General features: G+C 39.4%; 1 protein-coding gene and 1 long non-coding RNA gene across 3 annotated transcripts; one reads left to right on the plus strand and one right to left on the minus strand.

The window, feature by feature from the left end:
* The first annotated feature begins 92,168 nt into the window (after window positions 1–92,168).
* On the plus strand, window positions 92,169–209,052 carry Ppargc1a (PPARG coactivator 1 alpha). Of its 2 annotated transcripts, none has more exons than XM_048364211.1 (13): window positions 92,169–92,255; window positions 111,267–111,446; window positions 166,423–166,617; window positions 168,884–169,006; window positions 169,860–170,064; window positions 173,964–174,009; window positions 174,119–174,192; window positions 188,002–188,917; window positions 189,450–189,554; window positions 189,710–189,830; window positions 196,974–197,095; window positions 197,447–197,598; window positions 205,066–209,052. In XM_048364211.1, exons 1-13 carry the CDS (start codon window positions 92,211–92,213, stop codon window positions 205,167–205,169), a joined length of 2,388 nt encoding a protein of 795 aa, XP_048220168.1. In that variant the 5' UTR covers window positions 92,169–92,210; the 3' UTR covers window positions 205,170–209,052. The 2 variants fall into 2 exon arrangements, with proteins under 2 accessions (XP_048220168.1, XP_048220167.1); XM_048364210.1 differs by lacking the exon at window positions 92,169–92,255 and adding an exon at window positions 105,301–105,525.
* Window positions 179,443–201,790, minus strand: LOC125364611. Its single transcript, XR_007213542.1, has 3 exons — window positions 201,780–201,790; window positions 194,831–194,834; window positions 179,443–179,869 (listed from the first exon to the last, which is right to left on the minus strand). It is a non-coding gene; the product is annotated as an uncharacterized LOC125364611 (long non-coding RNA).
* Window positions 209,053–288,358: the final 79,306 nt, after the last annotated feature.

Here is a 288,358-nt window from a genome sequence, read left to right on the forward strand (position 1 = left end):
CCAATCTGTCACTTAATATAGACTCTGCTCCTCTGAATAATCATCCTGTTCCTGGGGCAGCTGAGGGCCACAGGTTGGAATCCTCAGCCAACTGTCACCATTCCAGAGGAGCAGCTACATCTGCCTGTCCCTGCTGCTCTTTCTGCCATCAGTCCCTCCCCACTGCAGCGTGCCTTTTGCTTCCCCCTGTGGGAGGTCCGGATAGGAGGGGTTGTCCACTGGCCAAACTGCTCAACAAGCCCAGGAGATCTGCAATTCCCATCTGACACAATGTGGGATATTCTGGCCTGATGTCAGCTGCCAAAGACCAAAGATAAACTGATTTCTAGGAAGTTTCCCAAGTCCCTCTCTCACCTCCTGGTCATTTTATTCCACACCTGCTTCCTGTCGGGCTTGCCTTAAGAATTGAAAACTCAGCCCTGACCTTTCACACCTTTAAAAAAAATTTTTTTTGCATCCAGGAATGCACAGAGGTTAGGACAGATTCAAATGCTGAGCCTCCCAGATTTGTATGTTAGTGAGATCACTGCAAGAAAGCTAATAGACAGGAAAGGAGACCAAGTTAATGACAATTCTCTAAACAGCTGTTGTATGATTCAGCTTCACTACTTCAGTTAATTAATCAGCACCTTGCTGGCAACTCTGGGGGAGAGACTCTTTAGATACTGGTAGCAAACAGACAATGCTTTCATATCAAATATGTTCAACAACATCTAATACAGAGATAAGTTCCACAGCCGAGGGTAGGGAATAATGTAGTTTAGAAAGACACTCAGGAAGCTGCCCTGGGTGGTCTTATAGATATGAACATCCTAGAATTACTACATATGCTGCTTTCATTGTTGTCTGTAACCAAATAAAGCATGGACAATCTCTAGGGTGCCCTGTTATCAGAAATGCCTCTTTTCATTGTAGTAAATAAATATGTATTTGTAGGTTGGTCGCAATGTATTTGATACATAATAAATCAAGCGTCGTCATTTCTGATTTTAGTCTCTGTCTCCCATTTGGAATTTTAATCATTGAGATAGTCCTCGGTTCTGACAACAACAAAGGGAGATCAAAACATTCCAATATAGGCCACTCATCAAGCTACCACAGCATTTAGCGTGAGTGTTATTGACTCTTCCCCCTTTTCCCTGACTTTTTCTGTTCTGAAGGGAAGCAACCTCTTGTTCTCAATAGTCAATAAAGCCATACATATTTTATGAATGATAATGCACAGAAATCTTAAACAGACAGGATTATATCTATATCTATATCTGGCCCATGGATTCTGTGTTTTCGTGCTTGTCCAAAGTTGTCGGAAAAATCGGTACCGAACTTAGTGTAAAAGTTGTGTTATTTTAAGTTTACTGCGGTCACATGACCTTCCATTGGTTAAGAAGATTCCATTTGGTATGGTTGTTACTTTATTCTCTTCATTTCTCTGCATCCTTACCCTTCCATTATGCAGAAAAGAGATTTTAGAAATCTGACCAGTTTAAAAAATTGTCTTATATTTGCTCTTAAATGATACATACTTACCCAGTAAAATTACAATTTCCTGTTGTGGACATAATGAGAAAGAGAATATTTCTCACCATAAATGATATGCATAAATAATATGCAATTCGTGCATTGTCTTAACATGTAATTAATTACATAAGTCTTAAGAATATACATGCATGTGTTTTCTGCTCTTATGATTTGTCATAAGCAGCAATTGCCTTGTGTGTTTCAAAATTATCATGCTTGGGAAATTCCCTTTGAATCCCTTCCTTTGCTATTTTCATGATGAAAATTCAGCATGTGGTTTCTTCTCCACCTGCCAGGGGTCAGAAGGAAAGCTTCATATCAAGAACTTGAAGTGGTATTAACCAATTCATTTGGACGATTTATCTAGTCATTCCATATGTACTGATGTAGACAATTATGCCTTCAGTTCTTTAATGAATCCTACATTATGGCAGAAGAATATCAGAGAGTCTGTAATACTCCAGGGAACTATAAAGAGAAATGTCCCTTTTAAATTAGCTTTATGGCACTGAGGCTTTATGTATTTACTTGCAAGTTCAATATTAACTCAAAGCAGATGACTTGAACCTTCTCTATTGTCAACTACCATATTGCTTGTAGGAAGGGCTTTCTTGGCAATTATTAATGGTGAATCTGTTTCAAAAAGAAATAAGAAAGAATAATGCTTACCTACTATAGTTTGCTTTTACTATAGAGAGAACAGGATATTTTCTTAATCCTAGGTAATCTAACATACAAACCATAGATAAGGAAAGGTCCCAACTAACTCAAAGCATGGATTTACTTTGAAATTTCATCTATCAGTAGAAGTTTAGACTTTCTCCCCCTGCCCCTGAAATCATGGGTTTCTGATTTGTGGCCCATTTAAGAAGAGGAGATAAGAAATTTCATAGGGAAAGAGGCAATGAAAGAGTCACTGTTCAGTTTTTGTGGATCTCAGGCTCATTAAAACTTAGTTGTTTTCTAATTTCTTTCTTTAGAAACTCTTGTACACACTCAAAGCTTAACCAAAGATGGCACGTATGGCACATGTGCCAGACACACACAGCAGACATCACTAGTAGATCAGACCATCTTTATCCTTTGTGTCTATAGATGACATCTTCAGAACACAAAACTCCAAGTAGCCAACCACCCACTAATCAAAGCTGGCATGTACAATGAAACTTATCCTTGGCCTACACCAGGAGCTGATAAACTATAACTCCTTGGCCAAAACTCTAGGCTTACCAGTTTTTGAAAATAAACTTTTATTGGAATATAGCAGTTCTCATTCATGTACAAATTGCCCAAGGCAATTTGTTTCATTAGCAGAGTTGAGCCATCATGTCTGCTCCAAAATATTCTTTATCCCTTGAAAGAACCATTTTGTGGACCCCTGGCTTAGATCTTTGTAGGTTTCATCTCTAGGCCTACCTTAATTTTTACTCCAGCAATGGGCAGGATAGGAAGCATTCTCAGTGTCCAGTAGCTCCTGCTCAACCTGGCCCTATGGCCAGTCTCTGGGTTAGCTCAGCCTGTCACTAGGACAGAGCAGCCATGTTCTTCTCTCATGGGAAATCCTATTCGGCAGCTCAACCTGTGGAATCCTTTTGGACTGAGTGTGGTGGAGGGACTTGCCTCATCTGTCCAAGCTGTTGTAGAGTAGATAGAACTTAGGTTTTGCCATCACCACATCTGAATTTGGGAGACATGGCTACCACTCTCTTCCTGTGTGACTTCATACTTCGCGTTTTAAATGAGAATGATACTCATCCCTCATGAAAAATGTCATTGCAAGTGTGAAAGCGTTTGCAAACTACAATGTTCAGGCACTAAGCAATCCTCTTCCCTCTTTTATCCTCTGAAGATGGCGACCCTGTGTTTTCCCTGTAGCATCCTTAAGAATTGTGGGCCTTGGTCTTTCTTGCTTTCAGGCATTCTTTGCTTTCGTGCTTTTCAGCCCTTGTTGCTTTTCTGAGTTTGGCTCAATGTCAGGTATCTTTAGGGAGGCTGACTAGAATTTACCTCCTGTCCTAAAGCAGTCTGTGTCTAAAAGGAATTCTTCATCGTTAGCTGAATGAAGAATGAGCATGTAGACGATAATTAGAAGGAGTAGGTCTCTGGTTAGGCCAGCTTCCTTCATCGGTGTTCAGATTAGTGAACACTTCTGCTCAGAAGAGGACTCTTGCAGAATACTGAGGATGTGAAGAATTTTGCACAATGACATAGGAGTGAATGGTTCTGGGCCTGTGAACAATGAGGAGGTAAATAGAGCAAGCCAAGAGACACAAGAAGGAGACATAGGGTGTGTACTAACGGAAAGTGGTAGGCATGAACATGATGGGAATCATGAGGGCACTTCTATGTAAAGCAAAGGGAATTTGAAGTTGAGTTACAGTTCTCCTGTAGGATGGTAAGCAGAACAGTGACACAAACCAATGGGGAAGGAGTCTAGATGAGGTTGGAGGTCAGAGAAGAAGGGTAAACTGAAATAAGATACTTGAATGGGAAATAAAGTCATGGAGAAATGAAACATTTGAACAAAGGAATATATGTTTGTGAGTGTGTGTGTGGATAGAGAGAGAGAGAGAGAGAGAGAGAGAGAGAGAGAGAGAGAGAGAGAGAGAGAGAGAGAGAGAGAGAGAGAGTCTGGGGCTCAAATTCAGCCTGGCCACTCAAGGCTGGTGCTCTGCTACTTGTGCTACAGATTCAGGTCCAGCTTTGTGGACTTTGGTTGGTAATTGGACTCTCATAGGCTTGTCTACTCCAGCTAGGATTACAGGAATGTGCTGCTGGCACCCAGCTCCCAGTTTTATTTGCTACTGTGTAGCTAGACTGGGTCATTGCTAAGACCCTCAAAAACCACAAGTCCTTATTTGGATGTCCCACCAGGCTGTATGTTTTCCTAGAGCTGTGTTATGAGGAAATCAATAGCTTTAACTGGAATTTACCATGAAAGATTGATTATATCAGAATGATTTTGACTCACACTAAATTATCTTAAATTGCTAACTAAAGTAAGAGTGATAATCAATTGCAAGTTCACTCTCATACCTGTTTGTTCGTGGTTGCAATCCTTGCTGAATGGAGTTGGTAAGCATTATAAGTCTACAGCGATCTCCTGTGGACTCCGCTGATGTCTGTTTTCTACCTTTGCCTTTGTTGTCATCTGTGATGCTTCAAGGACCAAATCTTCTCCCTGGGTGATTTCTGGTCATTGTCATTTTCTGATAGGATTCTGGGACAATTCTGGCAAAGCTTAACAAACTTCCTCTCTAGCCCTGTTGACTTCTTTTCTCTTCCGATATTTTATGCCCTGTTTCTCCTGTGTGCTCCTGCTTCTGCAAACTGCCTTTGGGATTGCTAAACATCTTAGGTCTGTGAGACAATGAGTCATATGGGAAGGAATGTGGGCTTCAAAATCTGCATGGGGTGAGGTGGAAGGCGGAAGTACCACTTCTTATATTTGTGATCACTGTGTGTGGGGAGTGGGAGAAGGGGTTACTTCTCTTTTTTTTCTCCCTTTCTCTATTTTTCGTTTCCTTGCCTGAAAAAATTAAATGACTGACATTTACTCTGCCAGACATTGCTTTACGTTACACATGCCTAATGTACCTAATGTTGTGTCCTTTGCAATATACATGCCTGGACAATAATGGCTGTTCACTGTGCATCCATTAGCAAGGATGTTTTCCTTCTTCTCCTTCTTTGTCCAGTATTGGTGGATGTTTCTTTGCATCAGGAAAGCCTATTTTATTAGTCAGAAGACCAACTTCCCCATAGACCACTTCTTACCTCAACCACCCTAGAAGACTTTCACTCTGGGGAACAAAGCAACCCCTCTCTCTAGTTCTGTCTCACGGGTATACTTGAAAGTCTCTCTGCTGAGTCTTCCAGGCAGGATCAAAAGAACTCTGGGCTCCTGGAGCTTCCGAACATTTTAAATCTGCTCAGGAGCCTTTAAATGGTTACTGCCTTCAACATGGGGATTACAGAGACAGGAACACGATTGACTTGTTAAGCCAAGACAGAGGGAAAATGGCCAAAATGTGAGTACAGAGAGTGTTTGCCTAGAAATGAGGGATGTGGGATTCTAATCCTCAGCTTAATTCTAACTCATGGCCCAAGCATCCCCCAAGCTGGGACATTTTACCTTCAATTCACATTTTCTGGCAACATCTACACTTTTTTTTTTTTTAAATACTCAGGAGAGATTGTCAAGCACAAATGACAAGCCTTTTTATAGTGGAGTCACTTTAGGAAAGAAAAGGGGTCTAGAGGATCATTTTAAGCCATTTCAGGATACCACTGAGAAATTGCTTTTAAGGGTTCCAAAGGGTTATTTTAGTCAATCCACACATATTTACTTTTTCTGTACTGTTTAGGGGAAAAACATGTGTTTTATTTCTTCTGTCCTTTAAATTCTTGCTGACTTTCCAGGAGTCATGTCTACATATGAAAGTAGTGAGCATTCTTGAGTACATTTAAAATAAGCCACGATTTGGGCTTGGTTCAAATGCTGTCTTCTAGCCCTGAGGAGGTGTCTACCTTTGTGTTAGTTACCTCCTTTTGCCTAGCTTTACTTCTTAGCACTTCATCAAGTTTAGCTGAAATAGCCCTCACTGTGATTAAACTCGCTGTGATTAAACTATGGGCAGAAAATATTGAGGAGCTAAAACAAAGAGAACATGTGTGCTTTGGTAAATGTGAGCTTCTTTTTGCCTGGGAATCAGGGAAATCCTGTTTTATGTATGGACTTGGCAAATACATTCTGTCAGAGGAACATTGTGATATGTTCCTACTGTGTCTATCCAGTATTCCTTCTTTAGCTTCTGTCCCCATTTGTCATTTTCTCTATATCTTGCAAGGGTTAAATTCCCTCTACCTTTAGTGAGTCAATATCTAATGTTATTACTCAATGTTGAGGGAAGAAATAATCTGTGTGATGACACCTGATGTGTCTTACTCACAATTAGTATATGCTCAACAATTGTTAAACACTATCATTATTCTTATTAGCTTCTATACTGCAACACATAATACATTACATTGCCTACATTTAAATTTTTGTTAATGTACACCTAGTTTGCCCTTTTGTTTTATTTTGCTTTGTTGGTTTCAGTGGCCTTTGGTTTTTAAGGGAAGACAAATTAGGACCATTTTTCTTCAGACTCTAGGATTAGCAGAGTGAAATTAATTTGTCATCTAAAGAATAAACCTCAGCAATAATTTAGTTGCAAAGAAGATCTGATTAGAGGTACCTTAGGTTCTGAGTTTTTCAGAAGGGAAATACTGTGTAAATTAAGGATTGCTCATCAGTGCCGGGGTTGAAGGATTTGTCTAGAAGGAGCCTGTAGACGTCATTTCCATGCGTGCACAAAGAGGGCCAGAGCTGTGGTGGGAAGACGAGTTGAGAATGAAAGCAGCAAAGCTGCAAAGGGAATTGAGGAGATTTTGATACAAGTGGGTATAAAATTAATGGGCTATATCGAGCCTTTCAATCACTCTTTTAAAATGGAACATGCAGCTTGTCAAGGGGTACGATTAACACTCACAAAGCCAGGCATTTCTCCATTTAGCGGTGGCTAAAAAATGGGCCTTGATGTCAAGTCCACTTGAATTCACATCCCTGAGGTTCCAGATGCAAACTTGGCAAGGGAGTTATGTAATCCCGCAGGCTCTCAGTGTCCTTTTCTTACAAGGAGAAATGTAATACCCATTTTACAGGTTCTGCTAGGGAGATAATATATGCAATACTTAGAAGAATGCTTGACACAAAATAAGATCAGAATATAAGCGTGATAATGATATTGCAAGTAATAGTGATAAGTAAAAGCAATGATGCAATCAGATATTGCTGTTTCCTTCTTTCCTCGAGCTAAAAAAGAAGGCAAGGACAGTGCTCAGGCCCTGAGTTCAAGCCCCAGGACTGGCAAAAAATATATAATATTATTATGATGATGATTACAGTCATAATTTACATATAAAACATGTTAGTGTATATTTTGTAATATATAACATAAAGGTATATAGTATATTACAATTATGTAAAAGCAGTGTCATGAAACTCACACAAACACTGTTAGAAAAAGGGGACAGAAGGGAGAGTGACATGGGAATAAAATAAAGGGAATCAACTTTCTCAAAGTATACTTTTACAACAAAAGAATTTTCATGCTGAAACTTCCATTGTACCATTAGTGTAAGTTAATTAGAACACAAAGTATTTTATTTTATTTTGTTGTGAGACTGGCTCTCAAACTCAGGACCTGGTACATTTGCTCACTGGTGAGTACACTTATCAATTGAGCCAAGCTTCCAACTGTAAGAAAATACAATAAATTTTAAACAAAACAAACAAACAAAAAACGCTGCTACAGGCTGTTGGCCCATAAGCCAAAGGAGAAGGCCTTAAGTGTGGAGCTGACATTGACTCTTCAATGGTTCTGCCTTGACCACTCCATTCTCCCTGTGGTCTTCAATGCTCTTTCATAGAGGCAAGTCCCATTTCTTACATAGGATCAGAATGGAGTAGTCTCCAGTTTGGGAAAGCATCAGAGAATGCATTTGCTAGTGTATTTTGGAATAATGTATGTAATATTTGTGAAGTCTTGTTGACTTTTAAGTGTATGTGTATTTGTGTATGTGTATGTGACTTTTAAGTATATGTGTATGCATTCATACATAAACACAAAAACTTGTGGGGCTAATTGTTTTTTTTAATCTCTATTTTTTATTTTTTATTTATTGTCAAGGTGATGTACGGAGGAGTTACAGTTACATGTGTAGCAGCGATACTTATAAGACAATATGTTGTGAACCAACTGTACAACTGTGGGGGGGGTGGTTTGGGAGGAAGGTAGGAGAAAAATGAGGGAGGAGGTTAACAAGTTTGACAAGAAATGTACTCCTCACTACCTTACGTGTGTTACTGCTATCTTATCTCGGGTCTGGGGCTAAGTGTTTTATAGTTAAAGCTCTCTTTTATAAGATGTGACGCATTAATATCTATGGACTATAGGAACATATTAACATTTATTTACATATACTCTATAGGATTTCATTTATAAAAAGCATTAAATCTATATATGTATTCTTTGGATGATTTAGACCAACACAAAGCATGAATATAGTGTAAGTACTTAAGAGTGAAAGGAAAGTTATCAATCTTCATTACACTGAATTCCTAACCAATTTTTCTTTCCAAGATTTCTCTGTCCGACTCTAGCTTTGGTGCCTGAATATTTGCAACAGTATAGAGCACCAGCCCTCTCCATTGCCATTCATTTAACAAGTGTTTCCAGATATCCTCACCATGCCTCCAGTGAGCAAGAAACAGACTGGAGCTCAGAGGCAAAGGAAGCACTAGCCTTAGACTGGGATGCTCATAGGAGGGTACCTTGTTGAGTGAGTGCTAAGAAGCAGGCAAAGGTTGTAGTTTGTAGCGGAAGGAATTCCTCTCTGGTGGGATCTCTCTCTGAAACACAGATTTGGAGGGCATCCTTGTGCTATCTGTGACTGAAATACAGACCAGACTGAAAGAGAGAGATGTGGACACACTCAAGTAATTTCAGCTTTGTTTTCACACAGTGATTTTTGTGGTTTTCTGCTTTTGGTTTAGTATTTCTTCCACACCAACTATTATAAGGAAGCCTCTATTTTGTATCCATCAAGTATTCATAACATACTCTAAGAAGTGTTCTGGGACTTTGTAGCTGAAAGTAAGCCTGATACCTTGGGGTTCTCTTGTAACAAGTTCTGTGTTCATTGTCTTGGCAGGAAGATGAATAATGAAATACCACCAGGCAACCTGTTATTTCTGTTATACTTGAAGATAGGAAAGACAGAGAAATAACGTTCTTGATGGTATTTAATATGTACTTTATGAGTCTTTTGTGATTGTCTTCTTGAGTATATTATTTTTTAACATGGGGGTGAAATAATAGCTTCATGTCGAAAGACATAATGGTATAATGAACCCAAGTGGTTTAGTTTCATTTTTGCTTAATTGTTGGATCCTGGGCTCTATGACCCATGGCAAATTTTAAGGACTTTTTTTTTTCAGCCTAAATTTCATCATGTGTAAATTACAGATGATACTGCCAACTGTGATTGTGAGATAGAAACAATGAGAGGAGATCCTGTTTATGCAATGCCAAATGCAGTCAGAGTCCCTGGGAGCTCTTCACTAAGGTGGATGGCTACCTCCTGCAAAGGGAAGGCTATTGTTCTGAGCTTTGGGAAAATCTCACAGAGCTGACTCCATTCATTGGGTAAGCTCCGTGTTGTATTTTTCCAAGTAGGGCCTTAGTAACTGTTCGTTCTCACTAAGTGCTACCTGAGTCATACCCAAGTCATTTTAATTTGAGAACCTTAGTCAACGTGTCATTACATTTGAGTTTAATTGATGAAGAATGCCATGATCCCAAGTAGCTGAAATCTTCTTTTCTCTGTAGCTAATCTCTATTAAGTGAATAGAACTATTTTGGACTTTTTAATGCAGCCTTAAGGCATTTCAGTTAGTAGTGAGTAGGCAGCATCCCTGGACACTTCACTTCCCCAATGTTCACTAGAAACTCTTTGGTTTTCATAAACACTAAGAAGGTCTTCAATACTGAGATGGAGTAAGTCCTCCATCTCAGGTCTTCCTAACCGCAACTGGTATTCAGCCCTGGCTGTTCTTCCCACTTCACTCCAGCGCCATGTTTTACCCCAAGCCTTCTGACTATAAATTTGACCCTGGACAAAAGACATGTGCTATTTCTCCCTCTCCTGTGGGAAAGGTGGCCTTGTCAACCTCAGCTGGCAATAGACTGCTTTTCTTGTACATAACTGTGTCTGCATGGTCTTCTGGGATGAGTGCTTTCAAATATGACAAAAATACCTTGGGTAATCAACTTATAAGGAAAAGATGGTTGGCTCCGCTGCCTTGGGAGTGGCAGTACATATGGCAGAGTCTGCTCTCTTCAGGGTGCTGGGGAAATGAAGAGATAGTAGTAGGGCAAGAGAACCAGTATCTCCTACAAGAGCACCCCCCACCAATGACCTAACTTCCTCCCACTACTCCCCAACTCTTAAAGATTCCCTCACTTTCTATTAATGCCACAGGCTGCCAATGAAGCCATTCGCACATGCATTTTTCAGAGACATTCCAAATTTAAACTATATCATAATATTGTATGTGTGAGGTTGTCTAATTATTTTACTGAGTTGAAGATAACAGAAACAATTTGATTTTCTCTATTATCTCCATGTTCAGTTAAAAATTAGAATTGGTGCTTGACATGATAAGTATTCCCCTATCCAACCTCACATTTGAAAATATTTTTCCCATTGCGATAAGTTATTGACCAAAATCACCTTGTTCACTAGATGTACATTTATCTCTGTTTTCCCAAACTATTTCTTTCTAAAAATTAGAACCAATGCTTGTACTTTAGGTGTGTTTAGCAGGAAGTAAGTTGCAAGGAGCAACTGGCCTGGCCTGGCCTGTCTTGTATGTAACAGCCACTTCTGAACATTGGATAGAATCCAGCCAATCTGGCCCTCCCACGACCTGCCATTAGGACCCATACCCTGGTGGTGAGCCTCCCTTCCTCCTCAGCATCAGAGAACAGGATTCTGAACGTGAACTCTCTTGTCCAACAAACTTTCTGCTTAACCCAACCTCAGTGTTGTGAATGGAGTGTGTCCTTGTATAATTTAAAACCATTTCCCATTTGTTTCGAAGTCTTCAGAGGTGAAGAACAGCTGGCTCCCCACCCGCCATGTAATAAACACGGGTCCACTTGAAGACTGTTAGTAACTCATCTCTCAGCGTCTGTCCTCCAAACTTCCCCCACAGCCCTGTAATCTTTCCCAGCTCTAATTCCCAGGGCTTTAATTATTTCCATTTCTGTCTTCTGGCCACTTTGAAATATTTGTCAGTGCTACATGGCATTGCATCTAGAAGGTTCTTCTGACAGCTCTAATTCATGTCTTCCTGAAGGTATCAGGATTTTCTCAGTTTCTGAGCTGGATCCTTACATCCAGATCCTGCCTGATTTGCTTCTGTGCATTGGGATTTGGGAGACATGGATTTTAGTTCTTGCTCTGTTGCCAGCTAGTTGGTTGGCATTAGGAAAATGATTCTAACTCAATGAGTTTCAATTTACCTGTAAAATGGGGATAGAAAAAAATATCCCTAACCTCATCTACTTGAAGAGTTCTTGGGAGAATCTTAGAGGTGACAGATAGGAAAGGATTTTTTGAGAAATGAAAATGTCTGAAGAAAGTGATATGTGATTTTTCATCTAGCTTTATCTTATCAGCTACCTCCTTGATAAGAAATTTCTTATTTTTATATTAATCCTCTGAGGCTTTTTAAAAAACTCTTCATTCTTAATAGACTAGTCTATCTCTCCATGTAATTAATCAAAATTTAGTATGATCTACAATGTGCCAAAGGACAAAAGATGGGATACCCTGGTAAGGAAAACATTCCTGATATTGACTCTCACTAGAGGTTGAGTAGACATTTGATGGATGTGAGAATTGGTGATGGCCTGGGAGAAGTATAGAGAGAAGGAGAGATGTTGATTGAAAAAATAAACATATATTTCCAATTATGGTATTATGGGAGAGAAATGAAAGTAGCTAGTAAAACGTAGAAGGGCAGATGTAGCAAAGATTCCCTGAAGGAAATGACCTTACAGAAGAAACTTGCAGTAAAATGAAGGCGCGTGGAGTATAGAGAAAAAATTTCAGGTATGCATGACCAGTGTCTAGAGGTACAAAAATATTTTAAATTGCTCTTTATGGTAATTTTTATCTAGCTTCTAAATTTCTATCGTAGCATTTTTAAAGAGAAGAACATAGATATATAAATTTGTCAATGATCAAATATTTATGAACTCCAAATGGGTGCTAAAATATTTTTAAACTAAATGTACAATAAAAAAAAGGTCAGAGAATATTTTAGCTGGGTGCAGAAATGGTTCTAAATGGTTCCCAAAGTGGGAAGTCTCATGAAGCTTCAAGATCAGCAATGGAGTTGAGGAGGTGAAAAGGAGAGGGTTGCTTGTTCATGAATGGGCTTTTGAGAGAAGGATAGGCAGCACTGAAGAGTCCCTTTCTTGCCTCCCTAACAAATATTTCAATTATTTCATCACCCCATTGTTTCTATATATTGCACTTATCAAAATTCTTTGCTTAGAATGTTGCATCTTTTCATCTGAAACCATATTTATTTGGGTACATAGATCTCCCTTATATGTAGGTCAACCCTAAGTTTCCTACTTGCACTTCAGATTATCATCAAGGGGGTACACAGAACTCCTTGGTATGATAAACATAACATATTTCTTCCTGGTGATTTTGCCAATGAATTAAAGGCCTTGCATCTGAATTTGACATGCGCATACAGAAAGATGAGACTTTTTCACCTCACGATGACCGGTGTGAACCCAGAAGTGTGCTGGTAAGAGCAACGATGACCATCTATCAAGGAAAGGCACAACTGTAGAGAATTTACTGTGCATTTGATACGATGCTAGATGTTGTACATGATTTCTTCCTTCCTTGCTTGCTTCCTTCCTCCCTTCTTTTCTTCCTTCCTTCCTTCTCTTTCTTTCCTTCTTTCTCTGTCTCTCTCAGTAATTCTATGAGATGGATATAGTGAATCTATATTTCAAACAAAAAAAAGTAATATCTGAAATTATTTAGGCTGTACATAAATGATGACGTTAACCTCTAAATTAATGAACTTAGCATTTCAGTCAACAAAATTTTCTTATTCCAGCCACTGTTATTTTGAGTACCTTTGTTATAGTTATAGTATCTGAACCTGTCTATTGACCAATATAAACAGTACATTTCCAGGATAGAAAGAGAATATTGTGGGGAGGGTGTCTGAAATCCCTTTTTGTTAATGTGCAGGAGGGTATGTAACTGGAGTATTTGGGGAGGTATAAGAAGAAAAGGTGCCATTTTTGTTTTGTATCCGAGTCAAAAACGTCTTCTGTTTTCCTCTTTAATTTATTCTTGTCCAACCCCTGAGCTTTCTTCTTCTACTAAGCCCAACATTTTCTTAGTTTCTCTATTCCTCATGGCCTCAAAGAGAAGTGCCAAACATTCTACTGCTGGTCTGTGGTGTTAGCAAATCCAAAGAAGGTAAAGAAAATTTGAAAATAAATGGGAGATGATAATATTCACTTAACAATAACCCATACGGAGAAATTAGATTTCACAACAACGTATCTGCATGAGGGAATCCTAGTCCTTGGTTCTTGGTTCTCTTTGGGCTGTTTGGACCCATGTCTTCCTATCTCTGTGTTGTAAAACTTTGTTCTTTCTTCTGACCTCTGTCTGTGAGAGTTGATGACCATCTTACTTTCCAGGACTATTCCTCTTTACCCCATACCTACAATCTCTCGAGAGCCTGGTTGGCTACAGAGGTGTTAAGAAGAGACCTACAGGGGTGTTTTTACAGCATTGCTTTCCTGGAACTTTTACTTTGTCCTCTTCTTGCACAGTTGGTGTTTAACTTTATGTAAGTTGTAAGGGGAGAATCCACCTGCCGAGTTGTTTATGTTTAGGTGGTATGAATGGGTGAATGAGGAGATGGCACTCATCCTCAGCAGAGGCCCTGAGAAGGTTATAAGACATGAAACAGTGATACATAGGTCCAAGTGCACAGGTGGAGAGCCTCTGAATAGAGGTGAAACCAAAACCATCTGAGTAGTTCCTTTTCCTCCCTGTATAGCTAGCAAAGGACCCAGGCAACATCCCTCAGTAGGTTTACAGAAGCTTCTTGTCCCCCCTGCAGGGTTGTGAATTGGGATCATTAAGTTTTAAGTTGCTCTGCCTTCTCTGGGTAAGTGATCGTGTAAATATCAGATGCTAGAAGAGAGAAGCAAGTGCCTGCTCTCAAGATCTGGATTATTGCCTATTAGGTGACATCCAGAAGAAGCTCAACACTACCACCCCCATCCCCCCAAATCATAAGCCAAGCCTACATTAGGAGCGCTGCCTTAGAAAGGCAAAGCTAATCATTGTAACCATGTAGATCCAGAGACCATTAATGTTTCTCATGCCCTGTGGTAGGAGGAAATATATTAAAAATTGATTTTTGGTTTCTGCCTTTGTCTGTGTAACATTTATAATAAAGTATACAGGAGAAAGTATCCTTTAAAATTGATATTTCAAAGCATTTTGAGCTTGTTGGTGTTAAAATAAATTTTTATTAATGGTTCTGTATTGTATAGGGAAAGGTCAGTTTTTGAGCATGACAATTTTATCTTCTTAAAAAGAGAGATGTTGCTAGTGTTCTTTAATAATTATGTACAAGCCCAAATTTTTGCTACATTACTGGGGAAAACCAGTTTTAGATGTAAAATTATCCTTTGGATGTAATATGAACTAAATGTAATATAATGGATAGCTTGTCTCTTCTTCTCTGTCTTTTATTTCTCTCTTCCTCTATTTCAGTATACAGTAGGGGGTCACTTGTTTTGCTCTGTGTGTTTGGTAAGCGGTAAGCCATGTCTTCCCCATTACATCTTTGTCTCTGGGATTCTATCATCAGTTTAGTCTTTTTATAATTGAAGAAGCTTTTGTTCATCTGTGAAGAACACAGTTCATTTTATTCTTCCCCTGCCTCAGCTTCCTGAACATGATGTGAAAATACAACCCTGCCTATGGGTGTTCTTTTTTTTTTTTTGTCTTAATTTTTGTTTTCTTAGTCACTTTAAATAAAATATACTTCAAAAAAGCTTGCTCCATTTGTTCTGAATGCTTTAGAATGGCTCTTAGCTGTAATTCCCCAGAAATGAAATGACATGGTACATTTTCTGATGACTTTCATTAATCTGGTATCGTTTTACTACTGATTTGAGTTTATTACATAGGGTTATAACCTGATAGAAATAACACTGTCAAATGCCTGGATTTGTCATGTGTTTTGTAATTCCCTAGATGACGAGTGCATATCAGCAAACCGTTTTTTATTCAGAGGAGCAGCAGAGGTTGGGCACACTAATTGCCCAACCACCGAAAGTGTATAAAGAATGACATTTTATGCTACCGAATTCATCATATTTTTAGAAAGATGATGTGATAGATTAATAAAACATAGCAACTCTTCTATGCAAACCAAATGTTTATAATAAATGGAGCATAATCTATCTGTTCTGCTGTAAAGTGAATTAAAGTAGTCTCCAGCCAGTAAACTCAAACAGAATAGAGAAGATGGTTAGGTGACCTCAACAGGCAAAAATCTTACCATTGAATACATTATTTTCTTTCAAATGGTCTTCCCTTGTCACATTGGAGTGAGTTCAATGTAATGCTGGAGTCTTTTCTTTAGCTGGATGCAAATTGGGTACTTAGAGGCTGGGGGCAGGGTGCTAACTCACATCTGAATGGAGTCCTCTAAATGCCAACTGAAACTGTTGTCATTTGGATGTGATTGTCCTGTTGCAAGAGGAGCTATCAGGTTTTAAATATTAGTGTGGCACCCACAGTATGTGACAGCCCAGGGCAAATTCATATACATTGTGATGCAAATGTATCAGGTAGCCATTAGAACCCAGGTTGCTCAAAGTCCATTTACATTTTACCTTTATGTTATCAACAAGCAGGAGCCATGCTTGTCTTCCATGGAAATTGAAGGAGAGTGAAAAAATAAAAGCTCTACCTTTTTATATTTGTATGAATTGTGTCAATGCCATCCATTTCTTAGACCTTTCATTTTCCCACTGTGGTCATACATCAGATGGGCAGCATCTTTATTTCATTCAGTGTTATGTTTTTGTTTTTTTTCCTCTTACTTTGGGAAGTTTTACAGAGCTTGGCTAAACTGCCATTGTATCCTTCAGCATAGGGGCTTATATTTAATGTAGTGGAAAGAGGGAGAAAATGAGGGAGAGGGAGAAACAATTCGACAAGAAATGTACTCATTACCTTACTTAGGTAACTGTGAAGCCTCTGTACACCACCTTCACAATAAAATAAAATAAGTAATAGTTGGCATTGTGCTCCATTTTAATAAATACAAGGGCAAGGAGAGCAACTGTATAGGGTGAAATCCTAATGGTTTCAGTATAGGTGCAGAAGAAGCAGCATCAATATGGACATTAATCCTTGGTCTGACAAACACTATGAACAGGCAAACTCCATTATCAGGGAAGGGCATGGAAAGATGCTTCCACTAAGATAATTATTGACAGTATTGTGGTCCAGGGTAGAGAATGAGAATCATTATCTTTTTCCTTCTCTGCATCTGCTCCTTCCTTTGTTTTCTTTTTCTCTGTTCCCTTTCCCCACCCCAGACAACTCCCCTCTCTCTTTTGTCCTTTCTCAACAGTTAGTCAGTGAAATCTTGCAAGTTATTATAATCACTGTATTAGCCTGTTAGGGCTGCCATAGACTTGGTGGTCTAAACACCAGAAATCAGGTCTGGAGAAAGTTCTGGAAGTCCAAGTTCAAGGTGCTCAGCAGATTCGGCCTCTCGCTTTCCTTACAGGCTGCCACCTTCTCTTGGTGTCCCCAGATGGCCTTTTCTTTCTGTGTGTACACATTGTTGATATCTCTTCCTATTCTTACAGAGGCATCATGACTCTTGGATAAATTACCCACCCTTATTACATTGCTTGATTTCTTACAGGATCTGTCTCTAAATGCAGTCACCTTGTATTAGGTTAGGGTTTGAACACCTAAGGGTGGTAACAGGGGACTTAATTCAGTCTAAAGCAGATACTTTGAAGACAGTGGTGAGGAATAGTCCATTCATACATCTTAGGACATTGGAGAGACTGAATGTTCCATATTCCATCTAGGAGAGATGTCTTTGTGAAGACACAAGCCTCTCCCCACATTGCTCACCTGCCAGTTCATATCCCACTTATCTTTTCCAGAACATCTCTTTCCAAAGATTAACTCTCTTCCTCTTAAGACTCCAAAGCCTGAATACCTGTTGGGAGGTTGTGACAGAACATTAGATAGTAAGACCTTTCTTAATTGAATGACTAAGTAAAAGTTTCTTGGTTTTTCTTTCCTGCCCTACATCACAGAAAGTTCCCTTCCTACTCTTAAGCTCATTTGCCACATATTCTGCCTTTCATCCTTTTGATGCTCCTCTTTGCTAACCCAGACATGACTTATTTGTGCTGTAAGAATTTTAGTAACTCCATTAGTTAGCAAATAAAGGCCCATTGTCATTCCTGTCATCATTACCTTCATCAACATTGCTAAGCTTTACTGTTGATCCTCCCAGCTATATCTAGCAGTTACTACTGTGAGATGGGAAACCAGACCTTTGGCTTATTTGCATATGAGAAATTAGAATTAAAGTTCCTTTAGAATGTAAGTCATTGCTCAAGATTGTAGAATTTATCCATAGCTGGGCATAAATGCAACTCAAGAAATCTATTTCTAGCAATTGCACTGTTAATAGCTACACTCTTAGAAGTATACAGCGTAACTTGGATCTTGAAACTTCCGTGGTTCAATTCAGTATTTACCAGGGATGGGGGAACATCTGGCCTGTGGAGCTTCTAAGGCCCACAAACTCCTCTGATTCTGGCCCAGCAGAAGTCATCAAATATAGAACTCAAAATTTAATAAATCTGAGAGCTTATGTTTTGACATCAATACCAGCCAAGGATAGTCTCACTAAATGGACCATGGCAGTAACATATTTCCCACCCTTGATTTAACCTATTGAAAAAATCATGGTTCTAAGTATATTTTACCCACTGTAAACAGTCAATGAAATGCCATCCAAAACATGCTAGGCAACTGGGATTATTATTATTATTTCAGTTAACAAAGAGTCAAATAGATGTCAGTGTATCCATTAGATGGATAAAGAAACTGAGGTCAAAAAAGGGTTTACATGGTTTATAATTGACCCAGCCTCTCTGCATTATATACTGGCTCGTCCCTCTCTTTCGGCCTTGCCTGCACCCACAGCCATGTCTCTGCACCCCAATCCTAAGACTTACTGCTCTTACTTGAACAAGTGTTACCTACGTAAAACGTAGACACAGGCTAGGGTGCTGTCTAGCCTGTGAGACTGCTGTTCGACACCTTCTGAAATATATTTATATTCCATATAAAAGAGATGAATAATGGAATTGATATCAGTACAGGGTTTCCTTAGTTCAATAAGTATTTTCCACTTTTATATGACCATGAACAAGAAAAACAGACCTTGGGCCTCATAGGTCATTGTGAGGTTTTAATTAAATAATAGGTGCAAAAGGGTTCCATGGTTTCCTTGTATAATGCAGATAGCCACGGCGATGGGAGACATTGTTCCCATCGCTGATGGTTCTATCAGTCTGGACTCTGTGACAATGTCTTTTCTGTTCACATATAGCATTGACACACATGCACTATGGAAATGCACACTCATATGTACACACACGTATGCATGGACACACATGCGCATTCTTACCCATCACTTGGGTCTGCTGTCTATGGCTTTATGTTTATTTTCTCTTTTTACCTTCCTATGATGTTAGAAGTCCCTCTTTCTGACCTCCAGTGGCTTACAAAACAACAAAAATGCCTCTTTTACTTCAGGAGCTATTCTTTCACCTCCACGTCCTCCTATATGCTGATCTTTTGTTTGGCTTGGTGAGCTAGCCCTTCGAAGGTTACCAGCCCATCCTGACAGCCAAGGAATTTGTTTTGTTTTGTCAGTGTTAGTGTCCTTTACCAATGATGTTCCATGTTTTCCCCTGAGCTTTTGATTTCATTTCAGAAGTACATCCCATATATTCAATTAGGGACACTTAAAAAAAAGAACTTTTTTCTACTGGTTTATAGTCCCATCTGGAGGAAGGGAGTTACTCTGCAGAATAAATTGAGTGTGAAATTTGGCTATGCAATAAGAATCCACTTCCGTTAAGGCAAAGAGAAGAGATGCATAAAATTCAAATCATGCGTAGAATAAATGCTTTATCTTTAAGAAACATATAAATAGACATCAAACACCATAGAAACATAGAGGGTTTCCTCTCTTTTTTTTAAAGAACCAAATTTGTGTGCAATTTCAGAGCAAAAACTTTGCAAGGAAAGATTATGCATGTCCAATGCTGATAAGACTGCCCAAATATAAATTTTATGATGCATTTCCTTTAGAATTCCATCTTTCTACTAGCACAATCAAAGAAAGGAAAATAAAGTTTGAAAGCCCTTGGAGAGCCAAGGGCAGGCACCTGAGGAAATCAGGAAAGAATGAGAAGCTGATATTGTTGCTAATTTGTGACAGTTTTGCTAAGGCTGCGCTCCTTAAAAGAAGGCACTTGCTCTAAATTTTCTTTCCTTCTTCACCCTAAGTATTGCTTTCCTGCAAACACTTGCCAGCAATAAAAATACAAGGTAGGAAGTGAGGGAGGGAGCAATAGGGAAGTTTGCAAGGCCCATCCTGAGCCAGAAAAAAATCACCATGGAAGAATTTACTTCTTCTGAACTGGATAGCAATACAAGTCATCTTTGCTTTACTAGCCACTAGAGCTGACGTTCTTGGCACAAATAGAAAGTCCCAGGCAAAGTCTGAGGAGGTCCCTTTGAAAACCCTCAGAACAGGACAGCTGAAAATAGACTCCGAAAAATTGTCTTTCAAAAATCTTCCAAGGAACTCAACATGCTGCACATTTTTTTTTTCCTAAAGTAGCATTTACCAAAGCATGGCATATTAAAATGCTATCTGTATTCAGATAAATTGGAGTACTCTTGATTAAAGACAAAAGAAGTCATCTTATTTTAGGACGTTTCAGAGCCATTCATAGATTCATGAGTGTTCTGAATACCTAAAAGTGAATCAGCATGAAATAGCAGTTTGGTGTAACAATAAATATCTCAGAGGTCCTTGAGGGTTTTGTTTTGTTTGTTGAACATGCTTGCAGATAAACTAGTATAGTGTTTCCCAAAGTACTTTCGCACAGAGTACGTTTGTAAAGTTAGCAGATGTATATTTTGGCAAGGATGTATTAAATTATGGTCAATGTTGGTTAATAAAATATGACCTACCTGAGGGTTGGTTGTGGTAGCTTGTCTGAAATTGCAGCAAGTAACAAAAAGTCCAACTTTGGCCCTGACAACCCATGATCCTCCGAAACTTTCTGCCTTGCACATCTGTGCCTTCTATTTTTAGGTACTGCTGTTTATTTGCAGGAAATAGTGAATTCATCTTCCCAGCCGAGGTTTATTCTACCGGCGAGAGATTTCCGATTTTCATTTTTATCATTATCTCTTTAAACCTGATTGTGTTTAACTTCTCACAGTTTCATTATTCCTGAGCATCACCTCTGAGGTTTTTTACATTTCCAATGTTACTCAGTTTCTTTAAATGTCTGTGTCTCTATCCCCTTGTCACTCAAGGAGGAAGAATTTCTCCTTTCCTGGCCCCATGAACGGAAGTGACTGGAGCAAGGGGGGGCTGCAGCTATTTCCAGCTGTTTGGAGTGCAGGTGCCGGTCCAGATGACAGTTTCTGTTTGTGTTTGGCTAAAAAGTGCTGCTATCTGGTAAACCTATGGATAAGAGAAGCTCAACAATTAAAATCAGAAAGTGCAGAAGTAGAATCATGGCCACCCCTGCATTTGGAGAGAGGGCTTTGCTGTGGGCATGTTCTTACAGGCAGGATGGGCCTTTACTGGGTACCATATTAGAGGATTCTAAATGCCCTCTGCTCCAACTGCCAACTGCACAGACTACAAGAGTATACAATGCCTTAAACATATATGGGGCATCACTTCTTTTTGTTAGAATTATTCTATTTGATTCTTTCTTTCTTTGCTGCATTGTACAAAAGGGTAACACTTTCACTATGATATTTCTGTCTGTACATATGAAGTATCTTGATCAAGTTCACTTCCTCTATTATACTTTCTTATTCCCTTCTCTCCCTTTTTTTTTATAATTTTAATGCTTTTCATTATTCAATTTGCATCTGTGTGCATAGCTTCACTTCTAAGAATTTGTCAACATTTTTACATTTAATATCGTACATATGTAGGGACAGCACTCAGATACACGTACACATATATGTACATGTATGTATTTATGTGCATATTTATGTTTTATACAATATAGATACACATACATGCACAGTTGTACATAGTTATGTGTATATATCTACCTATACGTATATAACTAGAGATGTATAGATATCTCTCTATGTATATGACAGGTATAGTCCCTCAGGCAAGGTAGTCAGAATGGACCTCAGTCCAGCTTGGGCGCTGTGGCCTAGAGTGTCTCTAGTTCTGGGATACGTGTTCCTCTTTCCACCGATGGCTTCCGGGAAGGTCTGACAGATGGTGGCTGGACACTGGAAGATTCAAGAGTCAGTTTGGATGTGTTTTGATATTTTAACAACAGTTCCACCATTATGACTTTCAGGCCAGGAGGATACTAAGAAGTAGAAAAAGCTCCTTTTTTTTTTTTTGTCTCATTTACGAAAAATCATCCAGTGACATAAAAATCTAGGGCATACTTTTTGACCTTCACTCAAAATCACTGTCATTGACACCTTGCAGACTAGATAGTATCTTGGTGTTTGATATTCCCATGGAGGTAGGAAGAAATGTCATGTGGTCGTGGCCTGGTGTCACTTGGTTGCAGGTAACTCATTTTGTAGGGTTTGACACTCACAAAATAGGTCAATCAAGGCCAAAAACCTAGCACAGGACTCCATGAATTGAATCTGCCTTGTTTTGAGGGTCAAATTCTAGCTTTATCACCCTAAGCCTCCCTATAGATACCTACCCTCTCCATAACGACATGACACAGTGCTTCTACCCGACATAAACAGCCAAGCGTATAAATTATGATTTGGGAAATTGGAGGGACTAGACTAGGACATGTGGCTAACAGCTTGTTTTTTGCTACGTTGCAAAATAGCAGGGCTGTGCTCAGAGTTGCAAGGTTCATCTGATTTTAGAGCCTACCATTAACTCCTTCAGTTTTGGTTCCAGTGGCAAAGCCTCAGTAGGTCACAGAAGCATGTAGCCCTTTGCATCAGCAGGAAAAGAGTTGTTGGTATCACTGAGTTTCCAGTCTTATCCAATGGTTGCTGTAATGGTGAATGGCAATTTGATATGCTGAAATGTTTGTACTCTACAGATGGATGCACCCATGGTTAGACCCAGATGTAAAGGGGAGTTATTGAAAAAAAAAACAGCCTGCCTAAATGTGAGTGAGTTTAGATTGCTTTTAGTAAGTGAAGCATGGGGTAAGTGATACTCTATACCATCCCCTGGACACGAGGGCCGCTAACATTTCTGTATCTATGCCACTGTCTTGCTGTGTCATGTTTGCTTTTGGAAGGTTGAGGAGAATTGTTTCCTCATCTCTGTGGGGGACGAAACAAAGAGTACAGTAAAAAGGCCTCCCTCAGCCTAGGGGAAGGGATTAAGAAGGGACATAATGGGACATTTAGAGCTGGTAGTATTGAAGTTGTCTCCCGCTGAGAGGATGTATCTGTAAGTGATGCTCAGCTGCTGCTTTGAGGCAGGCATATGTCTGGGTATCTCATTGTAGGGGGGAATCCAATGGGCAACTTAGTGGCAGAAAGAAGTCAACTATAAAACTGTCCAGAGGCCTAGGGCTCTGATTCATGGGCAGATGAGATTATCATGGCAAGTTTGGGCAAGTTGGGGGGGAAAAAAAATCACTAATCAAAGCCTTTGAACTTTCTAAAGCATCTAGTACTTCTTGGGACAGAGTAAACTGTTATACATATTAATAAGCAAATATTCATTGAGTACCTCTGTGTTTATCATGTACTTCCTGGTCCTAAGAAAAAGTCCCAAGAGAAGCCATACGTATGCATAATGGCCGTGAATATATCCTGCGAAGTTGCTTATGTGTGGCTCCCAGCTGCATCATTTGCTATTCTAGTGACGCTGGGAAACCACTTGACTCAGCTCTGTGACTCAGTTTCTCTACCTATCATGAAGCACATGGTGGTAGACCGTGCCGCATGGGGTTCCTGCATGGTTACTGTCTCTCTGGTACACACACACTCTCATATGCATACATTGTTACAAAGGCATATATGAGCAAGATGCTGATGGGTCACACTTGGAATCTAAATACTCAGAAGGGTGATTTATGAAGATTATGGTTTGAAAGCAGCTTAGGCAGAAGCTTGCATGAATCTCTTATCTCTAATTAACCAACAAAAAGCCAGAAGTGGGGTGCGGCTCAGTGGTAGAGCTCTAACCTTGAATGAAAAAGCCAAGTGAGTCTGAGGCCTTGAGTTCAAGTCTCAGTACTGGTGCGCTGTGCTCTCTCTCTCTCTCTCTCTCTCTCTCTCTCTCACACACACACACACACACACACACACACACACACACACCATAAGGGCATACACAATAAGTACTCAATATATGTTAGCCATTTTGTCAAGACTCTAACAATATGTTGAACAAAACCCTGACTTTGGTAGTGTGGCTCAAAGGCTTGGGCCCCAGCCTCACTTGTCTCCACCAACAACCAGCCATTTATCTTTAGACAAGTTCCTTCGCTTCAGTGTTTCTCCAAAACACAGTTCTTCCTCATGGAAAATGAGAATCTTCAGTTGTTGAATGCAGCAAGTGGGGAGCTCTGCTGATCTGCAATGGTGGAAGCACTTTGAAGGCTATACAGTTCCACACAGGGGCCAATGCTCAGCATGTCTTATCTTGCAGTATTTGTTAGTAAGGATGAGCATCCAGTTGTAGAAATAAGGGATTTAGGAGGGCTAGGAATATGGCTTAGTGGTAGAGTGCTCCTTCTGTGTACATGAAGCCCTCGGTTCAATTCCCCAGTACCACGTAAACAGAAAAAGCCAGAAGCGGCGCTGTGGCTCAAGTGGCAGAGTGCTAGCCTTGAGCAAAAAGAAGCCAGGGACAGTGCTCAGGCCCTGAGTCCAAGCCCCAGGACTGGGCAAATAAATAAATAAATAAATAAATAAATAAATAAAAAAGGTATTTAGGAGAAAAAGGATTACTGCTTTCCTAAGATACTAGGAGCAGAGAATGAAGGGAAAGGAAAAAGCATGTTAGAGATGGGCTAGTGGAGGAGGGGTCCAGCATAACCTGAGTGGACACACTGGTGACCTACATCTCCAACGGCATAAAAGACCAGGACTGAAGTTTGTGAGAGCAGAAGCAATTATACTTTAACAACAAGTCTTGATCTCTTTGTATTTATGAAGCCGTTAAAAATACTGTACTATTTGCACTACTCAACATGCCCTTGAATTCTAAAAAAAAAAAATTAAAAAATATATCTATGCTATCAGGATTCTAATTTTATGGAGTTGGAAGCTGAAGCTTAGCAAAGAAAGGTTAGGGCACTTCCCCAAGTCCCCTGGCCAGTGGTGCTGATGAGATTTGATTGTGATTATCCTGAGTCAGGGTCTGGAATTACGCTACCTCCCTGGGTGAACACCGAGTAGGGGCAGAGAACTGCCTGAAACATTCATTCCCTTTACCCATGTGACTCTTTCCATGCTCCTCACTCCATTTGCATTATATTGGGAGGCTTGCTTGATCTTCTCCCCTGTCTCTGGGCTGTGGGGCCCTGTGTACTTTTCTTCAACATGGTCCTTGCAACATCTGGACTCTTAGCTCCTCAGCGAGAGCAGATATGGGGGGGATCTACCACATTCACGAGGATATTTATGGAAAAAGGGATGACAGATGAAAAGGAAGAAAGAAAGGAAGAAAGAAAGAAAGAAAGAAGTGGGAGGAGGTACAATCAAAGATCAACCTGCTAATGAGGTTCAGAGTATAAGAATACATTTGGGGGATCCATTTTGGATCCCCAATTCTTGTATCCCCTCTCTTCCCCCTATACACATATGTGAAAAAACATTCTTTTTTGGTCAGTCCTGGGGCTTGAACTCAGGACCTGGGCTCTGTCCCTGAGCCCCTCTGTGTTCACGGCAAAAGCTTTACCCCTTGGGGTAGAGCTTCCGGCTTCTGCTTCCGGCCTTTTCAGGTTATGTGGTACTGAGGAATTGAACCCAGGGCTTCATGCATGCTAAGGCAGTCACTCTACCACTAAGCCACATTCTCAGCCTGTGAAAAATATTTTATGCTTTTTCTTTTTGGATGGATGCTTTACTATTCCTGAATAGACTGGGCAGTCTCATCAGAACATGGAGGCTGTTGTTTGCATCCTCTGCCTCACCTATTTGGCTGACACGTGGGCCCCATTGCTTAGAGCCATTGCAGCCAATTTGGTCGATAATCTGCAAATTAAAAATTCAATAAGTAGTTCCCAGAATCATTTTCAAAAGTCAGGACACAGAAATTAACATGTTAATAATCGGTGCACGGTGGGGTGAGTTTTCTGCTGTGGATTGTCATCGCTTTAATTTGGTATTATAAAAAGAGACCGCAGGATGCATTCTTTTAATTTTGCTGCACAGAGTGTAAGCTTTTAGGGGTGTAAGTATCGATGTGGGGAATGATTTTGCACATGGATTTTGTGGCAACTTAGGCAGGAAATAAATAGGGTGCTGTAGGATAGGATCCATTGGAATTGGCTTTAATAATAAAGCCTTACCATCTACACAGCGCTTCTGATGATCCTCTGCTCATCTCAAATGACTCTCACATTTGCTGTCAACAAGCCTTCGAGGTAGGCGAGAGCAGACACTTCTTCATGTACACACACGTGAAATGTTGGGAAACGTCTGGCCTCACACCTATCGTCCCAAAGCAGTATGGCATGTTAGGAAGGTGGCGCTCTCCATTCCTAGATGGGTGTGCTTTCCTCTGCGTGGGGAATCCATCAACATTTGAACAAACTCATACACAGATTGTTCCAGTGATCCAGGGGTGAGAAACTCAAGCCAAAATGCCTAGGCTAAAAAGGATTCCAGGAGCAACAACACCTTGGCAGACAGACCTGGGTTCGAATTTCTGTTCCACCACAGCTTAGATTAGGGGCCTGTTACTTAAGCCATCTAAATTTCAAAGGCCTCACTTGAGTGCGTGATGAAAATAATAATCCTCCCAGTAGGGTCTCTGTTAGGATGAATGAAGAGGGATGGGTGGGGGCAGGTACCGTAAGGGATATGTAATACGATTCCTGGTATTTGGCACTGAAGATCTGTAGCTGAGGTACTGGAAATAGAAGGTATATTAAACAATCATCAGTGTACTCTCCATTTGGTAGACACTGGCTCCATGTGGCTATTTACATATAAATGTAGTAAACTTAAATTAAAAATCTAACTCCTCTGTCTAGCCACCCACATGCCAAATGCCCAGTAGCTACATGGGACGCATGACTGATTAGCACAACTAGGGAGCATCCTCTTCACTGTGACGTCACAGTAGCTTTCACACACATTACAAGAGCACACAGACAAAAAAATGGCCCACAGCCTCCACTCCGTGTCACCACAAGAGGAGGCCACTGGGGAGGCTACACCAGTGCCCACCCACTTTCCTTTGTTCTGATATTTTGTTTACATTGGGGCTATGCAAATGACATGTGAGGAAATTCAGTGTGGTACATTTAACTGGCCCACTCCAGAACATCCTGCTGATAATTGCGTAGAGCTCTGTGAATGGGGGGTAATTTCCTCCCAGGTGCCTGTTCGACACGCTTGTTTGGCATGCTTTATTGTTGGGTTGGATTTACACTCTGCATTTGCCCATAAAAACTGTTTCCAAAAGAAACAAGAAGCGTGGCAAGATAAAAAAGCGATATAAAAAGGGTATTTTGTGATTTATTTATGTCAAATTTATGGAAGATGACAGGAGGCATTACAGTTTCAAAATTAGTTGTCACAGTCAGGCTGTAAATCCCCATGGGACAGGAGTTATGGGGATGTATTGGGGACTAGGACCCCTAGGTCTGTGTGGGACCCCCAAAGAAGGCCAGAGAAGGCCCAGGACTGTAGCACCCTCCATTATTCTCACATTGATGAACTGACCGACAACAACTAGCAAGTCCTAGTGCTTGCTATGCATTAAACACTATGTATAATTTCATTCATTTCCCACTGGCTTCAGTTATCTTGATCATTTTATAGTTGTGGAAACCTCTGTAAGAGAAGAGGCATAAGGACTAAGGGGCAAAGGCAGAGGAAAGATGGTGGATGACATGAATACATTGGGCTGGCACTGGGAAGTTAGATTCACGCCTGGCCTGTGGCAGTCATTCAGTGCCTACTATGTCCACGTGTGGCACCAGGCACTGGTGACCCAGCAATGAGAGGATAGGGAAGCTTTGATCTTACGAGGGATGGAGCTGATCTACGAACAACAGAGATGCAGACTGAAAGGAAGCGATGTGTGGAGTTTTCTGGGACCATGGGGAGACTCCCTTTAAGTCCCAAGTGGGGAACGTGGAAGAGACAGTTTTTGAGACACCTGCGTCGGTGCTTAGTGATCAGGGATGGGGGCGTAGATGGCGTCATGATTTCCCTGGGCTCCTAATATGAGCACATTTACCTCCCCAGGAACTGAGCTTGAATGGCACTTATCCACCTACACTATTATTAAAGTTCCTTGTGAGCTGGGTACCAGTGGCTCACACCTATAGTCCTAGCTACTCAGGTGGCTGAGATCTGAGAACTGTGGTTCAAAGCCAGCTTGGGCAGGAATGTCTGTGAGGTTCTTACCTCCAGAAAACCGGAATTGACCCTGTGGCTCAAAGTGGTAGATCACTAGCCTTGAGCGAAAGCACTTAGGGACAATGCCCAGGCTCTGAGTTTGAGTCCCATGAAAACAAAATAAATTCCTTCTATTCAGTTGGCAGGTAATATCCCAAGGAGATAAGGAGAAGAATGTGAAGTGTGTCCTTCAGTAAAATAATCTACTTTTATTTTTGCATTTCAGTTTTGACTGACATATAGTAATTGTACATATTTATATGAGTTACAGTGTGACAGACTGATATATGTATATCATGTGTGAAGAGCAAGTCAGGGTAATCAGCATACCTATCACCTCAAACATTTATCATTTCCTCTATCTACAGTCAGATAGATAATGAATATTGAAACAAAAAGTGAATTTTTTATGTTCATTATATACTGAAATGTATAATGAATGATTTGTTAAGTAGAGTCATTCACCCTACTGAACTTACTCTTCCTATTGGGAATTCTCTACTCCTTAAGCAATCTCTTCCTACCCTCTAGCAACCACTCTTTTACTTCCTACTTCTATGAGTTCAACGTTAAACTTAGCTTCTAATAAGCACTCTTGATTTACCAGTTCTTCCTTTTGTTTTCCTTTAAGAGTTCTTTATTTCATCCTTAGCGATTATTGATGGTTTCAGCCAAACATGGCGGCGTGTGCCTGTAATCCTAGCACTAGAGAGGATCAAGAGACTTTCAAGTCAACTTAAACTACCTCATTAGACTGTCCTACCATGCTCTTCCTCCAAAAAGATTCTCTTCAGCCTTTTACCTGTCTCCCTCTACCTACTTCCCTGTGTGGTATCCTCCAGGAATTTTGGATAGATTTTTCTAATGACCCCCTTACCTGAAACACCAGAGCCAGCTTCCCTTTTGAGATTCGGCTCACTGAGTAACCCTTGTGTGTGCACACACACGAGCACATATTTGTGTGTGTGCATGTGTGCTAGTTCTGGGGCTTGAACTCAGGACCTGAGCTCTGTTCGCGAGTCCCATTGTGCTCAAGGCTAGCACTACAGCACTGCTTTGGGCTTTTTCTGAGTCGTTTAGTTGAGGTTAGAGCCTCATGGACTTTCTTGCCTGGGATTTTATTATTTTTAATTGAAAAGGTGATGAACAGGGGTTTACAGTTACATAAGTAAGGGAATGAGTACATTTGTTTTTAATCATTGTTACCTTACCCCTCACTATTTCCCACTTACCCCTCCCTAAGTTGTAAGGTTCTTATCCCACATAGTGTCAAGTGAGTATCAGTGCTGCATTGGTTCATCCTTGGTCCTGCTGTTTCTGATTCCCTTTCCCTTCCATGTATATACAATTAACATAATTGTATATAATATATTGTATATAATTGTATTGTATATAGTATAATATTAATATATTAATATTAATATATTATATATAATATAATTGCATATAATGTAATATAATTGTATATACAAGACACAGAACACTGAGAGAAATGAAAACAAAAGAGAGAAGAAAAACGTGCATATAGAACATAATAGTAACCTATTATTTCTATATATTGGCGTTCAGGTTTTGAACCATGATCCTCAGATCTCAGCTTCCTGAGTAGCTAGGATTACAGGTGTGAGCCACCAGCTCCTGGTTCACAAACCATATTTAACAGACTTGCTCCACAGGCCCCAAGCTTGTCTGTTTTTACCTTTGTGTTCCCCACCACAGTAAGAGACACCATAGGCCATCATACAAGGAAAACCCCAGCAGCCATTTTTATGTCACACATGTCATCCAATGCTTAGCATGTCTGAGTGTGATCCCCATTTCTAATCTGTGGCCTTTGTAATAAATTCTAGTGGCGATTATTGGAAGAATAGTAAAGAGCAGAATCTGGAGACAAAGTGGCTTTCTAGCCCAGTCACTAATCCTCCTTGAGCACTGGTTTCCTCATCTGCAAAACAAAGGCATCACGTAATACATTGGAGATGATTCCTGGCAGAGGGGAGCACCATTTAAATGTTCGCAACGACTACCACATATTTACAGCACAGGATGCCAGGCTGAACACTTCCTTTTTATCTTACAGTCTCTGCCACACTATGAGGATTTCTACAGGCCTATTTTACAGGTGAGAAATCTGATTCTCCAAGAAGAGAAATGAAATACACACACCTCTAGAGATAAACAACACCGGTGTTGCAGTACACAGTGGATTGAGGCTCAGACCCCTAGGCCCTTCCCACTGTGCCTCTTGGATTTATCTTGGAAGGATCTGGGGACTGCCCTGGACTTTCTCTCCCATCTGCTCCATACGAGGGTCTGACCCATCTTATCAAGAGAACTATCCTAAAAAGATTAAGACCTCAGAAAAGTTAGTATCTCTTCCCTGGTCTACCACTCTTTTCTCAACCTTCACTCTTCTCTTGTCCACCCAGTTCCACCACCTAGGCCAACTTTCCAAGAAGACCAAAAGCAAGTGTAGGATTTCCAGGAAAGGAGTTCATAAAAGCAATCATGCAGTTAGCAGGGACTCTGTATTATAACCACACACGTATGGACAATTAAGCTTACCACACATACTGGAAATGGCACTGACTCCCATCTAGGGCTCGAGACTCAGATTTCACCTGCAATATTTCCAGAGTTTCTCCACCTTTCCAAAGGATGACACCTTCTCCCTTTGTTTCAAATGGGCTGCAAGTCCTAACTGATGATTAAGAAGGATTTCCAGGTGTTGGCAGACAAAGGCATGGCTTCAGTACCCATGCCATAGAAGTCATATGTGGATGAAAAGAGACAAGTAAATTAGATCAATCAGAGGCCACTCATTTACTCAGCTGGGCACACTAAAAGTTCTCCTAGCTTTGTTTCTTGCCAGAAGTGAATGGCTTTGAAAGTAAAGATTTTCAGTGGTATTTTCCTCACAAAGGTTTCCTGCCGTGGTAAAGAATGATCACACCCATGGTAATAGCAAGAAGAGAAACTAGGGAGGGAGAATAATTTGAAGCATGCATATCCATTATGATTTTCTTTGTCAAAAGAAGTCATAAGGGATCAACTAGGTTTAACCCGAGGCCTTCGTTTATTGAGCCTTTGTTTCCACAAGCGATTCATGGTGGTTTTCCACAGGGTCCCTCTCTGTCATGTCAGGATCACAAGATGTCATTTTACAGTGAAATGGCCCCCATCTGAAAGGCCTCGAAAGATGCCAATTGCAATTCAAGAATCTCAATTTTCAAATATAGCTCACAGCTTACTCCTGGTGAGAATCACTTTCTGAGAGTCATGGGCATGCAAAGTGTTGTGCCAAGGAAAAATGGTGGTGATTTGTTTTTCCTTTTCAATGAAAGGAAATTTCCAGTTAGGAGCTCAAGTCCTGAGAGATTAAGAGGTGTCCCCTCTTTTAGGGCTGCTTGCTGGGGAGCCCTACTGTGGATCCAAGTAAGAGCCAGAAACAATTGACATGGACCAAGCAAAAAAGTATAGACTAATAGCAGTTGTGTTTAGCACCTACTTTGCTTAGGCCTCAGTCAAATGCCTATTCAGACTTTTCTATCTCATTACATTTTATCTAGAAGAAAAAGGTCTCCCTGCTCTGTCTACCTTCTTTTCAAAAGATTGTATTAGCATAAATTAATTGCACAAAGGACTTTCGTTGTGATATTTACAACTTGCACATAATGGACTTTGATCAAATGTACCCCATCTGTATTATTCTTTTTAACCCCTCTCTCTCCTCCTGCCTCTTATTTAGTAATTTGGGGTGGGTTTTATTATGCTATTTTCCTATACACAAAACACACACACATACACACACATGCATACATGCACATGCATGTAATATATATGGTGTTCTTTGCCCTGAATGCCTTTCTTTTTGAGTTCTTAAAAATGTGAGAGGAGTAGTTGTGGAAGATGAGCCCATTTGGCCTTCTCAGCAGATTTGCCATTTGATTTCCCCCCCCAGCCCTTTTCTTACTGGCTGTAGAGTTTGACTTAGTTGAAAATGGCACCTAACAGCACAAATGCTCATTATCTTTATTGGTCATGATCCACGAACCCATTTCTTTGTCCAAAGCCTTCAAAACAGCTTATTAGTTAAAGTATGCACTTCGACACTTTTAGGACTGGTGTCACCATTCACGTTACTGTCACCCCATGGGGAAAGGATGCTTTCAGAAGCATTGTCTCTGACGAACATCTCATCACTGCCTAGTGAGCAGAGGAGGCCGTGATGGGTAGAGAATATGGTCATTTCATACCTGTCCTAATTGCCACACCGCAGTCACAGGTGACATGGGAGGGTTGGGGAAGATGTTGTCATTCAGCCTGATTGCCATAAATTGTGCTGGAATTGGATTCATACTGAAGTTATCCATGTGTGCCCCAACCAGTTATATGATGGTAAGGTGTGGGTCAGTGGTGGAGGTGGGCACTGTCCCAAGTAGGTTCTAACGACACAGGAGCCTGCTCAGAGGCTCCCAGAAGCCTGTGGCTTCTATGGAAGTCTAAGGCTAAATCACATTACAGAAGTTAGCGGAATCCCTGGGCACCTTCCACAAGTAGATCTGACATATCCTAGTGCACAAGGTACTGACCACTTCTCTCTGCGGGAATGCTCATCAGAGAGAACTTAAATCTAAAGTGCTACTGTCATCAGGACTCTGGCTACAATGGCAAAACATTGTACAGAAAGATACTGTTGTGATGAGACAAAAATTCTTAGGTGAGGATCACAAAGGCTCAATAGCTATGTGCATGTGATCATATAAATAATATTTATTGAAATACTCTCCAAGAGATGAAAACCAAAGTTTTTTTTCTTTGCTCCTGTTTTTGTTTTCTTTACCCTTTGTCTTGTTTGTAAGTTTATTATTATTTTGTAGAACGCAAGGGGGTGGGGAACCATGGAAATAGTGGGACAAAGGATGAACAAATGTAGCAGTGATACTTACTAGGCACTATGTTGAAAATTAACTATACAACTTGTGAAAGAGGGAAAAGTGGGACAAAGCAAGGATAGAGGTGACTATGTACTCTTTATCTGATTTATGTAACATATCACCTTTACAGGAACACATATATATGTTATATATATACCTATATATATACATATATACATATATGTATACATATATACACATACATATACATACATATATAGGTATATATGTATGTATATATACCTATATATGTATGTATACATATGCTATATATACATACATATGTTTTATATATACATACATACATGTGCTATATATGCATATATATGTTTTTTATATATACATATACATACATATTCTGTATATATACATATATAGTATATCCATGTAAGCTTTGGATCGGTAAGCTCTGGCATTATTATTAACTACAGTGATGTGTGATTTTTTTTAAGCACACAGTAAAAATCACGTGTACATTTGCATGTGTTTGCATGCACACATGTACTCACATCCTTTTAGTCATCTTTTCTTAAACCAATACTTAGATTCAGCTACGTTAAGAAAAGAAACAAAATTAATGCAACTCCTCATATATTATTTCCTTGGTAACTTGGGAGGGACTTAAGTAACATCATAGCTTTTGCCATATGCTTACCAGCCCAACGAGTCTATCAGGTTTGCAGGGAAATTGGAATGACTTACTTTAGTGATGCCTAATTTTGTTATGAATTTGGGCAGATTAAGGAGAGTCTGAGGCCTCAGGCAATGTAGCAATATGATGGCTTTAACCCTGGTTAGGTAGAGTTAATAGAGCTAAATTGAGCATGCTCAGTCAATCCGATCCTGTCTGCAAGACACATCACACAATTCAAGATGATGGGGATCTGCTGGAAATAGGGATAATTTTACATCTTTTTCCTCTTCCTTATTTTCTCGGGGTAAACGGGCTGTTCCCAAGAGAATGGAACGGAGAATTTACTCGGCCCAAGTGTGCCAAGTGGAACTTGTAGACATGTGGCTTTCGTCCATTCTTTCCTCTCCAATTAGGAAGACAGATTGCTGGATCATTGTTATTGTTCAAGTTAGACATCAGCTAGCTACTTCTATTTGTGCTTTACTGCAGGACTATGAACATGCTAGGCTAGAAATTTCCTGATGACTAGTTTCCCATTTATTATGGGATATTGCAGAGAGTCTCTGGTCTCCATGCTACTAGATCCTTGTAATATAGGCCCCTCCCCTCTCTGCCTTTCCAGTTGTTACAGCTAATACGACCAAGTATCCTGAAGGGGCAGGCATCACAGAACTGCTACTGCTCTAGACATATAGATGATGCAAAAGATGAGAATTGGGGCTTTTATATCTCAGATGGAAGCTGAGTCTTTCAGACCCCTTATTGGGAGATTTCAAATCAGTTTTTAAAGGTTAGCCTGGATTATTACCTGATTCAACTCAGCAGGAAAAATCATACCATTTGTGTGTGAAGTGACTATAATTTATTAGCTCATTAGTTTGGCCTTGAAATTGCCATGTTGAGCATTTGCCCAGGCTGACTAAGTTTATAGGCAGAGACGCTTTTTTATTTTATTTTATTTTAAGACTCAAGGTTTCTTCTCTGCCCTTAAACACTCATTGTGAGAGCTTCCTGATCTAGACATGGCCTGGTGCACTTACTGATAAGCAGACTCCACTCGTCCATTCAGTAATTCGAAATCTCTGGCTGCCATCACCTTCCCAGCCAATATGGAAGGTTTTCCTGTCCTTCCTTCCTCCCTTCCTCCCTTCCTTCCTTGTCTCCCTCCCTCCCTCCATCCCTCTCTCTCTTCCTTCCTTTTTTCCTTCCCTCTCTCCCCCCACCCCACTTGGTCTCCATATCTCTCTCTTTCTGTGTATCAGTACTAGAATTGAACTCAGGGCCTCATGTTCCTCTCTTGGCTTTTGTACTCAAGGCTGGCACTCTGTAACTTCTTTTTTGTTTTGTTTTCTCATTCATTGAAGATAAGAGTGTTATGGATTTTCCCACCTGGACTGGTTTCCTTATGTGATCCTCAGATCCTCCTGAGCATCTAGGATTATACGGATGAGCCACTGGTACCCGACACCTAACACAGCTTCTTAAAGGATTAAAAGGCTAGCATGAATCACTGTGCTTTCCAAATGGCCAAGATGGATGTCGTAGGGAGCACTCTTCCTCCGGCCATGGCTGGTATGCCCCATGGAAGAAGCTGTAGAGAGTCTCAACGTCTACTCTCGCTTACTCTCATCTTGTATTTCTTATTACCATCCTCTGTGGAGTTAAAAACAAATCACAGCAGCCAATTGAGGAGGTTTTCCCATTTAGGAGTATGTCATACACATCCTAACGCTATCATAATTACTGAAATATTCAAGAGGGGCACATTTCATTTTGGATTTGATGCCTGCAAATAATTTGGAGACTGGGCAACCAATTCATTTGTCCTGATGGATTTTTATCTGACCAGGTGTTCATTTTGTTCCCTGCTTAGCTCTCTGTCAGCAAAGAGCTCCTTCTCGTGTGGACTGCGCAGAGGAGGGCCATATGGTGGGCAATGGCCCTTCTTTAATCTTCACAGTCACATTTGCATCAGCCTCTGAGGAGGCCAGATACAGGAGACTCTTCTCCGGCACAGGAACCTGTCAGTACTGAGAGTAGAAGGCTCTGTAGAACTCATTCTTCCCATGTGATGGAGAATTCCTAGTTGCGTTTTAGTTATGTTTTTATACTTAAGAGAAGTCTTGTGGGCGACTTCTTTGCATCCTGAAGTTATAGAGTATGTTCCAAATCCCACTTCTGTGAATAGCTTTTGGGGGACAGGACAAATGAAACTTACAAATACTCTCCTTTAAGGAATTATGATGTCCATTATTTGTTTGCGTGTATCACTAAATAATATTTTCTAGCCTCTGTAAATAGAAAGGGCATATCAATCTATTTTTTTCCTGCTATGTCTGAGTCTGGATTAAAGAAAATTCCATAAATAAGTTTAAGCACTTTCTACAAGTAATTTTACTACAAACATTATAAGCACTCATACTTTATTTTGTATTTGCTGTTTTTTTAACCCAATGGCTTATGTTTACAAATACAGATTTACAATGATATCCACATAAGACTATTTATTTCAAAACTGCCTTACATGGAGAAAAATTCACCATTAGAATTAAATGCATTTTAGGGAAGATTAAAGCTAATACAGACAGATTGGCTAAAAGTAAAGCAGTTTTGAATAATAAAAAGACAATTCTGAGTTACAAATTACAAATTTGGAAACTGTTTAGGCCTCTTGACCCTAACAAATCAAAGATATAGTTTACTATATCAGGATAAAACAAGGAGAAATGGAAAATGCGGCAGGTATGATACCCACATAGGAAAGGGGAATGAAAGACTCCCATTGCTGGAAATTCATGGTAATTCTGAAGTCCAATTTTTGGACATTTGTAATCTCAAAATATATACTTATGAGTTTGTCTTTCCTGGATTTTTTCTGAACATTTTGGAAGGATTTCAGATTTTTCTTCCCATACATATGCTTCTATGTATATTTTAATTCTGTATATAGTAAAAATGACCAGTAAGTGAAATTAAAAGTAAAATATTGATTATTGTTAAAATAGTCTAGTAGTTGGACCTGATACAAACTTGAATCAAACTGAATTAGTGTGTGTGCATGTGTGTGTGTAGAACTGGACAAGTATAACTTATTTTTTGCAAATGTAACTGTTTCTTAAATGGTGAAAGGTTCTGGTTTTATAATTTTCAACTCCTTTTATTTGAAATATCTTTATTTAAATGCACACACAAGAAATAGACTCCAGGAACTAACTATATCAGTTGGAAAATGATTGGACTTTTTTCCTAGGTCTCTTGTGGTCTGTCTGAACTCTGATTTTCCTTTTTCCTGTGGCTAATATTTCAAGATCTTGCCACATTGGTAAATAATTAAAGCCCAGAAAGTCTGTTTCTTGGATGTAGGCATGTAGGAGTTAGCCTATTCTATTTTTAATAGCATCTATGTTAACTATAGGCTTGCTATACATGTGTGATATTCCTTTAGATGGCTCTTTCCTTTTAGTTGTGGCATTTGCTACTTCAATACACTGTTCTCACTCTCTCACCCGCAGACCATGGTGGCACCAGAAAAGGGGCATTGTTCTCTTTGGTAATGTAAGCCTAGGACCTGTAGTGGTACATGGTATTCTATACACACTCAGTAAATACTACATAGGTAAATGAATGAGTAAGTCATCCCAGTGAAAGAATAGAATCTCTTGAATCTTTTCTGGCATAACAGTTAAACCTGAATCTGATACAGTTTCTGTATCTACCTGCTAATGTGCAAGAAATGTAAAAGATAAGAACATATTGAGTTGCTCATGAGGGTGGGGTTGTCAATACTCAAACTTCAAAAGATTCTGTAGGTTTAATGTCCTAAATTCTTCAATAAATTCATTGTGATAAGAGGTCTCTAGATTTCTTAAAAGACCTAAGTAACCATATAGGTATATGTACACACATCCATTATATGTAATAAACATTTATATACATATATACCATATCTCTATCTATCTATCTGCACATGTTTCATTTCCATCCCATGCCACCAGCCTAGTAAAAAGGTGCATTATAACATGATCCCTAGGAAATGCCCTTGTAAGAAAAAGCCTAAATCTAGAAAAACATTGGGTCTGAATGAACTACTCAGAGACCGAAGCAGGAAGACCACAAGTTCAAGGCAAATCTAGTCTACTTAGTGAGACTTTTTCTCATAATTTAAAAATATAAGTAAGACTTTTAAAAAGTAGAGCAATAAATTCTTGCTCATGATGTCCAAAGCGCAAGGTGCCATTTCTGGTTTGGACCTATAAAAAATAAAACGTAAAACAAACCAACAACAAAATAAAAGGAAGGGACACAACCTACTTCTCTTGCCTCTTTGTAAAAACTAAATAATAACAACAACAAAACAGAAGAAATTCTTTCTCCATAAATAAAATTTTATTTGACCACAGCCATGGCTCATTCACTTTCTCAATGTGTACTCACAATGTACATTTGTTTTCACACAATGGCAGATTTGAAAATGTGTGGCCTACCCAACCAAATATATTAGGAAGCCCTAGATTGTAGTTCTACAACTTTTACTGACCAACCTGTAAATAACTATTCACTATTTAGTAAATACTTGATTAACTCTGCTTTGCCGTGTGTACAGAATAATTATTGAATTTAACTCTGTGACTTGATTCTTTATAGTTGGATCATTAACTTATATTTTTAGCCTCATGGGATTATAAGAATAAATAGAAAGAGGCATTTAAGCCTAGAACATATGCACATGTACATATACACACACACGCACATACACATACACACTGTTATTCTGTATGAAAGTGAAAGGGACTGACCTGTGCATCAAATAAATCTCTTGACTTAATTTTGTGTTTTTCATGATCTTTTCTTTCACGACCCACCTTGGTGACTTTCTAAGCGTTCACTTTGTTACTTTCACGATTGCCCTTATCTGATTAGCCAAGTTTAGAGAAAGGCGTAGTAAAGAAAATTGTTCTTTTACATCAGTAGTTAGACCTGTCATGAGTAATGATATTAATAACTAATAACCTACAATGTGGTGTAGATACTAGGGAGTAATTTATTTTGATATTTTTATGCCTTCATAATGAATTTGTTTGTTATTAATTGTAAATCTACTTTCAAAGCATAAATCAATGCTATTTTATATTCTGAGAAGATGCTTTCTGTATTTCCAGAGGTTTCCTAAGGTAAAGAATTAACATTTATTAATAGTAACGCAAGCATTGGGTGTTTGGAACACATTTTTTTAAGCAGCAATAAAACAACCACAGCCATGGATAATTTCCTATTCTGTGTGAACTATGCTAGCATTTAATATTTGGACCTTGATTTGAACTTAAATTGAATGTAGGTTAAAAAAAAATCACTTCCACTGAAGTATAACTTTTCCTCAAAAGAAAGATAATGTGTTGTTTTTTTTTTATTTAAAACTGAATTTTGTTACTTTTTTTTACCATGGTCTTTTCTTCTTAGCTACACCGTGGTGTCTACTCTATCAAATACTGATAGTCAGCGGAAAAGAGAAAGACATCACCGAGGATTTATGTGCTGTTGTTGTCTCATTGCGAGTATAATATTTGTTTGGGCTGTGATGTTAAGTATTAGGTAATTTCCTTGGATCTTCAGTTATTGTAAATATCCTCTCTCAGTGCATACACTCTTTTTTTTTTTTTTTTTTTTGGCCAGTCCTGGGCCTTGGACTCAGGGCCTGAGCACTGTCCCTGACTTCTTCCCGCTCAAGGCTAGCACTCTGCCACTTGAGCCACAGCGCCGCTTCTGGCCGTTTTCTGTATATGTGGTGCTGGGGAATTGAACCTAGGGCCTCGTGTATCCGAGGCAGGCACTCTTGCCACTAGGCTATATCCCCAGCCCCAGTGCATGCACTCTTTAAGAGTTAGGAATTGAGAAGTGGACTCAGATTTCTTGAGATCATCCATAAGCAAAACTAAAAGCAATGCAATATCGCCTCTTTATATGAACTTATCAGTTTCTTTACAGCTTTGAAAGGACAAGAAGGTATGTGGTTTTCTACTATAATCTTTTTCTTCCACTTCACTTTTTTTTTATTTGTTTCTTGGTGCTACTCCTGAGGCTTGAACTCAGGGCCTGGGCATTTGTCCCTGAACTTCTTTTGCTTAAGGTTAGTGCTGTATCACTTGAGCCACAGCTCTACTTCTGACTTTTTCGTAGTTTATTGGCACTACGAGTCTCATGGACTTTCCTGTTCAATTCCAACCGGCTTTGAACTATAGTCTTCAGATCTCAGCCTCCCAAATAGCTAGACTTACAGGCACGAGCCACCAGCACTTGGCTTTACTTTCTTTTTAAATTAAATAAATCAAACATTATGTTTCACATGGGCATCCATTAGAACGATGCAAAAATGATAATACTGGGAATACTTCCGACATTCACTGAATCTTTTTCAAATTAAACTTTTAAATGTGAACATTTTGTGGAACACCCTAAGTAATGCCACAATGTGAAAGAAGTCTCTTGAGTTCTTTCTAATATAAAAGATTATGTATTGCATTTAAATTATAAATAGTACAATATTTTTCAATGAGCCTGTAAAATGAAACGAATACTGCATAAAACAGATAAGTATTTACTAAGATAGGCCTGCAACCAACCTATCAGTAGGTATAAAACATATGGAAACTATATTAACACAGTTGGCATTACTAGACTGGCAGAGCTGGAAAACAGCAGGCTTGTTTTCTATATCACATTTACTTGGGTAGATCTGCCATGTAGCTGTCATGCTCTGTAATTCTCCTCATGATCCTGCAAGTACTGACATATTAAAATTTTAAGAACATAAATTTTAGGGCTAGGAATATGGCCTAGTGGTAGAGTGTTTGCCTTGTATACATGAAGACCTGGGTTCTACTCCTCAGCACCACATAAGTAGAAAAAAGCCAGAAGTGGCGCTGTGGCTCACGTGGTAGAGTGCTAGCCTTGAGCAAAAAGAAGCCAGAGACAGTGCTCAGGCCCTGAGTTCATGGCCCAGGATTGGCCAAAAAAAAATTAGCTTCATCGAGAAATATAGTATCCATTAATACCTAAAATTTCTGTTATAAAATTTTCTGTATTGGTGAACAAGTCACTGACTAGAAGAGGGGAGTAAGTGATATCATAGGGAAAATAAAAGCTATAATTAAAGTGAAATTGATTGAAAAGAAGAACATCAAATCCAGGACCTTGTGCATGTTAGTAAAAGTACTCTACAACTGAGCTATAATCCATTCCTGACTAAAAATTTCTTATGTTCTGGTGATAGATCTTGGTGGCAAAGCAATATTCTAACATGGGACATTTTGATCATATCTGGTGCCTTGACTATCATTGTATATCTCTATATGTGACATTTAGCTTTGTAATCTCTTCTTGGATTTCTAACTTGGGGGCAGGTAAAGTTGTTTGTCAGCTTGAGTCAATTATAAAATAGCTAGTGGGCCACTGGGTCTTTTCATTTGTCTCAAGTATTCTGTCAGCAAGCATTGCTAGTTACATAGTTTTGGAAATGGAAAAGAATCTATATCTCAGGCAATATACTTTGTAGACTGAGTCTCAGTGGGCTTTGGATGCTCTGAGCAATAAGGCCCTGTCTACATCACAGGCTATACCAGCCCATAATCTAATGATTTCTAGTCATTGCTTTATAGCCAGGATATTGCAGTAAAAGCAGAGGACTGATCATTCAAATATATGGGTCACATATTTGCAGAGAATATAGTCTGTGCATCATTCCATAGTGAAGTTCTCTGATTCTGTAACTTAATAATGCCATATACCAGGTGGCTACTAAGAGGTTTCTTTAAAAGGAGCAGCAGGAAGTGACTTAGAAATGCTAGATAACTGCATTATAATTACAGTACGTTGAAAATCAGAAAATCATAGTTGACTAAACATGTCTTTAAAAAGATCCTATCATTTGTCTTGCATGCATTTAATGAGCATATACCCAACACATTTAGCTGTGACTTCTTTGGTAAAAGCTCATAACAGAATGAAATATGTCCTTCCAGATTTCCTACTTTTATTTAATTTTATCTATTCCTTTGAAAGGAAAGTTAATATTCAAATACTCAACTTAAGTAAGATGGGAAAACTATTAATGTTTTCCAGGCTAGAGAGGTAAATGTTGTCTGTTACCCCTTTACATAGTATGGTAACGAAGGACTTAATGAAAGAGTTTAAGACTTAATGAAGGAACTGTTACCATCAGGTCATTGGGCATCATAATAACATCAATGATAAACTACTTGTTTCCATACTTTGGAGATCATTTCACTTTGCATCATATTATATAATCACTGTACATAGCTATTGAGCTATTGTGGTCATCTGCTGGAACTATCCTAGACATATACCAATTATTACCAATGAGGAAGACCATATAGTTTATGTTTCTTTGGGCCTAGCTCACTTCAGTTAGTATAATTTTTTCCAAGTCTTTCCATTTTCTTACAAATGAGGCAATGTCATTCTTTCTGATAGAAGTATAACATTCCATTGTGCCACATTTTCTTGATCCATTCATCTACTGAGAGGCATCTGGAATGGTTCCGTATTTTAGCTATGGTAAATAATACTGGGATGAACGTGGTTGTGCTGGTAGTGTTAGTATGGCCTTGTTTGTAATCCTTTGGGTAAATACCCAGAAGTGCGGTTGCTGGGTCATAGGGGAGCTCTATGTTTAGCCTTTGGAGGAACCTCTGTAGTGCTTTCCAGAATGGTTGAACAAGTTTACACTCCCACCAACAGTGTAGTAGGGTTCCCTTTTGGCCACATCCCCTCCAGCATCTGTTGTTATTAGTTTTCTTGATAATGGCCATTCTTACTGTGGTTTGGTGGAATCTAGTGTTGTTTTGATTTGCATTTATTTTATGGTCAGGGATGTTGAGCACTTCTTCATGTGCCTCTTGGCCATTCTCATTTCCTCTGCAGAGAAGTCTATGTTTAAGACTTTAGTCCACTTATTAAGGGGACAGTGTTTCTTTGAGGATTTCTTTTGGAGAAATTTAATTTTTTGAGTTATAAGTATATTTTAGATATGAGGCCTTGTCTGTTGTATGGCCAGTGAAGATCTTCTCCCAGTCTGTGTGCTTTTTATTTATCATGCAAGTTAAGTCCTTTGCCATGCAGAAGCTCTGAAGCTTGATTCAATCCAGTTTATCCAACCTTTCTTTGATTTGCTCTGTTTCTGGGTCTTTATTAAGAAAGTGTCTACCCGTGACAAGGAGCCCAAGTGGTTCTGAATAACAGCTTTAGACAGAACAGAACACATAGCCCTATTGTGGGTAGTGTCCCGTTCAGTACATTTTAATAAGGAGATGAAGGAAATAACCATGAATTACAACCATAAGCATTCCATCTATGGGCACTTAGAAGACAAACAACTGCCTTTCACTCAGAGCCTTCCTTAATAATTGTTCAAACATGTGCACATCACTAGTGAATTCTGGGCTTCTGGAAAATTCTCTTGGAGAAATCAATGGCCTTTATTGGTAGAGGGAAGAGAACTCATTTGTCATCAGTGGGCTCTAGATTGAAATTGCAACTTATCCATCAATAAATTGAGCATGTTAGGAAGGTTTGATAGGCTTTATGTGGTGTAATCAGGAGTTTTCCGTCTTTCTCAAGACTACTGTCACTATGAGTATATGGATCCTGTTGTTTCTTAGTTGCGTAAAATACATTTTATTTGGGGTGTATTACCAGCCTGAGTTTTACAACGTAAAATGCATCATATATTTTGATCTCATGGGAAAAAACTGTGTAATATATCCGTGGAAAGGAACCCATTGTTCATATGTGTTAACATGTCTTCCATTCGCGGTGACCTGCTCCTTGTACTCTTCATCCTCCTATTTCAGACCTTGCTCCTCTATGTCTCCTTCCTTCCTTCCTTCCTTCCCGTCCCACTTTTACTCACTCATGCAATCTTACCTTGACTCAGTTCTGGCTTCCCCTATAAGAAGTATCCTTCAATTCTCTATGTACCATTTCTATGTCATATATATCATAATAAAATCTATATGTCTGACTCTACCAACTACCTACTGGACCAGAGGGAATATTAGGTCAGGAGAAAAGTATAATTTTCTTTAGTATTCAGATTGTGCAAGCTCTGGCATGTAGCAAGTCATCAATAAGTATTTGTTGGACGGAACAATTGTATAATTGCAAAAATTTTCATTTTCCCCAAAGTAGAAAGTACTGTGTAATCCTCAAGGTAGCCCTAGTGTCCTAGTTAAAACTTAGTCCGATGTGTAAAATTTAATTATCTTTCACTGATTAATTGGCTCCTGAGATGACTTTTGGATTTTCCCTGTGCTTCGGTAAAATTAGACCACTAAGTGTCTGCTTCATCACACCAAGCTACCTGAAAGAGTCAGTTGTACTTCTTTTTTGTTAAGACTTAAATGACAGATCAGGTAATAGATTTTATATAAAGTAAAGGGGAAAAATCGAACTGTGATTATCACCATCATTCCAAGTTTACAAAAAAGGAGATGGACATTGGATCCTCAGGCCCACTTGATATGGACCCAATTGAGATCCTATTTGTCAACTTTTAGCCAGAGAAAAATCAAAGGCATTGGCTAATTATCACCATTATGGGGTAGAATTTGAACCACAGTTTTGCTGGGTGAGATTTAATTCTGTCTATCCACTAGTCCACAATGCCTTTTAGCACTGAATGAGGCTCTATCATGAGCCTTTCCTCTATAAGTGCTTGCTGACTAACTTTGATGAGGTTGGGGGTCTTCCTTTCAAGACCCTTTTGCGAATGACACAAATTATATATGTTTTCATTCATTGATAGGGAGTTGGCTCTGGAGGAGAAGGGAGTTCGTCAAAGTGGTGAGTAAAGAACTCACTCTATTGAAATAAGTTTTCTAGGGAAGATTTATATCAGAGTTCTTAACGTTGTGTGGAATATATAATACATGCCCTTTTAGAGAGTGGTATGAACTCTGCTTTGGGGCTATACCTATGATGACTCCATTTGCCAACAAAATATTCTGGGACTGGACTATTCCTTGCCTGCCTTTCTAAGTACCCCAGTGCTTTATATTTTGTCAGCCATCATTCATTTCAGAGGAGAGCACTTTATAACGGGTCTCTATCCCAACTCAGCCACATTTTGAATGCACAGTGAAATCCATTTGAATAATAGGCTTTATTTTCTTGGGGCTTTCCTCAGAATAGACAGCAAGGAAAGAAAACAAGGCAGATTTGTAGGGTAGCTGCAAAGTGAAAAATATGCATTCGAGTGAGTGATGTCACGTGGTTTAGTCCGAGTCTTGTGAGGATAGCTCCCCAGGGTTTCGTAGATTGGGGTGAGGGTAGCTCTTGCCCTTGAATTTACATCAAGCTATGTTATTGAACCCTTGGACACTTGGCAAAATAGATTCTATGGAAAGAAAACATCTTGAGATTTGCGAAGTCTAAAGGGGCTGACAAAATGGCATCCATTTGCTTAAAATGGTAGGGAGTTTATTTACTGGATTAAGTGTGAAATATGTTGATAACAGATGGAACGTGTGATCACATGACATATTTAAATAGTCTAAGGATAACCTCCATGTCCTGGTCAATGTTCCTTCTCTCAATTAATGCCAGTGCTAATTAACTGGCACAAGTGTTCCTAGCCATATGGGGGATGTTGCTGAAAGCCGGCTGGCAGCCCATATCCAGCCACTACCTGCACATAATTTAGTGCTTCGCCTGGTGTTTTGGGACCTCCATAATGGAACAGTCCAGCACAGAGAAAAAGCAATGGTTGTAAACCTCATAATGTTTTCTTTGTTTCTCTTGTGCACATTACTCCAAATGTGGTTGAAAAAGTAGAAATTGCATTGGACTTTTACTGGAAATAGAAGCTGTACTTGGCCCATGTGAGTATGTGTATTCCTCGCATTTCTGATTTGCTAACAATGGCCAGTTAACTCATAAGTAAGGTTCATTGAACCAGTGCTATACCATTGAGCTATCTCTTTGTCTTATGACTTGAAAAGTGAGAGAAAACTAATTAAGGTAAATACAGGTTTTCAGTCCATCTCCAGCTACCATTGCTATAGCAAGCAGTTGTGCTAGGGGAAAAGAGCACCAGATCTGGAGTCTGCTAATTGGATGGAGAATCTCACTTATACTCACTACCAGCCTTTTGGCCACAGGTCCTTCTAAAGGCTGGCTTGGGAAACTAATATTACCTTTAACAATATCTACCAGGGTTTCCCACTTTCCTCAAAAGAAAGTCATACTGAAGTAAAATAACATCCATATAACTTGTCATCAAAATGAGACAGTTGGGAATGAAAAGAGGAATTTAAAACAATTACTCAGGGAGTGCAGATGGGCAGCTAAGATTCTGTGCATACATAGGTATGTGGTACTGAGAAGTACTGACATTGCACTTTGAAAATGCAACTGAAGACAAGTCCCTAGAGGTTTTTATTCCAACCAGATTTCATCCCCCAAGGACCTCCTAATGAGAAACTTTGTTGTTCTCTTGGATGTCTCTGTACCTATGTGAGTTATCATATTTGTCCATCAGAACTGCAGAAAGGACTAAATGTGTGTAACTCATCTACAATAGGAATTGACACATGGGAATGCTTTTTTTAGTCAATGTCTTACTGTCCTTTCTTTTCTCTCCTTCCCTCTCCCCCCTCCTTCTTTCTCCTGAAGCTAATACTGTACAGAAGAAAATTAATGCATATTTGAAAAGAAAGGATACTAGTTTTGCACAACCTACTCAGATGATTGAGTCATTTCAAGCTAGTACTGGTGTCGTATTTATCCTTTATCTTGACCCGCTGGTGCCTGAAACAGAGTCCATCCTCACTCAGAAACATTTATAACAGTTATTGGCTAGGTGAACGAAATCAAGAGGAAAGGAACAATCGTAGTACAACAGAGATTTGCAGATGAAGGACTGTAAGGCTGAATTCTTGACTGGTAACTTTTCAGGAAGCCTGAAAACTCAGAATACTCTTTTCTAAATGGCCACTTACACCCAGTAGCAAAACAAGAAGGACTGCCATAAACACAGGAAGACCTGGGCCTTAACCATCCCCAATTGGCTGCCCACTTTCTGCTGAGTTTCTGAGATGGAGCAGAAACAAATATGGAGCCCAGCACAGCAGGAAAGGAAAAACACATGTAATTTCCCTTGTGCCCATGTTCTGCCTTTCACACTGGCAATTACATAGACGTTTTCCTTTCCTCAAGGCTGCACCAACAGGCTGCCACATGCCCAGTGTGCAACGGGCAGATCGGACCTGGGACTGAGCTCTCACACTAGTCCTGGAGGAGTGTGGGCTACACATGCAACGCCTGTGGTCTCGAATGGGCCATGTCTTGATTTTGTGGCTGTTGGCTTCCTGTCTATGTTGATAGGTCATGGACAACCTTTATGGATCTGGGGATGGACAGATATGTTTAGGAGGCTGTGATTACGATCTGAGCACTAAATGGAGTACAGGCTTTGTGGTTGGCTTCTTAGGATCTCACTAACGGTACCACCTTGGGCAGGTTACTCAAATTCTTTTAAGTCTCTGTTTTCCACCAAAGAAAGATAGTAGAGATGTTAGGGGCATGACTCAGTTGGTAGAGCACTAAACCAATGAGCAAAAACATAAAGAACTGAGTTCAAGTTCTAGTATTAGAGAACATTTAAAAAAAGAGGTATAATAGATATATCTACCTGGCAGGATGGGCTTCAGAAGCACACTATGATCATCAGTGGCAAGGACTTAGTACGATGTTTGGTGCCTGGTAGGCACATATATCTGTGAGTAGCTACTTTCCATATTGGTATGAAATAGAAGGATCACCAGTTCCATTTTCAAGTTGCATAATGGCAAGTTCTGTATCTGATCTTTTATTATACCAAATTTTCTCATTGTGATGATTGCTCCCAGTTAGCTGGCACCAGGGAGACTTAGAGGTAAGGTGGGGAGAAGATATTTTAAAACAAAGAATTGTCATATAAGTATACTATATGCTCTACTAGCCAGGGACTGATGAGTATAAATCCAGTTTCTCACTCACCTACCCAAGGCAGGAAGTGCACAACTGCACTCTAAATGGCTCTGTGGGTTCAGTTTGATTGTTGTAAGGAGATAGTTGCATTAGACATACCATGAGGGTATTCAAAAATACCAGCTCTGTTGCATTTAATGGCAGTGATTGTATTAGAGAGATAAGAGATACATAGATAGACAGATGACAGATAGATAGACATAGATGAAGGTAGATATACAGACAGACAGAGATGATAGATATAAAGACAGACATACAGATATTTAGTCACATTCCACATAAACATGCTCTGATCAACAACAGACAACATATGATATATAATACATTAATATGATTATATCAATATTTTATATAACTTATTATATAGTATATCTCATTTCTAAAGGAAATGAGAAATTCTTATCAATGAGTGCCCTCATAGCTGCCCTAACATCACTGTGCATTGTATTATTATTTATATGTTTTCTCTGTTGAGTGCTTTGCCAGTCATACGAAAGTGTAACCTACACCACTGTGACAATACAGAATACTTGAGCATAAATGACTATGTTACTGGTTCATGTATCCACTCACTCTGGTTTGAGTCATTATTGTGGAGGGCGTTCTGTATATTCTTAATAAGCTGGCTTGCTGCAAAACATCACACTGTGTTGTGCCATCAGTGGCTTCATCTATCTCATGTTTACCATATGTCTCCCTTGCACTTGATTTAATCACATGTGGTTTTATCAAGATGCCAAGAGAAGTAGACTATTCTGTGTGTATACATATACATGTTAAGATATATATTTGCAGACACATCATAAAGCTTGGTGTGTAATAGGTACTATAATTTATATTTGATTCAAAGATGAAATAGCCTATTTATGTATTTCTCAAAACACATCCCTGTATTTAGGTGACATATAAACGTACATGTATAATTACACATATACATATGCATTACTTTTTTCCTACTTTGAAAGAAATATTTGTAAACTACACCTGTAAATTACTCTCAGACTTCAAGCTTGAAGGCCAAATTCAACACTGAGTGTGTGTGCAGGATGTTGTGTGATAGATTGAGTCAGGCAGTAGAGGGGAAACCAAGGAAGGTTCAAAGAAAGAAGCAACCCCTATCCAGGGAGCGCAAGATTATTCCTGTCCGCTCTTTCTTGCTTGTTTGGGTTGTATTCTGCCTTCTCTGTTGTTCCTCCTAATGTTATTCTACTGTCAAGTTCCTGGCACTCCAGAGTAAAAGAACTTTTTTCTCTGCTTTGAGTTTGAGCTGGGCACTGGGAAATCCTCCTGTCCTGGATTTCTAGCAATGGCAAGACCATTCTTCATGCTAAAGCCACTCTGTCTTGGCAGTTGTGAGATCCAGCTCAGCTTTGGCTCATGGTAGGCAGTGAGTGTCTCCTTTGTGTCTCCCTTGCCAGCTTCCTGTCCATGAGCAGAGGACCCGTTTTCATCTTGCTGGGCCTGGTGAGGAACAGATCTCTTCCTAGGCTGCAAGTCAGCATTTGCCTGCCTGACTGTTGGGCAAAATCTATTTTTAAAAGTCCATGAATTCTCCAGGGAGACAAGCTGGGTGCTCTTTCTTGGGGGAAAGGGAGAGAATATCTACCCCATGAAGCGCTGTCAAAGGACGGAAACAAAATTTGCTCCCTAAGCTTCCTCCGCTCTGGGTGAGCAAGACATCCTCAAAAGTTGGCTATGGAGGAAGCTGGTTGTGACAGGGGCGGGGGGAGGGCCCAGCCTGTCAGTCTGTGTCCACCTCCAGCTGTTCTGGGTTGTGCCGGTTCTGAGTCTCCAAGGCCTTTGTGACTCACATCTGCAGGTCACATGGGGCTGACCATCAGGACACGTGCGTCACTGGCGTTGGAAATACAAACTCAGAAATCAGGTTCAGCTTCTTTTCCTTCTTTGTTCTTCTTTCTGTGCAGTGGGAGCTGATTAGGAAGGTCTGGTGAAGGTTTTATTATTGTTTAATCAGGAGTATTTACAAAAACAAATGTGGAGCATTGGAGACAATGAAAGACCAAGGTGGATGTCAAGATGGAAAATGCAAGCTTTGTGTCTGTCACACTCAGGTGGCCTGAGCTTTCCCCACAACCTGTGCTTTTCTCACATGGTCCCCTTAGCACAACCCTCCCTGTCCACTCTGCCCCCCACTCCCAGGCCTGGCTGCCATCTTGGAGCTTTAACCTTCCTTACCTGCTTCTTTACTTCTTCTGGTCTTTCTCTTAGTTCATCAGAATCTTGAAAGACATCTGTCACTTCACTTTTCTAAGAACTTATGCTCTTATAATCTTTTAGCTACGTGCTGTCTCTTATCTCTTCAACAACTATGTTGTAAGTTCTTGGGTGGCAGAACAGTATTCTGCATACTTTGGTTGAGATTTCTGTATACAGGAAAGAAACACACATACAGGTATGTATACCAATGATAAGCAACCTACACACATAGGATATTGTTCTAATCTTTCTAATAATGTCATGTATTTTCAGGACCTCAAATTATAAATAGAGATAGTATGGCTCTATTCTATAACCTTTGTTCTTATTAACTCCCATTAGATATGTGCAATGATTATTCAAGGATTTACTTTTCAGATGAGGAAACTGAGGCTGGGAAATATGAACTGATTTGCCTAGGATTACTTAATTAGCATATGATAGAACATGTGAGGCATTTAGTACATATTTATTAAGTAGCTGATATGTGTAATACAGGGTGTTTGGAGGTTTTTGCACAGAATAGTATTAAAATTTGCTTCCATGAAATAAGAAGTAGATCACTTAAAAAGCAAGTACGTATAATCTTCCCTCTGTGGTAGAAGCTCAAAACTCTATAGGGATAAACAGAACCCGCCCCCCCCCCCCCCCCCCCGCAAGCTAACCTGGAGTAAATCGTGCTTCTATTCTTGCTCATGACTATGTTTGTCAAATAAACATTTTATTTCAGAATTAGATTTATTGTGAGAGGTTTAAGAAAGTACCATGAATCCCTATATACCTTTTACAGATTCACTTAATTCGTGGTCATACATTTCTATGACATGTTTGTTACATCTAATAAACCAGTCTTTATGCCGTGGATGTTAAGTAAACTCTATGTTGTCAGCTAGATTTCCTTACATTTTTTTTTCATCTATCTTTTCTCTGTTCTAAGACCTTATCCAGGATTCCACATTACATTTGCTTACCATGTCTTTTTGGCTTCTCTGAGCTATGACAGTTTCTCATACTTTGTTCTGAATGGCAGTTTGGAGGAGACAATAGCCATGTACAGTATTTTGTGGAATGTTTCTCAATTGGGATTTGTTTGATGTTCAACTCATGATTAGCCTGGAGCCTGGTCTTTTGGGGAAGAGACCACATTCTCAATGTATGTGACCCATAGTACATACAGACTATTATGATAAATTATGTTGATGTTAAACTTGACCATGGAGCTGTGGTCATAGGGGTCAAAGTCACTCCATTGTGAAGTTACTCCTTGTTTCCTATGTGCTTCTGGAGAAGATGCAATACAGTATATGAAACATAGTTAAAGAGTGGGGAATTATTTTCTATTTCTTTGAATGAGGAATATGTCTACATTCATGTATGGACATCCCACAACCAACTTATAAATACCCTGTTGAGAGGCTTATCAATAACTATCAAGTATTTCAAGTAATGCCAACCTGAATAGCCTTTACAAATGCCCTTGAATCCTTCAAATTTTTGTCTTTGGAAGAAATCCCTCTATGTAAATTTGGAACAATAAGCATTTTCCAAAACATCTTTAAATTTATATTGATCAGTGGCTTTCTAAAAAGATCACACCAATTTATGCTTGTAAATTCCAGTTTCAACAACCCCCTGGAGATGTTGTGCATTATCCCTTTTATCACTGATTTGGTATGCAGATGATTTAAGTGCGTTGTAGGCATCCAGTTAAAAGAAACACCAAGTCAAAGTCCTATTTTGACTGAAAATTCCAGATGACATTTTCTTGTTTTACAATGAAATTAGGCTCAAGTTGACTAAAATGTTAATTTCTTGGTGTTTGCTTGGCCATGTATAAACTGAGTAGTTCTTATGCCCAAGAATGTTTTAGCCTAGTGATGAAGAAATTTTTTTAAAAAATTCATAAAAATACTTCCAATTATTCCTGGAACTCAAACAGTGCCTACAATTCAAATTGTGCTTACATTTATTCCATTAAAAATCCACAAAGCACCTCCTTGCACTCTGCCTACATGAGTTTTCATGCTGAAAAATGGTGAAGATTGCTTGAAGTATTTTTGTAGTGCTGAAATTTATTTAACATGAAATTTAGAGACCTACATTGATGGAGAGGTTATTGGTGCATGAAGGAACCAACACTCCAAACAGAAATTGTTTATGTAAATATCAGACTCTGAACAGATCTGCACTAAGAAAACCTGCCTTTGTGAGTTCATGGACGCCAAATGGGAGGTGATTATGAAAGAATTATGAATTCCAAGATGTAGTGTTATGTGTGCCCAAGTTTAGATTCCCAAAGGGACCAATTTACTAAATGTATGAGACCTAAATGGAATATGGTGAAAACAGAAACGTGCAGATTCAGTAAAGGTAGACATGAATTTAAATAAATAATAGTTACATTGGCATTTCAAATGATTGAGATTTGTTCTTAGCCCCATTCTTTCTGGGATTGTCTTAATGGACTATGCCATAGAAAGAGAAAACCAGAGCAAAACAAAGCTATGCTGAGTGTGTGGAACCTGATTGTGAACAACTGATAAGAAACTGGGAATCATTTATATGCCGTCAAAATCTAAATAGGGTTACGAAGTCGTCACCCTGAACACTTTGAGCTGTTATTCCATGAATTCCATGCTTTGTTTCTTTCCTTTCTCATAGGTTCTTTGCATTACCCCTGAATGAGGGCTACTGCTGTTGTTGGCACTATGTGGAAACATAGTTGGGTCAGTATAGTAAGAGGAAAACTTAATCCACTAAAGTCAAATATCCATGAGCAGCTAGCACTTTCGCCTTCTCTTATTCCTCCTCCTCTTCTACCTGTTTTTCCTTCTCTTCCTCCTGCTCCTCTTCTTCCTTTTCTTCTCTCTGCCTTCACCTTTTGCTTTGGATAACTTTGCTGTCTTTAGTAATGAGAAAGCTGTATCTGCTCATATTGTATGTCCTACTTATCCGATGAGCATGTGGATTCTAAGACCTATATAGTTTTTCCATCTTAAAATAGGTAGGGCAAAGAGCTCTGGCTAGTCTCTGAAATGATGATAGTTTGTTATCCAAATCCAATGAAAATCTTTCTTTGTAGTGCAGGTAAACTGGAAAAGGTAAGCGATTACGCTTATTCTTTATAATGTAATTATAGTGATCGACTTCCTGCTTTGGATATATGCAGTGAGTTTTGTTGGGGACAGTGCCCAGCTGGTATAGAAGGAAATAACACCTGGAAGGATCAATGGCTTTGAATCCCACTTAGTGGTGACATTGTGCCCTAGGACTGTGCATGGCCCCCATAAAGCAGGAATGGTCTTGCACCAGAATTCCTGCTCCACAAAACAATACTGTGTGCCCTCTGACACAGAAATCTTTCACTAGAGCAATTCTCTTTCCTAATAGGACTATATATGAAATGGAATATGTATCCTATCTGTGGAGTTTTAAGTCCATTCAGGGCTAAGGTTAAAGGTGGGTTATTATTTCTCTTTAAAAAGTGATCCTAAAATTCTTTCTATCAGGAACCTGTCTAATGGGTTCCACACTCTCCTCTACACATTGTCTTACTCTCCTTTTTACAAAGAAGTGTGGATTACCTTGTCCATTTAAAATGTAAGGCACTGAAAAAAAATGCTTTCACCAGTTCACACTTCTGGTTTTACTAAAGTCTGTGTTTAACCAACATTAATGTCATAAGACATTCCAGGAAGCCATGTTTTAGTCTATGGTTTGTGAACGCATCTTACATCTGAGATTTAAAAATCATCTATTCCATACTAAGTTAATTTGGATTGTGGAACCTGGGAGGAGTTATCGTAGGCTGGGATTTTTAAACAATAAGCAACCAGGAATGATTCAGGGAACCTAAAACTGAGTCCTATCAACTGTCTTGTTACACTCCCTTTTCTACATTTTAAAGTAGTATAAGACAATTCCATGAACTGGTTAACTATACTCATTTCACGGATGATCTGAAATTTGTGCTGGTTTCTTTGTTGATGATACCTTTTTTATTTTTTATTCATGCTGCTAATTTCATTTGACAATGTTTCAACTGTGTAAAGTCAGTGTATTGGTAAAGATGATTTGTTTCCTTTTACATTTTCTTATTGTTTTTTTTTTTAAAAAAAACATTTTAAAAGAAGACTCCAAAATATAGAATATACTCTATTGGTATTCTAGAATGCACTTCAGTCTGTCTTCCTTGTACTACAGCCTCTTGAGGTCAAATCTAATGTATATTTAAGATGTAAATGAAATGGCACCTCCTTCAGTAGTTTCCCAGAAGTAGACCATAGAACTGGTACCTTTAGTTTCTTGTTCTGTGAGTTACTGTCTTAGTTTTCTAGTATGAGATAGAGTCTGTTATTGTGCTCCATGCTCCAGGTCCTTAGTTAATTACCACTGTTCACCTGACAGATACAGAAGATTTTCACCTCTGTAGATAAATAGATGAGGGTATAGCAAAAGAACATATTATGCATTTGATAAACTAATTACTAACTGATGAAAGGCCAAGATTATCTGCACTTGTTCCATTAGACCACTGGTTACCTTTTAGAAATTTAGATCAGGATAGGAATACTTGAGAATCTGGAGTTGTAGGAAACATTTCAGGGAAGCAAAAAGATACAAAATATATTTCCATATGCACACTGTTATTATATGCAGATTCGGAACGCTTCCCAGTGAAGGAAGATGAAAGGAACAGCTAAAACCAGTAATAGTACATTTTCCTTCCTTGTTTTTAACAGATAGTGGGCTATTTTTGAAAGGAAGAGAAGTCTTTGAAGGTTCACATGCTGCCCTTTTCTTACTACTTAGATGTCATTGAACCTCAGTTTTGTTCTGGATAAAACTCAAGTAATACTCCTTCTTCTAGAGTGGTGGTAAGAGATAAATGATGATATTGTATGCAAAGTTCCAGCACATTAGTCTGTGTACTTCAGTAGTTAATTAGAAACCATTGTTAGTGCTTAATTGGGGACTGAACTCCTAAGGTTATGACATTTATCAGTCTGCTTCCCCCTAACTTGTTCTCTAGCTCTGATTTTTAAGTGAGATAGAAATTTGTTTCCTAGAAGATCAGACACAAGGGAAAAGCAAGAATACCTCTGGGGTCCCTTACCATCCTAGAATCTTGAGACCATGCTAAGCTTTGCAATACACTTTGGATTTTATAGAGAGTATAAAAACCGGACGTCGGTGGTTCACCCCTATCATCCTAACTACTCACGGAGTTGAGATCTGAGGATTGCACTTTAAAGCTAGTCCAGGAAGAAATGTCTGTGAGACTCTTGTATCCAGCAAAAAGCTGGAAGTAGAAGTGTGGTTCAGTTGATAAGAGCTTCAGCCTTGAGAAGAAAAAGTTTAAGGGACAGCGCTTAGGCCTTGAGTTCAAGGCCCCCAGTACTGGAACAACAACAACAAAAGAATTCATAGAAATACAATAGGGTTGTCATTATTTTTTCAATGTTTGCAGACCTAGAGGGCACAAAGGTGAAAGGCACGTTTGTGAGAATGCTCTTTACGTGTAAACATTACTTTTGCCCATCTGTCAATGAATTAGACTTTCATTTGGGCTGAACCATTTTGGAATTTCAAAACAAACATATTTTGAAGTGGCACAGAAAATAATGCCATTATGGATTTTTAATATGTTTACTGTGCTTTATTTGGGAAGATTTTGATATGAGAACATCCTAGCCAAATGCAGAAATTGCTACCATTAATCTAAAAATAAGATGTGGTCCTGTTCTTCTTCCTTTTTCTTTTCTTCTTTTCTTTTTTTTCGTTTTTCTCGCCTTCTTACTTGAATAATTGTACCGGAGAGAACTAAATGACAAGGAAAACAGAATGCTAAAAAGCAGCACTGGGTAAGCGGCTCCGTCTGGGCAATCATCACCATGGACCCCATCCAGCCCAAAATAGCCCTGTTGAACATCTGAGCAAGCGCAGCTGTGTGGAGGCTTTGCCTGACACCAAGGGGCACCCGACAGGCAGCCACAGGATGTCTTACAGCCACCGAATACAGCCAGTATTTGCTGGGCAGCAGACACACTGTCTCCTGGCAGCTCTCTCCCGTGATGTGAAAGGAATCTCTTACAGGGAGAGAAGAAAGGTTTGCTTTCCTGTTATTGATGGTCTCCACTTCTCTGACCAAATTTTCTAAACCATCCTCTTTCTCCTACCTGACCCTTACCCCATCAAAAAGGTTATGATAGTACCACTCTTCCTTCCTCCTCTTTTGTACTCCCATTCACTGTACCCACCCCACCCATCTTCAAGGCCTTGTAGGGTGAGTCACTCTTCCCTCTCCATTTCCTCAGCATCATAGATCTCCATCTTTTAGACACTGATTTTCTAGTTCCATTAAGCCCTCCTTGAAGGCTTATCTTATTTTGTGTGTGTGTTTACTGAATTCTCCAGTGTCTACTACAAGAACACATGACATACACTAAGTGTGAAACAATGCAATAAAGGGATGGAGAAATGAATGAGCTAGAGCCTAATTGGACTAGCAAAAGCGACGTTTCCTTCCTTTTAAATGAAGCAGTGCTCCGTAATGCTTCTACACTCTTCTAGGAGGGTCTTTTCAGAGTTGCTCAGATGGTCTCAGTAACAGTTCTTTGTCAGGATAGTTAGTGCTAAAATGAAGTCCAAGGTAAGAACCAAGAGTTATTCTTAGCAGAAATCTCATTTATGCTGGATTTCTTGTCTCTGCAATTCTTCCACTTCCTTGAGACACTTTTTTTTAAGTATCTCTGGAGCCTTGATTCTGGATCTCTCAGGACCCATTTTCGGCCATGTGACACCACAGCAAGGGATAGTTTCTTTTGGACTTACCTCCAAGCTCAATTGTGTTTATGCATATTCTCCTGACTCTGCAGAGTTCTCTGGAGATGAATGGGGCGTTTGTCAACACACTTCCCTTTGGGATGGTGAAAAAAGGACTGACCCTAAATAAGGAGAAGCTGTATAATAGAAAAGACTGTGAGGATAAGGCAGAAAATTTCACCACACAACAGCTCTGCGGAGAAGTGTTTTCTGATCCTGGAAAACAATTGTTCATCCTGTCAGACTTGGGGAGAATAATAACTTCAACTAGTTGTTTACGTTTAATGATTGACAAGACATTGTCAATGCTACTTTCTTCTCTTTCTTCAAGAAGCAGACCAACCCAAAGAAACCTCGCTTATTTAAATAGGATAAAATACTACAGGGAGTCCATAGTTTATATCCTGAAATGATTTTTTTCTAGTAAAGAGAAGAGGGAATTTGTAGACTGGGAATAGAGAGTCTTGGGTGTGATCCATGGTTCTACCTCTGGCTTCCTGCCATCTTTTACTTTGGACAGAAGTGGCAGAACTTTCTGCCCCAATTTCCCAGTACAGAATGGAATCAGCAGCAACTTCTGATGGTAGCTGCATGTGTAACTGCATGCGAGTATTTTAAGATTAACCAGCATCTTATGTTAGTGGGAGAAAGGCATGAACTAAATGAAAGATAGATTTTTTTTTAACTTGTAACACTATCATAGAGAAGGCTAAAGTAATATAAATGAAAACAAACTACATAGGGACCTTGGGGACATTTTCACCTTACAATATCTCCTGTCTTCTGCTGTCTCTCTATGTGGTGGGAAAAGTTGCATTGTTCTTGCTTCCTGAAGTTTGTGGTTAGCTGCTGTAGTCACTGCTTCACATTGGAACCCCCCTGTTCTCTTTTCAGCAATTCTGTACAGACCCTTTCTCTCCTTGGGCACTGCCTAGAAAGGATCCATTCCTTCTGATGCATATGGGGCCTAGTGATTTGCGCTGTTCTGGAAATCCACTTCTAGTTTATATTTACACAATTAGTCTCTGCCTCCTTCTGCTGCTTTTCATGTCTGATGGGTTTCTCTTTTCTTTAGAGCAGTAGTGTAGAACCAGATTGTGTGGCTCGAATTCTGGCTCTGTCTCCTCATACCTGTATGGTCTGTGTAAAGTAGGGTACTAGTAAGCAATTCACCTGATCTAGTTTTGCTTCCCATGGCTTTAGTTAGACATAGCCAACCACTGAATTTAAATGGAAAGTGTTAGAATTAAATAATCTGTAGGTTTTAAATTCCATACCATTCTGAGTTTTGATTATGAAAACTTGTGTGGTTACATCCCATCTCACTTGGACATGAATCATCTTTTTGTGTAGTGTATGCATACTTAATATAACACTTGCCATTTCAGTAGTCAGATCTACTGTACCACAGTATTTGTATATAGGGGTCAGTACTATCTATGCGTACAGTCATCTACTGGGGGGGAGGGTCTCTTGATGAAGAGATCCAATGTATATGGGTGTGTTTAATATATGAAAATGACTTAGTTGTATGTTAAAGTTTTGTGATGTTAGAGGCTTACTTAAAGTTAAGCAAAACCCATTAACCCCTTTTTCTCTGGATGCATACATGGATTAATATGCAATAAAGCCAGTACTTAACATTAATGAAGTTAAAAAGACCTATTAGACGGGGCTGGGGATATGGCCTAGTGGCAAGAGTGCCTGCCTTGGATACACGAGGCCCTAGGTTCGGTTCCCCAGCACCACATATACAGAAAATGGCCAGAAGCGGCGCTGTGGCTCAAGTGGCGGAGTGCTAGCCTTGAGCAAAAAAGGAAGCCAGGGACAGTGCTCAGGCCCTGAGTCCAAGGCCCAGGACTGGCCAAAAAAAAAAAAAAAGACCTATTAGACAGTCTTAAATGTTAAAAAGATCATGTGAGCCACTTGCTTTACTGTCCTTTTGCAAAAAGTAGAATTGAAGAACTGGATATGGGGTTGATGTTTAGATATAAATCCACTTTGTAATTCTTTTTCAAAGGATTGTGTCTCTTAGCAGGGGATATCAGTTAAGGAAGGGAAATTGTTGAGAGCATGACCTTTGGACTCAGCTGTGAGTTTGAATCCTGATTTTACAACGTATTAGATGTTTAACTCTCCACGTCCACTGGTTTTCTCTTCTGTAAAGCAGAGGTCACAATGAATTACCTCATGGCTTACCATTGTGATAGAATGAGATACTGAATGCAAATAACCTTGATGCCTATAGTAAAGAAACTATTCCATTTTAAAAAGCCAGATTGCACATCTCAGGGGTATCCACTCTTCACAATGTGTTTGAGAAAATAGCATTCCTTAGAGTTGTGCAATAGGTGGTCCTGATACAAAAATTGCTATCCATGAATACTGTTATTATGAAGATACTGCTAGGAAAAGGACCTATGAGTCAGAAATACTCAGTGATTTTTCTCTTTTCTGCCTGGTATGTAAGCAGAAACAAAATAGACAAAATTGGTGCATTAGGTACTACTATATGTTGTCTCTCTTTAACTTTACCAATTAATTAACATCTGTGTCGTTTTCTTGAAGGCAGATTGTATTTTTCAACAATCCAATCCATGACTCTGAAGAGAAATGTAATAGGGGAAAAAGCAGGCATGATCTTTTCTTGTAGGAAGTTCTGCCTGCCAGTGATTGATCCAGTCTGCTCCACCTCCCAGGCACGAGGGCATTGTAGGCAGCTTTCTCGGGAGGTGGCACCAGGACACCAGTTGTATTTTGCAAGAAGGATCCTTGGCTTTGCCCGTGGAGCAGAGAATGTGATCCCCAGCTGGGAGCCAAACCACAAGCATGTGAGCAGAGCCTCGAGCTTGGTTGCTGCCCAAGTACATGCAGGGAGTGGAAAAGACAGGGAGCCTTTGTGAAATGCAGCCGCTCACATGCAGAGTGGATTCCGCCAGCTGTAGTGGGATCTTCCACCTTGGTCCAAAGGAGAAAACGTACTGGCGATTGTTTCCTGTTGACCTCGAGTTACCTCCATGAAAAAGGGAACCTGCTCCTCAACTTCCTACTTCTGGAGACTCAGGCTGCCCATTTCACCCGGATGTACCTCCATTTCTTCATTTATAATTTGAGGTTAAGAATAACCACACTGTCTATGTCATAGTGTCTCGACCAGAGTTGTGGCCCAATTCCCTTTGTCATAAATGCAATAATCAGTATGTCTGTCTTCACCTGCAAGAGACCCACAATGAGTTCCGTCTCTTATTATTTCATTAGTCAACAGAATCTCAGAGGCTAATGTTAGCAGGAAGTTGAGCTACTGTTGGCAGGAAGTTGAAATCTGGTTCATGGAATCTTTCCATCATCTCAAAGATTACAATAGTAATTGTTTCACATAACTAAGGGTAGATTTTGTTTTGGTCCCAGAATGATTAGGACTCTTTTGTTTTTGTTTTTGTGCTTTTTATATTTTGTTTTGTTTTCAACACCAGGCTGAAGGAAAGAAGAAAGCCATGGGTCCAGGAAGAGTGCTATTTCAGTTGGTCACATGGTCACACATCGTGTTGCTGTTGAACACTGGTCCTGCATGGTCCGTTGCTCTGTAAGGGACTTTATGGATCACTACAGAGGTCTGGTGATGTTTCTTTAGTTAGGCTCTGTGCTTCTTACATCATTATACCAAGACAAAGTACCAGACTCAGCTAAATCCATCCTTCCTTACATCACTCACTGTGGGGAACCCCTTTCTCCTCTGGAATCTCCTTAGTGGAGACTGCTCCATTCTACCAGAAAAATTCCAATTGCACTGGACATCAAATGGAACCTTCCAACTTTTCTTTCCACGAGTCTTCTTAGCCCTCCCTAATTCTTTTAATCTCTCTCCTGTGGACAGTTCTGCATAGCCAAAGCCATTGATCGACACTCTTTATAAGGCTATCCGGGACATATCAGGTCTTTCCTTAATGGAATTTGCAACTATGGGCCTCATAGTAATGTAAATAAAGAAAGACTTGCAATGCCCACCTTGGTGAATGCATGGCTGGCAGTGCTGATACCCAGGGCTGCATGAATGATTAAGTGATGTGTGTGAAAATGCCTTCTAAACTAAAGGACTCTCTATAAAGTAAGCCATTATGATTATTATTAGATGGGCAGGGAGGATTTATACATGTGGCACAGGCAAGGCTAGCTCTCATAAACTTCAGGTGATAGCCAGAAAGCTGTCGGAAATAAAATGCTTTCTAGCATCTCAGAATATACAGGGCCAGTAGGCTATTTTCCTTACTATTAAATCATGTGTCCTTTTCATTCTTGCACACGCTCATCCATTTTCACATTTGTTTCTCTCACTTCAGCTTCATAAGTTTTTAGCCTCAATGCAATGAGCAGATGATGATCCAACAAACCATCCATGTGTGAGACAGAGAAGAGAAAGCTACAAACACATATTCTTGGAAACCAAGTAAGAGGAATAGTGTTCATAACTGACAGTGTCAGCCACATTCGCCCTGCCTGCCTGTCTTCTCTATTCCTCAAGTCTTCCTTTGGACATATGATGAGAAGAGATGGAGGCGAGAATCTTTAAGTTCTTGAGTTGCAAAAGAAAGAGGCAGACTTCCTGTTTTTTTGTTCTATGACTCCTCCTGGCTTCTGAAAAGAGAATGGCCCCCACTTGACAAAAAGAAACTACACAGAGTGTTCAGACATTTTGGCATTTGAACAGTTGGAAAGAGATTCCAGTCAGTGGCTCCGATCCTTTCCCCCTGAGCATTACTTTCTCTAGAGCTCCCCATTCTTATCTCATTTTTTTCACAGTCTGTTCCGTTCATTTTGCCTCTAGAAGTGTCTTCCTTCTGGAAGTCTCAATAGTCAGCAAGACTACAGATCCCGGCCCCTCATGTTGGTGTCTTTCCTCTCTTTGGAGCAACTTGCCCTAGCCTTTTGAAGACCATGCAGGGCTCCGATACTTGAGACTCGAGCACTCTTCCTTACTACAATTCCTTCTTACCATTTTCCATGACATTCTAGTTTCCTTGATTGATCTCCAGAAAGATGTCTTTCTACTCAACACACTTTTCATTTCCCTCTCAGTTTATTTTCATTTTACCAGAATAACGTAATTGTGAGCCATGTTGTTTAGCTGATAATTCTCTCTACTTAAGAGGTGGGGGCAGCAGACTCATGAGCTCTAAGCAAGCCCAGGTAAAGTTTAATTACAAGATGTTATCTCAAAAACAAAATAAAACAAAAGAGCTGGCTTGTGGCTGTTGTGGTGGCAAAAAGGGTGACTTTTTCCTAAATCCCTGAGTTCATTTTGTAATACTGAAAAGGGTTCCAACCCACAGTTTCATTTTTAAATAAGACTTTCTGCCATTCCTTGCTTTTCTGTGTATGTAGTTCTTAATGTTTCTCTAGTTAGACATAGTTGTTTGCTTTTTTATGCTTTTCCTTACTCATCTGTTTACTAAAAGATTATTAGGAGAATCTCTGTGTTTGATGTGCCTTCTGTTAGTAGTTTGTGACAGTGAAAAAACTGAAGTTGTATCTTTAGTCTTCAATCCCTGAAATGGGAAGAATGGTATTACCCCCCAGCAGAAAGGAGGAGATGAGAAAGTCATCCCCAAAGAGAGGAGGCTCATTCATCTCACTGGGGTACCTCTGGTTATCTGTCATCTTAGCTATTTAGATTCCTCTAACCATATTTGCATCTTTATTCTTGATTGCCTTTGGTTTCCATTGTCTATAGCTTTGCACAATGATGTCTTATGTAAAAGAAAGATGGCATCTGTCTGTGTGCGTGTGTGTGACTTCAGCTGAGGTCTGCATACTCTCTTTTGGCATTTTCCTCCTCAGAGCTGGTGCCTTACCACAAAAGCCATGCTTCCTTCTACTTATGGCTTTTCACTGGCTAATTAGAGATAAGCATTTCTACGCATTATCTGAGTGGGTTGGCATCTCTGTGGGCTGGCGTTGGACCTGGGATTTCAGATCTCAGCCTCCTGAGTAGTTAGGATTGTAGGCATGAGCCACCTATGCCCAGCTTCTTTTTCTCTTCACCCCTAACACCACAGAGGCAATGCCAATCATCACAGTTCCTATTTTCCACCTACTCCTGGTGTGCCTGACTTTGGGCTAGCTATAAACCAGGAGATTAGCAATTCCTTCTAATACCCTTGCTAGTTGCATGCTTTTTTCCACAATTTATGCAGGGACACTGAAGCTCAGCAAAGCCAGTAACTTGCCAGAATTTGGACCTGAAAATTTTTGACTGCAGAAATCCCCAGCTACCTGGACTCCACAATAGCTCCTTTTTATTGAGTACCTACCACTTGTTAGCCACTTAACCAGGATCACCTCTTTTTATCCTCGCTGCAGTCTTATAAATTAGCTATTTTTTTTTCCCCATTTTACTGCTGAGGATAATATTTAGAGAGTGATGTTAGATAAGTACACTGGAGGCACACAGCCAAAAAATGTTCTCCAGTCCAATGTCAGATGACCTCTGTTCTTGCTTCCTTTCTGCTCTCTGCTTTGTGAATGAACCAGTGATTCAGCGGGCCACCTTCCTTCCTTCCTCTTTCCCACTGATTTTTGCTTTCTTCTATTACCTTTTTCTGAAAAACAAGGAAACAATTCTACTTTTTCCATGAAACATGCTAGAAGTTAAAAAGAAAATGCTATCGGTGCCTAGAGTGCAGACAAGTACAGGTAAAACAGGAGCAGTCTACAATAACCTTCCACCTACACATGGCCGCTTCCTTTCCTCATTCCCGCCCTGCTCCTGCCCTTGCCAGCATGCTCCCTTCACCAGGAGTCACATTGCTGCTTTACCCCTTCCAGTACAAATTCCCTTTGGGGGTCTGAGTCCTCCCCCGCCCCCCTCGCTGTGGCGCTTGGCATAACGTGCCACACACACATTTGCAAAACTAATCAAGTGTGGAAGGGACAGGGTGTCCCAGCACAGGCTGTAAAGGCAGCGGCCACCCCAGAGGTGGGGCAGCTCCCTGTCACTGAGGCCCAGCTGCCCCTCGCTGGGACTGGGCAGGGACAGACGCCCTAGCAACGGAAAATGCCACCGGACACGCCACGAGGCCGCAGGTGCCGGCTGCCTCAGGGAGCCTTGAGTTCTAAGCCAAAGTTCAGCTGAAGGGCAGTAGCTGAGCCAGAAAGTCATGCGGCTCTCATGTTGGTTAGTGTGTCACTTTGAACAGCTCTTATCTGATATTATTATGACTAACCCAGTGCTGACAGCATGGGACAGATTATAGGGGCCATGTGACAATTATTTAAGGCATCACCGAGTGACTGTGTGGCTTAGGTTAACCCATTCTTTCCGGGATCACGTTCCCAGAGGAGTTGATCCCCTTGAGATTCTGGGCAAAGAAGCATAAAAGTCTATCAAATCCCAAGCAGTCCTAAATCCCAAAGACTCCTACTGCTTCCCATTTGAATGGCTTCCAACACAAGGTTTATTTTTATCTCTGTCGGTTAGCGTGGGTATATGCTCTTTGCCTTAAAAAAAAATCAATGGTAAGGGTTGTTCATATTTCAAAACCTTTCCTTTCTTACACCTTGTACTGATAAAATTCTATGCCTTTGTCGTTGTTGTTGTGAAGGCTGATCTTTAAAGATATTAGAGAACTGTATTGAAGTCCTAGCTAGAAAATAGTCCTTTAGCGTTGTACCTAAATGTCAACGGTAAGAGGGTGTTACTCCACATGGTATGATTGGCGTCTTGGAGGGGGCAAAGCACACCTAAGAGATGCTTTTTATTTATTATTTATATGCTGTCCCAAGCACACAGGGAATGCATAGGGGTAAACAGCTGCACTAGGGAGGTAACATCAAAAATCAAATTCGTGCAGTGTGGAGAGAATATCTCTCTTGAGTGAAGTCATAGGCCGCAATGTACAGTCTTTACCTTTGAGTGAAAAGGGATTTGAGCTGTGTGTGGTGAGGCTTGCCTGTAATACCAACACTTGGGAGGCTGAAGGAGGCAAATGCAACTTTCAGATCAGCCTGAACTATATTGCAAAACTCTGTCTCCAAAAACACGGAAAACAAAAGAAAAGAAAAGGGAAAGAGGAGACTTCAGAGTAAATAAACCATTAGGCTTAGATGAAAATTCTCATGATTTTTTTTTTAAAAAAAAGTTCATGGTGCTAAAATACAATATCTTCATCATGGTATCCTGGAATGGTAAACAATGGAATCAGCAACTTTACAGAGATGTTGGAGACTGGCCATGTTTTGAAGACTTCTTTGGTAAGTTTAAGGCCTCTTTAAGATGCCAGCTATAAAATGGAATAATACTAATACATTCCTCCTAGGGCTATTAAAAAGATTTAAGGAGGAGAGTCTTGTAAAGGCTCCGTCTAGGGCAGATGAGTGCTTAATAAAAGGTAGCAGGTATTATCCTAATTATTATACCTGTTGTTATTATCTTTATGCAAATGTGCCAGCTCAGGAGGTAACACCATTTGCATGATTGAAATGTTGACATTTGCAGGATAATTCAACCATGGGGTCTCCTCGACCCTTTCCCACCGAGGGTGAAGTCCTTCTCAGACTTGCCCCCACCCCCACACCATGGGTGCCATACTTCCTCCCAGGAGAATGCCAGCTCCTGCATCCGCATTGACATTTGGCTGCGTTCACCCCCTGCCACTGCCAGTGATACATGCCACTGACAGCTAGCGAGTGAGTGGGAGGACACTGGGAGGTCACCTCAGCCTTCTCAGACGTTCTCTGTATTCCACACAGGTCAGCATGAGCCCCCAGTCTGCAAGTGCAGCTCTACCATGCAATGACCTGTAGTTAGCTCAGTCTCCATCCACACTGGCGTAGGGAACATGCGCGAGGAGGTGAGCTCACTGTGTGGACTTGATCTTCCCATTTCAAATAGCTTATCCATGCTTTCTTTCTGCCACTTGTAGCACACTGTGTTGTTCTGTCTCCAGCATGCCTTTCGTATCCTTTATAGACTGGTACTCTTTGCAACTCCCTGACTGGGAGTTGATTCCTCTTTCAGTGCGCTCCTCATTCATTTATTTAATAATACTTGTTGAATAGCTCTTTTGTTCCACTTACCCCTCTAGGGCCTGGGGACATAGCAAAAGAGTACCCAGAAGCCAAGAAGAATGTTGCTGCCTCTGTTCTTCCACTAGCAACGAATAGCAATGTTCCTTGAGAGGAACTTCTAAAAATAGACAATGGTTGTGTTGTTGTTTTTGCTTTGTTCTGGCTTGAATTCAGGGCCTGGGTGCTGTCCCTTAGCTTTTCTTTCTGAAGGCTGATATTCTACCATTTGAGTCACATGTCCACGTGTGGCTTTTGGTTGGTCAGTTGGAGAAAAGAATCTCATAGACTTTCCTGCCTAGGCTTGCTTTAAATGGCAGTTCTCCGATCTCAGCTTCCTGAGTAGCTAAGATTACAGGTGTGAACCACCAATGCCAAGCTTAAGCTAGATGCTAGAAGCCTGAATGCTGATGGATCATATTGGAGTTAATATTCAAGTGGTATGGGCCATTATGTCAGTATCAGTCAACACATCATGATGGTGGTTGGTAAATAGTTGCTCACAGGTTGTCTGAGTGCCCATGCTCACTGTCATTCTGCCTACTGCTCTGGAGCTCTTTGGCTACTTCAATGTCCATGAACCAAAGGATCAACTCCTGCTATTGCAGCATCTTAAGGACACACACTGTCCGTTTCCAGTATACTGATCATTATACCAATGAATACTTTTGAGTTCATCTTTGTTAGCTGAATTTCAGTTGAGAGCAGTGTAGTGCAATTGAAGAGAGGCTAGGCTGAATTGAGAGTCTATTCCTCCCCATCCTTCTAACCTTGGATGCATCTGTTCTCAACGCTTTAGTTTGTACAGATGGTGGGAATAGTAAATACCTGGACCCCAAGTTACCAGGCCCTACCTAGTGGAGGGAGAAATTATTCCAGACACAAAAGGCAATGAAAACACTCAGGATTATTTATTTATGATTATTTATAGTTTTACAAAGGTTGGTTGAACTCAAACTCATAGTAGATTGATTTCAAGAAATGGTGAAACAGATCTAATCATATTCTTTCTCTGCTATAAAACAAAACAAAAGCAAGAAAGGAGGCATGAACCTTTTTCGTTGGATGTCAATTATTTTGACATGTGAGGTTTCCATATTGGATACAGAGTTCTTCATTTACTGGAATGATAGTTTATACCTTTCAAATACCTATGAGGAAGATATGTAAGTATGTATGTATGTGTGAGTGTGTGTTTGCAAGATTATGTATTAAGTAAGATATATATATATATGTATATCTATAACATATATATGTATATAACTTATTCAGATGGAGAGAGCAATGACAGAGAGCTCCTGCTGTCAATGAGCACATTGTCTATGGGGAAAGAGATATATAAAGCATTGTCACGACTGTGCTGGGAGCAGGAGTGGATGGAATTATTAAGCATTCAAGGAGCTCTGAGTGGAAGGAGCTGACCTGGTCTCTAGGGGTGGGTAGGACTTCCAGGAAGAACTAGCATCTGGCCTGACTCCTAAAGGAAGTGGTATTAGACAAGAAACGGAGCACAGAGAAAATATTAGTTAGAGTTTGAGTGAGAAAGAAAGAAAGAAAACAAAGCCTATGGTAAAGGAGTTAAAAGAAGGGCACTCTATGGAGATTGGAGGCAGAGCGATACGAGGTCTGGCTGCCAAGGCAAGGCCAACCCAGGGACTTCCCTGGAACATTTAAGAACTCTTTCTAGGTAAATGTGGAGGCATGGGCTTGATATCTGGCAAGGTGGAATGTGGCCAGGCGTATCTCTGGGGTAAGATGATGAGGGCTTGACCTAAGGCATTTATCATGGAATGAAGAAGGAGGGAGGGAGGGAGAGAGAGAGAGGCTTAAGAATGATACCATGCTAGCTGTGTACATACTGTATACACAGAGATAGCAGTTTAAATTTTGAAAGGCAATAATGAGATTTACCAAGCAAGGATGGGAAAAAGCAAGCACAGAGAGCTGAGAACAGAACTACAGGGGCACCACGAGTTAAGAGAAGGGATGCTGACATGGCAGGCAGAAAACCAGAACAATATAGCATGAGGAAAACCATGCTGAAAACTTAGAAGGGTCAGGTGCATAGGTTAGCACTGTGCCCAATTAATACCACTGGGACACGGGGCTTCCTTGGTAACTTTATGGGCGTGAAGTTTCATGTGGACTGCCTTGACTGAAGGTTTCTTTTCCTTTTTGCTTTGAAGCTATTTTTCTTTCTTTCTTTTTAAGTATTAGGATTCACTCCAGGTAACTAGCACTAAACTGATTTTCCCCCCTTTTTTTTGCCTGTAGACCAAAACCAAAGTATAAAGTGGGCCATGAAAAATGATCCTACTATGTCTTTTCAGATCTCACCCCGTCCAGAGCAAACTGAACCCATAAAACCTTTCGTTCAAGTCCTAGACTGAACTTAGGTCAATTCTTCTTCTTAACTGAGTCCATTTCATTTTCTCTCATCATCCTCCAAATATGTTCTTTTCACTGCTTTTATGAAATGTTTGTCCTAAATCTCTTTTATTTTGAGTGGCACTTATAAACTAGAGTAGAGCACAGAGCAGATGTATTCATTTAATAGTTTTCTTTGATGGCTCCTTTAAGAGGCTTTATAATCTTTATATTTTACCATTGGGTTTGGGATTTTATGCTCCTTTAACAGGTGTATTACCTTCATCAGATGTTTTCATTTTAAGCTGTTGACTTGTAAACACATGGCCTGCGGGGATTTGTGTGCAGACAATTTATTCTCTTACAGATTTACTCTCTTGTTCATTTTTGTATTTAGAGCAGGGGACCCTCAATTGATTGATAATGACAGTCCACGGGTAACAATGACTTTTTCGATGACCAAAATAATTATTTCCTTCAGTTGACAAAGGGTCAGTGAAAAGATCACTTATATTGAGAGGATTTTGAGAAAAGTTAATTAAAATCAAAATGTTTGCAGGCCCTTCTTTAGTTCTCAAGATCTTGTGTTTTAGAAGAAAATGGTGCTTATACTTTTCTTCTAGAACACTGAAAGGTTGCCTTTTAAACTCTTCAATTTTTCAAGTTGCTCAGACTTTTCAAAACATAATGTGCTTTACTAGAATTTGTCATGTTCTGATTTTAGGTATCAAGAACACAGCATGTAAGAGACAGGAGGGGAGAAAAGTCTTTGTCCTCTTGTTTGGTATATGAAAGAAAACAAAGCAGGAGTCTTTTGATGTGTGTGTGTGTGTGTGTGTGTGTGTGTGTGTGTGTATGTGTGTATCAGTATTGTTACTTAAGCTTGAACTCAGGCTTGAGCATTGCCCCTTTGCTTTTTCTCTCAAAGCTGATGCTCTACCAGTTGAACCACCTCCACTTTGAGGTGTTGGTTAATTAATTGGAGATGAGTCCTGTGGAATTTTCCTGCCCAGGCTGGCTTTGAATTGCCATTCTGAGACATTTTGATGCTCCTTAGAGCAAGAGTCTTAAATAAAAGCTCCATAGCACCACGGGGCTGCAACTACCAGCTTCATTTCTTATGCACTTTGGTGGTAGGAATGAGAGGAAAAATTCAATGGGCACCTCCATGAATCAAGTTGGTTCTCCCTGGAAGTTTGTTTGGAAAGGGGAAACTGTCCTCCTGTCTCTGACCTGAAAGCCTTTCTAAAAAAAAAGAAATGAAAACCTCTTCCTTCCTTTACCTATTCCCACAGTAGGTAGACTTGATTGAGCAGCATTTCTTGTGAGCAGAACTGATGGTTCCTGAAAATGACTTGGAGCAGCTCAGAAGTGTGGAATAAAGTGTTTGTCAACATAGAGAGTGATGGAGAAGAATTAAAGTCTGCCCCACCTTGTAGTGTGATGGGTTTGATGCTCAGCTTCCCGTAACTGGTTGTCCTCCTTCATCCAACCTACTCTGGTCTTATTCCTACCTGTGCCCAGGAGGGGCCAGGGCTGAGCCACTGTGGTATAGCCACTGAGTATAGAAACGGTCTCTGTTTGGTAAAGAACAGGAGTATAGTCAGCCCTGGGGAGAATGTGTAAGATTTCACCTTGCACTTTCCAGTGTGATCATTTGGAGGAAAACAAAACAGCCTCAGCAGGAATAAAAAGAAGGAAAATACAAAGTAATGTTGGTGGTGGGAGTGGGCTTCGAGGAATGGAAGCTGCAAGATGATTTTGAAGGTGAACTTTTGGGAAACTATTTCAGAGGAAAGAACATAATGGCTCTTTCTTTGCCCTCTTGGGAGTTCAAATTAAAATTTTGCTTCAATATAATAGAAGCATTTGAGAATCTATTTCTAAATACATGCTTATCAGTGCGTTTTCCTTCCTTCCTTCCTTCCTTCCTTCCTTCCTTCCTTCCTTCCTTCCTTCCTTCCTTCCTTCCTTCCTTCTCTCCCTCCCTCCCACCTTCCTTCCCGCTACCTTCTTTCCTCCCTTGCACCTTCTTTCCTCCCTTTATCTCTTCCTTTCTTTTCTTCTCCTTTCTCCCAACCCATCCTATTCTGACAGCTCTTTGATGGCACTTCTTTTCTAGCAGTCACTTTATTCTTTTTGCATCAGAATTGTCTATCAACCGAGTATCATAAATTCCATGAGAGCAGCACCTATGCGTATTCACTGGCTAGTCATTGCTCAGCTCAGCTACTCACATTGGGTTCTCATTTGTTGTTGAATAAGTGAATGAATAAATGAGTAACTAGGCGAAGTGAAAAGTTATCAATGGAACAGATCATTTCATAGAATGGTATTCACGTGCCTGCACCCAGCAGGCAGCAACACATCTGGGCTCCTCCTGTCGACCTGTGCACCTCCACAGTTCTTGGTGCATTCCAGATGACCATCTATCTGCCTAGCCAGCGTCTTCAAAAGCAACTCTTGAGCCTTCAATCCCGCAGTAGAACTCAGTTGTAATGGTAAGAAGCTCTGATACCCTTCTGTCAGAAAACAACAACAGCAGCAGCACAGAAAACCCCAAACCAAGCAAGTAAGCAAATTCTAGAGTACTGGAGGCTCTGTTCTTTTCAGAAAACAAACAAACAAAAACCATGGCCTTAAGCAGCACCAGAGGAGTTAAAGGGAGCCAACAAAATGAAAAATCAAAGCTCCTGGGGAGAAGTCAAGAACCAAGAAAACGCAATAGTTAGCTGATAAAATGTCTGCTTCAGTTTCGGCCAACTTCCTTGATCCTTGCCCCCATGCGGTGGTCCTCAGTTGCAGTGGCAAAGGGGTGTCAGTGATAAATCACCCCGTCATGAAACAGCACAAACTTTAGTCAATTGTATGTGGAAGTCTGAGTGGGTCCAATCGTGGCTCAGTCCGGGCAGTCTAGATACCCCAGGCGGGCAGCAGTCTTCGGCGGACAGAATACTTGCCTTCTTAGCCACGGCATGCCTTCTGTCCATTCATAGAGGGAAAATGAGTTGGGCGTTTTTCATTGAAGCATTCCATTGTCTCTGTCAGGAGTAAATGAAACAAACACCCTGGAAGCTAAAATGCTGGCAGAAACCTTCATTTCCAACCCAGAGAGAGAGAGAGACAGAAAGAAAGTCTTCCAATGAATCACTGAAGTCAACTTTTTAGTGATAGAAAAAAAAAATCAAAGCAAAGCAAATGAGTGAATCCTCTTAAAACATGTCAGAGTTAAGAACAGAGGAAGAAAGAGAGAAATTTAGTTACTGTCTGAACACATCTACTCCACAGCGATTCCTTGGAGAAGGCAAGCAGGAGAAATGGCTTGCTTGCCAGTGATAGAAATTCAGGCCACACATGCATGTGGACCTGCATAGTTTGGCAAGGGAGTCAAGTTGTCTAAGAGATGCTTCATTCTTGATGTGATGCAATGTTGAGGGCTCCCTAGCTTTTTGGATGGAGATAGAAGCAGAGCAATAGGCTTTTCTCCAGCTGAGATCAATTTCTATCTGAACACCACACACTCAGACCTGATCTAGCATGCCTAACAGTGTGCCTTCACACACCAAAGGATCTTTAGCATTTGTGTACTGTGTCCCCTAGCAGCCTGTAGATTCCATAAGGTCAAAATCCACCTGTGATTATCTGGTATCTCTCTCGCTCTTTCTTCTCTGCCACGGGAGGAAGAGTTTATGAGTATGGTGCATACCCAACAAGTATTTGTGGGATGAATGAATGAGAGGATACTCTGTCTTTGGACTCTGTAACAATTTTAGCAATGCATTATAATTTGGGGGCCAGCAGTGACATTCTGTTTGGCTAGATGCCATATTTTCTTTTAGACCACAGAAATATTATTATTATTATTATAATCATTATTAGTTATTATTATTTCCTTGGGGATTGTACTTCCTCTTGAAAGCTGAATCTGAATAATTGCTCCTCCCCCACCAAGTAAATCTCAAACTATGCACCAGTGAAAACCACATTTGTTTTGAGTAGGCTCCTGGGAGCCTTTCCCAATAAATTCCAAAAGAGCCCCACACACAGTGTACTTATCTCCTTAACCCCTCCCCTTCCACCTGCCTGAGCTTGTGGGACAGCAGCATTTTCAGAAGGTTCTGTTGTTGCCAGTGAAATGTCAGACATAGTGCACGATGTGCCTGGGGGCTTTACACGAAGGACTGCCTGGCACCCTGGAGTCTGTGGAAAGGCAGCCAAGTCAAATCCCACGGCTGGCTCGGGCTGAGAACTGGAGATCAGGAAGAAAGCCTCGTTTTAAATTACAAGGTGTTTCACCCACACATATTTCTCTTTGTGAAGGCTTTCTGGAAAGGCGAAGAATCCCTTTCATTCAGTTTAGTTTTGTACATATCGTTCACTCTCTCTCTCTCTCTCTTTCTCTCTCTCTGTCATACACACACACACACACACACACACACACACACACACACACACACTTGGTTATCTGAGGACAAAAGTTGGGTTGTTTACTATTTTCCCAGGGTACAAAGTCTTGAAGAGTTTAATTGTGGATGTAATCTGAAGAATCAAAGTCAGCCTCATTCCTCAGGAGAATGAGGGAGTGTGGGAGAAAGGAATTGGTCTCTCTGCGAGTGCCCGAAGTAGCTGGCAGAACCCACTCTTTTCCCTTTGAGAAAGGTGGTAGGAGGGGGTGGGTGGGTCATGGGATGGTGCTGCTTTAGTTTTAGGGAAGAAATCCTTATCTTCTGGATCCTTCTTCCTGGCTCTAGATGGCTCTTATATGCCGTCACAGTGTGGACTATGGTTGGCATGTCAGGGAGAAGGAATTCCAGTTGAGACAGGTTCCCTCTGGCTAGAAGTAGTTGGAAGAATGGGAGGAACTCCTGTTTCCAGACAGGAGGCCGAGCCACTTCTGTAGCAAGGCCCGCAGGAAGGAGGCCTCCGAATGCTGGGAAGGCAGGAAAGCATATTAAAGAATCCTGGCAAAACTTTCTCATTTCCCCATGACTGAGGTGGAGGGGAGGGGCTCCATTAGGTAGGTCTGGAGGAAGCTTGAGGTAGGAGAAGGAAAAGACAAGGTGACTAACTTCAGAGGGCTTCATAGACAAGTTTAGGGTCTGGGGGCTGTGGTTTGTCCCAGCATTATGCCTGAATCAAATCACCTAGGGGCAAAAAGGGTTGTAGCCCCTTCCTGGGTTCTGTTCCAAGTTGTAGGTCATGTTCTGTTCTTTGCAATGTAGTCCTTTTGTGTAAATGAACGGTGAATTGAAATCTTGAAAAGATTAGGAGCTAACATCCCTGCTGAGGACTAATATACGCATTAAACTGGGCTCTGTTCTAGTCCTTCTAAATTTCAAATCAGGTTATAGTAGCCAGACTCCTTTCCAGGGAAGGAAAGACCTCCTTAGCAGGACCTTTCCAGTCAAAACCTGGTAGCTCAGAGTCAGTTCATCCCCTGCCAAGGCAGAATATAGTTCCATTGGTAGAAACTTCTGTGCACCTGAGCTTAACCCATTCCGTTATAGTTAAGATGCTCCTTTGAACCCTTTGTGTTTGATCTTTTCAAATCAACAGATAGTTTTTGACAGATTCTGATGGGATTTCTTTATGTATAGCACTCCTCTTGCTGAGTTAGAAATTATAGTCTCTAAAATGATAGCCTTTCTGTTTGATTCTAGGGGACCTCAAGGGTCAAACAAAGCACGTTGAGCCTTTTGAATCTGTGCTCTTTCTTTAACCTCTCACCCAGCCCTGGTGAGGCCAGCTTTCCTTCTTCCCATTGTCTTCCTGAATATGTTGGCTTTGGTCATACCCTCTTAGGAGGGCCTTTTATTATCAAGAACCTTTATAGTATGGACTTGATTCTTCCAATCAAAATCCAAGTTTCAGGTGCTTTTTTTCTGTGTCCTCTATTTGCTCTCTGTGTGCTCTGCTAAGCTACTTTATCAGTGCGTGAGAAAGGGAGAACATTCTGTCAATAACAATATTTTATCTGGGGCTCCTGACCAATTAGTGTAAGGGCCATCACTCAAATCCTGTTTTCTATTAGTAAGGAGGTAGACTTTTTCAAAGGACTGAAGCAAGAGGAGCGAATCACCATTCATTTATTGGGAACTTAGAATAGAGAGTGAGTAAAAGCTGAGCTGCCTCTCAAAGGGATTTACAATTCACTTCTTTTTTTAAAAGGAACAAAAAAATAACCCTTCATCTTTTATTAGATGAAAAGAGAGATTGCCAAGTACAAAAGTCTGCCAGAAGCACAATATGGAGAATCATTGAACGGGAGGTTGATTTGGGAGCTTTAGAGATTTTGTGTCACCACTTTGCTACTTTAGAGATGGGGAGACTGGCATATAAACTATTTACATGATTTCATCCATGTGATGAACTGTGAACATGTTTTTAGAGGTCCTAGACTGGTATTTGCCCCATGCCATCACACAACTTGTGGTGGTTGGGTACTTTTGTTAACCATGGGTTGTGAGTTATAAAACAGACCCTAAAATAAGTCACAGATAGCCACTAACATAGAGTTATGTAGCATGACCAGAAGAAAAGAGAGATGCAGGACCTATATCAAATATATGGGACAGGAATGGCAAATACTTGACACATAAGCCACTTGTTTTACTGTTTGTGTGTGGGGGGGGGGTGCTTTTGTTGTTGTAGTTGAGAGTGCCAATACTAGATCCTTGTGCTTGCTTGCTTTATTTACACACAGCTGAACTGTCAAAAAGCTAAAGCTTGTAATTTTGGGTGGGAGGGGCTGTTTCTGGGGTGGGGGCATTCACGATCTTATCTTCACTCAATTGGTTTGGCTGATACTCTACTATTTGTCTCATGCCTCCAGCCTGACTTTTTACTGGTTACTTGGTGATAGAGTCTCCTAGGCTTCTCTGCCTGGGCTGGTTTCAAACCAATATCCTCTGTTCTCAGCTTCCCAAGTAGGTAGGATTACAGGCATGCATTACCGCCGTCATGACTCACTCTAGTCTTTATTCATTGCACACTTTACTCACTGAATGCAGTACGTTTTCCTAAAAGTGGAATTTCTCCCTCTGTTTTAAATAATTTCTGGTAGCTAGAAATAATTATAACACTCAGGAAACAAAATTTATTTCCTAATTTCCATCTGAGGAGAAGATTTCCTGGCTATCATGGTGGACTCATATTTTAATAGTCGGAGATAAAAATGATAACCCCTACCTTTGGTAGTCATAAATAATGTTTGTTGTGATGAGCCATCGTTAAGCCTTCTGAGATGTTTATTCATAATCTGTTTTCCATTTAGGTTTTTTTTTCCCCCCCTCATGTTGGACCTCCCAGAAACTATCACTGACTGCAGGGCCTGGTACATATTGGGTATGCAGTAAATATTTGTTGAATGAAACTCATGGAGGAGCTAATTGTTGCCTTGAAGAGGTGAAAGGCCAGAGTTTTATAAGCTGAATCCGTCCAGCTCATGCTGGGACCTAAGCCAGGGAATAATACATCTGCACTCTATCTCAGTGTATAAACTACCTTCTTCTGTGAAATTGGGATCAGCAGGGCCTTCTATTTCCTGCCATGCTCACTTGCTCTAAATTGCAACATTAATTAACAAAGAAAATTTATTGTTAAAAAGAAGCAGCAACTCTAAATTATTTGTTTTCATGCATTTAGATATCCTACTATTTCCTAGCACAAATAATATGGCAGCTTTTATTTTTCAGAGAGTAGATAGACACTTGTTTTTTGTTTGTTTGTTTGTTTGTTGCCAGTCCTGAAGCTTGAACTCAGAGCCTGGTCCTGAGTTTTTGTGCTCAAGGATAGCACTCTATCACTTGAGCCACAGCTCTGCTTCTTGCTTTTATGGTAACTAATTGGAGACAAAAGTGGAATGAACTTCCCTGCCTGGGCTGGCTTTGAACTGTGATTCTTACATCTCAGTCTCCTGAGTAGCTAGGATTACAAGTGTGAACCATAGGTGCCCAGTGAATCTTCCATTTTTTAAATTTCAGTTATTAATAACATTGTAAAATAGATGAGTTTGAGGTTCATTCCTCATTTTGACCACTCAGGGATAAGCAAACATCTCTCCTTATGTGGCATTCTCATAGAGAATAGTAGGAATGCCCAAAAAGATAAGGTGTAGCTCTGAATCTCAAGGAGTTCAAAACATAGGAGAGGCAAGTGTAAATCAACCTACCTGCAAATCCTCCCCTTCCAACATGTGTATCTTCCTTGGGATTTAGTGCAGTGCTTCTGGACGTCATGTGAGGAGAAAGTGCATTGCTTCTCTCCTGCCTCTTCCAATTATTTCATAATGGCTACTTGGAGTTCATTGTCAAAAACGATTGCCAACTCCACATACACACACTGGGGGAAAGGGCAGCCACCAAGTAGTGAGGTCAGCCTATGAGCCGTGAGAATGAAGCAACCTCTGCCAGGGAGAGTAGCCTTTGTACTGAGCAGAGGCTCCTGGGACTATCTATCACACCTTCCCCTACTTCTCATTCTGTACGTCATACGGAGAATCCCTGAATGTCATGTGTTTTAAATGGTGGCGTGAATAGAACTAGAACATTCCTTTGGGGATGGGTTAAATTGAATGAAGGCTTGCCAAGACTTTAATAATAATGCCCAGATGCTCATTTTTAAAATGATGGTGATGATAACTAACATGTGTATATTATTTTATAGTTACAAAGCACTCCCACAAATTGGAAACAACATAACTGTGTGTGAATGGAGTACTGGCTAAATAAATCAAGGTACTTGCATACAATGAGGTGCAAGGTAGCTATTATATAGAAGAATACAGATCTCTGCTGGCTGATATAACACTCATGATATGTTTTCTGAAAAAAAGTTTGAACAGAACTATCTCGCACATTTTCAGCTGTCAGAAAATTAGAGTTTTACAAAGGCACATATATGTGATTGTGGTATAGAAAGAGATCTAGAAGTTTATTTGAGAATGTGCTAATGCTGGTTTTCATCATATGTTGGGCTAGAGTGAATTTTTATTTTTAGCTTCTTATATTTTCTATATTTCCACATTTCCCAAAAACCTTAGGATGAACTGTCTTACTTGATATGATAAACATGTTTTGTGATAAACCTGTTGTACTTCCATGAAAACAACACAACACAAAAAGCAACACAATCATCCCGTGAGAGCATGTGTTTAGCTGACTAGATCCTTATACATCCACACCATTGTTCTTTATCTTTTGCAAATGAAGGGCAGGAGTTCAAATCCACTGCTAATACTTAGCTTTTACTATATGTCAGACAACATAGTAATCATGTTATATATATTATATGTTAGAAAATATATGTGTTAGATTATTATATTAAGCAAAGTAATCCAGATCAAGAGACGTGTAGGTTGCATGGTTTCCCTCATTTGTGGTGTGCTAGTTTGTCCCTATAAATCTACAAGTAAACACACAGGGTGGTAAGCAAGGGGTTACAAATAATTTAACTGAAGTGTAATGGACTCTATGGAGATGACAAACAGTGTAATTCTTAAAAGAGAAAACCTATGTCAAAGCCTACCAAAACAAGTATCAGGAAATGGGTACTTGCAAGGTAGGGTAGAGTCAGGCGGAGAGAGGTAGAATGAAAGGAGGAAAAGGCTGGCAAGAGTTCAGTGTATGCATCACAGAATTGAGAAACCTAAGGGGAGTCATGAGTTGAAGGAGGGTGAAGATGTTGAAGGGCTGACACCAATCAAGATTCATTGTACACATAAACTTTTATTAAATGGCAAATGAATTCAATGCGTAAGTAAAATTAAGATAAGTTAGGGAAGCAGAGGGTTGGGAGGGGTGGGTGAGAATGTTGAAAGGGGTGACATTGACCAAGATGTACTATACTCATAAACTGCTTTGGTGAATGGCAACTCCTCTGTACAATTTCTTAAAGATAAAACAAATATTTTTTTAATGGTTAGATGAATTTACTTTTAAATTCAGGGGTTGTTTTTTTGTATGTGTGTATGCTATTCCTGGGGCTTGAATTCGGGGCCTGGGTGCTGTCCCTCAGATTTTTTTTTTAACTCAAGGTTAGTGCTCTACCACTTAAGCCACAGCTCTAATTTCAGCTATTTATTTGTTTATTTGCTTATTTATTTATGTAACCTATTTGAGATACAAGCCTCACAGACTTTCCTACCCAGACTAGCTTTTTACAACAATTCTTTGAAGTTGATGTTATTATCCACATGGTAGAGACTAAAAATTTAGGCACAGAGAGTCTAAGTTAATCGTCCGAGGTCACACAGCTTCTAAGTGACAGAGCCAGAATTTAAAACCATGTCACTGGCTCCGGAGTCTGCATACTTCCGTTATGCCCTTGTCACCTGACGAAAAGCATAGGGAGAATGTGGTCACCTTGGTAGCTGAAGTTAGATTTTTTTTTTTCTGGTTCCAAATTCTATTCCTTTGTCACTATATATTTGCATGTGCCTTATATTTGAAACTGATCAAGGATTGTCAACATAGCTTTATAGCTTGGTGCAATTTATTTCTGGAACATCATGATAAATTTCTCCTGGAATTCAGAATTGGGAATAAGATAGTCTTTCTCTCTCTCTCTCTCTCTCTCTCTCTCTCTCTCTCTCTCTCTCTCCGTCTCTCTCTCTCTCTCTCTCTGTCCCTTCCTCCCTCCCTCCTCCACCCACTCTCATCTACAATGTACCAGGCACTATTCTAGGAACTTGAGATAAAACAGTGAGCAAAAATAAAGATTGCTGTCCTCATGAACTTTATATTCCAGCGAAATGAAGAGAAAATTAGCAAATACAGAATTCAGAATTTTGACTAATGCTACAGATTAAAATACAGCAGAAGGAATTAAGAATTTTGACTAATGCTACACTTTGAAATACAGAAGAATCAAGGCTACTGGTGTTGGGCCTCCAGGAATGGGGAGAAATTATGACTGAATTAAGACACCTCCAGAAGTCCTGGTTCCTTGTGGTGGGTGATGAATATTTACTTTACCCAACACATTTCAGTGTTTGTCCAAATTCCCAGGGAACTCCAAACTCACTGTACAACTTGGTTATAAAAACTGCAGTGTGTTCCAGGTAGGAGGCAATATTTATTTCCTTGCTTCACTTACGCTGAATTTATCTGGTTTTCATTTTTATTGTCTTGTTTCCCGAACCTAACTCTGTATATAGCCCCAAATGCCTTTTTTTTTTTGCACATAGATAGAACACAAATTTTAAACATTAACAACAACCAGGAATCAGTGCCAAAGAAAGCTGCCAGCCAGCCAGCCTTTTCTCCCTAGCACAAGACACTGTGCTTCACTTCCCCTTACTGAATGTTGGCTGGGCACAAACTCTGCGTGCTCCTTTCCCTCACACACAGCATATCTGCACACTGACCACCCCATGATCTTTCTTAATTTTCACTTGACGAAGATCTAAGAGTTGTGTTTCTAGAATAAAAATGCAAAAATAGTTTGCCATCCCCTCCCCCCCTTTAGGGGCTACAATATTTTCTCTTTCGCTGTCATGACCTTCCTGAAGAATTGTGGAACTTTCTAGGACCTGCGTGCTATTTAGCCCAAGTCATAAGTATTGATGGATGTTTCGGGGTTTTTTCCGGGGTAATTAAAGCCACAGTTATTCATCAGGCTTTGTTTAGAAATTGCTGCAATATCTAGTTGTTAATTGGTGACAAATGCATGCTATCTATCAATAATGCAGGATATTTATACCCATGTTTTTTTGTGTTCATAAGTTCAGCACCGAGGACTTGAGAATCGGTGCTTCTTGCTACTCTCAGTGGCTGGAAAGTAACTCAAAATGAGGACACGGAGGGGTGTCCCCTGCGGCAGAGTGAGAGCCAGGCCACACGGATCTGCAGTTAAGATGGCTAGGCCTAATGGGGGGCTTGTTTTAAAATAGAATTTTCAAAGTATCTGCCTCAAATGCCAGTGTATTAATCCTTGATGCTTTTCCTTGTATAAAGGTGGGGAGAAATAAATTTGACCCACTGCAGTGGTTTGTGCTAAAATATTTGATTCTCAACTTGGGGTAGTTTGGAAATAAAATACAGTTTTTCTAAGGCTTTCATAAGACTGTGGGAGTAAGACAGTCCAAACTGTGCTTGTGGATCCCTCTGTCTCCACCAATATTGAGAGATATTATGAGTTACTGAAGCTGATATCTAGCAGAGCCTCTTTCGGAGAGTAGGTGCACAGTGTTTGAAGAGAAAACATGAGTTTCTATGCCTGTATGCTTTCTATAGGAAACCATATGAGAAATTCATCCCACCTTTGCCAGTGTATTGAAAGAACCAGTAAATCAATGTAGAAGGCTTTGAAAAATATCTAGAACATAGTAAGAAACACTTGGTAAAAGTTCTATATTATTAACAGGGGAAACGTTGTTTCTGATTATACCCAGAACATGACATAATGCTTGTTACAGAGTTGAAGTCAATAAAAACACATTTAAGAAATTAATAAGGACTGGGGCATGGCTCAAGTGGTAAAGCTGCTACTCAGGTAGGAGTATATGAGTTCAATCATTAATACAGAAAGAAGAGAGAGAGAGGAGAGAGAGAGGAAGAGAAAGGAGAAAAGAGAGAAAGGGAAAGAGGGAGACAAAGGTAGAGGAAGAGAAAGAAGAGGAAGAGAGAGAAGGAAGAAGACATAAAGGAGGTAAAGGAAGAAAGGAAGGGAGGGACGGAGGGAGGATGGAAGGAAGGAAGGAAGGAAGGAAGGAAGGAAAGAAGGAAGGGAAGAAGGGAGGGAGGGAGGGAGAAAGGGAGGGAGAGAGGGAGGAAGGAAGGGAAAAAGGAAGAAAAAAGAGAGATAAAGATATGATTTCCCCCTAAAGGAGGCTAATTGTCCATCCTCTAGTCCTTCCTGGAATCCTTTACCCCAATAAATACTAATGTACACAGTTATAACTTTTTATGCATTTGCATACTCACTAGCCTGTGAGTACTCCAAAAGTAAGAATGTTTTTCTGCAATCATATAGAAGTGATTAAGCTCTATAGATGAGTAGCATGACATTGTACTTAGTTATCAATACTGTAATATGCACATAAAAAATTTAAAACATGAGCCTGGTGCCAGTGGCTCATGCCTATAATCATAGCTACTCAGGAGGTTGGTATCTGAGGATGGCAGTTTGAAGCCAGACTGGGCAGGAAAGTCCATGAGACTCTCACCTCTAATAAACTACTAAAAAAGCCAGACATAGAGCTGTGGCTCAAGTGGTAGAGCACTCACTTTGAGCAAAAGAAACTCTCAGACACAGTGCCCAGGCCCTCAGTGCAAGCTCCAGAACCGAGTGTGTGCAAACACACACACACACACACACTTAAGAGTAATTTCATATTAAGTGTCCTTACCACAACAATTTAAAAATATGAGTATCTTAAAAGCTTGTACTATCTATTTCTTGAGGAAATACACTTACCATAATTTCTCTAGTCAACACTGTCCATTTTTATCCACTTAGAAAGTTATTGATATTATAATTTGATGTGAGTTTTGTGGCTAAAGGAAACATGGCTTGTTTTAGTTCATCAATAATTGGCAGGTGTTTTCAGATGTGTGGCCTCATAAGGAAGGTCATCAGGTAACCATCACAAGTTGGCAGCACAACCATGTCAGGACTGTGATTTTATGTACTATCGATCATATTGCTATCTTGGGTGATAACAGTAGAATGACAGAACATGAGAACTTGTATTAAGATTATTTGTGTCCATGCCTTTGACCCACAAGATCAGAAATGCCTAATAAGGATATTTCCTTTTGCTTATACTTATAAATTCAGTCAGTAGGAAATATCATTATCACCATAGCCCAAATGACAAACTCAATTATTTTTATTGAGTATATGCAACACAAACAATAATTTCCAAGTAGGTGAAAGGGAGAGGGGATGACTTTGCTAATGCCTGCTGTTTTATTTTTTTTCTGCATTTCACTCACTGTATCGTATAAATTCCTCCATCATTTCACATACAGAGATTCTGTTCTGTTTGTTGGACTGTAAACCCCATGAAATTGGAAATGGGGTCTTGCTAGACTTACTAGTTAGTGTTTCTTACAATTTCAAACAGATATTTATAATTTTGGAAGGTGATAAAGGGAAATAGTTGGTGGTTGGAGGGTGGGTACATTTTAGGGCTAGGTACTCAGTTCTCTGCCTCTCTGTTTTTCCACCAGACAAAGGCGGGGGGAGGGTAACAAATAGTTCTCACCGGATAATACCTGCAAGGTCCTTAGAATAGTATTGGCATCATGGTGGACATTATAACCTATAGTACAAACACTGATTTCTGCTTTATTCTGTTTTATTTTTCTAGTATTCTAGTGATTCTCTGGCGGGGGGGAGGTGGAAGACAGGGAGATTAAAGATATATTTTACAGTGAGATGCAGTTCCTAGCACTGTTCATCACCTGGTTGAAAACAAATCTAAGTTCTCACTACCTTTCGTACTTCTTTCTATTTCCTTAAACGAGAACACTGGACCGTATGTGTTCCATTGCTTTTCATTGGGCCTTTTGTAGCCCCATTAGTACAGAGGAAAACTAACACTTTCTGAGTGATCTCCAGGTGTCAACCCGATATCTGGGCCTATGGACTCAGGAAAACAGATGTATTAGAGGCCTAGGGATCTGAAATATCTGGAACCTTTCAGAGATAGGAAGCATCATAGCCTACTTCTGCCTTATGCCAAGGGAAGCTATCTCTCCATAATTATCCTTTGTCCGGTGGACCTTCCTAGAGTTCCAGCATTCTCCACTCCCTGGAGGGCACTAGCGGCCACCCACATGTCCATGCTGTTTCCAGCCAAGTACCCTTTTTACCACTCCCACCCCCCTTTATTCTGAATGAACTGAGACTATGCAGTAGGGGGCCCATGAATATATAGACAAACTCTAGGTGAACTACGTCTGCTTTTCTTTGTTTGGACATTCGTGGCATCCATACAGGATAACTCAATGACACAGGAAAATAGTGACTGGAGTGTTCAGAAAAGCAGGGCATCATTGTAGGGCACCACATTTTCTCAATTGAAAGACCCTATTATCTATGACCTCTTAAAGTAGTTACTGAAACAACCATTATGACAAAGATTAGAAAATGATTGGGCACATCCATATTATACATAATGTAGTGTTTATAGCTTGAAGTAGATATAGGACAGGTGTCTTATTAAGAAAGCAATTTTAGGGCCTGGCTCTATTTACAAGATTAATTAGATCTCTTTTCAAGGCCTTCACTGATCCCCACCCCTTCTCTCTCAACAGGCTCCCTATTGTTGTATTCACATGTGCATATTTTGATTGACTGTGTGCCTGACTAAGTTTATAAGCACTGTTAGACATAACATCTGCAAGTTAAGCACCCAGAGAGTGTAGATGGACCACCTTGTTTGGGACATAGCAGACTCTACAGAGGTGTCCTTTATCTTCCTCATATTTGCAGATACATATAGTCACAGGCAAATGTGAAAGTTTATCACGTATGTCTGTAACATGGCATTACAGATGTAAAGAAATTATTTGACTCCAGTGGAATGTGTTAACAATAATATTTAGTTTAATTCCATAGGGTGAATTGTATCTACCTTTCCATGGTAGGAAGATGATGAACATGGTTGGATAAAGGTATGTGTTAAGTATCCTTGATCCCAAAATGTGAAGTCCAAGTTGTTTGCATGCCCACTTGATACCACAAGCAGAAAATGTCACATTCTGACATGAGCAGTAGAAACACAGGTGCACCAAAGGAATTATGTAAAATTTTCTTTAGGCTATGTGTGCAAATTATGTGTGATGCATAAGTTAATTCAAAGTTTTCACTAGGGCCCTATCTTCACTGTCTGTCTGTCTGTCTGTCTGTCTCTCTATGCTGGTCCTAACCATTTCCAATAAGAGATAATCAACCTGTACCAGGCAGAGTTCATGTAAGGGAGAAGAGAGGAAGTCCATTCTGCCTTCTTTGACACATCTAAAATTTCTGTCTGAGACTATAAATAACTAGCCATGAATTGAAGAGACAAATTCCTCATGGTTGATTTTTCCAAGCAGCCTGGTGTTTTCTTTCCTGCTCACCTTCTCCCCTTTCAAAAAGAGATGTTTATTGATAATATTGAGAAAACAACTTATCATTATATAAATACATTTCTTCTTTCCTATGTCACCAACTCCTCTTTGTGTTTGTAAAGTGATTTTATGCTACAAGAGATTAAAAAATAAGCATAAGCATAAATGTAAAATCAAAAGTTTAGATTTTTCTTTTGTCTTCTGAGTGGTAAATTCACTTTAGTTTTGGAATCTTCAAAAGTTTTATTCTTCTAGGGGCTGGGAATATGGCCTAGTGGTAAAGTGTTCGTCCCGTATACATGAAGCCCTGGGTTCGATTCCTCAGCACCACATACATTGAAAAAGCCGGAAGTGGTGCTATGGCTCAAGTGGCAGAGTGCTAGCCTTGAGCAAAAAGAAGCCAGAGACAGTACTCAGGCCCTGAGTTCAAGCCCCAGGACTGGCAAAAAAAAAAGTTTTATTCTTTTATATTTAATTTTTCAAAGATACCGTTGTAACACATAAAAAGGTGCTTGAAATTGTAGGCATTTCTACTAGCTTATTATTTCTTATTTATTTTGTAGTGTATTTTAAGTGTACAAATTAATGATTTTCAATGTGACATTTTCATACATGTATAGAATATATCTTCTTCATAATCAGTCTCCCACATTACCCACTCTGGTCCCCAATCTTTTTCACTGATCTTCCTCTTTCCAAGAAGTACCTCTTGTATTTTTATGTCTTTTTTTAAAAAAATCAACACCAATTGATGGATTAAAGGTAATATTTACCTTTTGGAATCTAGCTTAGTTTCCTTAACATATTAAGTGAAGTGAGCCAGACCCAAAGAAACATAGACTATGTGGTTTCCTTCATTGGTAATAATTAGTATATGTCTAGGATAGTCCTAGTAGATGATCACAGTAGCTCAGTAGCTATGTACATATGATCACATAAGATGATGCTAAGCAAAATGACCTCTAAGTTATGGAAATAAATGTTTTATTATTGTTGTTATTTTCAATGTACTATGTGAAATTATACCTTTTTCTTTTGTTTTTCTTCCCTATGGTTTTACCCCTGTTGTCATTATATTTGATTTCAGTTCCCTGGGTATTATATATACATTTTTCTGAACTAGTGAAGGGAATGGGAACACCAAAATAGTAAGACAAAAATTAAAAGGCGAACCAATGTAATAGCAATACTTACAAGACAATACACTGTAAACCAACAGTACAAATTGGAGTAGGGGAGAATTGGGGAGGAGAGAAGGTGGGAGAAAAATGAGGGAAGAGGTATTAACTATAGCCCCTTTGTATATCACCTTGACAATAAAAATAAAATTAAGTTAAAAAAGATAAAATCTAATGTACTTTTTCTGTTTTGTGATTGTTGTTGCTTAGTTGAACTCTATTTTTATTGTATGTTTTATTATCTCCATGCAATTGTACAAAGGATTTACTATTTCAACAAATTGGTTTTTCAATACTTCTTCATCAAAGTCACCTCTTTTCTTTTTCAAGGCTCAGAGTCTCTGTTATGTAACCCAGGATGGTCTTGAACTCCCAATTCTTCCTCATGGGCTTCCCAAATGCTAGGATTATAGGCATGTGCCACCACACTTCACAGACCTGTCATTCTTGAAAAGTTATTAGACTGTTTAGATTTGCTCTATCCCTCTCAGGATGCTATAACTTCCCTGTTCTAGGAAATCTTCCCTTCTAAGTTGTAAAATGTAATATTGTAAAGTTGTTATAGAAATTTTGTAACCTTTGGTCTGTCTTCTCTACTGATTTTTTTCTGGTTATCAGTTTATGCTATTTTCTATTTTGGAACATATAATGTCAAAAATATCTATTTCATCTTTTCTTTAAAAAAAGATATTGAGTGCTTTTCATTTATTTATTGATTTGTTTTTCTTCTTTTGAGAACAGTATAATTCATTTGCCGTTTATTAACTGGATTGTTTGTCTCTTTAATAGGTAAGTTTTTGCCCACCACACAGCGTGCAGCAGTGGTGGCTCACACCTGTAATCCTGGCTCCTACTCAGGAGTCTGAACAATCTTAGGATCATGACTAAAAGCCAGCTGGGGCAGGAAAGTCCATGAGACTCTATCTCCTATTAACTACCAGAAAACCAGAAGTGGAGCTATGGCTCAACACTAACTTCGGGCTATAAAGCCCAGGGACAGCATCCAGGCCCTCAGTTCAAGACCGATGACTGACGCCCCTCCCTCCCCCCCCAAAAAAAGAAAAAGTAAATCCACACCATCCATCTCTACACTATCAGTCCACACTTCTACATGTGGGCCTGGAGTTTGAGGCCTAGGAGCTGTCCCTGAGGCTTTTCATTTTTCCTCTTTGACTCAAGGCTAGAGTTCTGCCACTCTGAGCCACAGTTCCACTTCTGGTTTTCTGGTGCCTAATTGGAGGTAGAAGTCTCATGGACTTTCCTGCCCCAGGCTGGCTTCCAGCTGTGATCCTCAGATCTCAGCCCCCTGAGTGGCTAGGATTACAGGGGTCAGCCACTAGTATCTGGCTTGCACTGCTGCTATTTTTGCCTCCTGTCTACCCAAACACACCAATCCTGTAACCAAATGTTAAAAGGGGGAAAAATGTAAATTTTTGAGTTCTTTATATATTCTAGATATTAATCCCATAGCAGATGAATAGCTAGCAAAGTTTCTCTCTTTTTGTAGGCTATCCATTCACTCTGTTATTGTTTGCTTTGCTGTGTGGTGGCTTTTAAGTTGGATACAATCTTATTTGTAAATTCTTGGTATTATTTTGAAACAATTAGAGTGCTATTCAGAAAGTCCTTTCTTATGCCTATATCTTGAAGTTTGTGTTTTGTTTTTTTTTGTTTTTTTGGGGTATATTTTTCCTCTGGTAGTTTCCAAGTTTCAGGTCTTACATAGAAACATTTGATCCATTTTGAGTTGATCTTTTTTGTTGTTCTTGTTCAGCATGAGAGAGTTGCAGTTTTCTACCTGTGGATATACAATTTTCCTAGGATTATTTGTTGAAGAAGATGTCATTTTGCCAACATATGTTTTTCCTGCTTCTGTTGAGAATCAGATAGCTGAGCACTTTCTGTTTCTCACTGGTCTACATGTCTGTTTCCATGCTATTACCATGCTGCTTTTGTTGCTATGGCACTAAAGTATAATACCTCAGCTTTGCCTTTATTAGTTTGTCTCAGGATTGCTTTGGCTATTCAGGTTCTTTAGTATTGCTACATGAGTTTTAGTATGTCCCCCCATTTTTATGAAAGATTTAGATGGCATGAATCTGAAAATTGCTTTCAGCAGTTTGGCTATTTTCATATAAATTTTTCTAATGCATGAAAATGGTAGGTCTTCAGTTTCCTCTTCACTGTTTTGTAGTTTTCCACTGTGAATTTATTTTACGTTCTTGGTTGGTTACAGGTTTCTTGTGAATAGGATTCACAATAGGCTATTATGAATAGAATTATTTTCCTGACTTTTTTTTTCACGGCTTATATGCTATTGCTATATAGAATAGCTACTGATTTTTCTAAGTTAATTTTGCATCTTGCTATGTAACAAAAAGTGTGATGTCTGAGATTTTCCTGGTTTAGTCTTTAGGGTCATATCATTGTGATGATGTAGTCTTTAAAATCCTATTACCTGCATCCAATTTGTATCCTTTTGGTTTCCTTGAATTTATCTTAGGTTCTTGCCAAGAATTCAAGCACTACATTGACTAAGAGCAGAAGGAGTAAGCACCATTGTTTCATTCCTGATTTTACAGAAAATGTGTTCTATTCTCTTCCATATGATATCTTGGCTATCAGTTTGTTCTATGATTTTTCCATTTCCAGTTTCTTCAGAGATTTCATCATGAGGGAATGTAGAACATTTGTTAAGGATTTTTTTTGCATCCACTAGAAAGATCATGTGGTTTATGTGCTTGATTCTATTCATGTGTTACATTATGTATAATGATTTACATATGTCAAAGCATGCTTACAGCCCTGGAATGAAACCAGTTTGATCACGATGTATGATCTCTGACATGTGTTGTTAAATTCAGTTTCTAAGTATCTTACTGGAGATTTTACATATGCATGTATCAAAAAATTGTCTATAATTCTGTGTGTGTGTGTGTGTGTGTGTGTGTGTGTAAAACCATATTACCTTGATCATTTTGTCCATTGTAAGGCCTCTAAGCAATCAGGCAATCAGCACTTTACATTTGTTTACTATCTTATTTATTTATTTTTATGCCAATATTGAGGGTTGACCTTGGGGCCAGGGCACACTGTCCCTTTGCTTTTTCACTAAGGACTGGTGCTCTACCACTTCAGGTCTAGTTCTCTTTTGGATGTTTGGTGGTTAATTGCCTGACCCACCTTTGAACCACAATCCTCAGATCTCAGTCTCTTGAGTAGCTAGGATTATAAGCGTGAGTCACCAGCTCCCAGCGTCTGCATCTTTTAAATGGAGAATGAAGACTATTGGCATTTAGGGTTCATTGAAAGTTATATATTAATTTCTCCCTTCCTCTTCTTCCCAGAGCTTTGTTGGTTTACTGAGCCTATACTATTTGACATTTTTCGTATTTCTCATTTGCTTTTTCATCCTCCTAGTAAGATTTTATTTATTTATTTTTCTCTTGAAATTGAGTTTAACTTTCCTTCACTTCTGTGGGATCACATTACTTTAAGTATCTTAAGCAATGCTGCTAGCTTATTGTTCCTTAATTGCTTTAGTCATACTCACATGAAAGTCTTTGTTTCTTCTTTCATTTTGAAAGGACGGATACCAGTCAGTTTGTTTCAGGGCTTTACATACATCAATTCATACCCTCCTGGCCTTTAACATTTCTGCTGAGAGGTCCACTGCTATTCTGATAGGTTTTCCTTTGTAAGTAACTTGGGACTTCTGTCTTGCAACTTTCAGTATCTTTTCTTTCTTCTTTACTATTGGCATTTAAACTGTAATATGCTGTGGATAGGATTTTTTTTTCTGGTCCATGTCTATTTGGAGTTCTATCTGTGTCTGTATTTGGATATTTCTTTCTTTAGAATTGGGTAATTCTTTTCTGGAATTTCATCGAATAGGTTTGATATGCTTTCAGTCCTCTCTCTCTCTCTCTCTCTCTCTCTCTCTCTCTCTTTCTCTCTCTCTCTCGTACTGGGGTTTGAACTCAGGACTTTGTGACTGCTGGAAAGTGACTCTGGCTTGAGCCATGGTGCAGACTGTTTTGTTCTGTTATTCATGAGATAGGGTTTCACTTTTCACAAGGACTGTGATCGATCCCCTTATATTTATTTTTCTGACACCACCCGGATGACAGACATATGCCCCATCTCCATATTTTCATGTTGATAGACGGTCGCACAAACACTTTCATCTAGGCTCAGAGTGCTCAATTCTACCTGGAAGCAAACTACACATTGTAGAGGCCAAGTAGGTACCCTGGCCTTGGGCTGAGACAGCAATCAATCCTCAGGTGATGAGGCTCATTCATTGTCACTGAAGGCAGAGCCACTGATCACCACACCCTTCACGCTTAAATTTCTCAGCCTGTCTGCGTCAGGCCCTCCCCCTCTCTTGGACATTGTAGCAATGTCCTAGGCTGTCCTACTTGGAATAATAATACCTATGGTTAGATTCTCAGAGTACATCAGGCTCACCCCCACCCTCCTCAAGATAGCACCTGAGTTAGGCCTCCAAGATGGGGGTGGGGGTATAGGGCTGGGCGTGGCGATGAAATGCCTGGGCATCAGGAATTGCCCTCTTCATTGCATTGAAGGCGAAGGGTGACATTATAATAAGGGCTCCTTCATCTTCAGAGGTGCTGTTCAGTGATCTGAATCAAAACACCCCAAATTCACTTCAGAGGTTGATCTGCACAGAAAGGTGCATTCTTTTCAATGATATGTCAGATCAGATTCATAGGCACTTGCAGTAAGGATTCTTTTGATCCGAGCAGGGGGCCAGTGTGTAAGCCTTGTTCTTGTTTGAGCCTGGCTTTTTCCTAATTTCCCTGGTGGATTTAACTAGATGAGTGTAGTGTTTTTACTTTTCTTCTGAGCATGAAGCTGTGGTTCTCTTATGATTTGGGGAAAAGTCCTAGATGCCTAACTTACATGATTGTTGGCTCTGCACACACACACACACACACACACACACACACACACACACACACACCCCAAGACTGCTATTTTTTTGTGAATAACCTGATCATTACAAGAAAAAAATGTTTGAAGTCAGATAAGATTGACTTCAAGCTCCATCTCTCCCATATACCAGCTATTTGTTTTTAGAAAAATTGCCCAAACTCCCTAAACTTCAACAGGTTTACCCCTAGGATCAGCATAATAACAGTACTTCTTCCTTGTGCTAGTGTAAAGATTAAATGACATAATCCACAGTCCTTACTCTTCAATTCCCAGAGTCATTATTGCTAATATGTTCACTATAGCCCAAACATGTATAAACCTTACACTTGAGAAGACCTGCTTCTTTGAAAGTTGAATGATGTGGAGAAAAGCAGGAAGAACTTGTTTCATTTCCTCTTCCTTAGACTCATTACAATTGTAGGTTTCCATGGCAACATTCAGGATTAAGATGGCATTATTGAGTTAGGCATTCCATGAACACCTCTGGAAAGAATAGCCATACTATATAGGAATGCCCTCCACAGTTTCCAGATCACAGAGCTATCTGGAGAAAGAAGAAGAAGAATGGATGGTAGCTGCCAACTTCCTTGTCCTACAACGTGAACCCAAGTCATAGAGACTTATTTTCCAGAGTTCAAGTTGAGATCCTTTCCCTCTGTTTGTCACTTTGTGGACCATTTCATAAAGTGGTCAACAGTCATGGCCAGAATTTCCAAGTAGGAAGCCAGTCCTGCCATACTAGGGAGTATGGCTTTCTGAAATCGATTCTGTAGCCGAAAAGAACTCGGAGAGTTTTCTGAGAAGGGCTGACCTCCTTTCATGCCACTTACTGAGAATTAAAGCTGCGAGGGCGAACCCGTTTGAGCATGTGGTACAACACTTAGTGCCACTGCTGCCAGGGAACAAGATTTGTGTTTCTAAGGAGATACAACAAAAAGGAGAATGCTTTAAGAGCCAGCGGCTGTCAGGGTGTAAAAGTATCTATGTTCCAAAAGGGAAATAGAAGCTGAATTAAGTAATTTTATACACACGTTACAGGGTGCCCTTCTGCTAGTAATTCTTAAATTCAAAAGCAAATAGTTGTGACCACAAAGGGCTTAGGACATATCAGCTGATCTGAGCTTGCAGACTCAAACTGGATATGATTAGTATTGACCTGCCCTGTGCATGTGATTTTAAGATGATCTGAATTTTTTTTTCTGTCATCCTGTTGGGGGGTATTCATACCAGGGGACAATGGATGATCAAGTATAGCAGAGGTGCAGGCACTTGACAGTAGATTGTGAATAAACAAGAAGAGGAAAGTCCAAATCTACCATCTGGGACAGCAAAACAGCCTTTCTCCAGCCTCTTTAACACCAATATTCACGTGTTTGCAAATGTTCAGTCAGTTATTGGTCTGGATAGATGTTCTGAACAGCTTCATTGGCTAACATGTCATCACAGGAGAGAAATCACAGGGAGAGTGCACCCAGGAAAAATTACAGTAGTGCTATATTTACTTAGTGGCTCTGCACTGGGGTTTTATTTTCCACAGTTGGAAAGGGAACCACCTGTCTCAGCTGCTGATGTCAGAGAGCTCCCTCGAGACTCAGAGCTGTTGGAAAGCACATGATACTGTACATATTTGCTCTTACGTCCATATTGGGCTACGATTGGGTTTCAGATCTGTGCCCTATTGTGGAGTTCATTGAGCAGTGACTCCCAGGTGCCTTCTTACGTCACTCTGCCCCTGTGAATTAAAAAGGGGCGTGTGCAAGCCTCCTTTGTCAGTAGTCTCTCCACTTGCTGTATGAGTACTTGTGCTGCAGAAAAATGAATGGCACACTTCTTGGGGTTATCACTTATGGATTCGGGTATGCAAGTGAGTATCAAGAAGTATTATCTCTAGCTAGGAGCCATTAGGCTGTATTGATATGTAGGGATTTGTGATCATAAGGATTTTTAAGCATTTTAAAAAATCAGATTTGGAAATCTTGTGTGTTTATTGTTAAGAAGTCAAAAAGAGATTGGTATAGCATATGCTTCTACGTTTTAAAGTACAGTTTTGTCAGTGTGAAGAAATTGTTGCAGGATGAATGAAATGGTTAATTTGGCAAGAACTGATACTATGTCTATGTATCTCAGGCTATCTATTACAGTGCTTTATTGCTGTTTTTTTATTTTTAAAGACTTTTCAGTTCTGCAAATAACTCATAGCTTATGTTCTTTGTGTCTGTTGCAGAATTAAGCCTTTTAAATGTAGCTCCTTCAGGGAATTTGTGGGCCACTATATTGCATGACTCCAGGGGGTACCATTTATGTCATAGTCAAAGAGTCACAGTTAAACTCTCCTGCTGACTATATGCACCATCTCAGGAAATACGATGCCATCAGCATTACTCAAACATTACATAAAACTAGAATTGTTTCCAACAATTGCAGAAGGCTTGCTATTAGTAAAGTTGTTCATTATTTTAATAGTGCCATGCATCTGATTTTGAATATCTTTACCAACTTGCAAATTATATGGTTATTATACAAAATTGTTGGAAAATGGTGTGTGGGGATATAAATTACATTCTCGGGCCACATCAAATCAATGTCTTATTAAAGATCAGTAGCAAGGTCCTTAATTCCTAGCCTGCCTATGATGTATTCTTCCAGTTAAATTTATTTCTGAAATGGTGTTTGATATCTTTTTTTTCAAATCCTAAAAATAGAGTAAATAGGATGGGTTAAGACCCCTTGGTTCATCTAATCTTTTCCCTAGTGCAGAACTTTTCTCTGAACCATTAAAAGTGTTGTAATATATGATTGATATTAATTAGTTTTCTGTAGAGTACTGCACTCCTTAACATGAACTGAACTGGAAATAAATATATTACCATGAATTAAGATTTTTATTAGTTGAGAAGAAGAATTAGATGAAGGTACCTATGTGAAATCCTAAGTACAGACATCAAATTGAATTAATGCCAGAACTGCCTTGAGAATAATTTGAATACTGAATAAAATATAGTATAGCACACCATGGCTGTGTTTACTGAATCATTTTTGGCATCAAAAACATCAAAAACTAAGGCTACATTATAGATGCAACAACAGGCTTTTCTCCTTTGGAAGAGAAAGATGGGTGCATTTTGTAATTAAAGTGAATGCAACTCTCCAAAAAATGTCTCCAGTGTCCCGGGTGAAAACGGTCTTTCTGAGTGGATTACCTCCTTGCACACATTACAGACTTTATGTTCTAAGGGATTTGGCCATCTTCTGAGTCCTATTAGCTATGGTGATATTGATCAGCTCTATTTTCTACCCTTGCCATTCTGGAATACTGGATAAAGCTCACACTCTGCATTTACATTTCATTACGATGTTTTTGTTTGAAAAGGTGTAAAAAGTTCTGAATAGATTCATGAGGTTGCCCCAGGGATGTTCTAGAAGGGTGTCTTTCTTCAAATATGATTTCATAAGGAGGATGGATTCTATATCATTTAACACAACACCATGTAAACTGAGCACTGAAAAGTTCCAAAGATCAATCTCTGCACACTGTGATAGGAGTGGCACCCCTTGGAGTTGTGCAACTTCACGTTTGCTCTGTTATTTCTTTTCATTCTGAAATTCCTCCATCCTATAATTCATTAATTTGCTGTGTATCTATGATAGAACCTAAAGGCTAAATGAAAAACTTTTTAAAAGCTTGTGTACTGTCAAAATGAATATCATGCACATCACATAAGTAATTTAAAATGTCCTATGTACCATGCTTTAAAATGATAAATTCAATAATATCTTTTTTGACACAATATATCCAAAATATTTTATCAACATAGTATCTATGAATTATTAAGGATATATTTTTCCTTCTACTTTTTTGTACAAAGATTTTAAAATTGTAGGCACATTGACAGGACATTTCTATTTTGGAAAACATTTAAATATGGAAGAGAAAATATGAAGTATCCTTTTATGCCAGTTTTATCAATTTGAGAAGCAATTGTGTAATTGATCACAGGTGATGGAGTGCAAATATTAAGACAATTTAGTTGATAGGCCACTGGGGGCAAAATTGACTTTGTATTGAGTTGTTTTGCTCCTGTGGCTTTGTTTTCCATCCCTCCTTCTGGGTGTATTTTCAGTCTCCTCATTTCAAACATCATTTGATTCTTTGAGGTTCCTCCACATTTGCAGAGTTATAGTATTTTGTCGGTTTTCATGCTCCATATGGCTGTCTTGTTTCTTAACAGAGAAATTCAGGAAAGACTTTTGGCCCAAATATCTTTGTGGCCAGCCTAGTAGAAACAAAACTGTTTTCTGCACTTGGTGCTTCTGTTGTCTTTAGAGCCAGAGCCAGGTCAGGACTAGAATGAGGCTGATTTTGTTTTTCTTCAGGTAAGCAAAGGAACAACAACATTTAGCATCCTCATGCATGTGATGGTTCTGTCACAAGTACAAAGTCAGCTTCACTGCAAGAGAGCAAGTTTGGCTTGGTTTGACCTCCTCTAATTCCCTTCCCTTCCCTTCCCTTCCCTTCCCTTCCTTCCTTCCCTTCCCTTCCCTTCCCTTCCCTTCCCTTCCCTTCCCTTCCCTTCCCTTCCCTTCCCTTCCCTTCCCCCTTCCCTTCCCTTCCCTTCCCTTCCCTTCCCTTCCCTTCCCTTCCCTTCCCTTCCCTTCCCTTCCCTTCCCTTCCCTTCCCTTCCCTTCCTTCCCTTCCCTTCCCTTCCCTTCCCTTCCCTTCCCTTCTTTTCCTTTCCTTTCTTCTTCCCTTCCCTTTTTTCCTCCTCTTCCCTCCCTTCCTCCCTCGCTTAATTCCTTCTGTTCTTTCTTTCATTCTTTCTTTCTTTGCCAGATGAATACCAAACACATAAGCTAAAAGTTAAAATTTTCTAGTAACCACATTTCTATTAATCTACTGAGTCTATTATTTTTCAGTAGACTCTTACATGTTTGTAGGGGAATAGCAGATATTATTGAGTGTTTATCCTGTGTCAGGCAGTGGGCTTGTCTATATCTCATTTAACCTTCATGGCCATCATATAAAACAGATATTGATTCTGGTGCTTTATAAGTGAGGTGGTTCTCATTCAGATGGTGTAGCTTGAGATCTTGAGGCCAGTGTGGCAGGTTAGTGACTCCTATGCCCATACTCTTGGAGAAGATTTTGCCAAAACAAGTCAATGATTCATTTCAGCAATGACTTTTGAGTCAAAGATAAAACTACTGAATATTTCAATTTGTAAACCTGCCCTCATCATTTCATTTATTTAAGAAATACATACAAATGACAATCTCTCAAAATTATATATTTATTATCTTCAAGTTGTTTCACAAAGGAGTTCCAGTTGACAGAGCAATTTATAAGTACAAGAATCTTGGTCCATGCAGATGACAACCTTACTTTATGTTTGGAGAAAAGAAAAAAAAAAAAAACAGATCTAGAAAGCTAAATCACTTCCTCTAAGATAAACCCACTAGCCCAGACATGGAGAACCTCAAGTCTTTCTCCATTGTGGTTGGTCTAAGAGGGTTAATGGCCTCCCTCAGGAGATCCATTGAATATTTAGATTTACTTTTTTAGTAACAGCAAAGAAGAAAACTTTTTAAAGCGTGTGGTATAGAAACATTCCATTCTCTTGCTCAACAGGTTTCAGACTCTTTATAGAATTTTAATATGGAAACTGAAAAGTACATAGATCAGCAGGGATCAGATCAATATATTTTTCCTAACTGAACATAACCACAGAAACAGCACTGACACCAAGAAAGTGATCACAACTTGGTCCCTACCTTCCTCTTACTCTTGTGCCTACCACCCCCAAAAATGCCCTCAATGGCAACCTCTTTCCTGTCTTTCAGCCTCATGCATTAGATATTTTCACCTTGGTACTTTGTAGAGATAAAATCATAAGGCATATCTTGTTTTTTGGTTTATTTGGCATCACAGTCTATTTGTAGGATCTAACATATTTGAGATGAATTAGAAGTTTATTTACTCTCACTCCTTTGAAGTGCTAGATGCCCAACAGTCATAATACTGTAACCACAAAGAGTAGCTTTATTTAACTCTTAATTATGTAAAAAAAAATTGGGGGACCATATTTTTGTTGGATTCTGCCTAAAAAGCAAAATGACAGCTGAAAAATGGTACCTCAAAGGATGTAAGACATGACACTCCAACATACTACTCTTGTCCAACCTTTGTTCCTACCATGTGACAGCTGACTTTATGATAGAGAAGGCAAAGAGAACACAGACTTAAAATACCCACAGGCAAGCACCAGGCTGGGATTTCCACGTAGTGGCTTTGTATGGCTGTGTAAAAGGTTAGGTGTGGCCTATTTTTAGATGTCTCTGAATCTACTAAGATGGATGGTAGAAAGTTCCATCTCAGGAATGGCAAAGCATTTGGTTAGAAAAGAAGCAAGGAAAGAATTTATTCTGATTATCTACTTGTGTAAAATACAAATTGGACTCTAGAGTATGAGAGGACATATGTCTTATTTCAAAAGGAAATACTTTGACACCTCCTTCAGGCATTCCACAGACCCCGAACTGGAGCTTTCATATATTAGTTTCATTTGTGTTTCTTTTCTGTGGGTACAGAAAAACATGAAGTGAAGTATGCCTTGCTAGTGAATGGCACTCCTAAAGATGCAGTATTTGTAGAGTAAGAAAGTAGCTGGTGATTTACCAAGGCATTATTCCTGACGAAGAAGTGTCATTTATTCAGTCTTCCTTTGCTTAGTTTCAAACTCATGATTATTCTCCAAATTTTCTGGCAAAGAATTTAGTGTACCAGACTATTCATCCAGCCCTAAAAGAAAACCTCTGAATTGGGTAGCACTGGATGGCACTGAAGCACAGATTTTCTTCTTCCTGCTAGTCAGATAGTTGCTCAGGGAAACAACGCAACCTCAGAGATGCAACCAGGTCCCAGGCTTTAATGTGTCCCTGTAATACGGCTCTAATAATGCTGAGCTAAAACATTTTAGGCATATGATCATTTTCTCTTTGCGCCTTACAGTAATATCTTCTCTGCTCTCCCAAATTAAAAATAGGTAAGCTTCTTTTTTTTATTTAATGTAATAATATACATTTTCAGTGCTCTGATATTTAAGAAGCAAAAAGGTAACTTGTCTTTTTCCTTTCCCCATGGGGTACAGATGGCTTGTGCCTGAAAGCTTAGCTACTCAGGAGACGGAGATATTGGGATTATGGTTTGAAGCCAGCTTAGACAGAAAAGTTCCTGAAATTCTTACCTTTAATTAACCAGCAAAAACTCAGAAGGAGAGGTATGGCTTAAGTGGTAGAGCAGGACCCTTGAACAAAAGAGCTAAACAGGAGAGTGACAACCTGAGTCCAAGCCTTAGTATAAGCACCAAATCAAACCAAGCCAAGCAAAGCCCTTATTTTCCTAGTTACTACATAATGTACACAATTCAATCCCATCTACAAAATCCTAAATATAGGACTTACCTTCATTTCTAAATCTTCTCTGGCAAATAAGGGTATTTGTTGCAAAACTAAATTAATTACACGTTAGTATACTGCATTGTCTCCATATGCAGAAATAAGTAATTAGTAATACATATATATATATATATATATATATCAGTTGTGTAGTTTTTCACAAAGAAAGTCTCAGTCTGCAGTGTGACTAGGCCACTTAGCAGAATTAATAACAAAGAGAATGAAGGTGCTTTTTTCTGGGTAATTACCTGAGCTTTGTGAGAAACATAGGTCTTCAGAAGTCTTCAGCCAGTGCACGTGTTTTAAAGTAGTGTGCTAATGTTCTAATGTGTTCCTTGTCTAGATGAATGTTCATCACTCAGGGAAAGGAATGAAACTGTGCTCTTGCTGGCAAGTTAGACAACAGATCCTTTTCTCGCATATTATCTCTGCTTCCAGCACCATTGCTTTGTGCTAAGGTCCTCTTGACCTGGCTATGTCTTGTCCGTGCATTTTAGAATGGCAGGGATCTTCCATGTAATTCCTTCTGGCTGTCTCTTTTGATAGCTTTAGGAACTGAAGCTGAAATTCATTGTGTGTGCAGCACACAGTTCCTTGGCTCATGGACCAGTTGCGTGAGGGCCCATGCTCCTCACATTCATTCTTTTTCTTCCATGTTGGGCTGAATTCAAGAGTCACAAAGTCACTCCGCTGATCAGATTGACTTAAGCCTCCTGCAATCACGTGAAACCTGATGGCCTTGAATTTAACTCATTATTCATCTAGTTCTAAAAGTATATTCTGGTCAGGATCATGATCTGTCAGATGAAGGAAATTGCAGGAATGGCTACCTCCATCTATCTATACAGGGAAATTTAGGTAATCAGTGCTTACCTAAGATATTGAATGAGCTTCCTGCCCTAGAATAGGGCTCCACCATGACAGCCTTTGTACAGACAGCTGCGTGCTTAGGGGCAGGTGATTTCCAGAAGTTCATTTGCAAGTCACTGTTGGAAATGTCGACTGTTTTCCTCATCAAGTCAATTTTATCTGTCTCTAGTGGAATCTACTATAGCAGCTCTTCTCCCAAGTCGCCCCTGACTAATTCCTTCCTCCTCAGCCAGTAGACTCTTCCTGAGAAACGTGCTTAGTATTTCAGTCATATGATTCCTAGGGCACTCAAGAGTTTTTAATTTTTGACCTGGCTTCTAAACTCTATGCTAGAAAGGAAGAAAAAGTATGACCAATAAATAGATCTTTTGATATACATGGCTGAGGTTTTAACCCTTTCCCAGATAACTAAGTTTAGAAGGGAAAGTTTACCTTAATTTGATACCATTTTAAAATGAGAAATTAAATGAAGATAGGAGTGATTTTCTGGGACTCAGCTGTTTATGCTCATCTCTGAGACAAGCTTTGCCAATCAACAGCATCTTCCCTTTGTAACTCAGGCCCGAGAGGGTTTCTAAGGTACCAGGCAGTGATTTCTCTCTGGGATGAGCCTTATCTACAAGAGCTAGACCTAGTGTAAGAGACTGAAATGGCTCATCTCAACTATAAGATGAAGGTTTGAGGTTGGTAGGTGGTTTCCCGGCTATTTGTTCCTTTCCTTTTGTGTTAAGAAACCATAATTGTAATACTACATGTGTCTATTCTATTCTTAACAAAAAATGAATGGTTATTATTCTACTGAATATATAAGCCATACATATAAGTCACTGAAAATTTGAAAATTACAGAAAGACACATAAAGAAAATTAACAACTATTTTATAAAATCATCAATTCCTGTGAGCAGCTTCCTTCATGTTCTCTTTCTCCTCTCATTTCATTCTCTCTCTCTCTCTCTACACACACACACACACACACATATACACACACACACTACATAATAAATATATGGTATTTTTTCTAGGTAAAAATTTTATTATTATAGTTACTTCAAGTTTAAATTTAACATTGTATCATTATGTTCCAAAATATATTTTATAAGATTTTAATGATAGTATTGAATATGTATATATATAGATGCATTGGTCTATCCATCTATCATCTATCTAGCTATCTATGCCTCTTATATTAAGTAGGTCTATTAACATTAGACATTTTCATTGCATTCAAGTTCTCAGCAATGTAAATGATATAGTGTTGGCTATTCTCACACCAAAAATCCTTGTACATATTCCCCTATTATTTTTTTAGGTTGAATTTGTACAAGGAGAATCTCTGGATCTTTGAAACTGTCCAGTTAAAACCTATCATGCATATTGCCTATTTGTCCTCAGAAAATAATCTTCCCTCTAGTAGATGGAATGAAAGTTTTGAGTGAGCAGTTAAAAGCAAAGGTCTGTCTATCCTAGGACTGTTCTACTCGGTTCAAGATGTTTCTTTAAAAGTCTTGTGGTCTATATGAGTTAGCAAATATCCAGTACTATGTTATGTGTTGCCACAAAATTTAGATTAGACTTTAGAGCCAGTTGTTTCCTCTGGTGAGGAGTTATTTCCCTCTACTCGTACCACATTTGGGGATATATTTATTTTAGCTCACCAGAATAATATACAAATATTAAAGCACTACAAAGTTCCAATAACAGGAGCAAAAGCAAAATACTCCTCCATCTTCTTAAGACTTTTTCCGATGTGTTCAAAATAAAGAAGGAAAAGAAACTCATTCATCCTTCCTTCCTGAGACTATTTAGAAAATTGTTTTTTTTTTCCTTTAAAGTAAAGAAAAGTTAAGTTCATTAGGACCCAAACAACTGAAATAAGGACCAAGGAACAGGTTAGCTACTAACCAGCTTTTTCATGTAAACGATTTGTGCACCCTACTTTTCCCAGTTCTGACTAAATGTACCCGGTAAGGCAAAACATTTTTCTTGCCCAATGAAATATTTTCTTGAGGTTCAGCAGCACTTTGACTTTTTTAAATGATGCAAAATTTGATCAAGTCTGATATGTCTAATTTTTAATTTGAGTAAGACAAAAATTGGTAAATGATTTAATTGCTCATTTCTAATTTAAATAAAAACACTTCATTCTAGAGGAAACAATGTAAAATGATAAAGGAAAATGAAAATATCTGAAGATTCACAAATCAGATTTTAACCATCCTTCCATTATCTCTTCTCATCTGTGTTCCTTATAAATATGCTTCTTGCTTTTTGTGTATATTAGTCTATGTGATACCATTCAGATTAATTTTCATTTTTTGTTGTATTGTAATATAAAAATTGCCCCAAGCACTTTTTGAGATCTAAGTTAAAATCAAGGCTGGCTCAGTGCTAGAAGGCTGGTCTGCTGAAGATTTTATTGGAGATGATAGCTATGTTGCTGAGGTTGTCTATGATATGTTGTTTATTAAAAAAGAAAAACATCAGTGCTAGGAGGGATTAAAGTTGTCCACTGACTTTCTCAATTTGTTTCCCCAAAGGTTTTTGTTTTCAATGTCATCACCAGAGAACTCTGTGTAAAAATAAGATTTAATTTAAGAATATTTAGAGAATAGAGGCTTCTGTATACCAATCCTTTGCAACTTTGTCTCACCTTCAAACCAAAGTGCAAAACAAGGGCTTAGCAAGCAATGTATCAGGATCAATGAGCCCCCCTCAAGGAATTAAAGGCAAGCAAGTGGATGCCTTTTAACAATAATTAACTTTATAAATCTTAGCCTTTCTGAGCAGGCCCTTTTCTTTCTGGAAGAATGCTCCAGGCAGGCAGCATTCTCTGGAATATTAGTTTCCAGTTATGTAGACTTTGTCTCCATTCAAAATGGCCTTGGGGTATTTGCTGTGCCCTGGACTTGGGAGAGATTTGATTCTAATGGTTAGAACTTCAGTTCTTCCTAGAAAAGATTTGGGGCTCTGCCTGTTCTTTTAGGCTGGTGTTCAAACCTTATTTCTCCAAGTTTGAAATGGGCGAACCGTTTATCTTTATTGGAAAGTTCTGAGGACTGCATAGATTGAGACCTGATGTACGTCACGTAATGTCTTCTCTACTCTTCTTCCATGAAAAGTGCAGCCTTTACTTTATTTCTACATAGTTCATTGTAGGAGTAAATGAGCAAGTGTAATTATACTCATAGTCTTTTCTTCTGATTTTCCTTTTGTACAAACCTGTATTGTCTTGACTTCATGTCAAGTCAATTTCTGTTGCTATTGTCTTTGATGTTTGAGTTTGGGTGTTTGGCTTTGATGGTGTTTATTTCCTAGATATTGACAATTGTCTGAAATGTGGAGGGTGTAAGAAGTTTACACTTTGGGGCAGACATAGGGAAGGGAAACTGAAGACTTCATTGGATACTTTTGTTATAAGCAGAATGAATCATTTTCTATTGTCTCCAACTGCCTCTGTCTCTCTGTCTGTCTCTCTGTCTGTCTGTCTGTCTGTGTCTCTCTCTTTGTCTTTCTCTTGTTCTCTCCCTTCTTGCTTCCCTTTCTTTCTTCCTCTCCCTCCCCCACCTCCACTTATAACTCAAAAGATAAATTTTCCTGCCTCTACCCATGTTGAGTCCTTGGGAAACAAACCTTAAGAGAACTATTGAAGGGAGGATTCCAGGGGATGAAATCGTGGCTCTGTGTAGTTGTACAATGTTATGCCCATTCAACAGATGTTAATAAATACCCACTTCCATTGTTTTAAGAAAAAGCAGCCAGCTGATTTGGGTGTGAATTGCAATGTTCAATGAAAGAATCTTGAACCCAGACAGAGTGTGTTGTAAAAGGTAGAAGAGGAATCTAGATATCAAACAAAAATGATATCATTTTTAAGGGATGTTGTCCCTATAACTATCCAAGCTCTCTGCGTCCTTGCCTTGTATCTTCTTGGATTTCCTTCTGTGGACACAGAAAAGTTTCAGTAGGTCCTTGTTGATTGAAACCAACCATTTGGAGACCTTGGAGGCAGAGATGTGAAGAGGTAAAATGAAGGCTTCAGGGAGAGAGGGGGAGAAGCAGAGCAAGAATTAAATATAGAAACCGCCTGGGGAGCCAGAAAAGACCAAGGCTGGTGAGCAACTAACAATTTAAGTTCTCCTGAGAAGAGAAAAAAATAATAACTGGACAGAAGAGAAATTTTAATCTGAAGAGTTAATTAACTAAATTATAAGACCTCTAAAATAGCCCTCTCGTTAGAGTTGTAATTTGGGGGACTTAAAAAAAGATATAGTAGAAGGCATTCTCATTTGTCCTACAAATCTGTACACAATTTTTACTTACAGGGTAGTAGAGGTTTCTGCAGGGGGAAATGTAATCTGTTATAGTTTGTGAGTCCTTTGTATGTTATAACTCCAGTCTCTTTGTGAGATGAAGGGGAACCACATATTAGAAACTACTTTTAGTTTCAGTGGATATGTTGATTTATTTTTAAGACTAGAAGTAGCTGGCCAAAACCAAGCAAGAAAACCCCAACAACACAGTAGAACAGGCTAAAATGCTCAACAACAACACAGCTTGGTGCAGGGTAAAGAACAACTCTAAGAGGTATCAAAAACAATTTTTAGAAAATCTGGTAGATGCCTAGCAATAAGACAGCAAATAGAAGTATCAGTGACTGTCACAATGCAGAAATCACTTGATAATAATTAATAAACATTGACTCTTCTTAGCCATGTGACCAATATTATTTCACAGTTGACTGTTTTGAGGGTAGAGCCAATGACCTTTGTCCTGAATTTTAATAATTTACTGAAGTTTTACATTAAGTCAGAACCTAATTGAGAAGAAAATGAGTGTTACTTTGTGGTGGGTACTGAGGAGTGCCACTAATTGCATGTATGAATGCATTCCTGATGTTGTATTTTCCTGTTCCTTTAAAAAAAATGACATAGAAAATTAAATCTGTAGCAACTTTCTGCTCTCTGTAATTGGGGTGGGGGGAGGGAAACGTGCCAGTGAAAAGTATTTGGCTAACTGAAAATGTCAAAGCTGTTGGACATTTATCTTTTTATATCCAGTAAAGACAAGCTGTCCGTTTCATTACATTATTTAGAAATATACCAGCAACTTGTTGAGATAACAGAGCAGACAAATCTGAAGGAGGCTGCAGTCTGCTAACTTGTTTCTTGTTGTTTGGTTTGGTTTTGACTTTCTTTCACTTTGCTTTTTGAGCAACTGAATATTTACAACTGTGCAAGAGGAAAAACAGTAACCACATTTTTCTTTCTAAGGAGTTGTACAATAAGAAATTCAGTAAATTAACCTCAGGAGAATAGGATCTTAACTGATAATGCTTTATACTAGTTTTAGATACTTGGGAAGATAGGGTTGTTTTTTCAGATAAATTATTGTCAAGTGAAAGATTTGAGCTGGTTTAAGAAGTCAATGAGAGTTGTTCTTTTTTTATGGAAACATATCTAATTCACTAAGATATGCACAAAGATATGGGGACATGAAAGGGTTAAATTTGACTGCTGGAATGTTATGGAAAGTGTTTTTCTGCCTTGTCTTTTGGCGTGAGTTTGTTATGTATTCGATATGTAATGTCATCATAAAATAGATGCACCTGCATTAGCCTTCATTGTCTCAAAGGTACGAGCTGAAAAATAATAAAAAGCAATACTTTTCAGTATTTTTCCTTCACTCTGTGGACATTCCTGATTCCAAAAGCAAATTGTACAACCTAAGGCACTAGGGTTGGAATTCAATGTTTATTCACAAAGGCACCCTAAGGCACTTAGGGAGAAAATGCTACATGTATGAAAAAATAAAACTAAAAGGAGCTGAGAATCTACACTGGCTGTTCTGGGCAAGGCAGTAACTGTATTTACTAACATTTGTTTGCTGGGAGCCTAGGAGAGAAATAAAAATAATTAGGAACAACCTGAAAGCCCAGGGTTTTGTGACTTGCTTTCCTTATAAGGAGCAATCTGCAGTAACAATCCAAGAGTTGGTATTTCCCACTGCTACAGGGACAGACGATTTCTGGGGTGCAGGAGTTTGTTTAGACCTTAAAAAACATAGGCTATTTTGTTGATTAAACAAACCAAAATAAAATAAAATAAAGCCTCATTTGCTGCGTTTCACCGACCCCCCCCCCCACCCATTTAGAAAATGTCTCATGTGATAAACTCTTGCCTTAGTACCAAACTGATTCTGGGTTCACTTGGCGTTGGTCAAGTCCTTAGAGAATGCACATCTTAGCCAAGAGTATAGTTACTCTGCTATGTACCGGGGAGTTTTGCCACTTGCTTGTTTGGGAAGGGGGAGGAAAAAAAAATAAATTAAAAAAAGATTGCAGGGGATTTTGGTTATTACTTGACCAGGGCTGCGTTTGGAGCCAGTGGAATTCAAAGCTGGCTTTAATCACAGCATGATTCTTGAAACCTCCTAAACTCCAAGTATTTTATTTCTTTCTCTCTCTTTTTTTTTTCTTTCTCTCTCCTCCCCCCCCCCCCCCCCCAGCGTCACTTCACTAAGGCAGAAGGCTGCCTTTGAGTGACGTCAGGAGTTTGAGCAGCAGGCTGCACCGGGAGAGAAGGGAGGTTGGGTGAGTGACAGCCCAGCCTACTTTTTAATGGCTTTGTCATGTGACTGGGGCTGTAGTAAGACAGGTGCCTTCAGTTCACTCTCAGTAAGGGGCTGGTCGCCTGCATGAGTGTGTGCGCTCTGTGGATTGGAGCTGAAAAGGCTTGACTGGCGTCATTCAGGAGCTGGGAGCTGGATGGCGTGGGACATGTGTAGCCAGGACTGTGTTTGGAGTGATATCGAGGTGAGCCGGGGCTGGGCTCGGCAATGCAGGACGGAGACTTTCCTCAGACGCAATTATTCCTTGTCCAGGGGGGTTGGGGGGGGGGGCGGGGGATGGGCTCGGGAGAGGAACCAGAGGTAAAAAAGTAGCCAGCAGGAGCTTTGGGAAAGCAGTCTCAATCTTATCTTAACTCCAATAAGTTTGCTATTTTAAGGTGGCTCCGAGATGCCTCGAGCAAATCAAAGCTTAGCTGCTGTCAACAGTATCTGTAGCAGTTAGAAACTCTTGCCCTGCGCCTTTGGCTCTGTTTCTACTCCTATTGCAATATTTATGCTCTAAGATATTGATATGAATCAAAAGCAGAAGTCTTTCCAATAGTGTTTAGTGGCCTCCTTGGAGAAAAGCCATTTCTATTTATAAGGAAGGGAAGATAAACATTAAAATGGATGTGTTCAAATACACTCCTTTTTTTGGGGGGGGGGGCGTCCCTTTTCCTAATTGAACTCCCGTCCTGCCGTCCTGATCTTCCCAACCTCTGTATATCAGAGACGAACTTGCAAAAAAAAAAAAAATTCCTAAATAATCCGGCCGGGCTATTTTAGGTAGCTTTTCCCATGGAACACAGGACAACCATGCAGCTTCCTCCAAAACTCTTGAATGTGGTTGAAAGATAGAGCCAGCTGATCTTTTTTTGAGGCTTAAAAAAAAAAAAAAGGAAAACCCTCACAACAGCCCCAGGCTTGGCGTTTGTGGCGGGTGGCAGGGAAGTTAATGGTTAAAATCTCGCTGCGTGTACCACGGAGAGCTGCCCGAAGCCGGGGAGACAGAATAGAGTTTATGCAAGAGCGTGTGTATGGAGCTGCTCGCTGCTTGTGTAAAAATAGATGGCAATACATCAATTCCACAGTTTCTGCTGGCTACAATTCATACCAGGGTTGAAGGGAAAGGGGAAGGAAAAAAAAATAATAAGACACAAGCGGTTTCCTCGTGGTCTCTGGAGTCTGTAGCACAGGGGCTAGGATCTCTGTGTGTTTGCATTCAGCACAATGGAATGTTCTCGGAAAGTTTGGGCAAGTTGAGAAACAAGAGAAACTTTCTTTCCACCCCCTGCCCGCCCGCCCTGTGGACTGTTGGTGAGATGGACCCGAATTGAATTGCACCGAGGATCCTGAGCTGCTAACAATGAATCCTGGCAAAGGCGTGCCCGGCTTCCTGTGGGTAGCTGGGGGCGCGTAGGGTAAGGGGGAGGGTCATGCACCCGCACGTGATTTGATTAAATAAGATGTCCATGTGGTGCAGCGATACACATCTAAAGTGAAAATAATTTGGCCGAGGCCCCGTCCGCGAGTGCATTTTTCCTATGTAGCAGGCGTGCCCCGGATTCTTTAACTCTTCGCTGGGTTTTGCAGATGTTGGCTTCCGTTCTGCTCTCTCCTTTCTGCCTCGCCGGCTCTTATTTGTGGGTTGTAATTGTTCTTATCTTGTTGTGATTTCTTGGTAAAGGCAAGGATAGATATGGATAATTCATAGGTCCTGTAGCTATTAAGAGTCAGAGTTCTAAGTGGCTTCAAAGTCCTAATTGTTTGAGTAGCCAGAGTGTCCTGCTGAGGCCCGCAATAGTCTGGCTGGTACGGTGGGTCTCAGCTGCTGTTATTTCCTTTTTTTTTTTTTTCTCCCCATCATGTATTATTTCTGATGTTGCTTGTTGATTGGGGAACTAGATCGTATGGAAATCAGGAAGCTCTACTTTAATCATTGGCATTCCTGCAGACATTTCTTTGCAAATAAGCATGGGGAGCTATTTAGAGCAGTGGCCTTTGAAATGATTTTCTTCAGGAGGAGGGGTCTCGGGCTAATTGTCCAGCCAGGGATTGAGTGTTGGGTCAGCTGTGACTGGCCAGTTAGTGTTAACACTGTAAGCGGGCAGCTGCTAGAAACTCCTGCCTTCTCGGCCACAGCTCTGGGAATCACCTCACCCGGCTAAAATATTACAAGCAGCGGGGAGCAGAGGCAGCTTTCATTTTTTGAATCATTAATGTTTGCTGTCCTCCTAAAACCCATTATGCCCTTTTGCACATAATGACAGGACAGCACATCGGTTAATAAAAGCGACGATCACTAGAGCCACTCAGAGTTCCCGGTGTTTTGCAGTTTAATGAAGGTGATGTGCAGTATGGTTACTAAGATTGATAGAGACAGTTCACATGACATACACCCACCAAGACTGCCATTCTTAACAGTCTCCCCCCCCCCATCCATTTCCCCCGTCTTGACTAATTCTTTTTAAGAAGTTAGGATTCTTTTTTTCATTATTATAATTAATGTGGCCGAGTCTACTCTTTCTCTCCCCCCCCCTGCCTTTTACTCTCTTTAAAATTTACCATCAATGGCACCAAAACCTCCAAAAGGTTAATGGAGAATTATACTTAATTATAATGATTCATTATCATCAGTGCAGTTAAGCTAATTTATTGTCTGCTCCTTAACTAAGAGAAAAGTCTGTTGGGGTGAAATAACGTACAATAATTAGCCTTTTGTGTTTAGTGACTGCTTTATCCTCTTAAATCGTATTATAAAATTAAGGCTACAGTGGTGAATAGCTGTCAGTGTTATACAGAGGCAGTAGAATGTGTCTGTGTAATTGCAATAAAGCACACCTGTTACAGATGTGTAGGGAAGCTGTAAATATCAGTATGTCAGATGAGGACAGTTACAGGGCTCGCACAGTTAAGCCTGGCATGATCCAAAGGCCAAATATAAATTAATAACATGAACACTTGCTACCACTAATGTGTTTTAGATTAGCAGTATAATGTCACATTCAGAAGCACACTGATTTTGTTCGCATGTCAACATTGGCAAAAGCACAGGCCTTTTGTTGCAATCAGAGGGAGAAGAGAGAGAGAGAGCGAGAGAGAACTGTCCACAAGTCAGTCAGTTGACACTTCAGCCTTCCAACACAGTACCACAACTGATACTCACACCAGACCTAGACAGTTATATTATCTAACTTAGTTTTACTTTTTGATTGTATTTTTTAGTTTTTTGTGATTCCTTTTCTAAAGGAATAACCCTCTTAACCACCACCACCACCAATGAAATCCTGAACATACAGTTAAGCTAGTGCTTCCTTGGTCTCTGCATTGAAGGTGTGTAGGAAGAGTTAATACTGTTTGTGCTTAGAGGATAAGTAAGCAGAGGTAGGCAAGAATGGAGCCTGGGAAGTGTTACACCCATAACAAAACAAGAACATTGCACTAGGACAAGATCTACTTTCCAGCCCAGCCTCCATTTACTCATAAATCCAGTGGACTATACCAATCTGCAACTTTCTGCTAACTCAGATAGTAAAAAGGAAAGTTCAATAAAATGATAAGGAAGGTATTTTGATAGAGAGGAGAGCCCTTCCTCTTTCTGTTGCCTTAAAAGTTGCTGCTAAGGATCTCCCTGAGCCCCAGTGGTGTTTGGGAAGAAGGCTCACAGCCTTGTCCCACCCTCCTCTTATCAACAGTTGACTCTATTACTTAGTACCTACTTCTCACTGTGGGGCTTAGGACCCCACTGCTGTCTGTGACCCATGCGATATGAACTGCCTAGGATGACAGAAGAAAGATCTTTAGAAAATACACTATATTCAAAATCTAAATATCAAGGGACATCTTCTGCAGATGTGAACCAATTTAGCATTTCTCCTGAACTCAGAAGGCAGAGGCACTAGGGCTCTGCTTCTGAGCGTGAGACCCTTGATTTAGCTGGGTGGCTCATAGGTAGATAAAGTTCTAATGACCCTGATATCAGACCCCAGGACTACGGGTTTTGGCAGAGTTCTTTTCTGTGTTCAGAATGGAATCAGAAGTTAGACAGCTAATGCAAGTTTAGGAGATCACCTTATTGGTTAAAGGTCTAGTTTTCTTAGAACACAGCAGAGTGCAGCAAGCTAAATACTACTTGATGAAAGGAGGCCAAAGAACATGATAATCCTGAATAGCCTTAGTGGTAGGCTGCCCAGCCACTGCAGAGAATATTTTAAACTTTTCAATAGCATTTTGTAACACTAAACAGAAGTACTTATTTACTGGCATGGTGGCTCAGGCTAGTAATCCCAGCTACCTAGGAGGTAGAAATTCAGAGGATGGTGTTTTTTTTTTTATTTATTTTTCTTATTTATTGTCAAAGTGACATACAGAGAGGTTACAGTTTCATACGTTAGGCATTGGATACATTTCTGGTACTGTTTGTTACCTCCTCCCAGGATGGTGGTTTGAGATCCATCCAGGCAAAAAGTTAGCAAGACCTCATCTCAACAAGTAAGCCAACAATGGTGACTCATTCTTTGTCCCAGCTATTTAAGAGGCTGTAGGTGGGAGGATCATGGTTTAGGCCACTCTGGCAAAAAAAAAAAAAAAAAAAAAAAAAAAAAAAAAAAAAAAAAAAAAAAAAAAGTAAAACCATAAAAGAGAAAAAAACTAAAGCAAAAAGGCCTGGAGGTATGTTTCAAGTGCAGAATGTTACTCTAGAAAGTGTAAGGCTCTATGTTCAAACAGAACTGCCCAAAAAAGTTTGTTTTTAAATTTTGTTTAACCTCCATATATTTTGCAAAGGATTTTAATTTAGCCTGTCCATTTATAAGTACAATGCATCTTGATCAGTGTCACCTCTTCCCTCATTCTCTTCCACCTCCCATCCTGTCTTTGAAAGTTTCCTAGGCCTGTTTTCAGTTTTATACATTGAGTCTTATACCAGTCTTCTCTCCTTCTTCTCTCCACTCATCTATACGCCCCCCCCTTAGCTTCTGCCCACCTCAGACAAGGCATGTTTCAGCTACCTAACGTTCATTTTGTTAAATTCTCTGTTAATTGCTTACACCATGGAAACTCACTTGATCCATGGCTTACATAAACCTAAGTTATGATCAAAATATAATGATGATGCACAATTAGGATTTTTCTCTTCTAAGAGCTAGGTGATGCATGCGCACACATATGCACACACTCACACATGCACACACCTTGCAAGTTACTCACAGTGAAAGATCTAAATGCCACATAGAACAATAGGAATTGTTTGTTCTTTCTCTCAAGGAACTTGTTTTGACTTGTTAATGGTGAAGTCCAGAAATTCATAAAAAGTCAAGTGGGAGAGAATGATTTAAACAACAAGCCAAGAAAACCATAGATGAGTCAAAGACAAGTTCCTTGAAAGGAAGAACAGAAAATTCACTTTTTTTTTTGCCTCATTAGTTGCTAAATGAACTAGATGGACTATAATGCTTAAAAGGAAAGTTTTCTGAGTATAATTCCTGTTTTCTTTCTGATTTAGCAGTTGGTTATTGAGTGTTCATAACGTGTGAGGGCCATTCTAAGGCGCATTCAGCGTACATCTTCCTCTCAAAGCAGATATCCTCTAGGGGTAGAGTAACATTGTGTATATATTTAATCATAAGACAGAAGCTTGATAAGTGCTAAACAAATCCTGCTAGTTTCTAACTGGGAGAAACCAGCTTCATGGAAACCTGGCATTTACCATGGATTTAGAGGTAGACTTTTTGGATGGAATACATCCAGCAGTGTTATCCTTTGGGATCTAAGTGAGGAAAGAATTCAAGGTGTTTCCCCTGGTGATTTAAGCCCCAGAGTCCAGCTTTAGTGGTGTCTTTGACTTAACCAGGTTTAATTCCTATCACATGCTGTTGGCGTTTAATAAATTCCCGCAGTTTAATGAATGCTCTGTGTTTTTTTTTTTTTCTTTTCTGCCTCCTGCAGTGTGCTGCTCTGGTGGGTGAAGACCAGCCTCTTTGCCCAGATCTTCCTGAACTTGATCTTTCTGAACTGGATGTGAATGACTTGGATACAGACAGCTTCTTGGGTGGGCTCAAGTGGTGCAGCGACCAATCTGAAATCATATCGAACCAGTACAACAATGAGCCTTCAAACATATTTGAGGTAAGGACCTTCTTGGAATATATATATAATTTCTCCTTGAACTTGGCTTGAGCTACATGGACATGATCATAGGCTTCAGAGCATAATGAGTTCTTCCTTTGCGGTCATTAAGATTTTCTTTAAAAAAAAATCGTATTCAGCAACTTTCTATCGCATAGAAAAATATATTTGGAAAAATGGATTTTTTTTTGTTATTGTTTTTGGGAATTAAGGAGCGAAGGACTGACTACAAAGTACATTAAACTGTGTTGTAATACAGGGGGTTGTGAAAGAAACTGACAAAGAAGACCAAAAGTCTAAACCTGTTTATCCCTATTTCCCACAGAAAGTGACTGAGCAACAAATAGTTTGTAATATAAGTGACTATGGCTAAGAAATCATTTCTTTGGAGCTGAAGAATTAGGTGTTTACCTTTACTTATTTTACAAAGTAGGTGAATACTTTTGAGTGTTACTCTTATACTTTTGCTTCATACCCCTGATTTCATTGTATGATGGAAACTTGTAAACTCAACAAATCTCACATATACTTATAAATTAGTCAAAATTCATTTACCTTTCAGTAGTGAGAATTACCTCCCAGACTCTAGTCTGTCATTATGAACCTACCCTATAATAAAGAACGTTAATCTACTCCTATTAAAGTGTTACTTAGAGAAAAGAGGGTTTTTTTTCTCACAAGATCAGCACTCACTTACTTGAAAATTACTCATTTCTTATAGAGACAAACATTTATTGCAAGTGAATTGAATAAAATTTGCCAGATCAAACAGGTTTCCACGTTAAAACCTTCAGCACCACAACCATCATCATCTAATCTTTTCTTAGCTACAACATTGGACACACACACACACACATACACACACACTCATACACACAGAACTCTGTGATCCATCTGTGGAGATATTTAGTGGTTGTCTTCACTGTAGTTTGAAGGAAACCATGAGTCTTTCAGGAAGCCAATTTTATAATATTAATTGAAATTTTCCACTTTCCAGCACATAAAAGATGCTGATTATTGAATGAGTGAATGATAACTACATTAATATTGATTACTATGACAATAATAAGAAGAGACAATATTTTGGGTCACTCCTGCTTTCTGTATATCAGACCACCCAGCAGTCAGAACAACCTAGTATTTAGGTATTATGATCATTTTCATTTTACATACAAAGACATTCAGATAGACTAAGCAATTTCCCTCATATTACACAGTTGACAAATAAAAGTCCTGGCATTGAATTTCTAAATTTATCTAGCTTCCAAGTCTAATATCATTGATAAATATAGAGAGACAGCGAATTTGGGTGACAGCCATCCTTTACAAAGAAGTATCAAGCTGCTCCTTTGCTTGATGTATTTAAAAATAGAACACAATGTTTCTTCTCCGTGTTGGTGACATGGAGTCCTGGATGGGTGGTGAACAACACAGCCTATCTGTACTGCTTTAACTGTGAAGATTTTGTAAGCTGTCTAGAGCATTAAGAGGGTCTTAAAAGAACACTGCCGGGAGGGGGAGTTAAGTATGGGGAGTGATGTCAAGGTGCAGGAAACACCTTTGTGTTAGGTTTGTGCTTAGTTATACTTTCCCAGGCTTCTCAGCCGGGTCTTAGAAAGTTCATGTGAGGACTTGGCCGGTTAGAACTGGTAAATTGAACATTCCTCCTTCAGTGCAGTTGTCAGGCCCATTCTAAGTCAGGTAGCATTAAATAAACAGCACTTGAAAAAAAAGTGTCCATCCCTACCGGCCTCTTATCGAATGATCAGCTTGGTCTATTCTATACTGGGTGCATGCCACGTGTTGTAATAGAAGACTGAAAAGTGGAGGTAGACAGTGTAGCAACCAGTATTTCCCAGGTGGGCCAGTTTCAGAAAAGACAACATTCCCCTTGACCACATGGGTCTGTATGTGGCATGGTGGTGCTTGCCTGAGGTCCTTCCTGCTTCTGCTTCCAGAGCTTTCTCGGGGGTTCGTCAGTGATCTATATATAGATGCTCAATCTATGTAATGACATTCCTTCTGTTTCCTAATATAACTTTCTATACCACTGATAGAATGTTTTCAAGGCTCTAAAACACAAGGTTCATTTAATTTAATCTCTCATTAGGTCATTTTAAGCCAATGATTCTCAACCAAAAGCAATTTTACGCTTCCCCTCTCCCTTGGGGACATTTGACAGTGTCTGGAGGTATATGTGATTGTCCCGACTGGGAATAAGATGAAGCGACTGGCTTTTAGTGGGTAGAGTAGGGGTGAAGCAAGCTATTCTCTAATGCACAGCGAGTGCCTCACCACAACACAGAGAGCTGACCTGATCTCAAGTGACCATAGTGACAAAGTTGAGCGCCTTGTGTTTACGTCCCTAAAATGCCCCTGTATGAAGTTCAAAAGGCAAATTGCTGAGATGAAACCCAGTGGATGTAAAAAATGAAAAGATCATCATGAAATCCATTCTTTTATGCAACTATACCAGTAATAAAGAAGCAGAATGAGAAGCCATATCAAATCATGGTGGTGCCCACAACCTCAGGACTGATGTGTGAGAGCAAGCATGACCGTTTACGTAAGCCCTGAGGATGGTTTGATATGATGTCACAGAGCCATTCTCTTTGTCTAGGTCAGGGGTAAGGTCCTGTGTGTTGACACAGGGACGGGCAGCTACAGTGGCGGGAGATTTGCATAGTGAACTGACTTCTCCACTCTTTGCCCTCTAGTGTTAAACTCAGACATGTCTTCTTTATGGTGGGAAAGGAAGTTTTGAGCATAAGTACAGTTCCAAAATAAAGCCTTCCCTGGCAGGGAAGGCGCATATGCAACATGGGCTCTGAATGCCACCGCCATGTGTGGCCTCTCACCAACCAGTATTTCACAGCAGAGCTTTGTCAGGGCCAACCACGCCTTGGGACTTTCTACCTGTGCTCATGGTCTGATCCTCAAAACCCTGCCTCTTCACAGTGGCCAACACCTTGGTATTGAGCAAGCAGTCCCAGCTCTGCCTGAGCTGATCTGCCAATAAAGAGCATCATCTATCTTTGACTTCAAGGATAAAATAAGGCATGGAGGAGTTAAATTCTTTTCCCTGACTCAAGTACCATGTTGATGACGGTGCTGGAAACTGGCCATGGAATTTCTGAATCATCATCAAAGCAGAAAGTGAGTTTTAGGGTGACCTAATGGTATAGCAGAAAAAGAGAGAACACAGAAATCTCTTCCTACTGCTTCTCCCATGCACTTGACTCTGTTTCAATTTTACGTAACTTCCTAGACCTAACATAAAAAAATAAAATAGTAATAGTAGTACCAGAGATGAAGTTGTATGTCATAATTTGGGAAAAAATAAACTCAGACTAGGAGCAAAGCTATGCATCAAGGTGCAATTGTATAGCTTGGCTGAATAACTAGACTCACAAAAAGCAATCTCTGCTTGCACAACCAGTGTTTGGGTATATAAATGCAGGTGACCAGGTATAATTTAGAAGTTGCTTTGTGAAACAACACAAGGCCTCTAGGTGTAGCCTCCAGGGACTGATCCATGTAGAAAGGAAAACAGGATGCTGTCCCTGGATGGATGGCTAGCAAGATTTACGTTCCAGAATATTGCAACATAACTTCCTTCCTCCTGCTGCCTTTGTGCATTGTCCGAGGGAGGAGAATAAAGGACTGCTTTTACAGGTCAGCAGTGTGTAAAGATGGGTGCCATGGGGTTCTTTGAAATAGCACCTGGGCCTTTCTGGGTCACTGTGGGCTGCTTTGTTCCTGCATTATCTTAACAGTTGCTTTACTGCTTCTGTGATGCAAGTGAGTGGGCAGGTTTCATTCATTCGCCTGGTACTCCTGAGTGTAGCTACTTGAGGTTCCTTAGAAGAATAGCAAGTGAGAATGGCAAGTGTTTGACTCAATGCCGTTGTTTATAGTGAGCTCAGAGGACTCATGTATTCATGGGAGAGGACCTTGTGCTATCAATGGTTTTCTTGTTGGGTAATGGCTGGAACCAGAAGCAAGGTGGGAGCCTCTGATCTTGAGTGGGAATGGAAGGTTGTTGTCTGTGTAAGGTGTGCTGCTATGTGCCACAGAGCAAAAGGGTGTCAGTGCTCCAGACTGCTTGATCATCCAGATGAGAATACACGCAATTATATACATACTTTCCTTTCTTTTTTATTTTGGTCATATTCCAAGAAGATCAAGGGTTAGTGTATGTTATATACCTATCCAGTAAGTGAGGCCAGGAACATTTTGATTGCTAAGAAGCTGGCTGTCTGGCTCATGGAAATTTTCCTGGAGATGGACATAGAAAATGGAAGAGGTAACATTAAGATGCATCTAAGATGCAACTTGTTGAATTGAAACGCTGCTGTACAACTATCTAAGGATAATAAAGAGAAAGGAAAATAATGCAAAGTACATACCCACAAAATACAAAAGAAAGTCCATTTGTAACGAAATTGAAACCTAGTTTGGGAGGCAATAAAATTAAGAAATATAAAGTAATTAGCAAACAATACAAGCCTGACTGCACAACTCCAAACACACGTGTACACGCATTGGATTATGTACATTAAAAGTATATAACTAGCTGGGTGCTTGTGGCTACTAGCTACTGAGGGGGCTGAGATTTGAGGATCGCAGTTCAAAGCCAGCCCTGGCAGGAAAGTACATGAGATCAGAAAAACAGAAGTGGTGCTATGGCCCAAGTGGTAGAGCTCAGGGACAGCGCTTACGCCCAGAGTTCAAATCAAACCAAACCAAAGCAAAACAAAGTGGCTGCATATGTGTGTGTGTGTGTGTGTGTGTGTGTGTGTGTGTGTGTATGTGTTTGTGTGTATATATCTAACTAAGGAGGGAAATAAGAATAAGAACTGTTTTCTTGGAGTGTGGTGAGAGGTGAGGAGCTTGTTTTACTCAAAGTAAAATTCATGTGTATATTCATGGGAACTCAGGACATCAGTTTGGATATTGCATGGATACCCAATCGTGGTGGGCCATGAGAACCCATTTGAAACTGTTTAGCTCATGCTTAGCAGGCAGGGGTTATATGTCACTGCAAACTTCAATACAAGAGCAGAACAATGGAGATAATAGTCAAGGGAAACACCTCGCAGAAGTAGAAACACATAGGAGGTAGGGAAACAGATAGCAGATAGCAGGCTTGGTCAAGTTAAGGCCTAGGTGATGTGGTATTTTTGGAGATGATTTGAAGGTCCTTGAAGGAAAATTCCACCAGCCCTGATAAATAGGAGTTTGTGCCTAGAGGGAGGTGGTAAGGAAAGCTAACTCATACTCAATCCAAAGAGAATCAGGGCTTCATGGACGTCTTTCTGGCTGCGTGCCTGTCCACCTTTAAGAGCTGAGCACCTTCTTTAGCATCATGAAACCTTTTACAAAGGGGCTCTCCATCTCCTTGCAGCCTCAGGCACAGAGTGTATTTAGCCCAATCCACACATCCTCCGAGAGCCTACTTTGTCTCACTTGTCTCCTTAGAGGGAATTCTGCAGCCATCCATACAAACACATTTCTGCTTCTGACTGCTTGTGGTCAGATGTTTCCATGAATGGTAAACCTCTTGGAATTTTAACAAAACAAACAGAGCAAAGAAAAAAAGTGAGTACAAACAACCTCACCTTAATTTAATCGTTGGGAGACTAACTTCTCTTTTAGTATGTGGAGAGACCAAATGTATCAAAATCACTTTCTCAAGATTTCTAGAATTTCCAATTTGCAATCAATAAATGTTTGTCATTTAAATTAAATTTACAGCCCGCCACCAGATTTTGTCACCCTTGGTAATGACACTTACAGAGAACATAGACTTCAAGTAAGAAAATAATAGCCATTTAAGTGGGGAGATAATTGGTTGGAACATACGAAGAGTGAAGAATGTTGAAACTCATGGAGACTTATGGAGTATTTTAAAAATTTATGTTGTACTTATCTTTGCATTTGTAGTCTACCACAAAATTCCAAATTCTGGGTATAAATCAGCTCAATGTTCATCTTGGAGCCTCACAAATCAGGAGACAACAGTGTTAGTCTGTCTGCGGTTATTTCCAATCAGCCTCTCTTGCAGGAGATTCTGTGTGTGTGTGTGTGTGTGTGTGTGTGTGTGTGTGTGTGTGTGTGTGTGTGTGTGTTAATCTGCATACCTCCTTCAAACACCAAACACCGTTTTAGATTTCTTGGCTTGATAACATCTGGCTTACCTTGGGAACATCTGGTTTATCACCCTCTTTCCTCCTTGCCATTATGCTGACCACTGGAAAATTATGGCTCAGGAGTTCTGACCCACAGGGCTGTGTCTCTTGGCATCCACCGCTGCTAATAAATAGCCAGTCACAGGGTGCAGTTTGCATGACCGTGGATCACTGGCACACACCTCCCTGGGAGGGACTGTCAGTAGTGAATGTGGTGGCTCCAAGAGATGAGCCTGGCTGCTCCTGGTCGAGGGAGGTGATCTAGTTTTCAGCCTTCACAAAGGCTGCAAAGTGTATGTTTATTTAGGTACAATGATTTATTTATTTATTATTTATTTGCTGGTCTTGGGGCTTGACCTCAGGACCTGGATGCTGTCCCTGAACTTCTTTTGCTCAAGCTTAGCACTATACCACTTGAGTCACAGCTCCATGTTTGGCTTTTTTTTTGGGGGGGGGCAATAATTTTATTGGTGAGACTCACAGACTTTCCTACCTGGGCTTGGAACAGGGGTCCAAAGATCGCAGCCTCCTGAGTAACTGGGGTTAGAGGCTTGAGCCACCGGTTCCCACGGGCACAGGGATTTTAGAAAGTAGCAATTTTGTGGTTTTGGTTGAGTTAGAGACCAATGATTTCATGTCAGATCCTTTGAGCACTTGGAGAAGTAGGTGAGCCATTTTTATGGACTGGTCTTAGGCCTTTTCCATCTCTCAGAATCTCAAGTATGTCATTTACATATATTTACATACAATTCCTGAGCCTGCATATGTTAGAGAGCCAGAAAAGGGAAGACTAAAACTCACAGCAGAAAATTGCAAAATGGAATCAGGATGAAAAAAAAAAGGTGTATTGCCACTTGGGTTCACTTCCTAGATATTATTGTAGGGCAAATAATCATAATTGAGGATGATGTATTGCACGGTGCCAATCTATTTGTACAGCACTGGTGTGTGCTATGCAGTAACCTTATGCCTATGCTGGGTTTGTTTGTCCATATACTTCTATCTATCTATATGCACTGTGGTGAAACACAGCCCAGCAGATGGCTCACCTCGGAATGAGATGAACACACAGGGCAGATAAAAAGATGAACAGTAAAGATCGCCTTGTTAAAAGGACAGCCAAATTGTTCCCCCACCATCCCTATCCCAGACTTCACATTTTTAACAAGGTTAATTTGTCCCTATAATTACATGCCTGTTCTTTAAGCCATGAACACTTTTATTGTGGGCTTTATAAAATGAATTGCCTGTGATGTGAAACCATTTTAGAAGTGCTGTTTTTATCTTCTTTTGTAAGCTCTCAGGTTACTTTTGAGGTTGTGCACGCTAAGGTACAGTGTGAGAGCAAAGCAGGACACGACATTTGCTCATGGGCTGCCACAGATGCAGGAGAAGCATCAAGAGTTCCACCGTGACATCATACACATTTTGTTTTTGGAGATAACTGAGTTCTGATCCATGGAGATATTTATTGCAAAATCATGATAGGAGATACTGCTATGCCTTTTCTTTTCAAGAATGATAGAGGAATTTGCCATTTCATATCTTAACACTAATATTTTATAGGCCCACCCAACTCCATTCTACTTGCAAGCAAGTCATTCCAAGTTTGCAGCTAAGTAGATTAATGAATGATCAGATCTTGTAGAAAATGACTTGCCCTGACTTTTACATGTATTCTCTCCCCATCTCTCTGTCTCTGATTCTGACTGACTCTGTCTGTCTCTCTGTTTCTCTTTCTCTTGCTTTTTATCTTTCTGCCTCTCTCTTCTTCTCTTTCTCTTTCTCTCTCTTTGCCTTTCTCAGTGTTAAGATTGGTGCTAATAGGTTCTAAGCAGTGAGCCCCCTCTCTCTGGGTTTCCCCAGAACTGGTGTTGAATATTCATTTTTCCATTCCCTCTGCAGCTTCTTCTTGGAGCCAGTAGTTTTGAAGCAGCACAAGCACGCTGATAGGGCAGGGAGGAGGGAGGAGACTTGGTGGGCAACTCCCTCTCTGGTGGCTGATGCCCTTCTCAGTGCTGAGTCAGCAGGCTGTTCCTGTGCCCCTGCTCAGCTAGCTCAGCTGAGTCTGGAGCGTGCAGTGCTGCGCAAAGGCCGTGCCTGGTGTTCCTCACGCAGTCTACGTAGCTGGAGCTCTGAACTCTGAAGGAAAGCCTCAGAGCTATTTGCAAAGTGCTGTTGCTGAGTGAATACTCAATTGCACTCAGGAAAGACCCTAGGACGGCCAGTTGTACTTCATTTTTATTCTTGACACAGACACCTAAATCAGAAAACAGTAATATTTCAGAGATTATGGGAACTGTTTGGGTATGTTCCAACACCATAATAGGATCAGAATTTTAAGGCCTTTTGTATTATTACCAATAGTCACTTAGTTTCTACTGCAGTGTACTTTGTAGGGAATTACAGCTTTTACTAAAAAGATTAAAACGCTATTATGCAAATGATTGCAGTATGTTATTATGTTTACAAATTAACATCCATGGCTCAACACACAAATTAACTAACTATTCTATCTGTGTTATTAAGGATTTAATAAAGTAACTGTTCATAAAAATGGGTAGCTGGCAACACTTAATAGGAAACTACTATGATTTAACACACAGGACTTGAGCATTGTGTTTAATGTTCTAGGTGATATAATAGTAAAATAAAGTTGAGTAAAGCCCCTAGAAGAAGCAGAACAGGGCTCGCTTGCCTGAGAAATAGATGAACATGAACTCAACCGCTTCTGGATGAAATGTACAGTAGGCAGCCTATCAACAAATCTAAGTAAGCCAGTCACACAAAACATCCTTTACTAAAAAGCAGTTTATTGAAATGATAATTGCTTGCCATTCCATGTGTGATCTGTGCCCCCTATACATTGAGAGTACTCATAGTAATCTGAAATGGCGCTCCCAGCAAGTTTTGCTGTGGCTTCTAAGAGTTGGCTGTGGAATATCACTGTGAGGTGAAAGAAAAAAAGAGGCTAACTTCAGACTAAGATGACTTTACAAACAGGCAGCAAATTGCTATTCCTGGCTGCTCCTAAGAGGTCATAAAAGCAAGGAGATAAGAGCCACCGAGGTTCCAGAGAAATGAACGTGTGTGATTCTATTATCTCGTGTACCTGATCGCATGGGATTTCCTAAGCATACACATTCCCCAGCCACACAGGAAAAGTAGGAAGTGATTCAGGCAAGTAGGAGTAAGGGAAATTTCCTAAACATTCCAATGTAAATAGTTCAAAGGAGATCTAGAATTCCAGTCTCTGAATCCTTTGCTAGTCCTCAATGCCGGAATGAGTGTTATAAACTAAAAGGAAGCAAACGAATGGAGGAAAGAAAACAAAAGAAAGAAAAACCAAAACAAAGCTTACTTCATAGTCCAAAAGGCTGGAGTTTTGTTTTGTTACTCCTCACACAAGGACGCAGGGGTCTTCTAAGTGGGTGGACTATTACCTGGATAGACATAGCCACTGAGGGCTCCTAAGCGGAGCTCCTCAATAGCAAGATCAAAGTGGACTTAGGGGATGTTCAGACTGCAAAGCGATTCCAAAGTTAGTCAAGGTTTGCACCCTTGCCAACAATACAAGTAATTTATTTTGTTCCAAATAGCACCTCTGTTGTTGGGAAACTACTTATGCAAATTTTTGATGTCTAGCTTTAGCAAGGTGCTCGGTTCCTTCATTTCCTTCCACATTTGGATAAATTGTGGGTTTTTTTTTTTCCCACTATTCCAAATTTGTCCTTGTGGGAGCAAACACTTGCAAATTGGTTGAAGCCTGCTAAGAGAAAAGGAAGGGAAGAGTGCAGAGGAGAGAAAGAAGAAGACCAAAAAACCCACCAAACTGACCCAAACTAGTTGCCCTGACAACCTATGCGTTGATGGTTTGTGGCCTTGCCTTGTTCCCTGGCGCTCGATGTAGAAAATAGTACAATCCTGTTATGCAGGCATTCTGGAAAGCTGGCCAGCGTTCACCTGACACAAGCAAGGTTTAAAGTCCTTGCTGTAACTTTATGAAGTCAAATGAAAAATATGTGCCTGTGTGTGTGTGTGTGTGTGTGTGTGTGTATCCTTACTTTTTTTTTCTTTTTAATGAAAGAAAAAGAAAAAAAAAAAGGTTCCTTGCCATAGAAGGGTAGTAAAATAATTAGTCCAGTAGACAAATGTCTTGGCCCATGTTTAAACAGAGCTTTAAGAACACACTGTTCCCAACACTCACATATCTAAATACAAACCAGTGTCAGCTGCCACACAGACCCAAACGTAATAGCCTGCTTTCACATAGGTCATCCGCAGCCCATTTTGGTCACAGTCACACTGCACATCTGTTTCTGCAAGCTGCAGCTTCTTAAGGTGGCATTTGGACTTCCTAAGAGCGCAAACAGCCCGGCTATAAATTGCCACCACTGGCGTTATTTTGAATAAGTGTATACTGTTTCATATTTATAATGGTGAGGCTTCACCATATTCACAGTGAATATATAACACCGATCAGTTCAACAAGCATGAAATTGTATGTTGTCAACTTGTCACATAAATAGAGTCATAGTCTGGCTTGTGATCATGTTGAACTAGCTTAAAAAAAATTTGCCCCCTAAGAATGATCCAGAGGGTCACAGAAATGAGGGAATCTAGCCTGTTCCTTTGAAAGCAGAGAAATAGTGAGGTCAGTTGTAAAGTTGACTTTCCTCTTGGTGAATTCCTTCCCTTCTCTTCCTCCCAAGCAGCTAGCTTTTGTTAGGTGAATGCTAATTGGCTAATTTGATGTGGTTTGTTTATTTACTTATTTATTATTTATTTTTCTGTCAGCCAATGGTGTCTTTTCCAGCCAGTGCTTGGAAGTTTTTGACTGGATTGTGCATGTGTGAACGACTTTTTTGTTGTTGTTGTTCTCCATTAAAACAAGTTTTGGGCCTCTCCCCCTTTCTATTCCTGTGGTGTAAACCAGTGCTAATTGTCATGAAATTCTCTAACTCTACTCAGAGTAGATTTTTCTGCTTGCCTTTGCACTGCAGTTAACTCTTAATTCATTATCACAACATTAGGCGATCATGACAGTCAGACACTCAGTTCAAATCTTTCCTGAGATGGAAAATGTAGAAAGAGGCAGAAAAGAAATTACTGAACCAAATTTGCAAGCCAAGAAAAAGACAAACGAAATGCACTCACTAATGGCTAGGGAGAAACTCAGACCAGTTTCCACAAGCGGATACTATTTCAGCACCAGAGGCATGAGGAGAATTGAATGCAAAAGTCTTTTTATGCTTTTGAGAAATTCTTAGATGTGTTCAACGCTCCCTGTCTTCCTTCCAATGGCCTGAAGACAAGAAGGCATCACAGAGTGTGCCTGCAATCATTTTGACTTACCCACTTACGTTGCTCACTTGACGTGCTCAAAACAGTGGTTTGACTCTTCTAACACACAATGCAGATATCCCCAGAGATTATGACCAACCAGCCCTGCTCTCTGTATCCTGTGTCTGCTTGCAGATGTGGATGGTCACATTTTCTCATTGGAGGAATGATTTCTTTTTTGGGGCTGGAGCTCTGGGTCTTCTCCATCTTCTGCACAGTTTCACATTTCTTCATGCTATAGATTTGAGAAATTCTGTTCTCTCAATGATTTATTTCCCCCCTCTCCAAAAAAACAACAAAAACAATGATTGACAACCATCATTCTTAGCACACTTAGCTTCTTGAAAATTTTAAGAGGAACACTGGTATCCTCAAAAATCCCCAGATACCAATTGAAGCAAAGTCCCCATTTCTGCAAAGCTTCTGGTTAGTGATAAAGGCCGGACTGTAAAATCATGTGAGATAAGCTGTCTGACAGAGGGAATAAAGCAAGGACTTTCTCCAACTGCTTGTTATCCTGGTCATCACCAAGAGATACAGCCTGCTCTTCTTGCTCATAGTAAATCCGCAAGTGGGATTGGACAGAATACATCTGCTTGCTGGAGAGACTTTCTCCTCCCAACCCAGAGTCCAGACAGAGTAGAGCCGGCATAAGGCATTGCCACAGAACCTTTACAGTTGGGAGAACTGAGATGTATGTATCCAGCCTACATCAGTTGACTAAAACAAGAGTTCGCTCATTATAGACATACCCTATGACCCAGCCATACCACTCCTAGGCATCTATCCTGAATAACAGGTCTCAGGATACCATAAAGACATCTGTACATCCATGTTTATCGCTGCACAATTCACAATAGCCAAAATATGGAAACAACCCAGATGCCCCACTACAGATGAATGGGTCCAAAAAATGTGGTACCTGTACATAATGGAATACTACATAGCGATTAGAAATGATAAAAATGAATACTAATGGACAGGGAAATGGTCAGAGCTTGAACAAGTAATGTTGAGTGAGACAAGCTTAGAACACAGAGAACAAAGGCACATGGTCTCCTTGATATATGACTATTGCCGGGTTGGTGGCGGGGGGCGGGTGCCAGTAGAGACCAGGTCTGCAAAATAACAAACTTCTTTTCAAAATGGTATTTCCACGTTTGGGCCAGCGACTTTACCTTATGTATCTAAAACCAAAAAACTACTAAGCAAACATAGAAAGGTCTAGGATAAACCTATCAGAGGATCACAATAGCTCAACAGCTATGTACACATGATTATAGAAGATGAGGCTAAACAAAAGAAACTCCAAGAGGAGGACACAGGAGGATTCTATTGTTGTCATTACGTTTAATGTTCTCGGTGAATTTCCTTTGGCATACCCCACGTGGTTACTGTATATGAGTTTGGTACACTGGATATTGTATATATGCTTACCTGAACTAGGGAAGGGAAAGAAAAATGAGGTAGGGTGTAACAAATAAGACAAGAAATGTACTCACTACCTTATTATGTAACTGTACTCCCTCTGCACATCACCTTGTCATTAAAGTTTAATTTAAAAAAAAAGAGTTCGTTCATTCGAACTGCTGAGAGAAAGAACAACAGAAAGCCAACATAAAGGAAAGAAAGTCCAGATTATCCGCAGAAAGTTCTTTCATGAATGCGCACATTCTACATGACCAGCATGCTGTGCTTCTGGCTACTTAGATGGGGACTCCATGATGAGAACCATTTTGTACCCTTTGGGGCTTGTTGACCTTTCTCACTGAGAATGATACTCAGTCCAGCTGGAAGGGATGCCACAGTATTGGAAGAGAAACACTGTTTGTGTGGCTTTGCTGTCTCCCAGCTCCTTGGCATCTCATTGGACTCCAGGATAGTGTTCTCCGCTTGTTCTGCCCCTTTAGGAAAGGCATGGCAGGAGGAACACCATGGATTCTTTTCTACTCTCTGGAGGGCCCAAACATCACACCTCTGGCAGCTTTATTCGATTAGATCACTTACAGATTCCAGTAACGCTCAGCTTACATCACTTCTCTTATTCCTCTCTGAGAAATCGGTTTCTCCATTTGAATATCTCTTGCCTAGAGGAGACAGTTGCCTCTTTTAGGCATGCCCTTGCTTTTTCCATGGGCTCTTGGCCTGAGGTTATTAGCTTCTCTGGGTGTCATCTCATCTTCTCAGAGATGAACTTAGAGCCCTTGTATGCCAGACATAGCTCTCCTGGGTGTCCAAGGATTCCAGCCAGCTCAGATTCTCTCCAGAAATGTCCTCATGTCAGGGTCCTCTTGTGTCTTGCCAGCCCATGCTTAGCAGGGACACCCTGCTCTTCTCTGCACTACATAGCTCAAATGGCTTTTTTCCCTCCTTTTAGGCAGTGCTGCCCACTGGGAGGCTTACCTCAAATTCCCACTGGAGGAGAGTCTGGCAAATGCCTGGGAATTGGCATGTAGCGAGGTTGCTTGGGACAAGTGGGTTCTTTTGCCTGCGGGTCCCCAATTCCAGGACTGTGTGTGCAGCAGATTTGAGAGTTCCATTAGGTCACCGTGCTATACTGTCTAGCTTCCCTTAATCCTATCACCCGCAATCCTAGCAATGTAGCTGAGGTGGCTGCCCCTGTCCTAAAGGAATTTGTGTCAATTTCTCCTGGGACAAATGTAGCCTGGTCTGCTTTGCTGTATTTGTTGGGAACTAAAAATTTTGACAAAGGCATTCTGTTTACACAGAGCTGAGGATTTTTTTTTTTTTCCGTGCTTAGGTGTGTTTGGAGGTCCCTAAATGATGCCTGGTCTTGACAGATAACCCAGGCTGTGCGGCCACTCAGCGCACATCCTGCCCTGTTTAATTTGTCTCTGAATGGCGAATGGGTTTCTTCTCTGAGTCAGCAAAAGGGGCAGTCCCTTCCGGGAGGACTGGGCGGCCTCCCCTGTGCCTTTGCAATATTGAAAAACAAAGCATGGGTCTCACCTTTGGTTTTTCAGTCCCCTATGATGTCCAGCTTCATGAAAGAGAAGATGGATGTTTCCTCGCTAGGACGTATGCGATAGTTCATCAGAGGTGGTGATGTTTAGAATTCACTCTGGAAGACCTCAGTTCTCCGCCTGTTATTAACTCATCAGTACTAATTGTCTGAAGTGCCCTATTTTGTAAAAATATCTCGGAGACGCTAAGCTTGGTTCCGAGAAATTTTGTTGTGTTTGATGCATTTTATTCTAGCCCTTAGGAGAAGCCAGACACTTGCATCTATTTGCTTAACTTAAATTTTAAACGAATCCTCGTTAACTGTTGTTGTTGTTGTTGATCACCTAAGACATGAGGGTAAATGACTCCAAAAGTCCATGAGATGCGGAGGGTGACAGGATCCATAGGGAGATGCAATAAGTGACCAAAAGAGACAAGACAACAAAACTATCGGAATTTGGCAAACACTCACAATACGCGGCCCCCGTTAGTTTGAGGGGAAAATCACCTCTATTTCTCAATAGCTTTCTCCTGATCATTTTTCACTAGCTACAAAACGGAATTCCCATAATTATGAAGGTGGGGGAAATATGTAAATGATTTTTGAAATCTTTCCCTTAAAAATAACTTCATAAAAGATTGTGTGACTCATGTGCACAAGGCCCTCTGAGGGTTAATGTCTGCCTGTGGGAGCCGATGAGGAACAGCTATGCACACACAGCATTGGGTCTTACGTATTTTCTTAGAATCTTGATATTATTTCCCTTGCTGTCATCTGTGATAAATAAGAGAATACTCCATGAAATGTTGAATGTCATTTCAAAATATATTAGAATACTTCCTCCCTTTAAAACACGCAGCCCTCAAGATTTCCTCTAACGAAGAGACTTCTACTTCTTTTTGTTGTTGTCAATCATAAAGCTCCTTGGCTACAGGGACATTGGTGAAAGCAAAGACAACTCAGCAAAGTTATCATTAAGTGCATAATTCCCCATGTTAGAATGAAATTGCTTATCTATCCCCCTCCTTCATTGGTTTCCATCTGTATCCTACCCAGCCCCAAATAAACCACCACCCCAACAATGCTCAATTCACTTGTCTGTATCCATCTGGAACCTGTGAAATTAAAATTCTGGTACCAAGGGTAATTTCTCCCCTTCTTTCCCTCAGTTTTGTTTGGAGACTCTTAGAATTAAGTCATCTACCTTATGGCTGGCAGAGTAATCATTCAAATGTGCTACTTGGTTTAAGATAAAGGATTTCAGCTAATGTATAAGATGGAGTTCTCTAAGCAAATTTCTGTCTTAGATACCCAGGGAGTCTTCTCGCTGCATTGTATCATCTTTATCTAAACTCTTTGAATGGGTTCTGGCACCTTGTACCTAAAACATGGACAGCTTGAGTTTCTCGTGTGGACCCTAAGCCTTGGTTAGGCCATGACCCCTCATTAATATTCAAACTCAAGCAATTTCAGAGTGTTCTTCTAGTCACCCATAGAGATCCATCCAGCTCCCTTGGCCTTTTCTCATGCTTATCTTTTCTACGAAGGCATTTGTGTCTGCCTTCATGTCCCTTTCAGGAGTAATTTGTCCCCTTGTTCAATTTTTCCCTTTCTCTTTATGGCTGTCATAATGGCCCCTAGTGCAGTCCAGGAGCCATGACCCTGTCCATCACTTACCTGCAAGCTATTCTTGAACTAGTAGATGATCCCTGAGTGACCAGATTAATTGTGCTAGCAGTGGACCTTTGCACCTGACCTTTCGGCCAGTGGCATAAACACCGATTCCAAATTGTGTTCAAGGCAGGCTGTCCTGTCAGCTAGGGTCTCCATGAAGGCCAGAGGCAGGGACGGCAGCATCCATGCAAATTAAGTTTGGAGGCAGAAAGAGAAGGAGGTGTGCAATTTTGAGGGGCTATCAGGAATGAAATCAATCCTCTTTTTGAGTGCCAAGGAGAATAAGCCTTCAGGAGGGGGAATCCGAAGGCATTTTTCCATAAATACCATTCCCATAAACAGCATTGTAACAATGTGCTATTTTAAAGACGGGTTGTTTTGGTCTCTGTTTAGTTGGAGCCTTTACTAGGCACCGGATAAACTATTAAGTCCCTAAATTTAGGAAGGTATTTGTGGCCTTCTTTGGCACACAGTGAATTGCTGTTGTCACCTGTGCAAAGGAGTCTCTTTTCTTTAAAGTGTTTGACTTGTGGAATAGCTGTCGAGGTAGTAGCTTTTCAACTATATCCCTAAAGTTAAATTATAAACTACAAGAGGGAAAGTCCGTCCCTCATCCCCTCCTCAGGGCCTAGCACAATGCCACGCATGCCTGGCTCTCTCCAGTGCTTATTAATGGATGGCTTTACAGTGGTTCTACTGATTTCAAAAAGAGCGAGTGCGAATAAAATGACCTTCCAGCCATCCTGACCAATCAGGCTAAAAATAAGACATGTCAAAGATCTGAGAACATGTTCTCCAAGAGATGGTTTATAAACAGCCAACCCTGACAGCGCGATGTTGCATGCCTGCCTGGGTGCTCCTGAACTTTCCTTCGAACTCCCTCCATAGGCTTGCTTCAGCTGGAGCCATGGAGGAGGTTTTGATGGCAGAACACTTTAGTTATGTTAGCCCACTGTGTAAAGGCACTGGTGAGGACAAAGAGCGTTCATTCAATGCTGCTGTATAGAAAGGGGATGTTTTATGCTCTCAGTGAAGAGCAGCCGAAGAACAGGGGCTTTTCTGGGTTTCCAGAACACCTTACTGACTGCCTGGGTGAAAAGAATCAGCTGTGAGCTGGGGCGGGGGGGGGGGTGTTCCTGGAAACACAAGGCCCACAGGTTTGCAACAGATTGTTTCTAACACTGAGACCATTATTTCCTGCTCTTTTTTGATTCCGGAGGTTAAAAACAATCTTTTGCAGAATTTTGTTTCCTTGCTACCGATCATCATTCCCGTGTCAACAGTCTCAATAAAAAGTTTTCCTCTGCTGGATAGGGATAATAATATTGCAAAAAAAAAAGTGTATGATATCAAAATCATATGGTAGTTACCTGCTTTTGTGAAAGAGCCAAGCACAGGGACTGGCTGATTCTGAGGACGGGGAGGATGGTTAGTTCTTAGAGCATTCAGGATTTCTGGAACTTGTATCCTTTCTGGTCTTACTCACTTTTATGAGGTGATATCGTAGAAACAAGGATCAAAAAGTAGCAAGAAGAGGATTCCCTTGGCCTTCGTTTCCGAGCTGTTACTTATTTTATTTTTGTATGATCAGATTCATGTCTACTTCATTAGTTTTGTAAGAGACTTGGTGAGCATTTCTGGAAGGGTTCTAAGATGATTTGCATGTTTTAATTCAGTGTGTTCTTGAACAGAAACTAATTTCACCCTTTTCCTTTTTTTTCTTTTTTTTTGGTGTCAGTTCTGGTTGAATTCAGCACCTGGGCTCTGACTCTGGCTTCTTTTTTTTTCCAAGGCTAGAGATAAGAAGTTAAGGGACTTTCCTGCCTAGGTTGACTTTGAACTGTGATCCTCAGATCTCAGCCTTCTGAATAGCTAGGATTACAGGCTTGAGCCTACTAGCAGCTAGCCTGATTTCACTCATTCTTAAATGGACGCATTGATCAACTATTTAAAGAGCAACAACTATGTATTAGGCATTAACATAGGAAGTCGTCAAATACAGATGTATTGCACCTGTAATATGTAAAGCCATACGACCTCTTCTTTCCATTTGTCTAGTGACGACACAGTCCTAAACCATGAGATGTAAGGTAGAGGATGTGTTTTGCAGCAAAAGGAGAAATGGAGCGCCATGTAAACACCATCAAAGGAGTAAAAACATCTCCTGATAAGGGACCTCAAGAAAGTTGATCACTGTTGGGAAGTTATTTACTCTTAAGACAAATAAATTACAAGTTCAGCATAATTATTTATTCACAACATGTAGAAAGCTACATGTCTCACCTCTTAGGGAGGAATAAAAAGAAAAGGATTGTCCATAGTAGTTCTTAATCACATGGCATCATCAATGCATCTTCTAACAAGCCTCCTCTGTGTTGGATTGTTGTACTTGGCAATCCAGTAGCTCATTAGATTTTTAACAAAAGCAGTACAGCTAAATAAAAAGGATTCCTTAGTTAAACACCCCCAGGCAATATCTGTGAAAGCAAATGTGACAAATAGAAGCAGAAATGAATTAAATAGTCAGCTACAGCAAGTCAAAAAAAAATTAAGGCTCTGAAATGACCAAAAATGGAAACATATTACAGTTATCTACATTCACAGTACAGAGCTAGTTTGGTCGTATTTAAGATAATTCTCTAGTGCCTGCTATTTTTAGCCCCAGGGTAAGCTTCTCTAAGAGTCTTGCAGCATTGCATCCCGTTAACCTGGCCTAACAAACTAAGCCAATAAGCTGTCTGATTTTCCTTGTCCATCCGGGAGGAAGAGAGATAGCTAAAACAAATCATTTGCGGGAAAATGTTCAGCCCTATCTTGTATTAAGAGCTTTTTCATATAGATTTTTAAAACATCCCAATATTAAGTGTTGCCTGTCAGAGACCAAAATGTCAAGCTTTGCTGTTTTGAAATTGTAGGCTCATGGTTATAAAAAGAGGATTTTTATAGGCCTAGTCTAATGGAAATAAACATTACTCCATTACCTTCAGTAAAACCAAATCTTTACAGTTCAAGCTATCATTATTAATGTCTATGAGAAGAAAGAAACATTTCCAGGGCTTTATTTATTTATATTTATTATTTTTTAGAAAGAAAGACCGGTGATCTGTACCATAGCAAATGAAAGTTTTCTTAAAGCTTTCTCCTCCGTGACTTTGCAGTATGTAATTTGAGGGGAATAAAACAAACAAACAAACTTGAAAACACTAGGTATCTTCCTTTCTTACATATTTAACAAGCTTTTTGAGGCTCTTGTTCTGTCCGTTTTGTCTGTCTGTCTGTCTGTCTATAATATACACAGACAACTTTATTCGCTCTTTCACGCTTGCTACCTTATCTCATGTACATGTGTGCATACACACGTCCATGCCAATAGATGTGAGTTGTCCCATTTTAACTGCATCATCGCAAGTATGGATTATAATGCAATGGATTGGGTTATACTGAGTTCATCAGAATGCTGTGACCCATACTTGAAATCCTAGCTACTCATGAGACTGAGATGGGAAGATCGCATAGAATTCCAAGCCAGTTCAAGCAGGAAAGTCCAGGACATTAAAAAAAAAAATCTTTAAGTAGTTGTACAGAGATGTTTCAATTTGCACATGTCAGTTTGTGAGTACAATGCATTTGTGCCACTCTTTCCATCCTTCTCCCCCATCTCTTCCAACTGCACCCATCCCCTCATTTGACTTAGTACCATTTCCATTTATGTACATTGAATAGTATGACAGCATTCACCTAGTCTTCTCTCCATTTATTTGTCTCTCTCCCCACCCCGACGCCACCCCTTCAACAACATATGTTCTAGCTTCCTGGTATTCATTTTGTTCAACTGAAATTTCTCTGTTCAAGGGAATTACACCATTGGAATTCTCCCCTGCATATAGCACACTTTAGTCAACATGTTTGTATATGTATGCCTGAGACCTGAGATGTGTTTACATATATAGTTGTAAATTAGATCTAACTTCCATATATGAGTGAAAACATGTATCCTTAGTGTCTTTTAGCTTAAGTTACTTCACTTCACAGAATTTATCCAATGAACCAGGCAAGAAGCTCAAAGTGGAGGCATGGCTCCCATTGGAGCGCTCTAGTCTTGAGCAAAAAGTCTCTTTGGCAGTACCCAGGCCCTGAGTTTAAGCCTTAGTGCTGGCACAAGAAACAAATAAAGATTATTCCAGAGTTCCTAAGTCTACTTCTACTCTGAGAACTGCAAGAGTTAGTTTAATATGCAGTCAGGGTTGTTTTTTTGGGTCTTATTTTGGCCACATATGCTACCCAGGAGACTATCAATCAGATATTTGTTGAGCTTGTATCATTTGAAGGGGTTTAAGGCTAAATGAAGCAGGAGGGAAAGTTCTGTCAACCTAAGTCTGTGGACCTAAGTCTTTCTTTTTTGTGAGCCTCAGGAAGTAGGTGCCCCTCCCTACCCTATGGAAAGTCAAGGAGACAGGCCTTCACAGAGCTCTTGATGGTCCCAGACACCATGCTGTAGGTCTTCGCCCTTCCAGAGTCTAATTCTACCTGAATTAGCAGCTTTCTCATAACCATTTTATTAGGCACCTGCTAAGTGCCAGTCACTACCCTTGCTTATGCATGCTTTCTGTCTTCCCACAGATGAGGAATTTAGAAGTTAGTATTTAACTAGAACTCAAATTTCCTGGTTCCCACTGCCTCACCTCAGGTCAGTGAGGTGAAATTGGTGTTCTCTATCAGGAAACCTGAGAAACACTGGCCGACCACGTTGCTAGATATTGCCACAGGGATATTTGCCTTACTGAGATGCTCTATTGACTGTTAAATGGGCAAATGGTGCTTACTTCTGCAGAGACGTAGTGGGGTCTTGGCACTCTGAGGCCTGCGATTGCAGTCTGCTGCCAAGATGTGTTTGGTGCTTTACAGGCTGTGCCGATCTTTAGTCCCCTTTGAGTCTGGCTGTTAATCTTTAGCATGAGGCTGACGCTGCAACACAGGCACATTAGGTTGCCTAACTTCTTGTTTGTGTGCTCCCAATGATCACAAGCTGGTTTGCTGTTTTTACCCCAAACCACAAGCCTTGGGTCACTGTCACTGAATCGCTGTGGTGTTTACCATGTGGGGTCTATTGATGAAGACTTCCCTCTTGATCTTTGGTGAATGTTCCCAATCTTCTCTGGCAACATCACTAATTTGGACTTAAATGATGATGTTTTCTGAGTCAGTTTCCCTCTGTTCCCCATGGCTCCTGAAGGCATTCTTGTTTACACATACCACACCCAATCAGGAATCCAACTGCTATGTTTTTTCCTGCTGCTATGTGCCTAGAACTTTGCCATGATCTAGGGTACTTCCAAAAGAAGTATATGGATGCTTGGTGTAGGTGGCCTACATCTGTAATCCTAGCTACTAAGAAGGCTGAGATCTGAGGATTCCAGTTCACAGCCATCCCAGGCAGGAAAGTCTATGAGACTCTTATTCCAATTAACCAACAAAAATCCGGAAGTAGAGCTGTGGCTAAAGTAGTAGAGTGCTATCCTGGAGCAATAAAGCTCGAGGACAGTGCCCAGGCCTTGAATTCAAGCCCTAGGAAAGGCAAACAAACACGCGCACACGCGCGCACACACACACGTATATAGTATATATATATATACACACACAAACATTTCAGACATTATTTTCTTTGGGGAGTACATAACTAAAAACAAAAGAACCAAGATTTATACATGACACAATTAGACAATGTTTAACTTTGGTAGTCACAACAAAACCCTGTCCTCTAAGTGCCATATGGAATATAAGAATAAGTGAACTACTCCCTGTCCATTAGAAGCTACTCATGGCCATTGGTAAGGTGTTGTAACCTATTCTGGGAAGAAAGTCATGAAACCTGGGTTGAAAAGGAAGGCAAGCTGGTGGAAGCTGCCTCTGGTAGAGCTTCTAGATGGAGAGAGAGACAGTTCCATTAGCAGAGAAGAAAGAAGGTATTTCAAATATAGCCTGAGCTTTCACCTCATTATTTAACATGTACCTCCTGTGTATACTCGTCTAGTACCTTTCTGTGTTGATTTATATTTTATGTCAGAATGCAAGCATAGGGTGATAGCAGTGGAATATGCAGAGCTATGGGGCAAACAAAGTTCAAGGGATGGTTAGGGGACTAAGGTGATTGGGAAGAAGAGAAGGTAGATAATAGGATGTTAGAATTGTACAAAATTAGCATGAGGAGAAATTTAGTTTCATATGCATGGGGGAGTTGAGGTCCATGCATGTTAAGTGACTTTCAGGAAAAAGCCATTCTATTCTAGTCTGCTAGAGACCAGGGACTCTCATCTGGAGGCAACACGGAAGACACGTGATCTTGGAGCTACAGTGCGGTAGCTGCTCTGGTTGTCAAGCTTGAAGTGATGGAGCTGGAATGAGACAGGTGATGTTGACAACCGAAGAAGGGATGCATGTGGGACAGTTGGGCAAGAAAGAATTGAGAGAGATTGGTAATTTAGGAAGGGATGGTTGGCTTAGTGTGGTGAGAGACAAGGGGATAAAAATGGCTTTGACTTTAAGCTTGAGTGGTTTGGAGGACCGGGGATCAGTTCATAAAAGTAAGGCGATGAGGAAGGATCCAGAAGGACTTGTGTGGAGTAACAGGGACATATGCTGGCTGTCACTGAAAGTCTTTGCAGAATAGAATGCCTAAGCTCTGGAAGGCAGAAAGAAGAGGGATGTCTTAAAGGAAATAATGATCAGGACTCCTTTTTGTCCCTTGCATTGCATGTCTCACTTTTGTGTTGAGCTCCAAAATTTGCTTTTGGTTTCTTCTTGTCAATACTTACAGTATAGCAGCAACTCATGCCTGTACTACTCAGGAGCTCCTCAGCTCCTCAGCTACTCAGGAGGCTGTGATCTGAGGATCCTATTTCGAAGCCATCCAGGGCAGGAAGGTCCATGAGGCTCTTCATCTCCAATTCACCAGCAAAAAGCTGGAAGTGGAGGTGTGGGACAACTGGCAGAGTGCCAGCCTCAAGCAGAAAAGAAGCCAGTCAGGAGCATGAGGCCCTGGGATCAAGCCCTTGTACTTGCACTAATAACAAGCAGAAGAATAATTAGTAATAATAAGAGTAATTAATTTAAAAAATTAGCAATCAAAGCTTTGGTGTTGTTCTGCATGCCAAGCACAGGGGCTAAGCATGCTACAAACAACGTTTTAGTGTAAAAGCAGAACCTCAGCTCTATAAAGTTTAATTAAATAAAATAAACTATTTTAATCTCACCTAATTCTCATAATCGCCATAATAGGTTGGAGTTGTTACCTCATTTTACAGTTTGGAACATGAAGCTGAGTAACTTCTCTAGGGTCAAGTAGCAGAGCAGTAACCTGAAGAGCCAACATTGCCTAACTCCCAAACTTAACGTTCTTAACCACTCCCTATGCGGCTTCTTAATTAATACCTCTATTGCCAGGCAGTAAGCTCCTCATCCCCTCCTACTCCCAGCCTTTTTCAAATTTTCCACATGCCTGGAATTATTTCTGTCTTCTTGTTTTCAATCGTCCTGAATTTTAAAATCACAGGAACCTCTCAAATTCAGGAAGTGTTCCCTGATTAATTCCACCTCTCCCCAGTGTCAGCTAGCAAAGCCACCTGATCTTTCTCAGAGGAGATTTGGTGTTGTTGGGAGGAGAGATCAGTATGTGTCCATCCTGCAGGAGTGAGTTCCTGTCCTGCTGCTCATAGTGCCCAGGACATTTCCATGGGGCTGTGCTTGAATGCATATAACTAACATTGTGAGAACCTTTGTCACTGCTATGAGGGAATGGAATGCTGATACTTGTTGACTGATAGGCTTAGGATTTTATTTTTTTGCATTCCATTGCGCTAGAAGGCAATGATAAACTATTGATGTATCTTAAACTTGGCTTTAAAGTTCTTTATTGGACTCTTGGGCATATCTTTATAAGCCAGATTCTGTAGTAGATGCCTGAAAGCAAGTTTTCTAAAAGGTATGTTTAGTGGGAAATATAAGTCTTTTGAAAGCATTAACAAAATACATATTTCCCCCAAACAAACCATTTCTTACAAGTTGCATTTAGTTCTGATCCATTCTCCTTTCCTTAGTGCGCATGAAATCATTTTGCATTCATGGCTGTGCATTTTTCCTTAATATTTTGGCTTCCTTTGCTTTTGAGTAAAGAAGGAAAATTGTACCTCAATCATCTTTTTATCTACAATGCTTGCACATAAAGGGAGTCTAACTAATGTACATCACAAGGCTGTGTTATTATCTGCTAAATTATAAACAAGGATGATGGTTTTCATTTTTGGTTTTTGTTCCTGTGTTCACATAACAATGCCTCAGTTTTTAGTTTCAAATGATGTATGTACTTAGTAGATGGTAAATGAATGTAGATACTTAGTAGTTGGTGAATGAATGAGTGGCTTTTGATGTCTGACCTCCTGGGAATATATGTAAGGACTGAGACAATTTATTGAGTAACAAGATCCTTTGCGTCAACACTGGGCTGGGTCTAGTGACTGTGTCAAAATCTCCGATTGGTCAATAATTTCATTTCTTCTTGGTCATTATTTGAATAGTCCAGGTGTTTTGTGCCTTGATGTTTTAGATAAAGTGGCACCCATTTTGCATTTCTGGTTCTGTTTACAAAACAGTGTTTTACTGCTGTCTAAATATTAAGAGTGTTCATGTCCACTCCCAGTGCAAGCACACTGAGAAAGGGCTGGTGTATGTCTTTGTCCTTAGTTTGCAATACTTAGTACTTAGAGGTCATAGTGTTCTGGTTTAGGTAGCAAATTATTGATCAGCGTATTATGGTAACAGCTGTACTACTGATTGGATGAAGATAAATAGCCAGGCATGTAACTGGTACTACCTGGCATAATTGTTTTTCCTGGGAACCTGGCCATCCTAAGGAGCTTTGTAGGAATGGACACTGGCTGATTATTATCTACACTGTTAATAGGGAGAGGAGAAGTCCTAGGTACCCGGTTCTTCCATTTACTTTTGTTTGTATTCTAGCCCTTCTCTACACCTATATCCATCTTTATATGCTTTAAAAAAAATAACATTTCCTGGGGGCTGGGAATGTGGCTTAGTGGTAGAGCATGCTTGAAGCCCTAGGTTCGATTCCTCAGCACCACTTAAACAGAAAAAGCCAGAAGTGTCGCTGTGGCTCAAGTGGTAGAGTGCTAGGCTTGAGCAAAAAGAAGCCAGGGATAGTGCTCAGGCTCTGAGTTCAAGCCCCTGGACTGGCCAAAAAATAAATATCCTGGGCTTGTTAGAATTTGTTGTTACTTACCGTGTTTCTTTCTTTCTTTCTTTTTTTTTAAATTCTATTGCAGTACTCCTATTTTCATGGATTTTCTGAAAGGTCTTGAGGAGGCAGTATCTTTGCTTATAATCATCTTGCTCTTGCATTTAAGAATATCAGATTGCTTTTGGAAAAGCAAATTATTTTGTATTGTATGTATGTAAGGTGTACAATGTGGTGTTGTGATATAAATGCGTGTGTATGTTTACAGTGAAGTAACTACTGTAGTCAAACAACATATCCATCAACTCGCAGTTACTGTTTTTGTAATAAGGGCACTTAAAATCTACTCAACAGAATTTCAGTATGCACTATAATGTTTTCCTCCTGGGGAACATTAGAGGTCTGGATTTATTCACCATACATAACTGCAAGTTTGTAGCCTTTGACCTATTTCTTCCATGTCTTCAGCCCTCCTCCCACCCGTAAACCACTCATTCTACTCAGAGATTTTTTAGTTGTCTAATACAGAAGTCCTTTGTTCCCTCCCCATTCTTCTTGTGTTTTCTGTATTTGAATATATCCCCACTGACCAAGCTGCAGAGAAACTGTTTCCTCTGCTACTTTTATTATAAATATGTGAATTGTTGTTAATATTCTTCTTTAAACTCTGCCAGTTGTCTCCTATGTTCCTGGAACATGCCACTTCTCTTTCTCCTGTGAGGAAATCCTAAAAGCACCTCAGCCACACACTTTAAGCATTCGGATAGACTAGATTTAAGTGGGCAAGTTAATGTTTCCAAGGGCTTCTGTGTTTTTTTTTTTTTTTTGGCCAGTCCTGGGCCTTGAACTCAGGGCCTGAGCACTGTCCCTGGCTTCTTCCCGCTCAAGGCTAGCACTCTGCCACTTGAGCCACAGCGCCGCTTCTGGCCGTTTTCTGTATATGTGGTGCTGGGGAATCGAACCTAGGGCCTCGTGTATCCGAGGCAGGCACTCTTGCCACTAGGCTATATCCCCAGCCCCTCAAGGGCCTCTGTGTTTGAATGTGCGCATCCTCATTGAGCTAGGAAACTTCTCTTGAGCTGACTTGAGGATTAACAATGAAAGTAATTTCTCCCTTCCCTAGTTAACAGAGGACAACCCAAAGAAGAACGGCGTGTGGTATGATATTCAAGTAGTCTAATGATATCATTGTTTTTCTTGGGAAGTCTGTATAGTTGATAACACCTTTTGAACAGTCCACTGGAATGGATTGGCATTAAACCTTATCATCATAATAACAGATATTTATAAACCTATTCACTTGTTTCACATAAAATTATAACTATGCATCACCTTAATTTATGTTTAATTTATACCAAAAATATAAACCTGTATCTACTTATGTGAATTATATTTCAACTCATGAAGTCAGTCCAAAGAAATTTCTCTGATTCTTCATCTTCCTAAGTGGATTAAATAGCAAATGTTTGGTGGCGTGGAACTGAATCTGAGTTAGACACCTTGCCAGTCCATGAACTAGCGTGGAAGGTTTGATTTCATCTTGTTTTATTTCAACTCTCGCAAACACTAAAAAGTTCTTGGATTTTCCCATGCATCCAAGGATCTCCCTTGAGCCTTCAGAACCTGAACAAGGGCTGTGTCTCCACACTGTCCTGTCTCCACAACTCATGTCAGCATCCCTCTCCTTCCCATACCAAAGGCTGTGGGGGGGGGGGGAGGGAGGGGGGAGGCGGTATAGAAAGATGACTGAACCCTGTCTTCAGAAAGGTTTGTCTTTCAATGCTAACTTTGTTATGTGCTCTGTTGCTAGCATGAGATGAGACCGTGGATACATTTCTTCTTTTCTTAAATATAAAATAGTGCCTGCCTTCTAGGGTTATTTATTCATTTATCAGACATCTATGGGTCCTACACTCCATGGGAAAGTCCTCTAGGAACATAGTAGTGAAGACAAAAATAGGAGCTCCTGTCCATACAAAGCACATCTAGAGAATGGCTGTTAGGATGAAGGGAGGCGCTGCATGGGAAGTGTTTCTCCCAGTACCTGGAACAGAGAGGACATGCAGTAAATGACTTTTGACAAAACAAATACCTTGTCTGTCAACACCTGGAGCTGAGGTGAGAACATTTGCCTTTTGTTCCTTTGTTCCTAATGATATCTACATCTGCAACAATAGTCATGTTAAAATCAACACAGCCTTTACATTTCCCAAACTCTTTGCCTTTGGTGAAAACTACCACCACAATAACAACAACATAATGATAAGAGTAACAAGAACAGACTTCCATCTTTCACAATGAGAAGGACAGAAGGCGATCTGAGGAGGTAGCATTGATTAGAGGGCATTGAATTAGACTTGGCAACTAAAAGATCTGGCACCTGGGAACTGCAATGAAAAGATCTGATCAGGATTCACATTTCAATAGGTTTGCCTTGGGCGTGTGCCAGCAAGGCAAGGCCAGGAGAAAGTGAGTCTCCTGCTTGTTGGCTCTCAGTGTGTGAATCAAGTAGAGAAGGGACAATTCTAGGAAAGGAAATGATGGAGCTGCTATGTATTGGGCATTCAAGAAATAATCCAAGGTAGTTATTGTGTCAAAAAGCTGTCCAGGAGATCTTATAAGCACCAAGTGCTTGACATTAAGGAAAGAAATGGGGGTTTAGCTCTCAATGAAACAGTGGGAATTCCACCACCCAGTGGCTGGCCGCTGCAATTCCATGAACTGAAATTAGTGTTTCTGATGTAGTCATTTATTTGCTTTTAAAACATAATGAGCTAAATACGTATTTTTCTATATGGGCATTTGTTCATTCGGGCACTCAATAACATTTTATACAATATCATTTGCTGCAGATAAACACTCCTTCCTTCTTTCCTGTGGTCCCTGTAGCTCTGTGACACATTTGTCACTATGCACTTGTCGCCTTTTGTAACTCTCATAACCGTTTCAGAAGCATTGATGGTCAGCGAGGACCATCTTTCTTCTAGAAAGCCCGTGGTGTGCTGGCTTTGAAAGTACAGAGGGCCATGTTACATTACCTTCTACATTGCATATATTTTGCTGTCCCTGAGAAATCATTTATGTGTGGTTGCCAAGAAGCTTTAGCCTTTTCATTGCTTTAAAGTTTGCAGATAATATATGTAGAAATAATATAAGCATAGGTCAATGCTGGCACTTAATTGGTAGTCAATAAGTGGCAATTTGTGAGAACATCCAATACCCCAGACTTCCTGGATAGCTCTGCATAAGCCAAAACGTCCTTGGGAGCAAAACTGCATGAGAATTCTGGTGAAGATTCAAATTCTAGGGGAGGAGCAGCCAACAGCCTGTCCCCGGGCCCCATGACAGCCTTTGATGGGAGGCTTCTGCTCGCTGGCTTTCTAGTGCAGATCTACTGTGTACTTTCTTCAAAGACAAATTCCAGGAGGGAATTCCAGAAGGGGGTGTGTGTTTAATACACCCCCGAGCCCCATACCAAGCACTGTTCCGGCCCCATAGTGTATACAGATTGGAAGAAATGACCAATCTGGGAAGGGCTAGGCAGACACCCCAATGAGACGACTGAGCTTCCTGCTGGAGTGTCAAGTATCATTAGTGCATAATTTCAAAAGCAATCCTAGAATGGGGCAAGATGTTCAATCTCTGTCATGGAGTACTAGAACCTTTGGAGGGAAGACAAGCAACCACACTGTGACTTTTTAGACTTCCCTGCGGCTGCGAGCACAGCCCGGGCTTCTCTCTGACATGGCTGCTGAGGACCAATAAGCAAAGGCATTTTGTACATGAAAGCGAACCTCATTTAGTCAATGATGTTTACAATGACTCATGACTCCGGGTAAGCAGAAACCAGAACGCAGTGGACTGCGCTACAAAAAATAGCAGCACAGAGAATCCTTGCTCTGAAAACTGGCTACAGAAGTTTAGCATTTGGCATTTTCAACAACTGCTGTTTGATTTGCTCTACACTAGGGGTGACACATTTCTGAAAAGCCCACATTCGATGTGGGCTCCTTTGGGGGGTAGGATTGAAGGTAATGTTTTATATTTTTCGTGAAATTCTGATGATAATTTTTTTTGGGGGGGAAAGGGGTTCAGAACCAGAAAACCTGGTATCAGTAAATGTCTGATGGTCCCTGTAGAACACTATTGTATTTTATTCACATACCTTGTGACAATTGAATGGATATCTACTATATGCTAAGTGTGGTGACACTTTGGGGGTTCTGTGCGTGTAAATTGCATGGGTTTATTCAGTGCTATTTAGCATAACTTTTTACGCAGGTCTGAGTTGCATACTTAATTCCTTATCATCCATATCGTCCTTCTTTTATCACTTTATCCCAATCACTCATCTCCAGCACCCTGAGAGAGTTTCCATGCCTCTCCTGTCTACTCTGAAGCAGCTGTTCGGTGCCCTCTGGGCTCTCTCTCTCTCTCTCTCTCTCTCTCTCTCTCTCTCTCTCTCTCTCTCTCTCTCTCTCTCTTTCTCTCTCTCTCTCCTTCTAATCTGTTTTTTTCTTTTCTTTCCCACTGGAGGATGTAATCTGTGTTTTTTTTCCCACTAGTTCCATAACATAATTCAATATCTGAAGCATAGTACATGCTTATTGGGTATATGTTGAATGAATACCAAACCAACTATTAAATAACTCCAAAATTATTTGTGGGGAATAAAGTGAAGCACCACATAATGCATTTCAAGCAGCACCAAAGAAGAGCAAAGACTTGACTGTCCTGAAGGAGCCTTCAGTTAATTCAGCCAGACTAACATGTGACCAGTTATTTGGTTACCAGTTATTTAGATATAAAAGATGATTGTGTTAAAATATAACTAAAATTCAAGCTCATCCCCTTATTACTCTTTCTTAAAACTTCTCTATCACAGTTGTTCTTTTGGTACTAGTCAGGGGATTTGAACTCAGGGCCTACGTGCTATCTTTTGAGGCTTTTTCTGTGTAAGGCTAATGCTTTGAGATACAGTCTAAATTCTGGTTTTTAGATGGCCTATTAGAGATAACTGTCTCCTAGAGATTCCTGCCTGGGCTAATTTCTGAACCATGATCCTCAGATCTCAGCCTCCTGTGTAACCAGGATTACAGGCGTGAGCCACCGGCACCAGCTCCTTTATTCTTAACTGTACACTTAAAAAGCAATCACCAGGTAGCAATTTCTAACTCCACCTCCGTTCAGTCCATAAGCAGATAAAACACCATTTATCACTCATAGCAAATGATTATAATGAAAAATCCTGAAAAGATTAACCTTTTTTCCCCTTCAAATGCTAATATCTAGAAATCCTACTATACAGATTGAGATATGATTAGAGAAAGCTTTAAGTTGGTCTAGAACACCATCAAACCAGATTATGAAAAATAAAATAAACCACTTAAACCATTGTGAGTGTTATTTTGTTTTGTATTTTTAAGATTTTGAGATATGCTTATAGTTAATGCATGTTCTGAAACTTTGTTGTCTTTTCAGCAAATGATGATTTAAAGTTGAGGTAGTAAAAATAATTATTACTGCTTCACCATTTTAAAAAAGATATATCTCACTAGCTGGGTACCAGTGCCTCACTCAAATAATTTTGTTTACTTGGGAATCTGAGATCTGATGATCACTCTTCAAAACCAACCCAGATGGGAAAGTCTGAGAAAATCTTATCTCCAATCATCTACTCAAAAGCCAGAAGTAGACCTGTGGTTCAAGTGGTAGAGACTAGTTTTGAGCAAAAAAAATAGAAGCTCAAGGACAGTGCCCAGGCCCTGAGTTCAAGCCTGGCAAACACATATACAACACACACACACACACACACACACACACACACTAGTTTACATATTGTTATATATGATATATATATATATATATTGTTCTTATATAAATAGTTGTTCTTGAGTGCTAAGAGTTAACTTCTAAAACAGAGTTTGAGAGTCCTCTAGATAGAAGACTATAGGCTGTTCAAGTGTCTCAACTTATATAATACTGGAAAACAATATTCCTTTCTTTTTCTTTCATATCTGGAGTTAACTAGGGTCTTTCTGCTCCACCAATCATATTTGATACTTGGGACACAAACATAAACATCATGCCTTCTCCAGGCATATACTTTGCCTTTGAGTTAAACACGTTAGTTGCATACTTATCATCAGCACAAAAACTTTTGTTGTTGTTATTGGTCCTTCTCTCCATCTACATTTCTTTGCTAAGTCTCTGGATCTCTCTAAAGGTCAGTACTCTGTAGCAGGCTGGATGTAGCTGGGGGTAGGGGCTGGGTTTTGAAAACTTGTATGGATTTCTGGTTCATAATGCATAATCCATACTTAGGATATGGCTTTGTTCTCTCAGTCAGGTCAGGAGGAAAACCTAAAAGCCTGCCTATATCCCAATGCAAGAACAGTTCTGTTTAGAAATCATTGCTGAAATGATTTCCACGACCCAGATATAACATAACTATGCTAAAAATCCTGTGACCTGATAAGAAATCCCACTTCAGGATTCTTGGCAATGTTATTTACAACTCAAAGTGATTCTCCTTTCTGAGAACTAACACTCAGTATCAGTATCGGAATGACTTATCTGACACTTGTCATGTTCACGTAGCCTGGTAGAGTTATATGTTCCACCATTCCGGTCTCTCTACTGATTATAAACTCTTTGAGGATAATAAAACTAACATCGACAGTAAGTGAAATTTATGGAAGGTCTGTATGTGCCAGGCAGCATTCTAAGTACGTTTTTATGTTTAAATTCATTTAATCTTTATGACAACCTAGGAGTCAGTTATTTGGATATTGTCTTCACGGTGGGTGGGAAGCAGAGAGAAGTTCAACAGGAGCTTCCTTAGGGCCCCATTCCTTAGTAGTGGTAAATCATGATTTCATTCCCAAGCAGGCTGAATCTATACCCTGTTCCCTTCGCTACCCATGCTAGGGGCTTGTCTAGAGAGCTCCACTTAACTGAATGGTACTTTGCATATGGGTGAAACTCCAACAACATTAAGGTGTCAATTTATCAAATAACCTTTTAAGTGTTTTCATAATTAAGTTTGTGTCTGTCCTTCTGAGCAGGAGATAAGAGGAAATTATTGTTTTATATTCTGTAAATTTAAAAAAAGGGATTTTTTTAAGTACACAGAAGAATTTCATCCTCCTCTTTGTCTTTTCCTCTCCTTTTCCTCCTCCTCCTCCTCCTCCTTTTTCTCCTCCTCCTCTTCTCCTTCCCCTCTTCCTCTTCCTCCTTCTCCTTCTCCTTCTTCTCCTTCCCCGTCTTTTTTTTTTTTTTTTTTGGCCAGTCCTGGGCCTTGGACTCAGGGCCTGAGCACTGTCCCTGGCTTCTTCCCGCTCAAGGCTAGCACTCTGCCACTTGAGCCACAGCACCCCTTCTGGCCGTTTTCTGTATATGTGGTGCTGGGGAATTGAACCTAGGGCCTCGTGTATCCGAGGCAGGCACTCTTGCCACTAGGCTATATCCCCAGCCCTCCTTCCCCGTCTTTTCAGCAGTCCTGGGATTTGAACTCAGCCCTTTGCACTTGCTAGGCAGCTGTTCTTCCATTTGACTCATTGCCCAGTTCTTTATTTGCTTTTATTATTTGTTGAATAGGGTTTTGCATTTATGTCTGGGCAGGCCTTCTATTTATGCTTCCTGGGTAGCTGGGATGACAGGGGACATGCCACTAAGTCCAGCTTTTTCTTGATTGAAAGGGTTCTTGCAAATGTTTTTGCCCTCACTGGCCTCATACCCAGAGCTTCCTGATGTCTGTCTCCTGAGTAACTGGGATTATAGGCCTGAGCCATGACGCTTAGCCACCACAGAAAATGATGTGCAGAATCTTTTCTCATTGCTATCATCAAAAATTTCCAGTGGCTAACAATTCATCTTTCTCCAGATAGGGAAATATATCTTGCCTCAAACTTGACATTCATTTCATGCATTTTCCCTTCTCAAAATGCATCTCACTTCGTGGAGGTATCATGGCAGCTACATTTTAGGAAATCTTTTCATCTGTTTAATAAATAATAATTTGTTGATCCATTGTAATTGCACTCATAAAACATAATGGCCTAACATAAATACTTTTTCAGCGCTTGTTTTTCTGTGCTTTTTCTCCAACATGTCAGCTTCCTCCCTCTGCAAGATATCTGAGAGTGCTCACCACTGAAAAGTCTTCCTTCCTTCTCTATTTGCCTTTAATCAAGCTATGAAGCTTTAAGTATTTAACACTTCTCACTATGTCTTTGCTTTATAAAATGGAATCCTTCTAATGTCCACAACCTATATCCTAAATAGTACGCATTAAAAGTTCTTCACAAATCCCTTATACAAAAAGAAAAAAAAAAAGAAGTATGAGAGAAGAGTTCACTTTAGTACAGAGTCAAAGTAGCAAATCATTTTGATTGTAATGGTTTCATACAGATGTTTCTTTGTTAATCTGCAGACATGTGAATCCCTGAGAGCAGTGAACATCTAGATGAGACTTGAGTATTTTGTGTATACCTGTGTGTGCACACATGAGTCATGTCATATTGCATATCTATTTCATTGTGTACACAAAGGCAACAAAATAGGCTTCTGAGTGCTCAAGTGTATATAGAAAATGTCTTGCATTTTTAAGTACTAGGTTTCTTCCCCCAGCATCCCCCAAAAACCAATATCCTTATGCAATAGTTAATCCTAGCTATTTAGGAGCCCTAGACCTGAGAATCATGATTCAAAGCCAGCCCAGGCAGAAAAGTCTCTGAGACCCTTCTCTCCAATGAACCACCCAAAAGCTAGAAGTGGAGCTGTGGCTCAAAGAACAGAGCACAAGACATGAGAAATAAAACTAAAGGACAGAACCCAGGCTCTGATTTGAAGCCCTAGGACTAATAAACACACATACATACACACACACACACACATTTCATACAATTAATATAAAACATGGCATGATTTACTAAAATACTTTAAAATAGATCGCTGTGATTAATCACTGTTTCATCATACAGAACTCAAGAAGTCTTGAATTTAAACTTTACAATTTCTGAGGCAAAGCATTACTGCACACCATTTTTTAAATGAAAATACACAGGTGCATATTCACCTACTTGCCCACACCCACTTACACCCCCCCTACCCCACCCCCACGAACAAGAAAATTTGATAGACATGCCTGGCATGGTAGGGTATACCGGTACTTCTAGCTACTTGAGGTAGGAAAGTAAACTAGAACTTTGATGTGCAAATACGCAGTTGTGATGGTGTTGCAGTTTTGCTTGTTGGTGTCATGTACAATCAGGGAGCTTATTAGAAATTCTGAATAAGCCAGAGTCCCATATGTCCTGAGTTAGGATCAGAATTTTAAGATCTTAAGGTAGGAAGACAGTGATGGCTGAAAAGCACCTAGCTTAGTACACTTGCTGGTCGTGATGATAAATGGCACCCAGGACACAAACATGTAGTAAGACATTGGGCAGACCTGCATTTCCTTTCCTGGTGCTGGTAGGACACAGAAGCCAGCCACACAAGGCTTGTGATTATGAAAGCTTGTCTAGAGAGAGCGGTTATGTGACAACATTGACATATTTAGTAATGCACTCACCATGTTCAGTTCTTTACAAGAACTTGGCGAGTCAAATACAAGGCTCATCACAGGTAATCAGTAAATTACCTCTACAGGCAGGAAATGGTTGAATCCCGGACCAATGATAAGATCATTTGCTTTCACGTGTTTTTTGTTTTTTTTTTTCAATATTGTGTTAAGCCTCGAGTATAAATTGAATACAGTGACCTTTTGGTGCTCTATGAAATTGACTGCATTTCCTAAGATTCTTTGGTTTCAATTACCATAAATTTTTGATAGTGGGTCTGCAGCCATTGCATTGGCCCCAGTGTAACAATATCTTCTCACTGGTTTTGATAACATAGTTGGGAGCATTAGGTGTTGGTACTCCATTGCCTGTGGGCACAGGCTTGCGTGTACCTTTCAAATCAGCACTTCATGTCAAATATAAGAACATGATGCAAATTACCCAGATCAAATCTCAGTAAGTGAGTTGCAAAAACATGAGTAATTTTTGGCCCAATGACGGAAATTGTGTTCTAGATTGCTTGCTGAATGTTAATTTTTGGAGATGGATAAGTCAATTTGTGGTTCCTCAGTTTATTAGCAACTTAATTGTCAGAATGTAATGAAACTTCTGAACTGCAGCAACTCATTAGAAGCAATGAAACATGTGACTATTTTATGTCTAGAAGAATATTCAATGAGCTGTAGTTTTTTTTTCTTTTCTTTCTCCAAAGAGATCTCAAAAATAAAATGAACAATTAAGTTTCAATTTTTATCTGTGAAGTCATAAGGGTTTCAAATTTTCCCTCAGGAAAAATGTTGGGGACTTTCCACTGTGATGTATGTTTTCTATGTCACCTCTGTTGAAGTACTTGAGCCTCTGTCTCCTCATCTGTAAAATGGTATGATGATATTGCAAGACGGTGTTGTTACATTGCTAAAAGAAAATGACAGGTCCATAACAATATCCTTACTATATAGCAAGAGTTTAGTTGATAGATGCTACTGTAGCTCTTTCCTTTGATGAATTAGATATTTTTCTTCACTTGCTTTTATCTAAGGAAGTTCAGTTTTGTTTTCTGAGATTAAAGGTTTAATCACTAAAAGGCCTATAGTGTATTCTGTTATCCAGTAGTCAGTGGTTCTATCTTGATGTCATGCTTGTGTTTTACAGAAATGGATGGCTGTTGTCAAACTAGTTTAATCTTTAGGTCCCTCTTTGGTAGACTGGTTATTTTCATGTGGCCTTTATGGAAATATTACTCAGATGCATGTCACGGAAACTCAAAGGAGAGATCTTGCTTCTTCTCTAATGCTTTATTATAGCTACGGCTCCCAAAGAAAATCTTGGCAATGTTTAAGAGTAAAGAGCTGTTGAAAAGCTGTTGAGTGATGATTAAAACTTTAATTCACATTTCAAAGACAGTAATTATTTTCTCCAACCCATAGCCCAAAAGAACAGTGCAGTATGAAAAGAGTATTTCATTTCCAACTAACAGGGAACATAACATTATGGTCTTCTATTCTCCTTCTAATTCTCTTTTATGACTTTCATTTTTCTTCCCCCCCCCCCATAATTTTATCAGTTGATCTCTACCTTTTAAAATATATTAATAATGATATTACAGTTTTGACTAATGACAGAGAGGTAGTTAGGAGGCTATAAACATCATGAAGATAGTTAGATCATGACATACCTGAGATACCTCCATCCAAAAGAATATTTTCTAAAATCTACTAATGAAGAAGAAAGGAGATGAATGAATAAACTGAATCAAAGAGAGTGATGCCATTCAAACGTCTCGAATGTATATTGCGGCCTCTTCCCCTTTTTATTTGATTGAGACATAAGATTTGTGTACATTTATCGGTACAATACAGCAACTTGATACATGTGTGCATAATAATCAACATTTTCTTCAATATTGTAAAAATTAACCAAAATACCTACTATTCATTACTGAAGACTCTTCTCTCTCGATTTTTTGAAATAAGAATTAGCTTATTTCCTCCACTCATCATCTTCAAATGTAATACATTTTCTTTTTTATATATATTCACTTTATATATTTACTATGATTCAATAGCTCTTGATTTTTAAATGATTTTTTAAAAATCCTAGTACATCTCTTTTGAATTGAAGATAATCTATAAGCCCTTTACCAACTCTTAACCAAATTCATAAAGATTGTAATAAAGCTCACTTTAGGTCATAGATTAAGTTCTTGTGTCATATAGTTTCCTGGAGTATCTTCTTAAATTTTGCTTTTATTGAAAGCACAACATTTTGATAATGATGTAAATAGAGAACATCCTTACAGAAATAGTAGGAAATATTGATAGGGTAACCCAAATCGCATTTAATCCTTACCACTGTGTTATGAAACAGCTTTCTCCATTTTTTTTTTACCTTTTAAAATTGCTAGTTTATTTGAAGATATACATATATTCAAATAATTATTTTTATTTCCAATTAATTTTATTTTGAAACAATAGCTGTGTAAGCTGTATTATTAAAATTGTTTACAACACATAAAACTTTTTATTCTTGTGCTTACTGGAAAACTTGAGTATCTATGCCTTGTATTTGTATCTAGGCTTATTATATATATATATTTATTTATTATCAAACTGAATTACAGAGAGGTTACAGTTTCATACATTAGGCATTGGATACATTTCTTAAACTGTTTGTTACCTCGTCCCTCATTCCCCCCTCCTCCTCTTCCTCCCCCCCCCCCGCATGAGTTGTTCAGTTCATTTACATCAAACAGTTTTGCAAGTATTGCGTTTGTAGTTGTCTTTTTTTACCCTGTGTCTCTCGATTTTCGCATTCCCTTCCAATTTTCTAGTTCTAATACCAGTATACCCGGTTCCCAATACACTCAGATAAGATACAGAGATAGTGTAGGTTGGGCTGGGGATATAGCCTAGTGGCAAGAGTGCCTGCCTCGGATACACGAGGCCCTAGGTTCGATTCCCCAGCACCACATATACAGAAAACGGCCAGAAGTGGCGCTGTGGCTCAAGTGGCAGAGTGCTAGCCTTGAGCGGGAAGAAGCCAGGGACAGTGCTCAGGCCCTGAGTCCAAGGCCCAGGACTGGCCAAAAAAAAAACACAAAAAAACAGAGATAGTGTAGGTACAACCACAGGAAGGTGATACAAGAAGATCATTTCCATAACATGGAGTTCATTTCACTTAGCATTATCTTATGTGTTCATAAGGGTATAGCTATTGGGCTCCTGTGATCCTCTGCTGTGACTTGCCTAAACCTGTGCTAATTATTCCCTAAAATGTGGTACATATACACAATGGAACATTATGCTTCTATCAGAAAGAATGACATTGCCCCATTTGTAAGGGAATGGAAGGACTTGGAAAAAGTTATACTAAGTGAAGTGAGCCAGACCCAAAGAAACATGGACTCTATGGTCTCCCCTATAGGGAATCATTAGCTTTCTCCATTTTTATAGGTAACTCAAAGAGTTTCCAAAAAGGCACGGGCCTCCTTGTGATAAAATTAGAACTGGAATTTCATTTTTCTACAGTAAAAATTTCCCAAGATTTTTCAATCTACTACTTGTAATTACTCACAACAGACATCGTATTGATAGGATCACCATGAAAATGAAAGGCTGTGAGTTAATGTGTCAGGAATATTGAGTGCTCTTCTGGGGACAAATGGTGCCGTCACCCGTACCCTAACGGAATCTGTTTTGCTCTCAGTTGCAAAGGCCTGATGTTTTCACACTCTTCCTGAAGATGGAGGGTGCTTCTCCCAGGTCACTCCTCACTGACACATGAGAGCAGATTAGAATGGACACGTATTACCCCAGCTGACAACCCTGGCACTTTGTCTATCACCCTTGGTAGTACAGGAGAGCAATGAGGATGCTTGGACGTGGTTAGCACGAGGCACTGTGCTTTCTCCCCTGTGATGCTATAGAATCTCAGACATGTTCTATTATTGTTTTACAGAGATGTTTATAAGTGCACTTGCGTCTGTAATGTGTTGTGTGGAAGAAATGACTGGAGAGCACCTTCAAATTTGGTCAATGTTTTTGAATTGGTTTATCTGACGTTTACAAATCTTTCGTATTATTTTTTCTTATGCTGCTTCATAACTCTTCCTCAAAACCTATTATTATACTTTTTGTTAAGAAAACAACACGCTATTTTTGCACAGGTAAGAAAATTAAGACCCAAGGAAGATAATTTGAAGTCGAGGCTATAGATTTGACTAGACTGGCAATTGAGGCTGACCGAAACTTAATCACAGGAAAGCTTCTGTACCTTTTCCCCTTTTTCCTCACTCTACAAACAGAAACAGGCTTCCTGGAATTTTATCTTTTGGTTTATGAGTACAATACATTTATGTAGGTGTGAATACATGCTCCTTAAATCGATTTAAACTGAAGTCATCTGAAGCCACACCTCTTATGATATATTTCCCAGTATGCTTGCCTACATAGATCACTGTCTGGCCCTAGGCTATTTGCTCACTTGTCATGATTGCTTTCAATAATTCAGTGGAGGACTGCAGGTAGAGTTAGCGTTTATCCCAGTTCCACAAATAAGCAACAAGATGAAATTAGTACGCTTCTTCATAACAAATGCATATGTGTCAATGTCTGCCCATATGTGAAGCCTTTCACACAGGGAAACTCTGGGATGTCTGTTAATGCACATGCCAATGCTCAAGTTGCTGGTCCAGCCTGTGGCCAGAGGAAACTCCCAAGTGACCTTCCATGCTTCTTTTTTCAGAGGGCTCCAGACAGGCGTTAGTACCCATTGTGCTGAGGCTCTTGGTTGGTGGGGTACCCAATTCACACAGCAAGAAGTTCTAGTTAACAAAATTGTTGGTGCTGATATAAGATCTGGGCATGTAATTGGAAATACTAGAAGTCAGGAAAGAAAGATCTCTAGCAAAAGGCCAGATGTGTTGTGCACTAGGAAAAATAAAGGAAGCTTATCCATTCTCTGGATCATATGAGGAATTCTGGGCATCTCAAAGTAGGTAGCTGCTCCTTGGGGATGGACAAGCCTTCTCTACTTCAGCAGATGAGTTAAACAGTCTGAGCTCTTCAGCTCTACACTCTATCCCTTGAGCCATAACACCACTTCCAGATTTCTGGTGGTTAATTGGAGATAAGAGTCTCACAGACTTTCCTGCCTGGGCTGGCTTTGAATTATGATCCTCAGCTCTCTGCCTCCTGAGTAGCTAGGATTACAGGCATGGGCCACAATCATCAGCCTTGAAGACATTGTTCATTTGGTATAGAGGATAGTTCCAAGCTATTCTTTAAGGCAATTTTTTTTGTGTCCACAATTATATTTCCAACAGCTTTTAAATTTTGTTGTTTCTAAGCTGTCTGAATATGAAGTATTTTCTAGGAAACACATGTATGCTCTGCCATTAATAGATACATCTTATTTTAAATCATTGTTGGCTTTCTTTTTTTTTTAACAACTTTTTTTTTCTCAAATTTTTATTATCAAACTGACGTACAGAGAGGTTACAGTATCATACGTTGGGCATTGGATACATTTCTTGTACTGTTTGTTGGCTTTCTTTAGCTACACATAGAGTTTATATTCCTTTATCCAGTCATTAGTCCTTCCAAGTTATTTATTGGTTTCTTTGTTTGTTTTTTGGTAAGGGTTTTTGTCAATCATCTCTCCAAGGCAGAAAGTTTTAATTATTTCTTCCTATCACTATAGCCCTAAAGCCGAGAATGCCTACTACATAGTACATGCTCAATAAATAGTGGCTAACATTTTTGACACTCATTTTCATGCACAAATCACGACTCCCATTCCCAAGAAGCTTATGATCCACTGGGAAACACAGATCTGAACATTAGAAGTTACAGTCCATTTATTTCTCTAGAATTTACTGTATTGGAATTTCTCATTTATAGTATTTGCAAGAGGTCACTATTGGAGTTTTGAACTTGGGAATTTACACCTCCCTAGATAGGCACCATAAAATTAAACCTGTGCCCCCAGTCCTTTTCATGTCCACTGTTTTTTCAATGAGGATGTCACTTTTCTCCTGTGCTATCCTGGGCAGTGATCCTACTATACCTAGTTTACCAGTATTTTCTTGGCTAAAATGAGATCTCACTGACTTTTTCCCTTAGGCTAGCCTCCAACCATGACTCCTCAGATCTCTGTCTACTGAGTAGATAGGATTACAGATGTTAGCCACTGTGCTTACACCTGTTTACAATACTTTACATCACACTGAAGCTTGAAGACAAGAAAAAGATATTCTTCTTTTCTTTAAGAAAAAGGGAGACTATACTATTACTTTTTTTCCTTTTGCAAAGTAACATGGTATATTGCCTGCTTTCTTGCCTGCTTTCACATCCTCTACTGAATGTGTTATTTCTTTGAATCTCTTATTTATTCTAAGTCACAATATCCTGTCATTGTAGAATGTTGTCATTAAATTGCTTATTTTTACTTTTTGTTGTTCTGTAACTCCCAAAGTTTTATACAGGCTGATTTGGTCTTTTCTTGTTCTTGCCTGTGTTGCTTCAGTAGTATGTACTTTTAAAATCTCATTATCAAATTCACTTAAAACAACACTCTATTGACGTTATCAGTACTTTGTACCTGAGTATCACATGCTACCTTGCCTTGCCTGCTTACTACATACGCATACAAATCACCACTAATCGTGAATGAGTCTGCATTTAGAAATGTATCCGTGGAGAGTATTTAAAGATTCTTCACAAAGGGCACACTTAGCCTGGCATTAAAAGAATCTTAGTTTCTAAATCCTAGGGGATTGTAAACTTACTCTGATGCTTGAAGGAACCTAAGCCCAGGGAAGAATTCTTAGATGCAAAGTCATTGAGAAAATGAACCTCTCAGATCTGATTTATTTGGCAAGTATTTACTGTCAACCCACAACCCTGTGCAGAACACTTTAGTTTGAATGGGAAAGTTGTTCCAGAAGTCTGAGATCCAAACTCAGGCTCTAAGTGATTTTTGCTCTCTTAGGGAAGGGCCAGGGGAGGTACCAAGGATTACCAGGAAACACACTTTGATTTCCTTTGCCCTGGGTGGCCCCACGGAAAGGACAGCCTGGTTTCTGAAGAGCTGCCAGCCACCGAGCTGCCAGCCACCTTGAGACAATTTTCCCTCCTTCTAATGCTATTACCAGGATTCTGCAGCCATCGCATCATTTGACATTGCCTGCATCTTAGTGCGCCCAACCTGAAACTCTGCATGGGTCCAGGTGTCAGGCTGCCTCAGCTGCACGATTTCACACACAGCTCGTGGTGCTAAGTCCACAAGTAGCCATGACCTTCATGATGGAGCTATCTAAGCACTTCTCTTAGGCAAGAAGTGTACCACCTGATAGAAGATTCCTTTGTCACAATAGCAAATTATTGTAAAGATTGCTCACACAGTCAGAGAGACTGCTGGGTGTGTAGTTAGTACAGTGTGCCAATCTGCAACCATAAAGCCGATGAGGAACTGATGGTGAAGATGGCTAAAGTCTTGGTGCTGATGCTCTGGTATAAGGAACGCTCATGTGTAATGCTGGTTACATGTTTTTATTATTTCCCCCTTCCCAATTATTCCTCAATGTAAGCTATGAAAAATTAATTTTTCCACAAATTCCAAGTTCTCATTTTAAGGCCTTCAAACTTGATGATACTCTTCTTTGCCTTGAGCAGTCTTTTATAGCTATTATGTCATCTGTGGGCCTCTCTCTCCATTTATGTGTGTGTGTATGTATACATATATGTGTGTATGTATGTATATGTATATATACACACACATGCATATATACACATGTATAAACACACATGCATATGTTTATGTGTATACTTATAGATCTATATATAGTTACTAATGTTTTGAATATATTCTCTAGCCTCTGTGTGCATATATATGCATACATACTCTATCAACTATACACATATATCACTATAGATATGTCTCTACATAGATTACCTCATATATGTACAATTAGAAGGAAATTTATTATCTATGATTCTCTCTCCACTAGATTAAAATATGTTTCCAGAAATGAATAGAATCTCAAAACTATGTGCGTGATCATTTATGCAAGTATTTGTAACTATACACATATCTCTGACATGTCTCTTGTTTCTGTAAAAGTTAGGCTCAGTAGTGGTGTGGGTTTCCAATGGTTGCTCCATTCAGTAATTTGGATTGTATTAAATCATGCTTGTTAATTCTAGTTTGTCAGCCTTGGAAATTAGCTGTTGGGCATCAAGAGTTACTAATTCAGGGCTGGGGATATAGCCTAGTGGCAAGAGTGCCTGCCTCGGATACACGAGGCCCTAGGTTTGATTCCCCAGCACCACATATACAGAAAACGGCCAGAAGCGGCGCTGTGGCTCAAGTGGCAGAGTGCTAGCCTTGAGCGGGAAGAAGCCAGGGACAGTGCTCAGGCCCTGAGTCCAAGGCCCAGGACTGGCCAAAAAAAAAAAAAAAAGAGTTACTAATTCAAATAGTTTTCTCATCACATTTACTGTTCTGCATTATACAGGTGTGTTGTGTCTAATGATCATCCTTTTACCCTTTAATTTTGGTAACCTATCCCTTCCTTCCATGAATTGTTTCTACTATCATGAAATGTTTTCCACAAATATATGTACTTTATTTCACATATTTGGAACTCACTCTAGTGTATGAGGTGATAATAATGATAATAGCAATGTAATACCAATTCCTTAATATACATGAAATGCTGTATTATTTACATGGATTATCTTAGTTAATTCTCAAAAATCATCTCACAGTATGTGTACTTTGTACTACAATATAGTTCTCAAATATGAAATCTGAGACAGAGATGTTTAGTGACTTGCTAATAGTCACATGTTTATGTGAGTGATGGGCTGAAGATTCAAAATCAGGAATCTAACTTTAAATCCCTGTTTTAAATGACTATAAAGATATTATATGGCTCCAATCCTATTTTTGAGCTTTAAAAATGTTAAGAAATCTCGTATATTAGTATGTTTTCCATTGCTGTAATTAAGTGCCGGAGGCTGTATAATGTATGCAGAAAAGAGGTTTAAACTCACAGGTTTGGATATTCAGGGCATGCCGACAACCTTGTTTAAGCTCCAGTGAGGCTTTCATTGCCCATCACACATAGTAGATGGATCAGGATAAGAATGTTTGCATAAGGGACAGATCACATGGTGGGACAGGAAGTCAGAGAGTGATTCTGGGGTCAGGTTGAGTCTTTTATAACAACCTTCACAACTAGCACAAACCCATCTAAGTGTGCCCCCCCCAATAACTTAAAAACCTTCCACTAGAGCCCATCTCTTAAAGGTTCTACTACTTCTTAACATATAGGTAATGTTAAGCAGCTTAGCTTCTAGCACTTGAACCCTAGTGGAAGTATCTAGAAGATAATCCTTAATAATCAAGACATTAAAAGAATCCTTCAGAAGGCAGGCACATTGCCTTATTAGGAATAAGAAATCACATATAGGTAAAAATATTACCATTAGTACGTAAATTGCAAGTTAAAATTGATAAATTTAGAAAAAAATAAAGCATGTTCTACATCACAGCCATGAAATGGCTAATCCGTTCCTGTGGCCTGGGTGCTATTGTCAGAATTCAGAATGTCCTGGGAAGCCTAGACTCCAAAAATTGTTCTAAAGTACGGGACTCTTTCTTCTAGGGACCTTTGAATGTTTCGGAAGGCATTGTAAGTGGCCATATCTGCCATCTCTTGGGTGGAGGCCAGGAATGTTAGTTAGGCATCTGTCAAGAACTGCATAAAACAGAATTCTCCAGCTCAAGATCTCAATAATGTTGAAATGATCAGCTTCAGACCTAGAGATTTGATGGCCTATAATGGAGCCAAGAAATCTTTATTTCAGGTGTTCAAGACCCAGAATGCTCTTCTTTAGGATTTAAGAGCTTGAGGACATCAGTATAAGCTAGACTTAAGGGAAGATGCCCTGTAGAAGACAGACATTGGAGAAGGCCTTAAGGTAGAGATCATGATACATACATGAAAGAAGAGAGAAGAAGGTTCTGACAGGTAGCATGAGCTGCTGGCTAATGGTGAAAAGCAACCAAAGCAACCTCTTCCTTCTACAAGGAAGCCTAGCTCTGCCAGCAGAAGCCAACTCAGCATCTTGGTTTCAATCTCTTGGTAAATGACCGAAATGCCTTTCTATTCATTTCATATACCCCAACATGAAGATATTCTAGAATAGCTCATATTCCCATTTTTCTTCTAATAATTTTTTCATAAAATTCTAACTAAGAGACAGAGCTAGGATCATATTTGAGCAGACAGATTAAGCTTAGTATCAAACTTGCATCTTCTTAGCCACATGATTTTGGAACTATTCATGCTGTTAAATGGATAATTTAAATGCAGTAATGCATATGTAGAAATTAATTCGGCATCAAAGACATTGGAAATTTTTAGTAAAAATCATCTGATGTTTACTATTGTTTAGACTAAAATAATATTTATCTAAGGGAAGATGACTTAGAATTTAAAATCAACAGAATAGGCATGATAATGCTTAGTATCTCAATCAATCTTATTTAACTATTTATTTTAATCAAAGAAGCTTCAGAAAACTCCTTTTCAAACAAGTGTGTATTTATAGATGGTTCAAGATTTAAACTGCTCACACTTATTTTTTAAAGCAGTTTTTATCCTGAGATTAACACCAGTGGTTCTGACTTTTGGATGATACAGCAATGCTCTCTGTGTGTTTATGATCAGATAAATAACACATTTGAGTATGGGATTTCTAGAATTAATAGTTATGTTGGTATTTTAATCCATCTAAATTATTACACAAAATGCATAAAATAGTACAATACAGTCATTTCTTACAGCTACTATACTAATGTCCAGTGTTTCAGAGACCACAAGATAAAGCTTCCTGGTTAAAACATGTATGTATGTATGTATGTGTGTGCATATCTGTCTATCTGATATGCATGTTTTATAATACATATAATATATAGCATTAATATATAGTATATATGATGCACATTGCATATGTAGTCTGATCAATTGTCTTCCCTGGATGTGTGAGCAGAGACCCTACCATAAACAGACAGTACATTTATCTGACATGATATTCTTTTCACAAGACCATGTTGATTCTTCCAAGAAGACTGCCAATTGGCTGCTTGATGGTACATTCCAGGATCCTTCCAAAGAATAAGAGTTGGGATCGATTAATATCTGTCTTTGCCAGATCCTTCCGAAGTCCCTCCTGGTCAAAGGGTGTGTGCTAGTTATGTTTACTTCTGCAGAAATAGAGCTCAGGGGCTAATTTCAGAATTATACCCTCCAGTTGTAACTGCTCCTATTTCCTTCTTTACCACTAACTAATATGTTGGCTGCTTGCCTGGCCTATCATCTTTTATATATGAAATGAATGCAAGATAATTTTAAATTATAGTGTAAAATAGATATTATTAAGAAGATAAATATACTTGGGATGGGAGGAGTAAAAGACTTCAGAGAAAATAATATCAACCAAAGATGTATGCTGGGTTTAAAAATATTATTTATTTTAATTAACTACCTACTGTATGCGAGGTGTAGATTTTCTTCCTCATATTGGGCCCAGGGTCTCAATCACAGAGCTATAAGCTATCTTCCTATGCCAGTCATCATGATAGTAATATAATAGGCCTCAGAGAGCTTCTTTTATTTTTAATGTTTTTTTGGGGGGAGGGGTTGAAGTTGGGAACTTGTCCTAGTTAGGCAGGTTCTGTACCACTTGAACCACAACCCCAAACTTCTTTTTAGTGTCTTTTTCAGATATGGTCTCTTGCTTTTTGTCCAGGACTGGCTTCAGACTTTGATCCTCCTATCTGTTTCTCCATCTCGACTGGAATCACACCCACACACCATCGCTTCCAGCCCTTCCAGCATCTGTCTTAGATTGTTACACACACAAGAGATAGATACTGAGATTGAGGTATATATTGTGCTACAGAGATAAAGTTCCACACAGAATAATAAACTAGAGAAGACAGATAAAAGGTATGGAGATGTTATGAAGGTTTCACTGAGAAGGTGACCGTGGTGTGAATGAGGGAATGGAGGACCCCATGGTCATCTCGCAGGAGCCTGTCTAGGTAGAGAACACAGCAAGACAAATGCAACAGCCTTTGGGACAGAGGAACGCCTGCCATAGGAGGTCAAAGCGATTGGCAAAGACTCAGGAAGGTAACTGAAAGTATTGGCAGCAGGTTCTGAGGATGTTGTCCTACTGTATGACAACTATACAGCCCAGTCAGCCCGAATCATTCAGAGTTAAACCCTGAGTAGTTGAGTACTTTCTTAAAAGTGTCCTGGTTGGGAAGAGAAATTATATAATCATCCTCAGCTACTGGGTCACTCAGGGTTTAGGATTTTTTTTTTTCCCGTAAAGATATTGAAAACCATGGGTTGGAGTTGGCTAGGAAAGGGGTGGACAAGACAAGAAAGACATTATCAGGGTCATTATGAGGGTTATTCGTGTTTATCTAGTTGACTGAGGAATAGCCTGGATTGCTAAAGCATACCTGGTGTGTTTGCGAGAGTTTCCAGGGACGGTTGGATCCTGAGGGCCATGTTGTGACTACATGAATCCTTTGATGGTGTCAAAGAATCATGGCATTATTGGAGGGGTAGAAAGTGGGAGGGGGGTCTTTGGAGAGGTCACTGGAGGAAGAAGCTAGGGTTCTGTCTTACATTGCTGTCCTCCTGTATTCCCCCTTCTCCCTGCTTCCTCGGCTGTCATTCAGTGAGCTGCTTTGCTCTGTCATGTCCTGCCCTCCATGATAAACCCAGTGCCTCTGAGCCAAAATGAATCCTTCTTCCCTAAGGTTGCTTCTGTCAGGTTGATCACAACTACAGAAAACTAACTAAGACAAGTCACGTTAGTCTCCTGTGCTGAGAATGAAATATGGAGTCGGGCTGGCAAGGGGCAGGGGTGAAAACAGGAGAGCCGGTTGGGAGCTTATAGGGTTGTCACTGTAGTGTAATTCAGTCAGAATTGAGTTGTTCTGGCTGAGGACATGCAGCTGGGTAGCAGTGGAAATAGAACTAGGACTGAATATCCCAAGTTGCCTCCCTCCGTTCTTTCGGCAGTGCCCTGTTTCTCTTGGTTTAAACTTGAGGATGGATGGAATGCCTTGCTGGCTGTTTTCAGGTCTATTAAGCCTCCTGCTCAATGGCACAACTCAGTTCCTTCCTCTTCCCATTGTGAGAAACAGACAAATAGACACAAAACAGCTCCTTGTTCTGTTTTTGCCTTCCAAGAGCTCATTTTGCCTACACCACTTTAGGTCTTTCCATTGAACCTCTGTATCTGTCCTTTTGGCTCATGGAGTGTGTCCTGAGTAATGAATTCTACATGTCCAGTATAAGCTTCTTCATCATGAATGTTGTAATAAAAACCAGTAAGTTATAATACAGTCTACATAGCCATATGAATGTTATTTCATGCCTTCTTAAATAGGAACATACGTATGTATTCATGAGAAATAAATTTCCAAACATCTAAATATATTTGTAGAGAGAATTGTTTAGACTTGCTTGATTTTAATTTTTATTTATTTTTATTAAGGGGGGTGGCCAGTACTAGGGTTTAAATGCAGGGCTTTGTAATCTTGCTTGACATTTTACTCAAGGTTCTCTACCAGTTGAGCCATACCTCCACTTGTGGCTCTTTGGTGGTTAATTGGAGAACAGAATCTCTTGGATTTTCCTGCCCTGGCTGGCTTCAAGCCAGGATTCTCACATCTTGGCCTGAATAGTTAGATCCACAAGCATGAGTCAGCAGCACCTGGCTAAAGTTTATGTCCACTTGATTTTTATTTTGTTTTTGCAGGAATTGTCCTTAGTTATTTATTATCGCTTTCCTAAACCAGATTGGCTAACTGAGGGAAGAATGTATATGCTAATCCATGCAGTCACCTACAAATGAGTATGTGAGGATGGACTGGAGGTTTGAGGTGTCCGTTGCATATATTCTGCCAAATACATGTACTTGATATGGAAACTGTGGGCACTGGGGGGAGGGGTATGTATAAACCTGTACCCAAGCCTGATATTTCAAGTAATCAGAATTCCCAGAGCAAGCTAACATTTATATTTTTTCAATTGACCCTTGAATTCCAACATCTTTAGTGGTTAGCAGGTCTTGCTGTCCTGAGAATAAAACTGCAAAAAGTAAACCCTCAAGGCACTTGAATAAAATAAAAGCAGAGTTATTTTATGGTGTGTGTTATGAGTTAAGAAGGTCTTTCTTGTCCTGATCTGTTATATACATAGACTTGAGGTTCCTTAAGTCATGTTTTTACACATTCATGTGTCCGTACCTTATTCAAAGTCCTAGATTCCAAATGCTAAGCCAAAGAACCAGTGGATTATTTTAGGAGACTCCCCCTATTGACTGGGATTGGAGGGGAGACCTTATTTAAAAAAAAAAAAAAAGAGCTAAGTTGTGATTTCCCTTTACTTCCTGTTGGGTGTGTGAGATGGAGGCAGATTTGTAATTGATGCCCACACTTGGAGAAGCAAGAACAACCATGATGGTTGGCTGACAGGGTGAGGAGAGAAAGAGAAGAAAGAGAATTGTATAAAAGTGGATTTTCAAAATGCTTAGCAACATCTGAACATAAAGGTTCAGACTATTCAAAATGGACAGGTGCACTAAACAATAAATGACATAGTGTCCATCCTGACTATAATGGTTTAACAAAAGAAAAAGAAGCTCGCATTGTATTTCAGAGATCTCATTCACATTGTGATCTATTAATTTTATTTCAGAAAAAATTCCCTAGATTTCCTTTACTTTGAGTTCAATTTCTTCCAAAATTTGAATCACACTGCATACAACAAAACAAAAATTTGGGTGTATAAGCTTGTCTTTTGTTAGTTTACACATGAAACCAAGGTGTTGAGCTTTAAGTCTGGAGACTCAGGCCAGGAGAAACTCTGATCCTTTGGACTCCTAAATCTATCACAAAAGTTGCTTCTGTATTTAGTTATTTGAACTCCTGGTGAGGCCTAGTGGTACAAGTAATCCAAACTAGTGGATAATCCAAAAATGTCATTTATATTTGGCTCTGGAATATACTACCAGATGTTACTCTAGCAGATTTTCCTTCCTAATTAGGCCTCACTTAAAGTAGAAGTTAATTTTGTCTTCATTAGCTGTTTCCAAATCAGCAGGGTGGGGCAAGAAGGGAGCCCAAAGCATGCTGGGTATTTGGGGGAAAGTTGGCCCAGAGCAGAAAGTCACGGTAGATCATGAGTGAAGAATGAAATTCAAATATGGATAATCAAGATGATGGGCATACACACTAGTAATGTTCATAAGTATCATCTTGATGAATTCTTGGGCTTTATTAACTTTTTTATCCTATTAATCATGAGTGCAAAAAAATTCCATAATTAGAAAGAGGTTAAAAAAAAATAAACTGAAATTTTGTACTGAAAACCAGAGAGGCTCAGAGAAGTTAAGTGACATCTCACACAGATTGATCTCTGGGTAAACAGTACCTGTGAAGCAGAAACTGATTAATGAGTGATAAGACAACCCCCCTGTTTCCTTCTTATTGATGATTTGAATAATGAGGAAGCAAGAATTCTTGTGGCCCTAATTCGCATTAAGAGAGCTAAGATAATGAAGCTGTGATTAAATGGCTATTAAACTATTTTTATCAAACAGAGATCAAGTGAGTGTGAGAATCTGGGGATGCAGAGTGTAATTGCAATTCTACAAGATGCAGAAAAAATTACTATCATAAGCAGGGCATGGTCCTTCCCTAATAGCCTCCATTTAAAATCTTTGGTATGCCACGTGCGGTTTTCCCTCTGCTTTTCTCCCTTCAGGTGTCCGTTAGCATCCCTGAGTCCCAGAAGGCCTCCTACTTTGTGGGGATGTATACATTCTGTAGCGTGTACAGTTGGCTGAGCCCAGTGCACCATTTGCTCCACTATATAGCACCAAGTGGAGGGTCCTTTGGCCTCTGATCACAAAGGAAGAAAGCCAAGATCATACACTAAGTCCCAACTTTTGTTCTTGATATGATCACAAACACTGGAGGGGGCACACTCTTCAATTGTGCCTGGTGGATTACATCAGAATTAGGACAGGTCAGGTAGGGACATGACAGTAGTCCCACAAAGCAGGGATGAGCCTTTAAAATTTGATTCAAATTGTGATTGGTTAGGACAAACGCCCTCCTGCCATCTGTCACTGGAAATTCTGTACACCTCGAGTGAGGTTTTGTTGCTATGCCTTCTTACTTCCTGGCGAATCCTAGGAGAGAGGAGTATTACAGGCACACAGACCTTTATTTAGGTCGGAAGAATAGCAAGAGAATCACATTGTATAAGGAGAAGCCAAGGTTGAAACCCCCCATAGGAAATAATCCTTGATAGTTTCAGAGCTCAACTGTGGAAATGCCTGTTAGCCTGCTTTTGTCTTTTACCTTCTATCTCAGCTGACAGAGCCACAAAGGAGCTGTAGATGCCTACCCAACTGGAGATCTGGTTTTTGTCTTTGCCATGTTTTCCCTCCTCGTCACTCTGCTTTTCCTTCTTTTCTGTTTTATTTTTAAACGCAGAAGAAGCTGAGATGTATATTTTTGTTTTTGTTTTTTAAAGCAATTTCAAACAATTGGCGAGTGGTATCATGGCCACGTCTTTGAAAGGTTATCTTGCAATGTCATTTTACTGACTAATGTGTTTCCACACCTTGTCACTTGTGAACAGACGTGTTCGTAGGCCATTGCACTTCATCTGCAGCGACGTTGATTTATTTGCTCTGTAAATTGGGACCGCAGCAATAATGGAGAGTGACATTAATTGTTTAACAGAGTCCTCTTTGTCACATCGTTGCCTTCTCTGGGACATATGATTGTTAAAACTTATACAAAACTAATTGAAATTGCCACAGTGAGGGGCTGGCCATTGTCCGCTCAATGTTACAGGGAGGAGGAATATTCGATGAGTTTCTGCACAAAAGTGTCATCAATATATATCAAGCGTTCTTCCAGCCTTCTGTAATTAAAGGAAACACAGAAAATTTGAGATCCTAACAATTTTTTTTCTTCTGTAATTAAAGAAGAAATTTACTAAAATAAATAGTCTTGGAGTACCTTTCTGAGCCACTCTTATAGAGGGAGGATAATAAAAATATCATAACAATAATTAATGGTCATTTTGATGGAGAACATAAAATGACTACAACTCTAGTGGTACAGTCTAGTTTTATATTAGCTCCCCTAAAAGTATCCCAGCATGAACACACACACACACACACACACACACACATACACACACACACACCATGCGAATCTTCCATCTACAAATTCCCACCGCCTGCATGCATACATACACACACACACACACACGCACAAACACACACATTGTGGTTCCAAGAAAAGAGAGAATTAAAATAGTTGGTGGTTTAATCAGATCTGTAAATTAATTATGACATTTTCAAGCACCAATATTTCTGCCATTGTATTTGATATATGTTCAACTCAGGCTTATTAAAGAAATTGCAGAAAACTAGTTAATTTAAGTGTTCTTTGTCATTTTGACTTGATTGGAATTATAGAAGTTTGTTTACACAAGGGATAGAGCTAAGGCGCTATTGTATTATATAATTGAAAGCAAATAGCAGCTTGTCATAGAGCTGGAAAGCCAAACACAAAATTTAAATCAAGGTAAACAAAATTACTCATTTATTGGTAAACATTCTTAGCTATTTTTTCCTCAGTTCTTTGACTTCAGTGAAATGAACTTTTTGTTTTTATGTTTATTTTTAAGAATGGGTTACTTGTGAAAAAGGCCTGTTTCTTAAAAGTATGCATATGTGTCTGCGTGTACAAAGGTGTGAGCTATTCCAATGGTTATCTTGTTAGATAACATGGAGGTACAGTCATGGAAATCTCATTATTCTGAGATGATTTAAAATCTTGTGTATTTTAGACCTAGTTTGTTAAGAACAATTTACAAACCTGAATTTGTTTTCTTGAACACAAAGGGTATAATTTGAAGTTGTGCCTACCAGATCATGATCCTAGGCAGAAATTAAAGTATTCTTACTACCTTTACAGGTCTGGACATACATGGTCCAGAAGAAGTGGAGCTGGAGTGGGGGGAGGGGTCGATGAGATTTTGTTATTGAATTGTATACTTAGAATTTTAATCAGTAGGTCACTTTGTAGAAGCTGAGTATACCGTTTTGAAGTTAAAAGCTTACCACTTTAAGTTAGGCTTTAGCTTCGTCACTATAGTCTGGAATTCTACCCGATTTATCACACCACCTATATCCAAACTGCTTTACTCACTATCTCCAGCACAGGACAGTGAATGCAAGATGCCTCATGCAAATGTAAAATAAAGCTAATTAAAGCCAACTATGAGAAAAAAAATGATTCTTCTTGGCCTCTTGAATCCCAAAAGAAAAGTCTAGTTTTACTCCTAGATAGAGTGGTCAGTAATGAGGGAAAACAGGTTTTATGTGAAAATAAAATGTGTACGTGATAAAGCTCTGCCTAATTTCTCTAGTAATACAATTTGATTTTCTGATTAGCTGTCTTATTCTGTGATTCTTGTAATTTTGTCAGGTCAATTAACTGGAGTTCAGTGCTAGAGAGAGAGAGGAAGTGTGGGCACTGCTGGCTTCATTAGGTGTCAGCAGCTTAGGTGCATTTTGTAATAGAATCTGTGTGGGATAATTTAACCCATATTGTTAATGTCATAGAATAGAGAACTTGACAAAAAAAGACATTGGAAAGCAGGTCAAATTGGACAAACAATATATAAAGTATCGCAAGATGGAGAAGAAAGTGATCTTCACAATATGTATTGTCAGCAATAAATTCATATCAATGAATTATTCAGCAAGCTATCATTGATGATCCGTCAATATTGTGGGTCCAAGACTAAGACTTACTGCCCAGGTTCATAGACTGCAACACATTGTCTTGTTAGCAAGTCTGTAAGCTCCAGTACTGGGGTCCTTGAGCATTCTTCTTGTACAGAGTCCTAAAATGGATACTATATCTTTCAAAAATTGAAAATAGCCTCTTGCTTTCTCCTAGCAGAGATTCTTGAAGGCATGGTATATTGTTTTCTTTCTCCCTGTCTCTCTAGTTCATAGCATGCTATTGGCATTGTCTAAGGGTTTGTGGAATGAATGGTGCAAAAGTTAGCTTTCCATGGGTGTGTTGATGAGAATGAACCTGAAAGGTTCAGAAGCCACCATGATCCATCTGCTAGAATTTTACTCTTGGACACAAGGAACAGCTGCTCTTAAGAGGCATTAGAAAGTTAAGAATCAGGTAAAGAGGAGTCCAAGTAGGTCTAGAGACTAAGATCTGAAGAATTGTTTTCCAAACTAAAAAGTGAAGAGAAATAGCAGTTTTGCTGTGACAAGTCCAAACTTGGGGCTTTAGAGATGAGGAAGCTGTTATAAGGTAGAAATGTCTAGTGAGAGATTTATGACTCAGGTTGGGAGAGATGTCAGAGAGAAAAATAATAAACGATTTTCTAGTGTTCAGTGATGAGGTTATAATTGAAACCATGAAAGTGTATAGATTCTTTGGGTACTGTTCAAATGGAAAGTTTTCTAATTTGGGGGGTGGTGGTTAGAGGGGCAAGTGTTTTACAGTATAGGAATCTCAGCAGTATGTTTGAAGATTAAATAATGGATAGGTACACTTTTCTCAAGTTCTGAGTCTTTTCCCTGGTCTTCTCTTTGAGTGAAGACACAAGAAAACAACTCTCCACAAGGCAATCACATCCAGTCCATGCATACAGAGTTAAGAGGCCGAAGAAGACATGAACATTGCATTCTGGAGTGAGCATGGAAGATTTCACATATGAGTTCATTCACTCCGCTCTACCTGTCTCAGGCTCTACTGATTAATAGAGTGGCCCACGTCTCAGTGTCAACTCGCTCATGTCTTCTGGGTTCTTTTTATTTTTTTCCTGTTTGTGCAGAAGATAGATGAAGAGAATGAGGCGAACTTGCTTGCGGTCCTTACGGAAACACTGGACAGTCTCCCTGTGGATGAAGACGGATTGCCTTCATTTGATGCACTGACAGATGGAGACGTGACCACTGACCACGAAGCCAGTCCTTGCTCCATGCCTGACGGCACCCCTCCACCTCAGGAGGCAGAAGAGCCGTCTCTAGTAAGAACCCTTCCTACTGTTTAACAGCACTCGGAGTTGCCTCTGGCTACCCGCTGCATGGGTATGATGTAGTAACAATAAGGTTGGGCTTTTTAATTTAGACCAATACCAAGACAATCCCCATGCATACCCACAGTTGCAATTTCTGTGATTCTCTGTGAAAAGTGTGAAGGATACAGTTCTTTGGTTGTTGTTATTTTTAACTCTCTTTTGGCTTTTATGGGAATATATTTTTATTTCTTAGCATTATTTATATTCAAAGGAAAGCCATCAGAAAAGCAGATCCCGAGTAGCAAAGCCAACTTGTCTATAATTTTTTAACAAAAGCATTCTAATATTTTAAAATGTTGAAAATTGTCTTCCGATTTAAAATATACCTTGAACATGGTAGTGAAATGTGAAATATATTCATCATAATTGTTAGCAGTTGCATAATATTTTATTGTAATTTATTAAGTATTACCTTCTGGTTAGATGTTTGGGGTGTTTTTGCTCCCATTTTTCACTATTATGAATGTTATAAGAATGGATATACTCTTATTTTTATTGTATGTATTCAAATCTAGAAAGAGATTGGTAGATATGAGTATGTAATATTTTCAAAGTTTTGGATCCGTATTTCTTATGAAGGTTGAAAAAATAATGGCACACTTGCAACTTAACTTACCAAAATTTATGTTAGGCAATGAAGAGCAAATTTGATGGCAATGAAGAGTGAATTTTCTTCTCCATGCATTGCTTCACTAGAATTTTATTAGTTCTGAGACACAGTTTACCTTACTGTGTATGGTAGCCATTTGTCATTTCCCATAAATCTGAGGCAGAATTCACTGTGTAAATTATGGAATGCTTTCGACCAAACTCTTAATAATGTACTCTGGTGTGCTGTTTGGAGGTTGCTTTTCTTATATCTCTAAAAGTATTTTTCTCTATTTTCTTAATGTTAAAAGAACACCCTATAAGATATGGAGACCTTGCTTATATTTCTTGTGTTTGAAGATTTCTACTCTTGGGGAGAATTTCTCCTATGTAATTTTTTCTTACGTATTCTTTATTTTATGATTAGCTTTTGGATATAATATTGAGATTTCATTATCGAGTGCTAGTAGAGGGTATCTATGTACACAGAGGAGTTGTTAACCAAAGTCATCTAGGATGTGAGGGTGATCTGGCTGCGACATCTGTCACCCCATTGATAGCCAGGATTGATTCGGCCGATCTGTCTGGCTAGGCGGGTGTCCCCTTCCTCCATGTACGGCCCTCCCGAAGCCGTGCGCTTGGTGGAAGAGGACGACCATCCCGATAGAGGAGGACCGGTCTTTGGTCAAGGGTATAGGATTAGCTGTGCTCCGCTGCTAGAACCTCCAGACAAGCTCTCAAGTCATCTGATATCAGAGCCGTGAGGTCCTTGAACATCGTCCAATTAAATGGAGAGACCGAGGGCAAGGAACAACAAATGTTTGGCCCATATCAGAACCCACCTCTGCTAGTCTACTGGCCAAAATTCAACATAAAGCTCCTTTCTTACCATTCCAAAATCACTGTTTTATCCCACACGTATTCTTTTTATCAGTCTATTTGTAGGTTTGGATGCAGACTGTAGTTCAAAACATCAAAGAATCTTTCATTTATTGCCATTTTTTCCCCTGGTACTGGGACTTCAAATCAGGGCTTGGGCATTGTCCTTTGGCTTTATCACTCAAGGCCAACAGTCTACCATTGGAGCAATAACTTGCTTCCAGCTTTTTGTTTGTTAATGACAGATAAGTGTATGAACTTTCCCCGTGCAGGCTAGCTTTCTGCCATGACCTTCATATCTCAGCCTCCTAAATAGCTAGGATTACAGGCGTGACCCACCAGTGCCTGGCTATTTGTATTGGGGACATAGAAGAAGAAATATATATCCACTCTTCTTTGCTCCCAAGGTGTAAAAGGGAAAAACAGTGTATCTCCCCTCATGGAGTACTGATATAGAAACTGTTTGAGGAAAAATTATTTTATTATATGTAAACATAATTTAAAAAATTAAATGAATGTTATCAACATTAGGTCTCAAATATAGGAAAAGGATATACTTCTGTCTTTTACTTGTTATCATAAAATATTTCCCTTAGCACTATTGTGTTCATGCCTGATATAATCATTAAAGGATACTAGAAATGTATTTTTTTGTGAGTTGATTTGAAGTTAATAGTTCTAGTTTACTTCATCGAAGCTGAGACAATGCATAACATTTCTTGCTTTTCCTTTCCTGATTCATTTCTAGCTTAAGAAGCTCTTACTGGCACCAGCCAATACTCAGCTGAGTTATAATGAATGCAGTGGTCTCATCACCCAGAACCATGCAAATCATAATCCCAGGATCAGAACAAACCCTGCCATTGTTAAGGTACATATGTAAATGTCTTAATACAAGAGGGAAGGTAACAAAGGGCTTTTTGCATGGATTCATAAAATGGACCCTTAGCTTTGTATGGATTCAGTTGGGGTCCAGCAGTTAGCAAGCAGCACTTGAGCTACTGGAAAGCAGAAAGCATCCATTTGTGTTTCGTGTTTGGGTCACTGGAGAAAAAAAAAAAGTACAAACATGTGCAACACATTGCCTCGTTTAGTAATATATGCAGCAGTGTGAGCTGTAACAAAATGTGCTGATGGGCTTGTGTTAGCTACCAGGAACTTTAAGACGCTTCAAGATTTTGCCAGCTGCCTAGCCTGAGAAAAATGGTTCTGGAATCACAGCAAAAGATCTGTCTCTGCCATTAATTGGGAAGAATGCTGGCAATGACATAATCTGGTTAGTGGTCTGTATTAAACAATGTTTGTCTTGCCATTCACTGTGAGGAAAAACGGAGCGTTAAGGGGTACTTAAGAGAGTTGTGAATACTGGGCTTCAACAATCAGCGGTAAATTAAGGTTTAAACCAGCTTCCCTTCTCCTCCCCCCACTTTTTTTTTTTTTTTTTGATTCACAGTAAAAGTGCTGTAGGGTCTTGTTAGTTACATGTTGCTGAGTAGAAACATTGAGATGGTGAAGAAATGAAATAAAAGAGCTGCATAAATGTCATTTAGGAATTTTCAATGTAATTTTCTTTCCTTGTTCTGCAAACAATTATTCACAGCTCATAGATCCAGTATACTTAGACCGAACACTTCACTGAAAATCTCATCTCTTCAGAAAACCTATATCCATTCACATAAGGTTCACTTGACTAATTTTAGCTTTCTTTATGCCTTGTGTTTAAGACCGAGAATTCATGGAGCAATAAAGCGAAGAGCATTTGTCAACAGCAAAAGCCACAGAGACGTCCCTGCTCAGAACTTCTCAAGTATCTGACCACAAATGATGACCCTCCGCATACCAAACCCACAGAAAACAGGAACAGCAGCAGAGACAAATGCACCTCCAAAAAGAAGCCTCACACACAGACACAGTCGCAACATGTACAAGGTAGGAGGGGGCCGCTGGGGGAAGGCAGAACATTCGTAGGCCCAAGTGCAAGAACCCCATTCTACATTCCAATGAGGATTCTTTATGGAAAAAGAATCTAGCACTTTATCACAGTGAAGACAGACTGAATGTGTGCTGTCCGGCTGGGAGGTAGCTCAGACACAACCACAAAAGGACACCTGGAGTGTTAGTTTATAAAGGAGGAGGTTACAGCACTCAGCTTTGAGGTTAGTATATAGTTTCGGATTGTTGAGATCATTGGAGTTAGGTGCAAGCTTCACTAGCCAAATCATCACATAGCATTATTCTCTCCCCTCCACCCTCCACCTTTCTAACAAGGAAATGGAGACAATGTGCATTTACTCTCTGTACCTTTAGAAGTAGTAAACAGTTATACACACACTCTGATTATAAAGTGCATTCTCCTCCTCCTCCCCTTTCCCTTCCCTTCCCTTCCCTTCCCTTCCCTTCCCTTCCTCTGTCTTTCTACTTTGCATCTTTCCTTCCTTCCCTCCCTCCCTCCCTCCCTCCCTCCCTCCCTCCCTCCTCCTCCTCCTCCTCCTCCTCCTCCTCCCCTCCTCCTCCTCCTCCTCCTCCTCCTCCTCCTCCTCCTCCTCCTCCTCCTCCTCCTTCCTCACCCTCCTCCTTCTTCCTTTGAACACCTGGTATACTCATAGATTACTGACTTTTTGTGTATACGCTGGGACTAGGGTTTGAATCCAGAGCCTCCGTTTTTTTTTTTTTTTTTTCTTTTCTCAAAGCCAGTGCCCTACCACTTGAGCCTCACCTCCATTTCTAGCCTTTTGGTGGTTAGTTTGATATCAGAGTGTCATGGGCGCCTCTTCTCTGGCTGGCTTTGAACCAGGATCCTTAGATCTCAGCCTCTTGAGTAGCTAGAATTACAGGTATGTGCTGCAAGTGGCCAGCCACAGATTTTATTTTGTAGATAAGGATTCAGAAATTCCTCACCTATTTTTCGAAAATTTTATTGCCTATATAGGTTCATTTTTATTTCCCCCATCTATCACGAGGAGGCTGATGTTTCTGAGACAAATCAGGATACCCCCTCCTGAGAGTGTCCACCTTTCTGCTGGTTCATTGGAGATAAGAGTCTCATAGCCTTTCTTGCTTGAACTGACTGAACCTTGATCTGCAGATCTGAACCTCCTGACCAGCTAGGGTTACAGGCACGAGTTACTGGTGGCTGGCTTCCTTTAATATTTTTAAATTGGCTCTCATTGGGTTTTCTCTGTTAGAGACATCAGATTGGCTACCCAACTCTCTATCAATGTAGGAAGATGTATTTAGCATAATGGGCCCAAACTCCTTTCAGCTCCCTTTGCCCCAATTGGCTACGGATTGCCAAATCTGTCATAGTATTTTGAGAAGGTGGGGAACCCCATGTTGAGGGGGACCTGGTGCTGAAGCCCAGTAGAAGGAAGCCGGTTGAGCTATCTCATGTGATGGAAGAAAACAATCACTGGGCTTTCTCAATCACACTGTGGTCACACATATTTACACTAGAGCTGAACTGGTGCACATAAAAATTCTGTCTCTGTCTCCACCCCCCACCCTTGGATTTTGAGTATTTTTAAGTTCATTTATCTGTCAATTTCGCTGTAAATTTTTACAAATTCTGGCAGTGAAATATTAAAGAGCTCCCTGGGGGCTACCTTCTCTAGATGAGACTAGCTACATGTGCATTGTTTTAAGGTATATATCTCTGGTAAGGCATGAAAGGCTTATCCCAGAACAAAGCCTGCTGATTAAGGAAAATAAATAAATAAATAAATCTGGCCCCTATTAAAGGCCTAAAAGAAATGAAACATGGCTGGCTATTCATAATCAAAGCTGTTTCAGAGATTACGGGAATTATTAGTATTCAAAATGAGAAAGTAGGAAGCACATGAACAGCGAGAGACAATGACGGTGGACGTTGTGATGTCACCTTGCTTCATGCATTGGAATTTTGTTCTCAATGAAGTTTGCACGAGTCCTCTGTGGTGTCGGGCATTTGTGCTCACTTTGTTGGCTTAGGAATGATGGTCTATGTTATGTATGGGTAGTTCATTTCTTCATCTACTCATTCATTCATGAGTACATTGAACTGAAAACATGAAAAAGACAAACCCCAGCCCTGCAGATACCTACCCTGGCACTCTCTGGTATGCCATTCCTCGGAACAATATGGATATACCTTCCCTTGAACCAAGTCAGCATCCTTTAGCAGCTTTTTGCTTTGGGTACTGCACTCTCCCTGTGGTTCAAACTTACAGGTTGCCTTTGGTGCCATTTAAATATGGCAGCTGCAAGTTCCCCTTTTTCCATTGCCCTTAGCTTTACCTGGATCCAGATACCAAAATTTTAAGTGTCTTCCTTTGAACATTTCAGATACCCTCAAAAGCTGTAATTTCAGATTCTATTTTTTTAAATGTACATTTGTTCTGTGATGTAGCACATAATTCCATCTCAGGTTATATTTTCTTTAGAACTTGTATGTATTATCCTAATTATTCGCTGAACATTAAAGTGAATAAAGTTCCTCAGAAACTCATTCTTTTTGGAGGGCTCATTAAATTAGACAAACTAAAAAATTAATGTACAATCCACTCATTTATCTGTGTATATGTGAAAGCCAATTAATCGATGTGCTTAATTTGTAGAAGATAGCATGATTTTCATATTTCTGGATGCACATTGGATAGATGACAAACCAGCAGTTTAAAAACCAAATCTAAATCTACAAATTAAATATATAAATACTATTTATACAAGTAGAGTACCTAATCTCAGGCTAATTTGGACATAAATAATATTTTGTATTTCAAAGGACCTTAATTAGTAGGGTTGATTAATTTACAGTAAAGTCTGTTGAATAAAATACCTTATGATAATGGGAGAAAGAAAACACCATTTTGGCCAATTCTGCCAATAACTAGTTTTATAGCTCTGCAAAATTATTTGGCTCCTTTGGGTCACTATCTTTTCATCCATATAGAAATTTTATTCCAGAAGCCCTTTTGGTTTCAACTCGGTGAGTTTTATTACATAAATAACTACCTCTTGACCTTCTAAGAGTGGTTATTTAATGAGGAAAAATTTGACATAAACCTACATACATATATCTGCATAGACATGCATATATGTATGTCTACCTTAAGTATATTTCTTGTCCTATAGTCCCTTCTTTCTGCTCAAAATAAAAGACTCACATGAAGATGTAGCTAAAATATTGGTGAAAAGATTCCTGCTGAAAAGAAGTAATAAGATCTTCATTACATGGCTCTAGAACTTTTAACTTATTAACATAGTTTCTTACTTTAGTTGTCTGTTGGATCTGTAGAGGTGAACTCTATTTAAACCATCTGAGTCAATGTCCACCATTTTCTATCATCTCTCAATTAATTTCCAGTGAATGGAATGGTTATTGCTTGAGCTTTGGCCTCATAGACATAACCTATTCTCGAGGCTAGATATAAAATTATACATTTTAGGAGTAAAATCAACTGAATATTCATAACGTTCTGTCGCCTTGTAGTTACTCTGCTGTTTTCTTGTCTGAACAAACTGTGCACTCTATTCCAAATTAAAACAGAAAACATTATTTCTCTCTGATGGTATGCTGCAAATTTGTATCCTTAACAGGATGGTACATTTTGGGGGAAGATTCTGTTTGGGTTTGTGTTTTCAAATGGTAGATTACTGATGCAAATGTTGTTTGGAATTTGTTTTAGCATAACGGACTGTTGTCTGACTTTGATCCAATATTCAAGGATTTCCTTAGTTTAGACTTCCAGTTTCTGGGCTCTCTTTCCAACTTGAATGCAAGTAAACAGAAAATAAATCTGCAGAACACTCAATATTTTATAACTAGTTTCTTTCTTTCCCCCTCCCTTTAGCCAAACCAACAACTTTATCTCTTCCTCTGACCCCAGAGTCACCAAAGTAAGTATTAAGAAATGCAACCATTTTCAGAAAGGGAAGGGGATTCTAATACGTTTGGCTACAGCAACTCCATTTCAGTTTGTTTTTATAAATGTGCCATATCTTCCAGTGACCCCAAGAGTTCCCCATTTGAGAACAAGACTATTGAACGAACCTTAAGTGTGGAACTCTCTGGAACTGCAGGTAAGCCTCCTCTTCCACTGGAAAATGTTGTATGTGTGAGAGACATTATTAGTCCATACAATATATATTCTCTATATGACCAAGGGAAGAATGTCAACAAAATTAGAAAAGTCATATACAAATACCTTCAGTTTCTTATGTTGACAAGTTGAGTTGAGAAGTGTTTGACACAGGAGACATTTACTGTACTCAGAATCAGGGCAGCCCTACTGATGTATATTTTTATTTTGGATCCTGAAAGAATCCTATTTCATATTAAGACATGGAAACTTGAGTAGGAGAAATTGACATATTGGTTAGCCCATCCAATAAATACAATAGGTATCAGGATGGTTCCAGTAAATTTCCCAGTGACCTCATGAGGATGTTGATAGATTTTTTGTTGTTGTTGTTGTTATTTTTAATTTTTAATTTGAGAAAATGAGATTTTGAGTTCTTTAGGAACTTGTGGAGGATCATTGAGCTGGAGAACAAAGGACAAATCCTTGAATTCCAGTTTTTGATTTCTGGGATTAATACTTCACTTGGAATATTTTCACACTCTACTATATTTAGCAGCATAATGCAATCCAAAGTATGTCACTATTTTTGTATCTTTCCAGCAAAGGAGAAAACTGAAAATATATCCATTCATCAAAACAAAATGTTCTTATGTGTTTTCCAACAAGAGTAATTTCCTTGGACATTTGGGATCTCTGAACTCGTTTAGCCAGTCTTTGCTTCCTGTGAAGAGGAAAGAGCTTGAACAGTTGGACTCGCTGAAGAGTTCCTAGGCAAACTTCTGAGTTGCTTTTCAATGGTGCTTCTCTGCTTGCTAAGTGCTTTAGGTTTAGGTACTTGAAATCTACCAGAGAGTGAATCTTAGGATGTCAGAACAAGAAGTTCCTTGGCTCTGGCCATTGCTGATAAGGATAAAAGAACAGTAAGTTAAACAAGATGCTTTCAAGCAGAACTATGGTGCCTATACGCACCATGGTCATTGTCACTAAGTTTAATTTCACACTTTGAATTTGCTAAATTACCTCCATATGAAAGGTCCACTGCATGATTGCATGATTTGGTCAAGCAGTAGAGTAGTTAATTTCATGGTGTATAAATAGTATGTATGTATATATAGGCTTATATATATGCACTTATATAGCTTTATATCTATATACATATATGCACACATCACTTCTTTAAGCATATGAATAATATGATTTAAAAAATTATAACATACAGACATGGCTAGATGTAAAGTAGAAGCCATCATACGTGAGCAGTGAGAACAAGCGGTTGGCAAGTTTCTTTAAAACATTGATTCGATCATGTACAACTTTGCATCTTACTTTTGCTTGAAACATGTGAATGTACATTAAAACACCAAATTGATATTTTGAACTTGAATGTGGCAACTAGGGATCCATTCATCTTTTTGCCACCAATCACATGAGTGCTTTGTCCTAGATGGTGTGCCCTTTTTGCTTTCTCTTCTTTGAAAGAGAATAATTAAATACATGAGTGTATGTGTGTGTGTGCCCATTTTCTGGCTTGAACTCAGCGCCTGGGTGCTGTCCCTGAGCTTCTTTAGCTTAAGTGCTAAACCACTCGAGCCACAGCTCCACTCCCAGCTTTTTTCTGAGTAGTTTATTAGAGAAAATAGTCTCATGGACTTCAAACCATGATCCTCAGACCTCAGCCTCCTGAGTATCTAGGATTACAGCCATGAGCCCCCAGCGCTTGGCGATAATTGAATGCATTTATAAGGCTATGTGAGTGTGAATTTTTTTCCGGCAGTTTTAATGATTTTTCCCATTGTTTTGTGATACCCCAGACCCCAAACAAATTTATAGTATTTTTCTTTTTAGCAATTTACCTTTACTTTTAAAGAAACAAATTGTCAAAGTCCTATTTCATTTATATAATACTTTTTATCATATGTAATGTCAGTCAGTGTTACAATGAACATTAACACATTTGGGAAAATATACTACTATGGCTCTAAGTAATCATTCAGCTCAGAAGAATCTTTTCCCTGTGAATTCCTGGGATTATTCAGTTTCTTCATTTTAGAGAAGGGCAAAAGCACTCCCATTGTATGTACTAATTCCAAGCTTTTCATTAAAGAAACACTTTTGTTAATTCTGTGATACAAATGTAAACTTACTGAAAAAAATATAAAATACATAAACCAGTTGAAAAATTCTTCATGGTGTTAAGACATAGAAACATCCATAGCAAAGTTTTTATGGATCTTCTCATATACTTGTGATCATTTTGTACATATGTAAGTATATGCATGCATATAAAACTTTGTATATTGATTTTTCAATGAGTATTTTAATTATTTTGATCATCCTAAACTCATCCCTATTGGGCTCTCAGAGACTTATGATATTAGTTTGATTAGGCACATCAAGATTTATCGAGTCATGCTGTTGTTATCATATATTTAGATTGCGTGATAATGTCTTTTTTGGAATTAGTATTGCAGTGGGCTATTAGAGAGAGATAGTATACATATAGTATATATATACATGTATATCTGTTTATCTATTGTGTGTGTGTATGTGTGTGTGTGTGTATGTGTGTGTGTGTTTATGCCATTCCTGGGGCCTTGAAGTCCAGGTGCTGTCCCTGAACTTTTTGCTCAAGGCTGATGCTCTACCATTTAAGCCACAACTCCATATCAAACTTTTTGTGTGGTTAATTGTAGATAAAAGTCTCACCGTTTCCTGGGCTGGCTTCGATCTACAGTCCTCAGATCTCAGCCTTCTGAGTAGCTAGGATTACAGACATAAAATACTGGCACCCAGCTTGTTCATAAAAGTTTTAATCTTATTTTTCTTAAAATAAATTTCTAACAGTTATTAATGCCAAAAATAAGCATATAAATATCTAAACAAAATCTGCTGTATACATTGTCATACCTTGCTTTGCAAAGGGATGTTTCTACATACAATCTTACCTGTGATGAATAAACAGCCTTACTGTACTGTATCTTTACTAACATTGAATATTTGCATTGTTAAAGCTTTTTTTCTAATTTGCAAACATACTATTTAGCTTACACCTTACCTGCTAGTGAGACAATAGTATTTACAAAGAAATTTGAATATTTATTTTTATTGCCAGATTTGTTTCTTTCTTTCTTTATTTTTGTGGTGCTAAGAATGGATCAGTGTCTTACAGATGCTTAATATTCCACTCTACCACTGAGCTGCATCAGTAGACCCGGAATTCCATTTTGAATGGTTTATTTATCATTTGGAAACTTAGTAACCCACTTAATGGAGTGACAGGTAGAGATTTATTTTTAAAAAAGCCTAATACTGGCCTGGGAATATGGCCTAGTGGCAAGTGTGCTCGCCTCATATACATGAAGCCATGAGTTCGAATGCTCAGTACCACATATATAGAAAAGGCCAGAAGTGGCACTGTTGCTCAAGTGGCAGAGTGCTAGCCTTGAGCAAAAAGAAGTCAGGGACAGTACTCAGGCCTGAGTTCAAGCCCCAGGACTGGCAAACAAAAAAAACAACAACAAAAAAAAGCTTAATACTAGAAATCCTTAAAATTTGTATATAGTGTGTTTAATGATTCACTCTCAGGTTATTAGTTTTAATACTGTATTCTTGGCACTGCTGAAAAATTATTGGGAGCAATGCAAACTAATTTTCAGACTGTGTGTGTGTGTGTGTGTGTGTGTGTGTGTGTGTACTAGTATTAGTACTGAGGCTTGAACTCAGGGCCTACATACTATCCCTTAGCTTTTGTGCTCAAGGCTGGCATTCTACCACTTGAGCCACACTGTAGTGGTTGATTAGAGAGTTGGTGATCAATCTTTTCTTATCACAGACTGTTCTTCCATGGGTGGTTTGGATCTCAGTCCTCAGATCCCAGCCTCCTGAGTAGCTGGATTGACAGGCATGAGCCTGGCTCATCTACATATTTTTAATACCTGCTCTCTATATTTCAGGTCCTGGTTGCTATGTAGCAAATGTAAGACCCAGAGACACATGCATGAGAAGCCTGGAGCATAGTGCTTGGCCACAGTGTCTGCTAGATAAATATTCTCAGGCTTCATACATGGGCTTACAGTCTGTTGAGAAAAGACTACATACAAATAAGGAACATGAAAGGAAGATTATTTGTGTTATAGAATGTTTTGCTACTTTCTAGTTTGTTGGGCATGATGGCAATGTTAGGAAGATAAAAAGCAGGGAAGCTGAGGTAGAGCCAGTTTGTGTAGCAATAGAAAAGGGATTTAGAGCTATGGGCAAACATGGACAAGATGAAGAATGCAAAAGATGGGGAAGAGGTCTGGCTGGTGAAGTTTGGTGGTATAAAGAAGAGATGGGGGAGTTTTATTTTTAATAGAAATATTGCAGGTATGAAATACTACATAGCATATGATGTTTGTGGTCACTGTCTCCTCTAAAACACTTCAGGAAAATATATTGCTTGTGTTTGGAGGAGACAAACATTGACTGCACCTGAAGAGAATCAGGAAGTGACTCTCTAAGGAAATTCTATAACATAGCTTCAAAGTTAAAGACCATGATTATGCAAAAGGCTTACAAGAATCTTGACAACAGTTGAAGGCATGGAAAGAAATATTAAGGCCCATAATCTCAGTGAATGACATAGGCGATGGGTAATGAAGGAGTATGAAAGAAATTAATCTCTCAACAGGTGAAACTGACTTGGGAAGTCTTAAGAGAGGAAAATATTTGCATCCGAGTGTGAATGAAGTACAGGGCGAAGAGGAGAGAAGATATTGACACAAGAAGCAGAGGTCAGGTGTGCAGATGACAGGAGATTGACATGGCATTGAAAATACGGGCAATTAAATGGAGCACACACCCCTCTCCTTAATATCCAGTGGCCAACTCCTTTTCTCTTTCTTTGATATTTCCTTGGCTTTAATTCCTTCCATTTTAAAGTCAACTTTATAATAAATAAATTTAATTACTATTGGCCTCAAAATAACAAAATATAACGAGATATATTGTCAATATTCAACCGTTCTCAACCTACATACATGACAATGGCATGGAGTTAAACATGTTTTTAAATGAAAAGGTCCCACAGGCTAGAATGACTTTGTTTCTAAAGGAAAATGACATATCTTAGGGAAGTTGGGAAGAAATTTTGCTTTGGTTTCAGACAAACCAAGTTGAAAATGTGGGTCTGCCCTCATCTAGAATATAACCCTGATCAATGGACTCAATATTCATAAAATTCTGGGTCCTAATCCATCAGATGAAGACTATCTGCCTCATGAGTCACTGTGAGGATTAAATAACATTAATCACAAGTACTGGCTTATTATATAAATATTCAATAAATATTAGCTGTTTCTCCATTAACTAATTCTCAGTTAACTTAATCTACTAAGGCCAGTGGACATATTTCTCCTTAACTAATTCTGAATGTCTTGTCTAATATTTTAATATTCTCTGCCCACTGATACCCTCTCTCCTGCTGCTAGCATCTTTGGAGCTCTCAGATGTGAATTTGTTTATTCTATTTTGTGGCACTCTGCACATTCACACCTACTTTTCCAAAAAGTAAACTGATATTACTTTGTGTATGTGTGTGTGTGTGTGTGTGTGTGTGTGTGTGTGTGATTTAGCAATCAAAACAGAAACAGCTTTTTCATATTCTCTCTCAACAACCACTTCTATTACCAAAAATTCTGGCACTGTATAATATAACTTCTTTTTCTTTTCTTGCCAGTGCTGGGGCTTGAACTCAGGGCCTGAGCACTGTCCCTGGCTTCTTTTTGCTCAAGGCTAGCACTCTACCACTTGAGCCACAGTGCCCCTTCTGGCTTTTTCTATATATGTGGTGCTGAGGAAGGAATTGAATCCAGGGCTTCATGTATACGAGGCAAGCACTCTACCACTAGGCCATATTCCCAGCCCTTAATATAACTTCTTTTGGTACGTGTGTGTGTTTGTGTGTGTGTGTGTGTGTGTGTGTGTGTGTGTGTATACTGGTACTGGGGTATAAATTCAGGGCCTGGGCATATACACACACAGACACACACACACAGACACACATACATATATATATATATACACACACACATACATATATATATGTATATGTATATATATATATATTTTTTTTTTGCTTAAGGCTAGTTCTACCACTTGAGACACAGCTCCATTTTTGCTTTGTGGTGGTCCACTGGAAACAAGAGTCTCATGGACTTTCCTAACTGAACTGAACTATAATCTTCCCATCTCATTCTATGGATTAGCTAGGACTACAGACATCAACCACCAGGACCCACTTGTACTATGTTTTTGACACCCTATGAATTTCATCATTGAGAGAAATGCTATATGTGGACACCAGTTATATGCTGGATTTAGGATTCAAAGTAGATCAGCCCAGTAGGGAGTGTGTCTCTTTACTAAAAGCTTGAATTTTAAAGAGAGCAGTTGACACGTGTTATGCTACGTAGGTTTCACTGCATTTGCCAAGTATCACTGATAGGTGTTGGCTGCCAGGAGCATTGTGTTGCAGAAAATTCTAAGGCCAAGTCTCTACTCAGTGGGAATGTCCTGATCAATTAGTGATGTCTGCCATGGATGCAGCATGGAGTGGAGGAGGTGGAAATGGTTTTTCGTATGGTTGATTTGTTGATCCTAGTTTGATATACTTAATCTGTTCTTGGTTGAGGCAGAGAAAATGACCAAGCTGTTACCTAGGTTTTCTGGTGTCTTTTTTTTTTTGTTAACTCTCACAAATTTTAGTGAATTTTCTCAAACATTGAAGAAAAAAATGTAGAGTCAACAAAATTCTAAGACCTCCAGAATAATGTCTGTGCCCCATCTGCAGTGTCTTTGGGTAACAGGAGGGATGAGATAGGAAGTTTGCTTTATTAGGTATTGCCAGCTGGTCTGACTTCTTCGTGATTGTCCTAAACTAGCTCATTTTGCCTGATAAAAAATAAAAAAAAACAACTTTTCTCTTTTACAGGTGTAGAAACTAATTTGATTTCAAAATAGCTGTTAGTAAAGCAAGCTGAGAGAAAAGAGAATGCTCTTTTGGCAGAAGGCATTTAAATCTATTGCATATGGAGATTTTCAGACTTGCTACCATCTTTTTGTGTGTTTGTTTCTGAAATGGAAATGGCAAAAGCAATGTCAACTCCCCAAGGCAGTGGTTTTAACCAGGAGATAGAAAGGAATTTGGTTAGGGACCAAAATGACTTGCACCAAAATTTCATGTTCATGTTATTGTCATTCCTATAAACATTGTAAAGACACGAAACATTGTAAAGACATGGATGCTATTTTACAACTAATTAGGGAAATGTAAACAAGATAACCAGCAGTCTCACCACATGAACGCTACTGAATCTTGGCAATTGGTTTTCTCTGTTGGTCGATGCTTTTGTTTTTGTTGTTGTGTTGTTTTTGTTTTCTTTTCTTTGTGCTGGTACTAGGGCTTGAACTCAGGGCCTCACTCTCTCTCGTGGCTCTTTTGCTCAAAGCTAGTACTGTACCACTTGAACTCCACCTCTATTTCCGAATTTTTGCTGGTTAATTTCAGGTAAGAGTCTCCCAGACTTTTCTGCCTGGGCTGTCTTTGAACCACAACTGTCAGATCTCAACCTGAGTAGCTAGGATTAAAGTCATGAGCCACAATCACCTAAGTGTTGCACTTATTTATTTTATTGTTGAAATCAAACTGGACATGCGTCTAAAACAAACAGACAAACGAAAAACCTGAAACTCATTAACCAATTAATTTCAAACCTCTTTTAGTAAGGATTTTTATACTATCTCTTTTGGGCTTTTCATGGGAAAGTTTGTTTCACCTGGAATTAATATTGACAATAGTAGACATTTGGAGAGTCTTTTATATCTAGTTCTTTGTATGTAACACATCTCAGGCAAAACAAACTACAGCAAAATATGAGCAGTCATCAGTACTTTTAAAAGGAAAAGCACAGTGACAGAAAACTGGAAAGTTATCTTGACAGGTTGTATAATACATTCCTCTCTAGGAAACACACACACACACACACACACACACACACACACACACACAAAGTAGACCCAACAAATTCTCTTTACTGCCCATTTCAATGTTTGGCAACTCTCACTGTCAGGAAGGTCTTTCATATTTCAACCATGGCTTCCTTTTCCATTGTCAATCTCATTCTTCATGACCCCGTGTCTATAATGCTTATTTCTTTCTTCTTCAGTCTTCTGCAACTAGTAATCTCCTGTTTTCTTTAAGGCAAGGATAACATAACAGTTCCCTCCCCTGCACCAGCGTTGACCTTAAAATGGCAAACACCTGTAGGAACCTTCCTCTGTAATTCCGAGAAAGTATGTGGGCACCACCTCATCTCCCATGAGCAAGAATTGGGAAATTAGGCTCTTATCTTAGGAATGTTCTAAAGCTTTTCTGTATGGCCAATGTGTTCTCTAATAAGCAGGATATTATTAAAAAAAACAACAACAATCTTCATTCTGCCAGGTGCTGGTGGCTCATGTCTCTACTCCTACTCAGGAGGCTGAGATTTGAGGATCATAGTTCAAAGACAGCCTGGATAGAAACATTCATCTGCTATGAATCTTGTATCTACAATTAACCAACAAAAAAGCCAGAACTGGAGAGGTTGCCCAAGTGGTAAGAGACAGACTTGAGCAAAAAAAAAAAAAAGGCCAAGTTAAGAATATGAGGCCTTGAGTTGAAACCCCAGTACACACACACACACACACACACACACACACACACACACACACACACACTTCTTCACACAGAAAAGATACAACATTCCAAATCAGCATAGAGTACCTGAGTAGGGAGTGAATGGCCCTTCTGTGCTGTGTGAACATACTTTGAGGAACCTACAAGAAGGCTGGGAAAGTGGGGGCAGGGCCATTAGAGAAGCTTCTATTGCTCAGATACTATAAACCACTGGGGTAGAGGGGGACTCAGTGGGTCTTGAGCCTCCCCTGCACTCTCTTCATACTTACTCCAACTTCTAGAGGCCTAAAGTTGGTGAAAACAAGTTCCACCTTTTCCTTTGCCCAGTCTTCCTCACTTTCTGGTTGTTTAAGAAAATTGGGAACTTATTTTAATTATATTTTGTCTTGCTTGCTTTTGTTTGTGTTTTGTGCCACATTAAGGCTTAAACTCAGGGCCTCAAGTGCTCTCCTAGCTTTTTTATTTTTTTAACTCAAGGCTGGTACTGTCATTTCTTGAGCTATACCTCCACTTTTGGCTTTTGGCTGAGTAAATGGATAGGAGTTCTTCCTAGACTTTTCTGTCTGGGCTGGCTTTTAATTGCAATCCTCAGATCTCAGCCTCCTGGATAGCTAGGATTACAGGTACTGGTATCCAATGTGCTTTTGTTTAAATACCTGGCTTGGCATGCAACCCAAGCAAAATCCTACTGTGAAATGGATTCAGAAGTTACTTATGGATTTAGCTGTATGTTAAAAAACTATGCCACAGAAAGGAAGGAAAGTTCTGCCGAAGTTGTTGCGTGGATCCTGGGGCACAAGAACCAGAGCGGAGGCTTGCTTCCTTGTTTATCAGAGTCATTCAATGAAACAAACAAACCCCAAAGAGAAGTCCTCCAAGGAAATCTCCCCAGAGCACACAATGAAAAACCGAACCAAACCAAACTTGTCTCTGACTTTATTATTATTATATATATATACATATATATTAAATAAAAGGACTGTTTAAAAGATGAGTGTAGATTGTGTGCCACTTCTCCAAGATCTACCGTGCCGAAGTGCATAAGTGTGAGTGATGTAGAGGTACTTGTTTATTATAGAGCACATTTCAATGCAGTAATCATAAATATTGCTAAGGTTGTGCTCTGTTGAAATATGACCTACATACTCTTGATTGTTTGTGTTACGTGATTTGTCTGACACCCATTACATTCTGGGTAATAGCAGCCATTTGTTGCTCTGCACAGCAGGCTCTTTTGACAAAAGAAAATAGGCAGCAATAAAAAAGCTATAGTCTGAATTACATTCTGCACAGAGCTGCACTGCTGAGAGTTGGTGCAAGTGTGTTAACAATGCTCTGAACTGCCTCTTGTCAGCCTTCAGCCTGTAATGGCCATCTGTCCTCACATAAATCTGTCAAAACCTGCTAAGTTCAAGAGAGAGCATGGAATATACCTTGTACTGTCAACACCAAAAATGTACACATTCCCCGGAAAAATCAACACATGGGAAATAATCCAGGGTTAGAGCGGGCTTTGACACTGTCGATTTACTTGTGGGACATGAAATTGAGAGCCTAGAAATTAGTAGGAAGATGAGTAAAGGTAACACCATTAAGGGATTGAACACTGACCTCCTTCCTACTTGGGGGAAGAGATTGTGGGTAGAGAAGGCCAAGTTAGAAAAATCTAACCGAGGAAGGGGCAGTGGAAGGCATAGCCTGTCCTATCACCAGCTCTTCAAAGTTTGACACTATGTTCAAAGGAATTTTTTTAGTGTTCCTTGCACTTCTATTTTGTTTTGCTCTATGATGGGTCCCATCTATATGTCTGAAAATAGATTTCTAATTAGGCACTTATGTCTTGAGCTAAGGTATTTTTCTGATTTGGGATAGAAAAGTGTGAAAAACTTAAGGCACAACTGAAATTGTTTTCTGCTACCCAACAACATGTAAATTTCCCACTCAAGAAGCAAGTGTTGTTGATTTAGTTGTACAAGTAACCGTCAACAAAGATATATCGTCTTGGCATTTTCATTCATAGGCTGTATTTGCTTGTGTCTGAGTGTTTCCATTTGTTTTAGATACATTGGTTGGAAAAATAGGATTGTTTCAAATTTGAAAGAAATGCCTCTTTATTAAAATGAACAATGAAGCCCTTGGGAGCTGAGTCTCTGAAGTTCCAGCAGTAGATGCCACACGAGAGGTACATAGGAAGTGTCTTCTCAGTAGCCAGAGACCACTCAGACATGAAGAAGCTTTGGAATTTTGTTGTTTTTGGTTTAACTCAAAGAAAATACAATTAGTGTGTCATCACTCCCAGGAGCAACTTGAGAACCAGTTATTTAAGCAATAATGAGCTTAGGTACTAGGACAAATGTTTCAGATTTTCTAGATGGAAAAGGGTTTCTATATTTAAAATCCCTAGATAGCTGAGCTATTTTTAGAACTGGCATCTCTTTAATAGTGGCCTAATTTGGCATTTCTGAAGTTTAGGTTTCTTTTTATACATCTAGAATATCTGTCAAACACATACATTTGGGAGTAGAAGGTACTGTTACAGAGATGGTTAAAACCTTCTTCATATGAATTCTGAGAAATGCTCTCATTCCTGAGTGATCTAACATGAAAATAAAAATAAATTTTGAAATGTTACAATGATCAGGAGGCAGAGATCTGAGGATTACAGTTCAAAGCCAGGCCTGGAAGGAAAATCTGTGAGATTCCTATCTCCAAGTAATCAGCAAAAAAGCTGAAGTAGAGGTCTGGCTCAAGTTATAGAGCACTAGCTTTCAGCACAGAAAGCTCAGAGATAGTGCCCAACCCCTGAGTTCAAGTCCCAGGACCAGTACACACACACACACACACACACATGCGCACACGCGCACACACACACACACACACACACAAATGTTGCAATGAGATAATCTGTTATCCCACAAAGTACTTGCTTATAATGTCTTTGGAGAGACAATATAACAAATAGTAAACAAGAAAAATATAGGAATATGGGATAGATGTCTACTGAGGGACACTGACTATAGGTTAAATTGTATAAATTACCCTAAAATAGAGTTTCCATAAACAAATTATGCAGCTGAATTTTTGGATGTTGAATGTCATTTCCTCTAATTCAGGGTTGTATCTTTTGTTGTATTTGACTAGTATTAACTCAGCTGATATAGGTTACTCATCATTAGTTCTTCTCTGGTTCCTATGAACAGTAGCTGAGAACTTGCCACTTAATTCCTAGGCTTTAATATTTTTTAATGTCTTGTGTTGGTAATTGAATGTAGCATGTAATATGAATGAGGGCTCTGGCAATGATAAACCACACGAGGGATCGAGCGTGTTGTGGGGAGGGGTAGAGAGAGAGAGGGAGGAAAAAAATGGATGACACAGGATGGTCTCACGTGGAAGACATATTTATCTGTGAAAGAGGAAACACCTGAGGAATGACACAGACTTCCCAGGGGGAAAGGGACACGTGCATTTCTGCTACACAAAAGCTCTTGCGAGGCTCTCATGTTTATACTTGCATGTTCTCACCTCACTCTGAGATGCAATTCCAAAGTCAAACCCTTGCCATGACCATACCTTTTCTTACCCAGAAACAATTAGCTAGGAACGCTCAGAGCTCCCAAATATTTGTGTCAGATGTTTTATTTTGAGGAGGAAAAAAAAACACACCACCCACATTTAGGTCTTCTACCTCTTTATTGTAAAATAGGAGCATACAGCAGCATCATCTTTCCACTTCATATCAAAATTTCATGTGGCTTCCTGTGACCTACTTGGTTTTATGTATATATTTCCAGCAAGGTAGAACTTTTTTTTTTCCCCTTGAAATGTGCAGTTGCCTTGAGTCTAACCCCAGGCTTGTTACAGACTTGACGTTCTTTTTGCTGAGTCGCGTTCCCCCAGCCTCCTAAATAGAAAGTGTGTTGTAAACTAAAATGTTCCCCTGTAAGCAAAAAGTCACTTGAACTCCATCCTCCTCTTCAAAGTTCCCTGGACTCTGGAACCAGCCAGTTCACAATACTTCTTCAGCATGAAGGAATGAGTCATAGTACTCAAGGGTGAACCTAGAGACAACTACTATGTCTCAAACGTCCTTACCATAGTGTCTAGTAGAAGGCTCTGACCTTCTATGACAAAATGAAATTTAAGCCAGCACTGAGAAGTGCCTCCTTGCTCCCTTTACTTCTTCCTTATTTAATTAGTTGCTGAAGTCTGAATTTGTTTCAGTCCCCCTGTCTCATCACTCTCAGTGACGTGGGAGCTATATAAAAGGGTCCCACGGCACAATGGTATTTACAGCCACTGGGCACTTTGGTTTCTGTCACAGAACCATATTTTCGACAGAATGTATTAGTTATGCTTACAAGAATGTATTATACCTACATTAGCCATGGTTTACTAAGTTAATGAACTGTGGAGACAAAGAATCATTACCGTCAAGTGGTTTCCCCGGATCCGTCTGTTATTGTCTGTCTGTTGTACTGAACTTACTTCAAACTTGTCTGAGTTATTCCCACTCCAACTTATGCTCACTGCCACTCTATTTTTTTTGTAATGCTAAATTTCTTTGTTCCAAAGATAGATTTTTTTTTCTGGATTGGGCAAAGACCTTTGAACCAAGACATCCTCTGAAATGTTGTTTGCAGTCCATTGTCCCCAAGGCGATGATCTGATTTCTGAGTCCCCCTGTGTTGCTTTTCCATTAGTCAGCCTATATTGAACCCTTAGAACAGGAACCTGGGTGAATCTGGTGCCATTGAGGCAGGGGTGACATGCCCATTCCTGCTTTCTGAGAAGTCAGATGTCTTAGCATTGCTCAGTGTTTGAGATACAAAATATCCCAGCCCTTAACGGAGGTGCTGTGGCCGCATCAATCCATCTTTTTCTGGGTGACAGAGGCTTAGGAGAAGACATCGTTTTGTTTTTTTCAGATCATGGGAATCCCTTTCTTCTTCTTTAAGTTTTAAACCTTGTCTGAAATCTTGGCAAACTCAAAAGGAAATGTGTCTTATCATTTAAGAACATTATCTCTCTGTCTCTTTTCTTTCTTTATCTCTATTATTATTTTTCTTTCTTTTTTTTTTTTAACCTTAGGCCTAACTCCACCCACCACTCCTCCTCACAAAGCCAACCAAGATAGCCCTTTCAGGGCTTCTCCCAAGCTGAAGTCCTCTTGCAAGACTGTGGTGCCACCGCCATCCAAGAAACCCCGGTACAGTGAGTCTTCTGCGACCCAAGGCAATCACTCCACCAAGAAGGGGCCAGAGCAATCGGAGCTGTATGCCCAGCTCAGTAAGTCCTCGGCGCTTGGCAGTGGATACGAGGAAAGGAAGCACAAACGGCCCAGCCTACGGCTGTTTGGTGACCATGACTATTGTCAGTCGATTAATTCCAAAACGGAAATACTCATCAATATATCACAGGAGCTCCAAGACTCCAGACAACTAGCCTACAAAGATGCCTCCTCTGACTGGCAGAGGCACATTTGTTCTTCCACAGATTCAGACCAGTGCTACCTGAGAGAGACTTTGCAGGCCAGCAAGCAGGTCTCGCCCTGCAGTACCAGAAAACAGCTCCAAGACCAGGAGATTAGGGCCGAGCTGAACAAGCATTTCGGCCATCCCAGTCAAGCTGTTTTTGACGACGAAGCAGACAAGACCAGTGAACTGAGGGACAGTGACTTCAGTAACGAACAATTCTCCAAACTACCTATGTTTATCAATTCAGGACTAGCCATGGACGGCCTGTTTGATGACAGTGAAGATGAAAGTGATAAACTGAGCTACCCTTGGGATGGCACACGATCCTACTCGTTGTTCGACGTGTCGCCTTCTTGCTCTTCTTTTAACTCTCCATGTAGAGATTCCGTGTCACCACCCAAATCCTTATTTTCTCAAAGACCCCAAAGGATGCGCTCTCGTTCAAGGTCCTTTTCTCGACACAGATCGTGTTCACGATCACCGTATTCCAGGTCAAGATCAAGGTCCCCAGGCAGTAGATCCTCTTCCAGGTAAACCTTGCTCAAACCCACCCCACTCCTTAGGTGTTTGTCAGGATGTCAAAGAACACTTCCGACCTTAAAACCCATTCAGCCCCTTACCCTGGTGTCCCAGGGCCCCTAGAATTAGTCATGCTCTGATCCACTTCTCCCTATTTTCTCTTAAGTGTCTCACTTTGAGCTGTAAGACTAGAGAGGGCAATTTGTAAGAGACTTTCTCATCAAACATTTCTCATTATCTGGAGAGCTGTCCTGTGCTAGGAGCCTTGAGACAGCTGTCCCAGAGACAGCTGACAAGGTGCTGGGCCTGGTGTTCAGGGTTAGCACCAATAAGAGGCTCAGAGAATGAGGATGTGGCTCCAGGCTTTCAGTGCTGACCAGCTGGTCACATGTTGTCATGGGAACACCTCACTAGTAGGTAGGCAGGAAAAGCCAGCTTATGTAGGACAGTATTCTGGAGAATGTTCACAAATGCCAATAAACTGGGAGGGTGGGGGTGAGTGACAGTTGGAAATGTCCCTTTAATTTTCTTCCTCTCTCTCAGGTCCTGCTACTATTATGAGTCAAGCCACTGCAGATACCGCACACACCGAAATTCTCCCTTGTATGTGAGATCACGTTCAAGATCACCCTGCAGCCGGAGACCCAGGTAATGAGGCGTGTCCTTTATCATGGCTGCTTTTCTTCTCCCTCTCCTTTAGATGACAAGAGAGTATCCAAAGCCCTTCTCCCTTCCCCAGATTGTGATTCATGCGGTCGTGTCAAGGGAGGTGGCTGGCTTGATGATGAAGTTATGTTTTCCAGGTATGACAGCTACGAGTCCTATCAGCATGAACGGCTGAAGAGGGAGGAATACCGCAAAGAGCACGAGAAACGGGAATCCGAAAGGTCCAAACAGAGAGAGAGGCAGAGGCAGAAGGCAATTGTAAGCAAGTTTGAACTAGTTTTCTTCTTATAGAAGGTTGTTCTCCCTCTCCTACCCCTGACCCCCCCACCTCCAATGTGCTTTATTTTAAACTTTATTTATTGTTTGGGGTAGATTAGAAAGTCAGCTAAAGTGAAGGCTTGGTGAACAGAGGCAATACAATAAAGCCTCTTGTCTTCAAAATATCAGGGGGTGTTTAGTCACTGTTAATACAGCTAAAGGCCATTTATTTCTCACAATAGTTGTTACTTTTAAATTCATGGTTGTTTTCAAGTGATAGATTTTCCTTGGTGCTTCCTGTTGCTTTTTTCTCCATGCAAATGAGGAGGAGTTGCTGATTGAGTACAGTTTTCATCTAAAGGGGGTGGATCTGAAGATCGGATTCACCATGAAGAGTCTGGGTTCAGATTTAAAGGTGGATGTATAGGGAACGCTGACTAAGAAAGTGATCATTTCGTACTTGTAGTGGGCCAACACCTTAGGGAATGGGGGATTCATATCCCTTCCTTATGAATGACTTCTCAGGAATCCATTTGTGGTTACATAGCCACTTATAATATACATAGAGCCGAGCCTTCTGTGTGAGGACCCGGGCTTTCTTAAATGTGCTTGTTCTTGGAATGTTGATATGCTTTCTCAGCAATGGCTAATAAGTAGACTTTACCCGCCCCCCCCCCACCCAAGTTCCCTATGGTGCTGTTTATCAACCTAGACCTGGGATAGTAGAAATACAACACTCCAGTTGTCTACATCCCAGTACATGCCCATTACAGACATTCCTAATTGATCTCAGAATTCTTTCTCTGAGCTCCCACAGAGGCTGGGGTCTTTCCCAATATGGTTCTCCAGGGAAGCCATGGCTAATCAATAAGATATAGCATTGCTTTGGCGTATTGCACCTGCTGCCTGTCTGTACTATGAGCTGGGGGGCAGGGGAGGGGCAGTTCAGAAAAAAAAATCTCTATTTCCCATATCTTTCATTTAAGCTAAACAAAGCATAGGGAAACGAGTTTTCACTATAAATTTTGGGTTTCTGTGGTACCTTTAAGAAAATCCAGTAACATCAATGCATTTTTAAAGAAACCATTATAAAGAGCTTAAAGTAAGAAAAAATGAAGCATTAACCAACAGTTACCAACTGGAGGAAAAAAGTTAAATGAGAGGTTTGTTAATCACAGTCACTCGAAGCAAAGGAAGTGAGAAGTAATTGGTTAGGCTAAAGTTCTGAGGTGTTTGCTTCCATTTAATTCTGAATCTAACTAAAGTGAAATCAAAGGCCTTGAACAAGTAACAACTCTTTTTCCTAATTTTGCTCAACTTTCAAATGGATTATGATATTAAAATTTACCAGAGTATCATTAGTTAATACTTATGAAGACTAATGTGAATGAAAATTTCCATTTTTCTAATTTTGCTGTATTTAATTAATGGGCTACTTGATAATACTAATAATGCACATTTTTATAATGCTATATAGTTTATAAAGCCTTTTAATATGACATGTTAGTGTTAATGATTATACAAGAGAACCATGTTGGGCAAGCATATAGGAAAAATAGCATTCTGAAATTCCTATGAAATTCTTGATGCTTTTCTCAAAAATAGAACATATATGGAGAGAGTAATAGTTTCATCATTTATTTTTCTCATTTAGGCAAAAAAAATCAGTTCTAAGCAAAACAGATTAATATTTTAATTAAAATTATGTATATAAATGGTATATGTTTACTTCATGCCTTCCTAGGATAATTTAGAGCCACATACTTAACTAGAACAAGGAAAGGAGAGTGAGAGAGATCTCTTTCATTACTTTGGCTATTTCTGAATAGAGTGTATGATTGGTATAGATATGTACAAAGTATTCTTGGGGACCTCATTTTCAGCTTTTAAATCACTACTACCATGCCTTCCCTCTGTGCAATCCAGTGTTCCTTATCTAATTCTTTAACGGAGACAATATAAGTTCTCTTTGAAAGAGGACTTACCATGGTGCAAATATCAAATTGGTTTATATGAAATCATTATACATTAACTAGATATTGATGTGACGTTTGGCTTGAGGGTTTGGTTTTGTTTTTAGTTTTGAAAAAGAGATATCACAAAGCAAGCTAGGACAGAGAAATTGTTTATCAACACAATGACTATCAGTAATAAATGCTTAATATAGATTTTGGACTTTCTGTTGAAGCATTTCTCACTTGCAGAGTTGTATACTAACTAAATGAAATCTCATAATTCTGTGACAAACATTTGGCAGGTGCTTGGGATGTAAATTTAAGTAAGACTTTATCTCTGCCTCCAGAGGGGTTCAAGGAAGTTAATGGCATCTAAACAGGCAATAAAGTGTGATAAGCTATATGATAGACCTATGTTAGGTTTTGAACTCAGTGTCTCACGACTTAGTTTTTTTTTTTTCTTTCAAGGCTGGCAGTCTACTACTTAAGTCATACCTCCTCTTCTGGCTTATTGCTGGTTAATTGGAAATAGGGGTCTCATGGACTTTTCTGCTTGGGCAAGCTTTGTACAATAATCTTTGGATATTTTACAGAGTCACTGTCTTTTGTCTTTGTCTTATGGGCTACAATACATTTATTATGAGTTCTATGGAGACAGTTAAAGAAATGTATAAACTTTCATAGCCTGTGCCTTCTCTGAAAGTCTCAATAGAGTCCAATTTTGAATATATGTCCCAGATCAGAAAGCTAAAAGAGCACTACTGATGAACAATTCCTAGCACAGAATCATGGATTATGGCTGAATCTCACCATCATTTCAGTAACTGCTTTCACATGACTCCCCATCTAAATGGTTTCCCCCAAACCAAGCCTTTTATTTTTTGCCTTTGTTTGCCTCCTAAGCTTTAAATAGTTGAGAGTACATTGGAACTCTGAAAGCCAACACTTCATACTTAGCGTTTCAATAGACATTGCTTTACTATCTGTGGAATTTGAAGGCCAACTCCATTTGCAGTCTGTACAGTTTCCTGCCAGAACACATGATAATAGGGTGTATATTTAAAGGACAAATGTAGATGTTATAGTATGCCTCAGTGCTTAGAACCGAACTCAGATGTGTTTGGCAATGACTATATCATTTCCTTCCTCCTCTCTGTTGGTCAGCACAAAGTACAGGAGCCAGAAACAGTAAATCATCACCAAGACTTCTTCCAGAGTGAAACAAAAAGGTTGATTTGTCAGTTGCTCATTTTTTTTTAAAGAAAATAAATCTGTTTCCCATTTAAGCCTTTTTTTTGTGTTGCTAGAGTATTTAGTCCTTTTAAGTAGTTCTTTCAGGTGGTTAAAGAGAGGCTGTGTGACTGACTTTAAGTTCAGTATTTAGAAATTTTTTAATTTCATGGCAAGATGAACAAATTCTGGAGATGTGCTGCACAACAGTCTCCCTATAGTTGAGAACATGGGAATGTGCACCTTGATAAATATTAAAATGATATATTTCACATTGAGTGGGTTTTTACACACACACACACACACACACACACACACACACACACACACACACACACACACACACCTCAAAATAAGAAACCAGAAATGGAGCTCTGGCTTCAACTGGTAGCGTAGTGGCCTTGAGCATAAAATCTCAGGGATAGTGCCCAGGCCCTGAGTTCAAACCCCAGGATTGGCACAAAAATACTGCTATTTTTGTAAATGCATTTAGTAAATGGCTTATGGCTTCTGAATTAGATGAGTATATTTAATATTAAGAGTAGGAAGGAAAAATATTTTTAAAGAAGAATTTGGTGTTTCTGCCCATCCATATCTTGCCATGCCTCTCCATATGCTTTATTTAGAAAAATCCCAGTAACATCATTAACACATCCATAGTACTCCTGCTATCTTTCAAAGTGTGTGTGTGTGTGTGTGTGTGTGTGTGTGTGTGTGTGTGTGTGTGTGTACCATTGCTGGGGACTGAATCCGAGGTTTAATATATGCTAACCATTTGCTCTGCCACTGAACTATACTCCCAGCCTTAACTTGGAAAATTTTGAAAAAAAATAGTCATGTTGGAACTACTCCAGAAATGAGATCAAATCTAACATTGGTAAGGTTGATATGTAGTTTTCTGAGAAAATAAGAAAGAATTTGTACATTACTCTGACTTGGATAATAGCATACATTTTCTTGAATCCAAATCCTGCAGTAAACCAGGGTCTTTCTTGTTACTATCTAGAATTCTAAGTCATTTTAGTGAGATATCCCATAACACCGTCAAACACAGTAGTAGACCTGCCTAGAGTTCAATCAACATGATTCCCCCCACAGCTTTCTGTGTTTCCTTAGTTAAGCTTCTCTTACCAAGTATAGTTTATGATTTGATGAGACCCAAACATAGTTTTCTCTATCCCAGCTACCTGGGAGTATATAATCTTTTGATAAAGATTTGGTTATACGAAGTCAGTTAACTCAGTCAGGTTTATTTTCCTTTATTTATGTTCTGTGTTTTGATATAATGAGGATTTACTGTAGCCATTAATGTGACATAACTCTTCAATTTTATTATCCACCCCATCAGTAACTGAGCTTTTGTGAAAATTGAAGCTAAAAGTTATTTGACAAATGTTCCGTCCTCCTCAATAGTGAAAACTGGTCTGAAAAATCATTTTTCAAGGAGCTTTTCTTCCAGAGGTTTCAAGTTCCTTCAAGCCTTTAAGAAGCTGGAAATGTTATTAAGCATTTTGATTTCTTTTCCTTTCATCTCCTGTTTAGAAATTAATGTCTTGAAAAATTGGCTACAAGTGTTAAGGGTTTTTTTCTTTAGAAATATGAAATCTATTCATCTGTCTAATATAATATGTTAAAAAGAACTATTTCTTTGCTAGACATTCTGGCTAATCTTGGAAAGAGTATTGTCTTTGCTTCTAGACACTCAGATGTTTTCTATTTTCATTTCTAGCATTTGGAAAACAAACCATTTCAATGGTTTTCTCCATTGAGAATTTCCCATGTATTCAATCTTTGCCCTTTGTAAGGGGGCAGGACATGGCTCATTGCTGTATTTCATAAAAAGCGATGGTAGAATAAAAAGTAATTTAAGCAATTATGGAACAGGCTTTTGATTTCCCATTTCTTACTCCTAGGTTACATCTTCTTTTCACTAAAGAACATATCAGTACCCATTATCAAAGGTCTTGTGGTTTATCTCCTTTTTGTGGGATTATTGTTGCACTCAACATTGTATAAAGCGGCAATTCAGAAACTGTCCCAAAATGTCTGCATATGGGTGTACATATGGTTGATTTTAGCTTTAACTTCAAATTTCCTTGAATACATAGACTGTGTGTATTCCCATAATGGCAGCTGAGCAATCTCTTTTCTACAGCTCAATTTCATTCTTCTCTTCTACGATTCCCTCTCCTTTCCCTCTATACAGTAGTAACTTTCCTAAAAGGCTCATTTAAAAAATAAATCCATAACACCCATGCAAGCAGGCGCCAAGAAGTTTAAGTTTAGATAACAGTGCCATCACATTTGGCAGTTGGGCGAAAACTGGGTGCGTCAATAGACTGGAATGTGGTGTTATGATTCCCTTGCTAACGTGCACAGCACTGCTCCAGCCGGAGCCTCGCCATCCATTTCTATCTCCTGCCTGGCAGGGTGCACAGGGTGTTCTGGAACATCACCGTCACAGCCTTCGATTGACACACACAATCTACATGCAAGTCAATGGGGCACCTGATGGGTCTGCATAGTTCCTCTGGTCAGTTTGTAATCTCCATAGCTATTGTCTGAGGAGCTTGTGTTTTATCAGCTCTTTCCCAGAGGACATTTTTATGAGTGACAGCATGCACACATGTAGCTCTTCTCCACTTCTCACCCTTAAACCGTACGCGCCTTCTATTTCAGCCTCAAATTCACTTTTCCTAGGACAAACAAACCTTCACTTGCCTTTGTGTTGGAGCATTTTAAAGAGTTAGGCATCTTTGATGCAATGAAGGGGGAAAGCATAGTGTTTTGAAAATGAAGTTATTAGCAAATATCCAGTGGGTTTAAATTATGCTACAATCTCACTTCATATAGAGGGATGAAAGGAAAGATGTAGTTTGGCCACTACTTTTATGAAGCTGTAATTGGCTCAAGAAGATCAACACTGAGGAATAAGTTAACTGTTAATTTTTTATTTTAACTGTTTCTTCCTCTTTTTTAAATTGTTATTGTCTTTTTTACTACTAGGGATTGAACCCAGGACATTGTACTTGCTAAGCAAATGCTTTGCCCCTGAGCTACATCCCAAGCCTAAATTTTTTTTTTAAGTTAACAGTTAGTTCATAATTGTCCAGAGAAATACAAAGGTAAACTATAATTTTCCACATGAGCAGTATTCATAGAACGCCAGACTTCAGCTCAGTTCTCAGGCAGGAAGTCAACACTTGAGCTGAAGGCGTAAACATGGCAAGGTTATTCCTCAGTAGCAGAAGACCTGGCGAATGAAGGACCACAATCTGCTCTGGTGCTCAGTGAGACTGGAAGCTACAGTTAAGGAAAGAATGGGGTGAAGGAGGAAAGAGCTCATGATGCAAAAAAAGAAAAAGGGCCACATTATGCGGGGTCTACTTAGAAGGTCTTATTAGTGATATTTTATTAAGAGTTAAGAGAAGCCAGAGAAATGTTCCAGATGCTAATTGACAGGATTTGCATTCGTGTTGAGTTAGTGAAGAGAGTTCTGTTTGCAGTGAAAGGAGAAATTGGAGGAAAGAAAACACAAACGTGAGGGTCTCAGAAAAGATATGTTTATGGATGATGACGACAAGGAGCGGGAATAAAAGACAGAGATCCAGATTTCAGAAATAAAACACGACATGCCCTAATGAGTAATTGGGTAGGTGGACAGGACAAAGAGAGCAGAGAAGAGAAGGTACAACATTTTTTTTTTTTCTGAATAACAGACTAGAGAGTGTCAAGCACATTGATAATGAGAGCTTGAGGAAAATGAAGAGATGTGAATGGAGAGACTGATACTGAAGGAAAGGAGAGGGGAAGTTGGGTTCAGTCGAGTCTTTCTGATGGAGTGGAATCTGGTTTGCTTTTCTCTAGTGAATTATGGGCTTCTAAAGGCTCATCTTCTTTTTGAGGTCCAGAACTTGCTAAAGTCTCTCCTTTCTGCCCCCTATCCCCACCCCTATAGGAAGAACGCCGTGTGATTTATGTTGGCAAAATCAGACCTGACACAACACGGACAGAACTGCGGGACCGCTTTGAAGTTTTTGGTGAAATTGAGGAGTGTACTGTAAATCTGCGGGATGATGGGTGAGGATCTTCAAGATTATTTCTTGTTTAGAAGCTGACGTATGTTGAAAATTATGGCCCTAAGATGACTCGGATGGGAGTTGCCAATGTAAGTGCTTTGACAGATGACATGTTGAGTTCAGAACCTTATTTATTTTCTTTCATCCCTATTTATTAATCTTTCTCGTTGAGATTTTCCTGTCTCAGAAATAAGTATTTAGCGGCTTGACAGGACAATCACACTGATAAATGGCTGCCGTGGTTGAGGCTTTTGCACCCGGGACGTCTCCCAAAGCAGAAGGGCTTACAGTCTTCCCTGCTGATGCTTCCCAACCACACCCGCCCTCAATGTCTCTTCTCTGTCCACTGCAGAGATAGCTACGGATTCATCACCTACCGTTACACCTGCGACGCCTTTGCTGCTCTTGAGAATGGATACACCCTGCGCAGGTCGAACGAAAGTGACTTTGAGCTGTACTTTTGTGGACGCAAGCAATTTGCCAAGTCTAACTATGCAGATCTAGGTATGGCTTGGATTGCACATGGCATGAGAAACCCACAAAAACAAAAATAAAAACCCCCAGAAATGGAAAGCACCTCCTACTGCAGTCAGCACCCGAGGTGGGAGTGTCACTTTTATTTTACTGGAGGGCATGTTTGAAGACCAATTCATTTTTTTTCATTTATTTATTTTAGTTGTAAAGGTATGAGGGATTTGAACTCAAGGCCTCTGTGCTGTTGCCTGGGACTTTTTGGCTCTACCACTTGAGCCAGGCTTCCATTTCTGGCTTTTAGATGGAGAATTAGAGATTTGAATCTCTGGTATTTGTCAGCCCGGATTGTCTTTGAACCATGATCTTCTTATCTCAGCCTTCTGAGAAGCTAGGATTACAGGCATGAGCCACCCACACCCATCTCAGATATTGTTTTTACACATGTGATTTAATTTCAGAAGCAAGGGTCCTGCATCTAGAAACACAGAGCAGATACTGCTTGTATTGTCTGCACTATTGGTGTATTATTATATTATTTATATAAAGTATTGTGTTTTGTATGTGATAAAACTTGTATATCTACATATGTATAAGTTGTATGTGTTGTTCATGTGTACAAATATGTGTATGTTTGTAATCTGCTTTTGCTCTCCATGCCTACTCTAAATTCTTTACTACGAACCACAGTACAGCCACAGTTGATGCATGGAAGAGAGGACGCTCAATGTAAGCCCCTTGATTCTGAAGTCATTTCATAGGTTAAAAAAAAAATCTGAGCCAGGTACTGGTGGCTCTTTTCTCCTCATTATTTCACAAGCTCTTAGAAAAGCTGTCATCTTCTATGAATTACAATGAGAGGAGAAAGTAAAATTTCATATGGTAAATGATCCTGTGCTCGCTTTCCTTAGAACAGAAGAAACAAACCCTATTATTTGGCGAGTGCTTCCCTATGCCAGCCAGGAGGCCAGGAGTTCTGCAAACATTTTCTCATTTGCTCTACAAGATTATTCTAAGAGGTGGATAGTACTGTTATCATCCCATTTCCAAATAATAGAAGGGAGATATAAGTAAATATTTGTTTTTTTTTTCTGTTACAAAAGCTGAATAAAAATAATTTTAAGAAGAAAAGTAAAATCACCAATCAGCCTATTATCAAGCAGTAACCATAGCTAATAAATGAGTTAGCTTACACTATTTTTTCTTAGAAATACTTATACCTTATTTCCAAGCATATATATGTATATATATGCACAACACATATATGTTCTACTTTTTCAACATATAAGTTTGTTTTCTGTGAGTCATAGAATTTTTTGAATATTTTCATTATCTTTAAGTAGTTGTACAAAGGAGTTGCCCTTCACTGAAGCAGTATCTTATCAATGTCACCCCTTTCATCATTTTTGCCCTTTAATAAAGCAGTTGATGTGTATAATGCATCTTGACCTGTGACATCACTTCAATATCCTAACTACTCTTCTACCCGCCCCTCCCCATATATATATAATATATATATGATATTATAAATAATACCATGGACATCTTAATTTCCTTTGTAACTTTAATTTTATTCTATCAAATGCCATTCCCAATGTGTATATTATAAGCCTTTAAATTTTCATGAGGAAGGAATGAAGGAAGGAAAATGGCAAGTGAGACATAATTATTTGAAGTTAATTTATAATAAGAGGGAAATTAGCCTGTACATCTATTCCTCGGCATTATTGGAAATCTACCTGCCATTGTTCTGGTTTGAGATAAAGAAATGAACACCAAGTTCTGGGATTTCTTTTTTCCCTTCCAACAAAATGATGTCTTCCCAGAGTAATTGATCTAGGTGCTGTGCATTGTTCCGAGGGAATATGCTATAATTCACTTCACGAGCTAAATAGATAGTGGAGACAGGGGAGAGGCAGCTGACTGTTAGCGAGATAGAGGCCTAGGGATGAAAATATAAAACGTGGCAAGTCATTTGTTCAAATGTTGGCTGATAAAAGCAGTCAAGACAGATTGGAGCCTTGAGTTGATTTGACTTATTTTATTTATTTTTTTTAGTGATGAAGGCTAGGGTGATTCTGGCCTCTCAAAACATCTTGAGTTTCAAATAAGCTACCTAGAGGGGACTTTTGATCATGATTCATCATGGTAGAGGGAGGATTGGATGGTATTTCCAAATTGAACTGGCACCTCCCTGAAATATTTCAAAGAAGAATGCTTCCTTTCTCGTTATCTCCCTGCCTAGCCATAGCCATTGAGACTTCGCCATTTCTAAGCTTGTTCCGTATTTTCTGAAAAGTGTATTGGATGTGCATTGTGGTAGCAAGGGATTTTCCAATCGCCTCAAGTGCTTCAGTGGCATGAAAGATAGACTTTCTAAGCATAGGCATCATGCATTCGAAAGAGCGTTGTCTGTAGAGGCCTGTCATCCCTGACTTAAGACACTTTAGCTCCATTAGCTCCTGGTTCCTTCTTTATAAAATATCTTACGGTGTTGTTATGTAGAAATATTAATTACAGGTGAAGCTATTAATACAGTGGCTGGCATAATATAAGTGCTCGATAAATGGTAGGTATAATTATTTAAAATGTTAGCTGTGAGAAGTTAGAAATTTAGAATTGCTTAGGAAGGAAGAGTCAACAATAGGGGTAGCTATGAAACCCAGGGAAATTTTCCTGTGTTGTCTTTATTCCCTTAAGGGCTCAAATCGAATGATTGAAACATGCATGAGCACGTTTTCACAAGCATAAGAATATAAAGCACAGCAGGCACCGGTGGCTCATGCCTGTAATCCTAGCTCCTAAGAAAGCGGAGATCTGAGGATCAAAGTTCAAAGCCAGCCAGGCAGAAAGATCCATAAAGTTCTTATCTCCAATTCACCAGCAAAAAGCCAGAAGTGAAACTTTGGCTCAAGTGGTGGAGTGCTATTCCGGGGCCCAAAAGATAAGTGACAGCTCTCAGATGCTGAGTTCAAGCCCTAGTATTCAGAAAAATATATTATAGGTAGGTAGGTAGATATATAGATACAGACAGACAGACAGACAGTAAGTATATCTACTTTTAGAGATTAGAAACAATATGTATGCTCATGGTATATTGAAAAGGTTGTGATACATATTCAATTTACCAAGTCAGTAATGTGACATGATTTTAGACACATTCAAGTGATTTCTTTTTGCTGTATTTATTTGATCCTCCACATAAATGTAGCTCACACATTCTGTTTCTCAACCATTGAAACCAGTGAAGTATTCCTATGCTGGGCTAGATTACCTACCTCCCCTGGTGTGGGGATGCTAAGCTTACTCCCTTATCAGTGCTCCCCTTTTCACCCTCACCCCTGGGCACCTGACCCACGGGCAGCCAAGGTGGAGCGAAGTGACACAGGCAAGCCTAAAGTGCACGCAGCCGAACGAGATCCCCCTTTCCTCCCTCCTTACCCACCAAGGAAGCCAGGGGAAGATGGATCTCTGAGACGCTTTGGAGAGCAATCCGGTTTAATCGGGAGGGGCTCACAGTAATATAGTAGTGATGACGAGGATTGAGAAGGAGCTGGCAATAGGCTGGCGAGCTTGTCCATCCAAGAGCAGCTCCCAAGGACCTCCCTCATGGGCTAACGTCACTTCCCATAGTACCGCCTTCTGGGCAAAGCCCATGCGAAAAGGGAGCACACGTGCTCACTGGCACAAGGTGGGGGATGGTCTCAAAGCTATCCCTTCTGGTCCTGGACCCAGAAGGAGATAGGTGTGGCTCACTTCCACACTGCCCCAGGGCTGGGGGAAGGGTGGCGTCTCGGGAGCGCTGCTCTTATCACCCTTCCCCCCTTAAGGCCAAGATGAATCCCCAACATTCCTACAAATTTATAACAGCAAAGCATAATGATCCAGCTACTACTTCTGAGTCTGTTTTGGTAAATGAGACTTTAAGTTTAATGTGACTTGATCAAGGCTATGATGATGAAGCCAAGGTTTGAGACCTGATTTATACAAATCTCTAATCTGTGTTTCTTTTTGTTTGTTTACTGTTGTGAGCAAATGAATCTATCTAAAACAACTTGATCAAAATATTAAAGAAGACAGGATCAGAATAGAAAGATGGGTTAATACAACAGGTTTGATCAGGACAAAGATGTAGTGCAGAACTTACATTTAAGCATATAAAAAAGTGACATAAAAATTCATCACAGATCATTTATTAACTCTAAACAATGTACTGAATAATCAGCATCTGGAATACATACATAACTTTACATATACCTTGCCACTGATTGATAAATCATTCTCAGAGCCCCATACAAATATTTTCAGCTATGGCTTTTAATAATAGGCAGGTGTTTGAGATTAATATATTCTTTCAACAAACATTAATTTGAGTCCCTTACCTTGTGCTAAAGGTTTCCCAGGTGCTAGGAATACAAATGTGATGTGATTTGTTTCTATTAATACAAGATCATTATTTATAGCAATTTCTCTGGAAAAATAATTAGAGTGGTTTTCAGGTTAGTATATCTTACTGTGTTCTGTCATCTTCCTGTTACTGCAGTAGAACATAGAAGAGGGGATGCTGTTATTGCCTGAGGAATTGAATGTAACTACATTATATCTCAACACAAAAGGTTCTTGTAAGTGGGTGTATATGTGTATACTCTATTTTACAGTCAAGGCACTCTCAAGGCTATACTTTCATAGCGTTTTTAATATTTGCCCAAGAAAATACAGAGATACGGGAATTCTAGGCTTCATATAGTATAATCCAAAGTTAGGCCTTTCTGGTTCTTCTCAGATTTCCACAGTGGAATTATACGAGATTGAGATTGTACCATTTATAAGGAAATGAAAGATCTGGAAAAAATTATGTTAAATGACATAAACCAGATCCACAGAAACAAAGGTTGTATGGTTTCTCTCATTTGTGGTAGAGAGAATGGGCCTAAAAATCTGTAATTAAACATGTTGCGTGGTATGCAAGTGCTTATAAGTGAATTAACTGAAGGAAAATAGAAAAAGTAAATAAAAAGTAAAGTGGCTCACGCCTGGAGTCCTAGCTACTCAGGAGGCTGAGATCTGAGAATCACGTTTGAAGCCAGCCTGGGTAGGAAAGTCTGTGAGACTCTTACTGGAAAAAAGAAAAAAAGAAAAGAAAAAAACCAACTGGAAATGGCACTGTAGCTCAAGTGGTAGAGCACTAGCCTTGAGCACAGAGAGGCTCAGGGACAGCATCCAGTCCCTGAGTTCAAGCCCCAGGACCAGCAGAAAACTAACTAAATAATAATGAATGAATTAGTTTTATAAACCCCTTCTCAGGAAAGGTTGTGCTAAGCTCCTTCTGGTTCCCTGAGGCACTCTGGTCCCATAGACTGCCCTCCCCGGAAGACTTTTCCATCCTTATCCCCAATGCCAACTGTATTAAGATTTCAAACCAGTCTCTTTCACGGAGCTAGAATTTACTTATTTTGTCTCTGCACAAAAGATTTTTAAATTGAAAAAATTGTCTGGTCATGAAAGCCTCTGTAACACAAGTAAATCATTGATTGGGTGGGTCATGAGGAGAAAAGGTAGAAGCCTGTATGATTTTAGAATTGACTATGTAAGATGTTGTTCAGGAAGACCGTCCATTTTTTGCCCCTTGCCCTTACATCTGAGGAAGTTTGTCATTGTTGTTATTCCTACATGGCCCAAACGGAGAAGAAAAAGAAGGAAGAGGAGGCGTGGGGGTGGGGGCTGAAAAGGAGGGGAGCAGGAGAGGGAGGAGGAGGAGGGGGAAGAGGAGGAGAAGAGGAGGAAGAGGGAAAGAAAAAAACATTAAAAAAAAACCTTCTCGGAAAAAGTCAGTAGTCAAGGATGGTAGAATGAATTTTTTTTTTTAAGTGAAAGAATATACTTGTCTTTATATTTGAAATATTGAAAGTTGATTGAAACATGGCTGATGCTAAATAGCTTGGAACATTGTGATATTTTCAGCAAAACATTATCTATTCCTTCCTTTTGTGGTCCTAGGAATTAAGGCCAAATTCACTCTCACTGAGATAAACTCCTAGCTTCAGCCATTTCATTGCTTTTGGGGGATTCATCAGGTTTGAACTCAGGGCTTCATGTTTACGAGGCTGGTATGCTACCACTTGAACCAGTCTACCAGCTCTTTTTGTGTTTGTAATTTTAAAGGTAGGGTATTGCTTTATACCCATGCTCACCTGGACTGTGATCCTCAAATTTGTTCCTCCCTACATTGCTAACACTCTGATGTCCCTATCTCCCTATCTCTGTCTCTCAAGTAGCTAGGATTACAGTGGGAGCCATCATGCTGGTGCAAAACACTTTTTATGTTAATAATTCCACTCCCATCTTTTCCTGTAATCATATATTTCTCTCATTTGAAGCATTTCTATTTGTAACGAAGGAAAAAAATAGAGAATGTTCATATATTCTGTATAATTGTTAATACATTCCAGAAATGGTTTGCTTTCCTTTCAAATAATTATTTTACAAAGAGGGGATATATTTTCCAAAGAATTTTGATGATACTCCCAAGCCATCTTTTCTCACTTGTGAGACCAGCAAGAAGTAGCTGACATTCTCATCAAATGGAGAAAAAAAAATCAGAACTATTTAATGGCATTGGACTTTACTTCCACATAGCTGAAAAAAAATCACTTTTTTTTCTTTTTTGGTAAGGAGTATTTGAATCAGCCATGTGTGAGTTTGCACAAAACCTGACAAACTATTTTAGAGATTATCCAACAAAGAACATGGTTTTTATTTATACCAGCATACATTTCTTCTACGAAAGAGTATGGAGCAAAAGTACCCTTCCAGAGTAGGAAGCACTTTTCTAGTTTCCTGTGGGGGAGGTTGCACCCCTCTAACTTGGATGACCCATGTGTGTTGAGGTTGATGACCAGATTGTATTGTCTTTCACACCACAAAGGGACTAGCAGGTTGGAAATTCAGGGACATGACAAGGTGCTGCTGTTCCCTCTCACTTAGATGCCTTTTATACTCCATAAAACAAACCCCACTGAAAAGAGAACTCATTTCCAGCTTCTACTTGGTCCTCTGCATCTAAGTTATTGAGAAATGCTCAGCAAGGAGCAAAATGTGGGTAGGGTGGCCATCTGTGAAACAGAGAAATTGAAGTCTACTCTGCCTACATCCTAGAAGTGTTCCTATCTAAGACAAGTGAATAAGTGCACATTTATTTATTTATTTAGTCAAAATTTCTTTGTTACCATGAAGTAGTTGTGTAAAGGGGTTTCAATTCAACAGGTCAGTATGTGAGTCTAATTCATCTTGATGAGTGTCACCCTTGCATCATTGCCATCTTTCCAAATGCTCTCCCCTTCATCGTCTGTTAATATACATGGGTACTTACAGTCAAATTTGGGCATAAAGTACATTGATTAGCAAGACTGCAGTGACTGCTTTTATTCTTAAATCAAACTGATCATGTTGATGGTGGTCAAGAAAAGGACCCATCTAACCCCTTGTTTATGTTTCTTTCAGATTCAACCTCAGATGACTTTGACCCTGCTTCCACCAAGAGCAAGTATGACTCACTGGATTTTGATAGTTTATTGAAAGAAGCTCAGAGAAGCTTGCGCAGGTAACGTGTCCCCTTGGCTGAGGATGAGAGAGAGAGACGGTGAATACCTCACGGACAGCGCGTCCTTCCCTGACGGACTATTGCAAGTCACACTTAGAAATCTCTCCTACTTTACACTTTCTGTACAAAAGCAAAACAAAACAACAACAATACAACAAGAACAACCACAGCAACAACAACAATGGTTTACATGAACACAGCTGCTGAAGAGGCAAAAGACAGAAAAAAAAATATATATATATATCCAGTAAGCACATGTGTATTCATGGGTGTCAGCTTTGCTTTCCCTGAAGTCTCTCGGTGACTGTGTGTATGTGTGTGTGTGTGCGTGTGTGTGTGCGCGCGCGTGTGTGTGTGTGTACATGTGAGCACTGGGAACACCTGAGCAGAACGTGCAAGGGCAATCCACTTCAAATGGCAGCAGTTCCATGAAGACACACTTAAAACCTAGAACTTCAAAATGTTCATATTCTATACAAAGGAAATATTATATATATATATAGATATAGATAGATAGATATATCTATAAAGTAAAAAGGAAAGAAAACTAACCATCCAACCACAAACCACCCTAAAATGACACTGCTGATGTCCAGTATCAGCCTCTCTACTGATTTATAAGAAAGTGCAAAACCAACCTGAAGCAAGCTTTCTCTCGTAACACAATGACTGACAATCCCGAAGGAAACCACAGGTTCCACCGAACTAATATCTTCTGTCTCTCTTTCTCTGTCTCTATCTCTCCCTCTTTCTTTCCCTTTCTTCTTCTTTTTTCTTTTGCCATGGAATCTGGGTGGGAGAGGAGACTGCAGGCACCAGAATGCTAAACTTTCCTAACATTTTGAAGTTTCTGTAATTCATCCTGTGTCCTGACACCCATGTAAATGTCCAAAATGTTGATCTCTTCCACTGCAGATTTTAAAGGCCTTGTCACTGGTCAAGCAGGCAGCGTGTTCAGTGGCTCCCTCGAAGGAGCGGACATGGTGTTATAAAATGGATGAGAGTCAAGGAGAACTCTCTGGGTGTGTTCCGATAGTGTAACTGCTGCATTCTCTGATGTAGTTAAGTATTTACAGATGTTAAATGGAGTATTTTTATTTTATGTATATATTATACAACGATGTTCTTCTTTTGTTACAGCTATGCACTGTAAATGCAGCCTTCTTTTCAAAAACTGCTCAATTTTTCTTAATCAAGAATATTCAAATGTAATTATGAGGTGAAACAATTATTGTACACTAACCTATTTAGAAGCTGAACTTACTGCTTATATATATTTGATTGTAAAAAACAACAACAACAACAACAACCAAACAACACAAAAGACAGTGTGTATGTCCATTGAGTGCAACTACAACAAATGATGCTTTACGTAATTCATCCCTTGTTAGGTAAGCTTCGATCTAAGCATCTTGTCAAAACAAATATCCTAGTCCCCTAAAGGTATTAACTACTTCTGCGATATTTTTCCACATTTTCTTGTTGCTTGTTTTTCTTTGAAGTTTTATACACTGGATTTGTTAGGGGAATGAAATTTTCTCATCTAAAATTTTTCTAGAAGATATCATGATTTTATGTAAAGTCTCTCAATGGGTAACCATTACAAAATGTTTTTATTTTCTCTATCAACAGTAGTTTTGAAACTAGAGGTCAAAAATCTTTTTAAAATGCTGTTCTGTTTTAATTTTTTGTGATTTTAATTTGATACAAAAATGCTGAAGTAATAATTACAGTATGATTTTTACAATAATTAATGTGTGTCTGAAGACTATCTTTGAAGCCAGTATCTCTTTCCCTTGGCAGAGTATGATGATGGTATCTATCTGTATTTTTTATAGTTATGCATCCTGTATAAATACTGATATTTCATTCCTTTGTTTACTAAAGAGACATATTTATCAGTTGCAGATAGCCTATTTATTATAAATTATGAGCTGATGAAAATAATAAAGCCAGTGGAAATTTTCTACCTAGGATGCATGGCAATTGTCGGGTTGGAGTGTAAGTTGTTCATTTGGGATAAACTCGGCTTTTGCAGAAGCAGTGTGCCTAATTGCACTAGCATGGCCTCTGACGTGACCATCATGTTGTTTCTTGATGACCTTGCTTCTGCTAAATTCAATAACAATAAAAAAATACCTTCAGAAAACAACCTTCGTTCTGAGCATCCGGATTTCATCTGAGTCTGGAGTCCCTGCTATGGAATTCACTAAAGTGTGGAAGTGTGTATTCAAGTTTCCAAATTGAGATTCGGTTGCTGTTGGCTGACATGACTTTTCTGGAGGATGTGCGATACCTACTACTTACTCGTTCTTTTTTTTCCTTTCTCTCACCTAACACAATCTTATAAGATGGGTTTCACCCCCAGGCCAAGGCAGCTCATTTGATAGCTGCGTTCATTTATCACCAGCATATTGTGTTCTGAGTGGATCCACCGTCTGTCCTGTCGGATGCTTGCTCGAGTTTTTTGGCTTCTTATTTCTAAGTAGATAGAAAGCAATAAAAAATACTATGAAATAAAAGAACTTTGTTCACAGGTTCTGCGTTACAATAGTAACACATCTTTAATCCGCCTAATTCTTGCTGTTCTGTAGGTTAAATGCAGGTATTTTAACTCTTTGTGAACGCCAAACTCAAGTTTACAGTCTTTCTTTCTGAATTTTGAGTATCTTCTGTTGTAGAATAATAATAAAAAAGACTATTAAGAGCAATAAATTATTTTTAAGAAATCGATATTTAGTAAATCCTATTATGTGTCCAAGGACCTGATGCGTTCTCTATTTTGCCTTTCAATATATGTGATCCAATTTTAAATACATTCTTTATTTTTTTCCCCTGAATTGTTGACATGAGTCAAATATTTGGTTTATTTCCTTATGTATCAAAAGGTAACACTATAGATTTCATGGTGAGGATTAATTAATTAATCTCCCGACTTTGGGCCTGAGGAATATTGTTCCAATGAAGAGTCTTTTCTTGGTGGACATCAAATTACATCTAAAATTAGTGGAGCTTTCGTATCTTATGCAGACACTGTGGGTAGCCCATCAAAATGTAAGCTGTGTTCTTTTTAATTTTTTAAATGTTTTTGAGGGGGGAAAGAATATTTCAATAGGGCACATGCACCCCATTATCATTGGAGGCAAATTTCGGTGTTGATCTATAGGATTTTTTTTTTTTTTGATGACTATGGGCCATTGCCTTCGTGCTGTGGTTAAGTACCACATCAACAATTTTGGTGACTGAGAACTGGTGCTTTTGAAATGTGGGGGTTTTCAAAAAAGAGGTGAAGCAGAAAATAATTCTTCCAGTGCAACACGATCCTTTTTTTTTTTTTCTTGCTAAATAAACAACTCTGTGAACAATAGTTGGGCTGTCAACATTCAAGCAGCGGAGAGGAAACTTTGCACTATTGGGGGTATGATGCTTGGGTCAGCTGGGAAAAAAAAGGAAGCCTTTTCATGCCTTTAGATGTGAGCTTACAGTAGGTAATGATTATGTGTCCTTTTTTCTGATGGCTGTAACGAGAACTTCAATCACTGTAGTCTAAGACCTGATCTATAGATGACCTAGAATAGCCATGTGATATAATGTGATGATTCTAAATTTGTACCTATGTGACAGACATTTTCAATAATGTGAACTGCTGATTTGATGGAGCTACTTTAAGACTTGTAGGTGAAAGTGTAACACTGTCGGTTGAACTTAATGCTGAAGGGAAAGTGAACGATGAGTTGAGCTCTGGCTGGGCTCTTTTTCCACCTGCCAATTCTACATGTATTGTTGTGGTTTTATTCATTGTATGAAAATTCCTGTGATTTTTTTTAAATGTGCAGTACACATCAGCCTCACTGAGCTAATAAAGGGAAACGAATGTTTCAAACCTACTTCTGCTTTTCTTATTTATCGGAACCAAACTGCTGAGCATGTTTCTCAGATCAGTACACGTTACTCGCTTTTCATTATTCTCACTCCTCTCTGGCTGCCTTTCCCTTCCTCCCTTCTTTTCCATATTCATGGACACATTTCAGCTCAGAGGAAACAGCCACCCTTTGTGTTTTTACTTTGTCTTCTTTTAAACCATAAAGGAAGACAGACGTAATGTGAAAAGTGACCCGAGATTTTATCAAATGGATTAGCTCATTTTTACTTGCCTTGAACCCTGGAAAGTGTATGTTTTTAAATTATGAGATATTGCCTTTAAGGAGAAGCCAGCTATGTATTCATTGGAGAAAGTGATTCTACTCTGCATGGACTTGGGTATTCTTTTCAAAGTCTGGAATCAAGATCTAGTCCTCAAATAGGATGAGCTGGGATGTACGAGATGAATTGGTACCTGCTGACCTGCAGCGCTAACAGAGTGCCTATCCTGCCTGGCATTTGATGGTGGTCCTAATGAAAGATTGAAGTACTAGTACTTTACCCTTCTCTTTTCAAATGGGCATTTCTACTCAACCACTTAACATTGCAAGATGGAGCATTAACATCACATTGGGGAATAGCAGCTCTCTCTTTTTCTCGCTCCCTCTTTTTCTCATTCTTTCTCTACATATATATTACATATGTACATACATACACATATATATTACATATTTATATACACATATATATTCCTGTCCTTGTCCCAAAGTCTCTTAGGCCAGAATGTTTGTAAATATTGGAAATATAATAGAACCATCAACAGTCCTTTAAAATCTGCTAAATAACAGCACACTTCCATTATTTTATACCAGTAGTGAAATTTGTCAGTCATCTTTATCGACATAGAAAACAAAGCTTACTACATTCATCTGTAACTGTGGATACTCAGGAGTCCTAGATACAGCTGGCCAAACTAGACCCTGTTTTGTCTTCTGGCTTAAATTATCTAGAATATTCTTCATCATCTGGCTAGAAACAACCAAGAAATTAAAACAGTGCATGTCTTCCTTAAACAGATCACTTTTTTCCCTTATAAACCCTTTGAGGGCAGAGAGAAAATGAAGCATGTTTAAGAATCACAAGGAGCCACTAGTTTGGTTCTGATCAGAGACAAAAGGACTTATTCCATACTATTCTGAAAACATTGAGCTACTTCTATCTTTGATGATACTAATGATAAAACAGTTATGGAACTCCCAACTAAATGCACAATTGACATAGAGAATTTAAAAAGAGCCTGTTTTGTTCCCCCCAAAAATCTTCAAATCCATTGGAATTAACTTGGCAGTCATATGGAATTAAAATTTTTTTTTCAACATTACCAGTTTTCTCTTCTTCTTCATAGCATTAGTTAGCTAATCACTGGATATAATTTACAGCATTAGCAACATTATTATACTCATTTAACTCTAGTGTTACTAGCTACACAGTTGTAACTCAGCATTGATTACAAAGTATTTTAACCAGAGCATACTTTTTTTTTTGCAATATTTACTTATGTACTTTGTTATTCTCCTTGGTATTCCATGTTGAGCACATGCTACACAACTATAAATTAATCTTTGCATTTTATCAAATGGCAGAGAGTAATAAAGAAGGTCACAACACATAGAGGGCTTGCGTGGAGGTTTGTAATATCATGATTTAAATCTCAATGAAGATTTAATCAAAAGCTGAATTAATCCTTAGAGGAAACAATGCTGTATATACTCCATTGATGGGTACAGAGTATCCTATTTCTTTTCACTGGTATCTGTGAACATGTTGGGAAAAGGCCTATAGGGGGCTTTCTTTTGTTATTTGTCTGATTGTTTTTGGTGTGAATGAAAATATGACTCCTTTGGTGAGGGGAGCATAATGCTGCACAATACCTTTAATAATGTCCAATACCTCGTGTCATATTTCTTCAGTTCCATAGCTTGTTTTATTCTGTTTACCTTGGTATTATCTGTTCTTCAAGTGCATGGTGAAGACAAATACCCTTCACCTTCTTGTCCCCCTCAACATATCCCATGTGATTGCAGGAGTTGTGCAGAGTCCCCAAAGTTGCCCTCCAGTCAAGCATGTGGAATGTGGGGGTCACATAGGCTGCTTTCCAGATCCTTCCTGTATAATCAGGTGACAGCCCCAGGGCAAATTCTCAACGTTGGAGGACACTGAGAACTTGCCAGAAGAAATGAACATAAAATGCAGGTATTTTGAGGAGCAGGTTCTACAGAACAGCCTAGTATTGTTCCAGGTATTGACCAGGGCCAAAAGGCCACCAGCTTCCCACATCCTGTCTTTCTGCTCATAATTCCACAGTAAAGTGACCATGTCCAGTTGAGCTGAGCCTGTGCAGGTCCCCACTAGCTGACTTATGGAAGGGACAAAGTGGAATTAATTAGTTGAAAAAAAAAGTGAGAGCACTTTTAGAGGAGAAAGACCAAATGATTCCATAATATTTTCATGATTAAATTAAATGACCATAATTATACATGCACATATGCACACCAAGGCATTATAATAATCAAGAGCCATGAAATACGGTATTGTTTGGAATGTATGCCTATGTCACTTACTGAAGGCAAGTAGTGTGACACTTGAATTTGCATATTGACCGTTTTCATACATTTTCATATATTAACTTCGTATATTAAAATCTGAATTTTTAGGAAAAGAAAATACTGATTTAGAAAAAAATATTGGGCTTCTGTTGTTTTCTTGACTATCAGGTGCACTTAGCAACATTATCCTTTTTTTTTCACATAGTTTTCTGTGATGGATTTTCAACAAGATGACATTGAAGTGAAAGCTGAAATTAAATGGGAAGGGATGCATGTTAAGTGGTAAAATCCGAGATAGCTTATTAGACTACTTAATTGAAGGGAATTTATTTTTGCTGCTATTAGGAAGTCTATAGTCAAGTTTCTCTTTAACAATAGTAATTGATTGGCGGGGGGGCGGGGGGGAGTAGTTATAATAGTATACTTACCACGCACAGTACCTTCTGGCAAGTCACGTAAGGAAATTCACAGATACTTTCCATTGACTGACTTGGGTAGTGTTGAAGATCCAGTTCTGTCCTCAGCTGTATCATTGCTTCCTCTCTTCATTTACAACCAGACCGCAATCTTAGCACACTTAATGGACTTACTTAATTCTTTAAAGAAAGTGAAGCCATGCTTGCTCCCAGTTTAACTACTCAGCAGAATTTTAGTTTCATTTATACCCTTTATTTAAATTCATACCTAAAATTTCATAGTGCTTTAGAGATATGGCCTCTGTCAATGCTTCCTCATTTGTTGGCAAGGATATGGTGTTCACTATCCCAGAAGGACATTCAGTTCCTTTACATCCTAGACAAAAGTAAGTTAGTCAATTGGTCACATAGCCTATTGTATGGCCTTAATACTTTCATGCCAGGTAACTCGATGGCCAAGTGTTATGCATAATCCACATATCCTACACTTACCTGGACACGTGGAAAAAGCATTATAGTGCCCATTAATGGACTATCGTTCTCAGAGTCAAATGTCTGAATCCAACAGGAGAAAATTGGAAGGAAAGCAGAAGTTGGAGTGCCCTTCCCATGGCTTGGTCTCAGCACCTAGAGTATGAGATGTACCTATGTGTCAGGGTGATGTGGTGTGGTGGCCCACAAAGGGAGTGCCAGAGCATGCACCTGATGAATGAAACCATTCATCAGCGGGTCATAAGAGCTCCTTTGTCACATGGGGCCAGTGTGTCATTAAACACTGCCTGCCATGGCACACCATGGAATGGACTAAGACTAGAAAGGCTGCCTGAAGGAAAGAATAAATAGAAGGTTAACCAAACACAGTCAAACTTCAGATACACAGTTAAGGTTTGGACAAGGATTTCCTATGGTTTCTGATTCAGCTTTTATGTGGATACATTTTGTGGGATTACATAAACAAAGGAAGCAATTGTAACGCTGTGAAGAGGCTACTTCCAGGTGCGCTTGTTCAGAGTTCCTGATTAAAATCCTGTTTACATCTGGGCTACTACATTGGTGGGAGGCCTCTTGGGAGTTTCCATAGACAAGATTTTTGGGTAGAAATTTTAAACTTTCATTTTGTGGAATGATAAAAAAGATCATGATCCTCTCTGTGCACAATATAAAGGATTCTTCATGTTCCATAACGCTTGAAGGATGGCTTCTTTTTATTACCAATTGTTGTAGTCTTGTCATCTCAAAATAGTCATTTGTGGCAAGAGATCTCACGTTCACATTTTGAAGGCTAAACTTAAATCCACTTAGACGTCATTAGAATGGAGACATGTAGATTTTTGGCATAAGGGATATTAAAAAGCCACTAGTTGTTGTTGTGCTGTTTTTCTCCTCTAAACTTGGCTTTATCAACTTCATTTAGAAATTGAACAAGTTAAAAGTTTCCTTTCTTACAATCAGCCTGTAGACATACCTTGACATTCTGTTTCTCAGAAATTCAACTCAGATAATGCTGTTGCTTGTTCTGACCCTTTTCCTTGAATATTCCCATTTAAAGAGACACATATTCCTCTTGTAGAAAGAATGCAAACAGAAAGCTACCCTCATGTTGGAAATCTATTAGATTCAGAGGGTTCTGAAGAAAATGGAGATAATGATCATCATGATAGAGGTATTAGCTAACAATGATTGTCGATTTTCTGTTTTGTAATCACTGTGCTTGGCTGTTCACAGAGTATTATTTTCTTAACTCATTCTCCTAACCCAGGGTAAAGAAAAACACAACCCTCCCATTTTATAGATGAGGAGATGGAAGTTTAAGGTCATCATCATTATGATTGAGGGTAAAGACTAGTTGACTTCAAAACTTTTTTTCACAACTACTCTGCTGTATGTAACATGATTCTAGGACTGAAATATTAATGTTCAAAAGAAAAACAAAATTCTGTTGGAAAATCAATTTTGGTTATTGAAGTTGGTGTCATTGTGTTGTTTTCTTTGGATTGCAGCCCCATTCTTTACATTTTACTTTCTTTCACTCTACATCCATTGAACTCTAAAGCACAAGTCTGAACTAGGCAGGCATCAGTAGCTCACGCCTGTAATCTTAGCACTGAGGAGGCTGAATTCTGAGGATCATGATTCAAAGCCAGCCTGAGCAGGAAAGTCCGCAAGACTCTTATATCCAATTAACCAGCAGAAAACCAGAAGTGGCGCTGTGGCTCAAGTAGTAGAGCACTAGCCTTGAACTGAAGAGCTCAGGGACAGTGCCCGGGCCCAGAGTGCAAGCCCCATGACCAACAAAAAAAAACAAAAACAAAACAAAAACAAAAACAAAAAATGAAGTCTGCACTAGAGCAGAAAAAGGATAGACAAGATAGACACTATGTAGCTGGTAATGTAAGAGAAAGTTAGAATGTGTATTTCCTAATAATAGAACACTAGATAAGACCCTTAGTGTGAGCCTCTGTGTTCTCTCTCTCTTTCTCTGTGTGTGTGTGTGTGTGTGTGTGTGTGTGTATACTATTTTATAGTAATGGAGTGTGGCTAATAAACATCATAAGTTAAAAATAAAACAAGTCAAAACCACATTGAATCCCCCTACCCTATTGAGCCTCCCTGCATAGGAACACTATACTGCAGATATCAATACATCACATGACTAATTAGTAGCCCCGTTCACTGCTGCTGCACAGCATCACAAGAAACTACTGTACTTCCTGCTACTAGCTCAGGAAAAGACCAACATTCAGGGTACAATTCTGGTGGATGTGTATTGCTTTCATCCCGTCCAAAGTAGAAAAAAAAAAAAAGAACAAAAACACCTTAAGTTGCCTGTCCTTAAATCGTGTTTGTCCCATCTGAATGAACGGTCTCTATAATAATTAAAACCAATGAGTCTTTAAGCAGGGATGCTTAATGAACTCATGGTATGTAATCATTCTTGAAAGTACTGATGGCCAACTTAAAGAAAAGATAGACCACTTCCCACATGAAAACAGATTTGGAAGCTTGTAATGATCTACTCTTACTAATGAAGAATTGCCTGAGAAACACCCTCTCTGGTTTCCCAAGCATCTTTCAAAAGCATCCAGATGAAGGTTGGCATGTGTGACAAGCCACCTTTTGACTGAATGTTTCTTCATTCCTGTGGCTCCATTCAGTGTCAGGATACAGAGCGAGGATGGGTATCAGCTCATCATGACAGAGGACCTTAAGGTTTCTCAGATATAGTTATACTAACCTCTCTACAAGCCTGGGGGTTATTATGAATACTACTCACTAGATACTTGTAATCCCCATTTATGGAGAGCCTTTGTGGGAGCAATGTCCTTGTGGAAAAGGGGGGCTTGGTTCTAACATGGCCAAAGCTGGGAAGCACCCCAGTCCCCAGGCTGCACTTAGAGGCCTGCTAAAATTATGAAGCAAGAAAGGGAAGGATGATCATGAATTTAATCTTTGGCATTCTATGAACCCAAATAAAAATAATCTAGGGCTTGTTGGTGTGCAAAGTAGGTGAAGAATTTTTAAGCAACTGGTTTAACCAATGGCTACAAACAAACAGATGCTATCAGAGACTCTTTAAAAGATATTTTATATTTTTGATGAGAAAGCATTTAAACTAAAAATCCAAGTATATAACCTAATATTATTGGTTTTCATGTATCTGGGACTCAGATCTGTGAGGTATTACCTCTATTCAACCTTACAAGTGACAAGAGGGTTCATTTATGTGTGATTTCCATTCATTTACTTCTTTACATTTCCACATACCCGAGTCAGTTGCAGAATTATCTTGTGTGTCTTTTGAAAATTTGCGTAATGTTTTTTTTCTATTTTATGTATCCTTCTGCAATTTGCCTATCGTGTCGTTTAATGCAAATGCAATTAGAACAATTGAGCTGGGGTGGAAGGCAGAAGGAGTTCCATCTTTCAGGTGTTTGGCTGTTCCCTTGGCAGCTGCTCTAACTGTCTCAGCGAATCATTCTTCACAACACTCCTGATAGTTGTCTCTGTTTCCCTGTTACCACTTGGGCTCATGGTGAGGTACATGAGTGGTTTTAATCATGTTCCAAGAGATAAGGAAGTCATAAAATCAACACAGAAGATGTAAACCCATACCCAGGTAGTTGATTTGTGTGTGTGTGTGTGTGTGTGTGTGTGTGTGTGTGTGTGTGTATTTTAAGAGAATGAGTTCTTTGGTTTTCCTTCTTCCTTTTTTCTTTCTTTCTAGTTTTGTTAAATTGGAGAGTTTTACCAGGCTCTTCCCCTTCTCATTCCCACATACCTGTGTGTGGTCATGCTTTCTCCAGAGAGGACATTGGGGTTCTCCTGCACTGAAGAAATTATTTCTGCTAAGAGTAACCAATTAAACTACTTACCAGCTGGAGCACATGTTTCCGCACTTAAGTTAATTGAACTGTTGCAAACTAAGTATAATACTAAATTGTTTCGGTATTCCAAAGTACACCATGCATGCAGATAAAAATGGAAATAAAAGAAACCAAATCAGTTTGGAATGTGCAAATGAGGCCTACAGTGCTGGCATTTAGATCTATGACTGGATAACTCCAGTAGGTACTGTGGAACTTTTTTAAAAAATTCATCTTTCTCTTGCTGATCTCTCCTTTGAAAACCCTGAACCACTCCTTGATGTGATATTCCATAAGCACAAGTCAGAAAGAGAAATGTCTGAATCAGGGTTTTCTACCAATTTGCCCAGAAAAGAAACTCTTGGTGATAGATTTCACGGATCAAGTAAGAAGAGAATTGTTAAAAGGAGATTGAGCTTAATAGAGGAAGAGAAGCATTTGATTCTGGGAGAATATGTTTAGAATTTGGCTAATGAGTCCGTTTGAATTCTTCAGTAGCTAGCACCACTGTACAAGATAAGTTAATACTTAAATTCAAGTACAGGATCGCCTTGAGAAAAAGTAAGCTGGGTAGAAATGGAAGCTATTTCCCAGTCTTCTTTCTTTTTCTTTTTACTTTCTTTTCTTCTTTAACCTCTTCCCCATGACCCCAAGCATTCATAAACAACAAACCACTTCTGTGGCTTTCTGTTGCTTTGAATCTCCCAATCTCCAGTATAACCAAGGTCAAGGGCTAGGATTGAGATGGTTGTTTGAGAAGCCTGGTGGGTGGGGCAAGTGTTGATAACTTATGGAATCATCTTGAGCAATGAGTTGCCCAAGATTGATGACAGTTCCCTCATTCTCCCAAGACACCTTTCCTGCTCCCAAAGGAAACCGAAGGAAATGATGAATTCAAAGTCCAAATAGGTAGACTTCAGTATTTGAAAAGAGAAATCCAAAGCATTTGAATCAACCTCGGGTTGTGGTTCTTAGAGTCTACAAAAAGAAAGAAAGAAAGAAAGAAAGAAAGAAAGAAAGAAAGAAAGATGCTCAGGGTCACAGGATGGTTAGATCTTGCATTCGGGTTACTCAGTGGGAGAGTCTGAATGACAGGGTAGGCTGTCAGTTGATTCAATTAAGCACAGGCAATGTAGTACTGTATAATGCCTGGATGTGAACCAGCAACTCAAAATTTAGAAGAATAAAAAAAGAAAACAGGGGCTGGGGATATGGCCTAGTGGCAAGAGTGCTTGCCTCGTATACATGAAGCCCTGGGTTCGATTCCCCAGCACCACATATACAGAAAATGGCCAGAAGTGGCTCTGTGGCTCAAGTGGCAGAGTGCTAGCCTTGAGCAAAAAGAAGCCAGGGACAGTGCTCAGGCCCTGAGTCCAAGGCCCAGGACTGGCAAAAAAAAAGAAAAAAAAAAAAAAAAAAAAAAAAACAACACCAAACTCACAAAGAGTCTATAAGGACAGTAGGAATATTGACTGACGAGTGAGTTGTGGCCAAAGACAAGCAGGACCCAGGCTTCTTGAAGCTGATATGGGTGCATCCACGGAATGAGCTGAAAAGTTCATGGTGAAGCTTTTTCTCCAAAATACCTCCCCTATGGCTTACAGATAAGAATGGATATTCAGCCTTTGGAGACTCATGCATTTTGAACCTAAGCTGAAATGGATATACTATAGCTAGTATCAATTCTAGTATCCCCATATTGAATTAATTTAGAGATAAGAAAAAGTTGTATGGGGTGGGGGTGGGGGGGAATAAGAAAATCTGACACCCAAAGCCTCACTGCCTGGATAGAGGCAGAAAGGACAGTGACACTGGGTGCCTGTCAGAGAAAGAATGCAAAGCAGGTGCATAATCAACTTACCATCCGTCTCACGGTTAGGTGGTTCCTTATTCAATAATATTTATTGACCATTGATTTCAGGCACTGTGTCAAACACCACAGGATAAATCATGGCTTTACTAACACCAAGAAATGTTTATAGTCGAATAAAAAATATATAGTACTGAAGAAAAAAATATAAAATCCTACACAGCAAATTATATTAAAAAAAAAACTTCATATACCTACTGCATTTCAGACACTAGACAGGAACTGTGCCACTCTCTCTTCAAGCAATTTGAAATCCAGTGCATATACCCAAGGTAATGAGTGAGGCAATATGTTTCTAAGTCTATGGCAGCAAATCCTCCACCCAAGATAGGAGAACAGTCAGGACGCCACAAGATCCTAGATATGCAGATGTAGGGGCAATGGTGAGCAGAAGTAGCAAACCTTTGTGTTTTCACATCTGTCCTGTAGGTGAGATGATTTCTCTGTTACCTGACCATGAGTATTCACTGTTGTTCAATAAATGAATGCAAGCACTGTTTATTTTATTTAAAAAACAACAACTTCCTGACCCATCTCTCACCACTGTCTGTGACCAGCTTTTAGAATGTACCCCTTTTCTTACGTGTCTTCTGTACATGCATCTGTCCCAGCACTGAGCATCTACTATTCTAGATGATTAGATTACCTTCCTTTTGCCCATTGAGGTTGTCAGGGTGTTAGCTAACTAGATGGAAGAATGGATACAAAGGAAGAGAATGTTCATGTTTAGCTAAACTAATCCCCAAATATCTTGGCTCTGAATCATTTCTGGAATGTTATTCTGTTCCAGCTCTTATAAAAATGTATGATTTTGATTTGGGGAAACAATCTCTCAAGGAATCTCAGAGAAACAGAGTGAATAATACTTCTATGGTGGTGTTTTCCTTCTTATGGCTCCTGAACCGAATAACCCAGGACATAAGTATGTTCTATAAAAGAAATATGATTTCTTCAGCTGAGGGTAGAGTCACATTGAGTTTTACTATCTGGTCTCTAAAAGATGTGGACTGTCTTTCCTTAGAGCCTTCTGATCTTCCCAGACAAGACCACCTCTAGGGAAGGAAATTCTCTTCTTCTGGATCCCATAGGTCATTTTTTTTTTTTTTTATCCAGGTGACTCTGTTTGGATTTCTTGGGCCAGTCATTGCCAAGAGTGAGGTTTTAGATTCCTTACCCCTGTAGAGACTTGAGTTAGACAGGGAGGGAAGCTGAGGTCTAGGATGCACAGCCAAACTTCCCAAGAGTTAGCGATCATTTTAACACGCTGGTTAGGTTTGAGGGGCCCTTTTCTGGGTGCTTAAAGGTTTCTGCTGATCCTAGAGCTGTAGAGAAAGCTTGCAACTTAGTCCAAAAGACTTGATTGACCTCAAATAGATAAACCTTTTGGGATATTTGTTCATGCCTTGCAAATATCTGTCTAAAATTGTCTCATTTCTACTATTTCTATGGCCAAATGAATTGTCACATCTCTGTGCAGCCCTTCCCAGCAATCTGTTTATCAGAAAGAAAAGCCTGTTGTCTCCCAATTTCTGCTTTCCAGGTGAATGATATTAATTAGTTTGCAGCAGGTACGGTTTATCTTTGGCTAAGACCAAAGCAGATGAAAATGCTGCCGTGCAGGAAGATTTTTTTTTTAATTTTTTTAATACACGATGAATGGAATGAAGATACTTATCTGGTAGAACAGGTTTCAGGTGGAGCTTCCATCAGCAGTACTTTGAAAGGCATTGTTAGACTTAGGCTGATCTGAGTAAGAAATAAAAATTGCATGTCATATTGTGACTACATTAACTTCTTTCCCATACAGGAGGCTGGAGCCCATGCACAAACTCTATTTAATAATTTTAGAGCAAGCACTCAATTACTGGCATTTTGTGGAAGATATTGCTAATTCTTCAAATGCTCTGTTTCCACATTAGAATGTGTCTCAATCCCTCAACATAGAGAACAAAATTTTTCATCAATGTATTCTTGACTAGGTGTTGTTAACATGGCCATCACCCCCCCCCAAAAAAAATCTCTTATAGATAGAGTAGATATTGTGTTAGTACTTTGCATCACTATAACCAAAACATCTAAAATAAAAATATTAAGGGAGGAAGGATTTACTTTGTCTCATGGTTTAAGAACATTCAGTTGCATGTTTGGTTGTCTCCAAGCACTGGGAAGAACATCATAGCCTTGGGATTGCATGTTAGAGGAGTTTCTTCATTTTAGGACAGTTAGGAATTAGCAGAAAGGGAAGAGGAAAGGGCCAGGGATAAGATGACCCCAAGGACCTACCCCCTCAATCCTACTTCCTCAAGCTAGGCCTCTCCTCCTAACATACACAGAATCACTCCCATGATGCCATGGAGTACCATCTCGGACCTGCGCTTTAAAACTTTGGCATATGGGGAATATTTCATATTCAAACCATCACACACAGGAAGTCAATATTCAATCCCCAGAATGTGACAAATAGAATCACATAATGACCCCACTTTGCTCTCCGGGCATGATGTGAGGTACAGTCTCTCACTTTCTTTGTTCCTTGTACTACAACTTCCTTCACTGCATCCCTTGTGGCTTCTGGAGTAAATCCTACTCTATCACATTTACAAAACTTGCCCAACGTTAGTCCTTCTGATTGGAATGTTCTGTGCTCTCCTCTGTAAGAGAAGCTGTGGGGTTTCCTACAGAATTAAGTAAGAGTCCATGTGTCAGATTAAGATATACCTGTGATTCAATTCCTGATCCAATATTTAGGACTCATGATGATAGGCAGGTAGCTTATCATATACATTTCAATTTATTTTTCAAATGAAAATACCAACACCGACTACATAGTAGTGCTCTCAGTATTAAAGGCAACATATTTAGTGTAGCATGGTACATAGAAATGTTTAATAATTGGTAACTAGTATTTATCCTTTTTAACTGGACTCTAAGCTTATTTTTTCTTCTGACCACCCCTCTCATGGCTCAATCCAGATTTAAGCTCTACAAGTCACAGTCTACTTTGCACACACATATTTGCTTAGCACTTACAACTGTACCTGATGCATAGCAGGCTTGTCATAGAGTAGATGTTACCATAACAACTTTGTTGCTTCTAGGAAGCTTTTGTTGAACCCTAAACTTGCCCTGGCATTGTCAGCTACTTCTCTAAGAATGTATTTAACAGTGGCTTTAATTGGATTCATTTAGAATCGTTTCTCTCTCTCCTTTTGAGTTGCAAGTTTCTGAAGTGGGTGGACTACGTCAATTTACATCTTTAAATCCTTGAGTCCCTTCCTAGCCTGTATCCTAATGCTCAAGAAAGCCCTTTGGGAACCCATGAATGAGTGAATGGAGGAGTGATTGATAGATGATTGAGGGCTCATCTGTGTTTCTTTCTCTCTGTTATGTTTCCTCTTACCACATTACGTTTGATTTCTGCTTCTAAGGATCAAACTGCGAATGTGGACACCAATCAATTTGGGGCCAATAAGAGGACTCCTTCATCTTAAGTATATATCACAGTCCACCCCATGATGCTCTGCTGAAATCAAACTACCAATACTAATACTAATAATGGCACCTGAGGAAGAAAAGCAGATCCTTCCATGAAAGCAGCTATAGAAAGTTTTTGCCCTGAGGAATATCATGGGAATAGCTCAGACAAGGGACTATGGAAGTCTGCAATTCCTTGAAGGGACTGAAAAGCTGGTGTGTGGGCAAGTCTCCATCCTGGGACTCTATCCATGGAAGTATAGACAAGAATATGGAAGTTCTCTGTGTTTGCAATGGCCCAGGTGAGTGCGGCTCCAGAGTCCGTAAGAGAAAGCAGACTTCTCTACCTTCTTTTGTGGGCAATGGCCTCCAAACCACCTTGCAGTTAAGGCAAAGAGCCGAGCTGACCCTGGTACGCATTGAAATGCAAGGATTTGTGTGCAAATCAAGGGAAAATTCTGCAGGATCAGTGCCAAGGAGTTAACATTTGGAAACCTCAGCTCAGTGCCAGGTTGTTGTTTGAAAAGAAGCAGATCGTGGAGCAAATGCCAAGGAGGCACAGTGGGGAAGAAGTGAGGACAAGGACTCCAGGAATTAGCTATTCAAGAATGTTCCAGACATCTGATAGGTCTTTTCCTTGTCAAAAGGAAAAAGGGAGAGGGAGAAAGGGAAATGGACATTCAAATGAGCATTCACGGAAACAGGCTGTTCAGGGTTTTCAAGGGAATTGGGAGGGCAGATGCTACAAGGTTACTGGAGTCAGTGTCAAATGCGAGAACAGTGTCGGTGACATGAGCTAAGAAATGACTAAGCACTGGCGTCGCTAATAGACAGATCCAAATGCCAAGTGAAGCTGTTGTCTCAACTCATTTGAATCCTTCTGAAGAGATGATGCAAACAATAGCAGGAGGGATGAAACTTCCTCTATTCTGGAATATTCCCAAGATGATAGAATAATATCCCCAGACTCTTCTGGTCTGGGGTTGGGAGGGGTCATTCCTTTTCTTTTAGACACTTTCCTCGGAAGTGTTAGTTATGGCCAGTGTACACCAAGAATACACTTAGTAGGAGATTTTTATTTAGTAAGTGGGGATTTTGAGCCCAGGGCTTTGCTCGTGCTGGCTGCATGGTACAAAAGCACTCTCTACCTTCGGTGATATGCCTCCAGCCATGTCTGAAAAATGTTATTTTGGAGATTAGGACTTACTAAATGTGCCCAGGCTGACCGGCATGGTGGATCTTCCTACTTCAGCCTCTCGGGCATTGCACCTGGAAGGAATCCTTTATTCTGAAGGGACCATTTGCTATTTTCACTGTGGATTCTACCTCTGACCCAGAAGGGCTGCTCAGGATTGGAGGTATGATGTGGCATTTAACAGGCCAGCTTCTACTTTCCATATAACTTTCTTCTTGCTATTATTGTGTCTCTTTTTAGTCACATTTCTAAAGGATCCCAAAGCCTTTGAGTCTGAGGACCATGGTGAAAAAGGGGTGAGAAAAGTGAGAGAAGGCCAAATCACATAAATAAATGAGTCTTGCACACACTCTGAGAGTTTTTGTCTATGAGGACTAATTGAGTGAATATTTTTCATATACTGAATGCTTCTTAAATACTCCTCAGTTATATTGCCTTCAGTCTTACCAATTTCCTCCTTGCTTTCCACCTCCTTTCTTTCTTCCTTACTGAGGAAGATAACAGGTGTTTTGAAAAGAATGACACTCAATAGCGATGGCCACCGTTTACTCAGAGCCTCCTTTATCCCTCCTTTCTATTTAGGCATTTTCTTGCTGTCAATCATGCTCTATGGCAACTTAGAATAACAGAAGAAAATGCCCCCACTTTTCAGATAAGCAAGTTGAGCTAACACAGAATAAGTCAATTAAAGTGATGTAGCTGGAGCCTATACTGATTTCTCTCTCCTGGAACATAGAAAAATGGCTTCTCAGGTAAAATATAAGTTACCCATTTTGCATTGGGGCCAGAGCTGGTTAGGTTGATGAATTAGAATGCTTTTCCTTTGGCATTCTTTTCTATTCCAGGATTCAAGCTGCGCTTGGTCATGCTGGCCTGTAGGCCAGCCACCTGTGGATTATGAGCATTCATTGAAGCAGAGTTTGCAAGGGAATTAGGGAGTCCCCTAGAGCTAACCACTCATTCCTCTTTATATTCTCTGGAGCTGATGGCTCTCAATTAACTCATTAAATAAACTGACCTGGGGTGATAACTCTTCATTCTCCAGTTAGCACGCTTCCATAATACTCGATGAGAGTCAAATATGGGGAATTCACATGGTAGAAGGTTGCTGGGAGAAACTTTGAAAGTAGATAAAAACATCATCAGTTTTCAGTTCTCACCAAGTAGCAATCATCCTTGTCATTGCTCACAAAAGTCCCACTGAAAAATCGATTGCAGAGACCCAAGCCTCCAATTTTCTTCATAAGTTCCAGTTAAGAATGATGTTTTTGGATTTCTTAAATATTTGTCCTCAACATCTATTCTATGGTTGCCTCTATTCTGGGTAGGAGATTCAGAGTGAACAACTCAAGCCCCTGGGAGTGTAGTACTACTAAAATTTTTCACTCTATTTTCCTCTCTCCTTGAACAATTTTATAGCTTGCTGACCACTTAGAATGTTATCTTTGAAAAGACCAAGGTACGGAGAAAAATAACGATTAAGGAATAGATTTTTTTTTAAAGAGAGGTACTATTTTTAAACTACTCATTTACTAATTTCAATCAATGACAATTCTGAGATATGAAATGCGCTCTAAAGTAACATGTCACAAGAAGAGAAAAGGTACCATTACTGATAATCCCTCGGGTTTTCCTACTAACTTCGGGGTCAGTGAGGGGCATTAAGCTGGAAGATCAGTAGGATGTCAACAGGCAATTGAGTTCCGAGAAGTTACGGCATGCTCTCCACAGACAATGTGAACAAGCTTGTTCTGAGAAGATGGTCAGGGATAGCTCTGAGGGTGGCTTAGGGAACAGCTACCTTCAAAATAGTCATGAGACACCTTTAAAAGAAATGATTGGAAAATGTAAGGCCAGCCCTGGGAGGGCAGATACCCCCCCGCCCAATCTGGTTAAGTCTCCACCCATTTGGTCACATCCCCTTCAACATTTATTATTGTCAGTTTTCTTGATATAGGACATTCTTACTGGGGTGAGATGGAATCTCAATGTTGTTTTGATTTGTATTTCTTTTATGGCCAGTGATGTAGAGCATTTTTTCATATGTCTCTTGGCCATTCTCATTTCCTCATCAGAGAAGTCTCTTTGTAAGTCTTTAGCCCACTGTTGAGGGGGCTGTTGGTTCTTTGCGGTTTTGTTGTGGAGGAATTTAATTTTTTTAGTTCTGCATATATTTTAGATATGAGGCCTTTGTCCAGTGTATGGCCGGTAAAGAGCTTTTCCCAATCTGTGGGCTTTCTGTTTATCTTGTGAGCTATGTCCTTTGCCGTGCAGAAGCTCTGCAGTTTGATGCGGTCCCATTTGTCCAACCTTTCTTTGATTTGTAGCATTTCTGGGTCTTTGTTAAGGAAGTTCTATCCTGTGCCAAGAAGCCCAAGTGTTTCTCCTACTCCTTCTTTTAGTGTTTTCAGGGTATCTGTTTTAATTTCGAGGTCTTGCAGGGTGATATATAAGGATCTAGTTTTAGTTTTTTGCAGGTGTTGAACCAGTTTTGCCAGCACCATTTGTTAAAGAGGCTATCTTTCTTCCATCCTATTTTTTTAGCTCCTTTATCAAAGATTAAGTAGGCATAGTTCTGTGGGTTCATTTCTGGGTCTTCAATTCTGTTTCTTCATTGTTGGTGGGAATGTAAACTGGTTCAGCCACTCTGGCAAGCGGTATGGAGATTCCTCAGAAGGCTAAGCATAGAGCTCCCCTATGACCCAGCAGCCCCACTCTTGGGCATCTACCCAAAAGACCACAAACAAGAACACACTAAAGCCACCAGCACAACAATGTTTATCACAGCAAAATTTGTCATAGCTAAAATATGGAACTAACCCAGATGCCTCTCAGTAGATGAATGGATCAGGAAAATGTGGTACATACACACAGTGGAATTTTATGCCTCTATCAGGAAGAATGAATGACATTGCCCCATTCGTAAGGAAATGGAAGGACTTGGAAAAAAGTATACTAAGTGAAGTGAGCCAGACCCTAAGAAACATAGACTCTATGGTCTCCCTAACAGGGAATAATTAGCACAGGTTTAGTCTAGTCACAGCAGAGGATCACAAGAGCCTAATAGCTATGCCCTTATGAACACATAGATGATGCTAAGTGAAATGAACTCCATGTTATGGAAACGAGTGATATATCACTCGTTGTAATTACTTTCAACATGCCATGTGAAACCATAGCTTCTATTGTTGATGATCCTCTTGTATTCCTTTCCTGTGGTTGTACCTGCACTATCACTGTATCTTATATGAGTACATTGGTAACTGTATATACTGGTATTAGACCTGGAAAGTGAAGGGAATACCAAAATCGAGAGACAAAGGATAAAAAGAAAAACAACTCCAAAAGCAATACTTGCAAAACCATTTGGTGTAAACCAACTGAACAACTCATGGGGGGAGAGGGAAAGGGGGAGGGGGAAGGGGGAATGAAGGGAGGAGGTAACAAACAGTACAAGAAATGTGCCCATGGCCTAACGTATGAAACTGTAACCTCTCTGCACATCACTTTGACAATAAATACGAAAAAAAATTCGTCACCTTAAAAAAAATTCTCCACCCAGTTACCTGGAGTTACCTGGAGCAGACTTGGACGCCATTACTTCTACCTTCCCTGAGGTCACATCTTAATCCACCTGGCCCCATCCCCCTGGCCCTGCCCTAGATAAGGCAGGGCTGGGTGGGGGTCGCCCCTTATCACCTCAGCCACAGGCCAGCAGTTGTGTAATAAGCTTTCTCTCCTGCCTGAATACCGCGTGGCGTTCTCCTTTATTGGCTATCTACTTTAATAAATCTAACAGAAAATATCACTTGGACTTTCCCTTTGAGTAAAGGTAGGGGAGGAAGTGACCACATAAGCCCTCTGGGTCTCAACACTCATAGCTATTCTATCAAGGACAGAACAGACTCCTCTATGTCCCAACTGGAACCAAATAATTACATCCATTACACACTGTATTACTTTGCAAATCATGTAACCTTCAGTTTCCTTGCCTGGAGAGTGGTAGATTAATGGTAATAAGGTTATCCATAGTAGCAAGTATAGATAAAGTGACCGTCTTTCCAGTAAAGCATTGGCATCTTGAGAATTCATTGGCACTTGCTGTTCAGGGTCTGCATCGGCTAAGAGTAACTTAATATCAAGAATTATAGTTGCAACTCAGAAACTACTAGAGATTACTCTCTCTCCCTCTCTCTCTCTCTATATATATACACATATATTATATATTATATATGTATGCATATATGTACATATGTATACATATTATATACATATAATGTATATTATATACATATGTTTATATGTATATACACATAATATGTATACATATGTACACATAGATTATATGTTATGTGTGTACGTATATAATAGGTATACATGTGTACATATATACATACATATATAGTAATATATAATATATACATATATGTATACACATGTACATATATGTAATATGTAATATATGTACATATATTATATATATTATATGCTATCTTTGTGAAAGTCCATATGGTTGTTTAACTTTGATGATAATCTCTCTGAGAGGAACATCCACTATTTAATAGATGGCAGACTTTGGAAGTATTTCTGTACCCAACAGGCAGCTAGTGCTGCTGCCTCCAACTCCCACTGAGTCCTCTGAGGAGAGTGGGATAGTAAGATGTATTAGTCAGTCTTCTGTTACTATAATAGATTATATAAAGTAATTAGCATAGAGAAAAAAGGTTGGTTTTGGCTCCATGTTCAGAAAATTCCAATCCAAGATGGAGTGGTTCCAATACTTAGTGCCCCTGGTGAGGGCAGTAACACTTCATGGTGTGGTGTGTACACATAGCAGCAAACAGATCCCTTTATGACCCAGGAAGCAAAAAGAGGAGGAAGAAACTAAGCATCCCACAATTCCATGTTAGGTCAGGCCCCAGAGACCTATGCTTTCCCAGTAGGACTTTTATCTTGTTACGCTTCACAAAAATGCTGATCTCTACAAGACATTCAATATCCAAATTATAACATTTAATTGATTCAACATTTAATTGACTAAAAAGGTAGTCTTAGTCCATTTTGTGTTGTTTTAACAAAATACCTGAGGTTGGGTACTTTATAAGGATAAAGATTGCTTAGCTCATACATCTACAGGCCTAAGAGAATTATGTATTATAGACTTCCAGTGAAGGTGCCATGCTCACTCTATCATACTTGTTCTTGAAGCAAGCTTATCCATTCTGAGACTGGCATTAATTTCCATACAAAGGTGATATCTCCATGATAAAATCTTTGTTTTCTTCTTCTTTTTTTCCTTGTTTCTTTCTTCTTTTTTTCTTTCTTTCCTTTTTCTTTCTTTCTTGTTTTTGTTTCTTTCTCTGTCTCTCTTTCTTTTCTTTTTCTTCTTTTTTTTCTTTCCTTCTTTTTCTTCTGGTCCTGGGACTTGAACTCAGGGCTTGAGTGCAATCCCTGAGCTTCTTGTACGCAAGGCTAGAACTCTCACTGAGCCACAGCTCCGATTTTGGTCTTTTCTGAGTAGTTTATTGGAGGTGAGACTCTCACAGGTTTCCTGCTCAGGCTGGCTTCAAACTGAGATACTCAGAGACTCCTGAATAGCTAGGATTGTAGGCATGAGCCACTGGCACCTGGCTGAATCATATTTAAATAGTCCTCCATTTCCTGACCATTATTTTGAGGACCCAGAACCCAGCACATGGGGCACTGGGAGAGAAACTATATCCAAATGGCAGCAAATTTCTATTTTTTTTAATGTGTATTCCTTGTTGAATGAGAGAGATTTCCATTTCCTTGAAAATAAATCAGGAAACCACAATGTTATCTCCTGTGACCTTAATTCTACCATGGCCTGCAAAGTCTTCAGTTGGCACATTTATCTTGAGCAGAGTCCTAGCAATGCCTGCCTACAAGAAGACCATGCTTTCAAAGCATGCACTCCTTGACCTCCTCTTCCTCTTGTTCTTCTTCCTTCTTCCTTCTCCTCCTCTTCCTTTGGGGCTCTTAGGTTTGAACTCAGGACCTTATACCTGGTGGGAATGTACTCTCTTACTGAGCTGTACACCTCCAACCTGTAAAAGCACCAGTTAGTTTTGAGATAAAGTGTTGCTTATTACTTGGGCATACACCTAGACCATGATCTGCCTGTTCTCACCAGAGCTGGGATGACAGGCATACCCACCACTTCCAGCATCTTCGGTTGAGTTAGTCTTGTAGACTTTTACTGCCCTGGCTGTCCTGGACCCTTGATCCTTCTGATCTCAGACTCTCATACAAACGTGGGGACAAGTGTATGTGACAGATATAGCTTGAGAGGGGGACAGGCCTGATTCCACCCATGAGCCGCTACCATCTGGAAAGCATAATCTTCATGAAGAAGTAGGGGAAAAAATTACTTCTACTTGGTCCCAATGTAATCATGTTTTCTTTTCTGCATTCTCAGGCCTCTAGCCTTCTCTGTCCCATTCTTATTATGGGATCTGCAAGAAAGAAAAAACATCAATACTTTACTACTTAAGGTCGGTCAGTAAAATTTGCTTGTAGGTCCCCTTACCAGAGCCATTTATGTCCAGCCACATTTCTCCTGGGTTACAATTCAATAAAGCCTCCTAATGGTCTTTCCCCTGCCTTTCTTCTACACAGGCCCTGCAGAAGAAACTCCCATGCTCACTCATGAACCTCTTTGCAGGGACATAATTTGTTCCTGTGGTTTTTCTGTTCTTTTGAGAGATGACTTGGGCTGAGAGACTGAGGCTGTGGAGCAGAAATAACAAACCCCTGTGCATTTAGCCACATCTAGTCATTCCAGTTAGGCTTTTTTGTAGCAGATTATGGCAGCAATAAAGAGTGCTTCTAATGGTGCTACCTGGGAAAGGCTTAAGCGAAATCAATACTCCCTGGCTTCACTTGATCCCTAAATTAGGATGCACCATCTTTTAAATGATAGACAACTTAGGAAGAACATTTTATGAGCACCTACTGTGTGCTAGGTATGTAGCTGCTGAGAAGAAAGACTCCCAGTTGTTGATCACAGTCTAACTGGGGGAGGCAGACCAGGAAGTTAGTGAGGAGATGAAAGGCAATGAGTCATGGAATCCTTAATTGCTTTGCAAATTGCACCAGAAGTCCTTGTTTTCTTTCACAGGACCAGGCGGTAGTAAAGGAAAGCTTTGGTCACAATTGCAGTGTATTAAATCTCAAGAGTCCAGGATGAATTCATTAGGGGAAGAAGCAGAGGCCGTGTTCTGTTTGGCTATCAAATATATACTCATATTGTTACTATAGGAACTAACATATCCTAACATCTGAGCTGTGACCTTGAGCAAGTTCCCAAGTTTCTCAAAATACAGGTCCTCAAGCTCCAAAATAGATTGACTTTTCTTGTTCTCAGAGTTATTGTGAACATTAGTACACTATTCAGAAATGTCTAGCCCTAAGTAGATAACTCTATACACAGAGACTATTGTCATTGTTCATGACAATTGCTATCTATTATAAATTTATCAGGAACAACTCAGTGATAGTTAAAACTAGAGGAAGTTCTACTGAGAACATAAGACTCTCAGTCTTACCAATATTTGCAGGGGTGGAGGTAAGTAATAGAAAACCTGGGGACGGATGCATTGAGGACCTTGTACTTTGCACTTAAGAGTATAGATTATTATTAATTTTTTGGCATGTGTTGGTCCTAGGGCTTGAACTCAGGGCCTGGACACTGTTGCTAAACCCTTTTTCTCAAGATTGGCACTCTATCACTTGGGCCACAGCTCCACTTCTGGCTTTTTGGTAGTTAATTGGAAATAGGAGGATTACAAACTTTCCAGTCTGGTCTGTCTTTGAGACACAATCCTTAGATCTCAGCCTCCTGAGTAGCTAGGATTATAGACATAAGCCAGAAGCTCCCAGCAAGAGTATAGATGATTTTATGAAGTGGGTGGGAGCCACAGAATGTTAACCACTTTTAAAGGAAGCTTTGTTTGGTAGCAATTAGACAACCTTCTTGTCTTATAGCCCTCTTTCTGTCATCTAGTTTACAAAGCCATGGTTGGCAAACATGGAAAATAAAAACCTGGATGCTACTTTGCCTCTGAAGAATTCTCAGCAAATTTTCAGACAGTAAAATGCTCTCTGTGAAATTTCTTAAAGATATCTACTCCTCACTCTGAAATGCCCTGAATTTCCAGCAGTTCTAATGTTGCTGACTCATTTCTAGTTTTGTAAGGATTTAGGTTGATCTGTCTTGTGATGTAAATCTCTAGTTTACCAAATCTCTTCTACTGCTGGAAGGCAGGCCTATAAGAGAAGCAAAGAGATCCAAAGTTAGGTAAACAGATGAGGAACTTAAAAAGTTATTTGCTATTTGTTTCGCTTGTTTACTCTTTAGTGAAAGGAGACAGCTAATATTTTTTATTTTTTTAAGAGAGGATCATTATTTATGTTTTGTCTCAAGGAAATGTTAACTCATGGACTGATGGGATATATGTTCATGAGGACTGATGGTATTTAAAATAAAGTTCCTAGGACTCCTTTAAAGCTTTATGGAGTCTCTCTACAACAGTCATGGCAAATGCCTATCAGAACTCTGACAAAAGGCTAGTTCTCTTCCTGTTTGGGATTTTGATATGACTTTGTCTATCATGCAAGGATGTCTAGCCATTTCAGGACACTGTGAACCTGGGCTTTTGTGTTCATCAGGAAATGCAAAGTTATGGCAATGCATAGCAAAAGGAAAGGAGTCTAGACTCAAGACAAATGTGGCTTATGTCACAGTTTTGTTGTGTTTTCCCAGCTACCAATGGTATTGATAAATCCTACAGAGCAAACGCCAGGAGACTTAAATATGAATTTGCATGCCAACTTTTATAAGGATAGCTTTTTTGTATTGGGAAACATGCTTGTGGTTTCGCATATGTTGCTTGGTCCTCATCCAATACATACATAGATGGAAGAAGTGATGGGTGGGTGATGGGTGGATGGTTGATGGGTAAGTGGATGATGAATGGATAGAAGAATGATGGCTGATTGATAGATGGATGGAATGTGGATGGATAGAAGAAAGGACATATAGATTGTGTAGAACTTCACCCTTGCCAGAAAATATAACTGCCACACCTATGGTTGTATAAATGTTTTCCTCGAGGTTTTTGTTGCTTTTATTTCTTTTGTCTTGTTTTGCACACTTTTCTGTAGTTCCTTGTGCTTCATTTAAACTTTGCTTAGTCAAAGCCATGTTCAGAAAAGGTAAATTGTGACCACCTGCCTAGTAAAACACGTGTTGTCCTCATTTGAAAACTGAGCTTCTTTTACTCACTAAGTCACAGGTCCTTATAGGAAAAAATGAAGTCACAGAAAGAGCAAAGTGATTTGTATACACAAATGCATACATTTTCTCTTCCAGCAAATTTATTAGACAGCAGGTCTGTAATATCTGAGAAGCTGTCAAATACATGTACTCCTTTTACATAATTATATAATATCTCCAATTCCATAGAGATGAGAGTGATCTCATCTCTAAGTTTCTTTATCCTTGAGTCCTCTATCACCCTTACGGGAAATGTAAGCTTCAGATGGGCAAGGGTTCTGAAGGTTTTGATAACTGATGAGTGAATAACTAAATACAAAGTCAATACACCTTGTTTTCTTGATTATTGTCTTAGCTTCACTTGGGCATCTGGTGCCTCACTTGGGAACGGTTCTTAGTATCATCTCCAAGGATCAACCACACAGTCCTTCTTACCTCGCTGTTGTGTCATGGAAAGTGAGTATGTTCAGGCTCGTTTTTTTCCTCCTCATCGTCAAGGAGTTGTAAGTCAACACTTCTTTAATATTCACAGTCCCATTACTTCTGGCTTTGCTGAAAGTGTAAGCCTATTTTTCTTGTTATTTTTATACCCAGATACTCATTTCTAAAATGCTATTAAAATGCGTTTCAGGCATTATTTCATTGGTTACAGACTGTACTTTATTTTTGCTATACATCCTCTTCACTCTTCTTATAGTAATTCTTTCCTTTCTTGCTACCTAAGAGCAATTTGCTTGAGTCTCTTACAGCATCTCTTTATGTTGGTTTCTTCTGCAACATCTTCCAGCAGTTTTTCATTGTAACCAACCCAAAATAGTACCTTTCATTTACTAGTCAGGAAAGCATTAAGCACTGACCCCTAACAATCTATCCCTCCCCCTCCCCCTGATCCTTGAAATTACTAGATAGATTTGAAGTAGGAAAAGTTCTATCTAGAAGCAAATTCTTTCCAATGACAACTGTTGTTTGTCCAGCATTTTGATGAATCACCTTTTGCAAAGTGCTAATGAAAGTATCTTTTTATATATAAAAATAAGAATAGTTTCAATCAACTTTCAAATGCATGGCTGTAAAAGAAAGGGACAGAGATAAAGAGAAGTCAATCATCAATAATAAGGGCATGCATTATTTGCTAACAATGGTGATAACAAATAAGTAAGGCTGGGTGCCTGGTGGCTCACACCTGTAATCCTATCAACTCAGGAGGCTGAGATCTGAGGATTGTGGTTCCAAGCCAGCCCAGGCAGAAAAGTCTTTGAGACTCTTATCTCCAATTAACCTCTCAAAAACTGGAAGTAGAGCTATGGCTCATGTGGTAGAATGCTGGCCTTGAGCATAAAGAGGCTCTAAGACAGCATCCAGGCCGAGTTCAAGCCTCAAGACCCACAAATAAAAAAAAAAAAAAAGAAAGAAAGAAAGAAGAAAAGAAAACAAAAAAAGAGCCTCATAATAGGGAGCGTGAAAAAAATTTAGCAAGATTCTGTGTGTCTTGGGTAGCCATGAGGATGTCAAAGTCAACTAGGAAATGAGAGTGCATAACAGGATCTGCTCCTGGAGAACATGGCTCTGCATTGGTGTTGTGAACCATGTACCTCATTATGTGTGTAGATGGTTGTTAAGAAATAAGTTGTGCTTTTCCATTGATGTAAGCTTCAGTTGATTGGTAGTTCCTGCCTAAAACTGTGTGCAAGCAGAGATTTGCAGAACTAAGGAGAATGTGAGAGACGTACTGCAATCATCATTTGTGTCTATCAGAGTGGATGATATTCAGAAGTTTTTGCATGGAGTCTGTGAATTTTTCATTGTTGATTCATGCCTAATTATTGCTTCATAGTATGTTTCATTTTCTTCCTATAATTGTTTTTGGTTTCTAAATGTAGTATTATAAAATTTGTTTCTGGAAAGATTGATGTATCATAACAGCCATCTGGCCCTTGTGTTGTTTGCCCAGTTGGGGCTATTACAAAATTGTACCCTATCTATCACCTCTGACAGATTTCATAGCAGAGAGCAAATATTCCCATACAGACTGAAGAAAGAGATTTTGACCTAGGAAAACAGGAGACATGCAGTATAGAATTCACTCGTGTTTTATCAGGGCAATGCTGCTAGATACTTAAGCTACATCAGGAAGGGATGATAGTAGGTGTGCTTTCAATTGCAAACATTAGCAAATCCAGGTCAATAAGAGGTTTAGATTAGATGAATACCTGCCCCTTACTTGCCTAATCAATCAAGTTGATTGTTGCTTGCATTTGTTTTGGTAGCATAATGATTGCAAGATTTACACCTCTTTAGCTCTCTTGGAATTTTTCTCATGGTTATGAGATAGATGCTGCATCTCCAAGTCTCCTGTCCACCTTTCACTTGAAAGAATGAGCGAAGGTAAATTGTGAATAGCATCTCTTTTCATGATACAGGAAAAAGCTTTCACACTTTATCTCAGACCTTTGCTTCTTTTTGTTTCCAGTGCTTATCTGACTCACCCTGGCTTCAAAGGAAGCTGAGAAAGCTTTCCTGGCCTCTGTGGTAAATGACGCAAGAGAGAAAGGTGTTGGGGATAAGTGTTGGTTAAGCAAATAATCATTTCTGTCACGATCAACCACTTGGTGTACGCACAGCCTTTACCTAGACATGCCTCTTAGTAGAGTATTCATCTCTCCCACAGAAATTAACTCCATGTACTATTTTTTTCTAAAACACATCATCCTCAACAACAGATGTACACTCTTCACACTCAGATCTAGAGGTGGATTTTCTGACTTAGTGCCAAAGAGCTCCATGACCATTTTTTCTATCCCTTCTCCAAGCACACAGTGGGAATAAAAGGAATAAATCATTCCAATAGCATTTTATCTTGGGGAAAGGAGAATGGGAATTACATTCATAATATTGGTCTATGACACACATCAGACAGCAAAGACTTTTGCCCTGGCAGCGGAATAAATCCTAAATTAGACTAATCTACTCACTCCTGTCTTTTCTCAGAATATCACTAACATCTGGGAGGATTCAAGTGGTCATTATTCCAGTTATGTTCACTGCCACATCTGATCTAGGATTTAGCAAAGATACCTTCTGAGAACTGTTCAACTTGACTAGTTTGTTGTTTATTCATTCAGGTTCAAGGGCTTTGGAAGTAACCATCATGTGATTCGTATTTCATGTGTCCTAACTAAAAGCCACTGTATGTGTAGTTATTGTCTTTAACTGTGAGAAAAGGTGTCTCCTATCGCTTATATTTAGGACAATTTTTATAAAGATATAAAACAAAGACTTCTGTTGATAGAAAACACTTATGCTAAAGTAAACTATAGTCATTGTTAAATCTCAGAATTCTTTTACACTATAAGTAAGGACTTACCCACATTCTCTGTCTGTTCTCATCATCCTACTACTAAAGAACAATGCTTGACACAGTATAAGAACTTTCAAGAATATTTCTTATTTTTTGTCTCACTGCCTTTCCCTTCTCCAGCTCTTTGGTTTGGATATGGTTACATGGCCTCAGAAAGTTTGGTTAAGGTTGCGTGAAGGTCATTGGGGCAACTCTTTGAAAGGGATGTGAGATTCCAGTGTCTCTCTGTTTCTCTCTGACTGTATCTGGTGGTAAAAGATCTCCCCTAGATACTTGTTTCTGTGTGCTATAGCATAACTAAAACAGAGGGCCTTTACCAGCAGTAAGCCAGGACCATGCCCTTCAATTTCCAAAGCTATAAGCTGAATAAACCTATGGTGCTTCATAAGAAGGTTGAGCCAGGTATTTCATTACAGAAGTGCAAAGTGAACACTGGGTATTACATGTTCTGTTGATCACCTCTGGCTTGTACCCAGATAGGACAAGATAAAAGTATGATCATTAGTATAAAGGATCCTGAGACCACGCCTAGCATTTCCAGGAGAAATGTCACATTAGGCAAATGCTTAGGGAAGCCTTAACAAATGACATCAAGTTGTGAGAGCAACTGCTAAGGAAGTTATAGAAGTAAGAAGTGGCTGGGTGAAGTGACTCACACCTATAGTCCTAGCTACTCAGGAGGCTGATATCTGAGGAGAGCAGTTCAAAACCAGCCTGGATAGGAAAATCTATGAGAATTCTTTTCCCCAATTAATCATCCAAAAAATCTGAAAGTACAGTTGCGGCTTAAGTGGTAGAGCACTCAAAAGCTTAAAGACCTCATCCAGACCCTTAGTTCAAATCCCGGGGACCAGCACCAAAAAACAAAACAAAACAAAACAACAACAACCCTAATAATAATAAAGAAAGAAGTCAAAATGAAGTTGGTTAGAGATAAGTTATGAATTGGTTGAAAGTATATTCAGGAGATAATTATGCTAATGTACACCAACTGCTGTGGCAGGCCTCTCCTGGGAGTCATGACACAGTGTACTATCCAGGAGGATGTCCTTAAAGCCATTGACCCATCCTGGAAACAACACACAGAGGGAAGGGTCAATAGCAAAAACCAAATTAATCAGGTACCATGAGGACAGGTGGTCATAGGACTCAGGACCAGAAGGTCAGCTCTGACGGGGAGAGCATGAAGGCGTAATAGATCTCAGAACACAGGCAACACCCAGAGTCTAAGAGGTTAGAAATTTGGCAGAAGTCATGCTAGTAATAAGTATTGAACTTAGACCCGAGGGCAGAAAGTGCTCCCATGTTCTAGTACTACCTGTGAGTAAGTTGCTTGGAATTGTCACATTGTCAAAATGCTTGCGCAATTAAGGACAGGACCAAGATAGCGGTAATAATACCTAGATTTTTACTACTGAGCTATTATTCTTGCTTTTTAAATGTTTATCCATTTATATCTCTATCTCTATCCATCTATCCACCCATGCATATATGCATGCATACATACATACATATGCATGTTGGGGGAAGGGTATGTGTACTTGAACTCAGGGCCCTGAGCATTGTCCCTGAGCTGCTTTTTGCTCAAGGCTAGCACTGTATCCCTGGCTTTTTCTGTGTATGTGATACTGAGGAATCAAACTCAAGGCTTCATGCATGCTCGGCAAGCACTTTACCCCTAAGCCACATTCCTAGCCCTCCTTTATTGACTCTTCCTCTTGTGTGTGGCTCTGGTGGCAATGCGGAGGAAAGACCAGATGAGAAAATACTGTAGGCTATATCATTTTGGAGGCAGTCATTGAGGATCTTCAGGAAAGAGATGGCAGTAGAATGACCTATGGCAATGATTTTAGGACAGATTTTTTTAAACAGAGGATAAGATGGAAAGTAGAGTTAGACAGAACTTGCCTTAGGCATTTCTTATGGAATATGAAATATCATGCACCTATTATGATTCATCTAGAATAAATATCACTAAGCTAAGATCTCGTGCCATATTTTTAACATCTAATTGAGTGCCTGGGGATTATGGAAAAGATATGGCAAAAGGTATATTTTTATGCCTAGTAATTCAAGACAAAAAGAATTCATTTTCATAAAATGGAGCCCAATATTGAAGGCAAAGGACGGGTTGGATGACAACAGCAGAGACTTTGTTGACACTTGGATTCTTTTTCTCCAATTAGGAGGCCAAGAGGAAACTGCACTGGGTGGAGCTGATACAGGGGGCTCAGCCGGGAGGTGTGGGGAGCTCTTCCTCACAGCAGTCATTTTGAAAGAAGAGTATGGTAGAAAAATGCTCTTTGCAATCACACTGAAATTCCACCTTCTTGTTCAAGTGGCTTTTCCTTTAAGGAAAGGAGGAATTGGAGCCAGATTCTGAGAAGGCAAACTGACAGTGGAAACCTGGAAGAGACCGGCCTCTGCCTGGAAGCCCACGCTAGGCTGTGACGTCAAAACAGAGCTGCCTCATTTTTCATCCAATTCATAACCAGGAAGTACATGAATAGAGGCTCCTTTTTGGAATTATATTGCCTCCCTATTGAATTTATCTTTTGTCCAGTTGAAAAGATTCATATTTTACTGGCAGTCATTTCAACTGCTATTCAGCAGACGACTGAGAGCCGTTTTCTCTTGTCTACAGAACGTTCATTTATTGTTGTTGCTTTACTCTTTATTCGGAAGTCTGCTCTTACTTCTAGGGTATGAGTATCTCAGGCCCAATTATCAACCTGACATCATAGCTGAGTTTAACCCCCTGTGTCTTTTAAGGGATGACAGTCTTTACAAGCTGGCTCCTGGTGGCTCACACCTAGCAGCCTGGCTACTGAGAAGCCTGAGATCTGTGGGATTAGGATTTCCATTTCCAAAGTAACTAGCAAAAAGCTAGGCCACAGGCTTGGCTCAAGTAGTAAAATATGTGCCATGAACTTGCTAAGTAAGAATGAGGCCCTGAGTTCAAATGCTGATAGCTGGCAGGGGAGGGGGGGAGGAATACAGTGCATATTAAAAAAAATACAATACATATTTCCATTAGGCTCCAGATGAAGCAAGATATAAAAGCTCCTTCTTTCCAGGATGTCATAGGTGAGATTTCATTATTTTCTTGTCATTTTCAAGGATCTTCAGAATACAGGGACTTTTCTTCATCCACAGACACAGAGAAAAGTCTTAAAGGAAGGTGGAGCACAATTTTTCTGATACCACTACTTGCTCTTACTTGGAAGACTGGAATAACCTGTTTCCTAATCTCCCACCTTCAGTGCTGCCATCACCCAATACATTCTACTTCCTGCATCTAAACATAACCTTATCTTTCTGTTTCGTGCTCTAATCCTTGAGGGCTATTATTGCCCTTTACAATCTCCCCTTCTATAAATCTCCCAGGATTACTATGGTCCATCCAAAGTGATCTTCTTTAAGTTTCTTCGTCCAGCTGTGCCTTCCTTCCCATCTAGGACTAGCACATCTAATTCTATCTACAACAATTTTCTGCCACTCCCGTCCATTCTCCAGGTCTCATCTTAACCCTGATTTGCTTTGAAGCCTTCTTTACTTACCTAGAATCTCACAGTTCTCTTTCATCCCCTTAGCAAATCTCTTTACCAATTCTTTTCTTGCATGTTTGCACATCTGTCTTCTCTTATGGACTATAAGCCACTTGGCAACAGGGACTGTGTTTTTCACCTTTAAATCTTCAGCCCTGAGCACAATGGCCACGATTTAGTTGGAGCTTGTTAAACTCACATTGCCAATTCAGAGTTGCAGGAAAGAAATGTTCTCAGCATCACCAGAGAAATCTCCCTCATTAATCAAGGCAAGGCACTAATATTAATTAATTAATTAATTCTTGCTTACTCAATGAATATGTTGAGTACCTATGAATATGCCAGGGACTATTTTGAGCACGGAGGATAAAGAGATGAATATGACATTCTTCTATTTGTCAAGACACTCTAAGTTGGGGTGGGGAAATAGAGATGCAGTAGTTCCGGCATGATACATGCTAAAATCAGTATGTACATTGCTGTGAATGCCTGAACAGCCAAAGAGATGAGATAAACTGAGTCTTGATGAATTTGCAAGTGGTAAAACAAGAGGAAAACAATAATTCCAAGTTGGAGTAGAAGACATGTACAAAGGATCAAGTCAATAAGGGCTATGGTACATCCAGGAAATGGATTTGTATTTAGAGCATCTGCTGATGGTGATACATCGAACCTCTCAGGCCAGTAAAGGTCCAAATATGTCTTTTTATGCAAATAAAATCCTAGTGTCTATTAATTGACATTAGACAGAGAGAGAGCTTCTCAGAATGATACATTAAAAGCAGTAGTGTAGAAGACAGGTTAGAAAAAAGAACATTAGATGCCAAGGAATGCTATGAGAACGACTTTTACTGGTAAAGAAATATGGAAGTCTTGCTATATATAAGTTTTTGGCAGTAGATCTAAAAAGAAAGTGACACAGTATGAATGAATAAGATAGTAGAACCAATTGTTAAGGAAGGAAATGTTTTGTTCCTTTTCCTTGGATTATTTTTCTCCACTTCCGTTATGGTTATGACCATTCTGCCCTTTTGTCCCCTATCATTCAATTTAAAGAGAAATTTCTGGCAACTTTCTTCTGAGTCTCAGCTGAGTCTGGTTAGGACACCCTTTCTTTTAATCTCTCATGGGAAATAGCATGGGGCCTCTACCAAGTAACATAAGAAGTCATTTGAGAGAAAATATAATGTGTAGTTTTTTCCTAGCAGAATATCTCACACCTGGTATACCCTCAACAAATATTTCTTGTGTATTTGAATATACAAGTGATTAAATGAGTGTGTCTAAATTAGAAATGTCTGGGAAAAAAAGGATCAAGTGAAATTCAATAAGGAAAATGGTGGTGATGGTCACAGAGGTAGAGATTAAAGGGAAAAACTTTGGAGGGGAAACAGCTAGGAGTAGGTGACAGTGATACCATCTACTTAGGACAGGTTGAGGTTTGAATGGAATATGGAAAGAACTCATAAATAAAAAGTGACATTGTATGATGCCAAGAATTATGACTTCTTGATGGTTAGGTGGATGAAAGTAGAAAATGCCATGTGATATAGTCATCCAGGGACACTGTGCACCGAGAAAAAGTTAATATTTAACAGAGAGACCCAAGGATTACTAATGTATAGTTCTAGGGGGGAGAGAAGTCAAAGAGAAGCACAAGTTGGTTGATACTAACAATACTTTGAAATAGTATCAGATATAATAAAAGTTGTCAATAATCAACTTATAAATCAATTCTAACATACTTTTTTTTTTTTTGCCTGTCCTGGGCCTTGACTTCTGGGCCTAGGCACACTGTCTGTGTGCTTTTTTTGCTCAAGGCTAGCATTCTTCCGCTTGAGCCACAGTGCCACTTCTGGCTTTTTCTGAGTCGTTTATTGGAGCTCAGAGTCTCATGGACTTTCCTGCCCAGGCTGGCTTCAAATTGCCATCCTTAGATCTCAACTTTCTGAGCAGTTAGGATTAAAGGTGTGAGCCACCAGCACACAGTTCTAACATACACTTTTATTCCTGACATAAATAGTAGATAAAAATGTTATACACAAACAATATACACAAGTATTCCTGATACAAATAATGAATTCTAATATACACAGGTCTAACTATGTACCATCTATCTGTCTCTCTATTGTCTCTCTATTGTCATATCATACATATCACGTGCATGCTCTACTACTTAGCTACTCCCTAACCTCTCAACACAGCATTCGTCATTTGGCTCTTTGAAAAATTACTCGGTATTTATAAAGAATAATTTTTTTAATGATATTGGAAGGTTACCATGTTCACATTCTCTCTGTGGAGACAGAGTCTTGTGTACCTCTCTGTGCAAATGGGCCTGGAGCCATGATCTTCCAGTCTCAATCTTTCATGGAACTTGGGAAGACAGGCATAGTCCTCCGTGCCTAGCTATGGGTTGAGGTGAGGTTTCATGAACTTTTCTGCCTGGGCTGAATCTGGGCTGGGCTTTAACTGGAATCCTCCCATTCTTGGGCTCCCAAGTGGCTAGGTTATAGGTTTTACCCTCCTCTTTCCATGCTCAGTTACATACAGAAAAAAAAAAAAAAGATCATGGAATGTTGAATATGTTTTAGAGTTGTTTCTGGTTAGAGAAATGGGATCATTAGAGCCACTAAGCATAGCATATTCTTCTACAATGTTTGTTTGGGAGAAAGAGAAAGGCACAGGATATAGAATGGGGGACGTGAGAAGTCAGTTCACTTTGGGGAGAATTTTTTTTTTTTCAATCAGGAAAATAAAGAATGAATACCGTTTGAGAGTAAGTGTGATTTCAGAGGATGGCTTTAGTAATGCAGGTGGAAATGCTTTCTGGAACAAGATTTCAGATAGGATGGGCTCACTGATGTAAAGGAAAATTCACCCTTATAGGAAAAGAGAGTCACATCTCTGAAATGAAAGGGAAGAGCGAGTCCATGAAGGACTTGGAGTTAGTGAGTGGATTGTGTACACCCTAGTTCTCCTATTTTTCTAGAGAACAGATAGCATGTCCTCTACGTAGAGTGAAAGGAGAAGAAGGGCTTAAGAGAATTGTAAATGCTGGAGGTTGCCTCACTTCTGTGGTAATGAAACATGGAATTTGACAAGTGATGAGAAACTATTGTGTAGCTGAGCAGTCTTTGCAAAAATGGATAAATGTCTATCAGTTGTGTGGTGATTTTCACACTTGCATGGTATGCTTGGCATCAGGAAATAGAATTGTGTCATCTTAAGATAAAAAGGCAGATAATTACAGTGAAATAAATTGACCTTAACTAGGTACACATGTGCGTTCTTTTGTAGCCTGGGATACATGATTCATAGTCCATGTGCAACTTCAGGAACAAGTATTTTGCAGACTGCTAAAAGAAATATAAAATTGTATGTGTGTTAGTACCTTGGTTTCTGTGGTTATATGACGCTACGGGAAAACTGCATGCTCAGAATGTGTGATCTCTAAAATTTCAGAAAGTGAAAATCTAAAATTTTCTATTAATCACTTGAGTTAGGTACACTGTCCACCTTCTTTGGTAAGGGCAGATTACTCATACCTTTTTCCTTGGTTTAGGGACAACATTTGCTTTCTGAGGTTACTTGTATTCACCAAATTGAGGGCAAGGAAACACTCAGAAAAACACACAACTATTTAAACACACCTGACAATACCACGAGATAGATGCAGTTCCTCTGCATTCAGTGAGCTCCATAATGCATGCGTCAGAATTTAAATTGTTTATTTTTGAAACATAGTTTTATATTTGTTATTTTTTAAATTATACTTGGACAAACTGTACGTAAGAAGTCTCCAAACAAGGCAGGGATGCTGCCTGTATGTAGGTTTTCTTTTTTATAGAGAGATAATTGGTCCTTAAAAGATGGACGGAGGAATATAAGAGCTGAGAATGGATAACACTCAAAAGGTGATGAAAGAATAAGTATGTGAGTTTTGAGGATCACACTACATCACTTATACAGAAAATATCTTGAAACACATGTAACATATACACACACGCACACATACATGCACACATAGAAAGACTTGGAAAAGGATTAGTAACCAGAAGCTAAAAGGAACTGTATAATTTTAATAATATGAAAACAACCCAAGGCAAGCAAAATATTTGAATTGACACTTAGATATGTATGTTAATGGTAAATTATCACATGGCAAAATGCATGAAAGCATTAGTTCTTCAGAAAAAGCAAATTATGACCATAAAGGCATGGTACTATACAATTATGAGAATGTCTCCAGCTTTTAAGAATACAAAATCAAATGTCAGTGATGATGCAGTGAAAGTAGAACACTAGCATATTGCTACTATATACTACTCAGAATTTACTAAGGAGAAGTAAAGACACATGTACACACAAAACCCTACATATGACTGTTTATGGTGCCTTTATTTGAGATTGTCAGAAACTTGAAACAATTCAGTACTCACCTGCTGAAGAATGTTAAGCAATTTGTGATTCCACAAATTTGTGATTCAAATTTTCATGAAAATTTGCAACATGAAACTAAATAACAGCTCTCAAAAAGCATTATACTAGGCGCAGGAATTCAGATTGCAAAGGCTACAGCGTTGTTAGATTACCCCTGTGTGACGTTGCAGAGAAGGGTAATAGCATCTGGTAAGAAGTTTCCTGAGGCTGGGAGTAAGGAAAAGTGATCTACAAAGGCACACAAGGGAAATTCTTCACATCTTAAATTTCTGGTATTTATAAGATTATTATGAGCTTTTAAAAATGCATGGAATCAGCCCACATGCCCATCGATGGACGAATGGATCAAGAAAATGTGGTATGTATACACAATGGAATTCTATTCATCCATCAGAAAGATTGATAATATACCATTCATAAGGAAATGGAAAGACTTTGGGGGAAAAGTATATTTAGTGCAGTTAAGCCAGATCCAGAGAAACATAGATTACTTAGTTTCCCTCATCTGTGGTATATAGAATGCACCTAGAATTCTACAGGCAAACACACTGGGTGATAAGTGAGGGGTTATAAATGAATTATTACACTATGTGGAGAGTGCAAACACTAAAGCCCCACAGAATAGAAAATGAGTACTTGGGAGAGGATAGGGTGGGACCAAAGGAAGAGGAGTAGAAGAATAAAGGAGAGAAAGAGAGAGGATGCAGATAAGAATATGTTGTATATACCACAGAAATGAGAAATATAAGGGAAGGGATGGGTTAAAAGGGGGGGCGGGATGTAGATGTTGAAGTGATGACACAGATCAAGGTGACTTGTATACATAAACTGTTCTGTTAAGTGGCAAAAAACTTCAGTATATAACTAAGGGAAGGGATGCGTTGGGAAGGGTGGGTGAGAACATTGAAAGGGATGGCATTTGTCAAGAGGCACTGTATTCATAAACTCCTTTGCTGAATGACAACTCCTTTGTACAGCTACTTAAAAGATAATCATATTTTTTAAAAAATAAGTACAATAAAATGGAAAAAAGCATAGAATTGTAAGTAAATGTTTCACATAAATTAAAATACTTCAAGCTATACAGGGGGGAAAGGAGATCACAATACTCTAGAGAGTGGACCGATGACAGGAGCATTGTGTAAATGGCCCTGGACTCCTCTCCCCAGTGTGACTTGCACAGTCTGTTCCCTCTGATGAAGCCACTTCCTCAATTTCAGATGCAAAGCAGAGAATCCTTTAAGGATTTTGTGCAGAAGATCTCAGGAAGGAGAATCTCTATGTGGTAACTGTAAGAGAAAGAACCTACTAGAAAGATGAAAATCAGTTAAAGAGAAAAAAGAAAAAAAAATAGTCCTTCCCAACTTAAGATTTGTCTCCTCACATAGTTTTAGTAAAACTTTGATTTTTATTAATCACCACCTCCTCTGCATTACAGCATTAACCAAAACATAAACTGCTGCCCTCATGGGAAGTGATCAAGTTAGTTCTGACCATTTTTATTTCACCTTAGTGAACAATAGTGATAATGAGCTTATTAGATTTTTGTATGTTGAGCAAAGCTAGTCTGCCTTCTAAGGCAAACAATGTAAATCTATTTTCTTAAAGTGTAATGGTAGAAGAGCTACAGCATCTTGGGGCCCAAGAATAGAAAGTTCGTAGAACAATGAGACTTCACACACGCATACCACAGAGTGAGTAGCCTGGGTACATAGAGGAGGTGGAAATATGCATAACAAGCCAGAGAAAGTAAGATCAAGGATGAACACGTGCTAAGTAATAAAATAATAGCAATGTAACCTCATTGAATCTTCTATAATAGCTCTATCACATGTAGTAAACCTTTCTTACTTACCTTCAGATGCGAATTGAGTTGGGTTGGGTTGGGTTAGGTTGAACTGAGTTGAGTTTAATAGCATCAATTTATGAGGACAGAGAAGGCTCTGAGTCACTTTCTCTGGAAAAGTAGGTTTTGCTTATCATGGGAACTTAACTAAACCATGTATAGAACAAAGACATAACTCAGAAGTTTGTATCCCCCTAAATATAGTATCTTGAATATGTTCTTGATGATTAAATAAAACCAACTAATTAAGTGTTCCATGGACTACCATACTTCTTCTCAAGACTTAGGATTCCCAAATGCTTCAAGAGTAGTATATTATCAACAGGTGAGGAACTCTGTAAAGAATCCCTACATAACATCAGTAGCAAAGAGATATGTTTAATGCACCTGAACTTATATATATGATAGTTTGATTAAAAAACAAAAACAAACAAAAACCACCTTCAAGAAGCTAGAAACATAATTCTGTAGAATAGAAGCATAGTTCTAATGAGAAAGTGATCTCCTTCACATAAGAAACAGAATGAAAGGCTTACCTCTCACTACTCTGTGCAGTTCAGGTACCTCGTGGACAGGATGAACAGAGAGAAGAAGGGAGAAAACAGTGAGATGCAGCGAGAAGAAGCCATTGCTGGGTTCAAGATAAGACCAGCTCAGAATTTCTCAAAACGAGAACACATTTTAGAAATTCCATAGCTAGTGAAACAGATAACCAAAGTAAAACTTATGCTACTAAAACTTTATTGCAGATTGGCTGAGAAAAAAATCAGCTTGGCTATAAAATTGGGTTGTGTATGAGCAAGGGCTAACTATAAGGCTAACGAAGAGAAGGCAAGCACAGCTTACTTCTTACCAGTGGGGAGCTGCCAAATGCAGCCATTGACAACAAAATAAAAATCTACAGTAGGTTGGACCCCAGCCAGCTACAAATTTCATCAGTTTCTTAGAAAGGAAAAAAAAAGGAAATTAAAATGAGAATTTCATTTACATATAATTTGACTTTGCTAAGTGTAATTTTGTTTAGATTATACATATGGTTACACAAGTCAGAGTTTCTGTTTCATCAGGGGCCTGGCAAATAAATGATTACACACTCAAATCGAGTAATTACAAGCCTGTTCAATAGAGAAAATGATTTCAAAGATACAGGAAAACCCAAGAAACAGCAGTAAATAGGGACTAGTAAAATGGGGACAGGATTTGCTCATTAGCATGCTGAGGCATAGAGGGTGTGGGAGAGGATAGTTACTGGAACCCAAGGAAAGAAATATCAAGTCAAGGCTACATGGTAGGCCCAGTCATCTTCTGATGCGAATAAAGCCAGTTGAATGAATGAGGAGAGCAACATGACTTCTTTCTTTTCTCTTTTCTTGGTATCTTTCCAGAGATTCCCTGTGGCTGACTCCAGCAGGAAGCCGGAGGGTACAGGAGCCCATTGATGCCATCTCTATGTCCTCTCAAGGCCAAGAGCAAAGTGAGAAACAAAAGGGAGCAGATCCAGAGGGAAAAAGAAATCACCTGCCTTATAGTAACCTCCTCCCTGCCCCCTCAGGAACCACTTTTGTCTTTCATGTAGTAAATACCTATGACTTAAACACAGAAGACCCACAAAGTTGTTACTGCTCCATGTTGGAATGATGCCAATCCATCCATTCTTGTAGATTAAACTTAAAATACTGGACAATGATCATGGTGTAGATGCGTGGAATTTTTTTTTTAAAGCATAGGCCATGGTAACTTTTAGCTTTCTCCATGTTGTTTCAGTAGCTGGCTTGAGACCTAGCTTGCCAACCATGATACTATCTTCCTTATTGTTTCTCGAAAAAAAATCTTTGCTAGATGGGTGATGACCTGACCCACATTACTATAGGTCTGTACCTTTAGCAATTTTGTTATTGTAATATGGAGGTCAGATCTGGCCAGTGAAAGAGGGCAGAAGCTGACTCCATCTCCACTTCCTCCCCAGCCCTGCTGCTCAGAGGCCAGGGAAGATTCCCTCTCACTGTAAACAATAGTGCCACCCTCCCCCCCACACCCCGCCCTCCCCACCCCCAATCCCCTCCCCAGTTCTTAATGGGCATGCCTGGATTCCCACAGGAAGCGAAGCCCCATCCCCAGGTAATGGGGGTTCCTGAACCCAAGAGACAGGGGTGGGCACTTGGCCTATAGGTTACTGAACCTGTCTGTCAAGTGCTCAGAACTGGGAGCTTCCTGTGACCCTGCTCCCTGACCTGATCCTATTTAGGGACAGGCCAGCTTAGGCGCCATTACGCCATGCCACATGTTCAAGTCTTGTGTCTGTTGTCCCCAAGGCGTGGCAATTCAGCTCTCCATGGGAGCTGATTGGTTTGTTGGAATCCTCCCGAAGTAAGTCTTTGTGCAACTGTCCTGTTCTGTGTTATATGTTTTTCTGAAACCTGGGACTGGTACATCCGGAACTTCCCCAAATGAATTCATCTTTTTACTTGAGACTGTCTCTGAGTGGTGGACTCTTGGAGGGATGGGGGATCCTCCCCCCTTGGTGGCATTACAGTTATTTGGGGGGATGTTAAGTAGATACAGTTTTCCCTTGGTCCCTACAAGTGGGGTAAAAGGGTCCTAACAGATATTCCCTGGGACATTTTTTCTTTCAAACTTAGTCAGCAATCCAACAAGGAATCAACCAACCACCTAGGAACAAGTCCCTCTTCTTTGCCTGGTATATGGTAAAAAGTATCTGAAGGGAAAGAATTGGATTCTACGTCCTTCCATTTCCTTACAAATGGGGCAATGTCATTCTTTCTGATGGAGGCATAAAATTCCATTGTGTATATGTACCACATTTTCCTGATCCATTTGTCTACTGAGGGGCATCTGGGTTGGTTTCAGAATCTCGCTATGACAAATTGCGCTGCAATGAACATTGTTGTGCTGGTGGCTTTACTGTGGTTTTGTTTGTGGTTTTTTGGATAAATACCCAAAAGTGGGGTTGCTGGGTCATAGGGGAGTTCTACATTTAGCCTTCTGAGGAATCTCCATACTGCTTGCCAGAGTGGCTGAACCAGTTTACATTCCCACCAACAAGTGAGCCAGACCCAAAGAAACATGGACTCTATGGTCTCCCTTATTGGGAATAATTAGCACAGGTTTAGGCAAGTCACAGCAGAGGATCACAAGAGCCCAATAGCTATACCCTTATGATCACATAAGATGATGCTAAGTGAAATGAACTCCATTTTATGGAAATGATTGTTATATCACAGTTGTAACTACTTTCAACATCCCATGTCTATCTGTAGTTTCCACTATTGATGATGTTCTTGTATCACCTTCTTGTGATTGTATCTACACTATATCTGTAATCTTATCTGAGTATATTGGAAACCGTGTATACTGGTATTAGAATTAGGAAATTGAAAGGGAATACCAAAATTGAGAGACAAAGGGTAAAATAAGAGAAACAACAACAAAAGCAATACTTGCAAAACTGTTTGGTGTAAGTGAACTGAACACCTCAGGGGGGGAAAGGGGGAGGGGGAAGGTGGGTATGAGGGACAAGGTAACAAACAGTACAAGAAATGTATCCAATGCCTAACGTATGAAACTGTAACCTCTCTGTATATCACTTTTATAATAAAAACTTAAAAAAAAAGAAATGTTGAAAAGATAAAGAAAAAAAAAGAATTGGATTCTATTTTAAGAGTCTCAGGGTCTGCACCTTGTTACCATGTTTCTCCTTTGGCATGAGGTGCCAAATTAATTAAGGTTCTGTAGAATTAAACCAGAGAATGGGTACTAGGCCATTATTGCATGGCCTTTGCATCAAAATATGGCCCCTTGATGCTCGTCCTGTTCTTGAGGCAAATAATTGCCTAGGTTTTATAGGCAGATATAATGAAATATCCCCAAATGAGTGCCTTAGAAAGAAGAAATTAATTTTCTCATGCATCTAGAGGTTAACAGTCCAAGATCAAAGCTATCCTTCCTCTGAAGTGGGCTTTTCGCTCATCTGCTGCTAGTTTATGGATCCTATGAGTTAAACCTCCAATTTCTACAGGATTTTTTCATATTTGTATATATATGCATACACACATATATATTTATTTATACATATATGTATACATATATGTATACATATGTACATATATATGTCCGGTGTGACCTATCTTACTAAGCTCATTGTATCTTTTATGAAATTATTTCCAAATAAGGTCATATTCTAAGGCAAAAGGAGTAGAGATTTCAACATGTGAATAAAGGGAATAAAATACAACTCATAACAAGAACCAGAATGATCAATAAGTCTATCTAAACAAAGAGCTTAACAAGAGCTTTCACCTTAGTACACCCAGAAGAATGATTGTCTTGTAGAAAAATGGGAGGTCTTCATCCAGTTCCTACTTCTGGAGGTCAAAAGATTTTAAATGGTCACTTTATTATCATCACAAAGTCCTGAGTTAAAGGGTCACACCATCTATGCTCTGTATGTGAACATCAAAGCAGAGAAGACCACAAAACCAGGTTAAGTAGGAACCTACTGAATATTTATTTGAAAATCTGTCTGGCTGTGCTCTCTATTATATGCATTCTCAATGAAAGTCGAAAACCTTGCCGAGGCAGCTATGCACAGATGAAGATAGACTTGAGTAAAAGGAAAACTTTGCTTTTGATTAGATATAGCCTTTTTGTTTAAGCACCCGCACATGTATATGACCACAACACACACACACACACACACACACACACACACACACACGTCTATTTTCCCTTCGAGAACAATCCTAGAAATAGCTTTTCAATTCCATGTCCTTACCTTAGTGTCTCTGTAACCATGTTGAACTTTTCTAAGACCAGCAGCTAGTCTTGTGTACATACAGACACGAAGGCACGCTCACGTAGCCTCAGGGTCAGTCTCTCTGTTGTCCACTTTGACTTGCACTATTGTCACTTTGGGCTACAGCAGAAGGATTCTATGTAGATGTCTTTAGTTCTAATGGACAACTTAGGGAAATGGTGTATCAAGTGATTCCCAGAGTCTATCTATTCTAGCTATCTGTGTAAATTAAGTAAAAACCCCTGTACTGACTAAACCTCTCACTCACCTTCCTCAGCGATCATTTGTAACATAGGGTCTTAAAGAATAGGGCCTAGATGGGTAACTTCTAATAAGCAGACGGCCTGGTGCCACAAGAGACTCAGATGTCAGGTACAATTTGGATAATTTAATGATAAAATAAGGGACACATAGATAAATTCAGGGATAAGAAAAGAAATGCTGTATTTGTCACCTGTGTGTGTTTGTGCATTCTTGTGCGCATGTGAGGACATGCATATATATATGTTGTATATATGTGAAACAGACTGTGTCCAAATTATAGATATCTTTATAGAGATGGCTAAAATGATCATATAGATCAATATTTATTGATATGGAGAGATTTTTATGATGGATTTTTAAGTGAAAATCAGACATCCCTTGGGTTTCATTTTGGAAAGAGAAATACTCCCTTTGGATGTGAAGACTATTTGTTTGAAGTACAAGTAAACTTATTTGAGTGAGATTGTAACTAATATTTATTTCCTCTTGTCTCCATTTTGGGATCAACTAAGTTCTTTGAACAATAGAAATTTAATAGTCAATAATCACCAAGAACAATGAAGTTACCTCTGTTCTGACAATAGGAGTACAATTTGCCCTGGGAAGAGAAGCAAGGTGGTTCTTGGTAGCCACATGAAGGGATCAGATCGAGTAAGTGTGAGGAAGAGTCAGGTGGAAAGCATCCAGCCGGCCCAGCCTATAGAGTGAAGAGAGGAAGAAGGAGAAAGACTGCAAAACCAGGTAGGGCCTGCATTATTCTAAATTGGTATTATCTTGCTGGAATCACCCTGCCCCTAGGGTTGCAGTCTCTGTGGTTTCCTGAGCTAGTGAAGAACAATACCACTGAGAACATTTCTGTACACAGGGCCATGTTGAGTTGTTTAAGATTTAACTCCTTTGCTTCCTATAAGCTTGCTTGGGGCTACTTGCTGCACAGACCACTGTATTTATTTCTGATGTACGATGCAGGATTGCAGGGTTGACTAGCAGCCTGGAGGGGAGATGAGGGGGGTACACAGGCTATTTATAGCACACAGCAACAAAGGGCTCCTTTCTTTCCCTTCCTTTACTTATATTTCTCTGAAACTCTGCCCATGCTATGCAGAAATCAAAAGGGCAAAAGAACAAGTTCTTTGGAGCTGGATGCAAACTTCTGATGCTCTGTTTTTAGAGCAAATCTGCCAGCTTCAGAGGAGGTTGCAACCACCCTTGGATTCTAAATCAGCTTGATAGCGGTGCAAATAGATGCAAATGAGGGTCAAATCAATTTCCATAATGAACAGCACAAGCAAGGCGGACTCCTCTCCACCTGACTCAAAATTACTAGCAAATCCAATGAGGTGGGGGAAAAAGAAACAAAGAAAGAAAGGAAATGCTCATATGTTAGTGGCTTCCAAAAAAGTGTGGCTCTTTGGAGTTTAGAACTGAAAACTGTTGTCAGTTCCAGGAATAGTTCTAGGCTTTTCTCCCCTTCAGGAGTCATATCCAAAATTGTATAATTTTTATGAGTTTTGCTTATAACCAGATCCTTCACTTTCTTTAGTTTTATTTTCTTGTTCCTAAATTGAAATTAATCAATCACCTTGGTACCCCCACCCATCTAGGGGCTTTATTGAGATATAATCCATAACTTATAAAATTTACTCTTCTGAAGGAAATTTGAGGACTTCTCAACCCCTAAAAGAAACCCACACCCATTACTAGTAACTTCCCACTCCTCCCCATTTCATGCTCTCTCACCAGAACCTAGTCTGGGTCTCTGTGGATTTGCCTCATCTGGAGGGTTTCCTGTGAATGGAACCATATACGGTGTGGCCTCCTGTGACTGGCTTCTTGCATTCAACCTAATATTTTCAAGATACATCTATGTTGCAATATGCATCTGTTCTTCTTTTTTTTGTTTAATGGGCTTTTTTGTCTTGGTATTTTTAAAGCAGAATCAACACAAGGGCCATTAATCTCCAAATCTCTGAGGATTGCAGCACGTTCCCATCATTTGGCTAGAAAGGACACGGATTTTCTGATTATAGTAACCTGACTCAGTGTTATTCTTTGTACCTTCAGTCTTTCCCCACTGTGTTCAGTTCTTGATTTCCTTACATTTTAGACCTTATGTCATCCAACTACTACTGAACTAACTTGACTTACATTAATAATTAGCAAGTGTTTTCATGTGCGACAACACACATTATTTCCAAAAAAAATATATTTTTGGTAGTTCTGGCACAGCCTATGTCAATGCACATGGGTGACTGACACCTCTGAAAGCCACAAGAGTCATTGAAACTATGATACATACGGGTCATTGACTGACGCATCTGAGAATTTTTTAATTGGTGTGAATATGGTATGAAGTAATTCCTATGGATCCATTACTTCTAAATGCTTAAGTACTTGGAGGGAGTTAATTGAATGGGCTTTATTTTCTGGAAGGCCTTGAATGCGTCTTGATAACTCCAAATTTCTTCATCAAAAGCTACATTTCCGTGAACGTCGTTATCTTTAAGATGCGTTTATCAATGCTTCGCTTGTGCAAATCTGATTTCCACCAGTGATTGTGCACAGCAAACCTTCTTCTCTTGCCTGGTCAGCAAGGACAACCTCACAGTGAATGGGAAAATAAACAAGTGGAATAAAAGCGGAGGTCTTTGAGGAGGATGTGATCTTTGCTTTAGAGAGTATGGCTTACTTTGGCATGTCAAGAGTTGCTGTGCAGGAGATATACCCACAGTACAGACAGAAGAAATACCACAGTTCATAGAAAGTTCTAAGGTAGGGTCTACAGTTGGCTGTGTGAAAAGGTTGAGGGCTGGGAATGTGGGATGGCAATATCTGGCACCTGCAGAAATAATAAGAAGCCATATAACCTGGGTGGCATGAACAGAGCACACTGTCCACAGAAGAGGATCCAGGATAAGTCAAGGAGATTACCAGTGGCCCAGAAGACGTTTGTATTAGTAGATATGGATGAAGACCAAACAAAATATACTAATCATCGTAATAATAATTGTAATAATGATATTAATTGAAACAAAAAATTGTTAAGGTTTGAGTGTAGCACATGCTAGTCTCTGTGCCAAGTATCTTTTTCAGGCCTAAAATGATATTTTGAATTAAATATATTTATTACACCTATGATCCAGTGGGGGGGAAAAAAACTGAAGCATCAGGTTTGTGTTATCTTGAAAAAAATGTTCTCACAAATTCAAATACAAGTTCTCACCCTTAACCTCAATATTCTGTGACTACCAAGATTATCACTATATTGCCACAATGACTTCATTCTTAGTCATCCCTCCATTGTGTCTGGAGGAGTGTTTATTTAATAACAACAATGAATTTCTTGTACATTAGGGGGGTATGTTTATCTGGATGAATTATTCTAAAAGCAAATGTGTGAACTTTGTAAAAGAGTCGATTTAAGTGTGAATCAAGACTGAAATTAAAGGAGAGGTATATAATTGTTTAGAGTGTCTTCAGAAGGAAAGAGGAACGTTTTCTTCATCATCCTCATTTGTGACACATCTCAGGGTCAAATGATCCTCTTATAAAGCTTGCAAAGTTATATTCATTTGTAGGTCTTGATCTATGAGTAACTCATTTCCCACAGGTGTGGGTCAGCGACCTTACATTATGTAACTTAAAGCAAACAACTACTAAACATAAAAAGGTCTAAAATAGACCTCTCAGTAGATCACAATAGCTTAAAAGCTATATATGTATGATCATACGACAAGGATAAGCAAACTCTATCGTTGACATTATATTTAAAGTTCTAGGCGAATTTCCTTTGGCGTATGCCACATGGCTACTGTATATGTTTTTAGTACACTGGGGATTGTATGTATGCCTACCTGATCTAGGGAAGGGAAAGAAAAAGTAGGGTGTAAGATATCACAAGAAATGTACTCATTGCCCTATTATGTAACTGTACCCCTTTTGCACAACACCTTGTCAACAAAATTTAATTAATAAATAAAAAAGTGATAATAAGTAGCCAAAAAAGTAACTCATTGTGTCTGTGTATGTGTGTGTGTGTGTGTATGTGTGCACAAGTGCACATGTGTGTATGGCAATATTGAGAGTTGAATTCCGGACCTGGTTGCCGAGTTCACCTAAAATCTTAAATCAGAAAAGAGATTCAAAAGTTCATATGAGTGTAAGCCCTAGCAGCCAAATTCTAAACATATGTTAAAGATGAAAAGGGTCATCATTTTCTTATTTGTGGAGGATAGATGTATTAAGTTCTGTCAATGAATATAGTGTGTCATGGTGGGTAATGGATATAAACCCTAGCAATAATCTTGGAGGAAATTCCACTGTCCAATAAAAAGATATCAAATGCAAGGACAGTAGCAAATGTGTGAGAAGCATAAAATTGCACGGGAAAAAAGAGAAGGCTGAAAGAATTAGGATAATGTTAAAGAGAATACTGAGCTGGATCTTGAATAGGTGTTTTCCAGGCCAGAAACAAGATAGAAAAAATATCAAACATAGTTCTGACAGCAGAGAATATAGTTGTTGAGTGGAAGAATCATTTTTCTGAGTGGCTTGAAAGTGCAGTTTTAAGGTAGACATTATGTTTTCTAGTTAAATGCCGTTTATTTACTTATTCATTTATTTACTTTTTTGTTGGTTGTGGAGTTTAAATCAAGTGCCTGGGCACTGTTCTCTGAACCTCTTTGTGTTTAAGGCTTGTGCTCTACCAACTGATCCACAGCACCACTTCCAGTTGTTTTTTTTTTTGGCCAGTCCTGGGCCTTGGACTCAGGGCTTGCGCACTGTCCCTGGCTTCTTTTTGCTCAAGGCTAGCACTCTGCCACTTGAGCCACAGCGCCACTTCTGGCCATTTTCTGTATATGTGGTGCTGGGGAATCGAACCCAGGGCCTCATGTATATGAGGCAGGCACTCTTGCCACTAGGCCATATCCCCAGCCCCACTTCCAGTTTTTGAGTGGTTAATTGGAGATGAGAGCGTCACTGCACTTTTCTGCCTGGGATGGCTGCTTAAAACCATGATGCACAGGTATCTGGTGGCTTTTTCTTTGGGTCTGGCCTTCGAGAATTTTGTTGGTAAGGAACAAATGTGAACTTTTTCCTATGCCTGAGAAGAAACCATTAAAACTTTCACGAGAAATGTGATTAAATTTTTGTGCTAAAAATATGCTATCATTATGGTTGGGTGTGGTGGCTCATGGTTATTCAGGAAGTAAAGATCAGGAGGTCATGGTTCAAGGATGGCCTAAGGAAAAAGGTACCATGATGTACTCGGCCAAAGGAGCCAGGTGTCCTGATTCTAACCTGTTATCCCAGCTCAGATCTCATACTCCCACAAAAAGAAGATAATTATACAGGAGTTAGAATATGTTGAGATTCTGAGAAAGGGGCATACAGAAGAACTTTATATATCTTCTTTCGTATTTTCTGTGATAGAATCTCCACAAAGATGATCATAACTCCTAAGAAATTTATTTTATATCAAGTGTCATTCCTCTGTTCCAGAGGCATTTTATGATCCTGTAGCTTCTCCTTATGTAGACTGACCCCCTAGTTGCTAGCTACCTCATCTAAATCTCTGACTTCCTGAGTTCTAGCCAGGGATAACTAGAAACACTAAAAGATAATGAAATCTTGATTTGTAAGTGGGATGGCATCCTTCGGTGTCTTTTCTTAAGAAGGGGGAGGATGTTCTTCACATGAAGCTGAATTAGGGGAATATGGACTGTTTCCTTAATGTTGGCCCGATACGTATAGTTTGCAGTTGGGTAGAGATTCTGATATTTTCAACATCCAGTTGACCCTGAAGGATAGCAGATCTCATCTTTCATTTATCCTCATGATTCATGGTTGCAGCATCATTTTCTGAGCGTGCTATGATGGAAAACATAACTGTGAATAATTTCTAAAGCAATATTTATTCCTAGGAATGAGACTGTAGAAAAGACCACAGTCAGAGAAAACTGCATTACCTAATTTTTCCCACACTAGAGTGGAATCATTTCCACAGATTTGAATCCTGTTCTTGATTCTCTGGGTATAGCTAGTTTACAGCTTTGGCCAAATCAATTAACCTTTCCATTCATCAGACTGCCCTCAATAAACTTGACATCATCTATTTCAACCTGCTTGGCTCCTGGGCATGTGAAGTCGAAAGGGTTAACGGGAGAATCAGAAAGTGAACAGTGTGTTGTGATATGCAATCTACTAGATACTGGGGGACTGTGAAACCTTTGTAGGCAAGATTATTGGGCACAGTTATCTCTTCTCCTTGAAAGCCCTCAACTTACAGGTCAAGGAGCACCTCTGTGCTAGGTGATATTCAAGGTTAGAGGAAACACATGCCTTACTACTGTATTGTAGCAAATCATTTAATTACAGGGCAACCTGTTCTTAACAGCCCCTGGAGGCGCTGCCTGACCTTGTACCAGGCCTGTGAAAAGACACTCTTCTGACAAGGAAATCACTGGACTTGAGAGGGCTCTCCCTGTAGCCAGATATTTACAAGGGTAGCTAAATGCAGCAGTTATGATTTGCTTTGAACGTTACCACACCTCCTTTTGCTCTGTGATTTGATTTGATTTTTATCTTTTTACTCTGCCCAGAAGGAGAGTAGCCACTGTGGGTTTGCTTGTGCACTGAAGCTTCCAGACAAGAGAAAGCTGATGATAGAACAAGGATCAACTTATCACTGGGGAATAGGTGTGGTTGAGTCCTAGTGTCACCTTAAGACAGCTGGGGAGAAGAGGGAGGAGGGTTGTTTTCAATGTCACATTGATCTCACATTGGCAACACTGCCAAGAGGAGTAAGAGAGTATCAACTGGCACAGACTGAGTGGTACATTGATGTAGGGACTTATTTGAGTATATCTATTAAGATTAAACTTGCATGTCCTCTATGACCCAGCAATTTCACTTTATAGCCCTATAGAAACAATTGCTCCTGCGTAAATGACCAGGATTATAGACAGATTTTTTTTAGCACACATGGTAATTTCTAGGAAAAGGCAGGGGTGAGGCATACTTTAAATACAGAGACCAATGAAGTAACGAAAGATTCGTATTATGCAATGCAATGAGATGACTTAAGAGAATCTGGGAGATAGGTAAAGTCATAGACACAGCTTATTCACTTTTCTTTAAAAGGTACCTTAAATTTGACCATTACTTTCCACAGGAAGCATCTATCACCTATCCATCCGTCACTGGTTCACTGGAGGACTGAGACCAATACCCTCCTTCCTGACCTCCAGTTTCCTCTATTGCCCCCTACCGGTTATTTTCAACTCAGCAGCCAGTGTTCCACCCAAGATGAGAATGTGAACAAATCACCCCATGTCTTCTCCCAGCACTGAGAAAAATACCAAATGTTCCAGCCAGTTTCTACAGAACCATCGATGATTTGACTCCTAAATACCTTCCCCAAGGAATTTCTTGCTTAGCCTTTTCATTCTACAAAGAAGGTGCTCAATACAACACTGTCAAGTCACCCACAACAGGCTCCAGCGTCCTTAAATGGAAAGTGATGTGTGACACACAGGCTGTGCGAAGGCCATTCACAAAATGCCCTGGTTTGAATCTGACCTTCCTCATTTTCTAGCTGTGTGGTCTTGGGAAGATTCTTAAATTCGATATATGTTTAATTCCTTTGCATGGTGCCAAGCTCATTCAATTCTGAAAACTCAGAATACGTAGTTACTTATCTACTATGGGAGATTCTGAGCCAGAATTTCCCAAAGTTCTTTCACAGAATATTTAGCGAGAGGACGATGGTGATATGAAAAGACTGGGCAATGTGGGTGTAAATCAATGTAGGCATGCTTTATCACAAAACTTTCTCTGGTCATTAACATACTAAGAGTATTTTAAAAAAGCATTAGCTCGTGGCATGTCTAAGATACTTAATCAAAGAAGCAAATTTCTTTCCTGGAGCATTTCACAAATCTCATAGTAGGAAGAATATTTTTGGACATATCTCCTTTGGTCAACTTAATCCGGAGGAATAATAAGTATGTATAATTTTTAGAATTATCATTATCACTTTTTTTTCCCCAAAATCTCTGTTATATTGCTGAAAGCATCTGGTGCTATCCTCTATTTCTGATATTTCACTCTATTCTGGGCTTGGATAAGCACTTTGATTGATGTATTGTTGTTGGTCATGCAAACATGATTTCACCTTGAACATGATTTCAATTTGATGGATGCCCAGAGTGTTTGTCCTATGAGTGGGGCTTGTCACACAAGATTTTTTTTTTCAGCAACTTTAACTACAAGTCATTATCCCAATGTCATAATCATTATTTGAGTTCTGGGTGCTTTGTGTAGCATTTTCTCTGTTGATCTGACTCTGTGGTCTTTACCTCTAGTATACCAATTTGTGTATCAAAAGAAGGCTTCATATGAACCCACTACCTTGGAAACGAGGGCTTGATTCCCTTTTGGAAAACAGATATCTCTACAGAGCCCTGAACTCTTTGTGTCTGTGTGGACAACTCTTTATATGATTAGATAATACTGCTGCCTCGGATTGAATTGGTGAGTTCCCCATCAGTGACCTTCAAAGCCATCAGTTCTACTGAAGGAACCCAATTTCGCTCTTGTCAATTTCTGTAGAGATCAGATGTTTAATGGTGGACTTTCATACATGGTCTGGAGCTCAGATGCTATAAAGCGATGGAGGTAGGGAGCTGCTTAGACGCCTATGCATCTCCTAAACCAAGAGCATCTTCTGCTGGGTCTACCTGATCTTATTATGATGACTCATTCATCACAACAACAAAGGCTGTGTTTTATAAATGCTGGCTGTGTCATATTCTTACTGAGGTCTTTATAAACATTTTATCAATAGCTTTATGAGATAAATATAATTATCCCCACTTTTCAAGCCAAGAAACTGCACCAAGTTAGTTAGTTGCTAGAAGTAATGTCCTGACTTAGTGGTAGGGTAAGAGTCAAGCCAAGGTTTTCATTCTCCTAAGATAACACTACTTTCCAATATACATTTAAGACACTCAATCACTTTGCTTTGCCTCAGTTTGCTTATGTTTTCCTTAATCTAAATTTAAATAGTATTTGCCATAGAAAGCAAAGCTTTCTTGTGTCAGACTTAATCCATGTGTTCATTTGCTAATCAATCAAACATTTACTGAGGGCTAACTGAATGCCAGACTGTGCTTGGTGAGTGAGAATGAACAATTTTTTAAAACAGCAGAATCTCTGACTTCAAGAGGCTTTTGATTTCTAAGGAGATAGAAGCATGAACATATATTTAGAGAATATAATGGTTACTATTATTGGTGGTTACATGTTTAATGCTTATGGTCCTTTAGAACCAGCAGTGGGACATTGCAAACACCAGTACCTTCATGTCTCTAAACCCCATGTATCTCAAAATGGTAGTGCACATGCTGACTAAATGAATGTTCTAGTATTTACTAGTATATTCAGTTGATGGTTAAGTAGAAGGTTACTTCTCTTCATCTATAGGTGGTAGTGCTCTTTCACAGGACTCAGAATTCTCTAGACATGTGAAGAATCAATTACCATGCATAGTAGACGGTAACTCAAGGAAATCACAGGAAAGGGAATTCTTTGCAAATTATTCATGCATCAGGTGAATACGTTCCACAAGCTGAGTGAGAAGGGCCTCGGTTCCGGCAAGTCTTGACCTAGCAATGTTGTCATTATATGCATTGGCATGTATCCTTGGAAAGTTAGAATAAATAAGTAGTTCTACATGTGGGTCCTGGAGAGGGAAGATGGTACCCTCCGGCAACATGGCAGACAGCCAGATGGCAAAAGAAGAAGTGCAATAACAGCTGAAGCAGACGGTTTGAGAGTGAAATTGTGTTAGAAATGGGAAATTTGGAGGGTGAAGGCTCTTTACTGCCTCTTACAAGAGCTTGCAAAATTAAAAAAAAAAAAGAGTACATTGGGAGCCTATGTCAATCTTCGTATTTTTTTCCCCTAATTTTAAGTATCTATTCAAAATGCTAGCTGGTTTTAGTTATTCTAAGAAGAAATAGGAAAAGAGATTTGAATTCAGATTTAGCTCAGAAACAGAAGGAATGTGTCCGAGTAGAAAAATCAAAATGAAAGGTAGAAATCCATGGTGTGATAAATAATATAAGATAAGGCATATCAAGTCAGTAAGAAAAAAGGAAATATCCATTATTCTAGAACATTCATCTCTTCAAAATCAAAGGATATCAGCCCAAGTGTCTTAGGTTTCTAGAATTCTCCTGTAGACAACTAAAAAGTCTAAGATCTAAAGGTCCTTGGAAGAAGAGATGTTAGCCACAGAAAACAGCAAAAGATGACCATTTGCTGTATACTGTATGGTAAAATTATTCCAGCCTTTTAGAAATCTTTGAATTTTCTAGCATCCACTTCCACTCTAGCTTGTTCTGCGAACTCAAACCAACATCATAAGAGACTATGTTTGGCTTTCTTCCAGACAAGATGTTTGTTTTTCATGGTACTGGGGACTGAACCCAGGATCTCATCCATGGTAGTCAGTGCTATCACATTTCTAGCCTATTAAGCTCTCTAGTTTCTTATGTTGTAGGATTACTGAAAGTTGGTGGGAGAATAACTTAAGTTAGTTAATAACTTAAGACAGTTGGTAAACTGCTAATTATTCTGTGTTTATCAAAATGATTGTATCACTCCAATTATTTGCCAAAAAGGATAGATAAAGGCATTTCATTATTCAAAATTCTTTCTTTTTTAAAGTAAGTATATGTGGTACACTAGGCCTTTCACTGGAGCTTAAGAATACAAACATAGCTGGGCACTGGTGACTCATGCCTGTAATCTTAGCTGTTCAGGAAGCTGAGACCTGAGGATTGCAGTTCAAAGCCAGCCCTGGGCAGAAAAGTGCATGAAATTCTTATCTCCAATTAATCACAGAAAAAAAAACCAAAAGTGGCATTGTGACAAAAGGAGTAGAGTTTTAGCCTTGAGCAAAAGGAGCTCAGAGACAGCACCCAGATCTAAAGTTCATGACCCGAGGACTGGCAAAAAACCAAAAATACAATTATATGGACAAAATCATCACTATCCATTTGAAAACACAGTCGTAATATGTCTTGATAAGTTAAACTCAGAAGGGTCTAGAATTTCTAAGGAGAAGCAACTGACTTATCCTGGTGGTCAAATGTGACTGCTTTAAAAAAAAATGTGTCACTGATAAAGGCGAGGAAAGAGTGACTTTTCCTAAGTTTTGGGTCAATTGGGATAGTGTCAAACTGACAGGGTTTGGAAGAAACAAGGACAGATACTTGCTCTAAAATATCTTGTCTTCTTTCTAATATATAAGCAACTCTAAAAATGATCATAACCATGAGGTTGTAAATGATTATGAGCTGCATGTGTGGTAGAGATAAGCATAGGAGGCCCAAGGAGGGAAAAGATCGCTGTGGTTTATCAGTATGGCCAATTTATAAATGACTTAATTTGGATGCCCACTCTGGTACTTTGCCATCTGCTTTAGAAGTGTTTCTTTCCATTATGTAAAATACCTGATCATGGGGTGGTGCCTCCATTAATAGATGCCTTTTTTTTTTCTGTTAGGAAAGCCTCATGTGCTCCATCTCAAGTTGTGCTTCAAAGTCCGATTGCATTAGATGTTCATGCTGTTTGCCACTTGGCAATTCTAATCTATCACCAGATGTCTGGGTAGAGTACTTTTGTGCTTAGAGCCTCTGGAAGAAGTCGAAGCTAAGGAAACTTACCAGCTTCCTTCAGAGACAAAAATCTCACAAGGCACACACCTCACAGTCCAATCTTTATGACGGAGCCAGGAGATCCATGCTGTAATTTCAGACTTCTTCTTGCTATGTGGAATCTGTTACTCTGGAAACTTCACAATGTACATATTTCCCCCAAATGAGACGTAAGTCTGTGGAATTCATTACCATACAATTTTAGCAATGGAAAAGGAAACCCTAATCAGATGTGAACAGCTTGTCTAACTATTAACCAGGCCATGGTGAACCATTACTTAGCTCTGACTTACATGAGCCATCATAGACTTTTGGCCCTCAGTGAAAAAAGTGCTTAAATGAGTCCATAGCCATTTAAAACCAAGAGGCCTGGACACCTGGGATCTCGTGAATGTCTTTAAATTGTTTAGTCATTATATTTTACTGGCATGAAATTGTGGCCACCTTCCTCTTTCCACCCACTTTCTCCATGTGATAGGAAGGACTGGGTTGATAGCACATAAAAGATATCGTTTCCCCGGACTCTGACCCACTAACATGGCAATTTGTTCTAAAACCTTTCTGCTTATATATTCCCTGAAGCTACTTAAAAGAAACAAGCTTAAGAAGTCAAATGCCTCTGGATAAATTTTGTCTCTACAAAGATTCAGTGGAAAACATCTATTTCAGGTTGTCTTTTAACGTTAGTCCCATTTGAGCTATCTTCAGGCGAATTCGAGATATTGCCAATATAGCAGCAGTCAAATACAAAAAGACTCAGGTGTGGCCTAATAAACTTATGTTTTACAGTCTGAGATGCAAGGCTTGGCATGGACCAGTGAGGTGGCAGGATTTGCTGTGATTGAACAGGGCTATACTGTTGATTGGATTGAGATTAGGACTGGGAGGGAAAAACAGCAAGAACAGAGGCAATCCAATGCCCTGACACTGATTCTGAGGTGTAGGCAATTAGACCATGAGCTTATTTTATCCCAGGCACGGTAGAAAGTAGTTGTATTACCCAGTGCCTACTGAGCATTTATACATTATGCCCATGCCTATCAGATCCACTTGCCTTTCTATCAGCCAGGAGAGGCTCCATACTCTTTGCTGCCTTCAAAGGAAGGAGTTTGCATTTTCTATGGAGCTATGTGGGAAGAGGGGTCGGGTACACAGTCAAAGTAAAGGTTGACTGAATGTGAGCAGATTCATCTGTCTCCCACTTTGACAGCGTTGGGTGTTTAGAAATGGAAGCAAGTGGCTGATTTAATTCTGCAAACACAGGATTAACTATTGTAAATGAGCTTTACTATTGACAAAGAAGTCTACATAACATTTTGGTTTCCTCTTATTTTCTGGTTACTGAGGTCTGAGTAAAGTGAGGTGGGTAGGGTGGTGTGGATGGAAGGGTGGTGGTGTGTCCCTGAAAGGTGGTGGTATATTGCTGCTGTTGCTACTGTGGAGCCACCAAGGCAACGGCCAATGGTAACCATCCCAGGGGCCCCACCTGTGAACAACAGGCCACTCCCAGGACAATAGCAGTCTCCTAAGGCCAATCTCAGAAGCGTATTGTATCCTTCTTTTCTCCACCCCAGCCTTCTGCGAGCAAGACGAGAAAGGCAAATATCTCAGCAATAAGAGTGCAGTTGGGGCAAATATTTCAGGATGCTTTGAATGTCAAGTGCTGCGTGCCAAACTCACCTTGCTTCCTGTAAGGGTTTTGCAAAATCTGGAAATTAGCTTTGGAAAAAATCCTACATAGAAGTTTACATGGAGAGAAAATGCCAGTGAGAATGAAGCTTACAAAAAAGAAAAAAAAATGACCAGGCCAAGGCTGGGTAAAAGTCAAGCTAAGACATTACTGAATAGGAAGCACATCCACAACATGTGGGAACAGTTGATGCCTGTTGTGAAATAAGAGGGAAATAGAGGCAGAGAAAGGCAAGGCAATGAAGCCAAGAAGGCGATGAGGAAGTAAGGAAGTATTGGCTACAAGGAATGGATTCAGCCTGGGGAGAAGGGAGAATTGTTTTGGCTTCCAAAGATAAGTGTCAAGTATATATCTAGAGAAGCTACTGGGTATTAGGGTACAGATCTTCCACTTAACCTTGTCTTATGTAAAATCTATCAAAGATAACAGATCCTGTTGAGCAGATACCTCAATGAAAGTATTTGGGAAGATGGAGATAAAGGTTTCTTAGAAGAATGATTTGGCTCACTAGAGGTTTGAACATTCTTTCTAGTTAGATATACAATGACAGCTAGTTGGGTTAAGGGGTGGGACAGCGTTAAAGCCTCCAGCGATCTATGGCAGAAGCTTCTGATAGAAGTTACAAATAACTATTTACCAAGTTGAATTTTCTTCAAAATTGAACGGAAAACCATCCTTTTCTAAATCTGTCTTGAAGCTAACACACATGTGACATTTCACCTATTTGTCTTGTAGTCTCCTAGCCATTGGGAGGTATGGATTCTGAACTGGACAAGCGCAGGTGAACCCATCCTAATTCTTCCATCTCTACTTGTGTATTTTGGACAGGTAACGGAGTTTTCTGGATCTCAATTCCCTTATAGAGAAAACACTTTATAGATTGGTAGAATAGATTGTCCGGAAGTCATGAGCACTAGCAAGTTAGCAAAGAGCACAAATGAAACATAAGAAATATTTCCCCGTCTCTAATAGCACACATCCCTATCTACTTCCTTCCTTAAGTAGTGCAAAAACTAGACTAAAATACTTTTTTTCCCGAGGAAGTCATCAAATGCTTCATTCTTTGATCTTTAACTTCAATTAGTTCCTCTTTAGCGCATGTATCTCATTGTGCTTCTGTAATAACATGTCTAACTTCCCTTAGGATAGCTTATCCATAGTGAGCCAATCTCCTCAGTTTCTCTTTTGGGTATCTATCTGTTTTGTGGTGAGGCATGATCACCATCCCAACAAGTAACCATGATCGCCTGCAAGTGGCAGTAGCACTTTTAGGAAGTAAATGCAGCTTATGGATTGTTGATGCTGTCTTTCCATCCATAGACTTCTTTCATGGCGACTGAAGGCAGGTGTGCAATCAGGGGCCAGGACAGATGAGTTTGCATTTTACTGAAATCTGTAGAGCAGGGCTCATGGACTACATTGTCAACCTGTAGACAGTGCAAGAGCTGCTGTGGTTTACTTAATTTGAAGGGACATTTCATAATTCTGGCTAAATTGGAATCACAAGTCAGATGAAATTTAGGAACAGATTACAGTGATTTGCTCTCTGGAGGCGTTGAAAGAATAAATGTGGCCACAATTGGTGACTTGGTGATGACTTTTTTTAGCTTAAGATGGAAAGCTACTATTTCAGGGCTTCAGAGTTTCTGGGATCCTATGACAGAAATCATCAATTCTTCACAAACCCAAAAGGCTCATGATTAAAAAGGGTGAGAAATATTAGTGTGCAATGAAGCAATATGAAATTAAAGTACTTTGGGAAATATTTTCAGAAGAAATGATAGATATGCTAAGAAATAACCAACATTATGGTCCTAATGTCAAGTTTAGAGGAGAAAAATATATTTTAAGAAGGGATTTGGAACTATTCTCATTCAGGAAGTACGCTAAACATCCCAAACATTGTATCATATAATTCTTTTTTTTTCAAATTTTTATTATTAAACTGATGTACAGAGAGGTTACAGTTTCATACGTTAGGCATTGGATACATTCCCTGTACTGTTTATTACCTCGTCCCTCATACCCCCCTCCCTCCCCCCACCTTTCCCTTTCCCCCCATGAGGTGTTCAGTTCACTTAGACCAAGCAGTTTTGCAAGTATTGCTTTTGTAGTTGTTTTTCTTTTTTTACCCTGTGTTTCTCAATTTTGGTATTCCCTTTCAATTTCCTAGTTCTAATACATGGTTTCTGTATCATATAATTCTTATAACTAGAAAAATGAGAGCTATGTAATCTACCTTGTGGCATATAAGTGTATTTTCACAATTGGAATTCAAAATTTGTCACTAAAGTGTGTCCTCTTTCTATTATGTAACTATCATTTTCTGCTTCATATCTTTTAACCCTGTTGTCACCCTACTACCTACCTGTGGTATTCTGGGGCAATTGAGCCTTTTGTCTAAGATATAACACAGGTTGCCCTTATTGTCACATTAGGATCAGTATTATCAAAGAAACGCTAAGAGAAAAGCCAAAGATCAGTTGAATGTGAATAGGAGAGAAACTGGAAGAGCACAATGGCCTTGGGAATGTCCCATGGGTTTGCTTCTTTGCACCCATGGGGATTGAGCACTCTCTGTGTTGATCAGGGTCCTCAGGTATAAAGTCCCTGCTGATCATAATGTAAGGCATAATCTCATAATGTAAGACAGACTCACCATTTGAGCACGACAGAGCTGAAATCTGGATCTATGGAACTCTAAGAGTTTATCTCCTTGTTCTTCCACCTACTCATTAATTCATTACAAACATTCACTGTCGGCAACGTCTTATCCTATGGCTTGTGTATCTTTTATGATTTAATAGTTCTCTCTTAATAAACGGAAGCTTCAGAGCTCATTGTAATGGGCTTACTCTTTCTGTATTTTACTTCTTTGAGCCAAAGGTACTCTGGGATGCTATATAGATAGTTGATTTATATCAGGACTTGCTCTCCTACTATCTCCTGCTTAGAGAAATGAGTCAGGAACATTGTGCTTTGAATCCTGATCTCTCATTACTCTGAAGAATTCCATCTTTGTACTTCTCTTGCATTTCTATGAAGAGAAATGTAAATAAGAGTGCTTGAATGTACAATGCCCCCTGGGCATGAAGAGAAGCTAGCAAGATCAACAGGAAACAGTGTGTCATACTCTCACAGGTCTTTTCCCTCTTGAATTTCAGTAGTTTTTCCTACTGTCAGTTGTCTGTGCTGTTACCTACATCAATAAAGTCAGAATCTAAACAAAAAAAAATCAAACATAAAGCCTAACAAATACAGGTTTCAACATATTTTAGTTTTTTCTTTCTTCTGGTGTACAGGTTCGAAGGGTAATTCATGGGCTACTAGTTCCTATTGTGGACCACTGACATGGAATCTTCCTTTACAAGACTGTCTTGAGTCAATAAGAGTTGCCTACACTGGTGTGTTCTACAGAGAAAGGCAGATCCCTCCCACTCTGTCTTTTACTTTGGGCTTTGAGAAGTGCACAATTAGTACTGAATAAATATAGCTTATGTGGATCCCAACACAACTGTCCAAATTTATAAAGTGAGCACAATTGGAAGGCTAGTTTTGTTCTCTTTGCTGACAACCAATATTTTCTGCTAAATTGAAAAATTACTCTGACATATGAATGTAAATTGACTAATAATGCTAGTCAATTCATTTGTTTATCCTTTCAGTAAGTGGTAATTTTAGTGGTGTCTATGAAGAAGACATGGCTTTCAGGCAAAAATATACAGTGGTAGATTTTTAGCCATAGTCTTGGCATTAAAATAGTTCATAATTTAGTGGCAGATTAGCCTAAAATGAGATAAGATAAAATGAATGTATATTATTTCATATTAAGTTACAAATTAAAAATGACTAATGTTGTGATTTCAATGTCAAAACATTTTTGTCCTCATGAAAGTCTAAGTTATGTGATCTTGGTTTCTTCTCATATTCTTAAATATTGACCAATGTTTTTGTTTTTCCCAAGAAGTCATCACATTTTCATACTTCTCAAGTACATGCTACCCAAAATAGCCAGTGCTTCTTTACCACCTGTCAGTCATTGTAAAGTCAGCCTATTTTTGTCTCACTTTAAGTGTTGAACCCCTTAACAGAATAAGTGGGGGTATTTACTAGAGACCATTTATCCCAGTGACTTTCATAGAATAGCCAGAAAACCTTTATGAGATATATAGCTTCAGAATACTTTTTATAAGATATTTTGTTAGTAGGAGGAGAGGAAGTCAAAACTAGGCACAGTGGTTCAATCCTAGCAACTCAAGAGGCCTAGATCTGAGGATACGGTTTAAAGCTAGTCTGGGCAGGAAAGTCCACGAGACTCTTATTTCCAATTGTTGATTAATAGCAGTAAATGGAGCATGCTCAAGAGGCGGAGTACCACCATTGTCGAGCACAAAAGCTAAGGGACTGCTTCTAGGCACTTACTTAGTTCAAGCTCTTACTAAATTCATATAGCTGCTGAGTATCTGTATTTAGATGTCACCCCAGGTAGTTTCCTATCATATTATTGAGCTTTACTTTTCTTTCTTTTTTTTTTTTTCAAGACTGGCACTCTTCCACCTGAGACCACGGCTTTACTTCCCATGCTTAGGTTGTTAATTAAAGTTAAGAGTCTCATGGACTTTCCTGTCTAGGCTGGCTTTGACTGGGATCCTCAGATCTCAGTTTCCTGAGTAGCTAAGGACTACAGGGGTGAGCCACTAGTACCTGGCAGGAAAGAAATTTTTGATGTTTAATAATGAACATTGAGGAGAAGTCAATGCTATGTTAACAACAAATATACTTTATATGCTTTGTGAGCTTTTGAAATCAAAGAAACCTAGTCAGTTCACAAGCCTAGTCAAGGACATTGGAGTTACTTTACAAATCTGAATTCCCTCATTAAAAAATGGGAGCACTGGGGTTTTCTTTGCAGGGTTATTGTGAAGTGATAGCACATTTAACTTTTGCCTGATATGGCAGTAATGTTTAACAAATATTGTCCCCTGGGACTTTTCTTTCTAATTCATACTCTATAGGACTTAAACCCTGCTCACAGAAATTTCCAACCATTCTACTAACCACCTGCACAAACTCAAGCTGTTTGGCAGAGTTACCATTTCAGACCATTGGTTTAGTCAGTGATGGCTGAAAAGCAAATCTTCTATTCCTTCAGGAAAGAAGTAGTGGAGCAGCCACTTAGAGGAATGTGTTAGGTGTTAGGATCTGCCACTCGTATCTCCTACTCGTATCTTAATCAGAGAATAAGGATGATGAACAGGGAATATGTGTTAGGGAAAACTGTATACCTGTGTTCTTCATCTTTCTGTGAAGCTGATATAGAAAGTGTTGGAAGGCTTCAACATTGGAATCCTTTCAAATCGGGAAGACTTTGTAGAAACTCCCTCCTCAAGAACTCTGGAACCTGTATTTTTCCAGTTCTGCAAGAAGTCTCACTCTGAAATGAAAACCCAGATGCTCCTTGCAGCTGGCTTCACCTATTAGCTCTTTAATCTCTCCTAGAAGAGAGCTTTGGTTCTGTAATAGCAATGTGTTCAATCTGGGTAGATGTGTGAGATGCCGGTCTGACAGCGTTAAATTGCAGAGGAAATACCAGCTACCAATTCTCTTTCTTTACTTCAATGAATCTCCTCTTTCTTGCTTTCCTGCTCCAAGTTCCTAAAATTCTTGTCCCCATTCAACCCCTCATCAACAACTCCCCCCCCCCCCTTAACTAGCTGAAGCCATAGGTGTGTTTCCAACTCTGTAGTTTCCATCACTTTTCAGCTTTCTTCCCATTCTGAAAGACTCTTTTCAGGTTGTTATTTTTTAGCAACATTTGTTTTTATTTGACTCATTCTTCCAATAATTGGGAAATGGAATCTTCACTGAGAAGGTATATGTGAATAGGACCTAACATTTCCATTTCAGCTACAGCTATCTCAGACATAGGAAGGTTACAACCCTTGTTACAGTGAGACACTTGCTTTCACAAAGAGCATCTATTTGAATAATTGCAACTGAATAAAGTAGTCCTAACCCCAGAACATATTAATAGTGTATTGCAAATGGTACCCTATAAAAGAAAAAAAAGTGGAAGTTTCTGAAATGTGGACTTGACTATGTTGGAATTGTATGTTTGTACCAGGTTTTTGGAAGTGTGTCTGTGTATCTGAAAACATGCTCAAGCACACCCATACTTTTGATTCCTAGGTTACTCTTAAAATTTACCATTACTCACCTTCAATCTAACTCACTTATTTTCCTTTGTCTCTGCTTTCCACGGCCCAGGTTAAGAAAACAAACATGCACATTCAGCCATAGGCAGTTGTAAAAGCAAATATCAACACAAAAACAGGACCAAAAGTCAACTGAAGGAGAAACAGAGCAGATTGGAATTCCGAGTGGCTGTGCTCCCAGTTTCTTTCAGGTCCTTGGGCAAGTGAGCATGTGCTCATTTGCATGGTTGACTACATGGCATGCTTAGACCTCAAATTTGCATCTCTACCTGGGTTCAAATGTAGATCTTGGAACCAATTTCACTGGGCGTCTGTCTTTCCCATTCTTAAGTGAAACCCTTTCACTTAAGTGCAGACAAGCAAAAATTGGCTGGTCCCCAACTTCCTGTAATACAAGGTACAGTTAGCTAGTGCCAACATGATAGAACTAGGTACAAGAAGAGGCAGGGAGTGGAGGCCCCACCACACAAGAGGCTTTAAGTGATTTGCTCCATTCCACATAAGGGATTAATATTTAGGCGTGGACACAGTTTTCCACCTTCCTCCATATCCAGAACTCATTGTTGAAAAGTAAAGGGAAGGGGTTAGCACAGTGGAATAAACTTCTTTAAGCCATTAATTTGTCCGTGCCTCTATTTCCTGCCCTGTGCTATAGAAATGAGGTATTTGACTGACCTGAATCACTGGGTGGTTAGGAAGTTTTTCAAGGGAGTTTGAGATTTTTTTTTTAAGTTCCAGGAATGAAAACTCAATTGCATTTTGTTTACTGTTATAAGGAGAAAGCTTCTGGAATAGCCCGGAAGAGCCCTAACAAAAAAAAAAAGGAATGCTGGGATTGGTACACATTCATTGTGCTAGGGGCAGGGCTCATTCCTCCTTTCATCCTTCCCACCTAGCTCACCATGAGTATATCATGGATGATGACATTAACACCCTGAGAACGGAAATAAATGACTAAGTCACACTGTACAAAGGATGTGTTTCATAAAGGTAAAGCCATTATACATTTGTACTAGTAATGAGGATTTTAAAAATTGTATTATTCTTTCTCTCTTTGCTTGGGAGGAAAAGTGAGTAAAGAACACTTTGGTGGCTGCATTCCTTTGGTTGTGAGAGTCAGAAAGCTAACTTTATTGCAGAGAAAAGTGGATCATTTACCAACTTGCACAATAGTGGCAAAGTTAAACAACTAAGTAAAGGGAAAAGGGAAGACCTAGCAGAGCCTCAGAAATAATTAGGATAAGGGGTTTGAACTTGAATGTGGTGACATTTTTCTTTAAGTTGCATACTGTATTTGTCTGCATTTCAACTCGATTTATTATTGTTATTATTATTGATTTTCACCGTTCTTTTTTCTGGTAAAGTATATGGAAAACAAGGCTCACATTTTGGCTTTGGCCACCAGAGGGAGACTGTATTGTCTTCTTCATCCAGCATGTGGGGAGGAAATGAGCCTGTAGAAAAACATGGTAGCTCCCGTTGTGAGCGCATGTGCAGAAAATAGGACTGATCTCAGTAAGGGTTTTCCTATGCAGAACATTCGTGTGGTGGAGTCACTTCAAAGTCATTTTTAATCACATATATTCCACTGCAGGCTCACTGGCTGCCAGAGTTCCCTGGTATCACAAATTAGGGGAGATGGAGCTGTTTGCTCCCATCAGTGTCAGCTCCCACCTTGTGTTAGGATAGAACTTTTTCTTGATACTGGCCATTCTAACTGGGGTCTGGTGGGATCTCAATGTTATTTTGAGTTGCATTGCTTTGATGGCTAAAGATGTTGAACATTTCTTCATATCTATTGGCCATTCTCAACTTCTTCTGAAAAGACTCTCTTGAAGTCTTTAGCCCATCATTTATGACTTGGGTTCTTGTTTTTTTTTGTGGATTTATTTGGGGGAGGTATAATTTTTTTGAGCTCTAAGTACCTTTTAGATATGTGTTCCCAGTCTGATGCATAACTAGTAAAAATCTTCTGCCATTCTGTGGGCTTTCTATTTAACTTGCTAGCTCTATCCTTTGCCATGAAGAAATGCTTCATTTTGATGCAATTCCATTTAAATATTCACACAGTGAGACCAAAAAAATATATTATTAGAAGAGGGCTACAAGGGCTCAATAGCTATGTGCATTTGAGCACATTAAATGATGTTCATTGAAATGAACTCCAAGAAATGGAAACAGAAGGATTTGGTTATTTTGCCTTTTTGTTTTTTGCTTTTCCTCCCTTGTTGCTGCTTTTTATTTCTGTACTTTTTGCCTCGTATGTAAGTTTATCTGTTTGGGGGAGGGTAAGGGGGAGCACAGAAATGGTGGAACAAAGGGTGAACAAATGCAGCACTAATACTCACTAGACCCTGTGTTGAAATAAACTATACAACTTGTGGGGGAGGAGGCCAGAAAGGAAAACAGAGAAAAAGTGGTGACGGTGTTTAAAAAGAAATGTACTCATTACCTCAGTTATGTAACCATAACCCCTCTGTACATCACCATTACAATAAAAATAAGTAAATAAATAAATAAAAACAAATACACACACACACACACACACACACATATATATATATTTTCCATAGGGTAAGTCTTCTCAGTCTAGGCAAGCTACTTCCTCTCATATTCAACTGAAGAGCACAAAATGCTGAGTAGTGAACAGCCTGTGTGGGTCCTTGTTATTGTTTTACAGTTGTCTCACCTGGCATGACCACCATTTAATGTTTGCCGTTGAAGCTCAGAGGGCAGTGGGGCTTCTGTGACCCAGCATAGACTTTACAGAGCTGAGCTAGAGGTTCTAGAAAAGGCCCTTTTTATCCTTGGGATGTCACAGACAACCTTATGGTTTCTTTTGGTCTTGACAAGCTAATAAGTCACTTGTAACCTTCAATATGCTTAGTAATTAAACCAACCAACTAACCACATGCTAAATGGGAAGATTAAAACCTACTCCAGGCTCCTGTGTGGCTACAAGGACAATTGAGGTGACACAAACAACAAAGGCCCAAAGCTTGCGTGAAGACAGGTTTTATGTTCTAGCTAGGTATTACTGAGATTAGAAATACAAGGTATCATAATTGTAAGGAAAGTCCTTTGACTGCCTCTAAAGTATAGCACTTTATAAATCAGTGAGTCATTGTTATGTTCCTGGAGAAAGGAGCCTTTCCAAATAAAATAAAACATCTCAGAAATTAATTGTATTTTTCTTATAGTAAATAACCTCTTTTGCCTACAGATACGGCTGAATGCAAATGAAGGTGGTGTTTTTATATTCATAATGGATTTTGAGTTTAACTATAACATAGATTTAACTAGGCCAAGAACTAGAGAAAGGGATAATATTTATTATATATTTGTGCCAGAGATCTTGTTTCTCCCTCTATCGAAGTAGAACAGTGCACCCATAATATTGAAAGAAAGCAAAATATTTCTATTGTAGAAAACTCAAGATTCTTTTCAACAAAGACATAAAACTTTTCTGTAACTTTGTACAAATATTGGCTCATTGTGGATGGTTATTTAGAAGGAACATTGCTTGTACCAAAAAATCCAGGCTATTTCAAATCTTAGTGAAAGTGACCCCATATGCATTTCTCTGCATCCTAGAGAGTTTAAGTCTGTGATCCATATCATAAGATACATCCAAGGTCATTGCCAATTAACTAGCATAGCCCACTGTACCATACTGCCTCTGCTTTGTACCCACCATGCTGATGAAGGAAGGATTGAAACTTTTTCAGCCTCACTACTGACAAAAGTCCATTTGTATCATATCTTCAAGCTTCTCAGAGGGACGATTTTAACTGAGTTTTTTGTAGTCCTCTTGCAACTTCATATATATAGGAATGTGCCACTAAACACTGGAAGAACGTATCTATCAATATCAAATGCAGTCTTTAATAGAAACCTTGACAAAGAAGTACAAAATTATCCTCTGAAATATTGCTGCTATTATTTTTTTAAATTGCAAGAAAATGTTCTGCCATTTCAGATCATTTATCTCTGTTAACAAGACACTTTTTTAGTTGGATAGATAATATACCCCCATCTGGTGTGCAGTTTCTTCATTTACCCTGGTAATAATAACTAAAGACATTTCCCCATTGTTTTGTCATTGTCCAGGCCAATCTTCTGTCTTTCATGCTGTTCATATGGAAGGAAAAAAAAATTGAGAAGGAATTGATATCTGGCTAAAATACACAAGCAGGCCAATGTGGAGGGATAGGAACACCTAAGTGTTCCTGAAAACAGAAACAGGCTGAAAACATCCCTGGCCATTGAACTAAACAATAGAGATTTTACAGAAAGCCTTTCTGTACTAAATGTTTGGTTTGATTTGGATGCCATGTGTCTGAGTTTGATCTTGAACGGCTTTAATGCTGGAAGCTTGGTCCTGGGCATGGTGATATTGGGAGATGGTGAGGAACTCTTAAGAAATGGGGCCTTGCAGCAGTGAGGTGACTATTATGGGATACATCACATCCTGATGGGATTAAGTCATTCCTGTGAGATTCCAGTTAGTTCTATGTAAGTGACTATAAAAGAATTAAGGTACTTCTCACCTCTCTGGCTTCCTATCTCCCTCCTCCCATGTAATAGTCATTCAACCAATTGTTGTTTCATTTTCCTCACAGAGAGCCTCTTGTGAATGAAATAATTATCTTTATTGTTATGTTTTAACAAAGTTCCCTGTTCTGGGAATTTTGTAATAGTAACAGAAAGCGGATAAACACACTGCTTCCATGTAACACCACTTTTCTTTGCTCCTCCGTTTCATGAAGTTCCTGTATGTATTTTTATGGAAGTATGTGATTCAGATTATTATTATTTTTTGCTTGAGTCATAAAGACAGGTAAAAGGATTTCAAAGCTTTGGTTCCAACACAATGAGAAATGAAGCTGACACAACTTTTTGTATAGTTCAAAGGAAAGAATAAGAGCTCGCTGCAATCTCCCTGATGCTCGATAAACACCATTCTTCAGTGTCTGCATAACATTGCTTCCTTTCTGCATTTTCCTTCCTGTATTTACAGACTTGGCATGCCGGTACAGGCTTTGCTTGTGAATTCCAGTTGGTTGACACTGAGATTGCAGGCTGCAATTCCTCCTTTCTCTTTGACTTTTGTTTATTCTTCTTAGTTTTCTCTGTACCTCATGCTTTTCCTTTTCCTTCATTATTCTCAAAGCCCCCTGACACTTGGTTAATTAGTTTTACTGAATGAAGTCTATCAAAATGCAGTTGAATTCAAAGAAATTCACTTTTTGAGGGGATGGGCTGAACGATTTTTCTCTTTAGTGCTTTGTTTTTGCTTCATGCCAACCTAGCTAAGTACCCTGCTTCTTCCCAGCAGTTCTTGGCAAGGAAGCAGACCTGTCTTCTTCTTGCTGTGGATGGCAGCACGCTGTGAAGCCCAGCGTAGTTCCCACCCCGGCTGGAGGCATAGGAAGGCAGTGCACAAAACCATTGGTTATTATGAAAACGGTGGACTCGTGGAATTCAAAAGTTTGGGGGATTTTTGTTGTTGTTATTGTTTCTTAAAGGAATGATACAGGTAGCTAAAAGTCAACCAACAGGGGTTTTGTCTCAAAACAATTTCTTTGGGTAGACAAGCCTACAGAATACCATGCCATAAAGTGATTTTAAATGGACTCATTTTCATTAACTGCTTCATCCACAAAGCAGTTAAAACATATTCTCATGGAAACACATTTTACCTATTTTCCTCTCCAAAGGGCTGCCAAGTTAATTATTTTCATATAGTAAGCTAAAAATCATTCTTTTATTTTTAAGTCCTTTTTCTTCTTAAATTAGTATCAAAGCTTTTTTAATGGTATAGTTGACATATAAAAGGCAGTTCCCATTTAATGAGGTAGTGCCATAAGTGTTGATACATGTATACAGCTTCAAAATGGACATTCTACAACACACGAATAAACAAATCCTTGTTCATCTACTGATCTGTCTACCTATTATCCATTAACCTATCTATAACGTATTTTATAAACTCTAACAAACTTTCTAATAGAAAATACAATTTGAAGTAAGTAGATTATAGATGGTGTACTAAGATACCTTTGTGTTTATTATTTATTTACTTGTTTACTTATTTAGTTACTCTACTTATGGGGGTTCTGTGGCATTGAACTCAGGTTCTAATTCTTTGCTCTCTGTCTCTTGAGCCCTGCTTCCATGGTCTTTTTGCACTGGTTATTTACAAGTTAGGATCTTGCTGTATGTTGTGGCTGGCCTGGGTTTCAAATTTTCTACTTATGCTTCCTCGTGTCCCTGTGGCTGACATGTGTATGCTTGGGTCCAGCCGTTGTGTTTCTCCTGTAGCTGGAATAACAGGTATGTACCATCATACCTAAGATGGGATCAAGTTGGGGTCTTGTGAACTTCTTTTGCCTTGACGTATCAGGCCCTGATCTCCCTGTTTCTGTCTCCATGTAGCTAGGATTACATGGTCTCTCTACCATGCCTGATGCCTTTATTTTATAAGTGAGGAAACTCAGGATCAAGGGAGTAAGGTCATTTATTGAAGATCACAGATAGTTAATGAAGAGGACAGACAGGTCCCCTGATTTTAAGTTCCATGGTGGTTGTACAGACCCACCTGTCACTTTCAGTGTTGACAACAATAAAATAACCAGAAAAGAAAAAAAAAATCTTAACGTTATTTTTAAGCCCTGATGAATGCAAAATTTGCAACTAGATACACTGGGATGTAAATAACAGAAAGGCCTTCCCTTTGTGTGTGTGTGTGTGTGTGTGTGTGTGTGTGTGTGTGTGTATGTGTGTGTGTGTGTGTGTGTGTGTGTGTGTGTTTGCATTTGGATATATTCCAAGAAATAAGGTCATGAGTTTCTCATACAGATATTGGCAGGAGCATAAAGAAAGATGTATCACATAGTACTAGATATTTTTCTGTGTAATAAACTTGTGCTGACTGGGAATGCAAAAGTCACTATGAGCTAGAAACATATACAACAACGTACAGGTCCGATGTCTTGTTTTCTTTGCCATCTTATTTTGAGATGTCCCTGATTTTTTTTGCTACGTCTTTCTGTAGATCCTTTTGGGGATACAGTTCTGGGTTTGAGAGTTCATTTGAAAATTCTGAACTGAGGCCAGAGACTGTTGAAATTGTAAAGTACTTCAAAATCAGGGGTAGAAAGATGGATAGAAAGGTAGGCATATTCAATATCCTCTTTATGAAGAAAAATGACCTATTATATCTAAACACCAGAAACCTGAAAAAAAATCTTTAAATAGATATTTTCTTTCCCTAACATAACGCACCAATAAATGTGAAGTCAGAAGATGGAGAGTTTTAAATGTTAAAAACTAATACCTCTATATTTTGTGCCTTTCAGTGTGAGAGTTACAATTTTCCTACTTTTCTTTAATTATTAATCTTTATGATGACTTACAGTTAATATTGACATAGTGCCAAAGCCCCCCCAAACTAAGAAAACACAAGTGGATTTTCAAATGCACAAAAGCTAGAAAATCTGACTTAAAGCACTTTAAGAAAATGTTTGAGGCAAGAAAAAATTACATTCAGTAATTGCCTCAATGCAGGCTTTATTAAAAAAAAACCCTGGAATTTAGCATTATACTTAAAATCCTTCTGTTCTTGGTATATCCCTTTGCGAGGCCTCTGAAGTCTTAAGTATTCTCCCCTTCTTCCTTCTCCCTCTCCCTTTATTTCCCTTCACCTTTCCTCCTGTCCCCATGTGACGTTAGCTTGAAGTAGAAACACAGTCATGTGAAAGGATTTCATCCTCTTGGCTGAAATCTGCAAGGGCAAAGGAAGTAGCTGAGAAATAGAATTTTGCTTCAAGATGCTTGAGTTCCAGTATGACAGTCTTTCCAGACTAAATAATTGTCTATAAGCCAATATGCTTATTTTCCACTTTCTTTCCCTTCTCTTCCTTTCCTTAGCCTCTTCTTCCTCCTATTCCCCTTCCTTCTTTTTTCTTCTCAGTTGTCTCTTCCTCTTCTATTTCCTCTTTCTCCTCCTCCTACCCCACTTCCTTCTTTCTCTTCTCTGTCTCTCCCTCTTTCTGTCCCTCTCTCTCTTACTCTCCTTCTCTTCAAATAGGGTCTCACTGTCTCATTGTTTAGCCTGAGTTTATCCTTGAAATCACAATTTTCCTGCCTTAGACTCCTAAATGTTGGGATTACAAGCATGTACCAATGTATCCAGCTAAAAGCCAAGTCATTGAAAGTGACTCATACAAATGTGTACATATAGAACATTGATTCATTTTTTAGTATCCTTGAGGATTTCCCATGAATACCATATCTCCATGATGTTTGAGCATCAACAGATTGGATGATGTTTATATGAGTTTGCATATAACCAATACATATCATCCCAAATACTTTCAATCAAGTGCATATCACTAATAATACTTAGTACAAAGAAAATGCCACATAAATATTTCTCACATTGTATTATTTAGGGAATACTGACAGGGAAAGAAAAAAAACTGTCAATACAGAATTATGTGTCTCAACACAAATATTTTTTGAATCTTTCTCCTCTACAGATAATAGATACAGCCAACTCTCTTTGTGTATGTGGTTGTATGTTTGTGCACACACAATAAGATGCACATATGTATCTTATTTATTCTTTTCCTCCAGAGAAACATAGGCCACTCCATGCTTTAATATTTTCTTCTAGTCTGAGGAAGATAAAGGTTTCTTTGACTTTTTGTAATAAGAACCTACTGTTTCATTTTTTAGTTTCCACAATTTAAGCTTTATCACCAAAGACAAGATAGACTTGGTGTATTCAATGGAAGAGTTTCTAGTACTGAATTTAGAAAGCAGCCAAGACTTTCAAGTTGCAGTCCTGAGATGTATATGTGTGTGTTTGTGTGTGTGTGTATGTGTGTGTGTGCATGTTTCCAAATCTCACATATCACCTGTCTTCCAGAAAACCCCATGAAGAGAATTTACAGTTGTTAGCAATTGGCTTCATTCTACATGCAAGCCTTTTTATTTGTATGCTCCCTTCCTTGGCCTTGTAAATAATGCAAATAAATCCTCCATGTATAGTTTATGGGTGTTCCTACTCTCAATTAGGAATAGAATGCCATAAAGTGGCTGTGTCGGTTCCAGAAAGAATTCTTCTCTCCTCATTATCTCATCGCTTCAGAGAGCTCAGTGCCTAGGGGAACCCTCATCTTGTACCAGGGTTTCAGGCTGTGTGATTTTTCCCCAAGTATTGAATGATTGTGCTATTGGGGAAATAGCATCAGCAGTGACAGATAACTTCTTTATTGGGGAGGCTGAGTAACAATGACTGTAGCCCTGATATCATACTTAAAAAACCTAAAGGGGAAGAAAGGTGACAGTGAATATCACCCAACACCTGTCCATAAAGCTGGTGATTCATCATACCCAGAGAATTCTGTGGGAATAATACATCCATTGTGTCATGGCTACAGAATCTTCCCAAGTTTAATAGCTATCTCAGATTCATGGAACAGGAGAAGCCTCTGAATTAAGATGATTCAGTAGGTTCCAATTCATCCTAAATAAGTGGCTGTCTAGATAAATGAAGTTCATCAAATTGCAATGAATACCATATAACAACCTTGCTGGGATGGCATGCCCCAGGGACATAGACCGTGTCTAACTGTACACGAGGCAGCCACTCCTGGGTGTATGTAGTGCTTCGCGGACCATGTTAAATAATAACAATATGACAGTGTGTTTGCCCTGAGTCATTTTAGTTTTTTTTTTTTTATCATCAGAATGAATGCTTTAACTGCATCAATTAAGTCACTTAAATTCAACCACATAATGAAAAGCCCTCACAGAATGCAGCTTTGGAATCAGTTGTGAAGGCTGGCAATAAAAAGAAAACCAAAACCAAAAAACAAGTATTAATTACATGTCATTCATTCGATTTATTCAAAACAGACAACTCAGACTCAGGTTATATTTTAATTAATGATCTGTGTTGATGAGGCTCATTCAGCCTTACAGAGTTCTCCTTCATTAGATACTTAGTTATTTTGTTCTGTAGGATAGTGGATTCATTTATGGTGCCAGTGCAGTAAGGGCAGTCAAGTGACTGGAAAATGCCCCTGCACGCTGGTTGGGATGCTCAGACAATGAGGTATTGGGGCTGGCTCTTTCTTCGCCAGCATGTGTCCCCATAGGAGGGTTTGGCTTTGAAAGGCTCAGAGCCCTCTAGTAAAGGAGCCCTAAGTTCTCATAGTGTCAAAGGCTCCAGGTGCACTCAGACTCTATCAACAGCTGGCACCCATACACAGTCATTCTAGGGCCAAGCAGCTTGTACATTCTCCACACATCAGCCTGATTTCTCACACTTGTTCACCAATGTCAACAGAGGGTGTGGGTAAGGATTTATCCTGAATTTCAGTCTCGGGCTGCATGCAAGCCATGTCCCACTCTCGGTCTAATTCTGTGGGAAAATGAGAGGATTACTAGAACATTGCCTTCTGGTTTGGACCTGACTTCTGACTGGTGCAAAGTTTCTTCATTCACCAAGAGCTCCTTATGCCTACTGTAAAACCCATATGATCTTGTCAAATTCATTGTCAAGTTCATTGACAAAATAAGGCTCATCTAAGAGGGCTTTCCTTTCAAAAATAATCTGGCTGGGGTGGGAGGGGGTGACTTCATTTCTTGAAATGACAGTCTCTTCTTGATTAAAAAAAAAAGTGTAACAGCAGCTGGCAGCTGGGGCATCTCTTTGTGCATATGGGTTTCCACCTGAAAGGTGAAAGCTGTGCTGTTGTATAGAGCTGAGGAAAAGCATGGCAACTAGCAGTCACTACTTAAATGTTCATTTACTACCTTTGACCTCCATGGAGCCCAACTCTGCATCTTCGACTTCTTTCACTGCTACCCAGTTGTATTGGGTACCACAGCCTGGTTTGGTGTGGTTACTCTGGAACTATTCCTGGGTGGACAACCCAAACTTCTTTCTTTCAAACACATTCAGTAGGGAAATAGGATTGGGGTAATTATCTCTACTAATTTATTTGTTTAAGAGGCTATTAAATAGTTTGCATTTTAAAAATGCTTCTGTGATGTAAAGTAGCAAAAACACAGGATTTCAGGAGTCTCTCTTTTTGCTACTTAGTAAATCCTTTTATCTATCTTCTACTTGGTTTTAAGATCCGTATGGAAAGGTGGGTGTGAGAGCTATTAGCTAAATTCTACTAGAGAGTTTGTTTAGGAAATCAGTGAACTGTGTTAGGATACCTTTTAAAGTGGAGAGGGTTGCAAGGGTATCAGTTGGTGGATGGAGTAGGATTATCTTCATTAAAGATACAGCAATTGAGGAATAGTAATTTGAACTGAAGTCTTTTAAGGATGTTAAGTTAGAGTTGGGAATAGGATCTCAAATCTCCATGTTTAGTTTCAATTCTTCTCTCAGTGAGGCTGAGGATATGGTATGATGCTGATTAGAAGAAAACTAGTACCTGTAACTACTGTGAGCTGTGAGTAGAAGGAATTGCATATTGCCACAGATCACTTCTACTTCAGCTTGTCACCGCCTCATCATTTGACTTTGGTATTAGATGAGGCTAATAAACTATTATTTATATTAGTATCCCTAGCAATTGTGAGTAAGAAAGAGTAAGTGGCTTGCTGGGCTCTTTCAATATATTTTTCTTCATGAAGAGGAAAATGGTTTTCATAAATATTTTATGTGTCTTTCAGCCTCAGATTGCTTTTGTACTCATACTCTATAGTAGATTCACCTCTCTCCTTATTTGATGTTCATAGAGTTGTTGCCTAATCCTTAGTATAAGAAACTTAAAATTTCAGGATCTGGGAATATGGCCTAGTGGTAAAGTGCTCGCCTCATACACATGAAGCTCTGGGTTCAATTCCTCAGCATCACATATATAGAAAAAGCTGGAAGTGGCGCTGTGGCTCAAGTGGTAGACTACTCGCCTTGAGCAAAAAGAAGCTAGGGACAGTGCTCAGGCCCAAGTCCAAGTCCCAGAACTGGACAAAAAAAAAAAAAAGAAACTTAAAACTTCATGTGTAACTCTATAAGGGGAATTTACTTATGCAAGCTATTAGGTGAAAGAGGTTGTATTTATGGCTGGAGATAGAGGTCCTTCCTGGAGTGATTTTTGTTTATTTCTTGAACCCAAGAATTTGTAAATTCCTATATAGATAAAGAGTTTGTTGGTCAACTTTCCTCTTCTGCCTTAGACCAGCATAGGTCCAACATTCCTAATCTACAAGGGTATTTCTGATTTTCTTTTCATTGGCTCAGATATCTTTAGCATCTAAAACTGTACTGTCAAGATGGCAAACAGGAAGCTCTATGACCTCACAACTGTCTATTTGAGACAAGAATAGCAAAGATGGTCCTGGCTTGTTCCTCCTAAGCCCAAAGGAGTCAGATCAGCTTGTACCTTCTGCAACTTGGCATGCTGTTACCTTATGGGCAATAAATCATGTGCAGTACCTGAAATGAAATGTTAGATATGCTTTACCATATTCAATAGCTATTCTTGGGCAATCAAACCCCTTTCTTCTTAAGGGATTAGTAATTTCATGGCTCTAAGATCTTTTCCAAGGTCAAACATGTTTCCTAAGGCCTCAGATGTTTTACTTTCTTCAATGACTATATGAATATCAAATGAATGGTAGTTACTAGTATTAATGCTCAGAAAACAGTGACTCTGTATTCCTTCTTTTACATGAATTGGCAAAGAAGATCTGATGCCTTCATCTACTCTGGTTCTTAATTACACAAAGACAGTGGGATGTAAGGAGACATGAGAGTTCTTGTATAAATCTTTGAATGAGCATGAGAAAGTCAAGACTAGTTGGGAGAAAGCAATGATTCAGCTCTGTAGTAATCTCTGAGAAACAGGGAAGGAGAAGCATAAAGAAAAGTGAACTTGAGTATTGGGAAATATTTTTGGAGATTGTTTGGCACAGATTTGCTTCTCAAACCAAATGGAAAAAATCAACAACTCTTGTTCAGCTGAGAAGTGAACAGGAAGATGGTAGAGTTAGGAACCACTGTCAGTTAGTCACATATAAGTCTTGTTTGCCATAGTTTTGTGAAAGAGAAGTTTGGGTCAGAACAAAATAAAGATCAGAGAAGCAAATATTTTTATTGAGTTCCGTGAGTTAAGCCATGACTTAGAGTCTCAGAAGCTTTATTCTGTGTAAATTAGCACTAATGCCAGGTAATATTGCTGTGAAGACCAGCATGTGACAAAGAAGCTCAGAGGAAAATCATAAAGGATAAAGCTGGAGAAGTAAAGTCTGAGTCGTGTTAGAAAAAGTCACACCACATCATAGATATTTATAGCTTAAGAATCTCATTATTCGTTTCTTAATTTTTATTTATTTATTTAAAATATACTTAAATTCTTTCTTTAGGTAGTTTCACAAAGAAGTTGCCATCCATAGAGCAGTTTATGAATGCAGTGCCTCTTGATCAATGTCACCCCTTTGCAAATACTTACCCACCCCTCCCATCCCAGCCCTTCCCTTACTTTTCTTAATTTGTAGGTTATTCTACTTCTGGGCATCTATCCAGTAGAACACAAACAAGGATACACTAAAGCCACCACCACAACCAGGTTTATCACAGCATTACTTACCATAGCCAAGATTTGGAATCAGCCTGGGTATCCCTAATGGGCAAATGTATCAAGAAAATATGGGGTGTGTGTGTGTGTGTGTGTGTGTGTGTGTGTGTGTGTGTGTGTGTGTGTGTGAATTCTACTCATCAATCAGAAAGAATGACATTCAACCTTTCATAAGGAAATGGGAAGTTAGAAAGACTTGGAGAAGATTGTGTTTAGTGAAGTAAGCTACATGCAGAGAAACACAGGTTGAATGGTTTCCTTCATTAGTGAGAAACAGAATGCGCCTATCAATCTAGAATTAAGCACACTGGGTGGTACCCAAATGGTTACAAATTAATTGGCGGATGTATAATAGAATCTATGGAGAAGACAAATAGTATAATTGTTGCAGAGACTAAGTTAAAGCTTAGCAAAATGAATAGTAGGAAATGCAAGGTGAGGTGAGGGGAGTCAAGAGGAGATGGGTAGAATGAATGAAGGAAATGAATAGAATTCAGGCAAGTTCTGTGGCACTGTATATTCCACAGAACTGAGAAAAACAAGGGAAGGCATGGATAGAAGGGTGTGTGTGAAGATGTTGAAGGGATGACACCGATCAAGATGTAATATATGTTTGCTTTTTAATTGGAAAAAACCATAATACATAACCTAAAAATTAGAGTCTTTTAAAGACAAAAGTGTAAAAACTAAACTATACTATTATTTGTATTAATTCAGCGTTATCAGGGAAGGTGATCTTGCACTGTAATTAGAAGAGTGGAAGAGTCAATTTGTCAAGATTTTGATTCTCCTAGAAGAGCTTCCTAGTAGCATCAGTGAGCTATTTCTGCAGTACCAGTGAGTAAGAGTTATCCAATCCTCTGAGACATGAAACAATTATAGCTTTTTACCTTGTCAGGCATCTAGGAGAATGCTAGGGTTTGGCTGATCTCCCTGAGCTATGTGTTCTCTGTTAGTCTGTTATTGTTTGAAGACTGGAGGGCCACTATACCATGTAAATATAACAAAAAAGACTGACTAGAGTCAAAGACTACCTATATGCACGTGTACCTTGTACTTTGCTGAATTCATAACTGCACGTTCATCATTGATTGAAGTGAATCAAATAACTAAGTCCTAAGTTAAGAATTCAACCCTCAAAGAAGCCAAATACAGGGCTGGGGATATAGCCTAGTGGCAAGAGTGCCTGCCTCGGATACACGAGGCCCTAGGTTCGATTCCCCAGCACCACATATACAGAAAACGGCCAGAAGCGGTGCTGTGGCTCAAGTGGCAGAGTGCTAGCCTTGAGCGGGAAGAAGCCAGGGACAGTGCTCAGGCCCTGAGTCCAAGGCCCAGGACTGGCCAAAAAAAAAAAACAAAAAACAAAAAACAAAGAAGCCAAATACAGTTGAATATGTGGGCCAGGGGAACCTCACCTTCCAATGCGAAGTTGTGTGGGAAGAAAGAAGAATATTTGAAGAACAATAACCTATCTACCATCATAGTTCTATGGCCTTGTGCATTTAAATAATATTTTATTATATTTAAGTAGTTGCATAAAGGAGGTGCCTTTCAACAAAGCAATTGAATGCAGTGTGTCTTGATCAATGTCACCCTCCTCAACATTCTCATCCTCCTTTGGCCCACCCCTTCCTTGCCTTAATTTTGTCATATATACAATTAATTCTTGGCTGCAATCACCCTCTTTCCCCCTTTCATTCTTCTACCTGTCTCCCTATGGCCCCACCCATTTCTTCCAAGTGCCCATTTCCTGGTGCTGATTTTGTTGAGCTTTGATCCAGTCTTTCCAAACTTGTACTAATTGAACTCTCCATAGAGTCTATTATACTTTGGTTAATTTGTTTGAAGCCACTTGCAATTGTAACCCAACACGTTTACTTATGGATTTATAGGCACATTCTATCTACCGCAAATGAGGGAAAACATCAAAACTTTGGATAAAAGCCCAGGCATGGAATTTCTGGGTCATAGGGTAGCTTTATGTTTAATCTTTTGAACAACATCCATACTGCTTTCCAGAGTGGTTGAACAAGTTTATATTCCCACTAACACTGTATTGGGATTCCATTTGGCTATATCCTTGCCAGCGTCTGTTATTGTATATTTTCTTGATAATGACCTGTTCTAGTTGGGCTGAGGTGGAATCTCAGTGTTGTTTTGATTTGCATTTCCTTCTGACCAGAGATAGTGAACATGTGTCTATGGTCCATTTTTACTTCTTCTGAGAGGTCTCTTTTTAGCTCATTAGCCCATTTATTTATTGGCCTGTTGGTTGGTAGGGGGTTAATTTTTAAGTTCTCTGTATATTTTTGATATTAGGCCCTTGTCTGATCTTGATCTCTTGATCTTCTTTCATTATGTAGGCTGTCTTTTTAGCTTTTAATTTTAGGCTTTTCTCTCTCTTTAGTATATCTGAAGAGGTACAAATGTCACCAGGTCTTAATATTTCAACATATTTTTACTATTAGATACCTCTACATTATTTTCAAGGGAGGTGGCTAGGCTAATCCCTGTTTTCAAAACCATGACTATTTGAACTTGCTGTAGTGGCTGTTATAGGTTGACTTGAATCATCCAGACAAATTTTCCCTGTCTGAGAGAGAGGAATTATTTAGCCCCAAAATGAATTTAGGTTCTTCAGTGCTATAATTGTGAGCAATATCAGGAGGCCTTTGCCTTCTCTATGGTTGTTTGGCTACAGGCTAAGCGTTTTTAGAAAAAGTTCACTAAATTTTTTAACCGAATGTTAAACCTTTGTTGTAAACAAACTTTAAATGATGAAAAGTGTCAGACATAGGCAGTTTGCTTGCTTGATTGACAACAGTAAGCCCCTTCAGTACCCTGTTCCTTATACCTGGCAGATTAGAATCTGTACAGGCAGACTAGAACTAAACACAGAATATGAACAAATGTGTGTGTGTGTGTGTGTGTGTGTGTGTGTGTGTGTGTGTGTGTGTGTTGTGCTAAGCCAGCAACATGATGTCGATTTGCTTCCTCCACATCACCTAACATCCTTCCTAGGGCTTAGACAGGAACTCATGGAACGAATGATTTCCGTTTACCATCTCAACAAGGAGAGATAGTAAGAAAGTTTTCATCGTTACATGGCAGCTTTAAAATGCCACAAGTACCAAGCCAGCATGTGCTTTATTTTACTTATCTCACTGAATTTTAGCACAGTATGAATTCAGTATATTCTTGCAAATCAATAACAAATAATACAAAGGAATAAGTGAGCTGCACAAGAAAAACTTAGGAACACATAAACAGTAGCCATTGTTATTATTATAGTTAATATTAAATATTTTTGTCTCCTGTTTCTTTACCTTCTTTGAATGAAATTAAAGACACATTCATTTAATTATACTCTTTTGATTAAAAGGCAGTGACTGCTGATGTAATATACTTGTATATAAACACCAGCTGAATGGGGGGCGGTTCTATATGTCAATTTTAAGGCTACTGATGCACAACTAATAATTTGAAGTTTGTTTATTAAGCAATTACTATGTTTTGATAAAATACTCAATGCTTCATCTGTATTAGTTTATTTCATCCTCATATTGACCCTTCACAAGAGGCCTCACTATTATTCCCATACAAAAGCTAAATAATATTTTCAAGTTGCCACAAGTAGTAAGTGACAGAGCCTGGCTGTCCTTATTCCAGAGTTTATCTTAATGTTTCTACCCTACCATTTTCTCCTGAACTACTCTGCTTCTGGAAGATGCAAACTTCACAAGAGAAAGGTTCTTGGCCTTAGGTCTTATAGTTTGCCATTGACATGACTCAGACCTTCTTGCTTATTCATCTGAGCTTCACGGCTTTTCTTGCTCTGCTTCCTTGTAGCCTCTGAGACCTTTGGCGCCTTTGTCATACATGATGGTTTCTTCTGTAATTTCTTCATTCCCAGCCTTGGCTACTAACTTCCTTACCCATTTCCTTCAGTGCTGTGCCCCACACTGGGATCTAGCTCAGAACTTGAGGCCAGGACAAGCCATAATTTGTTGGCCACATAATAGGTCACATGCTGGGCTTGACCACCAATCATCCAATCACCTTAGCCTGTGGTAGACACATTGCTAATCAAAGATTCTGAGTAAGTGCCTGGTGGACACATTTTACACAGAAAAGCTTACGGGTATAGGGGAATCCCAATCAAATTATGTATAATTACTGAAGGCATGCGATAAGGCTGGCATCTTACAAGACATCCAAAAACATTGGATAAGATAATTATGGTTCTTTAAGGTTAGCGTTATTGTTATTTCTGTTTTCCAGATGAAGATTCTGAATCTTTAAATCTTAGCCAAGAGTCCATGGCAAGAACGTTAGCTGAACAGGCAGGCAGTCTGCCTCAACAGTTTAACTATACTAAAGCAGACATTTCCTCTTTGCGTGTTTGTTTTATTTAAAAATTTCTACTCCCTTTTCACCTGACATAAATAGAACACTTGAAAGTCACCACTACTGTCAATATTAGAGACATGTCAAATGCTGTCACTTTGCCAGAAAGCTGCTTTGGAGTGACTGTGTAATATTATACAACATGACAAGCTCTTATCCACAGTGGCAACATTAAAACCAGGGGCATGT

The sequence above is a fragment of the Perognathus longimembris genome, chromosome 16 (assembly GCF_023159225.1).
Source record: "Perognathus longimembris pacificus isolate PPM17 chromosome 16, ASM2315922v1, whole genome shotgun sequence".
Classification (NCBI taxonomy): Eukaryota; Metazoa; Chordata; class Mammalia; order Rodentia; family Heteromyidae; genus Perognathus; species Perognathus longimembris.

Coding starts and splice junctions, on each gene's coding strand:
- Ppargc1a (XM_048364210.1), top strand. CDS start 105,478: ATGGCGTGGGACATGTGTAGCCAGGACTGTGTTTGGAGTGATATCGAG. Junction 174,010..174,118: donor CTGACCCCAGAGTCACCAAA/GTAAGTATTAAG, acceptor CATATCTTCCAG/TGACCCCAAGAGTTCCCCAT. Junction 188,918..189,449: donor GGCAGTAGATCCTCTTCCAG/GTAAACCTTGCT, acceptor CCTCTCTCTCAG/GTCCTGCTACTATTATGAGT.